Source organism: Phyllobates terribilis, unplaced genomic scaffold, assembly GCF_046119375.1.
Source record: "Phyllobates terribilis strain yellow unplaced genomic scaffold, ASM4611937v1 Scaffold_5__5_contigs__length_657084704, whole genome shotgun sequence".
Lineage (NCBI taxonomy): Eukaryota > Metazoa > Chordata > Amphibia > Anura > Dendrobatidae > Phyllobates > Phyllobates terribilis.
In genome coordinates this window covers 222621897-222910254 of record NW_027362765.1, presented here as the reverse complement: position 1 = coordinate 222910254, position 288358 = coordinate 222621897, and positions in this window count along the sequence as shown.

Genomic DNA, 288358 nt, shown 5'->3' with positions numbered 1-288358 from the left:
CTATGTTTTGTTCCATGAGCCATTTAGTTATCACCTTTGCTTTATGGCAAGGTGCTCCATCATGCTGGAAAATCATTGTTGGGCGCCAAACTGCTCTTGGACGGTTGGGAGAAGTTGCTCTTGGAGAACATTCTGGTACCATTCTTTATTCATGGCTGTGTTTTTAGGCAAGACTGTGAGTGAGCCGATTCCCTTGGCTGAGAAGCAACCCCACACATGAATGGTTTCAGGATGCTTTACAGTTGGCATGAGACAAGACTGGTGGTAGCGCTCACCTCTTCTTCTCCGAATAAGCTGTTTTCCAGATGTCCCAAACAATCGAAAAGGGGATTCATCAGAGAAAATGACTTTGCCCCAGTCCTCAGCAGTCCACTCCCTGTACCTTTTGCAGAATATCAGTCGGTCCCTGATGTTTTTTCTGGAGAGAAGTGGCTTCTTTGCTGCCCTCCTTGAAACCAGCCCTTGCTCAAAGAGTCTCCGCCTCACAGTGCGTGCAGAAGCACTCACACCAGCCTGCTGCCATTCCTGAACAAGCTCGGCACTGCTGGTAGTCCGATCCCGCAGCTGAAACAGTTTTAAGATACGGTCCTGGCGCTTGCTGGTCTTTCTTGGGCGCCCTGGAGCCTTTTTGACAACAATGGAAGCTCTCTCCTTGAAGTTCTTGATGATGCGATAGATTGTTGACTGAGGTGCAATCTTTGTAGCTGCGATACTCTTCCCTGTTAGGCCATTTTTGTGCAGTGCAATGATGGCTGCACGTGTTTCTTTAGAGATAACCATGGTTAACTGAAGAGAAACAATGATACCAAGAACCAGCCTCCTTTTAAAGTGTCCAGTGATGTCATTCTTACTTAATCATGACTGATTGATCGCCAGCCCTGTCCTCATCAACACCCACACCTGTGTTAATGGATCAATCACTAAAACGATGTTAGCTGCTCCTTTTAAGGCAGGACTGCAATGATGTTGAAATGTGTTTTGGGGGTTAAAGTTCATTTTCTGGGCAATATTGACTTTGCAAGTACAGTAATTGCTGTTAAGCTGATCACTCTTTGACATTCAAGAGTATATGCAAATTGCCATTACAAAAAATGAAGCAGTAAACTTTGGAAAAATTACTATTTGTCTCATTCTCAATACTATTGGCCATGACTGTATATATATATATATATATATATATATATATATATATATATATATATATATGAACGGTACAAATAGAGTAACAGCACGGAGTGGAGTCTAATCATAATGAGGTGTGCTGCGCCAACTTACTCAGGTGACAGTATCTTCTATTTTCAAAAATGAATGACTTATGAAAGAAATATGCTAATTCTCTCGTTTCCCATGTCAGAGGACTTCATTTGTGTTTAAGTCTTATGAAGAATGATAGAGCTTGTAATGGAAATGAATATGTTATGTAGGAGGATTTTTTTCATTCATTTTTCTTTTTTCATCTTTGTCTCGTGATATTCATTGTTGCTTTTTGCAAACTCTACAAAATGGCACATGGTTTTTGAATTTTTAGCAAAATGAAAAATGTTTTCTTTTTGTCTTTTACCTTTTTTACGTCTTTTAGAGCAAAAAGTCACACAATTTGTTGCAATATTGCACACAACACTAATATTTACTCAAAAATTTCTGGCGCCCATAACAATAATTTTGAGAGGGGGGGAACAAGGAGTAAAGTACATTTATGCAAATAATGAATTAGCTGCAAATATTTGCATTACAAAAATCACGACCACAATGTTGATAAGAGAATAATAATAGATGAATAAGTAGAAAATAGACTTCAAACCAAATTAGGCACAACATAAAAGAAGAATGTAAGACAAAATAAAAAAACAGCCTAAAACCAGAAAAAAATAGGCAAAAAATAGACATACATGCAATAGTGAATTGGGCCCTTAATGTTTTCTGCTTTGATCAAATTTTTTCCAAATCATTATATTCTCAAGAACTGCTCACCACCTCTGGGGCTCCAAAGTTGGAAAACAACAACCCACAAAGGGATTCATCTTCTTTTCTCATCTAACATTATAGTGTTAAAGATGCACGTTATGAAGGTATTGTCCCCTGTAAACATTGGCCCTGATTCAGCAAAGCAAATAGCTTTCAACATTTGCAATGCCGCATTGCATAAAAATTTTGCTACTCTTGACGTTTTCACTTTAATTTTGTGCTGCTGCACCAAAATATGGGGAGCTGTGGTAGGATGAAAAAGGAACGGGGGTGTGATGCCACAACTCATCTAATTCATCATGAGCTGTGGTGAAACTTACACCAAAAATCTTACTCCAGTCCTTGACTGCGGTAAGATCTGTGGACTATTGTCTACAAAAGTACTACTCAGAGTACCATACGGCAGCACATGGACCCCAGGTATCATTTCAGCAATGGTGTCTCTCTATTATCTACTTGTATAGCAGTAGACGAGGAACTAATTTTGTCCTTTCGAATTGCTCTCAATTGAACTTCCCCCACCCCAGAATGAAAGGAGGGAGCAGGGCCGGCGTTAGCACCCAGCGCACCTGGGCAAGTGCCGGGGCCCTAGACCATCAGGGGGGCCCACTCGTCATCGGGGCGCGGGCGGCTCCCCCAGCATCTGTGCAGGACCATCTGGCGCTGCTTGATTGCCGGCACTTCACCAGACATGGCCGCACGCAGTGCGCTGTACGGCTGTGTCTGGTAGTAATGACGCTGCAGGGGCGACACTACGCCTTTAATTGTACTTGTGTGTCATACCTGCCATATCTGGTGAAGTGCCAGCAATCAAGCAGTGCCAGAGGGTCCTGCACAGATGCTGGGGGATGTCTGTGTACTGTGTGTATGGGCGTGTGCAAGTCTGCTTACTGTGTGTGCATGTCTGCGTACTGTGTGTGTGCATGTCTGCGTACTGAGCGTGTGTGCATGTGACGCGCCCCCTGGGACATATTCCTTTTTGAGGGGAATACCCGGCACCGGATCAGATGGGGGGGGGGGTTGTAGTCTCCGAGCGGCTGTGACCCGGCCCGTGCCCAGGGCGTCAAACTCAGTGTTATGTGGCAGTCCTACAGATGTTATTAAGAGTTCTTTTGTGTCGACTACGCCACCCGTTGTGATGCGGTCACTGTGGCCGCCGCTGCAGCAGGGTCCGCTGAGGCTGATGGTGGGTGCGCAGCTTGGTGGGATAACCCCCAACGGGAGGGGTATAGCCTCAGGGGGGACAGGTGCAGAGGATGGGGGTTGTGGTGGTGTAGTGCAGACGGCAATGAAGACAGAGTCGGGTTGTGCAGTTAAGGGTGTTTACTTACTGCAGATGTTGTACTGGTCACTCCAGCTGCGAGTGACCACCCGAGCCGTGCTGCGTCCACCAGGTCCTGGATCCAGCCAACCCCCAAACAAGTCCGGAGCGTGGCCCTGAGCTCTCCTTCTGTCCCGTTCTCTGGCCGTCCCCACCAGTGATCCACCTAGGTCCAGCTCCCTCGGGCCTTCTGTTGGGACACCCTTGGCCTTGGGTTCCCTGACCCTTCATGTGGTGTGCCTTCGGGGGGGATGTGATGGGTGGCCGTGGCAGATGCTGCCCACGGCCTCCGGTCTCTGGCTAGGGTGTGTTTTCTGCCCCCACCAGCTTGGGTTCCGGTACCCTGTGCCGACTCCTCACCCGGTGCTTTAATTTGGGTTCTTGGGTCCTCTCTGTTTTCCCCTCTGGGTACTCCTTCTCTGCTCCTCTCTCACTCAGGGTCTCTCTCTTGCTGCAGGCTGACTTCCTCTCTGCTTGCTGTCTGCTCCTCTGCAGCTGTCTTGCTGTCTCCAACTGACTTGTTCTCTGCATCTGACTTGTTCTCTGCATCTGACTCTCTGCGTCTGACCCTGATCTTAGTTGGTGCCCACCTTATATACACCCTCTATGTGTGAGCTCAGGTGACCAGCACCCAATGAGCTCCTATCTTTACCCAGGCTGCTCCCCCTATCTGCCCCTACACTACTTGGGATGTACCACCCCCCTCCCACTCCAGCCAGGAACAGACTCGGTCGTACCTGCACATTTCTAAGTGGGAGTACCGTCGGCCTGTTCCTCGGAAATGGGATGTGTGTAGTGCATGCAGCCTACCGAGCTCAGATCCACACTCCATCCTTACCCGGGAGTGGAATACCACACCTCTGGGTTGAGGTGCAATACCCCTGTAGCAGCCGAATCCTCAGGGTGCTACATTCCCCCCTGGTAAATCACAGCACGTCCTCGGGCTGTAAGACATAAATAACACCAAAACATACAATTTTTTTTTTTTTTTTTTTTAAACATATAAAACAACATATATTAGCAAATAAAACATTCTCGTCGCCTCTGGCTCCTCCTCCGGTCACTGTGCAACGTGTGACCGGGTAAAGTGCGACAGTCTCTCTGGGAAACTGGTTTTCCTATAAAACCAGTAGGGGGCGCTTTAGGAAGCGCAACTATATACAGGGAAAGTTGGCCGCTCTCAGTCCTCGGCCAGGTAAAGGGAAGGGAATGGCTGCTCACAGTCCTCAGCCTGTATGGATACGGAATAACGGGTAAATAGTTCACTCAGCTGGTCCCAACGGGGACTATATATATGTAGCAACAGTTTCTTTAGTACCCGGTCGGGTAACTATTTACATCTACTGCTCTGCCGCACTCAACGGCGTCTTCCTCCTGCTCTTTGCTTGTAGCTGGTTGTAACTTCAGACCCGTCCGGGTCCTCTTGCTCCTCCTCCCCGCACTGCAACTCCTCCTCCGTCAGGCGGTGTACGTGGAGGGCATAAGGTCCTTTGGCACACTTGTGCCGGCTAAAGGTGACCTCGTCTCCGATGTAGAGGTCACGACCTCTGTGCCCCTCCGGCAGATGGGACTCCACGTCTCTGCGCGTGACAAAGACGTCGCCGTGGGTGTTGTTGTCTCGAATGAAGCCCCACCCATGCTGCAGATTAAACTTTATTACAGTCCCGGTGGTGCGGGGACTGTGCGCTGCACGGGGGTCCCTCCTGGTCCGGCTCTTTTGCTCGGCGCTCCTTATTTGGGCCTGTTGTTCCCGGACCCGCCTCTCTCTCCGCTCCCTCGCAAACTCCTCGAGCTGTTGGCGGCAGCACTCAGCACGCTCCGCTGCAGCTGCCCTGGTTTCCTGAGTGAACCCCATTAGATCTTCTCCGGCAGGGTCCCACTCAAACTGTGCTTCCGCTAGCGGGGGCGAGATCCTTATTATGGGCTTCGGAGCCGGAATTAGGGGTGCACACATGGCCCCAACCCTCCTCTGGTGCTCCAGTTCGTAATACTTCTGGGGCCAGATGAAAGGCTGCCCGTCCGGCCACGTGTGCTGGGCAAACAAGTCCTCTCCCAGACGCGGCACCCTTGGTTTTACGGGTGCGGGCGCGGTGGTGGTGGCGCCCGGGTTGCCCAGGCCTTGCGGCCAGGCCTGGGGCACCTGGAAGGTGAAGGGCACCGTTAGGACGGCGGCGCCCTGGGCTACCTGGCCTTGCGGCCAGGCCGGAGGCTCCGCGGAGGTAGGGGGCGCTGTTGGTGATGCGACGCCCGGGAATTCTAGGCCCTGCGACCAGGCTGGTGGTACTTCCTGCTTGGTCACGCCCGGGGTCGAGGCGTGTGACGTCACAGGGGTCGCGGCGGCGTCTTCTGGTTGGGGCCTAGTCTGCGTCGGTGACATGGCGTTTTCGGGCACAGCAGGGGGACTTTCGGGCTCTGCGACGGGGAGCTGGGGCAGGTAAGCGGTGTCACGGCTTGGGGTATAGGCGTCCCCTTTACCTGCCTCCATGCGTTCGGCTCCCTCCTCGGCGCCGTCTCCGGCCTTGGGTCCTCCCGCGCCATCCTCAGAGGCGTAATCCTTCCTCGTCTCGGCTGGCGTGCTCCGGGTCTTGGTTTCAGCTTGCTGGGCCATCTCCCGGCTCCATTCCGCCAATATCTCGCGCTGTACCCGGGCCATCCTCCGTGCGAGGCCCTCCAGGGCAGTCTGTGCACACTCCCGGTCTCGGGGGAGCTGTGCAAGGACCTCCACTAGGCCTAGTGGGGTCGTGGTGTCCAGCAGGCTCCTGACCAATGGGTCGGTGCTGCTCTGCTCTTCTTCCAGCAGGCTCCTGGCCAGCGGGCCGGTGCTGCTCTGCTCTCTGGACATCTCCGGGTGAGCTTCTCTGCTACTCCTTGTTAGACTTCTTGCCTCCGGGTGCGCTCGCTCCAGACTGCTCCAGGCGGCACCCATCTTCGCTCTTTTCTTTCGTCTCCTCCCACTTCGAGGGCGGTCCCGGGGCAACTCGGTGACTGTCAGCTCCAGGGGTAGTTCTTTCACGCTGACAGACACCTCTAGCATCACAGTCTCTGTTGGTGGGGGCGGTTTCCACTTTTGGTGCCATTTTCTGTCCTGGTCCACGATGGGAGGTGGCCTCCTGCCCTCCTTTGGCACGCCCATAATGGCGTCCGCTGCTCTTCCAAGGCGGGAAATCTGCGGTTTTGGCGGGAAGCGTCGCCCAGTGGCGGGAAACTGTGCAGATGGCGGGAACAAGCTGGAAATGGCGGACAATCGGCGGGAAACGACTGGTGATGGAGTCCGATGGCGTGGACCCTCCGGAACCGGCGGGAGACTTCTTTCTGAGGTAAACTTGCACTTTTCTTCAGGCACGCAGTACCCGGTTGTTGTGGGCACGTAATCCTGCCGACTACGCCAAAGTTGACGCGCCCCCTGGGACATATTCCTTTTTGAGGGGAATACCCGGCACCGGATCAGATGGGGGGGGGGGGTTGTAGTCTCCGAGCGGCTGTGACCCGGCCCGTGCCCAGGGCGTCAAACTCAGTGTTATGTGGCAGTCCTACAGATGTTATTAAGAGTTCTTTTGTGTCGACTACGCCACCCGTTGTGATGCGGTCACTGTGGCCGCCGCTGCAGCAGGGTCCGCTGAGGCTGATGGTGGGTGCGCAGCTTGGTGGGATAACCCCCAACGGGAGGGGTATAGCCTCAGGGGGGACAGGTGCAGAGGATGGGGGTTGTGGTGGTGTAGTGCAGACGGCAATGAAGACAGAGTCGGGTTGTGCAGTTAAGGGTGTTTACTTACTGCAGATGTTGTACTGGTCACTCCAGCTGCGAGTGACCACCCGAGCCGTGCTGCGTCCACCAGGTCCTGGATCCAGCCAACCCCCAAACAAGTCCGGAGCGTGGCCCTGAGCTCTCCTTCTGTCCCGTTCTCTGGCCGTCCCCACCAGTGATCCACCTAGGTCCAGCTCCCTCGGGCCTTCTGTTGGGACACCCTTGGCCTTGGGTTCCCTGACCCTTCATGTGGTGTGCCTTCGGGGGGGATGTGATGGGTGGCCGTGGCAGATGCTGCCCACGGCCTCCGGTCTCTGGCTAGGGTGTGTTTTCTGCCCCCACCAGCTTGGGTTCCGGTACCCTGTGCCGACTCCTCACCCGGTGCTTTAATTTGGGTTCTTGGGTCCTCTCTGTTTTCCCCTCTGGGTACTCCTTCTCTGCTCCTCTCTCACTCAGGGTCTCTCTCTTGCTGCAGGCTGACTTCCTCTCTGCTTGCTGTCTGCTCCTCTGCAGCTGTCTTGCTGTCTCCAACTGACTTGTTCTCTGCATCTGACTTGTTCTCTGCATCTGACTCTCTGCGTCTGACCCTGATCTTAGTTGGTGCCCACCTTATATACACCCTCTATGTGTGAGCTCAGGTGACCAGCACCCAATGAGCTCCTATCTTTACCCAGGCTGCTCCCCCTATCTGCCCCTACACTACTTGGGATGTACCACCCCCCTCCCACTCCAGCCAGGAACAGACTCGGTCGTACCTGCACATTTCTAAGTGGGAGTACCGTCGGCCTGTTCCTCGGAAATGGGATGTGTGTAGTGCATGCAGCCTACCGAGCTCAGATCCACACTCCATCCTTACCCGGGAGTGGAATACCACACCTCTGGGTTGAGGTGCAATACCCCTGTAGCAGCCGAATCCTCAGGGTGCTACACATGTCTGCATACTGTGTGTGTGCATGTCTGCCTACTGTGCACGTGTATATGTTTGCATATGTGAAGGATGAGGGGACAGCCTGGGCCCAGTGTTGTATACCTATATTTCTCTGCCGTATCTGTGCATCATGAATCGTGGTATGTGTTAAAGGGGCCTACTGAGACTCTTTTGCCCGGGCCCATGAAAACCTGGAGCCAGCCCTGGGAGAGAGCCTATTGTTTTGGCCATCATTGCCCTGGCTGTAACAGGAGGCTGGACTCTATTGGCTCAGCTCCATGTTTAATTCCTGTACTGATCATAAAGTGCATGAAGGAAATGGAGAGGACTGTGCATCTGTAGTTGTACAGCTACACAGGTTCTCCCTATAGTATGTCAGAGTGATTCAGGAGTGTTCTGCCTGATCAGTAAGAGGAATATTTAGGGACATTGCACAGGATTTTTTTCTGAGCTTGGATCGTATCTGAGCTACCTGCAACACAACAAAGAAGGAACAGTGTTTACCAGTACTTTGTTCCAGCCCTGTATAGTATTTTACAGGAGATTCAGTAATATTTTTATGGATTTTATCCTATTGTGTTTTGATCATCTGCTGAAATGCACTATAGGAAATGTCAATAAGACCAGACAGATGTTTGAGCATCGTCCATTACTTTGGGACTAATGTTATTCTGAGATTGTTACCTGTGCTCTAGGAGGCATTACAGGCTTCCTGCAAGAGAAACAATCTAAAATCCCAAGCATCTGGTCTTGGGATCTTGAATTCTTTCTTCAGTCTCAGAGATCTGCCAGTTATATGTAGGATTATTGGTATAGCAGTTCCGCATTTACATAGCTGGCCTTGTGTTACAGCTTAGCTATAGGTCTCGAGTGAGTTCTTAGTTTTGGGCTTACGCTGGGTTTAGTGTTAGGGTCTTAAGAGGAACATTCGAAAGGGATTTTGTGTAAAACCAGTAGCTGAGCTTCTCAAAGCTGTGTCCACCCCAAATGTGCATTTATCACTTCCGTATAGTAACAATATTACCTGTTGCATTAAGTGGTAGAGTTAGCATCACATATCTATAATTTGTTGAAGCTTTGTTGGTTAATCTGAGAACATTTCTAGCAATGTTGAGTCCAAAACACATTTTGCCTCCACTTAGTAAACAGCAAATTATACATTAGGTATAAAGTATTATAGTTCCTCTTAAATAGAAAATCTAGGAAAACTGATCCTGTGATATGTCATAGATACACAATATAGAATCACCCGGATCAGCAAATTCCTCAACCACGAATCTGCAAAAACACTAGTGCACGCCCTTATCATCACCCGCCTCGACTACTGCAACCTCCTGCTCTGTGGCCTCCCTTCCAACACTCTCGCACCCCTCCAATCTATCCTAAACTCTGCTGCCCGACTAATCCACCTGTCCCCCCGCTATTCCCAGGCCTTTCCTCTCTGTCAATCACTTCACTGGCTTCCCATTGCCCAGAGACTACAGTTCAAAACTCTAACCATGGCATACAAAGCCATCCACAACCTGTCTCCTCCATATATCTGTGACTTAGTCTCCCGATACATACCTGCATGCAACTGACTCGCCCCCTGGGCCTTGGGGTACCCGGAACCGGGCCTTCTGGTGTACGGTGCTGATGGGGGTAGTAGTGGCAACCCGATCCCGTGGCTCAGGGTGGTCAGACCAAATTGTGGCAGTCTATTTATCAGTGTTTTGAATGTCCGACTACGCCACCCGTGGATTGCGGTCAGAGATAACCGCCGCTGCGAGTCAGACCGCTGAGGCTGGTGTTGGTGTGCAGCACAGGGGTAGGATAACTCCCCACGGGAAGAGTGTAGCCTCAGGGCAGTGTAGGTGGATGCTGGGGGTGATGGTGCCGGCGCAGCAGAAATCACACAGAGTCCAATGATGCAGTCCAGGGTCTTTTACTCACAGTTGTTATCCAAGTCACTTCTGTCAGCAATGACTGCCCAAGCCGTGCTGCGTCCACCAGGTGAGGGGCTCGGTCAACCCCCAGGCAACTCAGGAGCATGGCACAGGACCTCCTTCTGTCCTTTCTCTGACCTCTCGTGCCCCACCAGTGACCAAACTTCTGTCCAGCTACCGCGGACCGTGTCTGGTAAGCGTTGGCCTCCGCTTCCCGCTATCCTATATGGCGCCTTCCTAGCAGGTTTGGCGGAGGGTCGCACCAATAAATGATCATTACCTCCGGTTCTTGGCTGAGGGATAATTTACCTCCACCAACTTGGGAATCCAGTACCCTTCCACAGCCTGACCCTTCACCCGATATAACGCTGGTTTGCAACGGTTGCTGTCCGTTCTGCTCTCTTAGGGTCCCTTCTGCCTTCTTTTTTCTGGAGCCTTTCTACTCCTCTGTCTTTTCTCCTTCCTTCCTTCTCCTTCTTCTCTTCTCTGGCTCCGGCCTTCTCTCTAGGCCTGCCTCGTGGAGCTGAGCTCAAGCTGAGCCGTGGCTCCCTGTCAGCTCTCTCTCCCTTCTGCTCTGACTGACTGAACTCCCTCCTAAGATGGCCCCCACCTTTTATCTGCTTCTCTGTGTCTGAGCTCAGGTGACCTGCACCCAATGAGCTCCTTCCTGTGCTCCAGAAACCGTCCCCTTTCTGCTCCTACACCACTGGGTTCTCTCCCCCCTCCCCACTCCAGCCAGGGACATGGTCAGTTGTGCCTGCATCTGGGAGCACCGTCGAGCTGTCCCCCGGAAATGGGGAGTGTATGTGTGTGCAGCTAACTGAGCCCTGGTCCACACTCCATCCTTACCTGGGAGTGGAATATCACACCTCTGGATGAGGTGCAATACCCCTATAGCAACCGAACCCTCGGGGTGCTACACAACCTCCAATCCTCACAAGATCTACTGCTCTACTCCCCTCTTATCTCCTATTCCCACAATCGCATACAAGATTTCTCCCATGCATCCCTCCTACTCTGGAACTCTCTACCCCAACACATCAGACTCTCACCTACCGTGGAAACCTTCAAACGGAACCTGAAGACCTACCTCTTCCGACAAGCCTACAACCTGCAGTAACCCCATCGCTCTACCATATCGCTGCAAGACCAGCTCTACCCTCACCTACTGTATCCTCACCCATCCCTTGTAGATTGTGAGCCCTCGCGGGCAGGGTCCTTGCTCCTCATGTACCAGTTGCCATCACGTTTTGTTCAAGATTATTGTAATTGTTTTTGTATGTATACCCCTTTTTCACATGTAAAGCGCCATGGAATTAATGGCGCTATAACAATAAATAATAATAATAGTATCATAATGTTGAAATCTGACCTCAGACCACCATTGATTTCCAAAATAAAAGGGATTACAACACTGCTCACATATTTAAGGCTCTTCCATATGCCATTGTCAAATCTCTAGTAATATCTAGTTTGAAAAAAGCTTCTGATATTGTACCTCTGATATATGAGTATATACATATTTGTGACTAACATTAACATTTAAGCCATGTTACTGACGCGCCCCCTGGGCCGTGGGGTACTCGGTGCCGGGCCCATCGTTGCTAGGGGAGATGTCACAGTGGCGGTGACCCGGTCCGTGACCCAGGGCGGTCAATAAAAGGGGAATAAAGAAAAGGGAATATACAGTTAGGTCCATATATATTTGGACAGAGACAACATTTTTCTAATTTTGGTTCTAGACATTACCACAATGAATTTTAAACAAAACAATTCAGATGCAGTTGAAGTTCAGACTTTCAGCTTTCATTTGAGGGTATCCACATTAAAATTGGATGAAGGCTTTAGGAGTTTCAGCTCCTTAACATGTGCCACCCAGTTTTTAAAGGGACCAAAAGTAATTGGACAATTGACTCCAAGGCTATTTCATGGACAGGTGTGGGCAATCCCTTCGTTATGTCATTCTCAATTAAGCAGGTGAAAGGCCTGAAGTTGATTTGAGGTGTGGTGCTTGCATTTGGAAGGTTTTGCTGTGAAGTAAACATGCGGTCAAAGGAGCTCTCCAAGCAGGTGAAACAAGCCATCCTTAAGCTGCAAAAACAGAAAAAAAACATCCGAGAAATTGCTACAATATTAGCTGTGGCAAAATCTACAGTTTGGTACATCATGAGAAAGAAAGAAAGCACTGGTGAACTCATCAATGCAAAAAGACCTGGGCGCCCACGGAAGACAACAGTGATGGATGATCGCAGAATAATCTCCATGGTGAAGAGAAGCCCCTTCACAACAGCCAACCAAGTGAACAACACTCTCCAGGAGGTAGGCGTATCAATATCCAAATCTACCATAAAGAGAAGACTGCATGAAAGTAAATACAGAAGGTTCACTGCACGGTGCAAGCCACTCATAAGCATCAAGAATAAAAAGGCTAGACTGGACTTTGCTAAAAAACATCTAAAAAAGCCAGCACAGTTCTGGAAGAACATTCTTTGGACAGAAGAAACCAAGATCAACCTCTACCAGAATGATGGAAAGAGAAAAGTATGGCGAAGGCGTGGTACAGCTCATGATCCAAAGCATACCACATCATCTGTAAAACACGGCGGAGGCAGTGTGATGGCTTGGGCATGCATGGCTGCCAGTGGCACTGGGTCACTAGTGTTTATTGATGATGTGACACAGGACCGAAGCAGCCGAATGAATTCTGATGTCTTCAGAGCCATACTGTGTGCTCAGATCCAGCCAAATGCAGCCAAACTGATTGGTCGTCCTTTCATACTACAGATGGACAATTAGCCAAAACATAAAGCCAAAGCAACCCAGGAGTTTATTAAAGCAAAGAAGTGGAATATTCTTGAATGGCCAAGTCAGTCACCTGATCTCAACCCAATTGAGCATGCATTTCACTTGTTAAAGACTAAACTTCAGACAGAAAGGCCCACAAACAAACAGCAACTGAAAACCACCGCAGTGAAGGCCTGGCAGAGCATCAAAAAGGAGGAAACACAGCGTCTGGTGATGTCCATGAGTTCAAGACTTCAGGCAGTCATTGCCAACAAAGGGTTTTCAACCAAGTACTAGAAATGAACATTTTATTTACAATTATTTAATGTGTCCAATTACTTTTGGTCCCTTTAAAAACAGGGTGACAAATGTTAAGGAGCTGAAACTCCTAAACCCTTCATCCAATTTTAATGTGGATACCCTCAAATGAAAGCTGAAAGTCTGATCTTCAACTGCATCTGAATTGTTTTGTTTAAAATTCATTGTGGTAATGTCTAGAACCAAAATTAGAAAAATGTTGTCTCTGTCCAAATATATATGGACCTAACTGTAGTTTTTATATAATGTTCGTGACGCCACCTGTGGTATGCGACTAAAGGGAGCCGCCGCTGCGGAACAGGTCCTCTGGAGCTGATGTTAGTGCAGCAGAGTTGGTTTAGCTCCAGGGCAGAAAATGGTGATGTTATAGATGTTGCTGTGCAATGTAGTGCAGGTGATGATGGCGCAGCAGTAATAACTCACAGAGACAGTGGGGTGCAGTCTTCCGGATTTACTCACAGTTCTCACTTTGCTCCTGGTTACAACTGCAGATCATAACTTCCCACGTTGTCCTGTGCTTACTCAGGGAGGGGTTCAGCCAACCCTCAGGTACCTCCGGAGTACATAACAGGACCCCCTTCTATGTGTTCCTTCTGGTCGTCTCCCTGCACCTCACACCTAGTGTCCCAATCCAGTGACCGCGGACCTTGTCGGGCGACGTCTTCTCTGTCCCCTGGGCCCTCTATGGCCACCTTCTCGGTGAAATAGATGTGGCTTGTGGCTGCAGCACATGAAATGCTGCACCCTCCGGTTACCTAGTTGAATATTGTAATGTTCACTAGTTAGGGGCCGGTCGTACGGGTGGCATCCAGCACTGTCCGTACCCCTGGGATCCCTTCTTCACTCCTGGAGCCTTCTCTCTGCTCCCATTCCTCTTTCCTCTCCTTCTCCTGGGCCTCCTCACTCAGGCCCGCGCTTCCCTGAGCAGATCCCAACTCTTCCTCTAACTGAAACTGAACTCCTTCTAGATGGTTCCATCCCATTTTATATCACTTCATACTGAGCTCCCCTGAACTTCTTCCTCCTCCCACACCCACTACATGGTTCCCCCTCCCCTACTTTGGTTCCCTCCACTCCAGCCAGGGACAGGGCTCAGCAGGAGAGCGACGCATCTTGCCCTTCCTGCTGGTCTGGAGTAGTGTAGTGTTGGATGCAGGTGTTAGGGTCCCGGGCAGTACTCCTTCCTTACCTGAGAGTGAGATACCACACCTCTGGGTGAGATGCAGTACCTCTGTGGCGACTGAACCCGCAGGGGAGCCACATTACCATGTAGCGTAAACCCTGAGTTTTTTCGTCTTCATTTTTGTCTACAGAAAATCAAATACGTTGAAAACAGTTCATGCACATTAGATGTGACAAGATGAAAACCCATACCCCCCAGTGATTTTAAAGACGTTGCAGAGATGTGTATTTTTGGGGAGTTTTTTTTTCTCTATAGACTTCTATGGGATACTTGAAAAATGCATGAAAATTTGCAATTGTGTTTTCGATTCTCAGTATTTCTGCACTAAAAAATGAATTATAAAACACAACATTGAATCTGCACCAAAAACAGTAAAAAAGAAAACCATATAAAAAAAAGCAAAAAAATCCGGAAAATGTTAACTTGTTGGTTCACTTGCTAAGGTTACATTTTCTATTTCACCCTGAAGTTGATATTTTCAGCATATTCAATGGTTTTTTTCAAGTCTTCTCTTTTGTTTGTTTGGTGTTAACAGTTTAGTTTTACTAATTTGTCATAACACTGAGGCGAACAACAACTACTTTTTGAGCGAATGTTCATTAAATATTAAAATTTACTCTCCTTTCACAAACACATAAAAAAATAAGTGGGGACAGCATAGTGCAGCCCTTCACTCCCCTCCCCTAGTGTAACCTATCAGTGGTTAAGGGACAAAGGAGTAAGATTGATTTACAGATACACAGCTGCCTATTGTAGTGCTTTTTGGTAAGCAATGTTTTTTGTATGAAAGAAGTGGTTTGGGAGGTATACTTAACCCCTTAAGGACCCCTTAAGGACAGAGCCACTTTGTAGGTTAATGACCGGGCCAATTTTTACAATTCTGACCACTGTCACTTTATGATGTAATTACTCTGGAACACTTCAACGGATCCCCCTGATTCTGAGACTGTTTTTTGTGACATATTGTACTTCATGATAGTGTAAAATTTCTTCGATATGGCTGGCGTTTATTTGTGAAAAAAAACACGAACATTTAGAAAATTTTGCAATTTTCAAACTCAATTGTTATGCCCTGAAATCAGAGATATATGTCACACAAAATAGTTAATAAATAACATTTCCCACATGTCTACTTTATATCAGCGCAATTTTGGAAAAAACATTTTTTTGCTAGGACGTTATAAGGGTTAAAAGTTGACCAGCAATTTCTCATTTTTCCAACAAAATTTACAAAACCATTTTTTTTAGGGACCACATCACATTTGAAGTGACTTTGAGGTGTCTATATGACAGAAAATACCCAAAAGTGACACCATTCCAAAAACTGCACCCCTCAAGGTGCTCAAAACCACATTCAAGAAGTTTATTAACCCTTCAGGTGCTTCACAGGAATTGACGCAATGAGGAAGAAAAAAATTAACATTTAACTTTTTTCACAAAAAATTTAATTTAGACCCATTTTTTTTTATTTTCACAAGGGTAACAGATAAAAATGAACCCCAAAATATATTGTGCAATTTCTCCTGAGCCTGCTGATACCCAATATGTGGCGGAAAACCACTGTTTGGGCACATGGCAGGGTTCGGAAGCGAAGGAGCACCATTTGACTTTTTGAATTCAAAATTTGCTGGAATAATTAGCGAATGCCATGTCACATTTGGAGAGCCCCTGATGTGCCTAAACAGTGGAAACCCCCCACAAGTGACCCCATTTTGGAAACTAGACCCATCAATGAACTTATCTACATGAGTGGGGAGCGCTTTAAACCCCCCGGCGCTTTACAGAAGTTTATAACATAGAGCCGTGAAAATAAAAAAATCACAAACATTTTATTTTAGCGCCAAATTTTTAATTTTAATAGGGTAACAGGAGAAAATGGACCCCAAATGTTGTTGTGCAATTTCCCCTGAGCATGCCGATACCCTATATGTGGCACAAAACCACTGTGTGGGCACATGGCAGGGTTCGGAAGGGAAGGAGCGCCATTTGACTTTTTTAATTCAAAATTTGCTGGAATAATTAGCGAATGCCATGTCACATTTGGAGAGCCCTTGATGTGCCTAAACAGTGGAAACCTCCCACAAGTGACCCCATTTTGGAAACTAGACCCATCAATGAACATATCTACATGAGTGGGGAGCGCTTTAAACCCCCAGGTGCTTTACAGAAGTTTATAACATAGAGCCGTGAAAATAAAAAAATCACAAACATTTTATTTTAGCCCCAAATTTTTAATTTTAATAGGGTAACAGGAGAAAATGGACCCCAAATGTTGTTGTGCAATTTCCCCTGAGCATGCCAATACCCTATATGTGGCAAAAAACCACTGTGTGGGCACATGGCAGGGCTCGGAAGGGAAGGAGCGCCATTTGACTTTTTGAATTCAAAATTTGCTGGAATAATCAGCGAACACAATGTTGCATTTGGAGAGCCCCTGATGTGCCTAAACAGGGGAAACCCCCCACAAGTGACCCCATTTTTTAAACTAGACCCATCAATGAACATATCTAGATGTGTGGTGAGCACTTTGAACCCCCAGGTGCTTCACAGAAGTTTATAACATAGGGTAACAGGAGAAAATGGACCTCTCATTTTGTTGTGCAATTTCTCCTGAGCACGCCAATACCCTACATGTAATTGGGAACTACGTTTGAGGCACAGTGCAAAGGTCAGAAAGGAAAGAGCACCATATAATAGTGCAGATTTTACTGTTGTGGTTTGAAGTTGACATAACCCACTGGGAGAGCCCCTGAGGTGCCAGAACAGCAGATTCCCCCATAAATGACCCCATTTTACAAACTACACCTCTCAATGAATTCATCTAGGGGTGCAGTGATCATACTGATGTGGCACCCTGCTACTACAGGTACCACAGGACCAAAAAGGGTGCATGGATGGACTTCTCCACAAGAGGCCCTCATTACAAACAGACACCTCCACCCTTCCACCTCATACCACCAGAGGGAGCCCTGTTAGGGATATATATACTGGAGGGTGGAGTTAGGCTGTCAGTCTGAGAGAGAGTGTGCTGACACTTAGATCAGTGAAGGAGCAGCACGTCTGCTGCTGTGCTGAGGGCCCCGAGTGTGGCCGAGGCAAGGAGTGGAGTGAAGGCAAAAAGGCCAACAAGTGCTAAGCATCTCTGGGAGCTCCTTCAAGATTGTTGGAAGACCATTTCCGGTGACTACCTCTTGAAGCTCATCAAGAGAATGCCAAGAGTGTGCAAAGCAGTCATCAAAGCAAAAGGTGGCTACTTTGAAGAACCTAGAATATAAGACATATTTTCAGTTGTTTCACACTTTTTTGTTAAGTATATAATTCCACATGTGTTAATTCATAGTTTTGATGCCTTCAGTGTGAATGTACAATTTTCATAGTCATGAAAATACAGAAAAATCTTTAAATGAGAAGGTGTGTCCAAACTTTTGGTCTGTACTGTACGCAATAACAATTTTCTCTGATTATTTTTTATTTTTGCAGTATATTTTATGAGTTTTCTCCTTTATTTGATGCTTTTCTGGTGCAGATATGAAGCTGCATTATTTACATGTGTTTTTTAAGGCTTCACCATAGAAGTCTATAATGAAGAAACGTATCATAAAGCAATTCAAGAGTGTCTTTAGATTCACAGTGGGCAGGAATTTTCATGAAATCTCATCAGCTTGGTTTAGACAGTTAAATGCTGCAGATTTTCTGCACAAACAATGTAGCAAACGCTACATGAGAACATGGCCTATCACTAGCAAATGCCATAAAATATAGAAAAATTATTTTAATTAATTTGATGAATCCGGCATGCACAACACCCCAGTAGCCAATCACTTGGCTAAAGATATGCTGAGGTGAGTCAAAATTTTCTTGCACCCAGGGCAAAAATTCAGAATGGCTCCCCTGGTTTGAGTAGTCATTATGTAAATGCTCAAATGCGATTTCCATACGAGCTGCTCTTCCCGATTTTCTCAATGTCTGGGGAAAAAGTACAGCCTCTTTTTCATTGTGAGAAGCGGAAAGGAGGGCTATTTGGCTCTTGATCGTAAGTATAAAAATCGCATATGAGTGGTCATGTGTAGTGTTGAGCGATACCTTCCGATATCGGGAAATATCGGATCGGATTGGATCGGACCGATACCGAAAAAGTATCGGATATCGCCGATTCCGATACCGGAAACCAATGCAAGTCAATGGGACAGAAATATCGGAATGAAAATAAACCCTTTCTTTCCTTGTAGGTTAATTCTACATGAAGGAAAACAACTAAGAATAATGTAGAATGTATTGGGGGAGGTGGGGGAGACAATAAAGGCATAGAGGTTTAGCCCAATCAAATGGAATAGCAGGAATTAATATTTTTTTTAAGACGTTCTGAGTTACGGAAATATTGACTATGTTAAGTATTTTTATATTTTGTCAGATATTTATGTTTCACTACTTCCATGCTCTTCACCTTCTTTTTTACTTCTCCCACACTTTCTCCTTCATCATCCTCAGCATCTTTTTCATCCTCTTCTTCTTCACCTTCTTCATCTTCTTCTTCTTCACCTTCTTCGTATTATTCTTTTTTTTTACATTCTTCATATTCTACTTCTTCATCTTCTTCATATTCTTCTTCTTCATCATATTCTTATTTGTGACAGGCATTCCTGTAGTTGTTATCTATAAAAGGTTGGACATTACACCTTTCGTTCTGCCCGTCACCAAAGATTTACAACAGGATTTGTCCGCGTTCAGTTTGGCCTGCAGCAGCAGGTCTTTTCCAGGGGCACCACGAGGAGGAACGGACTCACCCCCATACACTGCTTAGTCATCTTCTGCTTATAATTTAGATATTATCTTTTGCTCTGATTTTTAGTCTTATGCTTAATGTTCTTCCGCTTTTTGTTCTGCAGCTTCTTGTATTTCTGCTTCTTGGTTTTCTGTCTCTTGTTCTTCTGTATCTTGGTGCTTGTCTTCTCTTCTTTGTCCTCTTGGTCAACTTCTTCAGGGTCAAGAGCAAATGGAACTACCGAGGACCAGCTGACGGTACTGGAACCCGGATGGGTAGCAGAAGGTACAAGAGCCAATGGAACTGCCGAAGACCAGCTGACGGTACTGGAACTCGGTTACTAAGCAGGAGGTACCTGTGCCAGAAAGCACTACCAAGGACCAGCAGACGTTGGTGGAACTTGGATACCGAGAAGGAGGCACCTAATCCAAAGGCACTGCCGAGAACCAGCTGACGGTACTGGAACCCGGATGGGTAGCAGAAGGTACCCATGTAAAAAAAAGTTCAAGGCCGCGACCCGGCCGCAGTTACCAAAACCCACAGTCCTACAGGTGGTGCTTGTCCTATTGGCACTATGGAACCAGCCTTCATTGCCAGATCCCGCAGCCCACATAGGAGTCACCTAAACTGCAGGCACCATAGAGTCTGCTAACCCGACCGCAACACGACAGGACAACGCATTGGAGGCAAAGTGACATTGACACTACCCGGAAACAGCTGGCGTGCTGGAACCAGGCTGGGCAGGAGGGAGTACCCATGCCAAAGTCACTGCCGAGAACCAGCTGACGGTACTGGAACCCGGATGGGTAGTAGAAGGTACAAGAGAAAATTGAACTACCGAGGACCAGCTGACGGTACTGGAACCCGGATGGGTAGCAGAAGGTACAAGAGCCAATGGAACTGCCGAAGACCAGCTGACGGTACTGGAACTCGGTTACTAAGCAGGAGGTACCTGTGCCAGAAAGCACTACCAAGAACCAGCAGACGTTGGTGGAACTTGGATACCGAGAAGGAGGCACCTAATCCAAAGGCACTGCCGAGAACCAGCTGACGGTACTGGAACCCGGATGGGTAGTAGAAGGTACAAGAGCAAATGGAACTACCGAGAACCAGCTGGTGGTGCTGGAACCCAGGGTAAATACTAAAAACAGAGGAGCCAGAGGTGTATTTGGAGGAGGTTTTAAATCAGTAGTACAGTGGATGTGGACAAAGCAGGAGAAATTGCCGTCCGCACAGCAGGGGAACAGCTGACGTTACCGAACCCCAATAGCACGGCAGCAAGTGTTGACTGTGCAGACGGCACTTCCGAGCGCCAACTGGCGGTGTTGGAGCTCAGGGATAATACTGAAAACAGAGGAGCCAGAGGTGTATTTGGAGGAGGTTTTAAATCAGTAGTACAGTGGATGTGGACAGAGCAGGAGAAATTGCCGTCCGCACAGCAGGGGATAAGCTGACGTTACTGAACCCCAATAACACGGCAGCAAGTGTTGACTGTGCAGACGGCACTTCCAAGCGCCAACTGGCGGTGTTGGAGCTCAGGGATAATACTGAAAACAGAGGAGCCAGAGGTGTAATTGGAGCAACTTTAAAATCTGTAGTAGTAAGAATGTGGACAGAGCAGGAGAAATTGCCGTCCGTACAGCAGGGGAACAGCTGACGTTACCGAACCCCAATAACATGGCAGCATGTGTTGACTGTGCAGACGGCACTTCCGAGCGCCAACTGGCGGTGTTGGAGCTCAGGGATAATACTGAAAACAGAGGAGCCAGAGGTGTATTTGGAGGAGGTTTTAAATCAGTAGTACAGTGGATGTGGACAGAGCAGGAGAAATTGCCGTCCGCACAGCAGGGGAACAGCTGACGTTACTGAACCCCAATAACACGGAAGCAGGTGTTGACTGTGCAGACGGCACTTCCGAGCGCCAACTGGCGGTGTTGGAGCTCAGGGATAATACTGAAAACAGAGGAGCCAGAGGTGTAATTGGAGCAACTTTAAAATCTGTAGTAGTGAGAATGTGGACAGAGCAGGAGAAATTGCCGTCCGCACAGCAGGGGAACATCTGACGTTACTGAACCCCAATGACACGGCAGCAAGTGTTGACTGTGCAGACGGCACTTCCGAGCGCCAACTGGCGGTGTTGGAGCTCAGGGATAATACTGAAAACAGAGGAGCCAGAGGTGTAATTGGAGCAACTTTAAAATCTGTAGTAGTGAGAATGTGGACAGAGCAGGAGAAATTGCCGTCCGCACAGCAGGGGAACAGCTGACGTTACTGAACCCCAATGACACGGCAGCAAGTGTTGACTGTGCAGACGGCACTTCCGAGCGCCAACTGGCGGTGTTGGAGCTCAGGGATAATACTGAAAACAGAGGAGCCAGAGGTGTAATTGGAGCAACTTTAAAATCAGTAGTAGTGAGAATGTGGACAGAGTAGGAGAAATTGCCGTCCGCACAGCAGGGGAACAGATGACGTTACTGAACCCCAATAACACGGCAGCAAGTGTTGACTGTGCAGACGGCACTTCCGAGCGCCAACTGGCGGTGTTGGAGCTCAGGGATAATGTAGCGCCGGCGTCCCTGCCCTCTGCTAGGCAGGGACGCTGTTCCCCTCACCTCCCTGCTCCGTGCCCGGCGTCCTCCTCCCGCTCTGCTGGCAGCGCGCGCTCCTTCCCGGCCACTGTGCTTAGGGCGCGCGCGCGCGCTCTCCCTCCCTCTTAAAGGGGCCGCGCGCGCCGTCCTAAGGAGTCCCCGGCCAATGGCCGGAGGACTTCACCATATATAAGGCACCTCCTCCAAAATGGAGGTGCCCGAGCAATGTTGTTGCACCGTTCTACTCTGCTTCAGCCCTCAGGTCCCTTGCCAGTTACCTGCCAGTTACCTGCCACATTCCTGCCAGCTTGCTGTCCTAATCCTGCCTGATTTCCTGTTACCTGCCTGCCTGCCTGAGGTCCGACGGTCTGCCTTACAACTCCGGTCAGTCTGTCTAAGGATCAACTTGCCCGCTCACCTGGGAGCGCACATCAGCTACCTGCCTGCTTGCCTGAGGTCCGACGGTCTGCCTTACAACTCCGGTCAGTCTGTCTATGGACCAGCTTGCCCGCTCACCTGGGAGCGCTTCTCCGCTACCTGCCTGCTTGCCTGCCCGGAGGCTCTGCTGTCACGTGCTGTGACCACCAGCTATTCCAGACTCTTGCCCGCTCACCTGGGAGCGCTTCTCCGCTACCTGCCTGCTTGCCAGCCCGGAGGCTCCGCTGTCACGTGCTGTGACCACCAGCTATTCCAGACTCTTGCCCGCTCACCTGGGAGCGCTTCTCCGCTACCTGCCTGCTTGCCAGCCCGGAGGCTCCGCTGTCACGTGCTGTGACCACCAGCTATTCCAGACTCTTGCCCGCTCACCTGGGAGCGCTTCTCCGCTACCTGCCTGCTTGCCTACCTGGAGGCTCCGCCGTCACGTGCTGTGACCACCTGCTATTCCAGAGACTCTCGCTTGCTCACCTGGGAGCACACATCCTCCATCTGCCTTGCTAGCCTACCTGGAGGTTCAGCCATCACAGGTCGTACCTACCCTTTACCTAGAGACTGCCCCGGTCACTTGCCGTGACCTCCAGCCCGTTCTTCCAGAGACTGCCCCGGTCACTTGCCGTGACCTCCAGCCCGTTCTTCCAGAGACTGCCCTGATCACTTGCCGTGACCTCCTGCCCGTACACCCAGAGACTGTCCCGGTCACCTGCTGTGACTGCCTGCCTGGTCGCCACCCGCTCCCTTACAAGGACCGCTCCCTTGTATAGTAGCCCAGAGGTTCCGCCTCCCAGACCCATTACAGTTTGCTCGGGCCATGGAACCCGGTGGCACCCAAGCTCCCTCGCTCTCGGACCTCTGTCATGAACTGTCCCGTCAGAGGTCCCAACAGGAGTCCATCCTAGGTCACCTGCGGAATGTCAATTCTCGCCTGGACACTATGACTGCTCCACCAGCAACCACCGCCAGTGCCATGACTCGCAACCCGGCAGCTCCGCTGCCCACCAATACCATGGTATCCTACCCCGGACCCCGACTTTCTGCACCTCCTCGCTTCGGAGGCGACTCCGCCCAGGCTCGGGGCTTCATTAATCAGTGCACCCTGCACTTTGAACTATTGTCCCACCAGTTTAACTCCGACCGGGCCAAAATTGCCTTCATCATGTCCCATCTCACCGGGGAGGCCCTGGCCTGGCTAAATCCTCTATGGGAGAGAGGAGACCCCCTGGTGTCCGACTTGCCTGCCTTCCTCACGGCTTTCCGGAAAGTCTTCGACGAACCCGGACGGAAGACCTCATCCGCATCATCTCTGCTACGCCTCCGTCAGGGAAGTCTCACCGTGGGCCAATATGCCATACGGTTCCGTACCCTTGCCTCGGAGCTGGCCTGGGATAACGACGCTCTGGTATCCGTCTTCTGGGAGGGTCTGTCCGGCCGTATTAAAGATGAACTTGCCGGTCGGGACGTTCCTACCACTCTCGATGACCTAATAACTCTTGCCACCCGGATTGACCTACGGTTCCAGGAGCGTGCCAAAGAGGTCACCCGTGAGAGGAGGTTTCCACGTCTAGCTCCTACTTTTCAGAAACCCGTCACTCCCTCCGTCTCTCCCCAGGTACACTCTCCTGAGCCTATGCAGGTCGACCAGACCAAGATGGTCAAAACCCGTCAGGACTTACGCCGTGCCGAGGGGAGCTGCTTCTACTGTGGCAGTAAGGAGCACCGGATCCGTGCCTGCCCAGAGAGGTCGGGAAACGCCTGTGTCTAGGTTCGCTCAGAGAGGTCGACCTAGACAAGAATAAATCCTCTCCATCTCTGCTGCTGTCAGTTTCAATCGTCTGCGGGGAGAACCGTTATTTCGAACTAGCCCAACTGGACTCTGGAGCAGCCGGGAATCTTATTTCACAGTCCCTGGTAGAGAAATACCGCATCCCCACCAAACCTCTGGCTGTACCCTTGTCTGTTGCTGCCGTGGATGGGGGTCTCTTACCACGCCCCATCCAACTCATCACCGAATCCATTACTCTGCAGGTGGGAATGCTGCATTCTGAGAGTATCTCCTTTCATGCTCTGCCTGGACTCTCTCACGCCCTCCTGCTAGGTCTACCTTGGCTCCAGAGACATGCACCCGTGCTTGACTGGCAGACCGGGGAAGTCCTTCGCTGGGGACAGGACTGCCATAAGACCTGTCTGGTTCCCGTCCATCCCGTCCGTCCTTCTCCTACCTCAGCTAATCTACCTGGACTTCCAATTCCTTATTGGTCTTATGCTGATGTCTTTAATAAAAAGGAAGCAGAGACACTACCCCCTCATAGACCATACGACTGCCCTATCGACTTGTTACCCGGTACTACTCCTCCCCGTGGGCGTATTTATCCATTATCCGCTGCTGAGACCCGGTCGATGTCCGAATATATTGAGGAGAATCTGGCCAGGGGATTCATCCGGAAATCTACCTCCCCGGCGGGAGCAGGCTTCTTCTTCGTAAAAAAGAAGGACGGCTCTCTCCGTCCCTGTATAGACTATAGAGGCCTTAACCAGATCACGGTGAAGAATAAGTACCCCCTTCCGCTCATTCCGGAGTTATTTGATCATCTGAGAGGGGCTAGAATCTTCACCAAACTGGACCTCCGTGGGGCGTACAAACTGGTTCGTATCCGTCAGGGGGATGAATGTAAGACGGCATTCAACACCCGGGACGGCCACTATGAATATCTGGTAATGCCCTTTGGTCTCTGTAACGCTCCTGCCGTCTTTCAAGAGTTGGTCAATGACATCTTCAGGGACCTTCTCTACTCCTGCGTAGTGGTGTACCTGGACGACATCTTGGTCTTCTCTCCGGATCTCCAGACTCACCGGAGGGACGTTCGTCAGGTCCTGCTCAGGCTCAGGCAGAATCACCTCTTCGCTATATGAGAAGTGCCTCTTTGAGCAGACCTCGCTTCCGTTTTTGGGCTACATTATTTCTCAGACCGGCCTACGAATGGATCCAGAGAAAGTGTCTGCCATCGAGAAATGGCCTCGACCGGAGGGGTTGAAGGCCATTCAGCGGTTCCTGGGCTTCGCCAACTACTACCGCCTCTTCATACCACACTTCTCTTCCCGGACTGCCCCAATTTCCGCGCTCACCCGTAAGGGTACTAATCCCAAAGAGTGGCCGCCCGAAGCAGAGGAGGCCTTTCTTTCCTTAAAACAGGCCTTCTCTTCCGCCCCGGTGCTGCATCGCCCGGACGGCAACAAGCAGTTCTTCCTGGAAGTTGACGCCTCCTCCTCTGGAGCCGGAGCGGTACTTACTCAAAAATCATCTTCCGGGAGGATGGTAACTTGCGGCTTCTTCTCTAAACTCTTCTCCTCCTCTGAATGCAATTATTCCATAGGAGACCGAGAGTTATTGGCCATCAAACTGGCATTGGAGGAGTGGCGTTACCTGCTCGAGGGGGCTCTTCACCCGGTAATAATTTACACTGACCACAAGAACTTGGCTTACCTCCAGCATGCCCAGAGACTTAACCCGCGCCAAGCCCGGTGGTCCTTGTTTTTTGCTCGCTTTGATTTTGTTCTTCATTTTCGCCCGGCTGACAAAAACGTCAAGTCGGACGCCTTGTCTCGATCCTTTCTGGTGTCTGATCTCGAGGAAGATCCGAAACACATCATCGATCCCGCCAGAGTAATGCAGGTGGCTCCCGTGAGTCTAAATCGTCTCCCTCCCGGAAAGACGTTCGTATCAGTACCTGATCGGGAGAAGATCCTTCACTGGGGTCACTCGTCTAAACTAGCTGGCCATGCCGGTCAGAAAAAGACCCTCCAGCTTATTACCCGGCACTACTGGTGGCCTACCCTGCACAAGGACGTAATAGACTTTGTTTCTGCCTGTGTGTCCTGCGCCCGCAACAAGGTTCCGAGACATCTGCCAGCCGGTCGCCTCCTTCCGCTCCCAGTACCTGCTGCCCCCTGGCAGCATATAGCAATGGACTTTATAACAGACCTCCCAGTCTCTGCCGGTTGTACGGTCATTTGGGTGGTCGCTGACCGCTTCTCCAAGATGGCTCATTTCGTTCCCCTGCCAGGCCTCCCGTCTGCACCCGAGCTAGCTAAAGACTTTATTCATCACATCTTTCGTCTTCATGGCCTGCCCCTCCACATCGTGTCGGATCGTGGGGTACAGTTCACCTCACGCTTCTGGAGAGCCACTTGTAAACTGCTAGATGTCACCCTGGACTTCTCTTCCGCTTACCACCCACAGTCCAATGGTCAAGTGGAGCGGATCAATCAGAACCTGACCAGTTACCTCCGACACTTCGTTAATGCCCATCATTCTGACTGGGTGGATCTCCTACCATGGGCCGAGTTCTCTTATAATAATCACGAGAGCGAATCCTCCTCCAAATCCCCGTTTTTTGTAGTCTTCGGTCAGCATCCTCGGATTCCTTTTCCTGTCTCCACCTCTGTGGACAACCCGGCTGCGGAATCTCTCGTTAGCAAATTTTCCTCCATTTGGGAGAGTACCCGATCCGCACTCCTTCAGTCGTCCGAACGGATGAAAAGACACGCTGACAAAAAACGCCTGGATCCTCCACAATTTCGTCCCGGAGATAAAGTCTGGCTCTCATCTAAATATGTCCGACTCAAAATACCTTCTTACAAGTTAGGGCCTCGGTTCATCGGCCCCCTGGAGGTCATCAGTCAGATCAACCCGGTGGCCTATAAATTGAAACTCCCGGCCAATTTACGGATCCCTAACTCCTTCCATGTATCTCTCCTCAAACCTGTGGTACTTAACTCTTTTTCCAAGTCTACAGGTACGCCTCCTGCTCCGGTTTCTGCTGAGGACGAGTTTGAGGTAGAGAACATTCTTGCCACCAAAAGGGTAAGAGGAAAGACCTTTTTTCTAGTAGATTGGAAGGGGTTTGGTCCTGAGGAGAGAACGTGGGAGCCCCGGGAGAACATCCATGCCCCTCTTATCCTTGCTAAATTTCTGTCTGGCCTAAAAAAGGGGGGGCCTAAAGGGGGGGGTACTGTAGCGCCGGCGTCCCTGCCCTCTGCTAGGCAGGGACGCTGTTCCCCTCACCTCCCTGCTCCGTGCCCGGCGTCCTCCTCCCGCTCTGCTGGCAGCGCGCGCTCCTTCCCGGCCACTGTGCTTAGGGCGCACGCGCGCTCTCCCTCCCTCTTAAAGGGGCCGCGCGCGCCGTCCTAAGGAGTCCCCGGACAATGGCCGGAGGACTTCACCATATTTAAGGCACCTCCTCCAAAATGGAGGTGCCCGAGCAATGTTGTTGCACCGTTCTACTCTGCTTCAGCCCTCAGGTCCCTTGCCAGTTACCTGCCAGTTACCTGCCACATTCCTGCCAGCTTGCTGTCCTAATCCTGCCTGATTTCCTGTTACCTGCCTGCCTGCCTGAGGTCCGACGGTCTGCCTTACAACTCCGGTCAGTCTGTCTAAGGATCAACTTGCCCGCTCACCTGGGAGCGCACATCAGCTACCTGCCTGCTTGCCTGAGGTCCGACGGTCTGCCTTACAACTCCGGTCAGTCTGTCTATGGACCAGCTTGCCCGCTCACCTGGGAGCGCTTCTCCGCTACCTGCCTGCTTGCCTGCCCGGAGGCTCCGCTGTCACGTGCTGTGACCACCAGCTATTCCAGACTCTTGCCCGCTCACCTGGGAGCGCTTCTCCGCTACCTGCCTGCTTGCCAGCCCGGAGGCTCCGCTGTCACGTGCTGTGACCACCAGCTATTCCAGACTCTTGCCCGCTCACCTGGGAGCGCTTCTCCGCTACCTGCCTGCTTGCCAGCCCGGAGGCTCCGCTGTCACGTGCTGTGACCACCAGCTATTCCAGACTCTTGCCCGCTCACCTGGGAGCGCTTCTCCGCTACCTGCCTGCTTGCCTACCTGGAGGCTCCGCCGTCACGTGCTGTGACCACCTGCTATTCCAGAGACTCTCGCTTGCTCACCTGGGAGCACACATCCTCCATCTGCCTTGCTAGCCTACCTGGAGGTTCAGCCATCACAGGTCGTACCTACCCTTTACCTAGAGACTGCCCCGGTCACTTGCCGTGACCTCCAGCCCGTTCTTCCAGAGACTGCCCCGGTCACTTGCCGTGACCTCCAGCCCGTTCTTCCAGAGACTGCCCTGATCACTTGCCGTGACCTCCTGCCCGTACACCCAGAGACTGTCCCGGTCACCTGCTGTGACTGCCTGCCTGGTCGCCACCCGCTCCCTTACAAGGACCGCTCCCTTGTATAGTAGCCCAGAGGTTCCGCCTCCCAGACCCATTACAGTTTGCTCGGGCCATGGAACCCGGTGGCACCCAAGCTCCCTCGCTCTCGGACCTCTGTCATGAACTGTCCCGTCAGAGGTCCCAACAGGAGTCCATCCTAGGTCACCTGCGGAATGTCAATTCTCGCCTGGACACTATGACTGCTCCACCAGCAACCACCGCCAGTGCCATGACTCGCAACCCGGCAGCTCCGCTGCCCACCAATACCATGGTATCCTACCCCGGACCCCGACTTTCTGCACCTCCTCGCTTCGGAGGCGACTCCGCCCAGGCTCGGGGCTTCATTAATCAGTGCACCCTGCACTTTGAACTATTGTCCCACCAGTTTAACTCCGACCGGGCCAAAATTGCCTTCATCATGTCCCATCTCACCGGGGAGGCCCTGGCCTGGCTAAATCCTCTATGGGAGAGAGGAGACCCCCTGGTGTCCGACTTGCCTGCCTTCCTCACGGCTTTCCGGAAAGTCTTCGACGAACCCGGACGGAAGACCTCATCCGCATCATCTCTGCTACGCCTCCGTCAGGGAAGTCTCACCGTGGGCCAATATGCCATACGGTTCCGTACCCTTGCCTCGGAGCTGGCCTGGGATAACGACGCTCTGGTATCCGTCTTCTGGGAGGGTCTGTCCGGCCGTATTAAAGATGAACTTGCCGGTCGGGACGTTCCTACCACTCTCGATGACCTAATAACTCTTGCCACCCGGATTGACCTACGGTTCCAGGAGCGTGCCAAAGAGGTCACCCGTGAGAGGAGGTTTCCACGTCTAGCTCCTACTTTTCAGAAACCCGTCACTCCCTCCGTCTCTCCCCAGGTACACTCTCCTGAGCCTATGCAGGTCGACCAGACCAAGATGGTCAAAACCCGTCAGGACTTACGCCGTGCCGAGGGGAGCTGCTTCTACTGTGGCAGTAAGGAGCACCGGATCCGTGCCTGCCCAGAGAGGTCGGGAAACGCCTGTGTCTAGGTTCGCTCAGAGAGGTCGACCTAGACAAGAATAAATCCTCTCCATCTCTGCTGCTGTCAGTTTCAATCATCTGCGGGGAGAACCGTTATTTCGAACTAGCCCAACTGGACTCTGGAGCAGCCGGGAATCTTATTTCACAGTCCCTGGTAGAGAAATACCGCATCCCCACCAAACCTCTGGCTGTACCCTTGTCTGTTGCTGCCGTGGATGGGGGTCTCTTACCACGCCCCATCCAACTCATCACCGAATCCATTACTCTGCAGGTGGGAATGCTGCATTCTGAGAGTATCTCCTTTCATGCTCTGCCTGGACTCTCTCACGCCCTCCTGCTAGGTCTACCTTGGCTCCAGAGACATGCACCCGTGCTTGACTGGCAGACCGGGGAAGTCCTTCGCTGGGGACAGGACTGCCATAAGACCTGTCTGGTTCCCGTCCATCCCGTCCGTCCTTCTCCTACCTCAGCTAATCTACCTGGACTTCCAATTCCTTATTGGTCTTATGCTGATGTCTTTAATAAAAAGGAAGCAGAGACACTACCCCCTCATAGACCATACGACTGCCCTATCGACTTGTTACCCGGTACTACTCCTCCCCGTGGGCGTATTTATCCATTATCCGCTGCTGAGACCCGGTCGATGTCCGAATATATTGAGGAGAATCTGGCCAGGGGATTCATCCGGAAATCTACCTCCCCGGCGGGAGCAGGCTTCTTCTTCGTAAAAAAGAAGGACGGCTCTCTCCGTCCCTGTATAGACTATAGAGGCCTTAACCAGATCACGGTGAAGAATAAGTACCCCCTTCCGCTCATTCCGGAGTTATTTGATCATCTGAGAGGGGCTAGAATCTTCACCAAACTGGACCTCCGTGGGGCGTACAAACTGGTTCGTATCCGTCAGGGGGATGAATGTAAGACGGCATTCAACACCCGGGACGGCCACTATGAATATCTGGTAATGCCCTTTGGTCTCTGTAACGCTCCTGCCGTCTTTCAAGAGTTGGTCAATGACATCTTCCGGGACCTTCTCTACTCCTGCGTAGTGGTGTACCTGGACGACATCTTGGTCTTCTCTCCGGATCTCCAGACTCACCGGAGGGACGTTCGTCAGGTCCTGCTCAGGCTCAGGCAGAATCACCTCTTCGCTAAATATGAGAAGTGCCTCTTTGAGCAGACCTCGCTTCCGTTTTTGGGCTACATTATTTCTCAGACCGGCCTACGAATGGATCCAGAGAAACTGTCTGCCATCGAGAAATGGCCTCGACCGGAGGGGTTGAAGGCCATTCAGCGGTTCCTGGGCTTCGCCAACTACTACCGCCTCTTCATACCACACTCCTCTTCCCGGACTGCCCCAATTTCCGCGCTCACCCGTAAGGGTACTAATCCCAAAGAGTGGCCGCCCGAAGCAGAGGAGGCCTTTCTTTCCTTAAAACAGGCCTTCTCTTCCGCCCCGGTGCTGCATCGCCCGGACGGCAACAAGCAGTTCTTCCTGGAAGTTGACGCCTCCTCCTCTGGAGCCGGAGCGGTACTTACTCAAAAATCATCTTCCGGGAGGATGGTAACTTGCGGCTTCTTCTCTAAACTCTTCTCCTCCTCTGAACGCAATTATTCCATAGGAGACCGAGAGTTATTGGCCATCAAACTGGCATTGGAGGAGTGGCGTTACCTGCTCGAGGGGGCTCTTCACCTGGTAATAATTTACACTGACCACAAGAACTTGGCTTACCTCCAGCATGCCCAGAGACTTAACCCGCGCCAAGCCCGGTGGTCCTTGTTTTTTGCTCGCTTTGATTTTGTTCTTCATTTTCACCCGGCTGACAAAAACGTCAAGTCGGACGCCTTGTCTCGATCCTTTCTGGTGTCTGATCTCGAGGAAGATCCGAAACACATCATCGATCCCGCCAGAGTAATGCAGGTGGCTCCCGTGAGTCTAAATCGTCTCCCTCCCGGAAAGACGTTCGTATCAGTACCTGATCGGGAGAAGATCCTTCACTGGGGTCACTCGTCTAAACTAGCTGGCCATGCCGGTCAGAAAAAGACCCTCCAGCTTATTACCCGGCACTACTGGTGGCCTACCCTGCACAAGGACGTAATAGACTTTGTTTCTGCCTGTGTGTCCTGCGCCCGCAACAAGGTTCCGAGACATCTGCCAGCCGGTCGCCTCCTTCCGCTCCCAGTACCTGCTGCCCCCTGGCAGCATATAGCAATGGACTTTATAACAGACCTCCCAGTCTCTGCCGGTTGTACGGTCATTTGGGTGGTCGCTGACCGCTTCTCCAAGATGGCTCATTTCGTTCCCCTGCCAGGCCTCCCGTCTGCACCCGAGCTAGCTAAAGACTTTATTCATCACATCTTTCGTCTTCATGGCCTGCCCCTCCACATCGTGTCGGATCGTGGGGTACAGTTCACCTCACGCTTCTGGAGAGCCACTTGTAAACTGCTAGATGTCACCCTGGACTTCTCTTCCGCTTACCACCCACAGTCCAATGGTCAAGTGGAGCGGATCAATCAGAACCTGACCAGTTACCTCCGACACTTCGTTAATGCCCATCATTCTGACTGGGTGGATCTCCTACCATGGGCCGAGTTCTCTTATAATAATCACGAGAGCGAATCCTCCTCCAAATCCCCGTTTTTTGTAGTCTTCGGTCAGCATCCTCGGATTCCTTTTCCTGTCTCCACCTCTGTGGACAACCCGGCTGCGGAATCTCTCGTTAGCAAATTTTCCTCCATTTGGGAGAGTACCCGATCCGCACTCCTTCAGTCGTCCGAACGGATGAAAAGACACGCTGACAAAAAACGCCTGGATCCTCCACAATTTCGTCCCGGAGATAAAGTCTGGCTCTCATCTAAATATGTCCGACTCAAAATACCTTCTTACAAGTTAGGGCCTCGGTTCATCGGCCCCCTGGAGGTCATCAGTCAGATCAACCCGGTGGCCTATAAATTGAAACTCCCGGACAATTTACGGATCCCTAACTCCTTCCATGTATCTCTCCTCAAACCTGTGGTACTTAACTCTTTTTCCAAGTCTACAGGTACGCCTCCTGCTCCGGTTTCTGCTGAGGACGAGTTTGAGGTAGAGAACATTCTTGCCACCAAAAGGGTAAGAGGAAAGACCTTTTTTCTAGTAGATTGGAAGGGGTTTGGTCCTGAGGAGAGAACGTGGGAGCCCCGGGAGAACATCCATGCCCCTCTTATCCTTGCTAAATTTCTGTCTGGCCTAAAAAAGGGGGGGCCTAAAGGGGGGGGTACTGTAGCGCCGGCGTCCCTGCCCTCTGCTAGGCAGGGACGCTGTTCCCCTCACCTCCCTGCTCCGTGCCCGGCGTCCTCCTCCCGCTCTGCTGGCAGCGCGCGCTCCTTCCCGGCCACTGTGCTTAGGGCGCACGCGCGCTCTCCCTCCCTCTTAAAGGGGCCGCGCGCGCCGTCCTAAGGAGTCCCCGGACAATGGCCGGAGGACTTCACCATATATAAGGCACCTCCTCCAAAATGGAGGTGCCCGAGCAATGTTGTTGCACCGTTCTACTCTGCTTCAGCCCTCAGGTCCCTTGCCAGTTACCTGCCAATTACCTGCCAGATTCCTGCCAGCTTGCTGTCCTAATCCTGCCTGATTTCCTGTTACCTGCCTGCCTGCCTGAGGTCCGACGGTCTGCCTTACAACTCCGGTCAGTCTATCTAAGGATCAACTTGCCCGCTCACCTGGGAGCGCACATCAGCTACCTGCCTGCTTGCCTGAGGTCCGACGGTCTGCCTTACAACTCCGGTCAGTCTGTCTATGGACCAGCTTGCCCGCTCACCTGGGAGCGCTTCTCCGCTACCTGCCTGCTTGCCTGCCCGGAGGCTCCGCTGTCACGTGCTGTGACCACCAGCTATTCCAGACTCTTGCCCGCTCACCTGGGAGCGCTTCTCCGCTACCTGCCTGCTTGCCAGCCCGGAGGCTCCGCTGTCACGTGCTGTGACCACCAGCTATTCCAGACTCTTGCCCGCTCACCTGGGAGCGCTTCTCCGCTACCTGCCTGCTTGCCAGCGCGGAGGCTCCGCTGTCACGTGCTGTGACCACCAGCTATTCCAGACTCTTGCCCACTCACCTGGGAGCGCTTCTCCGCTACCTGCCTGCTTGCCTACCTGGAGGCTCCGCCGTCACGTGCTGTGACCACCTGCTATTCCAGAGACTCTCGCTTGCTCACCTGGGAGCACACATCCTCCATCTGCCTTGCTAGCCTACCTGGAGGTTCAGCCATCACAGGTCGTACCTACCCTTTACCTAGAGACTGCCCCGGTCACTTGCCGTGACCTCCAGCCCGTTCTTCCAGAGACTGCCCCGGTCACTTGCCGTGACCTCCAGCCCGTTCTTCCAGAGACTGCCCTGATCACTTGCCGTGACCTCCTGCCCGTACACCCAGAGACTGTCCCGGTCACCTGCTGTGACTGCCTGCCTGGTCGCCACCCGCTCCCTTACAAGGACCGCTCCCTTGTATAGTAAAAAACCAGGCAATGTGAACTGAGGTCTAAGATGGTAGACATGCAAGAAATAGGAGCATGTTCACACTAGCAAAAAAGAAACAAAACCTACAAAAGACAAAAGACAAAAATATATCTCATACCCTACCATCATTATATATAAATGTAAAGCAAAGTTGCATAATAAATATAGGGTACTTAGTGAACTATTTTTGATCAAAAAAAGTATACAAGCCGTCCCACCAGCGGCAAGGTGACCCTAAATTGGGACGGTACCTATACTGCCTATATTAAAAACCTTACTGTATATCAAAGTTGAAGCAATGCATATAAAAGGGTAGACAAATAGGACCGGGTCCCAACTCCAGACCACCCAGGCCCGTGGTAAGCTACATATATACCAGTCAGCTCAACAAAGGGGATGCCACACCCTTAAATTGCACAGAATGCAAACAAGACAAAAAACCAGGCAATGTGAACTGAGGTCTAAGATGGTAGACATGCAAGAAATAGGAGCATGTTCACACTAGCAAAAAAGAAACAAAACCTACAAAAGACAAAAGACAAAAATATATCTCATACCCTACCATCATTATATATAAATGTAAAGCAAAGTTGCATAATAAATATAGGGTACTTAGTGAACTATTTTTGATCAAAAAAAGTATACAAGCCGTCCCACCAGCGGCAAGGTGACCCTAAATTGGGACGGTACCTATACTGCCTATATTAAAAACCTTACTGTATATCAAAGTTGAAGCAATGCATATAAAAGGGTAGACAAATAGGACCGGGTCCCAACTCCAGACCACCCAGGCCCGTGGTAAGCTACATATATACCAGTCAGCTCAACAAAGGGGATGCCACACCCTTAAATTGCACAGAATGCAAACAAGACAAAAAACCAGGCAATGTGAACTGAGGTCTAAGATGGTAGACATGCAAGAAATAGGAGCATGTTCACACTAGCAAAAAAGAAACAAAACCTACAAAAGACAAAAGACAAACATATATCTCATACCCTACCATCATTATATATAAATGTAAAGCAAAGTTGCATAATAAATATAGGGTACTTAGTGAACTATTTTTGATCAAAAAAAGTATACAAGCCGTCCCACCAGCGGCAAGGTGACCCTAAATTGGGACGGTACCTATACTGCCTATATTAAAAACCTTACTGTATATCAAAGTTGAAGCAATGCATATAAAAGGGTAGACAAATAGGACCGGGTCCCAACTCCAGACCACCCAGGCCCGTGGTAAGCTACATATATACCAGTCAGCTCAACAAAGGGGATGCCACACCCTTAAATTGCACAGAATGCAAACAAGACAAAAAACCAGGCAATGTGAACTGAGGTCTAAGATGGTAGACATGCAAGAAACAGGAGCATGTTCACACTAGCAAAAAAGAAACAAAACCTACAAAAGACAAAAGACAAACATATATCTCATACCCTACCATCATTATATATAAATGTAAAGCAAAGTTGCATAATAAATATAGGGTACTTAGTGAACTATTTTTGATCAAAAAAAGTATACAAGCCGTCCCACCAGCGGCAAGGTGACCCTAAATTGGGACGGTACCTATACTGCCTATATTAAAAACCTTACTGTATATCAAAGTTGAAGCAATGCATATAAAAGGGTAGACAAATAGGACCGGGTCCCAACTCCAGACCACCCAGGCCCGTGGTAAGCTACATATATACCAGTCAGCTCAACAAAGGGGATGCCACACCCTTAAATTGCACAGAATGCAAACAAGACAAAAAAACAGGCAATGTGAACTGAGGTCTAAGATGGTAGACATGCAAGAAATAGGAGCATGTTCACACTAGCAAAAAAGAAACAAAACCTACAAAAGACAAAAGACAAAAATATATTTCATACCCTACCATCATTATATATAAATGTAAAGCAAAGTTGCATAATAAATATAGGGTACTTAGTGAACTATTTTTGATCAAAAAAAGTATACAAGCCGTCCCACCAGCGGCAAGGTGACCCTAAATTGGGACGGTACCTATACTGCCTATATTAAAAACCTTACTGTATATCAAAGTTGAAGCAATGCATATAAAAGGGTAGACAAATAGGACCGGGTCCCAACTCCAGACCACCCAGGCCCGTGGTAAGCTACATATATACCAGTCAGCTCAACAAAGGGGATGCCACACCCTTAAATTGCACAGAATGCAAACAAGACAAAAAACCAGGCAATGTGAACTGAGGTCTAAGATGGTAGACATGCAAGAAATAGGAGCATGTTCACACTAGCAAAAAAGAAACAAAACCTACAAAAGACAAAAGACAAAAATATATCTCATACCCTACCATCATTATATATAAATGTAAAGCAAAGTTGCATAATAAATATAGGGTACTTAGTGAACTATTTTTGATCAAAAAAGGTATACAAGCCGTCCCACCAGCGGCAAGGTGACCCTAAATTGGGACGGTACCTATACTGCCTATATTAAAAACCTTACTGTATATCAAAGTTGAAGCAATGCATATAAAAGGGTAGACAAATAGGACCGGGTCCCAACTCCAGACCACCCAGGCCCGTGGTAAGCTACATATATACCAGTCAGCTCAACAAAGGGGATGCCACACCCTTAAATTGCACAGAATGCAAACAAGACAAAAAACCAGGCAATGTGAACTGAGGTCTAAGATGGTAGACATGCAAGAAATAGGAGCATGTTCACACTAGCAAAAAAGAAACAAAACCTACAAAAGACAAAAGACAAAAATATATCTCATACCCTACCATCATTATATATAAATGTAAAGCAAAGTTGCATAATAAATATAGGGTACTTAGTGAACTATTTTTGATCAAAAAAAGTATACAAGCCGTCCCACCAGCGGCAAGGTGACCCTAAATTGGGACGGTACCTATACTGCCTATATTAAAAACCTTACTGTATATCAAAGTTGAAGCAATGCATATAAAAGGGTAGACAAATAGGACCGGGTCCCAACTCCAGACCACCCAGGCCCGTGGTAAGCTACATATATACCAGTCAGCTCAACAAAGGGGATGCCACACCCTTAAATTGCACAGAATGCAAACAAGACAAAAAACCAGGCAATGTGAACTGAGGTCTAAGATGGTAGACATGCAAGAAATAGGAGCATGTTCACACTAGCAAAAAAGAAACAAAACCTACAAAAGACAAAAGACAAAAATATATCTCATACCCTACCATCATTATATATAAATGTAAAGCAAAGTTGCATAATAAATATAGGGTACTTAGTGAACTATTTTTGATCAAAAAAAGTATACAAGCCGTCCCACCAGCGGCAAGGTGACCCTAAATTGGGACGGTACCTATACTGCCTATATTAAAAACTTTACTGTATATCAAAGTTGAAGCAATGCATATAAAAGGGTAGACAAATAGGACCGGGTCCCAACTCCAGACCACCCAGGCCCGTGGTAAGCTACATATATACCAGTCAGCTCAACAAAGGGGATGCCACACCCTTAAATTGCACAGAATGCAAACAAGACAAAAAACCAGGCAATGTGAACTGAGGTCTAAGATGGTAGACATGCAAGAAATAGGAGCATGTTCACACTAGCAAAAAAGAAACAAAACCTACAAAAGACAAAAGACAAAAATATATCTCATACCCTACCATCATTATATATAAATGTAAAGCAAAGTTGCATAATAAATATAGGGTACTTAGTGAACTATTTTTTATCCCTTGTATAGTAGCCCAGAGGTTCCGCCTCCCAGACCCGTTACAGATAATACTGAAAACAGAGGAGCCAGAGGTGTAATTGGAGCAACTTTAAAATCTGTAGTAGTAAGAATGTGGACAGAGCAGGAGAAATTGCCGTCCGCACAGCAGGGGAACAGCTGACGTTACCGAACCCCAATAACATGGCAGCAAGTGTTGACTGTGCAGACGGCACTTCCGAGCGCCAACTGGCGGTGTTGGAGCTCAGGGATAATACTGAAAACAGAGGAGCCAGAGGTGTATTTGGAGGAGGTTTTAAATCAGTAGTACAGTGGATGTGGACAGAGCAGGAGAAATTGCTGTCCGCACAGCAGGGGAACAGCTGACGTTACTGAACCCCAATAACACGGCAGCAAGTGTTGACTGTGCAGACGGCACTTCCGAGCGCCAACTGGCGGTGTTGGAGCTCAGGGATAATAGTGAAAACAGAGGAGCCAGAGGTGTAATTGGAGCAACTTTAAAATCTGTAGTAGTGAGAATGTGGACAGAGCAGGAGAAATTGCCGTCCGCACAGCAGGGGAACAGCTGACGTTACTGAACCCCAATGACACGGCAGCAAGTGTTGACTGTGCAGACGGCACTTCCGAGCGCCAACTGGCGGTGTTGGAGCTCAGGGATAATACTGAAAACAGAGGAGCCAGAGGTGTAATTGGAGCAACTTTAAAATCTGTAGTAGTGAGAATGTGGACAGAGCAGGAGAAATTGCCGTCCGCACAGCAGGGGAACAGCTGACGTTACTGAACCCCAATGACACGGCAGCAAGTGTTGACTGTGCAGACGGCACTTCCGAGCGCCAACTGGCGGTGTTGGAGCTCAGGGATAATACTGAAAACAGAGGAGCCAGAGGTGTAATTGGAGCAACTTTAAAATCTGTAGTAGTGAGAATGTGGACAGAGCAGGAGAAATTGCCGTCCGCACAGCAGGGGAACAGCTGACGTTACTGAACCCCAATGACACGGCAGCAAGTGTTGACTGTGCAGACGGCACTTCCGAGCGCCAACTGGCGGTGTTGGAGCTCAGGGATAATACTGAAAACAGAGGAGCCAGAGGTGTAATTGGAGCAACTTTAAAATCTGTAGTAGTGAGAATGTGGACAGAGCAGGAGAAATTGCCGTCCGCACAGCAGGGGAACAGCTGACGTTACTGAACCCCAATGACACGGCAGCAAGTGTTGACTGTGCAGACGGCACTTCCGAGCGCCAACTGGCGGTGTTGGAGCTCAGGGATAATACTGAAAGCAGAGGAGCCAGAGGTGTAACTGGAGCAACTTTAAAATCTGTAGTAGTGAGAATGTGGACAGAGCAGGAGAAATTGCCGTCCGCACAGCAGGGGAACAGCTGACGTTACTGAACCCCAATGACACGGCAGCAAGTGTTGACTGTGCAGATGGCACTTCCGAGCGCCAACTGGCGGTGTTGGAGCTCAGGGATAATACTGAAAACAGAGGAGCCAGAGGTGTATTTGGAGGAGGTTTTAAATCAGTAGTACAGTGGATGTGGACAGAGCAGGAGAAATTGCCGTCCGCACAGCAGGGGAACAGCTGACGTTACTGAACCCCAATAACACGGCAGCAAGTGTTGACTTTGCAGACGGCACTTCCGAGCGCCAACTGGCGGTGTTGGAGCTCAGGGATAATACTGAAAACAGAGGAGCCAGAGGTGTAATTGGAGCAACTTTAAAATCTGTAGTAGTGAGAATGTGGACAGAGCAGGAGAAATTGCCGTCCGCACAGCTGGGGAACAGCTGACGTTTCTGAACCCCAATGACACGGCAGCAAGTGTTGACTGTGCAGACGGCACTTCCGAGCGCCAACTGGCGGTGTTGGAGCTCAGGGATAATACTGAAAACAGAGGAGCCAGAGGTGTAATTGGAGCAACTTTAAAATCTGTAGTAGTGAGAATGTGGATAGAGCAGGAGAAATTGCCGTCCGCACAGCAGGGGAACAGCTGACGTTACTGAACCCCAATGACACGGCAGCAAGTGTTGACTGTGCAGACGGCACTTCCGAGCGCCAACTGGCGGTGTTGGAGCTCAGGGATAATACTGAAAACAGAGGAGCCAGAGGTGTACTTGGAGCAACTTTAAAATTTGTAGTAGTGAGAATGTGGACAGAGCAGGAGAAATTGCCGTCCGCACAGCAGGGGAACAGCTGACGTTACTGAACCCCAATGACATGGCAGCAAGTGTTGACTGTGCAGACGGCACTTCCGAGCGCCAACTGGCGGTGTTGGAGCTCAGGGATAATACTGAAATCAGAGTAGCCAGAACTGTATTTGGAGGAGGTTTTAAATCAGTAGTACAGTGGATGTGGACAGAGCAGGAGAAATTGCCGTCCGCACAGCAGGGGAACAGCTGATGTTACTGAACCCCAATAACACGGCAGCAAGTGTTGACTGTGCAGACGGCACTTCCGAGCGCCAACTGGCGGTGTTGGAGCTCAGGGATAATACTGAAAACAGAGGAGCCAGAGGTGTAATTGGAGCAACTTTAAAATCTGTAGTAGTGAGAATGTGGACAGAGCAGGAGAAATTGCTGTCCGCACAGCAGGGGAACAGCTGATGTTACTGAACCCCAAAGACACGGCAGCAAGTGTTGACTGTGCAGACGGCACTTCCGAGCGCCAACTGGCGGTGTTGGAGCTCAGGGATAATACTGAAAACAAAGGAGCCAGAGGTGTAATTGGAGCAACTTTAAAATCTGTAGTAGTGAGAATGTGGACAGAGCAGGAGAAATTGCCGTCCGCACAGCAGGGGAACAGCTGACGTTACCGAACCCCAATAACATGGCAGCAAGTGTTGACTGTGCAGACGGCACTTCCGAGCGCCAACTGGCGGTGTTGGAGCTCAGGGATAATACTGAAAACAGAGGAGCCAGAGGTGTATTTGGAGGAGGTTTTAAATGAGTAGTACAGTGGATGTGGACAGAGCAGGAGAAAGTGCCGTCCGCACAGCAGGGGAACAGCTGACGTTACTGAGCCCCAATAACACGGCAGCAAGTGTTGACTGTGCAGACGGCACTTCCGAGCGCCAACTGGCGGTGTTGGAGCTCAGGGATAATACTGAAAACAGAGGAGCCAGAGGTGTAATTGGAGCAACTTTAAAATCAGTAGTAGTGAGAATGTGGACAGAGTAGGAGAAATTGCCGTCCGCACAGCAGGGGAACAGCTGACGTTACTGAACCCCAGTAACACGGCAGCAAGTGTTGATTGTGCAGACGGCACTTCCGAGCACCAACTGGCGGTGTTGGAGCTCAGGGATAATACTGAAAACAGAGGAGCCAGAGGTGTAATTCGAGCAACTTTAAAATCTGTAGTAGTGAGAATGTGGACAGAGCAGGAGAAATTGCCCTCCGCACAGCCGGGGAACAGCTGACGTTACTGAACCCCAATGACACGGCAGCAAGTGTTGACTGTGCAGACGGCACTTCCGAGCGCCAACTGGCGGTGTTGGAGCTCAGGGATTACAGTTCAGGTGGTAGAAACATGAACAGAACAGGAGACCTGGATACTTTTGCCAACAATTATTTATTCTGGAAGAGGACTGGCAAATTCATGAGAGATCCAGGCCTTGTTCATTTTGAGAAAAGTAAGCCGGTCAACGTTATCGGAGGATAGTCGCATGCGACGGTCTGTTAGTAACACCTGCGGCACTAAAGACGCGTTCCGATAATACACTAGCAGCAGGGCAAGCTAGCACCTCCAATGCATATTGACTTAGCTCTGGTGATGTATCTAGCTTACAGACCCAAAACTTGAAGGGAGAAGAGCCGTCTGGGAGTACACTAAGAGGGCAAGACATGTAGTCTGTCACCATCTGACGGAAACGTTGCCTCCTGCTGACTGGAGCCGTCTGTGATGGTGTAGACATTTGTGGCGGCGGGGACACAAAACTTTGCCACATTTCGGCCATACTGGTCTTGCCTTGTGCTGAGGCGCTGCTTCTGCTCCCTCTTTGTGCAGAACTTCCTCCACTGCCTCGACGCACTGAGCTGCTTTGTAAAGCACTAGCAGCACTGCTCTCGGTTGGAATGGAGAACATGAAGGAATGCACCAGTGCATCTTGGTACTCCCGCATTTTACGCTCCCGGTTCAACGGTGTTATGAGGCTTTGTAAGTTGTCCCGGTAGCGAGGATCTAGGAGGGTGGACACCCAATAATCAGCCGTGTTGAGAATGTGGGCGATGCGGCGGTCGTTTCTCAGGCACTGCAGCATGAAATCAACCATGTGCTGCAGACTGCCAACTGGCCAAGAAACGCTGTCCCCTGCTTGAGGCGTGATCTCTGCCTGCTCTGCATCACCCCACCCTCGCTCTAGATACTGACTACTAGAGCATTGTGTGCCTCCCTCCTCTGGACAGATGTCTTACTCATCCATTGACTCCTCCTCATCCTCCTCACAAAGTGTCCCCTGCCTAGGCCTTTGTGAGGAACCACGTTGCGCAGACTGTAGAGAAGCAGATGGCATTTGTGACTCCTCATCCTCCACCTGTTCCAAAACCTCGTCCCTTAGTGCTTGCAGTGTTTTTTCAAGCAGGCAGATAAGGGGGATAGTCATGCTGACTAGTGCATCATCTGCACTCGCCATCCGCGTGGAATAATCGAAGGCACGCAAAACGTGGCAAATGTCCTTCATAGAGGCCCACTCAGTGGTGGTGAAGTGTGAACGGCGCGCACTGCGACTTCTTTGCGCCTGCTGCAGCTGGTACTCCATTACTGCTGCCTGCTGCTCACACAACCTCTCCAACATATGTAACGTTGAATTCCACCTGGTGGGTAGGTCACATATGATGCGATGTTCCGGAAGACGTAATCGTCGCTGCAGAGCTGCAATGCGTGATCTTGCATTGCTGGAACGCCGCAAGTGAGTGCACTCTATGCGGACCTTGTGAAGCAGTGCATCAAGATCCGGATAGTCCCTCAAAAAACTCTGCACGACCAAGTTGAGCACATGTGCCAGACATGGGATGTGAGTGAGGTTGCCTAGGCCCAGAGCTGCCACCAGATTTCGGCCATTGTCACACACTACCATGCCTGGCTGGAGATTCGCTGGCACAAACCACACGTCGCTCTGCTGCTTGATGGCATTCCAGAGCTCCTGCGCTGTGTGGCTTCGATTCCCCAAAGAAATTAATTTTAATACGGCCTGTTGACGTTTGGCCACGGCTGTGCTCATATTGGTCACCATAACAGGTATCCGTTCACGGGTCGATGTGGAGGTAGACCGTGACGGCTCCTGCAGCGCTGATTCAGAGGAACTGGAGTATGAGGAGGAGTCAATGTGTACAGACTGGATTCCTGCAATCCTTGGAGTTGGCAGAACACGTACAGCGCCACTCTCAAGATCTGTACCCGGCTCCACAACATTTACCCAATGGGCAGTGAGGGAAAGGTATCGTCCCTGTCCATGCTTACTGGTCCACGCATCGGTGGTCAGGTGGACCTTGCTACTGACGGCGTTTTGTAGCGCATGTTTAATTTTTCCCTCCACATGATGTTGCAGGGCAGGGACGGCTTGCCTGCTGAAATAAAATCGGCTGGGCACGTTGAATTGTGGGACTGCCAATGCCATAAAGTTACGGAATGTGTCAGTCTCCACCAGCCTGAATGATAGCATTTCAAGGGCCAGTAGTTTAGCAATGCCAGCATTCAGAGCCTGTGCTCGGGGGTGGTTTGCCGAGTATGGGCGCCTTTTCTCCCATGCCTGTGCTAACGATGGCTGTAGACTGGCCTGGGAGTGTGAGGATGACTGGGAAAGTGGTGCTGTGGGTGGAATTACACTGTGTCTCTGTACAACAGTGCCAGAGATTCTTCCATGGCGATCCTGTGAGGAAGCCGAACCAGCTGTGTGTGAGCTGGAGGAAGAGGCTACAACCCGAGCTGAAGAGGTGGTAGGTGGCGCTGTAGGTTGGCCTAGGTCTTCAGTGTGTTTTTGTAACTCCACCACGTGCTTGGTCCGCACATGTTTCCACATATTTGTGGTATTGAGGTTGCTGACACTTTTCCCTCTTTTCACCCTCTGATTACACAGCTTGCATTTGACAAAGCAAATGTCATCTGCAACTGTGTCAAAAAAGGACCAGGCACTGCAAGTCTTGGGAGCGCCCGCTTTGGATTTTGGAAGAGCCATGCTCCTAATGGGTGCCGAAGTGGAGGCTACAGGCAACCAAGTCTGCCCCCTCCCTCTCCCTCCTTTTTGGGCTGTTCGGGGAATCTCTTCGTCAGAGCTGCTCCCACCACCTTCCTGTCCCTCACGCCATGATGGGTCAAGGACCTCATCATCTACACCACCCTCCTCAAACAACTGCTTCTCCTGGGTAGTCTCGACAGCACAGTACGCACCAGAAAGTGGCACCTGAGTCTCATCATCAGATGCGTACTGAGGTGTGCTGCTGACCATAGGCACTGGCCCACCCGCCTCTTCAGATTCAGAGAGACAAAACGGTTGCGCATCACTGCATACTACCTCTTCTTCAAATTCTCGAATTCTGCTTGGCTGGCCCCCTCTTTCCAAGCCAAGAGATTCAGAGAACAGAAGTAGAGATGGCTCCTGTCCAGGGCTCTCTGACTGCCTGGGCAATTTGGCAGATGGTGAAGAGACAGATGGGTGCTCTTCAGTGCTCAGGACCTGAGAGGATCTGGAACTAATTGAAGTCGATGCGTTAGCTGCCATCCATCCGACAACGGCTTCAATTTGGTCCTCCCGCAGCAGTGGGGTACGGCTAGCTCCTACAAAGCTGCGCATAAAGGACTGTTCCCTGGTAAAACTGGGGGATGCTGAGTCACTGGTGCCCGCAGCAGGCACAGAATCCCCACGTCCTCTCCCTGCAGGCACAGAATCCTCACGTCCTCTCCCTGCAGAAACTCCACGCCCACGCCCACGACCACATGCCTTACTCCCTGCCTTCTTCATCTTGGTAGACTGATAAAGATAGGCAGAAAAGTACTAAGGGCTTAGTGTGCTTATTCCTGAACAGCTGCTAACAGGTATAAGAAACACTAATTTTATAAAGTGTGGACTAGACTTTAATATGAGCTAATGTGGCCTACACAACTGTAAAGTGGAGTGTTTGGTGAACTTTATTTAGTTTTTTTTTGTCACAAAAAGACACTGGATGTGCCTAAAGATGTAATAACGATAGTATCACAAACTTTTTGTAGCTATTACAATGTAGGAAGGTAACCTACAATGCAATAGATGAGGCTGCAAAAAATAGGCTAATACTAATCTGGCTGGGGCTGCAGGGCCCAATGCTGCAGAAAGGCTCCTCTAACTACTCCTATATAGTGTGTTTGGAACCAATTTAGCTGAATACGGATGGAACCACCACACTAATAGGAGAAATCAGGAAAAATTATGAATTGGCAAAAAAGGACAATGTATGAGGCAGTGACACACACTGAGTGCACTACAACCAGACGTGGTTGAAGCACACACTACAGGGTGAGCTGCACTCACACACCAGACCTTGCAGACAGCGGTGAACAGTACAGATGCAGAGCACTGTGCACTAGCGCTGCAAGACCAAAAAAATTTCTCTATCTACTCCTATATAGTGTGTTTGGAACCAATTTAGCTGAATACGGATGGAACCACCACACTAATAGGAGATATCAGGAAAAATTATGAATTGGCAAAAAAGGACAATGTATGAGGCAGTGACACACACTGAGTGCACTATAACCAGACGTGGCTGAAGCACACACTACAGGGTGAGCTGCACTCACACACAGAGACCTTGCAGAAAGCGGTGAACAGCACAGAGAACTGTGCACTAGCGCTGCAAGGCACAGCGATTTATAAAGTAGCTTGGGTAAAGCAGAATAGACCAAATAGGTAGCTAAAACTGTCCCTCAGAACAACAGCATCCTATCCCTAACTGAATTCACAGCAGAGTGAGCTCAAAATGGCGGTGGCGGCTTTTATAGTGCATCATGACATCATTTCAGCAGCCAATCACAGCCATGCCATTAGTTAAGATGCCTACATGCCTAACAGGATGTGCCCACACTTCTTAGGATCCTCATTGGCTGAATAAAATGAAAATGGCTCATTGCATTATGGGAACTTCCGATTCCGGTATACAATATTGCAAAAGTATCGGAATTAAGTATCGGAATTCCGATACCGCGAATATCGGCCGATACCCGATATTTCAGTATCGGAATGCTCAACACTAGTCATGTGATGACTGCTGGAACTGGCAAGCAGAAACGAAAGCTAAGGCTGGGGTCACACGAGCGAAATAAAAACCAGTCCGATTTTCATCCAGAAACGTAGTACGAGTTAAATCCATAGGCGTTCCGTAACTTATTTGAGTGCAATCCGAGTATACGATTATTACCTCGCATGATATCAGTATACCATCCATATGCAATGCGATTTTGAAAAAGCGTTTTACAGTCATATACACTATTAACTTAAGGGCCTGCTTGATTCTAGCCCTATGAAAACATACTCCACAAGGTACCATGTTGGGAGCACATCCATAGTGTTGGGATATCCCCTACATTATTACCCTTGTGGCTGGTTTCATTTCATTGGTAGCCAAATCTGTGTTACCATTTGATGTTCAACCAGACAGAGCGAGTTCTTTTCCACTAGGTGTTGTCTAGAGAGTTTGGTGTGCTTTACCCAGTCATTGTGGATCTGAGGAGGTGCAGACTATGGGTAAATCCTCCCATCAGCCATCGGTGCATAAAAGGGCACTTCCAGCGGCTTTATGGGGAGCTACGCTGCCATCCTGAAAAGCTCTATTTAAACTGCCGCATGAGCCTTCAGACATTTGTCCGTCTGTTGGAGGAGCCTGGTCTAACCTACCAGAATACCAACATAAGGCGAAGTATTTCTGCCGAGGAGCATCTTGTGGTCACCCTGAGGTATTTAACCAATGCATGATGTTATTTTCACTTAAAATTTGTAAAAAAAGACTGTTACCTCACTCTGTACACGCTTTGTCAATTCCTTCAATAATTATTTAAGTCATTAGTGTTTGGCGTTATGATCTTGGGCTAATAATTGTGGAGTTGCTGCAGACCTACATTGGCGGCCTGCTAATGGTTACTTCCTAACAATGTTGTATGTGTCTGTTGGCCCAACTCTCCAGAAAAGGATAACTACTGTTATTACGCACAAACAGCTCAGCTATACTTATTTTATGGAAGCAGTATAATGTTGCTTCGTGTAATGTTACGTAAGATGCTTATTATTGTACATGTGTGAATGTCTTCCCAAACCAGTTGTGTGTTTCACATTGCAGCAGGTATGCTGTATCATTTGTGCTTGAAGGTGTTGTCCAATCCAAACCGATAAGTCTGCAGTCACTCTGTGTGACTGCAGACTTATGAATCCCCCCAGCGCATGCATTGTATGCTGCAGGAATTCGCCGGTTTCAGACCCGGGACCGGACGTAACATATGTGTTATACATACTTCTGTCCAGTGGGCGTGGCCTTGCTTCCATACACTTGTATGGAGCAAGCACACGCCCAGGGCCGGCGTCAGCACCCGGCGCACCCGGGCAAATGCCGGGGCCCTGTATGGAGCGCTATATGGGGACCAGTATCCTGTATGGAGCCTTATATGGGGGCCAGTATTCCGTATGGAGCCTTATATGGGGGCCAGTATTCCGTATGGAGCCTTATATGGGGGCCAGTATTCCGTATGGAGCCTTATATGGGGGCCAGTATTCCGTATGGAGCCTTATATGGGGGCCAGTATTCCGTATGGAGCCTTATATGGGGGCCAGTATTCCTTATGGAGCCTTATATGGGGGCCAGTATTCCGTATGGAGCCTTATATGGGGGCCAGTATTCCGCATGGAGCCTTATATGGGGGTCAGTATTCTGCATGGAGCCTTATATGGGGGCCAGTATTCCGTATGGAGCCTTATATGGAGGCCAGTATTCCATATGGAGCCTTATATGGGGGCCAGTATTCCGTATGGAGCCTTATATGGGGGCCAGTATTCCGTATGGAGCCTTATATGGGGGCCAGTATTCCGTATGGAGCCTTATATGGGGGCCAGTATTCCGTATGGAGCCTTATATGGGGGCCAGTATTCCTTATGGAGCCTTATATGGGGGCCAGTATTCCGTATGGAGCCTTATATGGGGGCCAGTATTCCGCATGGAGCCTTATATGGGGGTCAGTATTCCTTATGGAGCCTTATATGGGGGCCAGTATTCCGTATGGAGCCTTATATGGAGGCCAGTATTCCATATGGAGCCTTATATGGGGGCCAGTATTCCGTATGGAGCCTTATATGGGGGCCAGTATTCCGTATGGAGCCTTATATGGGGGCCAGCATTCCGTATGGAGCCTTATATGGGGGCCAGTATTCCGCATGGAGCCTTATATGGGGGTCAGTATTCCGCATGGGGCCTTATGTGGGGGCCAGTATTCCGTATGGGGCCTTATATGGGGGCCAGTATTCCTTATGGGGCCTTATATGGGGGCCAGTATTCCGTATGGGGCGTTATATGGGGGCCAGTATTCCGTATGAAGCGTTATATGGGGGCCAGTATTCTGTATGGAGCCTTATATGGGGGCCACTATTCTGTGTGGCGCGATTCACCGGTTTCTGAGCTATTGTGGAATTTACAATAGATATCACTCATGTAATGTAAGAAGTGAAATCTTTGCATTGTACTATATATATATATTTCTCCGCCGTATCTGTGCATCATGAATCGTGGTGTGTGTTAAAGGGGCCACTGAGACTCTTTCGCCCGGGGCCCAGAAAAACCTGGAGCCGGCCCTGCACACGCCCTCTGGTTGGCCACGCCCACTGGCCGGCCACGTCTAGATTAGTATGTGGAGCGAGGCCGTGCCCACTGGCTGGGAGTATGTATAACACATACATAGCCTCCGGTCCCAGGTCTGAAACTGGCGAATCCCTGCAGAGCACAGTGCATGTGCTGGGGGGACTCAAAGGCTGCATTCACGTGCAATGACTGCATACTTATCGATTTTGACCGGACAAGCCCTCTAACTGATGTTAGGGCACGCTCCTCCCATTTCAACCATTTTGTCATGTATGTAGTATAAAAGAGAAATTAGACATGTCAGCACATAGCAATTACTACACTGTTCCTCCCAAATGTATAACTTTATATTAATCCACTATGAGCTGTGGAAAGGCCAGGGAGCCCTATAGGGCTTACAGGCCACATGACAAGACAAGAGGGTGGGAGTGAAGGGGTTAAAAGTTTTGAAGAAAGGATTAGGAGTACTGTGGGGAGTTTTGACTGGTAGGGTTAAGGTGGGGGCAGGAGCAAGAGGAGATATAAGGAAGTGCAGAGGGCAGTTACCTCCTCTTGCTTCCTGGATCGCAGCTGGACACAGACAGGACACTGCAGTGGAGCCATGGTAGATCTTGCAGCCTTGTTGGACCCAGTATGGGCTGTTTCAGCGATCCATGGTCCAGACCTTGTGCAGCAGCAGCTGTGGATGGCCTGTGCTGCAGGAGAAACTTCAGGGAGGCCTGCAGCGCGCGCTCAGCGGTCACGGCCGCCGGAGCGTTACTCACCAACAGGTGAGATTCGGAGCAGGAGACTCCAGGAGCCCCGTCGGGGACCCTCTGGGGCCGGGGGAGCAGCGTGTGCCCCCGGCTCCTTCTCCAGTCCCCAGGAAGAATCCTCGCCGGAGCCGCGGCGCGGCCTACTTCCGGTTCGTGGCCTACTGGGTCCCGAACCAGCGTGGCGGTGACCCCCGGTGATGAGCCGGCCTGGAGTTTTATCCGGCAAGATGGCAGGACTGCGGAGCCCTCCCGCGGTCGGTGGATGAGGGCGGGACCAACGTCCGGTGTATGGCGGGGGGGAGTTCCGGTCTGCAGCGGTGGCCCCGGTGTCATGCTGGGGTCGAACCAAGCGGGGGAGGGAGCGTGCAGGGCCTTCCCGCAGTCGGCAGGGAGGAGCACGGCCTGGAGGGCGGAGGTGCAGCAGAGCCAGGAGGAACACCGGTGCTGCAGCAGGTGATCCAGAAAAGGGTCGGATAAGAGATGAGCGGCCCAACTGCAGGCGGCAGGGTGGGTCCGGGTCTGAAGATGGGCCCGACGCGCCAGAGGAGGATTCGGAGTCCGCCAGGGGCAGGGAGCTGTCCTGAAACGGAGTGGCGGCGGCATCGGGCAGCTCCTTCTGCGGCCTTATCAGGGCCTGACGACATTGATAAAATGGAGAACAGCGGGAAAGAGGGAGAGATTTCATCGGGACCATCAAAACATGAGCAAGTTCCATCAGGAGATGTCGCGGCTGGTCAGAGGATCTCTCCGAGACAGCCTGGTGAGGAGACGACGATCGTTCATAATTTAACTGATGTGGGTCGTGCTCGGGGTGTGTTGAGGGTTAGTAATTCGGAGGGTGTTACAGGGATTATTCAAGGATCAAGAGGTGGGGGACACGATCTATGGGGTCAATTATTAGGTGTATTGCAGGGCTTGGCGTCACAGCAGGCAAGTGATGTGAGGTCGCCGGCAGCTGCATGGGTGGCTTTCTGAGGTTCAGGAGCGGGATCTGAGCACTCAAGGGACGTATCACAGTACATGGTTGGTGTGGGCCTGCAGGGAGGTGGCTCGGTGGTATCTCAGGAAAAGAGTAATACTGAGAAAGAAAAGGAAAGAGGATGAGGTAGTTTGGTTGGATGATAGGTCCATGAGTGAGGCGTATGTCTATTTTGAGGGCCCTTTGGGGGTGCATTTAAAGAAAGAGGTGCAAGAAAAAATTTGGAAAGGGCAGTATGTGGAATTTTTTCGTTGCTCCCATTAGAAAAGTTTAACCTTGATAGGGTTAAACCTAATGATTCGAAGAAAGAAAAGGAGGAGGAGGAAAAACGTAGGTACCGGTTAATTCCAAGGACATTTGCAAATTGGCTACAGGCCTTTGCAATTTTAGCAAGTGTTATTGGGGAAAAGGAGCCGGAGCATTGCTCAGCTCTTTTCGGTTATATGGATGCAATAGGTGAGGCGCATAGGGTTTATGGGGGGTTGCCGTGGCTCAGATATGATGAACAGTTTAAGCAAAGAAAGGCTATGAGAATGGGCATGCGTTGGGATCACAAGGATATTTCCTTATGGATGCGTTTAATGACAGCCCCCGCATTTCAGCCCTTTCGGGGTGGTACCGGAGGTTCAGGATCAGGCAGTGGATCTTCGATGTGTCTTGTTGGCAGTACAATGAGGGGCAATGTAAGTTTGGGGGCACATGCAAGTTTAAGCACGAGTGTTCCGGATGCTGGGGGAGTCACGGGCTCAGTAAGTGCTTTAAACGGGCAAAAGGCAAAGCAGGTGAGGGTTCTGGAAAGAGGGAGGACTCCGGTGAAGGTCGGGGCGATGCTTCCATTTTTAACCCCTTTAAAGCCCATGACGTACTATTCCGTACCTGCGCCCTGGGCTTTAAGAGCCTGGTACGGAATAGTACGTCATGGCGATCGCGCCCGCACACAGGCTGTGCGGGCGCGATCGCCGCCGGGTGTCAGCTGATTGTCACAGCTGACACCCGGTACTATGTGCAGGGAGCGGTCCTGCACAGCTCCCGGCATATTGACCCCCGCAATGCTGCGATCGAAGTCTGCCGCGGCTTCCTGGATGTTGCCATGACGACCCGATGTCGTCATGACAACATCCGGGTCACCAGACAGCAGTAAGATAGTTTGGTCATGCCTTGATCTCCTGAGTAATGCGAACAAAATGATGTGGCGACGATTTTCCTGCCAACCCTGCCAACAAACGCCTGGAAAACACCCTGCTCATCGGCATTATCCGGCAAGCAAAATTAAGCTTACCCAACAATGACTGTACTACCTTCAACCTTACTTTCTTGGCTCCACGCACCGCTGCTACCGCCAACCGCAAATCCACCAACTTTCCTTCAGGAAGCCTACACTCCATCGCCTCACTGTCAATTTCTATACCTAAAAAACACATCAACATAGCTGGGCCCTCCCTCTTGTCTGCGGCTAATGGGATTCCAAACAATACCGCCACCTTTTTTAATGTTACCAACAAAACTGAACACAGTAACGAGCCAGAAGGCCCAACACAAAATAAATCGTCGATGTAGTCAATTATTGAAGACACCCCCGACACGTCCCGAACCACCCATTCAACAAATGAACTAAAAGCCTCAAAATACGAACACGATATGGAGCAGCCCATGGGCAAACAATGATCTACAAAAAATTTTCCATCCCACATGCAACCTAACAGATGAAGATTGTCCGGATGCACTGGAAGCAGGCGAAACGCCACATCAATAACCGATTTTGCCATTAACGCACCCTGCCCTGCTGCCCTTACCAACTCTAATGCCTTATCAAACGAAACATAAGAAAGACACTGACGATAACTGTACCGGGATGCCATCATTCACTGATTCCCCTTCTGGATAAGATAAATGATGGATAAGCTGAACGACCAGAAATCTCTTCTTGAATTGTCATGATGTTGTCACTGTGACATGAAGGACAAAACTGGTTTTGTCTCATAATGCCAAATTAATACCTTTAAGCAATAATATATTTTATGTACTCATGTTTGTTTCTTTCCTTGGTCCCCTATAGATTTATTTCCACTGGCCTTTCGTATGTAGCCTTACATTTGGAGTTCCTCCCGGGAAAGTCCACCATCTCCGAAAATTTATGTGACACATGTCATGAGACCTAGAACAGACTACACCAATCTGTTATGCCCATGGAGTAGACTGAAGATTCCAATTCTCAAACTGTATTGGTGCACTGGATAGTAAACACATCGACGGTAAAAAGTACAAACGATATTTTTTGGTTGTGCTGATGGCCTTGGTTGACAGCACCTAGAAGTTTGAAGCTTGGAGGGATGTATCCAAAGGCAGCATCGGAGTGCAGCTCCGCTCTTGCTCATACTGATGGGGGTGTTTGGCTGCCTCTGTTGGGGCCACTCCTGCCTCCACTTCAGAGTCTCCAACAGGATCCACTACCACATCAGACTCTGAGGCATTGTACCTCTGTCGTATGTTGGATTCAGATCTGTAATAGCAAACATTAGTCTTATTACATAAATTTGTAACACAATTAACCAATACATAAAAACAAGACAACACCATGCACTTAAGGCCGCAGATCCATTGGAGCCAGAAATTTGAACCTCTCCATGTAGAAGTAGGGTATTTTTTGTCACTTCACACATATTCCCCCTTCTCCATATTTTACCCTCACACATTTACCTCTCCCACCCACATAGTTTGTTCTCACAAATTTCTCCCCTCCACCCTATTCTGTCTCCTCACGCATTACCCCCCCCCCACATACTGTCATTTCCTCACACTTTGTCCCAATAACGCCCTATGTTGTGCTCCTAAATAATTGCCCCTTACTGTGCTTCCTCTTATGGTAAATGGCATTTGCACTGTCCTCTCTTTACCATACTGGAGCCCCTTTCTTCACACTGTCCTCTCATACTGTGTCACCCTTATACTGCCCAATTTCTTTGTTGTAGCCCATCCTAACACTCACCCTGTCTGCATACTGTCCCCTCCATATTGTGCCCTCACACTGTCCTCCCATGCTGTCCCTTCTCTGTTCTGCTCCTTTACTCTACCCAGTCTCTTCACTGTGCCCACTTACACTTTTCTCACTCCACACTGTCTCCTCACACCAGTCCGCCATACTGTCCCTTCACTTTTCTACCACCATACTGTCCCTTCACGCATTTCTCCCCCCACATTGTCCCCCGCACTGCTCCACTTCTATACTGTCATCTACACTACCCAGTCTCTATACTGTGATCCATTACACTTTCTGTCACCTCTCACTTTTCTCCCCCACACTGTCCCTCACACATTTCTCCCCAACAATGTCCCTTTACACTGTCCTCTCTCTACACTGCCCCCCACACTATCCAGTCTGAATACTGTGCCTCCTCACATTTTTCTCCCCCATACTGAGTCTCACACATTTCTCCCCCCATACTGTCCCATTATATTCTTCAGCACTACTGTATCTCCTCACACATTTACCTCTCCCCATGCTGTGTCATCAAACATTTCCCTCCTCCCCTTATACTGTCTCCTCACATATTTTTCCCCTCTCCCATACTATCTCCTCGTGGTGTGTTCTCTCAATTTTTTTCCCTCCTCCCCTTACTGTCTCTTCACACATTCCACCTCCCCATACTCTCTCCTAACACATTTCCTCCACTCCGCATAGTTTCCTTTCATATATTCCCCTATCCCATACTGTCTCCTCACACATTTCTCCCCTCCCCATGTTGTTTCCTCACACATTCCCTCCTCCCCAAGCTGTCTTCTCACACATTTCCACTTTCCCTCATACTGTCTCCTCACACATTTCCCCCTCCTCTATACTGCCTGCTTTCACATTTCTCCCCTCCCTCTCATAGTGTGTTCTCACAAATTTACCCCCTCCACCCCATACTGTCTTCTCACACATTCCCCCCTCCCCATACTGTCCTCTCCTCATACTTTTCCCTAATAAAGCTCCTGTGTGTCCAATGGAGCTCTTACATTACAGTTGACTGCCTCCTATTCCTCGCAGGTGTGAACTTAGCAGCGTGATGATCAACTGACCTGATCACTCTGCTGACATCGCCCTGACCATGGAAGTGCTGGCAGTTTACACTTTTTCTGTTCCAGCTGTCAGTTTGACATCCGACTCAGAGAATGGAAGTGTCGAACTCCCAGGGGACATCAAAATCCCACCGCCTGAGAGACATCTCGGATCACTGCATTAGGAAGCCACAGGGTGCCCCCTTACTGGCTGTGCCCAGGTCAAATGCCCCTCTTGCCACCCCTAGAAACGCACTGCTATATGGCTGTTGTCACAGCGGTAACTCGTGCGCTTCCTCAGCACCGCCCTACTCACCATGGTCACTGCGCAGCGTCTCCAGTTCGCTGAGGTTTGTTTCCTGCTGCACTCCTTTTGCATTGCTACTCAAGCATGGAGGTTCCATCCGACCTTAGGAAGGCGTGGCCGGTCTCTTCAGGAATTTAATTCTGCTGTGTCCTGCAGAGATTTGGCTCCCCGGCCTATCCCATGCAACCTGGCTCTATTTAAGGCAGCTCCTCTCTGCACCCTTTGCTCGAATGTGGTTCTGCGCTGTTACTCTATGTGCATGCAACCGCCTGTATCCACCTTCCCATAAACGACCTGCCTGACCTCTCCAATCCTGACCTCGGTTATGTTTTCTGATCCTGTGATGCCTGCCCCAACCTCAGACTGTCTGTCTTCGCCTCTGTCTCCCCCTCCCCATTCTGCGTACCTATGACTCTAACCCTTCGGTCAGCTGCCTTTGTCCCGGGGACTGACCTGGAGTGGCACCTGGCGACTACCTGCAGCCAAGCCTAACCTCACTAACAGAGGCTCTAGTGAACACCAGGTAGTTTCTTAGTCATGCCCCTCCAGAGTTAGCTTGACCCGTGGCACAGTGGATACACACCCACCAACGGTACAGCTGAGGCTAATTATGCGTCTGAGTCTGCAGAAATCACGTGCATAGATTTTACTTCATCATTACTCAAACAGTTTATTGATTGCAGAAGGTGCTGTACAATGCTTTTCTTTCCCTCTGGTGCTGCTGCCGGTAAATTACCACTTCCAGCCAGTTTCTTGTATAAATTACAATGGATCAATAGGGCTCCAAACAGTAGAACACTCCGCCATATCCTTATTGTTAACAATTCTTGCAACAATTGATTTTCCAAAATGGACAACAATTTTAAAGATTTTTTTGGCATATATTGGCTGTCTGCTAGTCAGCTACTACTTGTTATTGTCTAAATTTACTAGTTTCCTGGTAGAATACAGGCACAGTGGTAACTTTTGTGCCAGATGATTTTCCTGTTTCTTTGCCAAGGATATGATTACTGTGCATGGAAACTTTATAAAGGATGGTGGGAAATTAATAAAATATTTTATATGCTAGACTGCATGCATTAGTCTGAATATATATATATATATATATATATATATATATATATATATATATATATATTTATATTAACCCCTTTACCCCTCAAGGTGATTTGCACGTTCATGACCAGGCCAATTTTTACAATTCTGACCACTGTCATTCGATGGGGTAATTACTCTGGAACACTTCAACGGATCCCTCTGATTCTGAGATTGTATTTTCATGACATACTGTACTTCATGATTGTGGTAAAATTTCTTTGATATCACTTGCGTTTATTTGTGAAAAAAACAGAAATTTGGCGAAAATTTGGAAAATTTAGCAATTTTCAAAATTTTAATTTGTATGCCCTTAAATTAGAGAGATATGTCACACAAAATAGTTAATAAATAACATTTCCCACATGTCTACTTTAGATCAGCACAATTTTGGAGCCAAATTTTTTTTTATTAGGGAGCTATAAGGGTTAAAAGTTGACCAGCGATTTCTCATTTTTTCAACAAAATTTACAAAACCATTTTTTTAGTGACCACATCACATTTGAAGTCACTTTGACACCATGACACCAATCTAAAAACTGCACCCCATATGTGGGGGAAAACCATTGTTTGGGCGCTCGGCAGGGTTCGGAAAGGAAGGAGCGCCATTTGACTTTTTGATTGTAAAATTTGCTTGAATAATTAGCGGACGCCATGTTGCGTTTGGAGAGCCCCCGATGTGCCTAAACTGTGGAAACCCCCCACAAGTGACACCATTTTGGAAACTAGACCCCTCAGGGAACTTATCTAGATGTGTGGTGAGCACCTTGAACCTCCAGGTGCTTCACAGAAGTTTATAACATGGAGCCGTGAAAATAAAAAAATCAAACATTTCCCACAAAAATGTTTTTCAGCCCCCAGTTTTGCATTTTCATAAGGGTAACAGGAGAAATTGCACCATGCAACTTGTTGTGCAATCTCTCCTGAGTAAGCCAATACCCCATATGTGGGGGAAAACCACTGTTTCGGCGCACGACAGGGTTCGGAAGGGAAGGAGCACCATTTGACTTTTTGAATGTAAAATTTGCTTGAATAATTGGCGGATGTGCACCTGATGTGTCTGAACAGTGGAAACCCCCCACAAGTGATACCATTTTGGAAACTAGACCCCTCGGGGAACTTATCTACATGTGTGGTGAGCACCTTGAACCCCTATGTGCTTCACAGAAGTTTATAACATGGAGCCGTGAAAATAAAATTTTCACATTTTTCCCACAAAAATGTTTTTCAGCCCCCAGTTTTGCATTTTCATAAGGGTAACAGGAAAGATTACACCATGCAACTTGTTGTGCAATTTCTCCTGAGTATGCCAATACCCCATATGTGGGGAAAATACAGTGTTTGGGTGCACGGCAGAGTTCAGTAGGGGAGGAGCACTGTGTGACTCTTTGAACGCAATATTGGCTGGAATCGAGAGCGGACGCCATGTCGCGTTTGGAGAGCCGCTGATGTGCCTAACTAGTGGAAGCCCCCCACAAGTGACCCCATTTTAGAAACTACACCCCTCAAGGATTTTATCAAGGGGTATAGTGAATATTTTGAACCCAGAGGTATGACAGAATTTGATAACACTAGGTCATCATATTGAATAAGTTGTCATTAGTCTTGAGCGCAAGTGCTCGCTACTTGAGTTTGCATCGAGTACTCAGGAATGCACCATGTATCGCGCATGCTCGACTGACTTTCTCGAGTCCCCGCCCGCATGTTTCACAGTTATTAGACACCCCAAAAAAAACATGCGGGGATAGCATTGGCAGGCAATCCCCGCAAGGTTTTTTTGGCCGCAAAGCATATGGGGCAGAGACTCGAGCATGTCACTCAAGCACCTGCGATACTCAGTGCATACCCGAGCACCCGATGCAAACTCAAGTAGCGAGCACTTGCGCTCAACACTAGTCACCATATCGTCATCTTTTTTTTTTTACTTTTGAAAAAAATCCCAACCCTTACCTCAACCCTAATACAACCCCAACTCTAACCCTAGCCCAACCCTAACCCTAGCCACAACCCTAGCCCAACCCTAATCCTAGCCCAACCCTAATCCTAGCCCAACCCTAACCCCAAGCCCAACCCTAGCCCAACTCCATCCCTAACCCTAGCCCATCCCTAACCCTAGCCCAACCCTAACCCTAGCACAACCCTAACCTTAGCACAACCCTAGCCCTAGCACAACCCTAATCCTATCACAATCCTAACCCTAGCACTACTCTAGAGTTTATTTTTTAAGCCGTTTCTCGTGCGATATAAGTGATTAGACGACTTTATTCTTCGGGTCAGTGCGATTACAGCAATACCAGAATCATATCGGGTTTTTATGATTGACAGCTGTCTCACACTAAAAGACTCATTTTTTTGCAAAATCTAGTTTTTGCATTGCCATATTTTGAGAGGTATAATTTTTCCACATTTTGGCCGACAGAGTCATGTGATGGCTTGTTTTTTGCGGGATGAGTTGATGTTTTTATTGGTACTATTTTCAGGCACGTGACATTTTTTGATCGCTTTCTATTCCGATTTTTGGGAGGCAGAATAAACAAAAACCAACAATTCAGGAATTATTTAAAAAAAAAAAAAAAAATTATGCTGTTCCGTGTGTGGTAAAATTGATAAGGCAGCTTTATTCTTCGGGTCAGTACGTTTACAGCATTACCACATTTATATCGTTTTTCTATGTTTTGGCGCTTTTACACAATAGAAGCTATTTTATAGAAAAAAATATTTTTTTGCATCGCTTTATTCTGAGAGCTATAACTTTTTTACTTTTCGGCTGATGGAGCTGTATGATGGCTTGTTTTTTGCAGGACAAGATGACGTTTTCAGCACTACCATTTTTATATATATTTGTCTTTTTGATCGCGTGTTATTCCATTTTTTGTTTGGCGGTAGGATGATAAAGTATTGTTTTTTTCTTCGTTTTTTATTTATTTTTTTTACCGTGTTCACTAAAGGGGCTAACTAGTGGGACAGTTTTATGGGTCAGGTCGTTCTGGATGCGGCGATACCAAATATGTGTACTTTTATTGTTTTGTTTTGTTTTTTTCATAATAATATTCATTGATGGGTACATTATATTTTTTTTTTTGTGGATTCTTTTTTTATTTATTTTTTTGTTTTTACAATTTTTTATTTTTTTCATTTTTTTAACACTTTTTTTTACTTTTATACTTTGTCCCACTATGGGACTTTCACTTTTTTTTAATCTGATCGCCTGTATAGCATACGGATGGGATTAAGTGAATTTAACTGCATGCCCTTCGGGCTCTGCAACGCACCAGGGACCTTCCAGTGCCTGATGGAATGCTGTCTAGGGCACCGAAACTTCGAGACGGTCCTACTTTACCTGGACGACGTGATCATCTATTCGAGGACCATCTAAAACACCTGGCAGAGGTGTTCGAAGCCCTGGCAGGCTATGGCCTGAAGGTGAAACCATCAAAGTGTCACTTGTTGAAACCGAAGGTCCAGTACCTAGGGCACGTGGTAAGCGCAGAAGGAGTAGCCCACGACCCTGATAAGGTCACAGTAATCAAGAGCTGGCCAAGCCCCTCAAACATCAAAGAAGTAAGGCAGTTCCTAGGGTTGGTAGGCTACTACCGAAGGTTCATCCCCGGGTTAACTAAGATGGCAGCTCAAATGCAGGACCTCCTGATAGGTCAATCCAAATCCAGAAGTCAAAAGCCACCCTTCAAGTGGGACAAGCCGGAAGAGGAGTCCTTCCGCCAGTTGAAGATGGCCCTCACGGGGGATGAGATCCTGGCCTACCCCGATTATAGCCAGCCTTTTATTCTCCACACAGACGCCAGTAAGGTGGGGCTGGGTGCCGTACTGTCACAAAACCAACAGGTCAGAGAAAGGGTGATCGCGTATGCCAGCCGGAAGCTGAGGCCCACTGAGAGAAACCCGGAGAATTACAGCTCCTTCAAGCTAGAATTCTTGGCAGTGGTTTAAGCATTACCTGGCCTCCGCAAAGTTCACCGTCTACACGGACAACAACCCATTGACACACCTGGACAATGCAAGACTAGGTGCCCTAGAGCAGAGGTGGATGGCGCGACTCTCGAATTATGACTTCACGATCAAGTACCGGGCAGGCAGAACCAATGCCAATGCTGACGCCCTATTGAGAATGCCTCACTTACCTGACGGAGGCGAAGACCCAGAATAGCTGGAGGAGGTAGAACTCCCTGCGTTTCACCGGTATGGAGCCACTCAATACTCCCACCGCTTGAAGGAGGAAGACTTAACAACCGTCATGATCAATCCCCTACCTCACCACAGCTGGGCTGAGACCCAAGATAATGACCCTGCAATCAACATGGTGAAAGACCTGTTGACCCGAGAAGACGCCCGTCTAGATCCGGATGCTCCAGAGGAAGCCAAGCAGCTATGGAAAGAGAAGAGCAGGCTGTTCCTCTATGAAGGTAAGCTGTGCAGAAGACTGGTCAACCACCGGACGCACGAGCTGACCTGGCAAGTCGTGGTCCCAAGGCGAGATGCAGCTATGGTCCTGGAGGCTTACCATGACAGAGCGGGGCACTTCGGCTGGAAGAAACTGGAGTTCCTGATAAGAGGCCGGTTCTTTTGGATCGGCATGAGAGGGGCTGTAGAGAAGTGGTGCAGAGACTGTGGCCCTTGTAATCTAAGGAGGAAGGACCGCACCAGCCAGAAGACACCCTTGAGGCCCATCGTCACCCAGCAGCCTCTTGAGCTGGTAGCTCTGGACCACGTCAAATTGGCTCCAAGCCGGTCAGGATATGTTTATGCCCTGACAATCGTGGACCACTATTCCCGATTTCTAGTGGTGGTCCCTGTAAAAGACTTGACAGCTCAAACGGCGGCCAGAGCCTTCCAGCAATACTTCTGCCGCCCACACGGGTATCCGGAACAGGTCCTGACAGACCAGGGTCCAGCGTTCGAGGCTGAAATCTTCCAAGAGTTCTGCAACCTCTATGGCTGTAAGAAGATTCGGACAACGCCTTACCACCCACAAACCAACGAGATGTGTGAGAAAATTAACAATACAGTCATTGATCTCCTGAAGACGTTGCCCCTGGAGGAACGCAGCCTGTGGCCAGAAAAACTGCCGGACCTGATAGACTTATACAACCATATCCCGGTGAATGCTACAACTGCACCCCGGCTTACCTGATGCGAGCCAGACCAGGTAACCTGCCGATAGATCTGGAGATGGGAGTCCTAACACCCGAGGACACCTCCCCAGATGCGGACTGGGATACGGAAAGGCGACTGCAGTACAAGAAGGTACAGGAGAGTGTGGAGAGGAGCCTGGCCCAGGTGAGAGAAAGGCAAGAGAGACTCTTCAACCAACATGCCCCTGCTGGTCCCCTAGAACCTGTTGAGCAGGTCCTGAAGCGAAAGAGAAGGCTACACAAGCTGGACGATCAGTGGGAAAGGGAACCCTACATAGTACTGCAGTCTGATCATGACAACCCGAAGGTGTGCGTGATCACCAAGGATGGAGGAGAAACCACTAGTACCGTCTCCAGAGACCACCTAAAAAGGTGCCCCGAGCAACTCCGTAATGCAGAAGAGGATCAAAGTGACCTTGAACCCGCAGAGGACAAGGAAGAAATGATCAGCACCGTTCTCGTAGCGTTTCCCCGGACCTGGACTGGACTCGGATAAACGATGCCATAGTGGTACACGTCCTGCATTTCCTGCAACCAATTCAGCAACAACCTACACCAGAGCAGGAAAGCGAAGAAGAACAAGCAGTTCCAGAGGCAGAAGAGCCTGTACGAGCAACCCAGGAGAATCAACCCTCTGCTGACAGTGAGCCTGCCATGCCTGTGGTAAGCCAGAGGACCCGCAGACAGCTGCCTGCCCTGCCTGTAAGTCTAGCCAGTGATTGCACCCTGAGCGCTAGCGAGAAAAAACAGGTTAGACCACCACCAGACAGTGGGTTACGTAGGTCAACCCGAAGCACTAGGGGGCAAATACCAGCTCGCTGGAAAGTGTAGAGTGTAATAACAAATGTAAATAGCCTGCAAGATGTTGAATTGTTTAAAATGTATTTGCATGACCAGTAACTACGCGTTTTCTCAGTTTCTTTCAGTTAAAACATGGACTAACAGGTTATGAACTGTGAGTAACCAAGACTTTATGTTTGGGGCTTAACCAACGGAATGAACAAGGACTGTCAAGGACTTGGGGCTACGGCAGACCCCCACCTGGTTAAGGCTCCCCGTTGTTGTTGGTGAAATGGACACCCGGTCACAGACCACACTGTGACCTTAAGAACTCAACCTGTGCGTCGTTTGTTTCTACCTGCCTTATAATGTTTTTATGGTCATGCATATTACTCTTGTTTTAAGCTTAGTCCCGGAGTACTAAGTTTTACTAGGGGGGAATGTGTCACCCTGGCCTGGATGCCACAAATGTATAATAAAGCTGTGTCTGAGAGCAAGGGGGAGGTTCTCTGGTCAGGGACCATTAGCATGCAGTACCTCCTGTCCCAGGCCAGTAGGGGGAGCAGGCTGCCCCTATAAAAGCTGGAACTGGAGGCAGGATTAGGGAGAACTGGACAACCTGTCTCTGAAGAAAGAGGTGTCCCAGAGCAAGGACAGACAGTTGTGTTGCAGCCTAAGAGGCCGTGCGGCAGTGGGAGAGCCACGAGCCAGGGGCAAGAGGCGAAGCAAGCCTGTCCTGGCAGATAGAGAAACTAATCTACCAGACTTTGGTGTCTGAGGCTGTGAGGATTACAAGTCCTACAGCAAATAACCAGTCCGCAGGGGATTGTATGTTCCTTGGCCTAAGAAGCCCAGAGGTTCCGCCACAGCAGAAGGGACCAGCAAAGCCGTACCAGGCCGGGAGTAGAAAGGGACCCAAGTTGCAAGCCATACGGGCGAGAAGACACGGCGAGCTCAGGAATGTGGGCTATTACACCACGAGGAGGGAAATAGCCAGAAAGAGTGCAGAGAGCTCTCAGACATCCAGGCCCCCTCCTAGCCGGGACTGTTTTTGGGTCGTCGCGCCTGTTCTAATAAAGACCCTGAACTGTTTAGAGGCCTTCGTTTCCTGGCTATTGCGGTCGGAATCATCCCCTTCATCATCCATCTATATACTGCCCTGGGGCCATACTCCTCCCGTGTAACTATGTAACTTCAGGCTAGTTTACAAAACTAATAAAGCAATCTTATATAAAGATATATAGATAGATGAAAGAAAGATATTAGAGATATAATAGCAGCATTCTGTAAACACTAAGTTATATGCAGACATTGAATATATGAGATTTGAACTGCATTACTGCTGTATAGAATATACTTACAAAGGTATTAGCATTAGTGCATAAATTGGTCAATTCATATGTGCCCATGAACCATGGCAAGGTGAGCTTTCTTTGATGGGACCCTAAACCTTATATTATGAAACCTGTCTCTCCCGGGCAATAAGGCTACAAATTTAATGGGCAGGTAGGATCCAACATTAATTAAAAACACCCTTGGGCTGATGAGGCAGTCACAATATCCAATAGTAAACTGCAACAAACTGACCAATAAAACTGACGAGCACCAACGAACAGAATAAAGGTAGTGTGAACAGGTGTAAGCTGCCATGACTGCATAATATACAAGCAAGAGAATACAGCAGCACTCTGTAAGTGCTAAGATGTATGCAGACATTGAATATATGAGATTTTAACTTGTTTAACCTAATAAATAATTAAGTAATTTAAAAAAACTATGTAGGGTCCTCCCTGTTTTTGATAACCAGCAAAGGGAAAGCAGACAGCTGTGAGCTGATATTATCAGGCTGGGAAGGTCCATGGTTATTGTGCCCTTCCCAGCCTAAAAATACCAGCTGCCAGACACCCCAAAAGGCTTTTGTAATAAAGTGGTGAACCAGGTATAAAGTATTTTTTTTCTGTGTGTGCTTTTATTTTTGATTACTGGCTTAGTAATGGAGGTGTCTAATAGACACCTCTCCATTACTGATACCAGGGCTTGATGCCAGCTGTGATTTTTGACAAATCACAGCTGATATCAAACCCAAGCCCCATTACCCTGATTTCCAATGCAGCAGGGTAATCTAATACTTCTGGGTTGGCTGCAGGCTGATATTTTTAGGCTGGGAAGGGTCAAATAACTTTGGACCTTCCCAGCCTGATAATATTAGCTCACAGCTGTCTGCGTTACCTTTGCTGGTTATCAAAAATATGGGGGACCCCAGTCATTTTTTTGAATTATTTATTTGGTTAGCCGCTTCCCAACTGCCCATTGTATATAAACGTCCACGCTTGCAGGCCTCTATGCAGTGCAGACGTTTATCAACAGTCAGTGGTCTCACAGCGCTCAGAACCTACAGGGTCTTGCAACCGTTGCAATTCTGGTGCAGAGCGACAGCTTTGACAGATGACATCATCGTGACCTGATTGGATCAGGTCCCCATGATGTTAACCCTTTGCTGTCTTCTAGATGTCACGATCAATAGCAATGGCGGCATTTAGAAGATAGTGACAGCCGGTTTTCTGCTGATCGGGACCCCCACGTACCTTGTAACCCGGGGATTCCGGACAGGACATTGGCTGTGACCCCTGACCTTATTGAGACCTGATTGGTTCAGGTCCTGATGACGTCAGCATCATGCAAGCCAATGAGAGCGATCACTTTCCCGGGCGATCTGCCTCATAAAAACGGTGTTTCTTTTCTGATCTCTTAGTGAGAGATCAGAGGAGAAACCGTGTAACAAGTGTTTCTGACAAGAGCTGTGTCAGTCAGCGATCTTGATATAAAGTAAAAAAAAAAACAGAAACAGCAAGTTAGAGTTAGGCTAAAGTTAGAGTTAGGCTAAAGTTAGGGTTAGGCTAAAGTTAAGGTTTGCAGAGACAGTGATGGCTCAGAAATGAGCAGTAATTCTAGTCCATCCTCAAACACAAGGACCAGTACAAGAAGAGGGGCAAAAAGCGCTACTGGAGAAACATCTCCAAATCAGGGAACAATGCCCAGTAGAAGCGCTGTCCATGGTACTAGTAAATTGGCACATGCCAATGACGCGCCACCTGAGCCGTGAGGATACCCGGAGCCGGGCCTTGCAAATGCTGGGGGTTGTAGTCACCGTGGCAGCGACCCGGTCCGTGACCCAGGGCGGTCAAACATGGGTAGTCTATGTGTATAGGTTATATATAGTCCGACTACGCCACCTGTGGAATGCGGTTATTGGTAACCGCCGCTGCGGAGCAGTCCACTGAAGCTGGTGGTATGTGCAGCAAGATGATGTAACTCCCCACAGGAGGAGTGTACCTTCAGGGCAGCGTGACTGGATGATGGTGGTGATTGTGCAGGGAGTTCTAGTACTGTGAGTGCTGGCGCCGCAAGGAACACAGAAACAAGATAGTGCAGTCCCAGGGTCTTTACTCACTGTTGTTGTAGTTCAGATTACAGGTACCAAGCAATCTTCCCCCGTCGTGCTGTGCGTACTCAGTGAGGGGCTCAGTCCACCCTCAGGTATTTCCAGAGCACTTTTCAGGACCTCGTTCTGTGTACCTTCCTCTGGCCTCTTCCTGCACCTCACACCCAGCGCCACTTCTATCCGGTACCCTTGGGCCTTGATGGGCGACGTATGTTCCGTCACCTGGGTCCTATGTGGCTACCTTCTTAGGGCTACTGGTGTGGACTTGTGGCCTGCAGTACTAAAAATTCTGCAGCCTCCGGTTTCTAGCTGAGCCTTTATGGTTTCTCTACTAGTTGAGGGATCCGGTTCGCTGTTCTGGCTTGACCCCTCTACCTCCTGGTAGCAACGGGCATACAGGTGGCCTTCTGCACGGCCCGCACCCCTAGGTTCCCTTCACTTCTCATTCCTGGAGCCATCCTGCTCCCTCTCCTCTCAGACTGGGGCCTCAATGCTAGGCCCGCCTGTGGAGCAGAGCTCGTGCAGAGCCTCTGCTCCTGACTTCTCCTCCTCTCACTGTCTGACTGGAACTGAACACACTCTGAACTAAGATGGTTCCTCCCTCTTATACCTCCTACACATGTGCTCCCAGGATCTACATTCTCCACCCATCCACTACATAGTTCCCCCTTTCTAGGTGGTTCCCCCCACTCCAGCCAGGGATCAGGGACTGTGCTCTCCTGCAGGAGAAATCTCGCCCTGTCCCCCGGAAATGTGGTGTAGTGAATGCAGGTGTTAGGGTACTGAGCTGTACTCCTTCCTTACCTGAGAGTGAGATACCACACCTCTGGGTGAGATGCAATACCTCTGTGGCGACCGAACCCTCAGGGGCGCCACACACCCCTCTTGTAAAACACAGCACGTCCGCGGGCTGGAACAGAGCAAAAGACTGGGTAAATTAGGACATGCAAATTTTTGGATGCATCACATTACATAACATTATGGATGCTTTTTAAAGGGACATTTCTCTTCACACTTATAAAATATTTCTTCATACATATAAGACATTTTTAATATAAACATTCTTCATATCAACACATTTTCAAGTAAAACTTTTGGTCAACCAGTCACAGTAATGCCTGCAACCAGATGTCCATTTTTCGGTAAAGTGCAACATGCAAACATGAATATGAGGGACCTGTCCCAAACCCTCAACGGAGGCTCTGGGGTGGCTGCAGGGCTTAGACAATCCAGATGCTGGACCTCGTCTTCAGCCACCTCCAACGGGTTTTCGTTCTGAGGTCACTCGTTGTAGTTCTTATAAAACCAATAAGGGGCACCTCAAGAGGTGCAACTGACTCGCCCCCTGGGCCTAGTGTGGACGTGTGTGGGATACCCGGAGCCGGGTCTCTGGGGGTTGTAGAATCCGTGGCGGTGACCCGGTCCCGTGGCTCAGGGTGGTCAGGCCGATGGCGGTATTTTGTGGGGGTTTTAGGTTAATTGTCCAACTACGCCACCCGTGGATTGCGGTCAGCACGGACCGCCGCTGCAAGGCAGACCGCTGGGGCTGATGGTATGTGCAGCTGAGGTAGTGTGACTCCCCACGGGAAGAGTGGAGCCCCAGGGCAGTGTAGTTGATGGTGAGGGTGATAGTGCACGGGAGTCCCAGCACTAGTAGTGCTGGTGCGGCGATGAAGCAGGAACGACTCAGAGTCTTTGCAGTGCAGTTCAGGGTCTTTACTGGTGATATTAAGGCAGACCCTCCCGGGAGTACTGGCTAACATGAGGGGCCTGGTCAGTCTGCGAGCAAACAGGAGTTCCCCTGGCCAGGTGGAGTTGTAGGCCTCCCCGTCTCTCTGCACTTTTTCTGGCTACCTTGCTGTAAGCGGGTAGAAGTAGCCCACGTCCCTGAGTATACCGTGTGGTGCTCACCCGTATGGCTGGTGACTTGGGGCCTTCTGTTAGCCTCCGCTCCTGGATGGCGGTGCTGGTCCCTTCCTTGTGACTGAGCCTCCGGGCTTCTATGGCCAGAGGACCTGGAATCCCCTGCCGGCTGGTTTCTGCTGCTGGGTGAATATCAGTCCCCACAGCCTCGGACTCCTGTGTCCGGTTCCTAGATTCTTCTGCCAGGGCGAGCTATATCTCTGCTTAGCTTCCAGCCCCTGGTCTTCTGCTCCTAGCTCCTACAGAGCTTCTGCTGTTTCTTTCCCTGTGTCTGGAACTGTCTCCAGGCTCTGACTGAACTCACTAATCCCGCCCAGACCCAGTTTATAAGGGCAGATCCCTCCCCTCCCAGGTCTGGGCAGGAAGTGTTGCATGCTTAGGGCTCCTGACCAGAGAAACCTCCCACTTGCTCTCAGACGTAATATTTCTATTACTGTGGCAACCAGACCCCTGGGGTGCCACATTCCCCCCTAGTGAATTTTAGTACTCCGGGACTAAACACATTTTTAAGAAAACACAAATATAGGGTATAAACAATAATACAACAACATATATACAAGAAGCTTTAGTCTTTAGAGGTCACGGCGTATCCGTAACCGGGTGTCCTTATCACCCAACAAGGTGAAGTCGTGGCACAGAGTAGGGGACCTGTCCAAAGCAAACCCCAAGCGTTGGCCCTGGGCGTGGCTGCAAGGCTGAGGCTAGCTACTTTGGGCCACAAGGAGGCCACGCCAGACAGGTTTTCTCTTCCGCGGCCATCTTCGCAAGAGGCACCAAGGTGCAACTATCTACAATGTAGTTCCGGTTATTCAGCATCCATAACCTGTCAGTCCAAATAAACCTGAAGGGTAACTAGAGAAACATAATTAATGAACAGGCAACAAAAACATAAACCATTTTCAACATTTTCAGTTTACAGGTATCACAGTTTAGATTCTCCAGCGAGCGGGCATTTGTCTCCTAGTGCTCCTGGTGGACCTACTTAACCAACTGTCTAGTTCTGCACTACAGGGTGTAGGAGGTGTTGCGGGTAAGTGTGGCAGCTTTCTGCGTACTCTTTGGCTTACTAGGGGCACGGCAGGCTCACTACTAGCAGAGGGTTGATTCTTCTGCCTCCTGGGCCGGCTGCTCTTCTGACACTACCTGTTCTTCTGTAGGTCCTTGAGGGGCAGGCTGGAGAAAGGTGAGGACGGGTACCACGACTGCGTTGTTGATCTGAGTCCAGGACCGGGGAAAGTCTCCGAGTACGGTACTGATCATTTCTTCCCTTTCCTCTGCGGGTTGAGGGTTTTCTTGATCTTTGTCAGGGCGTTGCAGCTGCTCGGGACACTTTTTCAGGTGGTCTCTGGAGACAATGGCTGTGGTCTCTCCTCCATCCTTACTGATGACACACACTTTTGGGTTCTCATGGCTTGAGGGTAGTACGGTGTACGGGTCCTTCTCCCACTAGTCGTCCAACTTGTGGAGCCGTCTCTTTCTCTTCAAGACCTGCTCTCCAGGTACCAGGGGAACAGCGGGAGCATACTGGTTGTAAGCCTTCTCTTGCCTTTCTCTTGCTTGAGACAGACTTCGCTCGACGCTCTCCTGTACTTTCCGATACTGCTGCTGCTGTTCTGTATCCCAGTCTGCCTCTGGCGAGGTGTCCTCAGGTGTCAGGACTCCCATATCCAGGTCAATAGGCAGCTTACCAGGTCTTGCTCTCATTAGGTAAGCCGGGGTACAGTTGGTGGAGCCCACGGGGATGTGATTGTACAAGTCCACCAAATCAGGCAGTTTTTCAGGCCACAGACTGCGTTCTTCCAAGGGCAATGTTTTTAGAAAGTCTATCACCACCTGGTTCATTTTCTCACATAGTCTGCTGGTCTGAGGGTGATAGGGCGTTGTTCTTATCTTCCTGCAGCCATACAGATTGCAGAACTCCTGGAAGACCTCCGCTTCGAAGGCTTGTCCTTGGTCCATCAGCACTTGCTCCGGATACCCGTGTGGACGGCAGAAGTGCAGCTGGAAGGCCCTGGCTGCTGTTTGACAGGGACCACCACTAGGAACAGGGAGTAGTGATCTACGATGGTGAGGGCGTAGACGTACCCAGATTTGCTTGGAGCCAGTTTCACATGGTCCAGGGCTACCAGTTTCAGTGGCTGCCTGGTGATGATGGGCTGCAGGGGACTCTTCTGGCTGGCATGGTCCTTTCTTCTTAGGTTGCAAGGGCCACAGTCTCTGCACCACCTCTCGATGGCTCCTCTCATGCCTACCCAGTAGAACCGTTCACGCAACAAGAACTCCAGCTTTTTCCATCCGAAGTGTCCTGCTCCGTCGTGGTACGCCTCCAGAACCATAGCCGCGTCTCGTCTTGGGACCACTACCTGCCAGGTCAGCTCATGTGTTCTAGAGTTGACCATTCTCGGGCACAGCTTCTCCTTGTAAAGAAACTGCCTGCTTTTCTCCTTCCACAGTTGCTTGGTCTCCTCCGGAGCGTCTGGGTCAAGACGGGCATCAGCCTGTGTCAGCATTTCCTTCACCAGACAGACTGCAGGATCACTGTCTTGTGTCTCCGCCCAGCTGTAGTGGGGTAAGGGATTGAACGTGGCAGAGCGCCTGTCCCTTACACGATGGGAATACAGGGTAATCCCATGACGGTGGAACGCAGGGAGTTCGACTTCTTCCAGTTCTTCTGGATCTTCCCCTACGTCCAGTAAGTTTGGCATTCTGGACAGGGCATCCGCGTTGGCATTTGAGCGTCCCGCCCGGTATTTGATGGCGAATTCATAGTTGGACAGGCGGGCCATCCATCTCTGCTCCAGGGCACCAAGTCTTGCAGTGTCCAGGTGTGTCAACGGGTTGTTATCCGTGTACACGGTGAACTTGGAAGAGGCAAGGTAATGCTTGAAACGTTCGGTCACTGCCCACACCACTGCCAGGAACTCTAGCTTGAATGAGCTATAATTCTCAGGGTTTCTTTCTGTGGGCCGTAGTTTTCGGCTGGCGTAAGCAATTACCCGTTCTTTCCCCTGCTGGATCTGGGACAGTACGGCTCCTAGCCCGATGTTGCTCGCGTCCGTGTGGAGGATAAAGGGCTGCTGTAGTCAGGGTACGCCAGGATTTCAACCCCCGTGAGGGCCATCTTCAGCTGGCGGAAGGACTCTTCTTCCAGCTTTTCCCATCTGAAGGGCGGCTTCTGGTTTTTGGCCTTCCTGGATTGGCCTATCAGGAGGTCCTGCATAGGAGCTGCCATTTTTGTGAAACCAGGAATGAATCTTCGGTAGTAGCCTACCAACCCGAGAAACTGCCGCACTTCCTTTATGCTGGAGGGTCTTGGCCAGTCTTTAATCACGGTGATCTTATCGGGGTCGGGAGCCACTCCGTCAGCACTCACCACGTGTCCCAGGTACTGCACCTTTGGTTTCAGCAGGTGACACTTGGAGGGTTTCACCTTGAGGCCGTAGCTTGCCAGGGCGTCAAACACTTCTGGCAGGTGTTTCAGATGGTCCTCGTAGGTTTTGGAATAGACGATGACATCGTCCAGGTATAACAGGACCGTCTTGAAATTCCGGTGTCCCAGACAGCATTCCATCAACCGTTGGAAGGTTCCTGGTGCGTTGCAGAGCCCGAATGGCATACAGTTGAATTCGCTGAGGCCCATCGGGGTGGTGAATGCAGTCTTCTCCTTGTCTGCCCCTGCTACAGGAGCCTGCCAGTACCCGCTAGTAAGATCCAAAGTGGAGAAGAAGTTAGCAGATTTTAATGCAGCTAAAGATTCTTCTATCCTAGGTAACGGGTACGCATCTTTGTGTGTGATATGGTTGACCTTTCGGTAGTCTACACACATTCTCATGGTGTTGTCCTTCTTTTTCACTAGAACTAGTGGAGCTGCCCAGGGGCTACAGCTGTCCCTGATTACCCCAGCCTCCTTCATGTCCCGCAACATCCCTTTTGCATGCTGATAGTGTGCAGGGGGTACAGATCGGTATCTTTCCTTTATGGGCGGATGGTCTCCTGTGGGGATGTAATGTTCTACCCCCTTTACTCGCCCGAAGTCTAGCGGGTGTTTACTAAAGACCCTCTCGTACTCCTGAACCACCCGGTAGACTCCCTGTTTTTGGTGTGAGGGAGTGGAGTCAGTACCCAAATGCAGTTGCTGACACCAGTCCTCCATTTGTTTCTTAGAGCCGTTACCTTCCTCTGGTTGAGATGGAGGTAAGGGTTCCACGGCCCTTACAGAATTTTGGTTTATGGTGAACAATTTGGCTAGCGTGGCATACCGGGGCAGGTATACTTCTCTCTCCCCGATATTTATGATGCGGACGGGCACCCTCCCATGGCGTACATCGACCACCCCCCGTGCTGTCAAAATGGTGGGCCTACTGTCTGAGTAGACGGGTTCTACCATTGCTTGGTAGTCTCTACCTCTTCGACCAATAGCTGCCCGGCACCAGATCATCATCTCACTTTTCGGAGGCATGGCAATAAGGAACGGGTCACACATTCTCACGCTACCTATCTCACCACCAGATAGTTCCACTTGTTGCCGCTTCATCAGTGCCCGGATCTCTTTTTGGAGCACACGCTGCTGGCTGGAACTGGCGTTCTTGGCAACCTGCTGTAAAATGAGAATCACCTCTGCAAGACAATTTTCAATCACGTTAGTTCCCAAGGTTATTCTAGGGTGACTCTCATGACGGTCAATGTCCACAATAATCAGTCCTTGTGCCGCCAGTTCGACCTTACCGACCTTAATGGTCACCTCTTTGAACCCCACCTGCGGCACGGGCTGACCATTGCTGGCGATGATACTCAGGTCGTCATCTGGGTAGCGGGTTATGTCCGAGTCATTCCAGTACCGCTTAAAGAGCACGTACGGGATGGTAGTCACTTGTGACCCAGTGTCCAGTAGGGCACTCATAGGAATGCCATCCAGTACCACAGGCAAGACCAGTCGTCCCCCTACGGATTTATCACGCCAGTTTGATGGGCCTGATGATCTTATGCCTGGGGGTTGGCCCTCTACCCCAGGTTGTGCCCGTTTAAATGACAGTACCTTGCCATGTGTCCGGGTTGATTGCAGCGGTGGCAGATAGGTTGTCCATCCTCGTTGTATCTGTCGCTGGGTGTTCCTCTGGATGATGGGATCCTCCTCTGTCGGCGCCACGGGACGTCCTCCGGTCCGGATGCCAGCTGGATCTTTCCTGGAGGGGAAACCTGTAAAGACTGCACAGTTCTGGTTAGCGCGGCTACGCTTTTGGTTAGCTCTTGGACCTGATGGTGCAGGTCTGTAGCCGGGTTGTTATCCAAAGCCTGCGCACCAGCTCCTACAGACTCTGTAGACAAGGGCGCCGCCTCCTGGTGATAGGTAATAGCAGGGCGCCGGTGGGTTACAGCGCTACCCGGTGCCGGTTCTCGGAGCACCCGGATGGCCTGTCTTTGAACTTTCCAAAGTCTAAACCAGGGTTCTGCAAGGCCCTTGCACGTAACTGGGTTCGGTGGGCGTTGGACAGCAGACCCTCAATGAATTGCTCAGTTAACAGTTCATCTGCATTCCGCACACTGTCAGGGTCTGCCTGTTTAATGGCTCCCAGGGCCTCTTGCAAATTTAAAACATAGTCTCTTATACTGTCTTGGGCCCGCTGCTTGCACCCATAGAATTTCATTTTGATCTCTGCTGAGGTACGGGTATCAAAAGTGTCCCTCAGACGGGTTAAGATTTCTTTTACAGTCTCCTTGTCCCGGACTGACCAGGACTTTACTTCACGTTGGGCTGCCCCGGTTAGCTGGCCTACCAATATGCTCACTTTTTGTCCCTCTGTCAGGGGGTACACCTTAAACAGGCTGTACAGTCTCTCTTCAAAGTCGCTTAGGGTATGCGACTCCCCTGAGTACTGGGGCAGCCAGGCCGCTCCGGGGATATAGGGCATTGTAAATGGCATTACTGCGGCAGCGGCCGCACTGGTGGTAGAGGGTCCCTCCGTATCCATCATCTTCCTCCCCCCTATCCCCCCTAGTTAAGTGTGGCCTACCTTCTGTTGCTTCTTCTCCGTAGGCCGCGGCTCCGCAGACAATCGTCAGGGTGGAGGACCTTGCGTCGCGCTCTGGTGACGTCAGCGTCGCTCCCTCTCCCTTCCAGGACCTGGCGCAGCGTTGGTGCTTAGGGCGGAGCTTCAGGTCTCGCGCGCTTTCGGCGTCCACGCCCCTCTTCTTCCCGCGCGGCATCCTGAAGATGGCGTCCGATGGTGGGAAAACGACTGCGGATCGCGGGAAACTGCTCCGGATGGCGGGGAACGGCTGCAGATGGCGGGAACCGACTGAAGATGGCGGGAACCGGCTGAAGATGGCGGGAAACGGCTCCGGATGGCGGGGACCTTCACCACGGCAGGTATGGCAGTCTTTTGAAGGCACGCAGTTCCCGGTGGTTGCGGGCACGAAATCCGACCGACTACGCCAAAGCTGACTAGTCCCCTGGGTCTAGTGTGGACGTGTGTGGGATACCCGGAGCCGGGTCTCTGGGGGTTGTAGAATCCGTGACGGTGACCCGGTCCCATGGCTCAGGGTGGTCAGGCCGATGGCGATATTTTGTGGGGGTTTTAGGTTAATTGTCCGACTACGCCATCCGTGGATTGCGGTCAGCGCGGACCGCCGCTGCAAGGCAGACCGCTGGGGCTGATGGTGTGTGCAGCTGGGGTAGTGTGACTCCCCACGTGAAGAGTGGAGCCCCAGGGCAGTGTAGTTGATGGTGAGGGTGATAGTGCACGGGAGTCCCAGCACTAGTAGTGCTGGTGCGGCGATGAAGCAGGAACGACTCAGAGTCTTTGCAGTGCAGTTCAGGGTCTTTACTGGTGATATTAAGGCAGACCCTCCCGGGAGTACTGGCTAACATAAGGGGCCTGGTCAGTCTGCGAGCAAACAGGAGTTCCCCTGGCCAGGTGGAGTTGTAGGCCTCCCCGTCTCTCTGCACTCTTTCTGGCTACCTTGCTGTAAGCGGGTAGAAGTAGCCCACGTCCCTGAGTATACCGTGTGGTGCTCACCCGTATGGCTGGTGACTTGGGGCCTTCTGTTAGCCTCCGCTCCTGGATGGCGGTGCTGGTCCCTTCCTTGTGACTGAGCCTCCGGGCTTCTATGGCCAGAGGACCTGGAATCCCCTGCCGGCTGGTTTCTGCTGCTGGGTGAATATCAGTCCCCACAGCCTCGGACTCTGGTGTCCGGTTCCTAGATTCTTCTGCCAGGGCGAGCTATATCTCTGCTTAGCTTCCAGCCCCTGGTCTTCTGCTCCTAGCTCCTACAGAGCTCCTGCTGTTTCTTTCCCTGTGTCTGGAACTGTCTCCAGGCTCTGACTGAACTCACTAATCCCGCCCCAGACCCAGTTTATAAGGGCAGATCCCTCCCCTCCCAGGTCTGGGCAGAAAGTGTTGCATGCTTAGGGCTCCTGACCAGAGAAACCTCCCACTTGCTCTCAGACGTAATATTTCTATTACTGTGGCAACCAGACCCCTGGGGTGCCACACAACTATTAACAAGAAGCGGCGGCTCCCAGTCCTCAGCCGGTCAGTCTTTGGACCCGTTACGGGTAACTAAGTAAACGGGTGACAACACACAAACTTTGAACTTGCAGTGTCCATTCTTCACGGGTCCTGGTTACTACTTGCAGTCTTTAGTAGCATTGCTCCCTCCGGGGAGGCTCTAGTTCATCATGAGCTGACCCAGCCGGGTCTTCAGCTTCATACTGGTAGAAGCCGTGCTCTTCTTCCACCTTGTGGACATTTAAGGCGTACCAGCCTCTGACTCCTTTGTGACGGGTATAGGTCACGATGTCTCCGGGGTAGAGGTCCCTATCAGGGTGACCTGCTTTTAGGTGGGACTCCACGTCTCTCCTGTTGACGAACAGATCACTGTCCGTCTGCGGGTCCCGGATGAATCCCCATCCGGCCTTTAAGTTAAATTTAACTCCAGTCCCCTCTTCCCTGGGACCGTGGGTGGCTTTGTAGGACTGACGGGCCCTGGTTTTCTCCTGCATATTCTGGGCCTCCAATCTCTCCCACTGTATGCGCCGTGAGCTACGTTCTTTTTCAAATTGGACCAGCTGCTGGCGGCAGAACTCCTTGCGCCGGGCTTCGGCTGCCCTGGTCTCCTGGGAGAAACCCATCAGATCCTCCCCAGCAGGGTCCCACTCGAACTGGGCCTCGTCCTCCGGTATTTGGGAGACGTCGGCCGGCTACAGGCGGGCAGGAGCGAGGAGCACTGGTCTTCTACCTCCGCGGACCAGTCCCACCGGCGGCGGCGGTACATCCACTCGGCTGGTGGGGGAGACGGCTCCTGTAGGGGGCCCAGAAGCTGGCTGGATGCTTCCGGGATCTGGGGAGCATGCTTGGCGGATGCGCCCGGGACTTGTAGGCCTCGCGGCGGGGCCTGGAGAGGGCCACTGCTGATGACGCCCGGGGTCAAAGGGCGCGGCTTTGGGCCTGGGCGCGGGCTGGTGGTAGTAGCGCACGGGACTGGAGGGCTTGATCTTGGGCGCGGGCTGGTGGTGGCAGCGCCCGGGGTCAGAGGACTTGGCTGCGGGGCTTGCTGCGGGATCAGGAACAGGCTGATGCTGGCAGCGCCTGAGATCGGCGGCTCCACCAGGGGGCCCAGGAGCAGGTCGACGCTGGCAGCGCCCGGGACAGGGAGACTCCTCCTACCTGCTCCCGTGGAAATTCCTGCGTCACTCGTCGCCTCCTGGCGCTGGTCAGGATCCGCGACGGCTGGGGCACTGCCGGTGCTGGGCAGCGTCTTCTGCTGCCGGTTCACCATCCTCTGCTCCATCTCCCGCTTCCATCCGGCAATGGCGTCACGCTGGGCCTTCTCCATCCTCCGGCCCAGGTCTTCCATCCCGGAGCGGAGGAACTCTGAGTCCTCCTGGGGCAGCTTTACAACGAGCTCCTCCAGGGTGTAGGGTGCTTCGGCCTACAGCAGGTCGCTGACTGGGACTCCGGTACTGCCGTCCTCCATCTTCTCCATCGGGTGCGGTCTGTCTAGACTGATCCAGACCACACCCTGTCTGCCAGTTTTCCTCTCTCCCCTACCCTGCTGGGGGCGGTCCCAGGGCAATTTTCTGCGGTCCCATGGCAGCCTGCTGTCGGTCACCTTCAGGGTCAGCCCCCCCACCTTGATGGACACACTTGCATACATGACCACTGCTGTTTGGGGCGGGCTCCGCTTCTGGCGCCATTCTGGGACCTTGCCCACGATGGGAGGTGGTTTCTTGTCGTCTTTTAGCACGCACATAATGGCGCCCGTTCTTCTGGGGCGGGTGCCACATTCAGTACAGTGAAACAGTCTCTAGGCGCGTGATACCCGGTGATAACGGGTTGGTTGCATATCCTGCCGACTACGCCAAAGTTGACGCGCCCCCTGAGCCGTGGGGATACCCGGAGCTGGGCCTTGCAAATGCTGGGGGTTGTAGTCACCGTGGTGGCGCCCGGTCCGTGACCCAGGGCGGTCAAACCAGGGTAGTCTATGTGTATAGGTTATATATAGTCCGACTACTCCACCTGTGGAATGCGGTTATTGGTAACCGCAGCTGCGGAGCAGTCCACTGAAGCTGGTGGTATGTGCAGCAAGATGATGTAACTCCCCACAGGAGGAGTGTACCTTCAGGGCAGCGTGACTGGATGATGGTGGTGATTGTGCAGGGAGTTCTAGTACTGTGAGTGCTGGCGCCGCAAGGAACACAGAAACAAGATAGTGCAGTCCCAGGGTCTTTACTCACTGTTGTTGTAGTTCAGATTACAGGTACCAAGCAATCTTCCCCCGTCGTGCTGTGCGTACTCAGTGAGGGGCTCAGTCCACCCTCAGGTATTTCCAGAGCACTTTTCAGGACCCCGTTCTGTGTACCTTCCTCTGGCCTCTTCCTGCACCTCACACCCATCGCCACTTCTATCCGGTACCCTCGGGCCTTGGTGGGTGACGTATGTTCCGTCCCCTGGGTCCTATGTGGCTACCTTCTTAGGGCTACTGGTGTGGACTTGTGGCCTGCAGTACTTGAAATGCTGCAGCCTCCGGTTTCTAGCTGAGCCTTTATGGTTTCTCTACTAGTTGAGGGATCCGGTTCCCTGTTCTGGCCTGACCCCTCTACCTCCTGGTAGCAACGGGCGTACGGGTGGCCTTCTGCATGGCCCGCACCCCTTGGGTCCCTTCACTTCTCATTCCTGGAGCCGTCCTGCTCCCTCTCCTCTCAGACTGGGGCCTCAGTGCTAGGCCCGCCTGTGGAGCAGAGCTCGTGCAGAGCCTCTGCTCCTGACTTCTCCTCCTCTCACTGTCTGACTGGAACTGAACACTCTCTGAACTAAGATGGTTCCTCCCTCTTATACCTCCTACACATGTGCTTCCCGGATCTACGTCCTCCACCCATCCACTACATAGTTCCCCCTCTCTAGGTGGTCCCCCCCCACTCCAGCCAGGGATCAGGGACTGTGCTCTCCCGTAGGAGCAATCTCGCCCTGTCCCCCGGAAATGTAGTGTAGTGAATGCAGGTGTTAGGGTCCTGAGCTGTGCTCCTTCCTTGCCTGAGAGTGAGATACCACACCTCTGGGTGAGATGCAATACCTCTGTGGCGACCGAACCCTCAGGGGCGCCACACCAATGTACAAGGGCCTTTGCCACTTGATGTAGCATTTCCCAGATGGGAGGCTTTGGATTCGGCTACTCCATTCAGCCCTAATTTTAATGCCATTCCTGGTATAAATATGGAGGTGTAAGATTTTGGACCAACTAATTTTTTTAATTTGTTTTTGACAGACAGCTTGCTAGAGCATATTGTCATGCAAACAAATTTATACGCTTCCCAATTTATCAGCCAGAATCCACGATCCTATTATTTAAGGTCAAATTTATGGACGCCAACTAATGTTCCGGAAATTAAAAATTTTTAGGACTTACATTTGCCATTGGGCTTGTTAAAAAAACAAGCATTCAGTCCTACTGGTCCAATCGCCCTGTTCAAGCCATCCCTATGTTTTCTGTCATTCTTCCTAGGACCCGTTATGAAATGCTCATGAGGTTTTCGCATTTTAATGACAATAGTCAATGCCTGCCCTGAAATGCCCCAGAACATGACAGATTATATAAAATCAGACCCATTATTGAAAACTTGACAGAAAAGTTCTTAAGGTTATACAACCCAACGCAAAACATTTTTATTGATGAGTTCCTTGTAAAATTCAAAGGAAGACTGCACCTCAAGCAATTTATTCTATCTAAGAGGGCAAGGTTTGAAATAAAGCTGTATAAAATGTGTGAGAGTGCAACTGGATACACATCAGCTTTTTGCATTTATGAGGGGAAAAATAGCCAACTAAACCCACAAGGATGCCCTACTTATCTGGGGATATCTGGAAAAATTGTTTAGGAGCTGATAAGTCCATTTTTACAAAAAGGCTATAATCTGTATGTGGACAATTACTACACCAGCATACTTCTATTTAAAAGTCTGGTTGAATACAACCTAGGAGCTTGCGGGACCATTTGTATAAACCGTCAGGGGTTTCCACAACCATTAGTCAATGAGAAGTTCCAAAAGGGGCAGTCAGGGGCTGTACGCAATGGAGAGCTGCTTATCCTCAAGTATAGGGATAAGAAGGATATTTTTATCCTCAGCTCGATCCACACAAATTCCACAAGGGCCACTGTAGAACTAAGATCCACTACTCGGAAGCAAAAACCTGTGTCAGTCATTGACTACAACAAACACATGGGGTGTGGACTTTGCAGACCAGGTTCTACAAATATACCAAGTATCAAGAAAATCATATACCTGGTATAAAATGTAATCATTTATTTGTTTCACGTGGCCACATATAATTCTTTTGTGTTATTCAAAACAGCTGGAAATTCAGATACTTTCCTTGATTATCAGGAAAAGGTAATTGAAAATCTTGTTTTTGAAAATGTTAGCCTTGCTCATCCATTAGAATCTGAAGATGTGAAAAGACTCATTGAGCGACATTTTATTGCACTCATTCCAGCAACAGAAACAAGAAAGAACCCCCAGAGAAGATGTGTATGTACCAAGAGAGGAATGAGGCATAATACTCGCTACTATTGCTCACAATGTCTCCATCATTGCCAGCCTTATGGCTCACTGACTGCTTTAAAATCTACCACATTTTTAAACTGTATTAATTTATCACATTTTGTCATTCAAGCATTTGGTTTATTTAGTGAATGACACATTCGAGTAGATCTCACCAATTTCCAGAGGAGGGGGGGGGGGGGATTCTCCAGAATCTAAAACTTCCACTGTGTGCTTGTTTCTGGAAATCATCCATGGAGTTAAAATGGTCACTAAACCCAAAATTCCCAGAGGGGTGTCATTTCCAAAATGGGGTCACTTCAGGGGGGATTCTGTTGTTCTGGCACTTAACGGCTCTGAAAAGTGCCAGAACATCAGAATCCCCCCTGAAGTGAATCCAGTTTGGAAATGACACCCATCTGGGAATTCTTCTATGGGTGTAGTGACCATTTACCACCTAACAATTTTCCCATTTTAACCTGGTAAAAGCAGTAATTATTTTTTCTTCACCACCCAATGGTATAAATTTCTATGGAACAGCTATGGTGTCAGTATACTCACTGCATCACTAGATGAATTCATTTAGAGGAGTAGGTTGTAAAATGCGGTCACTTTTGGGGGGTTCTGCTGTTCTGCCACCTCAGGGGCTCTGACAATGTGACATGTCACCCACAAACCATTCCAGCAAAATCTTCTCTCCAATATGGCGCTACATTTATTCTGAGCTTTGCACTGTGGCTGAAATGTAATTTCTGATCACATATGGGGTATCGGCATACTCAGGAGAAATTGCACAACAAATTTTGGGGTCCATTTTTTCTTGCTACCTGTCATGCCAGGTGTGGGAAAGACTTAGTGCAACACAAAGGGAAGAGGGAAACGGAGCCCAGACTCTAGGGAAAGGGGGAAGTGGAGACCTCCTAGGCTGATCTAATATCACCCTGTCTCCATTGCCGCACGCGAACCTCGCCCTGTCTTTCCCTGGCGTTAAACCATGGCTAGGGAAGGGAGGTGGATGAGCGCTAATCGATCCTCACTGACAACTAAAGACAACAAGGGGGAACAAACAAGGGAAGATAGCTTAACTTTAAGTCAACTTCAGAGAGATGAACACCCGTCCTCATAGCTCCATAGAGGAAGAAGTAATGCACTTGCTCCGAGCCTTCACAAGGATAATGTGAGTATCACCGTCACCTCCCTCTAGCAGATAGCAGGTATTTATACAACCAGGCCAGGGTGTTAATTAGCTAGAGGAAGGTAGATGCTGGGTCCTAGAGAGAAAGCCTCTAAGAAGGTGTCTGTAATGCCAAACAAAGAGATCTCCTGCAACCAACAGCAGGGCGACTGTCACTTTTTTCCAGTTTGACATAAAGTTTGTTATCCCTTAATATCTGGATCACCTGCTTTACATGTCCCCGATGTGTCTCAAAATCAAGTGAGTAAACAAAAATATCGTCCAGATAGACCACCACAAACCTCCCCACCAAATTATGGAAAATATCATTAATGAAATGCTGGAATACCGCAGGTGCATTGGTCAACCCGAAAGGCATAACCAAACTCTAGAAATACCCTTCAGGGGTATTGAACGCTGTTTTCCATTCGTCCCTTTCGCTGATTCTAACCAGATTGTAGGCTCCCCTTAAATCCAACTTGGAGAATACCTTAGCTCCTACAACCTGGCTGAACAAATCAGGAATCAGCGGAAGAGGGTATGGATCACGGATGGTAATTTGATTTAATTCCCGGAAATATAAACAGGGATGTAGACTGCCATCTTTTTTCTTCACAAAGAAGAACCCTGCTGCCACAGGTGAAGATGAGGGTCTGATATGTCCCTTCTCCAGACTTTCCACAATGAAATCCTTCATGGCTTGTCTCTCAGGGCCAGAAAGATTGTACAGTCTGGACTTCGATAGTTTAGCTCCGGGGGTCAGGTTAATAAGACTGTCATATGCACGATGAGGAGGCAAATCCTGACACCCACTCTCAGAAAAAACGTCCTTAAAACCAGACAGAAAAGCAGGTAAAATTTCCGTACAGACAGTAGCAAGGGAAATATCTAAACAGTTCTCATGACAGTAATCTCCCCATTCAATAATCTCCCCGGCATGCCAATCCACCAACGGATTATGTTTAACAAGAAAAGGAATACCCAAAACAATAGGTGTGGAAAGACTGTCAATGACATAGCAAGGGATTATTTCACAATGAACTGACCCCACCCTTAGTTTTACATTATGTACAATCTGAGTAAATGCTTTCTGTGCAAGTGGCGCCGAGTCGATGGCGAAGATGGAAATAGGTTTAGCTAAAGTAGAGCAAGCAAGACCATGAGTTTTCATAAACTCAGCATCAACCATGCTGACTCTGGCTCCACTGTCAGCAAACACAGAAATTTTCTCAGTTTTGCTCTCTAGCACCACCTCTGCTGTCAGGACAAACAGGGAACTGCAGGTCGGCAACAAATGCACCCATTGTTTATCCAACTCCAGACTACCAAGAGTTAATCGAGTCTCCTTTTGTTTAGGAATTGAAGGACAGGTCCCAACAAAATGTCCCTTTTTCCCACAAAAAAACATACGCCTTTTTTCTTGCGAATCTCCGGGGAAATGTATGATGCAGAGACATCCCCTAACTGCATGGGTTCCTCCACCTTCCCCAGTACTGGTTCACCACCAGACAGCTCCCCCGGCAGAGGTATATAACCCCGACAAGAAGGCCCCGGAGAAGGTGGTCTCACCCACCTATCCGAAAGGCGTCTATCAAGATGTATGGCCAATGACATGGCAGCCTTCAAGGACTGAGGGGTTTCATATGTAGCACCCCAAGGGCTCGGTTGCTACAGAGGTATTGCACCTCACCCAGAGGTGTGATATCTCACTCTCAGGTAAGGATGGAGTGTGGATCAGGACCCCGACACTTGCATGCATTACACCACATTTCCGGGGGGGCAGGGCGACCGATATGCTCCAAGTAGAGCACGACAGTCCCTGTCCCTGGCTGGAGTGGGGGGAGGGAACACCGAGGAAGGGGGAACCCTGTAGTGCATAGGAGGAAGAGGGCAGTTCCTGGGTGCACCTAGAGGGAGGTATAAAAGGTGGGCACCATCTTAGTTCAGTCCAGTCTGAGAGAAGAAGTGACAGAGCAAGGGCCTCTGCAGGGGGCTCTGCTCCGGAGGCGGGCCTAGCCTGTGAGGCCCAGCCAGCACTGAAAGAGCAAAGAGTGGAGAAGTCAGTGAGAGAAGAAGAGGGAGCAGGAGGTGGGAGCAGAGGCTCTGCATGGGCTCTGCTCCGCAGTCATGCCTAAGAGAGTGGCCGGAGCCTGGAGGAAGCAGAAGGAAGGAGAAGGAAGGAAGAGGAGCGGAGGAGGCTCCAGGAACAAGGGACCCCAGGGGTGCGGACCGGTGAGTCGCCACTGCACGCCCGAATCTACCTGCGTAGAAGGGTCAGGCCAAAGGGGGAGACCGGTCCCCGAAACTAGTGGAGGCGGGGAACTACCCTCAGCTAGAAACCGGAGGCTGTGACATTTCACGTGGCGCAGCCCCTCGCTACACCCGCTAGGAAGGCACCATATAGGGTCAGGGAAACTGGCGCTGAAGTTTACCAGAGAAGGCCCGAGGCAGCCGGACAGAAGCGAGGTCACTGGCGGGGTATGACAGGCTAGAGAAAGGACACACAACGGGGGTCCTGTGAAATGCTCCAAAGTTATCTGGGAGTAGGCCGAGCCCCTCACCTGGTGAACACAGTGCGACGAGGGACGTTATGACCAGCTGTAGTAACGTGGATAAAGAACTGTGAGTAAATACTCTGGACTGCATTACAGAGACTCTGTGTCGTTACTGCTGCTCCCACGCACCATCACCCCCAACATCTCCACTTGCTGCCCTGAGGCTATATTCCTCCCGTGGGGAGTTATGCTATTTCCTGCTGCACTCACAACACCAGCCTCAGCGGTCGGCCCTGCAGCGGCGGTTCACTCTGACCACAATCCACGGGTGGCGTAGTCGGACATTTAATATCATAAAAACCACATAAATAGACTGCCATTTCAGTTGACCACCCTGAGCCACGGGACCGGGTCCCCGCCACACGAGGACTACAACCCCCAGCATCCGCAACGGGTCCGGTTCCGGGTATCCCCACACACGCGCGGCCCAGGGGGCGCGTCAACTTTGGCATAGTCAGCAGGATTTCGTGCCCGCCACCAACGGGTACTGCGTGCCTGAAAAGAGACTGTTTCACTGTATTGAATATGGCGCCCGCCCCAGCAGAACGGACGCCATAATGTGCGCGCCAAAAGACAACAGGAGGCCACCTCCCATCGTGGGCCAGGTCCCAGAATGGCGCCAACGACGGAGCCCACCCCCAACAGCCATGAGTGCGGCTGTAGAGATGTCCATCAAATGGGGGGGGCTGCCCCTGAGAGTGATTGTCAGCAGGTTGCCCCGGGACAACCTGCCCCCTACTGGTTTTATAAGGAACTACAACAACTGACCTCAGAACAAAAACCCGTTGGAGGTGGCCGAAGACGAGGTCCAGGATCTGGATCAGCTACGCCCTGCAGCCACCCCAGGGCCTTCGTTGAGGGTTTGGGACGGGTCCCTCATGTTCGTCTGTTACCTGTTTGCAAGTTTGCACCTTATTGAGACATGGACACCTGGTCGCAAGTTGCACCGCGGCTAGTACAAGAGAGTCCACTTGAAAACGTTCTATATGAAAAGTTTTATATACCGAAATGCTTTATATGATGCTTTACCTGATGTTTGATAAAAGACTTCCCGTGATATTAAAAGTGCACTTATAATGTTGAAAAGAGAAAATGTTTCCCATAAAGGGAAGTTGTATAAAATTTTGCATGTCCTAATGTACCCTGTCTTTTGCTCTGTTCCAGCCCGCGGACGTGCTGTGGTTTACCAGGGGGGAATGTAGCACCCCGAGGGCTCGGTTGCTACAGAGGTATTGCACCTCACCCAGAGGTGTGATATCTCACTCTCAGGTAAGGATGGAGTGTGGATCAGGACCCTGACACCTGCATGCATTACACCACATTTCCAGGGGGGCAGGGCGACCGATATGCTCCAAGTAGAGCACCACAGTCCCTGTCCCTGGCTGGAGTGGGGGGAGGGAACACCGAGGAAGGGGGAACCTTGTAGTGCATAGGAGGGAGAGGGCAGTTCCTGGGTGTGTAGCACCCTGAGGATTCGGCTGCTACAGGGGTATTGCACCTCAGCCAGAGGTGTGATATTCCACTCCCGGGTAAGGATGGAGTGTGGAACTGAGCTCAGATAGACTGCATGCACTACATACATCCCATTTCCGGGGAGCAGGCCGACGGCACTCCCACTTAGAAATGTGCAGGTGCGACCGAGCCTGTTCCTGGCTGGAGTGGGAGGGGGGAGGAACATCCCATGTAGTGTAGGGGCAGATAGGGGGAGCAGTCTGGGTAGTGATAGGAGCTCATTGGGTGCTGGTCACCTGAGCTCACACATAGAGGGATATATAAGGAGGGCACCAACTAGGATCAGGGTCAGACGCAGAGGAGCCTGTCAGACGCAGAGAGTCAGTCAGTGCAGAGGACAAGTCAGCAGGAGAGGAGGAGCGGAAGCTGGCAGAGGAGCAGCTGAAAGAAAGAGAGGCCCTGAAGAGAGAGAGTGGAGTGAAGAAAGACCCAGAGGGAGACAAAGAAGGGACCCAAGAACCCAAATTAGAGCACCGGGTGAGGAGTCAGCAAGAGGGTACCGGAACCCAAGCTGGTGGGGGTAAAGACATTCCCCAGCCAGAGACCAGAGACCGTGGGCAGTGTCTGTCACGGTCACCCACTACATTCACCCTGAAGGCACACCACAGGAAGGGTCAGGGAACCTAAGGCCAAAGGTTGCCCAACAGAAGGCCCGAGGGAGCTGGACTTAGGTGAATCACTGGTGGGGACGGCTGAAGAAAGGACAGAGGGGGAGCTCAGGGCCACGCTCCGGACTTGTTTGGGGGTTGGCCGGATCCAGGACCTGGTGGACGCAGCACGGCTCGGGTGGTCACTTGGAGCTAGAGTGACCAGGAACATCAGCAGTGAGTAAAACCCTTAACTGCACAACCCGACTCTGTCTTCCTTTATCATCTATGCTGCACCACCACAACCCCCATCCTCTGCGCCTGTCCCCTCTGAGGCTATACCCCTCCCGTTGGGGGTTATCCCACCAAGCTGCACATCCACCATCAGCCTCAGCGGACCCTGCTGCAGCGGCGGCCACAGTGACCGCATTACAACGGGTGGCGTAGTCGACACAAAAAGAACTCTAATAACATCAGTAAGGACTGCCACATAACACATAGCTTGACGCCCTGGGCACGGGACCGGGTCACAGCCGCTCGGAGACTACAACCCCCCATCTGATCCGGTGCCGGGTATTCCCCTCAAAAAGGAATATGTCCCAGGGGGCGCGTCAACTTTGGCGTAGTCGGCAGGATTACGTGCCCGCAACACCCGGGTACTGCGTGCCTGAAGAAAAGTGCAAGTTTACCTCAGAAAGAAGACTCCTGCCGGTTCCGGAGGGTCCACGCCATCGGACTCCATCACCAGTCGTTTCCCGCCGATTGTCCGCCATTTCCAGCTTGTTCCCGCCAAAACCGCAGATTTCCCGCCTTGGAAGAGCAGCGGACGCCATTATGGGCGTGCCAAAGGAGGGCAAGAGGCCACCTCCCATCGTGGGCCGGGACAGAAAATGGCGCCAAAAGTGGAAACCGCCCCCACCAACAGAGACTGTGATGCTGGAGGTGTCAGTCAGCGTGAAAGAACTACCCCTGGAGCTGACAGTCACCGAGTTGCCCCGGGACCGCCCTCGAAGTGGGAGGAGACGAAAGAAAAGAACAAAGATGGGTGTCGCTTGGAGCAGTCTAGAACGAGCGCACCCGGAGGCGAGGTGTCCAGAGCAAGAGCACCCGGAGTCGAGGAGAGAAAGAGTAGACCCGGGAATGGAGCGGCAGCAGTGCAGCACCGGCCCGCTGGCCAGGAGCCTGCAAAAGGAAGAAAGAGGAGAGCAGAGCAGCACCGGCCCGCTGGCCAGGAGCCTGCCGGAAGAAGAGCAGAGCAGCACCGACCCGATGGTCAGGAGCCTGCTAGAGTCAACAACCCCGCTAGGCTTAGCGGAGATCCTGGCGCAGCTTCCCCGAGATCGGGAGTGCGCGCGGAGTGCCCTGGAGGGCCTCGCGGGAAGGATGGCCCGAGTGCAGAGGGAGATCCTGGCGGAGTGGGGCCGGGAGATGGCCCAGCAAGCTGGAATCCGTCCACGGAACCCGCTCCCTTGGAAGAAGACACCGACTACCTCTGCGGATGACGCGGGAGGACCCAAGGCCGGAGACGGCACAGAAGAGGGAGCGAGACGCATGGCAGCAGGTAAGGGGGATGCCTATACCCCATACCGGAAGACCACTTACCTGCCCCAGCTCCCCGTCGCAGAGCCCGAAAGTCCCCCTGCCGTACCCGAGACCGCCATGACACCGCCACCGACTAGGCCCCGACCGGAAGCCGCCGTCGCGACCCCAGTGACGTCACGCGTCGTGACCCGGAGCGTGGCGAAGGAAGGGAAACCTCCGGCCTGGTCGCAAGGCCTAGCGTTTCCGGGCGCCGCATCCCCAGCAGAGCCATCTACCTCCGCGGAGCCTCCGGCCTGGTCGCAAGGCCAGGTAGCCCAGGGCGCCGCCGTGTTAACAGTTCCATTTACCTTCCAGATGCCCCCGGCCTGGCCGCAAGGCCTGGGTAACCTGGGCGCCCCCACCATCAAGCCCGCACCCGAAACACCAAGGGTGCCATATCTGGGGGAGGACCCCTTCAGCCAGCTGGCGTGGCTGGAGCGACAAAAGAAGTTAGGTCCCCTGTGTGAGCCCCTGATCCCGGCTCCAAAGCCCGTGACTCGGGTCTCGCCTCCACTAGAAGAAGCCCAATTCGTGTGGGACCCCACGGGAGAAGATTTGATGGGGTTCACCGGAGAGACTCGGGCAGCTGCAGCTGAACGCACAGAGTGTTGCCGTCAACAGCTGGCCGAGTTTAAGAGAGAACGGGAGGAGAGGCGGGTCAGAGAGCAATGGGCCCGGACCCGCAGCGCGGAGCAAAAGAGTCGGACCAGAAGGGACCCCTATGCAGCAGATCGTCCCCGTACCATCGGGACGGTAATAAAGTTTAATGCGCAGCATGGGTGGGGCTTCATAAAGGACCGGAACACCATGGGTGACGTCTTCGTTACCCGACGGGATGTCGAGTCCCACCTGCCAGAGGGTCACAAAGGCCGTGACCTCTACGTCGGTGACGAGGTAACGTTCACCCGGCACAAGTGTGCCAAGGGACCTTACGCCCTCCACGTGCATCGCCTGACAGAGGAGGAGTTGCGGTGTAGAGAGGAGGAGCCAGAAGACCCGGACGGGTTCAAGGCTAGAAGGTACTATGACTGAGATAGTACAAAGGACTGTATATAGTTACCTGTCGGGGTACCCAAGTAACCGTGGCTGCTTTAAAGTTGAGTCCCCGTTGGGACCAGTGAACAGTTTAACCCGTGTGTCCCCTACCCAAACCAGGCTGAGGACTGTGAGCAGCCATCCCTTTACTTGGCCGGGGACTGAGAACGGCCAAACTCCCCTGTACATAGTTGCGCTTTCTAAGGCGCCCCCTACTGGTTTTATGAGAAACTGCTTTTCGGTCGCACTTTACCTGGTCACGAGTTGCACGGTGACCAGAGGAGGAAGAAAGAAAGAGACGACGAGAATGTTATTTATATAAATATATCTACTGTTTTATATAATGTTTTATATGTTTTATATGTTTATATGAAAAAAAAAAAAAAATTTTGTATGTTATGGTGTTTTATGTCTTTACAGCCCGAGGACGTGCTGTGATTTGCCAGGGGGGATTGTAGCACCCTGAGGATTCGGCTGCTACAGGGGTATTGCACCTCAGCCAGAGGTGTGATATTCCACTCCCGGGTAAGGATGGAGTGTGGAACTGAGCTCAGATAGACTGCATGCACTACATACATCCCATTTCCGGGGAGCAGGCCGACGGCACTCCCACTTAGAAATGTGCAGGTGCGACCGAGCCTGTTCCTGGCTGGAGTGGGAGGGGGGAGGAACATCCCATGTAGTGTAGGGGCAGATAGGGGGAGCAGTCTGGGTAGTGATAGGAGCTCATTGGGTGCTGGTCACCTGAGCTCACACATAGAGGGATATATAAGGAGGGCACCAACTAGGATCAGGGTCAGACGCAGAGGAGCCTGTCAGACGCAGAGAGTCAGTCAGTGCAGAGGACAAGTCAGCAGGAGAGGAGGAGCGGAAGCTGGCAGAGGAGCAGCTGAAAGAAAGAGAGGCCCTGAAGAGAGAGAGTGGAGTGAAGAAAGACCCAGAGGGAGACAAAGAAGGGACCCAAGAACCCAAATTAGAGCACCGGGTGAGGAGTCAGCAAGAGGGTACCGGAACCCAAGCTGGTGGGGGTAAAGACATTCCCCAGCCAGAGACCAGAGACCGTGGGCAGTGTCTGTCACGGTCACCCACTACATTCACCCTGAAGGCACACCACAGGAAGGGTCAGGGAACCTAAGGCCAAAGGTTGCCCAACAGAAGGCCCGAGGGAGCTGGACTTAGGTGAATCACTGGTGGGGACGGCTGAAGAAAGGACAGAGGGGGAGCTCAGGGCCACGCTCCGGACTTGTTTGGGGGTTGGCCGGATCCAGGACCTGGTGGACGCAGCACGGCTCGGGTGGTCACTTGGAGCTAGAGTGACCAGGAACATCAGCAGTGAGTAAAACCCTTAACTGCACAACCCGACTCTGTCTTCCTTTATCATCTATGCTGCACCACCACAACCCCCATCCTCTGCGCCTGTCCCCTCTGAGGCTATACCCCTCCCGTTGGGGGTTATCCCACCAAGCTGCACATCCACCATCAGCCTCAGCGGACCCTGCTGCAGCGGCGGCCACAGTGACCGCATTACAACGGGTGGCGTAGTCGACACAAAAAGAACTCTAATAACATCAGTAAGGACTGCCACATAACACATAGCTTGACGCCCTGGGCACGGGACCGGGTCACAGCCGCTCGGAGACTACAACCCCCCATCTGATCCGGTGCCGGGTATTCCCCTCAAAAAGGAATATGTCCCAGGGGGCGCGTCAGGTGCACCTAGAGGGATGTATAAAAGGTGGGCACCATCTTAGTTCAGTCCAGTCTGAGAGAAGAAGTGACAGAGCAAGGGCCTCTGCAGGGGGCTCTGCTCCGGAGGTGGGCCTAGCCTGTGAGGCCCAGCCAGCACTGAAAGAGCAAAGAGTGGAGAAGTCAGTGAGAGAAGAAGAGGGAGCAGGAGGTGGGAGCAGAGGCTCTGCATGGGCTCTGCTCCGCAGGCAGGCCTAAGAGAGAGGCCGGAGCCTGGAGGAAGCAGAAGGAAGGAGAAGGAAGGAAGAGGAGCGGAGGAGGCTCCAGAAACAAGGAACTAAGGGACCCCAGGGGTGCGGACCGGCAAGTCGCCACTGCACGCCCGAATCTACCTGCGTAGAAGGGTCAGGCCAAAGGGGGAGACCGGTCCACGAAACTAGTGGAGGCGGGGAACTACGCTCAGCTAGAAACCGGAGGCTGTGACATTTCACGTGGCACAGCCCCTCGCTACACCCGCTAGGAAGGCACCATATAGGCTCAGGGAAACTGGCGCTGAAGTTTACCAGAGAAGGCCTGAGGCAACCGGACAGAAGCGAGGTCACTGGTGGGGTATGACAGGCTAGAGAAAGGACACACAACGGGGGTCCTGTGAAATGCTCCAAAGTTATCTGGGAGTAGGCCGAGCCCCTCACCTGGTGAACACAGTGCGACGAGGGACGTTATGACCAGCTGTAGTAACGTGGATAAAGAACTGTGAGTAAATACTCTGGACTGCATTACAGAGACTCTGTGTCGTTACTGCTGCTCCCGCGCACCATCACCCCCAACATCTCCACTTGCTGCCCTGAGGCTATATTCCTCCTGTGAGGAGTTATACTATTTCCTGCTGCACTCACAACACCAGCCTCAGCGGTCGGCCCTGCAGCGGTGGTTCACTCTGACCGCAATCCACGGGTGGCGTAGTCGGACATTTAATATCATAAAAACCACATAAATAGACTGCCATTTCAGTTGACCACCCTGAGCCACGGGACCGGGTCCCCGCCACACGAGGACTACAACCCCCAGCATCCGCAACGGGTCCGGTTCCGGGTATCCCCACACACGCGCGGCCCAGGGGGCGCGTCACGTATACTGCCAAGGTATCTTTCAACCTTTCAGTAAGACCCTCACAAAATTGACTTCTAAGGGCCAGGGCCAGTCATTCCATTTGGAATCCGTTGCCCGTCTACGGAATTCAGAACTGTACACCTCCACTGACCGATTCCCCTGCTGAAGGCGACGTAGCCTAAACTCAGCCAAGGCGACTTGGTCAGGGTCATCATAGATGAGGACCAGAGCCCCGAAGAACCCCTCTACAGACTGGAAACAAACCCGAGTCCTGCGTTAAAGAAAACGCCCATGACTGAGGATCTCCCTGCAGTAGAGAGATCACAATTCCAACCCGTTGCTCCTCATTTCTGGAGCAGTAAGGACGAAGTTTAAAATACAGTTTGCAGGCCTCCTTGAATACAAAAACTTGTCCCTACCACCTGAAAACCTGTCCGGGAGGACAACCTTGGGTTCAGGCTGGACAGGCCTTCCTGCACAGACCCCCACATTGGCGACCTGTAGCCGCTGATTCTGAACCTCACAGTGGAGATCATTCACCTCCGGAGACTGCGCAGCCGCTCTGCGAGCTCTGCAACTGAACCCATACCAAGGAGAAAGGAAAAAAACGCCCAGAAAAAACACACACAACAAAAAAAAACAAAGTTTCAGTTTCTTTTTTCCTTTTCAAAATGTGCTTGGCCAGCGATGATGTCACGCCAGGTGTGGAAAAGACTTAGTGCAACACAAAGGGAAGAGGGAAAGGAAGCCCAGACTCTAGGGAAAGGGGGGAGTGGAGACCTCCTAGGCTGTCTCCACTAATGTCCCTATATTGGTTCACCAATCGCCGCATGCGAACCTTGTCCTGTCTTTCCCTGGCGTTAAGCCCTGGCTAGGGAAGGGAGATGAACACCCATCCTCATAGCTACAGAGAGGAAGAAGTAATGCACTTGCTCAGAGCCTTCACGAGGGATAATGTGAGTATCGCCGGCACCTCCCTCTAGCAAACAGCAGGTATTTATACACCCAGGCCAGGGTGTTAACTAGCTAGAGGAAGGTAGCTGCTGGGTCCTAGAGAGACTGCCTCTAAGAAGTTGTCTGTAATGCCAAACGAAGAGATCTCCTGCAACCAACAGCAGGGCGACTGTCTGTAACTTCTGACACACCCATGACACTACCTTGGTGAAAATAAAAAATTCGGGGCTAAAATAGCATTTTTGTGGGAAAAATATGTTTTTTAATTTTCACGGCTCAACATTATAAAATTCTGTAAGCCCCTGGGGGTTCAAGGTGGTCACCACACATCTAGATAAATTCCTTGGGGGGTCTAGTTTCCAAAATGGGGTCAACTTGTTGGGGGTTTCCATTGTTTAGGCACATCAGGGGCTCTTCAAACGTGATATCGTGTCCGTTATCGATTCCAGCCAATTTTGCATTCCAAAAGTCAAATGGTGCTCCTTCTATTCCGAGCCTTGCTGTGCTCCCAGACAGTAGTTTTCCTCCACATATGGGGTATCGGCGTACTCAGTGGAAATTGCACAACAAATTTTGGAGTCCATTTTTTGTTGCTACCCTTGTGAAAATGAAAAAATTGGGGCTACAGTAACATTTTTGTGGGAAAAAGTAAAACTTTAATTTTTTCCTTCCACATTTCATTAATTCCTGTGAAGCACCTGAAGGGTTAATAAAGTTCTTGAATGTGGCTTTGAGAACCTTGAGGGGTGCAGTTTTTAGAATGGTGTCATGGTGTCAAATTTACTTCAAATGTGATGTGGTCCCTAAAAAAATGGTTTTGTAAATTTTGTTGGAAAAATGAGAAATCGCTGGTCAACTATTAACCCTTATAGCTCCCTAATAAAAAAAAAATTTTGGTTCCAAAATTGGAAACTTCTTGAATGTGGTTTTGAGCACCTTGAGGGGTGCAGTCTTTATAATAGTGCCACTTTTGGGTATTTTCTGTCATATAGACCCCTCAAAGTCACTTCAAATGTGATGTGGTCCTTAAAAAAATGGTTTTGTAAGCCTTGTTGGAAAAATTAGAAATTGCTGGTTAACTTTTAACCATTCTAACTTCCTAACAAAAAAATATATTTTTGAAAAATTGTGCTGACGTAAAGTAGACATGTGAGAAATGTAATTTATTAACTACTTTGTGTGACATAACTCTTTGATTTAAGGAAACAAAAATTAAAAGTTTGAAAATTTAAAAATTTTCACCAAATTTCCAATATTTTCAGAAATAGACGCAAGTTATATCAATTTTTTTTACCACTAACATAAAGTACAATATGTCACGACAAAACAATCTCAGAATCAGTGGGATCCATTGAAGCGTTCCAGAGTTATTACCACATAAGGTGACACTGGTCAGAATTTAAAAAATTGGGCCGGTCACAAAGGCGACAACCCTGCTCTGGTGCGTTAAACAAAGCTAAACACCCTTTAGTGCTACATGAAAGGCACTAAAGGGTACAAGTTTATTATATGTAGGGGGGTTGTGAAATTATATATTTACAGAATATCTATCTATTCTAGCTATCATCTATCTATTCTGAGGATTTTGGCTGTGAATTTACTGTACCTGGCTGATCAAATTTCATGGTTCATTTGAGATGTGTGCATAAAAATCAGACTGCACATGCATGGTCCATATTTTCTCTCACACCCATAGAGTTGCATTGGCGAGTCTCGTCTGATAAATGAGTGCAATAGTAGCATGCTGCGATTTTTTTCCTCAGTCGGATTAGAGGTGAGGAAAAATACTCAGATCTGACCTGCATCATTGAAAACATTAGTCCGAGTGCAATCCGGATTGCACTCTTCCAATTCATACGCTTGTGTGACTCCGGCCTAAAGCTCAGATCCAAGACACTGTCATTGTATTTGAAATAGAATACCACAAAGCATGATAACTATAATGGTATAAATACCCGATAAGGCAAAAGAATAGATACATCTAATATGTCAGTAGAACGCACAGTGCTCAAAAATTCAAGTATCAAATAAAAAAAGGATAAGTAGCTAGAATTTCTATACACCTTATAAGATCATATTACAATCTACATGTAATGCACTCACCCCGCGACCTGTAAATGTAGCCTGCAGTGATACATCTCGACGCGCGTTTCATTGCTCCTGCAACTCTGTCGTTGCTTTTGTTGACAAAGTTTTCTAGTATGTATAGTGGGAGCTCATAGACCCAAAAAGTATAAAGTATTTATCACAGACATAGGTATGTTAGAATAATTGTTGGATCCTGGGTGGAAGACAAAAGGAAATTTTGTGCGCTGTGAGGATTCACCGGTTTCTAAGCCGGGACCTGAGGGGATGTATATGTTATTCATACTCCCAGCCAAGGCCTGTACAATGGGCACACTTGTATTGAGCAAGGCCGCGCCTTATAGTCGGCCATGCCCACTGGACGGGCTCTGGCTGGGAGTATACCCTCCGGTCCCAGCTCAGAAACTGGCGAATTCCCACAGTGCACAGTGCGTACGCTGGGGGGATGCATAAGTCTGCAGTCACCGGACTGGACAACCCCTTTTAAACAAGCACATTGGTAAGTGGTCAGTTGAGTCCTTCAGATAACATAGGTATTTTATCGTGTAACAGAACTGGCACAGCGGTGGTGAACAATTCAGATGTGAACTGAGGATCACCGAGGGTCAAAAAGAGGGTACTGAATTTCTAGGTTTTTAGTATAGTAAAGCAATGTTCAGACAGAGATTTTTTTTAAGTATTTTGAAGACGATCCACTCCAAATACTGCCTAAAAATCACTTAAAAAAATGGATGAAAGATTCTTCCTATTCATTTAAATGTTAATACACTTTGCTATTCATATATTCAGTTTTTTGAGCATTTTTGTGCCCTTTAGGTTCTGAAAAACTTGCAGTTTTTAAACGCCTCAAAAATCTCCATCTGAACATAGCTTAAGGCTTTACATGGAGAATTCAGTTTTTGTGACAACTTATGTGATGTCAGACTAAAGTATCGGTGATTTAAATCAATGGACTGTTACATAAATGTAGCAAAGTGGTAACATCTGTTACGTATATGTGCAGCCATCGTATAAGGTAATGGCATGATATATGGGAAGACCATATGACAGGGGAACATGCTAGAGGCTTAAGGGAATTAAACACAGATAAATTGTATTGATTAAAATGGCATACGCTAATGTAGCAAGGCAGTTTCTCATGTACATCTATGAGAGATCCATATCACATGAATGGCTTTAACTGTTCATGAGTAATCGATGGTTACTTAAACTTTTACCTGCCAGCAGCTATTTAGTGTGTGGCCTATAGAGCCTTTCTTACTATATGTCAGTACTCCCCTGCTTGCCTCTAGAACGATATCCGAAATTTGATTGTGTCAGTCACAACTTATCTACTTCTCCAAGCGTGCGATTTAAGGTGGCAGTTTATACTGGACAATAGAATAAAACTTCCTGTAATAATACATTTTTTGAGACCTTACATAAGGTCCTAGTTACCCACTTACCTGATACCAATGGTGATCCCACCCAAGTGACTTTCTATATACCTGGTTGTCCTTGCCAGTGGCACAGCTCCTCTGGATGACTAGATGATTCAGACAGTTATTGATACAATAAAAAAGGGCCATATTGTAAAGTTGTGTGCAACATATGAGAGGCAACTTAATCTACTACATATTTTTGGCCAACAAGCAAAAGATTGCCCAAAAATATTTTTTGGCCTTCGTGGAAGCAGAAACTAGGTTACATAATATATAGCCAAGAAGAAGCATATTTGCATCTTAGAAGTGACCCAAGATATGTTTACACAAGTGTGATTCCCTTGGGTGACATACTGTGTATTTCTCTTTCAGGTATTACCCCAAACCTTCTTGCTCTCAATCATTCTTGTGCAGCTGGTTATCTTGCCCATTGTAAGAGCTCTATTCTTTTTCCAACTCCTTTACCATGACTTTCTCCCTTCTTACTCTTTTTTTGTGTACCTTACATATTTTAATGTAATTTTTTTAATGTCTTAAAAATAAGAATCACGGCCCTTCTATTAAAAACTTACATTTTAAATGAGAAGACTAGTGAGGTACAAAAGGTACGTAGCGCTGCTTTTCAAATCCTAATCTTTATTTATGAAGACTCCTTAAGTCCTCCTGTGTCATGTCTGTCTGAGGCCACTGACTCAAAAAGGCAACCTTGGACAGACTTGGCATAAGGCACACTGTCTGGCAGATTCCAGAGGAACCCCGATACCTTTTAACCCCTGTACAGGGATCTGGTTTTACAACAGGAACTAATGGATTGCTACCACAGAAAGGCTGCCTTCTAGAAGTGTGAAACAGAGGTAGGAATGTTCGCCAAGCAGGGTCAAAGCCAAGAGGTCACATCAAGAACAGAATTATAAAACAAGTGGGTAGTCAAATATCAATCCGAGGTCAAATAATCAGGACAAAACATGGAAACATAGCACATATGTCTGAACCAGGATAGCTGAACCATTGACTGGCAGTGGGAGTTGGCTCCCAGGGGTTTATATAGAACAGCTCCACCCAGTGCTGACAGTAGACAGAAACCAAATCAACAAGATTAATACTGTAGCTTCCGGAATAGCCAGACCCTCAAGTCCCAGGAATAAAATAGGATTAATGCTATCAAGCATCAACCGCAACAACGGTGTGGCACCGCCTAGCAGCAGAAGCAGGGACCGCCACAGATCTTACACCCTGCCCATATATGTTATTACTACAAATAGCATTTCTCACCTTGACCATATATTACATGAATGGCCATTTATAGAATTCATAAGCATGTACTATGATTATAGTTTCTAGAGGATACAGTGGCATGTAAAAGTTTGGACACCCCTGGTCACAATGACTGTTATTGTGACCAGTTATGCAAGTTGAAGATGAAATGATCTCTAAAAGGCCTAAATTTAAAGATGACACATTTCCTTTGTATTTTAGGCAAAAAAAAATATTTTCGTCTTTTACATTTTAAAAATTACAAAAATGAAAACGTGCTGATGCAAAATTTAGGGCAACCTGCATGGTTAGTAGCTAGTAGCACCACCATTTTAAAGTATCGCAGCTTGTAAATGCTTTTTGTAGCCAGCCAAGAGCCTTTAACTTCTTATTTGAGGGATTCTCATCCATTCTTCCTTGGAAAATTCTTCCAGTTCTGTGAGATTCTTGGGTCATCTTGCATACACTGCTGTTTTGAGGCCTAGCCACAGATTTTCACCGGGGACTGTGAGGGCCATTGTAAAACCATCAGCATGCGCCTTTTGAGGTACTCTATTGTGAACTTTGACGTGTGTATAGGATCATGATCCATTTGTAGAAGGCATCCTCTTTTCAACTTCAGCTTTTTTACAGATGGTGTTATGTTTGCATCAAGAATTTGTTGCAATTTCATTGAATCCATTCTTCCCTCTCTCCGTGAAATGTTCCCCATGCCATTGGCTTCAACAAAACCCCAAAGCATGATTGATCCAGCCCCATGCATAATGGTTGGTGAGTAGTGTTGAGCGATACCTTCCGATATCAGGAAATATCGTATCGGATTGGATCGGACCAATACCCAAAAAGTATCGGATATCGCCGATTCCGATACCGGAAACCAATGCAAGTCAATGGGACACAAATATCGGAATGAAAATAAACCCTTTCTTTCCTTGTAGGTTAATTCTACATGAAGTAAAACAGCTAAGAATAATGTAGAATGTATTACGCGAAAAGCCGGCAATTCATCAGCGGCATACACCGGTACCCGACAATTTACAACAGAAAGAATAGAGTATCACACATAGATTAGATAGATAGAAACATGTCAGTCACATATATAATAAGTACAGTGATAGTGTTGGTTACTGTACTTGTCATTTAGTGTAAAGGATTTATTTAAAAATATAATAGTGTTTTCATGCACCGTCTCTTTAAAAAAGCCGGCCGGCAATTCAGCAGCGGTACCCGACAATTTAGAATAGAAGGAATAGAGAATCACACATAGATTAGATAGATAGAAACATGTCAGTCACATATATATGAAGTACAGTGACAGTGTTGATTACTGTACTTGTCATTTAGTGTTAAAATAAAGGATTTATTTAAAAAAAAATTGGCGTGGGGTTCCCCTTAATTTTAGGCTCTAGCGGAGGTTAAGCAGACGGCTGGGGCAGATGTTTGAAGCCTGGGAAGGGGGTAATACCCACGGAGCTTCCCAGGCTACTAATATGAGCCCCCAGCTGAATACCTAGCCTTTACTAGCTATTAAAATGGGGGACCCCCTCAAAAAAATGACGTGGGGTCCCCCCTAATTTAATAGCTAGCAAAGGCTAGGCAGACAGCTGGGGGCTGATATTAATAGCCCAGGAAGGGTGCCATGAATATTGGCCCCCTCCCAGGCTAGAAACACCAGCCGTCATCCGCCCCAGAAATGGCGCATCCATAGGATGCGCCAATTCTGGCACTTAGCCTTGCTCTTCCCACTGCCCTGTAGCGGTGGCAGTGGGGTAATAGGGTTGGGGTTGATGTCAGCTTATAATGCCAGCTGACATCAAGCCCAGGTTAGTAATGGAGAGGCGTCTATAAGACACCCCCATTACTAACCCCATAGTCAAAGTTAAAAAAAAACCCACAAACACCCAGAATAAAGTCCTTTAATTGAAATAAACACACAATTCTTTATTGTTCTAAATTAAACTCTACTTACCATCACGCCCATTCCAGCTGAAGCCAACGATCTCCTGCAATAAAAGAAAAATAATAAAGCAACATCATCCTTACCTTTCCATGGTTCCCAGGACAGCTTCAGTTCTGCTACATCGAGATGACAGGCTGGACCGCAGCAGAACGCTGCCATCCAGCCTGTCATCCCGCAGACACTGAGAAGCGCAGGCTTGCTTGTGCTCCTCAGTGTCTCTCTGTGACGGCATCCAGATGAGCCGAGTTCATGTCCAATGAACTCAGCTCACCTCATGCACGTCACTGACAGCGTGGGAGAATTCTCCTGCACTCAGCGCTTCAGCGTGAGAATTTTCCCACGCTGTCAGTGACGTGCATGAGGTGAGCTGAGTTCATTGGACATGACCTCACCTCATTCACGTCACTGACAGCGTGGGAAAATTCTCACGCTGAAGCGCTGAGTGCAGGAGAATTTTCCCACGCTGTCAGTGACGTGCATGAGGTGAGCCGAGTTCATTGGACATGACCTCGGCTCATCTTTATGCCGTCACAGAGAGACACTGAGGAGCGCAAGCAAGCCTGCGCTTATCAGTGTCTGCGGGATGACTGGCTGGATGGCAGCGTTCTCCTGCGGTCCAGCCTGTCATCTCGATGTAGCAGAGCTGAAGCTGTCGTGGGAACCATGGAAAGGTAAGGATGAGGTTGCTTTATTATTTTTCTTTTATTGCAGGAGATCGTTGGCTTCAGCTGGAATGGGCGTGATGGTAAGTATAGTTTAATTTAGAACAATAAAGAATTGTGTGTTTATTTCAATTAAAGGACTTTTTTCTGGGTGTTGTGTTTTTTTTAAATACTTTACTAGAAATTCATGGTGGTCATGTCTAATATTGGCGTGACCCCATGAATTTCGGGCTTAGGGCCAGCTGATAATGCCAAGCTGGCCTTAACCCCTTTATTACCCAGTGAGCCACCGCACCAGGGCCCTGGATGAGTTGGGTACAGCGCCAGAAGATGGCGCTTCTATGAACGCGCCATTTTCCGGGGTGGCTGCGGACTGCAATTTGCAGCGGGTGGGGCCCAGAAAGCTTGGGCCTCCCTACGCTGCGGATTCCAGACCCCAGCTGCCTAGTTGTACCTGGCTGGACACAAAAATAGGGCGAAGCCCCACATATATTTTTTTTAAATTATTTCATGAAATTCATGAAATAATTAAGAAAAAAAGGGCTTCCCTATATTGTTGTGTCCAACCAGGTACAAATAGGCAGCTGGTGGTTGGGGGCAGCCCGTTCCTGCCTGCTGTATCTGGCTGGACACAAATATAGTGCGAAGCCCCACGTCAATTTTTTTAAAATTATTTCATGAAATAATTTTTTAAAAAAAGGGCTTCCCTATATTGTTGTGTCCGGCCAGGTACAAATAGGCAGCTGGTGGTTGGGTGCAGCCCGTTCCTGCCTGCTGTACCTGGCTGGACGCAAATATAGGGCGAAGCCCCACATCAATTTTTTTAAAATTATTTCATGAATTTCCTGAAATAATTAAAAAAAAATTGACGTGGGACTTCGCACTATATTTGTGCCCAGCCAGGTACAGCAGGCAGGAACGGGCTGCGCCCAACCACCAGCTGCCTATTTGTACCTGGCCGTACACAACAATATAGGGAAGCCCTTTTTTTCTTTATTATTTCATGAATTTCATGAAATTATTTAAAAAAAAAATACGTGGGGCTTCTCCCTATTTGTGTGTCCAGCCAGGTACAACTAGGCAGCTGGGGGATGGAATCTGCAGCGCAGGGAGGCCCAAACTTTCTGCCCCCCCCGGTGCAAATTGCAGTCCGCAGCCACCCCGGAAAATGGCGCGTTCATAGAAGCTGGATGCTGTACCTGGCTGGCATACAAAAATATGGCAAAGCCCACGTCAAAATTTTTGGGAAAAATTAATTAAAAAATAAATAATAATTTAGGGACTGCATCTTTATTAACTCCTCAAATGTCATTTAGTGTTAAAATAAAGGATTTATTTAAAAAAAAATTGGCGTGGGATCCCCCATAATTTTAGGCTCTAGCGGAGGTTAAGCAGACGGCTGGGGCAGATGTTTGAAGCCTGGGAAGTGGGAAATACCCACGGAGCTTCCCAGACTACTAATATCAGCCCCCAGCTGAATACCTAGCCTTTACTGGCTATTAAAATGGGGGACCCCCCAAAAAAAATGACGTGGGGTATCCCCTATTTAATAGCTAGCAAAAGCTAGGCAGACAGCTGGGGGCTGATATTAATAGCCCAGGAAGGATGCCATGAATATTGGCCCCCTCCCAGGCTAGAAACACCAGTCGTCAGCCGCCCCAGAAATGGCGCATCCATAGGATGCGCCAACTCTGGCACTTAGCCTCGCTCTTCCACGCTGCCCTGGTGCGGTGGCAGGGGGTAATAGGGTTGGGGTTCATGTCAGCGCCAGCTGCCATGAAGCCCAGGTTAGTAATGATGGGCGTCTATAAGACACCCCCATTACTAACCTACAAAGTGTTAAAAAGAAAAAACACACTACACCCAGAAAAAAATAATTTATTTGAAATAAAACACACAATTTTATTTAATTCTTAGTTTACTAAAAAAAAATAGTTACCTGTCCACGTTCCAGCGCTGATCTCCCATGCACAGCTGTCACATCTGGAGATGGTGACAGCTGTGCATGGCTGCTGTAAGCTCACACTGCCGGGAACACGTCCGCTCCCGGCAGCGGGAGCCACTGACTGAGGTCACCGGAGTGCATTCAGGCAGCGCAGCTCCGGAGACCTCCTTTACGGCACTGCTGTACCGTGGGAATTTCTCACGGTACAGCAGGGCCATAAAGGAGCTAACCGGAGCAGCGCTGCCTGAACTCCGGCGAACCCGCTTATGCAATGACGGGGCTGCTTTACGGCCCCATCATTCTAGCGGCGGCAGCGGTTCAGAGCGGTCACATTCTATGTGGCTGCTCTAAACTGGAGATCATCGTGGGACACTCGTGGACTACTACGGAGGGGTAAGGATAAGGTTGTGGTTTATTATTTTATATTTTATTACAGGAGATCGATGGCTTCGGGGAATTAGGTGTCTAGGTGAGTATAGGTGTAGTTTTTTATTTTTTACTTTATTTTAGGTGGCGATCGGCGGGGACAGGTAATGTATGAACTAATTTATTGTAGGTAACCACTGGCCACCAATGACATGTATTTAAAATTTATTGGGGAAACAGTAGGGCAATTTAAATAACAGGATCAGGTTGATGGGAACTACTGCTCCCATCTTGCTGATCCTGCTGGCACGAGTGGACGGGGGACAGACATAGGCCGATGGGAGTAGTAGTGTCACATCGGCCTATGTCTGCCTGCACGCACACACCCGCACACACTCGCAGACATCGCACAGACACCGCACACACCCGCAGACATCGCACAGACACCGCACACACTCACAGACATCGCACAGACACCGCGCACACCCGCACACATCGCACAGACATCGCACAGACACCCCGCACACACTCGCAGACACACGCACAGACACCAATCATGACGGGCTGATCGTGTGGGAGGTGAGGCTGACTTGTGCGGCCGTGGGAAAGTTCATGTGAGTTCATGCAATGCAGTCAAGCATGAACTCACGTGAACCCTCTGAGGGCACCGCGGCTACTTCAAATGAACAGCTGATCAGCATCACCTGATACCTCAGCTGTTCATTTGAAATAACCGGCGGGAAAGCGCAGCATAGAACGGGAAAGCCGGCGGTGAAGTCTTTTCACTGCCGGCTTCCCCGCCCGGGTCCTTCGCTCCCCGCTCCTTGGTGCTGCGCTCCCCGCCCGGTCCTAACTTACGATCGGGATGGGAGGTGGCGAGGGGAGCGGAGGATCGGGGTGGGAGGCTGCGGGGAAGCAGTATGGGGCTGTGTGATTGTTTAAAAGCCGGCGGCTTTTTACCGCCCGCCGGCTTTTAAACGATCAGGAGAATTCTCCCACGCTGGGATGGCATTCTGATGACAGGCTGGATCGCAGCTGAGTGCTGCCATCCAGCTTGTCATCCTTCAGAGACACTGCAGAGCGCAGGCATTATGGGAACTTCCGATTCCGGTATTCGATATTGTAAAAGTATCGGAATTAAGTATCGGAATTCCGATACCGCGAATATCGGCCGATACCCGATATTTCAGTATCGGAATGCTCAACACTATTGGTGAGATGTTCTTTTCCTCAAATTCTGTACCCTTTTTTTTCCTCACACTCTTGGTCATTGTGGCCAAAGAATTCTATTTTTACCTCATTGGTCCACAGAACTTGTTTCCAAAATGAGTCAGGCTTGTTTAGATGTTCTTTTGCATACTTCTGACGCTGAATTTTATGGTGAGGATGAAGGAAAGGTTTTCTTCTGATGACTCTTCTATGAAGGCCATATTTGTGCAGGTGTCTCTGAACAGTAGAACAATTTACCACAACTCCAGAGTCTGCTAAATCTTTCTGAAGGTCTTTTGCAGTCAAACAGGGGTTCTGATTTGCCTCTCTAGTGATCCTACAAGCAGCTCTCACTGAAATTTTGCTTCATCTTCCAGACCTTATCTTGACCTCCACTGTTCCTGTTAACTGCCATTTTTAATTACATTTCGAACTGCGGAAAGGGCAACTTGAAAACTCTTTACTATCTTCTTATAACTTTCTCCTCCTTTATGGTCTTCTGCCATTTTCATTTTCAGAGTGCTAGGCAGCTGATTAGAAGAACCCATTGCTGCTGTTTTTTGGCACAAGGTTAGAGGAGGCTAGGTTTTTATAAAGCTGGGAAATTTTCATCACCTGCCTTTCCTAACGATGATAGTGAGCAAGCCATAACCCTAACAATATTTGTTTTTGCCTAAAATACAAAGGAAATGTGTCATCTTTAACTTTAGGCCTTTTAGAGATCATTTCATCTTCACCTTCCTTAACTGTTCACAATAACAGTAACTTTCACCAGGGGTGCCCAAACTTTTACATGCCCTCAGAAGAAGCCAAGAGTGAAATGTAAGTCGAGGTGAAGGGACGCAGGAATCTTATGTGGATGCCATTCTATGGTAAAAACTAACTTTTTCATGCCTTTGTTTATGTTTGTTGATTTCACTTGGCATCCATTTAGCACTATTGTTTATGAACTGCACTTTATTACCTTAGCTTATACTTATACAGTACACTGGTACCATAAAGGTTAAAATTATGCTTGTTTCATAACAAATGCTATTCATTAATTCTTGCATCATTCTGCATCCCTTTTTGGCAAGAGGTACCTCATTTTATTTATTCCTTCTGTTTTTAATGTGATCAATCAATAAATTTATATTTTTATTATTCTGTTTGCACACTTCTTGACTTGAGATCTTCTTATCAATGGTCATTATTACTGATGCGTGAACGTACTCGGACAAGGGGTTATTCGAGCACGCTCGGGTGCTTACCAAGTGGCTTCGGCGTGCTCGAAAACTATGTTCGAGTCACCACGGCTGCATGTCTCACAGCTGTTAGACTGTTAGGCAATCCCTGCAAGTGTCGCGGCTTGAACATAGTTTTCTAGCACGCCGGAGCAACTTGATAAGCACCCAAGCATGCTCAGATAACCCCTTATCTGAGCATGTTAGCGTATCACTAGTCATTATGTATTTATGCCACTGTATACACACGTGGTCAAAATTGTTGGTACCCCTCGTTTAATGAAAGAAAAACCCACAATGGTCACAGAAATAACTTGAATCTGCCAAAAGTAATACTATATTAAAAATCTATGAAAATGAACAAATGAAAGTCAGACATTGCTTTTCAACGCTGCTTCCACAGAATTTAAAAAAAAATTAAACTCATGAAATAGGCCTGGACCGAAATGATGGTACCGCTGAAAATAATGTGACAAAAGGGACAAGTTAAATCAAGTTGTGTCCACTAATTAGCATCACAGGTGTCTACAATGAGATGGTGGGGACCAGCCTATTCCATAAATTTATGAGAAGAGGTTCACATTAAGTTTTTATCTGCTTACATAACTTAAATCAGCCATTAGAAATAGTATTTTGCAGAATCCTGCTTTTGTTCATAATAGCAAATTTTGTTCTTTTTCACTGTCTTTTCTTCGTTCCTTCTCCAATTTCTATGACTTGCCTCACACACTTGTACTCTTCCTACTTTTTGGTATTCCCTTACCTCCCTCCCTTTCCTCATTTTCATTTATTTTCTTCTTGGAGTACAGTGCTCCATATCCGTAAATTAAGTGAAATTATATAAAGATCTTTTGTTCTTCTGGTGGCTGCCGAGGGTCCTGTGGGAACCAAAGAGGGGAGGGTGGTGGGTCCCCCTCTGGGGGGCTGGATCACAAATCTCTGAGTACAAAAGTATTACACATAACAAAATATACAGACTGGTTATTGGGCATTTGCTGCTGCCATACCTATACATGAAACATCTATTTCTTGTGCTATAATATATATGAAATAATTTAAAATCTTATGCTGCTTTGGTTCATGCTTTGCATAAAACACTGATTTCTAGGAACGTGGTTGTCATGTGCATTTTACTTTATGTAAAATTTGTGTTCGGACCTCTATCCTATAAAAAGCATGCATGCAAACAGACATGAATGCATAACGGATTCTCCATGATAAGTATTGGAGGAGAGACGAGAAGAGATCAGAGCTGAGTTGTTGCACATTCTACAAGTGGGCTGTCAGCCCGTGATGCTGGAGTTGGACCATCAGAGAAAATGGTGGTCTTGGAATAAACTCTCCGGCAGCTGATCCAAATGCTGAGGAAGATGGCTACAATCGAGGATTTGGCACAGCATCTTTAAGGAGGCTGAAATTTGGTGTAAACCTTTGAGAGTTAAGACTAGGCAAATCCAATGCGATAACATCCCTGGCACTAGGGCACAATTTTACCTGTAGGTGCCAATATCTGAAAAGCCAGATGTGAGTCACAGGTTGGGGAACAATGAATTAGAGCAGAAAGTCCGTGGTACAAGAAATGCTGATATGTGAGTCCTATTTTATATGCTATAGCTATGATGCTCCTGGTCCTAACTATTAAAATCTTTCCAAATCTCTGATGTTGCCTCTTCTGTGTTCTTATCTGATTGCTTCTTGAAGGAGGTCAGTAATTTCTGTAATGCCAGGATTCTTCTAACTGAAGACCAGTAAGGATCAGTGCTTTCAAAAAAAACAACAAAATGTGAGCTTATTAAAGTATATTGGTGTCTTATTAATTAAGGTAAAATGGTTGAAAGTACAGTTATATTACTCTTGGGATATCTAAAGCTGTCCAACACATTGGACAAAGAGTTCACTCACACCATTGTATTTTCGGTCCGAGTGCAATCCGACAAAACATTGGATCGCACTCGGACCAATGTTATTCTATTGGGCCGCACTAATGCCCTAACAATCACAGCATGTCCGAATTTAATCCAATATTCGGATCATACTCAGCCATACAAGTCAATGAGTGCATGGAAATCATCGGACTGCACTCTGATGATATTTGAGTGCAGTCTAACTTCCGCACACTGACACAATGGAGAAGATGGAAAAGTTTTTTTCTCCATCTTCTCATCCGAGAGAATCGGATCACACTGTGATCAATCTCTGATCAGGGTTTGACCAGAATATCATTTGGATAAAAGGCCCGATTCTCTCGCATGAGAGAATCTATGACTATCTGCACCTGCCCATAAGATGATGAAAATGCACAATTTCAACCACACCAAACATTCAGTGGCAAAAATTTAAAAGGATTCTGTCACCCCCAAAGTGTAAATTATACTACTTAAGCATCTATATATGGGACTTAGCGCCTTTGAAAATCATACCAGGAATATACATTTTAGAGTTGTATTTGCAGAAAAATCTACTTTTATTTAGTATGCAAATAGGGGCACTTCGGTGCACCCATGTTGTGGCCAATGGTTTGATGCACCTTTACGCCTTTCGATTTGCATATTTATTTTATTCACTTATATAGCGCCATTAATTCCACAGCGCTTTACAGACATTATTGGCACTGTCCCCATTGGGGCTCACAATTTAAATTCCCTATCAGTATATCTTTGGAGTGTGGGAAGAAACTGGAGAATCTGGAGGAAACCCACGCAAACACAGGAGATCATACAAACTCCTTGCAGATGTTGTCCTTGGTGGGATTTGAACCCAGGACCCCAGCGCTGCAAGGCTGCAGTGCTAACCACTGAGCCACTGTGCTGACCTATCACTTATCTTCATTGATAAGAGCAAGCACTGTCTAAAATCAGTCTACATTACCGCTTGCAGACTGACACTGAAGGAACCCAGCGGTGTGCTCACTGTCTCAGTGTAGCGAGTACACAATGTGTGGTATATAACTGTATTCTAAGTAAATGTGTTTTATCCAATTTTCAAGTCCCAAGATTAGAAAATTCTGGATTAGGATTTATGGACCCCATAGTCGCTCATCACAGTTTTACAGAAATTCTCATCTGAATTCGACACTGCTAATTCCCATAGGTTTCCATGCTGCATAGTCAACGTGTAAGAGCATGTTCACACTGGCCATTAACAAAGACAAACTAGGATAGAAACAAAATGAACATATACCCTACTGTAAATAAGTAAAAAGCAATAGTGCAAATAAATAACAAAGTGTACTTAGTAAACATGAGTTTTTGATCAAAAAAAGCGTAAAAGCCATCCCACCAGTGCCAAGGTGCACCCAGTTGGGACATTCCTAACCTCTAGTATTAAAACCTTATCATGTGTCAAAAATGACCTCAGTGTGAATAAGGGCCAAGCAGGACAGGAGCCCGACTATGGATGATTAAAAACAGTGTTTACTAAGTACCCTATATTATTTATATGCACTATTGCTTTTTACTTACCGTACTTACAGCAGGGTATACTGTATGTTCATCTTGTTTCTATCTTAGACTTTGCTTACTAGTAGTGGTTACAAACCTTAAAATACTTAGATGTGCAGTATTTCTATGGAGTTTTTCCATAAGTATTAGCTCAAACATTCATAGGTCCTTCTTTTTGTTGATGCGCAGTAGCCAAGTACATTTGATCCAAATTCCATAAAATAAGTATACATGGCAATATTCCACTTCAACCAAGGTTTTTTTCCACCTTCACATCACTTCCCTTTCATTTTTTAGGTAAAGGTACATTGACATTTCTCTCCTTGGTGAGATGTATACTTTTAGAAAGGTTCTGCTTTGAACTTTTGCTATGTGCAATACTCATAGTTTATATGGTGTAGTCACTTGTGTTGGAATTTAACATCCAGATGCCGTTTTCCAGTATCTATAGGAGATGAACTGTATATGCACCTAATCCTGTGCCTCAGATGTCAGAGGTTTGGGTAAGGCCAGTGTAAACAGGTGTCATGACAGGTTTACACAATGCGAATTTTATGCAGATTGTTGTCCGGGTTTTACAACAAAAATTTACTCAAGAGATTCTTTAAATAAGTGCGAATTTCAGGCAAATTTTAAAATCTGCAGCATGACTTGTTCTTTAAGATTGCAGGCACATATTTTGTAGATCTGATCTATTTAAATTTAGCAGGGCCAGCTTTATTTAAATCTATACGTAAATCCATATGTGTGCAAACGAGTTAAACATGAAATCATTTTTTAATTTCTTTTTACTAGTCTGTTTAGGCTCTGTTCACATGTTCAGTAATCATCCGTTAGGAGAGATGCAGCAGCATTCTGTTGACAAAAAAGTTGTGCAGACACAACTTTTTTGTCTGGCTAAAAAAATTGATTTAAACTGGATCCATTTTCTTAAAAGGGAAGTCTATGGAAAACAGATCATCCGTTATATAGCCATCCTTTTTATTTCATTTGAAAAGGATCCATTTTTTTCTGTCTAGATCAGTTTCAAATGGAAGAAAACTGATGGCTAATTAAAAGATCCGTTTTCCATAGACTTCAATATTAAAAACCTGGATCCAATTAAAATCAGTTTTTTTAGCCAGACAAAAAAGTTGTGTCTGCACAACTTTAACATCAAGGGATTGCTGCTGTATACGTTCTAACAGATGATTATTGGACATGTGAACATATGTGAACATAGCCTGGCTAACTGCACATCCGATCCATGCAGAATGGTGAGCTTAAAAATGATTTCACCTAACATGAACATGATTGATGAGCGAACATGATTTTGTGATTGGCACAGGGTGGTAGTAGGGGGGCACACCCTGGCTTCCCACAAATAGAATATAGTGTCCTGTTCTCTGTGTGGTTTGTGTATAATAGGTAACACTCACATTTTTCTTTGAGGGTCCCATCTGCTCCAGGGCTCCGAACTCAGTTGCGGGCACACAATCAAGCACAGATTGTTGGTCATAGTTACAGCACAATGTGATTCAGCAATCTCAGTTTCAGCCATCTTCAATATCCCTCTCTCTCCTGACTCTTTATCCCTCAGGAATGTTCCACCCAGCTCTGCAGCTGTCAAGAACATGGTCCCTCTTCCTATTTGGGTATCCCTGTCCATTTTCCCCTCTTGGGATGAAAATAAGGCTGGCTCCTCCATGCCTTTTCTAGGCCATAGGCCTCGGACGTTTAGGGAAGGTTGGCCGCTTCCGTTTCCATAATGCTGCTTCTCTCTTTCTCTTCTTCTTTCTGCATCACCATTGACCTTCAGCCCACTGGCTCTGAACTCTTCCTGCCCCTTTTCTCAGTTGTTCCTCCTGCCCATACTTCAACGTTCCAACTCTTTTATCTATATTCCCCTATTTTAACCAACCAGGAAATGCTCCCTCTATTTATACCTTTTCTCCCCTCCCACCTGGGAAATCCCTGAACCTCATAACTATAACTTTATCTATCTTACACTACAATGCCCACCACTGCACTCCCTGTTCCTAACTAAACTTATCTCAAACCTAATTCCTTATCCTTTCCCTATGTTATTTTATTACAGCATACTAAAACACATTTTAATTATTTCAACATTAGTCATCTTCAACCAAAACAGTACATATTATATTAGTCACATACTATACATAAAACCATTATTAAAGTCTGGTTATTACATAACACATTTACTGTTTTACCAGGAAGGGATGAAGGGCATGAATTAACTCTGACAACCCTTACAATTGCCAGTCTGTTCACACTGGCCTGATAATCATCTAATCAGGGGCGGACCTACCGCCCGTGCAGCCGGTTCATTGAACGGGGGCCCCCGAGGGAGAGGGGGCCCCTCCAGCCTCCAGCAGGGCCGCCATCAGGGCATGACTGCCCTGACTCCAGCATGGGGCCCGGCCGGTCGGGGCCCCCTCGGAACCCCGTTGGGGCCCCCCTCTTGTGCGTCTCCTCATGGGGCCCCCCCGCAGGACCCCCCCGCCGTCACATGACCGGAGATGTCCCTGCGCTCAGCATGGGCCCCCGGAGCATGGGCCCCCGGCCCCACGCTGAGCACAGGGACATCTCCGGTTATGTGACGGCGCCGGCACAATACTTACCCCTCCCCGTGCCTCCGCAGCGTCTTCCGCGTCCTCTGACTGTGACGTCTCAGGTCAGAGGGCGCGGTGATGTCTTTACACCGCGCGCGCTCTCTCCTGACCTGTCACAGTGCAGGGCGGGAAGACGCGGGCGACGCTGGAGTCCGGAGCAGCGCCAGCAGCAGGTAAGAAGTGAGGTGAGTATTGGATTTTTTTATTTTTTTTCATGTATGGGGGCATGGGACATTATATGGTGGGGGTGTGTGTGACATCCTGCATGGGGCATTAATTATAAGGTCGGGGGGTGACATCCTGCATGGTACATTATATGGGGGGGTGACATCCTGCATTGGGCATTATATGGGGGGGGTGACATACTGCATGGGGCATTATAAGAGGGGAAGGGGGGAAGTGACATCCTGCATTGGGCATTATAAGAGGGGAAGGGGGGAAGTGACATCCTGCATGGGGCATTATAAGGGAGGGGGTGTGACATCCTGCATGGGGCATTTTAAGGGAGGGTGTGTGTGACATCCTGCATGGGTCATTATATGGGGGTGTGTGTGACATCCTGAATGGGGCATTAATTATAAGGTGAGGGGGTGTGTGACATCCTGCATGGGGCATTATATGGGGGGGTGACATCCTGCATGGTGCATTATATGGGGGGGTGACATCCTGCATGGGGCATTATATGGGGGGGTGACATACCGCATGGGGCATTATAAGAGGGGAAGGGGGAAGTGACATCCTGCATGGGGCATTATAAGGGAGGGGTGTGACATCCTGCATGGGGCATTATATGGGAGGGGTGACATCCTGCATGGGGCATTATATGGGGGGGTGACATACTGCATGAGCCATTATAAGAGGGGAAGGGGGGAAGTGATGTCCTGCATGAGGCATTATAAGGGAGGGGGTGTGACATCCTGCATGGGGCATTATAAGAGGGGAAGGGGATAAGTGACATCCTGCATGGGGCATTATAAGGGAGGGGGTGTGACATCCTGCATGGGGCATTATAAGAGGGAGAGGGGGAAATTGACATCCTGCATGGGGCATTATAAGGAGGGTGGGTGTGTGACATACTGCATGGGGCATTATAAGGAGGGGGGTGTGACCTGCATGGGGCATTATAAGGGAGGGGGAGGTCTGACATACTGCATGGGGCATTGAAAAGGGGGGAAGTGACATCCTACAAGGGGCATTATATGGGGGGGAGAGGTGACATCCTGCATGGGGCATTTTATGGGGGGTAGAGGTGATATCCTACATAGGGCATTAAAAGGGGGGTGTCATCCTGCATGGGGCATTATAAGGGGGGAACAGCGTGCATGGAGCGTTACATGGGGGCCAATATTCTGTATGGAGCGTTATATGGGGGCCAGTATTCTGTATGGAGCGTTATATGAGGGCCAGTATTCTGTATGGAGCGTTATATGGGGGTCAGTATTCTGTATGGAGCGTTATATGGGGGTCAGTATTCTGTATGGAGCATTTTATGGGGGCCAGTATCCTATATGGAGCATTATAAGGGGATCAGTATCCTGTATGGAGGACTATATGGGGCCCATAATACTGTATGGAGGACTATACTGTCCGGTCTGCACTGTGCGCTGTGAGGATTCGCCGGTTTCTGAGCTATTGTAGAATTTACAATAGATATCGCTCATGTAATGTAGTAAGTGAAATCCTTGGCCTTGTACTATATATATAGATTTCTCTGCGGTATCTGTGCATCATGAATCATGGTATGTGTTAAAGGGGCCACTGAAACTCTGTCGCCCAGGGCCCACAAAAACCTGGAGCCGGCCCTGGGGGTAAGTATAACAAGTTTTATTTTTTTTAAATGCAATTAATTAACTAGAAGTGGGGGGAATCAGAGATGCACGGGGGGATGAGAGATGCACGGCGGGGGGGCCCTTCATGCCCCCTATGAAGGGCAGGGGGGGCCCCCAAAAAAATTCTTGCACAGGGGCCCACTACAGTCTGTGTCCGCCCCTGCATCTAATGTAAGCTCACTTTTCATAATTCTTGGCAGCACATATAAACATAATTGTATAAACAGGAAATGTGCTGCCGAGAAAAATTACATTAACGATCATTCTGTGCGCATCAGAAGTGTGGCTAGCCTGTCGACAGGCTAATAAACGACCACTGATAAACAACGTGTAGCAATTTGGTGATTATTTAATGGTCACCAGTGCAAATGAGCCTTTAGCTATGGTGAATTGGAGAGAAATGACTTAAAGAGGTTGTCCACTACTTTTACACTGATGACCTATCCTGAACGCTGAACACTGCATAGATGTAAGAGGCATTTAGAAGGAGAAGGTGCAGTTCCCACTCATGCTTTTCAGCTGTGCTTTTTTCTCTCTGGCTATGTGTCTTTTGCACATTCCCTGAAAACTAAACCGTGGAAAAATCAGGATTCTGGTTCATCTCATAAGGCCGTCGTAACCGAGTCCAGATGTGCAGAGTAAAGAAAGTCGGAGAGCATCCAGACTGGCAATGCCTGGGCACTGCAAATAGGAACTTATGTCCTACAATTAACTTCTTACTGAACTTGGAAGAGATCAGAAATGCATTTAGTATAAAAATGAGCAACTAAACATTGAGGAATTGGAAATCAATGGGGGGAGGGCAGTATAGGTAGCAATGAAGAAATGTGGAAAAAGAGAGATGAGAAATTGAAAGACTACTGAGCTGTAGGACTGACGAGAAGCGTCTCTTATTCGCAGCAAATGGACAGAAAAGATTAATATGGGAAACATATCGTATAACTGTGCTCTGATCTGGTTTATTTAAGGTGTCTGTTTGGGCTCTCAGATAGGTTAGGACCCTCATAACCCCCCACCTGCAGGACGGGTGTTATGATGAGTTCCTGATTACTGAAAGCTCCCTTTGTACACCGTCTCTCCATCCCCCTCCTCCTCGCCATAAACACGTTCCGAGGATAATAGAACCCATTGTGAACTTACTGGGAGGGGGGACTTTGTCCAAAGCAGAACCTGCGGGGAACCCAAAGCAATCGCAAGCCGGGAGTTCCAAAGTAGGATAATACTGATAATGACAGGAACTTACACTAATGAATATCAACACGATTACTACTGAATACCTACAGAATGCACATGAAATTGACCCCTCACCCTGGAATTAGAGCTTTTATATAAGATTCTGCTCGTGACGTCTGCTTGTTTCTTAGGATTATTGTATTAGAGGTATAAATTAAATATTATTCTGAAATAAAATGCTTGCTCACTTAAGGAGCTGAATCTTTAAATTACTCAAAAGTGCATTTCTTTTGTCTTAAATACAGTGTAAAGTTGTTTTTTTTCCAGATGCATTTTGTGAAAAGTTATAAAATGCAAGTTATTACAATGGAATAACATTTTTAATTATTGCTAAATTAATTTAAAAGTTATTACAGTTTTAAGATTTAAAGCTTTGTTTTTTTTAATCTGTAATGTTATGAAAGTTTAGAATCCACTTTTTCATAAATTTCGTACGTTTCTAAGATTCCCGATCGCTGTCAGTGAATGGGAATCTTTATTGTTTCCTTAAAGGAATTGAATCACAGTGGACTTCCAAAGGATACGGGATACATTTCTAATCACTGGTGACTGTAAGTGTCTAATCACTGGGGACCAGACCCATTGTTCCTCCTGGAACTGAAGTTGGGGGTCCCAGCTGTGATTTTCATTGCAGAGCAACCCCTTGTGTTGTGGTTGTCCACCTTTTGGGACAATTTTTACTACTTTACTTGAAGAGAACCTGTCACCTTGTACATACAGGCTGATCTGTGGTCAGCATGGTGTAGAGAATGAGAAGCTGAGCAGAATGATATATTGGTTTGTTAGAAAAGATTCAGTATAGCTTGTATTTTATTCATTGACCTCCCTGGTGTTTGTATGCATGAGTCCAGTGGGCGGTCCTACTGTCAATCACTGAATAGGACCGCCCACCGGACTCATGTGCAAACGCCAGGGATTTCAATAAATAAAATGCAATTTTTACTGAAACATTTCCCACAATGTATATCAATCTGATCAGCTCCTCCTGCTCTCTATCATCCTGGCTGCAGATCAAATACCATTTTCAACAAATTTTGAAAACTATGAGGAATTTATAAACTCTCTATGCTGTGAAGGTGGAGTAGTCACCTCACCACAAAGTTTCTAATTTAGGCCACGGCCCCACTATCAGTATTTGCTCAGTATTCGGTCAGTATTTTTTCTCAGCAGTGTGAGACAAAACCAGGTGAGGAACAATCAGAGAAAAGGTAAAATAGAAACAAGTCACCAATTCTGCATTTATCACCCACTGCTGGTTTTGGCTCCCACTTCTGAGAAAAAATACTGACCAAATACTGACCAAATACTGATAGAGGAAAAGGACGGGACTCTTGGTTTCACTCTTTGTGAAGAGAGCATTTACTTTCAAAAGGAAAAGAACTGAAGACTTGAAGCATGAATCTTTGTCAGAGTGTCTCCCTGTCCAAAATGACTCTGAGCTCTCAAGGATAACTTTACTAGTTAATTGGAAAAATGTCCCAAAGGAAGATAGAAGAAACTGCAACCTTCAGCTTCAGCATACATGATTCCACAGTTAGGCCACGTTCACATGTTCAGTATTTGGTCAGTTTTTTACCTCAGTATTTGTAAGCCAAAACCAGGAGACTTGATGAAGCAGGGTTCAAAAGAGCGGTGCCACTAACCAAGACTAGCATCAATGTTAATTTCACATGACAGTCGGCCAGACAGTGCTCCACTACTGGCTGCGCCCAAGGCAAATGCCCCACCTGCCCCCCTGATATTCTCCAGGGGTAAGTTCTATTTAGTAGGGTGCATATGGAGGTATTCTTTTGCCTTTTACCAACATATGATAAAAATATAATATTATTTCCACCATTCACCTTATTATCTCTGCCCTTGCTCCACTTAGAGAACCTACTCTCCGTGTTTTCTCAATCATATTTCTATGCTTTCTTGGCTTAGCCATAGTTAGGTCAGTATTAGTGTTCTAGACGGCCAAGCATTCAGACCACATCATATGGCAGAGAGTGGCACCATGGAAAAACTGCATATTTTACCAGAGCCTAAACACAAATGTGTCGAAACCTGTAAGAAACTGCAATCACCATCAATCGGTTTAAAAAATAAGTGCGTAAAAATGCAGTTTTGCCATGGCTAACAATGGCAGATTTGGAGGTTGGATAATGCCAGGTCTGGTGAATAATGTAGAAAAAAATCTGTATGGCAAGTCCCCAGCTATAAAATGTACTGCTACAAAACCCTGTAGTTGGCATGTATAGCACTAATAGCTGCAGTTCATACAACAAAGCTGAATCAACATCCAATATTTGTGGGAGCTGAACTCTGCATTTGATCCAAGGACAGGAATTGTGTTTTCTTGAACTTTTGGGCATGAAAATCATACTGTAGTTATTTCCTAATGCCACATTTTAATGTTGGCATAGAAATACATTTCATAATCAATTTAAGGGAACATTTCTATATCACAGGATAACTTTAAGTCAATAAAACTTCAGAGACATCCATCAGTCCATTTAGGAAGCATAAGTGATTGTGAAATTTTTTTCCTGTAATTTGGTGTGAATGAAAGTGACAAGTGATGAACTGGAGAAGAACAGCACGACAACCCCTAAGAAGAGACTGATGTTGCTGGTGGAGGCCACAGACAATTATCATGTCCTTATCCATTCTGATTCTTCTCTAGTTTTGCATTTTCCAAGTGTTCTTGTCATTACAGATAGCATGACTCGATACCTGCAGCACATTCAAGATGCACAGCTAGTCCACCTCTCCCAGGATGGCACATACAGTGGGTACGGAAAGTATTCAGACCCCTTTAAATTTTTCACTCTTTGTTTCATTGCAGCCGTTTGGTAAATTCTAAAAAGTTCATTTTTTTCTCATTAAAGTACACTCTGCACCCCATCTTGACTGAAAAAAAACAGAAATGTAGAAATTTTTGCAAATTTATTAAAAAAGAAAAACTTAAATATCACATGGTCATAAGTATTCAGACCCTTTGCTCAGTATTGAGTAGAAGTACCCTTTTGAGCTAGAACAGCCATAATTCTTCTTGGGAATGATGCAACAAGTTTTTCACACTCTTGAATTTGGGGATCCTCTGCCATTCTTTCTTGCAGATCCTCTCCAGTTCCGTCAGGTTGGAAGGTGAACGTTGGTGGACAGCCATTTTCAGGTCTCTCCAGAGATGCTCAATTGGGTTTAGGTCAGGGCTCTGGCTGGGCCAGTCAAGAATGGTCACAGAGTTGTTCTGAAGCCACTCCTTTGTTATTTTAGCTGTGTGCTTAGAGTCATTATCTTGTTGGAAGGTGAACCTTCAGCCAAGTCTGAGGTCCAGAGCACTCTGGAAGAGGTTTTCATCCAGTATATCTCTGTACTTGGCCGCATTCATGTTTCCTTCAATTGCAACCAGTCGTCCTGTCCTTGCAGCTGAAAAACACCTCCATAACATGATGCTGCCACCACCATGTTTCACTGTTGGGATTGTATTAGGCAGGTGATGAGCAGTGCCTGGTTTTCTCCACACATACCGCTTAGAATTATCACGAAAAAGTTCTATCTTCGTCTCATCAGACCAGAGAATCTTATTTCTCATAGTCTGAGAGTCCTTTATGTGTTTTTGAGCAAACTCTATGCGGACTTTCATATGTCTTGCACTGAGGAGAGGCTTCCGTCGGGCCACTCTGCCATAAAGGCCCGGCTGGTGGAGGGCTGCAGTGATAGTTGACTTTGTGGAACTTTCTCCCATCTCCCTACTGTATCTCTGGAGCTCAGCCACAGTGATCTTGGGGTTCTTCTTTACCTCTCTCACCAAATCTCTTCTCCCACGATTGCTCAGTTTGGCTGGACGGCCAGGTCTAGGAAGACTTCTGTTGGTCCCAAACTTCTTCTATTTAAGTATTATGGAGGCCACTGTGCTCTTAGGAACCTTGAGTAATGCAGAAATTCTTTTGTAACCTTGCCCAGATCTGTGCCTTGCCACAATTCTGTCTCTGAGCTCCTTGGGCAGTTCCTTTGAGCTCATGATTCTCATTTGGTCTGACATGCACTGTGAGCTGTGAGGTCTTATATAGACAGATGTGTGCCTTCCCAAATCAAGTCCTATCAGTTTAATTAAACACAGCTGGACTCGTATGAAGGAGTAGAACCATCTCAAGGAGGATCACAAGGAAATGGATAGCATGTGTCTTAAATATGAGCAAAGGGTCTGAATACTTATGACCATGTGATATTTCAGTTTTTCTTTTTTAATAAATTTGCAAAAAATTCTACATTTCTGTTTTTTTTCAGTCAAGATGGGGTGCAGAGTGTACTTTAATGAGAAAAAAATGAACTTTTTAGAATTTACCAAACGGCTGCAATGAAGCAAAGAGTGAAAAATTTAAAGGGGTCTGAATACTTTCCGTACCCACTGTACATACTCCCAGCACATTCTCAAGAGCATGGAGGAGATGCCTGGACACTGGCCGTTATCCGTGGAGAGCCTGACAGGGCAACAAAAAACAATCCACCCAGCAGCGGAACCAGTATCTGGTCTTTTGTGTGAGGAGGAATAGGAGAGCATTACCATAGCCCTACAAAATAACCTCCAGCTGACTACTGGTGTGCATGTTTCCAACCAAACTATCAGACACAGACTCCATGAGTGTGGCATGAAGCTGTGACATCTTGTACTGGGACTGGTGCTCACAACTCAGTACTGTGAAGCTCAATTGGCATTTACCAAAGAACACCAAAATTGGCAGGTCCAACATTGGTGCCTTTTTCTTTACACAGATGAGAGCAGGCTCACACTGAGCAAATGTGAGAGACATGAAAGGGTCTGGAGATACTATGGTGAACAACATCATCCAACATTAACAGTTGGGTAGTGGATCAGGGATACCCTGGTGAAGCATAAACTTGAAGGGTCGCTAATACCTCCATGTGATTACCAATGGCAACCTGACTGCTAAGTATAATGATGAAATACTCAGAACCATTATCAAACCCTACTTTGATGCACTGGATCCTGTTTTTTTTTCTGGTGCAGAGCAGTGCCTAACCGCATGTGATCAGAGTATGTAGGCAGTTTCTTGATGATGAAAGCATTAATGCCATTGACTGGCCCTTATATTTCTCACACGTGAATCTAATTGAGAACTTCTGGGACTTTATGAATCAGTACATCAGATATCACCGAATATCCCTGACTGTCCAGGAGCTCACTGATGCCTTTATCCATGTTTGTGAAGAGATCACCCTGGACTTCATGTCTCAAAGGTTAGACAACTATGCATAGCCGAAAAGAACATCACTCAAATGGAGGTGGATTGCTGACCAACCTAGGGCGGCATATCCCCCCCCTATTTTTACCATTAACTGTCAAAAGAACATAGGATTCAATAGGAGAAAAAGACAGACAACCTGGTATACATGTACAAATTAATTTTATTAAGTTATATTAAAAGGAGGGTTTGTAAAGACAGTACACAAGGTGGAAGCAAGATGAGATGTATATAACTGTATATGCCCCTGTATCAGGGTTATTAACAGGAGCAAATATAGATATGCTGACACTAAGCGATATACATAAAAAACACCATGTCAAAAACATATATAGTCACGGTCTCCCATTATTGCAAAGTGCCCAAATGGCCTAAAGTCTTTCACAGGTATGTGATTAGCTAATAGGAAAACATTTATATGTCTCAAAGGTTGTCAAGATCGCATAAAGGTATGTTGGGCCATACACACTACTGAGTCACATTATAAGTTGCCATAATTAAATTCACACAAATTACATCTGTCTGTAATTCATTTTTTTTTATTTGATTTTTTGGGGTATTAGGAATCCAGCCCTCAATTGGTTGATGATTATAGTTTTCATTTATCATTGATACATGGCTGGGCATATCCTTCGAGAGTCGCGCAAACCTCCATGTGATATATGACAGTACCCTGACTGCTGTTAGGTGCTAGGATGAAATCCTTAGCCATTTTCAGTCATTACGCTGGTGCAGTGGTCGTGGATTACTGCTGGTGCAGGACAATGTCTGGCCTCATGGTCAGAGTATTCGCACATCTTGGATAACGTCTGGCTCTCATGTCCCCCAGACATGGATCAAATTGAGAACCTCAGCGATATTATATATCAGTATATCTGAAGCTGCAAGTAATTCAGGAGCTCACTGATGCCCTGATCCAGGTCTGTGAGAAGATCTACCATCTCATTGGGAGCATGTCCAGATGTACATACAAGCAGGTATGTAATGAAATTTATACAATTTGGATATGCCTTTGATTTTAATTTTTTTTACCGTGATTTTTGGGGTGATTTCATATCCAGCCCTCAACTGACTGATGAATTTTTTTTCCATTGACAGTTGATATGTCATTTTTTTTCAACGAATTACACAATTTATATGAGTAAAGATTTTCATCTTTTTACCAGAATGAAGAGAATAACGTTAAGCACGCTATGCTGCAGGAAAGGAGGAGCCTTGGAGCTTCAGATAAGGTTTTTATTCACACCAACGCGTTTTGGTGACAGACCAGCACCTTTCCCAAGGTCTGAAATGCGTTGGTATTAATAAAAACCTTATCTGAAGCGTCAAGACTCCTCTTTTCCCCCAGCATAGCCCACCTAATGTTATTCTCTTCATTCTTGTAAATACACATCTGGAACATATCTACTCCAGCCACGGGGCAGCAGCAGTGAATATTGACGCTTAAACAGGTGTTGTACCTTCATGCAACACCACCAGATGAGCGCAACCACCCCTCAGTGGCCTTCTTTTCAAAACGGTACTGCTTTTTTGTGTGCACTTTTGCATCTCTATAGAGTTCTTTAAGATTTTCATCTTGAATATTTTATTCATCTTATGTGAGATTTAAGTGTTCCCTTCATTTTTTTTTGAGTAGTGTATATAAAATATATATGTCACATTTTCAACCCTTAGTTATGTCTATGGTACTTTTATACCCTAACGTTTTACATATTTATACTAGCACAATGCAAATGTAGCACCCTGAGGATTCGGCTGCTACAGGGGTATTGCACCTCAACCCAGAGGTGTGATATTCCACTCCCGGGTAAGGATGGAGTGTGGATCTGAGCTCGGTAGGCTGCATGCACTACATACATCCCATTTCCGAGGAACAGGCCGACGGTACTCCCACTTAGAAATGTGCAGGTACGACCGAGTCTGTTCCTGGCTGGAGTGGGAGGGGGGTGGTACATCCCAAGTAGTGTAGGGGCAGATAGGGGGAGCAGCCTGGGTAAAGATAGGAGCTCATTGGGTGCTGGTCGCCTGAGCTCACACATAGAGGGTGTATATAAGGTGGGCACCATCAGAGAACAGGGTCAGTCAGCCACGGTCAGTCTGTCAGCCTTTGCAGAGAAGTCACAGGAAGAGGAGCAGAGCAGATCCAGAGAGAGAGAGGAGAAAGAAGGAAAGACCCAGAGGGGGAAGCAGAAGAGAGGACTCTAAGACCCCAAATTCAAGCTACGGGTGAAGAGTCGGCATCAGGGTACCGGAACCCAAGCTGGTGGGGGCAAAAACACACCCCAGCCAGAGACCGGAGGCCGTGGGCAGCGTCTGCCACGGCCACCCACCACATCCACCACGAAGGCATACCACGTGGAGGGTCAGGGAACCCAAGGCCAAGGGTCACCCAACAGAAGGCCCGAGGGAGCTGGACCTGGGTGGATCACTAGTGGGGACGGCCAGAGAAAGGACAGAAGGAGAGCTCAGGGTCACGCTCCGGACTCGCTTGGGGGTTGGCTGGATCCAGGACCTGGTGGACGCAGCACGGCTCGGGAGGTCACTTGAAGCTGGAGTGACCGGAACATCAGCAGTGAGTAAATACCCTAAACTGCACAACCCGACTCTGTCTTCATTTAACACCTATGCTGCACCACCACAAGCCCCATCCTCTGCACCTGACCCCCTGAGGCTATACCCCACCCGTTGGGGGTTATACCATCACAAGCTGCACCTACACCATCAGCCTCAGCGGACCCTGCTGCAGCGGCGGCCATAGTGACCGCAACACAACGGGTGGCGTAGTCGACAATAAAGAACTTATAACATCTGTAGGACTGCCACATACAACTGAGTTTGACACCCTGGGCACGGACCGGGTCACAGCCACTCGGAAGACTACAACTCCCATCTGATCCGGCTCCGGATATTCCCCCTAAAGAATATGGCCCAGGGGGCGCGTCAACTTTGGCGTAGTCGGCAGGATTACGTGCCCGCAAAACCCGGGTACTGTGTGCCTGAAGAAAAGAACGAATTTACCTCAAAAAGAAGTCTCCTGTCGGTTCCGGAGGGTCCATGCCATCGGACTCCATCACAGGTCGATTCCCGCCGGTTGTCCGCCATTAACAGCGTTTTCCCGCCATCTGCAGAGTTTCCCGCCACTGGGAAGCGATTCCCGCCATTTCCGAAGATTTCCCGCCTTGTCAGAGCGGACGCCATTATGGGCGTGCCAGAGGGTGGCAGGAAGCCACCTCCCATCGTGGGCCAGGACCGAAAATGGCGCCAAAAGTGGAAACCGCCCCCACCAACAGAGACTGTGATGCTAGAGGTGTCTGTCAGCGTGAAAGAACAGCCCCTGGAGCTGACAATCACCAAGTGGCCCCGGGACCGCCCTCGAAGGGGGAGGAGACGAAAGGAGAGAACGAAGATGGGTGCCGCCTGGAGCAGTCTAGAGCGAGCGCACCCGGAGGCAAGAAGCCGGGAGAAGAATATCGGAGGAGCTTACCCGGAGATGGCGAGAAAGCAGAGCAGCACCGGCCCGTTGGCCAGGAGCCTGCTAGAAACGGAGGAGGGAGAGCAGAGCAGCACCGGCCCGCTGGCCAGGAGCCTGCTGGAGACAACTGTAGGAGAGCAGAGCAGCACCGACCCGTTGGTCAGGAGCCTGCTGGAAGCAACGACCCCACTAGGCCTAGTGGAGGTCCTAGCACAGCTCCCCCGAGACCGGGAGTGTGCACAGACCGCTCTGGAGGGCCTCGCAAGGAGGATGGCCCGGGTGCAGCGAGAGACGTTGGCGGAGTGGAGCCGAGAGATGGCCCAGCAGACCGAGACCCGTCAGCGGAGCACGCCACCCAAGACGAGGAGACAGACCGCCTCTGAGGATGGCGCGGGAGGATTGAAGGCCGGAGACGGCGCCGAGAAGGGAGCCGAACGAGTGGAGGCAGGTAAAGGGGACGTCTATACCCCAAACCGGGAAACCGCGTACCTGCCCCAGCTCCCCGTCGCAGAGCCCGAAGTCTATCCTGCCGTGCCCGTCGCTGCAACGTCACCGCCGCAGACTAGGCCTCAAACGGGAGCCGCGACCCCTGTGACGTCACACGCCTCGACCCCGGGCGTGACCAAGCAGGAAGTACCACCAGCCTGGTCGCAAGGCCTAGTACCCCCGGGCGCCGCAATACCAACAGCGCCCCCTACCTCCGCGGAGCCCCCGGCCTGGTCGCAGGGCCAAGTAGCCCAGGGCGCCGCCGTCCTTACGGTGCCCTTTACCTTCCAGATACCCCAGGCCTGGCCGCAAGGCCCGGGCAACCCGGGCGCTAACACCACCGCGCCCATAAGACCTAAAGTGCCGCATCTGGGAGAGGACCTGTACGCCCAGCATACGTGCCCGGATGGGCAGCCATTTATATGGCCACCGGAGTTCCACCATCCCCGACTCCGGAGAGAGAGACCCCTGGATGAACCCCTGATCCCGGCTCCAAAGCCCGTAAAGAGGATCTCGCCCCCGCTAGCAGAAGCGCAGTTCGAGTGGGACCCCACCGGAGAAGATCTCATGGGGTTCACTCAAGAGACTCGGGCAGCTGCAGCGGAGCGTGCCGAGTGCTGCCGCCAACAGCTCGAGGACTTTGAGAGGGAGCGGAGAGAGAGGCGGGTCCGGGAACAGCTAGCTCAAGTAAGGAGCGCGGAGCAGAAGAGCCGGGCCAGGAGAGACCGCCGTGCAGCGCATAGTCCCCGCACCACCGGGACTGTGATAAAGTTTAATATGCAGCATGGGTGGGGCTTCATCCGAGACCACCGCACCCTAGGCGACGTCTTCGTGACGAGGAGAGACGTTGAGTCCCACCTACCGGAGGGACACAGAGGTCGTGACCTTTACATCGGGGACGAGGTCACCTTCACCCGGCACAAGTGTGCCAAAGGACCCTACGCCCTCCATGTGCATCGTCAGACGGAGGAAGAGCTGCGGTGTGAGGAGGAAGAACAAGAGGACCCGGACGGGTCTGAAACTAGAGCCAAAGGTAACAATAAAGAAAGAGCAGGAGGACGCCGTCGCTAAGTACAGCGAAGCAGGAGCTGTATATAGTTGCCCGTCGGGGCACCATAAACTGAAACTAGTATAGTCCCCGTTGGGACCAGCAAGTGTGAACTGTTTACCCGTATATCCCTAAAAATCCCACTGACCGAGGACTGAGAGCGGTCATTCCTCCCCAATACCTGGCCGAGGACTGAGAGCGGCCACTTCCCCTGTATATAGTTGCGCGTCCTAAAGCGCCCCCTACCGGTTTTATAGGAAAACCAGTTTTCTAGAGAGACTGTCGCACTTTACCCGGTCACACGTTGCACAGTGACCGGAGGAGGAGCCAGAGGCGACGAGAATGTTTATATGAAAAGTTTTATATGATGTTTTATTATGTTTATGTTTATGAAAAAAAAAAAAAAAATGTATGTTTGTGGATGTTTTTATCTTACAGCCCGAGGACGTGCTGTGATTTACCAGGGGGGAATGTAGCACCCTGAGGATTCGGCTGCTACAGGGGTATTGCACCTCAACCCAGAGGTGTGATATTCCACTCCCGGGTAAGGATGGAGTGTGGATCTGAGCTCGGTAGGCTGCATGCACTACATACATCCCATTTCCGAGGAACAGGCCGACGGTACTCCCACTTAGAAATGTGCAGGTACGACCGAGTCTGTTCCTGGCTGGAGTGGGAGGGGGGTGGTACATCCCAAGTAGTGTAGGGGCAGATAGGGGGAGCAGCCTGGGTAAAGATAGGAGCTCATTGGGTGCTGGTCGCCTGAGCTCACACATAGAGGGTGTATATAAGGTGGGCACCATCAGAGAACAGGGTCAGTCAGCCACGGTCAGTCTGTCAGCCTTTGCAGAGGAGTCACAGGAAGAGGAGCAGAGCAGATCCAGAGAGGGAGGAGAAAGAAGGAAAGACCCAGAGGGGGAAGCAGAAGAGAGGACTCTAAGACCCCAAATTCAAGCTACGGGTGAAGAGTCGGCATCAGGGTACCGGAACCCAAGCTGGTGGGGGCAAAAACACACCCCAGCCAGAGACCGGAGGCCGTGGGCAGCGTCTGCCACGGCCACCCACCACATCCACCACGAAGGCATACCACGTGGAGGGTCAGGGAACCCAAGGCCAAGGGTCACCCAACAGAAGGCCCGAGGGAGCTGGACCTGGGTGGATCACTAGTGGGGACGGCCAGAGAAAGGACAGAAGGAGAGCTCAGGGTCACGCTCCGGACTCGCTTGGGGGTTGGCTGGATCCAGGACCTGGTGGACGCAGCACGGCTCGGGAGGTCACTTGAAGCTGGAGTGACCGGAACATCAGCAGTGAGTAAATACCCTAAACTGCACAACCCGACTCTGTCTTCATTTAACACCTATGCTGCACCACCACAACCCCCATCCTCTGCACCTGACCCCCTGAGGCTATACCCCACCCGTTGGGGGTTATACCATCACAAGCTGCACCTACACCATCAGCCTCAGCGGACCCTGCTGCAGCGGCGGCCATAGTGACCGCAACACAACGGGTGGCGTAGTCGACAATAAAGAACTTATAACATCTGTAGGACTGCCACATACAACTGAGTTTGACACCCTGGGCACGGACCGGGTCACAGCCACTCGGAAGACTACAACTCCCATCTGATCCGGCTCCGGATATTCCCCCTAAAGAATATGGCCCAGGGGGCGCGTCACAAATGTATAAAATTACGTTAAATTTCCAGGCAGGCACAGATGTCTGAAAGGGTTAAATTTGTCAGTATTATTAGACTGCTTTTTTTGTCCCGCAGCCAATCAGGAGCTTGGAAGTGCCCCAGTGCTGGTGCTGGAACGTAGATCGTTTCTGCAAAACGCGATGTTTAAACAGTCGAGTCCCAGAGAAAAAAAACTGATATACACCCTTTAAATGCATCCATGGAATCCAATGATTTTTCCCGTGTCTGTAGATGGACCTGCGAACCCATCACATTTCTTTTATATTACATTGCTGCTGAACGTTTCTTTCCAGAAGTGCTGACCCTTTAAATGTGTGTTGTAGAGTAATCCGGATGCTGGATTCTAATATTATTCCTATTTGAGACCAGAGCTCTGGGCCAGAAATATGCAGCTAGTTAGAAGTGTTCCTGCCGCTGCTGTGTAAAAGTCTCACCTCGTTCCCAACTGCTGCAGATTTGGGGTGAAGGAGGGAGCGTGAGGAGAGGTGCGGGCAGACTCTGGAATTTCTTTTTCCCAATAATGTGGAAAAAAATAAAAATTCGAGCAATAAAGAAAGAAGGGAAGTTAGGAAAAGGGGAACTTAACCTTTTCCTATAACTCTCAGAGCAAGTGGAAACCAAACATAAATGTAATATTTGTACAGTTTTCTTAAAGGAGTAATGTACTTAAAAAAAAGATTTAGATCAGTAATGAAAGAAACTACAAGTGTGGAAGTCATCCCTTAACCGTGGGATTGTGGCTAATTTCCTGATTGCTGGGGGTCCGACCATTGGGTCCCTTATTGATCCCAAAGAGCCCCTTGTGAATGGAGCGATGGTCGATCATATGCATTTATCATTACGGGAGACCCAAAAACAAGCCAAGAGCAGCGCTCGGATGTCTACAGCGGTCCCATAGAGAGTTACAGTGGCAGTACGCATGATCATCCACGATCCATTCACACTGGGCTCTTCAAGTTTCTAAGAGGTTCTCTTTAACCCCTTTACAACAAGCTCCATATATGTACGGGACCTTTCAAGAGTGAGTGCATTGAGTGGGCCTAGAAGTTTAGTCCGCCCCCTTCCAGGCAGATTAAGGCTGTGTTATTCAGCCATTATCTGAGGGTATAGGTGATCTGCGCCCACTATTGTTAACCTGCTAAATGTTGCTGTCTATCTATGACAGCGAGCTGCATTTACAGTGCGTAGACCTGGGAGCACGCAGGGTGTTGATGGATTGCTATGGCAGCCAAGGGTCTGCTGCAGACCCACATGCCAGCCATGTCAGTGCTCCTATGAAAATCAGCCTGTGGCTGTGGAGACCATGATTTTTACTATGTACAGCAGTACTATGGTTTTGTGGTATAAAGTAGAAGGGGTCAAATGTTCGCAGGTTCAACTGCCCTAAGTAGACTAAAAAATTAAGTGAAAAGTGAAAAAGAAGTATTTAACAATATAAAAAAATTAAAAAAAAAACATAAAAACTTCAGTCACCACTCTTTGTTAAAAATGAAAGAAATTTATATATTTGGCATCACTGATCTATCAAGATATAAAAAGAATTAACCTGATCGGTAAAAACTGTAAAGGAAAATAATCGTAACGTCAGAATTGCAGTTTTTGGGTTGCCACAACTCCACCAAAAAATGCAATTAGAATTGAGCAAAATATCATATCTACCCCAAAATGATATAAATGAAAATGTCAGCGTGCCACCTGAAAGACGAGTCCTCACACAGCGCCATCAATTGAAAAGTAAAAATGTTAAGCGTCCTGGAAAATGGTGACACAAGCAACATATGTATTTCTGATTTTTTTTTCACCACTTAATTATAAAGAAAAAAATAATAATTTGCAGTTTGGTATCACCATCACCCTACTGACCTGGAAAATCATATTGTCAGGTCATTTTTAATGCACAATGAATGCCATAAAAACAAAACCTCAAAAAACAATTGCGTAATTGTGATTTTTTTTTTTACTCAATTTCACCAGACTTGGAGTTTCTTTCCCCTTCTCATGTACATTTCATGATAAAATGAATAATGTTGTTCAAAAGTAGAAATTGCCCCACAAAAAAATAAATTATGTCTTTTGGAAGAAACGGTTGGAAAAAAAACGAAAGAGCAAAAGCGAAAAATCACTGGGTTCTTTAGGGGATTAGTGAGACCAGAGCAGCCTGCCAGCTAAGTGTAAAAGTGCTTTTGCTCCCTGTGCTTACTAGTTACCAGCGCTGAAGTGCAGATTCTTGGTTCGTTTTTTTATCATACAGTTTGGTTAAGCAATCATTGGGTAATGTCAGGTGTTACGTTGCCCCCAGACAGCGCTTTTTTTAGTAATAGTGTGTCTTATTAATGAGACACATCACCTTTTAATAACCCTTATAATTCTCTGTTCTTCTTGTAAAGAGCATGTGCTGAATTTTGGCCCCATTCCTCAATGTCTCATTTTGCACAATAAATGTACTGGACCCATTAAAACAGCAGTGACCCAGATTCATACTGTTACAAAGCAATGTGAAGCAAAGGACAACTAAACAAACTCCGTGCCATGAAAAAGACTTTCCTCTGACTAGCAGGACAGGACCTTGTGCACTTCATCTGCCAATACATGCAGTCATCAGGAAAATCACTGCGAAATTTGTATCCACAAATATCCTCCATATGACTACCGGCCATAAGCTTCAAAGTGCAGAGGCTTCAGATAACAAGTTTACAAGCTTATACATCAAAATATCTTCAGTCCAAGATACACATTATTATTTACACGTGACAGTGTCACCCACAGGTGACATTCTGGAAAGTGTTGTGAACAAACAACAAAGGCTTTCAAAAAATGTCCTCCTCTCTTTTTCTTTTTGGACCAGCCCAAGGGACCAGTGAGAGTGAGAACTGGTGGGGAGCAGGGGGGGATGCCTGTTCTTCCGCTGACCACATCCGCCATAAATATTCTACAAGTATATTGAGAAGGTTACTGCAGACGCACAGACATCACTTAGGAAACTGACCGTGTGATGGCAGCTGAGGCTGGGGATTGTCCCACAGGCCTATACAGCAGAATGCATCCTAAAAAAAGGGAATTCTATGTTTTCTATTAGAAAGTGAATGTAGCTTATAAACTTACCATAAACAGATTTTGTCCATCTGAATTTTTATAGTCAAGCCTTGAGGAGCATGATGCTAAGAGAGTGATCAAAGCAGGCCCACATTACGGAGTATAGAGAGGTGATCCGTCTATATGTACTTCTATCCAAAATATTATTAAGCATTTATTAAAATGTTTATATTATATATATTTATATTAAAAATATATATTTATTAAGGAAATTAGACAAGGAATGGCTGCTGCCAAGCTGCTTTCTCCTTTTTCTGCTGTCGATCCGTTGATGAGTTAAACAGCTGAATCGTCTGAAACACACTCTTGGCAACAGATAAATGGTCTTGTTAGGATATATATCACTAGCATCCTTTCTCTCTCAGATTATTTTGGACCTCAGTTTAAGGCCAGGGTCACACTTCCATAAATTATCTTATTCGAAAGTATTGGGTCAATTATGCTAATGCCACTGGTCAGAGTTTGATCAGAGTGAGATCACAGTGTGCTCCAATAATCTCAGATGAGTAGAACATGGAGAAAAAGTTTTCTCCATCTTCTCCATTCAGATGTCATCCGAGTGCAGTCCGATGATTTCCACGGACTCACTGACTTGCACAGTGGAGTGCGATCCGAATATAGGATCAAATCCAGACATGCTGTGATTTTTTCGTCGGACCTGCTTAGTCTGAGGTAAAAATCAGACGTGTGGGGATCCATAGACTAACATTGGTCTGAATGCAATCCGATGTTTTGTTGGTTTTGCCAGTGGCAGGCCCATGAGTCAGGGGGTACCAGTGCCATGGCTTGCTCTGCCCCCCCACCCCCCACCCCTGGCATCGCACATTTTACTGTATCAGCATCTTAGATGCCAATACAGTTGAAAGCAATGATGTAGGATGGAGCGTCAGGTGACACTCCCTCTCCCATCATTCCCCCTCTGTGTCTGACATCTCAGCCAGCTGACGCGATGACGTCACTTCATCATGCCATGTTATGCCGGGCAATGGAGCTGCTGAGGAGACACTCTGCAGAGACCGAAACAGCGGGGGAATGGGGAGAGGTGAGTGTTGCATTTTTTTTTAAGTCCGTGAGTACGTGGTGGCTTTAATACTGGGGGACTATGAGGTGTGCATTATACTATATGGGGACTGCATTATACCATATGGGCGGCTGCATTATACCATGTGGTGGCTATAATACTGGAGGACTATGGGGGCTGCATTATACCATGTGATATCCATAATACTGGAGGACTATGGGGGCTGCATTGTACCATATGGGGGCTGCATTATACCATGAAGGGGCTGCATTTTACAATATGGGGGCTGCATTATACTCTGTCAAGGACTGTAGGTTGTGTATTATAATATATGTACTATATGGGGGCTGCATTATACTCTATCAAGGACTATGGGGAATGCATTATACTTTATGTACTATATGGTGGCCTTATACTCTATCAAGGACTATAGGGTGTGCATTATACTATATGCAGGTCTATGGGGAGTACATTATACTATTTGGAGGACAATGGGGCACATTATTATACTATATGGAGGACTATGGGGCACATTATACTATATGGAGGACTATGGGGTGTGCATTACACTATGTGTTGGACTATGGGGGTGGTGTATTATACTATGTGGAGGACTATGGGGTACATTATACTATATAGAGGACTATGGGGCACATTATACTATATGGAGGATTATGGGGTGCATTATACTATGTGTAGGATTATGGGATGCATTATACTAAACAAGCAAAATGCTGCCTATTCATCAAGTGATTGGATTGTTTATGCCGGCACAAAAATCATTGTTCTCAGCAGCACATCGCTTGGTGAAAACTGCAGATATGCTGCTGATAACATGATACTGTATGAGGACAAACTTGATCTACTAATAATCGTTCTGTGCCCATCATTCTTCCTCAGCCGGTGTAAAGAGTCGGTAAACAAGCACTGAAGGACTTCAATATTGTTGATCATGCTCTTTTAGCGGCCTGAACTCAGGAGCTGTAAATACAACTGAAATGTTTCTGTGTGATGGTGCAATGTGTTAGTGTGGCACCCTGCTGTTCACAGGTACCACAGGACCCAAAAGGGTGCATGGACGGACTTCTCCACAAGAGGCCCTCATTACATACAAACACCTCCACCCTTCCACCTCATACCACCAGAGGGAGCCCGTTAGGGATATATATATATATGGAGGGTGGAGCCAGGCAGTTCAGTCAGAGTGTTTAGTCTGAGGAGAGCGTGCTGACACTGAGAGCAGCGAAGACGCAGCATGTCTGCTGCAGTATTGAGGGCCCCGAGCGTGGCCGGAGGAAAAGAGGTGAGGAGAGAGGAGTTGAGGGGGCAGAGGAGCATCATAGGCTCACCCCGAGTATACAAACCGGACACTGGGTCCGCACCTACAGGGTCCCTTTATACCCAGTAGGGATCACCGGCATAACAGGAGGACTACAAGTCCCTGGCCGTCCTGAAGCTAAACCCATTACAGGACCAGGAACCACGAAGGCCCCGGCGCCCAGGGATAGTATTTGCCAGCGGAAGGTCCTACTACCAAGCGACAGGTGAAGAGAGCAACACGACACAGAAGCTAGGCCCAGTTGCAGGCTGGCCAGGAGCTTAGAGAGAGGGAGACACGGACCAGGAGGCCCTATATCCGCTCACTGGGGGGAAGTCCAGAAGTGCACCCTTCCTACCGAGTACCCTGGACCGTACCTGACATCCGCACCAGTAAAGGTATTGAAGCGAATCCCCTGTCTCTGTCAGTTACTCCTGCTGCGCCATCCCGACTGCACTACAAGCCCCAGCATCACCACCCACCGTCAAACTCTACACTGCCCTGAGGCCCGCTCCACCTGTGGGGAGCTGTTCCATCCTAACTGCCTATCAACTGCCTCAGAGGTCTGCAGCAGCGCTGGTATAAATTACCAGAAACCACAGGTGGCGTCACGATCAAACTACAAATTCCATATAAACTATCCCCTTTTTGTTGACCGCCCTGGGCCACGGACCGGGCCAGCCACTGTGACATATTCCCCCCCAGCATCCATAGGCCCGGACACCGAGTACCCCACTGCCCTGGGGGCGCGTCATTAGCATTTGGGGCCCCACTTTAAACTTTTGTACAGGACCCCATTTTGTCTAAAACCGGCCCTGTTCGGTGGTGTGAGTGAGCCCTAAAGAGAGTTTGTCAGCACAGAATGACTGTTCAAACCAAGTATAAGCGCTCACTCGGCACACCCTTGGTGTAGCGAAAAAGTTCAGCCCACCTTCCCACCTACTTGTTTTCCCTTTTCTTTGATCGACAGCTCTGGCTTTATAGAACTAGAAAAGGGCTGAGATAGATGAAAAACAAGTAACTTGGAAGGTGCACTGACCTGTTTGGCTGCGCCATGATGTACCTGTACTTGGTTTGAATAGTAATTTTGTGCTGACTGGGTCCCTGTAAGCAGGATATGTCGCTCTGCTGACTAGTCTGTTTAGGGAAAAACTTGCATTTCTCATAATATAGCAACTCCTGACCATTTTTTTCTAATAAGTCTGTGTTGTGTTGTTGCTCTGTTAAAGGAGTTTCCCGAGACTATTTTATTTTTTTCTTATCACTAGTGATGAGCGAGTATGTATTGTTAAACCTTTCGGCGAGCATGCTCGGGTGCTCGCCGAGTATCTTCAGCATGCTTGAGTGTTATGTTTTAGTCACGCCGTGCACATGATTTGCGACTGTTTGACAGCTTTAATACATGTGAGGAACGCCTCTGAAACAGGCATTCCTGACATGTATTAAAGCTGTCAAACAGCCGCAAATCATGTGCACGGTGTGACTCAAACATAACACCCGAGCCCGCTGAAGATACTCGGAAAACACCCGAGCATGCTCGTAAATCTCAAGTAACAAGCATGCTCGCTCATCACTACTTATGATCCTAATATATTACAAGCAGGTAGTTGCTAACGGCACAGATCCCTGTAAGCTTAGAGGCAGGGCTGGCTCCAGGTCTTTCTGGACCCTGGGCGAAAGAGTCTCAGTGGGTTCCTTTAACACATACCACGATTCATGATGCACAAATACCGCAGAGAAATATATATATAGTACAAGGCCAAAGATTTCACTTACATTACATGAGTGATATCTATTGTAAATTCTACAACAGCTCAGAAACCAGCGAATCGCTCCACAAAGTATACTGGCCCCCAAATAAGGCTCCATACAGGATACTGGCCCCCATATAATGCTCCATACAGGATACTGGCCCCCATATAATGCTCCATACAGAATACTGGCCCCCATATAATGCTCCATACAGAATACTGGCCCCCATATAACGCTCCATGCAGGCTGTGCCCCCACATAACGCTCCATGCAGGCTGTTCCCCCCACATAATGCCTCATGCAGACTGTTCCCCCCACATAATGCCTCATGTAGGCTGTTCCCCCCACATAATGCCTCATGCAGGCTGTTCCCCCTACATAATGCCTCATGCAGGCTTTTCCCCCCACATAATGCCCCATGCAGGCTGTTCCCCCATACAATGCCCCATGTAGGATGTCACCCCCCCTTAAAATGCCCCATGCAGGATGTCACACACCCCCTCCCTTATAATGCCCCATGCAGGATGTCACCCCCCCCCTCCCTTATAATGCCCCATGCAGGATGTCACACAACCCCCCAGGGCCGGATCCAGGTTATTGTGGGCCCTGGGCGAAAGAGTCTCAGTGGGCCCCTTTAACACATACCACGATTCATGATGCACAGATACCGCAGAGAAATATATATATAGTACAAGGCCAAAGATTTCACTTCTTACATTACATGAGTGATATCTATTGTAAATTCTACAATAGCTCAGAAATCAGCGAATCGCTCCACACAGTATACTGGCCCCCATATAACGCTCCATACAGGATACTGGCCCCCCCATATAACGCTCCATAGAGGATACTGGCCCCCCATATAACGCTCCATACAGGATACTTGCCCCCATATAACGCTCCATACAGGATACTGGCCCCCATATAATGCTCCACGCAGGCTGTGCCCCCACATAATGCTCCATGCAGGCTGTTCCCCCCACATAATGCCTCATGCAGGCTCTTCCCCCCACATAATGCCTCATGCAGGATTTTCCCCCCACATAATGCCTCATGCAGGCTTTTCCCCCCACATAATGCCTCATGCAGGCTGTTCCCCCCACATAATGCCCCATGCAGTCAGTTCCACCCACATAATGCCCCATGCAGGCTGTTCCCCCATATAATGCCCCATGTAGGATGTCACCCCCCTTATAATGCCCCATGCAGGATGTCACACACCCCCTCCCTTATAATGCCCCATGCAGGATGTCACACCCCCCTCCCTTATAATGCCCCATGCAGGATGTCACCCCCCTCCCTTATAATGCCCCATGCAGGATGTCACACCCCCCCTCCCTCATAATGCCCCATGCAGGATGTCACACCCTCCCTTATAATGCCCCATGCAGGATGTCACCCCCCCCCCCTTATAATGCCCCATGCAGGATGTCACACACCCCTCCTCCCTTATAATGCCCCATGCAGGATGTCACACCCCCCTCCCTTATAATGCCCCATGCAGGATGTCACCCCTCCCCTTATAATGCCCCATGCAAGATGTCACCCCCCCCCTTATAATGCCCCATGCAGGATGTTAACCCCCCCTCGCTTATAATGCCCCATGCAGGATGTCACCCCCCCCCCTTATAATGCCCCATGCAGGATGTGTCACACCCCCCCTCTTATAATGCCCCATGCATCTGGGGCATATGCAGTGTGAGCATAGCCAAAGTTGTCCTGCCCTGTCTATTCTTAGCCAGTAGATACTAATATATTACCATATACAAATATATATGGCTAAATTGAACCTTATGGATAAGCTACATGACGTTTTTCTGGCATATGCATTAAATGTAATGTAATCAAGGTTCATCCCAAAAATTCTTTCAGGTGTAAGTTCTGATAATTTGATACTATCAGTAGGACAGTCATAATCAGTGGCATACAGCCAATGGCGGCAGGCCACGTGGTCGCTATGGGGCCCTGAGAGTCTGGGGAGCCTAGAGCCAATGCCAACACCGGACCCCCATCCCCACCCGACATATTTAAGTTCAACTGTATCGGCATCCTGAATGCCGATACAGTTGAAAGTAATGATGAAACAAGGAGCGTCAGTGTCACGGGTGTGTGACATTGCAGACACCTTCTTAATCCTTCTTCCTTTAAGACCCAGCAGCGACCTCCCTCCTGCTGCTGATTGACACACTTTTGCATAGGAGTTAAAAGCCCTCAGTTTTCTCCAGGCAATCGCCGGTGATACTTCTATGTACAGGCTTGGAGCACTAGCAGTTGGCTAGCACTTTCTCTGGTGCCTTTGGAGGACTGTTGGCATTACTCCTCTGTTGTCTGCACAAGCTAAGTTAATCCCCTTTGTTTGTTTTGCTTGTTGGTTTTAGTTTGTAGTGGGGCCTGACCAGTGCTCACCCCTCCTCCTCCCTATTTAGGGCCAAGCTCTAGGGTCATCCAGGGTTTAGGGTCCTGCTCGGCAATAGGTGCGGAACCTATATGGGGACAGTAGGGTAGGCAGGGTGATATTAGATCTGCCTAGGGGTCTCCACTCCACCTTTCCCTAATGTTTGGGCTTCCTCCCCCACTTCCTTTCGTCTTGCACTTAGTCTTTCCCACACCTTGCGTGACAGTCAGCTGAAGCTTCCTCCTCCGTCATTCTTCCTCGGCATCTGACATCTCAGCGCAGTGGGTGTGAAGATGTCACTACATGGTGCCCACTGCTCTGAGACATGCAGCGCTTTCGAACGCTCACTGCAGTGGGGGAACGAGGAGAAGAGGTGAGTGTTGTATTTATTTTTTTAAATTGTGGGGCCATAATACTGTATGGAGGACTATGTTGAATGCATTATACTGTATGGAGGACTATGAGGAGTGCAGTATACTGTATGGAGTACTATGGGTGCATTATACTATATGGAGGACTCTGGGGAGTGCAGTATACTGCATGGAGTATAGTATAGAGGTCTATGTGACACAGCATGGCAACCCTTACTCACTATCAGTCTGGTGCACTGGCTTTCGATGGCAATCCTTAGCTTATAAACAAAAGCCTCTGTGACAAAAATAACATCCGCGAGATGGACAAGAGCGGATGCTGCTTAAAACAACAGAAAGATGGTCCCACAGGCGGGGGTCTGTCTGTGTGTCTGGGGGAGGATGCAGTGCTCAGTACTACGAAGCTATGGACAATTACTGCAGCCATTCTCGTGTGATCTAGCTCTGTTTCACAGGATACATTCACTGAGTGCTAATGTAGACATACAAATAAATACAGCTCTGGCAAAAATTAAGAGACCACTGCAAAATTTTCATTTTCTCTGATTTTTCTCTTTATAGGTATATTTTTGAGTGAAATGTACAGTACATTATTGGTTTATTCTATAAACTACTTCCAACAGGTCTCCGAAATTCAAAGTGAAAAATTTTGTATTTATTTGCAGCAAATGAGAAATCGTCAAAATAATAAAAAATAAACAGTTCTTTCAGACCTCAAATAATGCAAAGAAAACAAGTTCTTATTCATTTAGAAAAAAACAATACTCATGTTTTAACTCAGGAAGAGTTCAGAAATCAATATTTGGTGGAATAACCATGATTTTTAATCACAGCTTTCATGCGTCTTGGCATGCTTTCCACCAGTCTTTCACACTGCTTTTGGGTGACCTTATGCCACTCCTGGCACAAAAATGTAAGCAGTTCTTGTTTGTTTGATGGTTTGTGACTATCCATCTTCCTCTTGATTACATTCCAGAGGTTTTCAATGGGGTTCAGGTCTGGAGATTGGGCTGGCCATGACAGGGTCTTGATGTGGTGCTCCTTCATCCACACATTAATTGACCTAGCTGTGTGGCATGGAGCATTGTCCTGCGGGAAAAAACAGTCCTCAGAGTTGGGGAACATTGCCTGAGCAGAAGGAAACAAGTGTTTTTCAAGGATAACCTTGTATGAGGCTTGATTCATACGTCCTTCGCAATGATTAACCTGCCCAATTCCAGCCTTGCTGAAGCATCCCCAGATCATCACTGATCCTCAACTAAATTTCACAGTGGGTGCAAGACACTGTACGCCTCTCCAGGTCTCCGTCTAACCATTAGATGACCAGGTGTTTGGCAAAGCTGAAAATTAGACTCATCAGAGAAGATTACCTTACTCCAGTCCTCTATGGCCCAATCCTTATGGTGTTTGGCAAACTTCAGCCGAGCTCTCCTTTGCTTCTCATTGATGAAAGGCTTTTTTCTAGCTTTACATGACTTGAGGCCTGCCTCTAGGAGCCTTTTACGAACTGTTCTTGCCGTGCACTTCACCCCAGCTGCCATTTGCCATTCCTTTTGTAGGTCACTTGATGTCATCCTGCGATTGCTGAGTGACATTCGAATAAGATGACGGTCATTCCGGTCAGTGTAGTGTCGCTTTCGCCCTCTGCCGTTCTGTAGCTTTGTTGTCCCCAATGTCTGCTGCTTGACCTTGTTGTAATGGACTGCCATCTTTGAAATTTTAAGGATGGAGGCAACATGACGCTCACTGTATCCCTCTGCTAGTAAAGCTAGAATTGAGCCCTTCTTTTCCTCACTCAAGACTTTTCTTTTCAACTCCTTGGCATAGTTAAAAGTTATTTTTTCATTCAAATTACTTTTGGGCTATTCCTAGCACTTGTTTTGCCATCCAGCTTGTCCTATTGCAAGAGGATTGTGAAGGCCACAGCAGTGTTTTTTATACTGTCCCTCGTTACATAAGATTTGGTTCAGGTGATCATGACGCGCCCCCTGGGCCATGTGTAAAAAGGGGCTCACCCGGAACCGAGTCTCTGTGTAATACTGGAGGTTGTAGTCTCCGTGGCGGCGACCCAGTCCCATGGCTCAGGGTGGTCAAACCAGTGGCAGTCTATTTATGTGTTTTTTATGATTAAATGTCCGACTACGCCACCCGTGGATTGCGGTCACTGAGAACCGCCGCTGCGGGCAGACCGCTGAGACTGATGTTGTGTGCACAGCAGGGGGTAGTATAACTCCCCACGGGAGGAGTATAGCCTCAGCTCAGGGCAGTGAGTACAGATGATGGGGGTGATGGTGCGCGGGAGCAGCAGTAATGACTCCGAGTCATGTGATGCAGTCCAGGGTCTTTACTCACAGTTTTACACTCCAAGCCACTTCTGCGCAGGTAATGGCTGCCTACATCGTACTGTGCTCACCAGGTGAGGGGCTCGGCCAACTCCCAGGTACCTTTGGAGTGCTTTTCAGGACCCCCTTCGTGTGTCCTTTCTCTGGCCTGTCGTACCCCACAAGTGACCACGTTTCTGTCCAGCTGCCTCAGGCCTTGGCGGGCAAACGTATGTTCCGTTTCCCTGGGTCCTATGTGGTGCCTTCCTAACGGGTGTAGTGAGGGGCCGTGCATGTACAATGCCACAGCCTCCAGTTACTAGCTGAGGGTAGTTGCTCTCCTCCACTAGATGAGGGATCCGGTTCCCTTTCTTGGCCTGACCCCCCTACTCTGGTAGCGGCGGGCGTGCAGTGGCGGCTGGCCGGTCCACACCCTTGGGGTCCCTTCAGTCTTCTCTTAGAGCTTCCTCCATTCTTCTTCCTTCCTTCCTTCCTTCTCCTTCTGTTTCCTCCCTCCAGGCTCAGGCCTTAAGACTTGGCCTGCCTGCAGAGCAGAGCCCATGCAGAGCCTCTGCTCCCAGCCTCCTTCTCTCTCTCTTCTCCCTCTGACTGAACACTGTCTCTAAGATGGCTCCCACCTTTTATACTTCTCTATACAGTGCACCCTGGATCTACTCTCCCCACCCACACACCGGGTTCCCCCTTTCTAGGTGTTCCCTCCCCCCACTCCAGCCAGGGACAGGAACAGTTGTGCTCACTCTTGGGAGCATTGTCGCCCTGTCCCCCGGAAATGTGGTGTAGTGCATGTGGGTGTTAGGGTCCTGAGCCATACTCCATCCTTACCTGGAAGTGAGATATCACACCTCTGGGTGAGATGCAATACCTCTGTAGCAACCGAACCCTCGGGGCGCTACAATCACCTAATCAGAAGCGCATTAAGTAGAATGAGGTGCACTAGAATGGAATGGCTGTCAGTCATGTAGAGATGGTGATTTTTAGAAAACTGTGCACAGTGGACTCTTAATTTTTGCCAGAGCTGTATATCATACTGTATATATATATACACTGCTCAAAACAATAGAGGGAACACTCAAATAACACATCCTAGATCTGAATGCATGAAATATTCTCATTGAATATTTTGTTCTGTACAAAGTTGAATGTGCTGACAACAAAATCACACAAAAATAATCAATGGAAATCAAATTTATTAACCAATGGAGGCCTGGATTTGGAGTCACTCCCAAAATTAAAGTGGAAAAACACACTACAGGCTGATTCAACTTTGATGTAATGTCCTTAAAACAAGTCAAAATGAGGCTCAGTATTGTGTGTGGCCTCCATGTGCCTTTATGGCCTCCCTACAATGCCTGAGCATGCTCCTGATGAGGTTGCGGATGGTCTCCTGTAGGATCTCCTCCCAGACCTGGACTAAAGCATCCGCCAACTCCTGGACAGTCTGTGGTGCAACGTGATGTTGGTGGATGGAGCGAGACATGATGTCCCAGATGTGCTCAATCGGATTCAGGTCTGGGGAACAGTCCATAGCTTCAATGCCTTCATCTCGCAGGAACTTCTGACACACTCCAGCCACATGAGGTCTGGTATTGTTCTGCATTAGGAGGAACCCGGGGCCAACCGCACCAGCATATGGTCTCACAAGAGGTCTGGGGATCTCATCTCGGTACCAGGCTACCTCTGGCGAGCACATGGAAGGCTGTGCGGCCCTCCAAAGAAATGCCACCCCACACCATTACTGACCCACTGCCAAACCGGTTATGCTGAAGGATGTTGCAGGCAGCAGATCGCTCTCCCCGGCGTCTCCAGGCTCTGTCACATCTGTAACATGTGCTCAGTGTGAACCTGATTTAATCTGTGAAGTGCACAGGGCGCCAGTGGTGACTTTGTCAATCCTGGTGTTCTGTGGCAAATGCCAAGCGCCCTGCACGGTGTTGGTCTGTGAGCACAACCCCCATCTGTGGATGTCGGGCCCTCATACCACCCTCATGGAGTCGTTTTCTAACCGTTTGTGTTTTTAGGGACCCAAGGTTTCCCAGCCAAATATCATCACGCTGCCTCTTATTTGCCTTCTTCCCATTGAGCATCCTGTTTCCTACGTGAGCAATGCAAACACAGCCGGCCATTAACAATATATACCGTAAAGGAAACATGATTTATCGGACCAGGCCATCTTTCTTCAATGTTCTATGGTCCAGTTCTAATGCTCTTGCGCCCATTGTAGTCACTTTTGGCTTTGTGCAGCATGGGCACATTGACTGACTTTTCATTTTGCAGCCAGTAACAATGCATTCTATATTATGACAGCTTTCATTAATAATCATCAGTATCAGAATAGCTGCTCAGACCATATGAGATAACCTTCACTACACTTGCGTATCAATGACCTTTGGGTGACCCTGTTACCAATTCAAAAGTCATCCTTCTTTGGACCATTTCAGTAGGAACTTCTAACTACTGCGTACTGGGAACTCTTTGAGCCAATCATATAGCCATCACAATTTGGTCTTTCTCAAAATTGCGCAAATTCTTACTTATGCTCATTTTCCTGTTTTCGGGACTTGAATTTCAAGAGCTGTTTGTGTGGCACCCCAGGGGTCTGGTTTTCCACAGTAATGTAATGTTATGTCTGAGAGCAGGTGGGAGGTCCTTTGGTCAGGGATCCTGTGCATGCCACACCTCCTGCCCAGTCTTGGGAGGGGAAGAACTTCCCCTATATAAACCCTGGGCTGAGGCAGGGTTAGTCAGTCAAGGAGAGAAGAGACAGAGAAGCAGCATAGGAAGAAACAGCAGAAGCTCATTGGGAGCAATATTACTACGAGTCAGGGGCTGGCAGCTGCAGAGCTCGCCCTGACTGAGAAGCTTTCTTACCGGACCCGGCGTCCGAGGCTGTGGGGACTAACTCTTACCCAGCAGCAGAAGACGACCGGCAGGGGATTTCAGGTCCTCAGGCCCAGAAACCCGAAGGCACGGTCACACGCGTGGGACCAGCACCGCCATCGTGGAGCGGAAGCCATTAGAAGGCCCCGAGTCACCGGCCATACGGGTGAGCACCACACGGTACACTCAGGGACGTGGGCTACTTATATCCGCTTCTAGCAAGGTAGCCAGAAGAGTACAGTCAGTTTGGGAGGCCTACAACTCCGCCTGGCCAGGGGAGATCCCATCTGCTCAAGGACTGACCAGGCCCCGTTCACTAGCAAGTACTCCGGGAGGGTCTATCGTTGTTACCAGTAAAGACCCTGAATTACACCACACCGTCTCTGAGTGGTTCCTGCTACCCCCATCATCCACATCTGCTGCCCTGAGGCCATACCCCTCCCGTTGGGGGTTATACCATCTACGCTGCACCATCCATCCACCGGCCTCAGCGGACTGTCCTGCAGCGGCAGCTCCATAGCTGCATTCAACGGGTGGCGTACCACTGTTACATCGCCGCTCAGTTTGACTCCCTGGGCACGGACCGGGTCACCGCCACGAGACTACAACCCTCAAGAGATCCGGCTCCGGGTAAGCTCCCGCGTGCGCAACGCAGCGCGACACAGGCCCAGGGGCGCGTCAACTTTGGCGTAGTCGGCAGGATTTCGTGCCCGCAACCACCGGGTACTGCGTGCCTGAAAAAGAGACTTTTAAAACTTACCATCCGTGAAGTTTTCCCGCCATCGGTGAAGATTCCCGCCATCCGGCGCCATTTTCAGCCTTCTTCCCGCCATCTGTGAAGATTCCCGCCATCCGGCGCCATCTTCAGCCTTCTTCCCGCCATCCGTGGAGTTTTCCCGCTGTTGGACGCCATCTTGAGGACGCCGCGCGGGAAGAAGAGGGGCGTGGACTCCGAAAGCGCGCGAGAACTGAAGCCCCGCCTCATGTCCGGACGTTGCGTAAGGTCCTAGAAGGAGCCCAGCAGACGCCGACGTCACCGGAGCGCGACGGAAGGTCCTCAACCCTGACGATCTACTGCGGAGCCGCGGCCTACGGAACAGGATCATCGCAAGGTAGGCCACGGTCCACTAGGGGGGAGGAAGATGTCGGATGCGGAGGAGAGCTTCATTGCCTCAACCCCCGCCAGCGCCACCGCTGCTGCAGTTATGCCCTTCACCATGCCCTATATCCCGGGAGCAGCTTGGCTACCCCAGTACTCAGGGGAGTCACATACCCTGCATGACTTTAGAGAAAAGCTGGATAGCCTCTTCCAGGTGTACCCCCTCACAGAAGAGCAAAAAGTGAGCATACTGGTGGCCCAACTAACCGGGGCAGCCAAAAGGGAAGTAAAATCCTGGCCACCTGGGAGGAAGACTGTCGCAGGGATACTAACCCGGCTGAAGGATACCTTTGATACCCGCACCTCAGCCGAGATTAAGCTTAGATTCTACGGGTGCAAGCAGCGAGCGCATGAGAGTATAAGGGACTATGCACTAAACCTACAAGAGGCCCTGAGGGCCATTAAGCAGACCGACCCTGATGGAGTGGGAAACGAGGACAGGCTGTTGACCGAACAATTTATAGAGGGACTATATTGTAATGCCCACCGAACCCAGTTGCGGGCGATGGCCTTACAGGATCCCCATCTGGGCTTTGCACAGTTCAAGGACAGAGCCATCCGGGTGCTCCGAGAACCGGCACCGGGTGGCGTTGTGACCCACAGGCGCCCAGCTAGCACTTATCACCAGGAGGCGGCGCCCTTGTCGGCAGGGCCTGTGGGAGCTGATGCGCAGGCTTTGGACAATGACCCGGCTCCAGACCTACACCATCAGGTCCAAGAGCTAGCTAAGAGCGTTGCTGCGCTAACCCGAACTGTGCAGTCTTTACAGGTTTCCACCCCAGGGAAGATCCAGCTGGCATCCGGACCGGAGGACATCCCGTGGCGTCGACCAAGGAGGACCCCACCGGCCAGAGGAAGACCCAGTGACCGATACAGCGAAGACGGACGACCCATCTGCCGCCGCTGCAATCAACCCGGACATATGGCAAGGTACTGTTCTTTAAACGGGCACAACCTGGGGTAGAGGGCCAACCCCCAGGAAAAAGATCACCAGGCCCATCAAACTGGCGCGACAGATATGTGGGAGGACGTCCAGTCTTGCCTGTGGTACTGGATGGCATTCCCATGAGTGCCCTACTGGACACCGGGTCACAGGTCACCACCATCCCGTACGTGCTCTTTAAGCAGTACTGGAATGACTCGGATATTACCCGCTACCCTGACGACGACTTGAGTATCATCGCCAGCAATGGCCAGCCCGTGCCGCAGATCGGATTTAAAGAGGTGACCATCAAAATCGGTAGAGTCGAACTGGCAGCACAGGGACTGATCATTGTAGATATTGACAAACATGAGAGTCACCCAAAAATAACTCTAGGAACTAATGTAATTGAAAATTGTCTTGCAGAGGTGATTTTCCTTTTACAGCAGGTTGCCAAGAACGCCAGCTCCGGCGAGCAGCGGGTGCTCCAGAAAGAGATCCGGGCACTGATGCGACGGCAACAGGTGGAACTCTCCGGCGGTGAGATTGGTAGCGTAAGAATGTGTGACCCTTTTCCTATTGCCATGCCCCCAAAAAGTGAAATGATGATTTGGTGCAGGGCAGCTATTGGTCTGAGAGGTAGAGATTACCAGGCAATGGTAGAACCAGTTTACTCAGACAGTAGGCCCACCATCTTGACAGCACGGGGGGTGGTTAATGTACGCCATGGGAGGGTGCCCGTTCGCATAATCAATATCGGGAAGAGGGAAGTGTACCTGCCCCGGTATGCCACGCTAGCCAAATTATATACCATTAACCAAAATGCTATACAATCTGTGGAACCCTTGCCTCCATCTCACCCGGAGGAAGGTAACGGCTCTAAGAAAACAAAGGAGGACTGGTGTCAGCAACTACATTTGGGTACTGACTCCACTCCCTCACATCAGAAACAGGGAGTCTATCGGGTGGTTCAAGAGTACGAGAGAGTGTTTAGTAAACACCCGTTAGACTTCGGGCGAGTCAAGGGGGTAGAACACCACATCCCCACGGGAGACCATCCTCCCATAAAAGAGAGGTATCGACCCGTACCCCCTGCACACTACCAACACGCCAAGGGGATGCTTAGAGACATGAAGGAGGCTGGGGTGATCAGGGATAGCTGTAGCCCCTGGGCAGCTCCACTAGTCTTAGTCAGAAAAAAAGACAACACCATGAGGATGTGTGTAGATTACCGGAAAATCAACCGTATCACACACAAGGATGCGTACCCCTTACCAAGGATAGAGGAGTCATTGGCTGCTTTAAGATCTGCTAACTTCTTCTCTACCTTGGATCTCACTAGCGGGTACTGGCAGGTTCCTGTAGCAGAGGCGGACCGGGAGAAGACCGCATTCACCACCCCGATGGGACTTAGCGAGTTCACCTGCATGCCGTTCGGACTCTGCAACGCACCAGGAACCTTCCAACGACTAATGGAGTGTTGTCTGGGCCACAGAAACTTCGAGACGGTCCTGTTGTACCTGGACGATGTCATCGTATATTCCAAGACATATGAGGACCACCTGAAACACCTGGCGGAAGTGTTCGAAGCTCTGGCGAGTTACGGCCTAAAGGTGAAACCCTCCAAGTGTCACCTCCTGAAACCAAAGGTGCAGTACCTGGGACACGTGGTGAGCGCTGACGGAGTGGCTCCCGACCCTGATAAGATCACCGCAATTAAGGAATGGCCAAGCCCCTCCAGCGTAAAAGAAGTGCGGCAGTTCCTCGGGTTGGTAGGCTACTACCGAAGGTTTATTCCCGGTTTCACCAAAAAGGCAGCACCTATGCAGGACCTCCTGATAGGCCAGTCCCGGAAGGCCAAGAACCAGAAGCCGCCCTTCAAATGGGAGGAGCTGGAAGAAGAGTCCTTCCGCCAGCTGAAGATGGCCCTCACGGGGGACGAAATCCTGGCGTACCCGGATTATAGCCAGCCCTTTATCCTCTACACCGACGCCAGTAACATCGGGCTAGGAGCCGTACTGTCCCAGATCCAGCAGGGGAAGGAACGAGTAATTGCCTACGCCAGCCGAAAACTGCGACCCACCGAAAGGAACCCCGAGAATTACAGCTCATTTAAGTTAGAGTTCCTGGCCGTAGTATGGGCAGTCACCGAGCGCTTTAAGCATTACCTCGCTTCTTCCCGGTTCACCGTGTACACGGATAACAACCCGTTGACACACCTGGACACGGCAAGACTCGGTGCCCTGGAGCAGAGGTGGATGGCCCGTCTGTCCAACTACGAGTTCACAATCAAATACCGGGCAGGACGCTCCAATACCAACGCGGACGCCCTGTCCAGGATGCCCAACCTGCCGGACGGAGGAGAAGATCCGGAGGGACTGGAAGAAGTTGAACTCCCTGCATTCCACCGTCATGGGACTATCCAGTATTCCCACCGGGTAAGGAGTAAGCAGGCTGCTACGTTGAACCCCTTACCCCACTACAACTGGGCGGAAACGCAAGACAGCGACCCTGCCGTCCGACTGGTGAAGGAGATGCTGACTCGGCCGGAGGCTCGCCTTGAACCAGACGCTCCGGAGGAAGCCAAACAACTATGGGCAGAGAAGAGTCGACTGTTCCTTTACAAAGGGAAGTTGTGCCGCAGAATGGTTAACTCCCGGACTCATGAATTACTCTGGCAAGTAGTGGTGCCACGAAGAGACGCAGCCATGGTGATGGAGGCATACCACGACGGAGCTGGACACTTCGGGTGGAAGAAGCTGGAGTTCCTGCTGCGCGAGCGGTTCCACTGGGTAGGCATGAGGGGAACCATCGAGAAGTGGTGCAGAGACTGTGGCCCGTGCAACCTGAGAAGGAAGGACCGTGCCAGCCAGAAGACTCCCCTGCAGTCCATCGTCACCCGGCAACCGTTGGAACTGGTAGCCTTGGATCATGTAAAACTGACCCCAAGCAGAAGTGGCTACGTCTACGCGTTAACCATCGTGGATCATTACTCCCGGTTTCTGGTTGTCGTCCCCGTCAAGGACTTAACGGCTCAAACAGCAGCTAGAGCCTTCCAGCAGCACTTTTGCCGTCCACACGGGTACCCGGACCAAGTGCTGACGGACCAGGGACCTGCCTTTGAAGCGGAGGTCTTCCAGGAATTCTGCAATCTGTATGGCTGTCGGAAGATAAGGACGACACCCTACCATCCGCAAACTAATGGACTTTGTGAGAAAATGAACCAGGTGGTAATGGATCTTCTAAAAACGTTGCCCCTGGAAGAACGCAGTCTGTGGCCTGAGAAGTTGCCCGATCTGGTGGACCTATACAACCACATCCCGGTAGGTTCCACCAACTGTACCCCGGCTTACTTAATGAGGGCAAGACCTGGTAAGTTACCTGTTGACCTGGAAATGGGAGTCCTGACACCCGAGGACACTTCACCAGAAACAGACTGGGACACAGAGAGGCAGCAGCAGTACCGGAGAGTACAGGAGAGCGTGGAGCGAAGTCTCTGTCAGGCTAGGGAAAGACAAGAGAAAACTTACAACCAGTATGCTCCCGCTGTTCCCCTGGTACCCGGAGAGCAGGTCTTGAAGAGGAAGAGACGGCTCCACAAGTTGGATGACCAGTGGGAGAAGGACCCGTACACCGTACTGCCCTCAAGCCACGAGAACCCGAAGGTTTGTACCATCAGTAAAGACGGAGGGGAAACCACAGCCATTGTATCCCGGGACCACCTGAAGAAGTGTCCCGAACAACTGAGGAACCCTGAAGAGGAACAAGAAGACCATCGACCCGTAGAGGAAAGGGAAGATATGGTTAGTACTGTGCTCGGGGACTTCCCTCGGTCTTGGACTCAAGTCAATGGTGCAGTTGTGGTACCCGTACTCACCTTCCTCCAACCAGCATCCCAAGCACCTACGGAGCAACAGGTAGAGCTGGAAGAACAGCCGGTCCAGGAGGCAGAAGATTCCACACAAGCAGAACAGGAGGATCAACCCTCTGCTTATAGTGAGCCTGCCGTACCCCTAGTGAGACAAAGAGCCGGTAGACAGCTGCCCAGTTTACCCTTGACAGCTCCTACACCCTGTAGTTCAGGGCCAGACAGTCAGCTCCGTAGGTCCACTAGGGCCACTAGAGGCCAGTTACCCGCACGCTGGAGGATTTGAAGTGTATAAATTGTTTTATTTATGTTTATCTGTGTATTGTTGCTTGTGTATAATTTTGTGTTTCCAGTTATTTTTAGGAATCCTTGGTGGATTTACCGGGAATCCTTGTACATAGTTGGAGCGTAACCCAGGATGGACTAGAGACTGTTAAGGACTCGGGGTAGGACAGACCCCTACCTGGTTACGTCTCCCTGTTTTGGTGAAATGGACACCTTGCTTTTCTTCAAAGACTGCACCCGGTTACGGACATGCCGTGACCACCTTTATGTGTTTCTTCTTATTGTACTGTTATTGTTGTTATATCTTGTTATGTTTTTCTAAAATATGTTTAGTCCCGGAGTACTAAATTTCACTAGGGGGGAATGTGGCACCCCAGGGGTCTGGTTTTCCACAGTAATGTAATGTTATGTCTGAGAGCAGGTGGGAGGTCCTTTGGTCAGGGATCCTGTGCATGCCACACCTCCTGCCCAGTCCTGGGAGGGGAAGAACTTCCCCTATATAAACCCTGGGCTGAGGCAGGGTTAGTCAGTCAAGGAGAGAAGAGACAGAGAAGCAGCATAGGAAGAAACAGCAGAAGCTCATTGGGAGCAATATTACTACGAGTCAGGGGCTGGCAGCTGCAGAGCTCGCCCTGACTGAGAAGCTTTCTTACCGGACCCGGCGTCCGAGGCTGTGGGGACTAACTCTTACCCAGCAGCAGAAGCCGACCGGCAGGGGATTTCAGGTCCTCAGGCCCAGAAACCCGAAGGCACGGTCACACGCGTGGGACCAGCACCGCCATCGTGGAGCGGAAGCCATTAGAAGGCCCCGAGTCACCGGCCATACGGGTGAGCACCACACGGTACACTCAGGGACGTGGGCTACTTATATCCGCTTCTAGCAAGGTAGCCAGAAGAGTATAGTCAGTTTGGGAGGCCTACAACTCCGCCTGGCCAGGGGAGATCCCATCTGCTCAAGGACTGACCAGGCCCCGTTCACTAGCAAGTACTCCGGGAGGGTCTATCGTTGTTACCAGTAAAGACCCTGAATTACACCACACCGTCTCTGAGTGGTTCCTGCTACCCCCATCATCCACATCTGCTGCCCTGAGGCCATACCCCTCCCGTTGGGGGTTATACCATCTACGCTGCACCATCCATCCACCGGCCTCAGCGGACTGTCCTGCAGCGGCAGCTCCATAGCTGCATTCAACGGGTGGCGTACCACTGTTACATCGCCGCTCAGTTTGACTCCCTGGGCACGGACCGGGTCACCGCCACGAGACTACAACCCTCAAGAGATCCGGCTCCGGGTAAGCTCCCGCGTGCGCAACGCAGCGCGACACAGGCCCAGGGGTGCGTCATTTGTTCACTTGCTGCCTCACATATTCCACCCTTAAATGGGTCCTATTGTCGCAAGATGATTGTAGTTCATATTCATTTTACTTCTAGTGATGAGCGAGTGTCCTCGCCACTGCTCAGTACTCACTCGAGCATCACACTGCTCGACATGCTCAGAACTCGGCGAGTATTTCCGGATTGCTCGGGTGGGAGCTCGGGTCTCCGCCCTGCATGTTTGGCGCTCTTAAGAGAGCCAATGAACATGCAGGGATTGCTTGCCACGCACTGTAATGCCGTAGCCATGTTGGTTGTGGTATTACAGTGATTGGCTGGCCGCATAGTGTCATCGGGCCTATATAAGACCTGGTGACGCTAGGCTCGTCACAGTCTATCCCGGAAACAGGCAGAGTAGGGAGAGGTGCTGCTGTCTGAGGGACAGAATTGGCGGCGTAATAGTTAGATATAGGTAGTGGTACTTCAGGAGTATATACACAGTACAGACCAAAACTTTGAACACACCTTCTCATTTACAGATTTTTCTGTATTTTCATAACTTTGAAAATTGTACATTCACACTGAAGGCATCAAAACTATGAATTAACACATGTGGAATTATATACTTAATAAAAAAGTGTGAAACAACTGAAAATATGTCTTATATTCTAGGTTTTTCAAAGTAGCCACCTTTTACTTTGATGACTGTGACTCACCCCCTGGGCCAGTGCTGTAGTGCGGCGCGCGTGCGTGCGGGGGATACCCGGAGCCGGATCCGATGGGGGTAGTAGTCTTCGTGTGGCGGTGACCCGGTCCGCGCCCAGGGTGGTCAAACTAAGTGGCAGTTATTGGTATGATGGTATTAGTGTCCGACTACGCCACCCGTTGAATGCGGTTATGAAACCGCCGCTGCAGGGCAGACCGCTGAGGCCGGTGGTATAGGTGTGCAGCAGTGTTGATATAACCCCCAACGGGAGAGGTATGGCCTCAGGGCAGCGGATGTGGGTGATGTTGGGAGTGATGGTGTGGATGTCCCAGCACTAACGGTGCGACAAGGAAGCACGGAGACGCGAGGGTACAGTTCAGGGCCTTTACTGATGGTACAAGGCAAATTCCCCCGGGAGTACTGGCTAGTAGTTGGGGCCTGGTTAGTCTGCGAGTAAGCCGGAGTTCCCCTGGCCAGGTGGAGTTGTAGGCTTTCCCGTTAGTCTGTACCCTTCCTGGCTACCCTGCTTTCAGCGGTTACAAGTAGCCCACGTCCCTGGGTATACCGTGTGGTGCTCACCCGTATGGCTGGTGACCTGGGGCCTCCTGTTAGCCTCCGCTCCGGGATGGCGGTGCTGGTCCCTTCGTTGTGACTGAGCCTCCGGGCTTTTATGGCCAGAGGACCTGGAATCCCCTGCCGGATGGATTCTGCTGCTGGGTATATCTTAGTCCCCACAGCCTCGGACTCCTGTGTCCGGTTTTAGTACCTTCTCCCAGGGCGAGCTCTGCACAGCTCCAGCCCCTGGCGCTTCTCCTTGGCTCCTACAGAGCTCCTGATGTCTCTCTGTCCCTGTTTCTGCGTGTCCAGACCAGACTCCGTCTCTGTCTGGAACTCCTCTCTCTAACCCTGCCTCAGCCCCAGTTTATGTAGGGGAAGTTCTTCCCCTCCCAGGACTGGGCAGGAGGTGTGGCATGCTTAGGATTACTGCCCAGGAGACCTCCCACCTGCTCACAGACGTAATACTGCTATTACTGTGGAAACCAGACCCCTGGGGTGCCACATTCCCCCCTAGTGAAATTTAGTACTCCCGGACTAAACATATATTTTTTTTTTTTTTTTCAAAACATAACAGGGTATAAACAATAACAATTAAATACATGAGATGGTCACGGTGTGTCCGTAACCTGGAAGCAATAAGGGTGTCCATTTCACCAAAGAACAGGGAGCCGTAACCAGGTAGGGGTCTGTCCTGCCCCGAGTCTTCAACAGTCTTTAGTCCATTCCTGGGTTACGCTCCAAACATATTTACAACAGAGTTCCGGTTACTCACTGTCCATAACCTGTCAGTCCATATAAAGAAATCTGTAACTGAAAAACATAATTAGCAACGGCTACAACAAAAACAGGTAAACATAAAATAGTTAAAGCAACTAGCCAACTTAGATTCTCCAACGTACGGGAAACTGGCCTCTGGTAACCCTAGTGGACCTACGGAGCTCACTAACTGGTCCTGCACTACAGGGTGTAGGAGGTGTTATGGGCAGACTGGGCAGCTTTCTGCGCACTCTTTGGCTCACTAGGGGCACGGCAGGCTCACTACTAGCAGAGGGTTGATCCTCCTGTACTGCTGGCGTGGACTCTTCTGCCTCTTGGGCCGGCTGCTTTTCCAGCTCTACTGGTTCCTCTGTAGGCACTTGCGGGGCTGGCTGGAGAAAGGTGAGGACGGGTACCACGACAGCACCGTTTACTTGTGTCCAAGACCGGGGGGAAGTCTCCGAGTACAGTCCTGATCATTTCTCCCCTTTCCTCTGCGGGTCGAGGGTTTTCTTGTTCTTCTTCTTCAGGGTTTTGCAGCTGTTCGGGACACTTCTTCAGGTGGTCTCTGGAGACAACGGCTGTGGTTTCTCCTCCATCCTTACTGATCACGCAAATCTTTGGGTTCTCATGGCTTGATGGCAGTACGGTGTACGGGTCCTTCTCCCACTGGTCGTCCAACTTGTGGAGCCGTCTTTTCCTCTTCAAGACCTGCTCTCCAGGTACCAGGGGAACAGCGGGAGCATACTGATTATAAGCCTTCTCTTGCCTTTCTCTAGCTTGAGACAGACTTCGCTCCACGCTCTCCTGCACTTTCCGATACTGCTGCTGCCGTCCTGTATCCCAGTCTGCCTCTGGCGAGGTGTCCTCGGGCGTCAGGACTCCCATATCCAGGTCGATAGGCAGCTTACCAGGCCTCGCTCTCATTAGGTAAGCCGGAGTACAGTTGGTAGAACCTACAGGGATGTGGTTGTATAGGTCCACCAGATCAGGCAGCTTCTCAGGCCACAGACTGCGTTCTTCCAGGGGCAATGTTTTCAGGAGGTCTATCACCACCTGGTTCATCTTCTCGCAGAGTCCATTAGTTTGTGGGTGATAGGGCGTTGTTCTTATCTTCGTGCAGCCATACAGGTTGCAGAACTCCTGGAAGACTTCCGCTTCGAAGGCTGGCAGCACTTGGTCCGGGTACCCGTGTGGACGGCAGAAGTGCTGCTGGAAGGCTCTAGCTGCTGTTTGAGCCGTTAAGTCCTTGACCGGGACCACCACCAGGAACCGGGAGTAATGATCTACGATTGTGAGGGCGTAGACATACCCAGATCTGCTTGGAACCAGTTTCACATGGTCCAGGGCTACCAGTTCCAGTGGCTGTCGGGTGATGATGGGCTGCAAGGGAGTCTTCTGGCTGGCACGGTCCTTCCTTCTTAGGTGGCACGGTCCACAGTCTCTGCACCACCTCTCGATGGCTCCTCTCATGCCTACCCAGTAGAACCGTTCACGCAACAAGAACTCCAGCTTCTTCCACCCGAAATGTCCTGCTCCGTTGTGGTACGCCTCCAGAATCATAGCCGCGTCTCGTCTGGGGACCACTACCTGCCAGGTCAACTCATGTGTTCGAGAGTTAACCATTCTCCGGCACAACTTCTCCCTGTAGAGGAACAGCCTACTTTTCTCCTTCCACAGTTGCTTAGTCTCTTCTGGGGCGTCTGGGTCCAGACTGGCATCAGCTTGGGTCAGCATTTCCTTCACCAGACGGACTGCAGGATCACTGTCTTGCGTCTCCGCCCAGTTGTAGTGGGGCAAGGGATTGAACGTCGCGGAGCGCCTGTCCTTCACACGGTGGGAATACAGGGTAATCCCATGACGGTGGAACGCAGGGAGCTCAACTTCTTCCAGATCTTCTGGATCTTCCCCTACGTCCGGTAAGTTCGGCATTCTAGACAGGGCATCCGCGTTGGCATTTGAGCGTCCTGCCCGGTATTTGATGGTGAATTCAAAGTTGGACAGGCGAGCCATCCATCTCTGTTCCAGAGCACCGAGCCTTGCAGTGTCCAGGTGTGTCAACGGGTTGTTATCCGTGTACACGATGAATTTGGAGGAGGCAAGGTAATGCTTGAAACGTTCGGTCACTGCCCACACTATTGCCAGGAACTCCAGCTTGAATGAACTATAATTCTCAGGGTTCCTCTCGGTGGGTCGTAGCTTTCGGCTAGCGTAAGCGATTACTCGTTCTTTTCCTTGCTGGATCTGGGACAGCACGGCTCCCAGCCCGATGTTACTTGCGTCCATGTGGAGGATAAAGGGCTGGCTGTAGTCTGGATATGCCAGGATTTCATCCCCCGTGAGGGCCATCTTCAGCTGGCAGAAGGACTCCTCTTCCAGCTTTTCCCACCTGAAGGGCAGCTTCTGGTTTTTGGCTTTCCGAGATTGACCTATCAGGAGGTCCTGCATAGGGGCTGCCATTTTGGTGAAACCGGGAATGAATCTTCGGTAGTAGCCTACCAACCCGAGGAACTGCCGCACTTCCTTTATGCTGGAGGGTCTTGGCCAGTCCTTAATCACGGTGATCTTATCAGGGTCAGGAGCCACTCCGTCAGCACTCACCACGTGTCCCAGGTATTGCACCTTTGGTTTCAGGAGGTGACACTTGGAGGGTTTCACCTTTAGGCCGTAGTTTGCCAGAGCTTCGAACACTTCTGCCAGGTATTTCAGGTATTTCAGGTGGTCCTCGTAGGTCTTGGAATAGACGATGACATCGTCCAGGTATAACAGGACTGTCTCGAAGTTCCGGTGTCCAGACAGCATTCCATCAACCGTTGGAAGGTTCCTGGTGCGTTGCAGAGCCCGAACGGCATACAGTTAAATTCACTGAGACCCATCGGGGTGGTGAATGCGGTCTTCTCCCGGTCCGCCTCTGCTACAGGAACCTGCCAGTACCCGCTAGTGAGATCCAAAGTAGAGAAGAAGTTAGCAGATTTTAATGCAGCTAAGGACTCTTCTATCCTTGGTAACGGGTACGCATCTTTGTGTGTGATACGGTTGACCTTCCTGTAGTCTACACACATTCTCATAGTGTTGTCCTTCTTTTTCACTAAGACTAGTGGAGCTGCCCAGGGGCTACAGCTGTCCCTGATTACCCCAGCCTCCTTCATGTCTCTAAGCATCCCCTTGGCGTGTTGGTAGTGTGCAGGGGGTACGGGTCGGTATCTCTCCTTTATGGGAGGATGGTCTCCCATGGGGATGTGGTGTTCTACCCCCTTTACTCGCCCGAAGTCTAACGGGTGTTTACTAAACACTCTCTCGTACTCTTGAACCACCCGATAGACTCCTTGTTTCTGGTGTGAGGGAGTGGAGTCAGTACCCAGATGTAGTTGCTGACACCAGTTATCCACTGGTTTCTTAGAGCCGTTACCTTCCTCTGGTTGAGATGGAGGCAAGGGTTCCACGGCCTGTACAGAATTCTGGTTTATGGTGATCAATTTAGCTAGCGTGGCATACCGGGGCAGGTGTACTTCTCTCTCACCGATATTTATGATGCGAACGGGCACCCTCCCATGGCGTACATCGACCACCCCCCGTGCTGTCAAAATGGTGGGCCTACTGTCTGAGTAGACGGGTTCTACCATTGCTTGGTAGTCTCTACCTCTTAGACCAATAGCTGCCCGGCACCAAATCATCATCTCACTTTTTGGGGGCATGGCAATAGGGAACGGGTCACACATTCTCACGCTACCTATCTCACCACCAGATAGTTCCACCTGTTGCCGCTTCATCAGTGCCCGGATCTCTTTTTGGAGCACACGCTGCTGGCCGGAACTGGCGTTCTTGGCAACCTGCTGTAAAATGAGAATCACCTCTGTAAGACAATTTTCAATTACATTGGTTCCCAAGGTTATTCTAGGGTGACTCTCATGACGGTCTATGTCCACTATTATCAGTCCTTGTGCCGCCAGTTCGACTTTACCGATCTTAATGGTCACCTCTTTGAATCCCACCTGCGGCACGGGCTGACCATTGCTGGCGATGATACTCAGGTCGTCATCTGGGTAGCGGGTTATGTCCGAGTCATTCCAGTACTGCTTGAAGAGCACGTACGGGATGGTGGTGACCTGTGACCCGGTGTCTAGTAGGGCACTCATAGGAATGCCATCCAGTACCACAGGCAAGATTGGACGTCCCCCTACGTATTTATCACGCCAGTTTGATGGGCCTGATGGTCTTATGCCTGGGGGTTGGCCCTCTACCCCAGGTTGTGCCCGTTTAAATGACAGTACCTTGCCACATGTCCAGGTTGATTGCAGCGGCGACAAATAGGTCGTCCGTCCTCGTTGTATCGATCGCTGGGTCTTCCTCTGGCCGGTGGGGTCCTCCTTGGTCGGTGCCACGGGATGTCCTCCGGTCCGGATGCCAGCTCGATCTTCCCTGCAGTAGAAACCTGTAAAGACTGCACAGTTCGGGTTAGCGCGGCAACGCTTTTAGTTAGCTCTTGGACCTGATGGTGCAGGTCTGTAGCCAGGTCACTGTTTAAAGCCTGCGCATCAGCTCCCACAGGCCCTGCAGACAAGGGCGCCGTCTCCTGGTGATAAGTGATAGCAGGGCGCCTGTGGGTCACAGCGCCACCTGGTGCCGGTTCTCGGAGCACCCGGATGGCTCTGTCCTTGAACTGTGCAAAGTCCAGGTCAGGGTCCTGTAAGGCCATTGCCCGCAACTGGGTTCGGTGAGCATTGCACAGTAGACCCTCAATGAATTGTTCAGTCAACAGCTTATCTTCATTTCCCACGCTGTCAGGGTCTGCCTGCTTAATGGCTCTCAGGGCCTCTTGTAGGTTTAGAGCATAGTTTCTTATACTCTCATGTGCCCGTTGTTTGCACCCATAAAATCTTAGTTTTATTTCGGCTGAGGTGCGGGTGTCAAATGTGTCTTTCAGCCGGGTTAGTATGTCTCTGACAGTCCTCTTCCTCCCAGGTGGCCAGGACTTTACCTCCCTTTGGGCTGCCCCGATTAATTGGGCCACCAGGATGCTCACTTTTTGCGCCTCCGTGAGGGGATACACCTGGAAGAGGCTATCCAGCCTTTCTCTGAAGTCATTTAGGGTATGTGACTCCCCTGAGTACTGGGGTAGCCAGGCTGCCCCCGGGATATAGGGCATGGTGAAAGGCATGACCGCAGCAGCGGTGGCGCTGGCGGCGGCTGTGGCGGTGAAGCTCTCCTCCGTATCCGACATCCTCCTCCCCCCTAGTGGACCGTGGCCTACCTTGCGATGATCCTCTTCCGTAGGCCGCGGCTCCGCAGTCGATCGTCAGGGTTGAGGACCTTCCGTCGCGCTCCTGTGACGTCGGCGTCCGCTGGGCTCCTTCCAGGACCTTACGCAACGTCCGGACGTGAGGCGGGGCTTCAGTTCTCGCGGGCTTTCGGAGTCCACGCCCCTCTTCTTCCCGCGCGGCGCCCTCAAGATGGCGTCCAATGGCGGGAAAACTCCACGGATGGCGGGAAGAAGGCAGAAGATGGCGTCGGATGGCGGGAATCGGCTCCAGATGGCGGGAAACGACTCCGGACGGCGGGAAACTTCACCACAGGTAAGTATAAAAGTCTCTTTTTTTTTTCAGGCACGCAGTACCCGGTGGTTGCGGGCACGTGATCCTGCCGACTACGCCAAAGTTGACTCACCCCCTGGGCCAGTGCTGTAGTGCGGCGCGCGTGCGCGCGGGGCATACCCGGAGCCGGATCCGATGGGGGTAGTAGTCTTCGTGTGGCGGTGACCCGGTCCGCGCCCAGGGTGGTCAAACTAAGTGGCAGTTATTGGTATGATGGTATTAGTGTCCGACTACGCCACCCGTTGAATGCGGTTATGAAACCGCCGCTGCAGGGCAGACCGCTGAGGCCGGTGGTATAGGTGTGCAGCAATGTTGATATAACCCCCAACGGGAGAGGTATGGCCTCAGGGCAGCGGATGTGGGTGATGTTGGGAGTGATGGTGTGGATGTCCCAGCACTAACGGTGCGACAAGGAAGCACGGAGACGCGAGGGTACAGTTCAGGGCCTTTACTGATGGTACAAGGCAAATTCCCCCGGGAGTACTGGCTAGTAGTTGGGGCCTGGTTAGTCTGCGAGTAAGCCGGAGTTCCCCTGGCCAGGTGGAGTTGTAGGCCTTCCCGTTAGTCTGTACCCTTCCTGGCTACCCTGCTTTCAGCGGTTACAAGTAGCCCATGTCCCTGGGTATACCGTGTGGTGCTCACCCGTATGGCTGGTGACCTGGGGCCTCCTGTTAGCCTCCGCTCCGGGATTGCGGTGCTGGTCCCTTCGTTGTGACTGAGCCTCCGGGCTTTTATGGCCAGAGGACCTGGAATCCCCTGCCGGATGGATTCTGCTGCTGGGTATATCTTAGTCCCCACAGCCTCGGACTCCTGTGTCCGGTTTTAGTACCTTCTCCCAGGGCGAGCTCTGCACAGCTCCAGCCCCTGGCGCTTCTCCTTGGCTCCTACAGAGCTCCTGATGTCTCTCTGTCCCTGTTTCTGCGTGTCCAGACCAGACTCCGTCTCTGTCTGGAACTCCTCTCTCTAACCCTGCCTCAGCCCCAGTTTATGTAGGGGAAGTTCTTCCCCTCCCAGGACTGGGCAGGAGGTGTGGCATGCTTAGGATTCCTGCCCAGGAGACCTCCCACCTGCTCACAGACGTAATACTGCTATTACTGTGGAAACCAGACCCCTGGGGTGCCACAACTGCTTTGCACACTCTTGGCATTCTCTTGATGAGCTTCAAGAGGTAGTCACTGGAAATGGTTTTCACTTCACAGGTGTGCCCTGTCAGGTTTAATAAGTGGGATTTCTTGCCTTATGAATGGGGTTGGGACCATCATTTGTGTTGTGCAGAAGTCAGGTGGATACACAGCTGATATTCCTACTGAATAGACTGTTAGAATTTGTATTATGGCAAGAAAAAAGCAGCTAAGTAAAGAAAAACGAGTGGCCATCATTACTTTAAGAAATGAAGGTCAGTCAGTCCTAAAAATTGGGCAAACTTTGAAAGTGTCCCCAAGTGCAGTTGCAAAAACCATCAAGTGCTACAAAGAAACTGGCTCACATGAGGAACTCCCCAGGAAAGGAAGACCAAGAGTCACCTCTGCTTCTGAGGATAAGTTTATCCAAGTCACCAGCCTCAGAAATCGCAGGTTAACAGCAGCTCAGATTAGAGACCAGGTCAATGCCACAGAGAGTTCTAGCAGCAGACACATCTCTACAACAACTGTTAAGAGGAGACTTTGTGCAGCAGGCCTTCATGGTAAAATAGCTGCTAGGAAACCACAGCTAAGGACAGGCAACAAGCAGAAGAGACTTGTTTGGGCTAAAGAACACAAGGAATGGACATTAGACCAGTGGAAATCTGTGCTTTGGTCTGATGAGTCCAAATTTGAGATCTTTGGTTCCAACCACAGTGTCTTTGTGCGACGCAGAAAAGGTGAACGGATGGACTCTACATGCCTGCTTCCCACCGTGAAGCTTGGAGGAGGAGGTGTGATGGTGTGGGGGTGCTTTGCTGGTGACACTGTTGGGGATTTATTCAAAATTGAAGGCATTCTGAACCAGCATGGCTACCACAGCATCTTGCAGCGGCATGCTATTCCATCCGGTTTGCGTTTAGTTGGACCATCATTTATTTTTCAACAGGACAATGACCCCAAACACACCTCCAGGCTGTATAAGGGCTATGTACAATTTTCATAGTCATGAAAATACAGAAAAATCTTTAAATGAGAAGGTGTGTCCAAACTTTCAGTCTGTACTGTATATCCATCTGAACTAACAGTCCTTTTGAGGACTAATCCAGCTGCATATATTCAGTGGTGGTAGCAGGAGTTAGGCAGGCAGGCAGGGTTTGTGGCAGTGTATACAGTCATGGCCAAAAATATTGAGAATGAGACAAATAGTAATTTTTCCAAAGTTTACTGCTTCATTTTTTGTAATGGCAATTTGCATATACTCCTGAATGTCAAAGAGTGATCAGCTTAACAGCAATTACTGTACTTGCAAAGTCAATATTTGCCCAGAAAATGAACTTTAACCCCCAAAACACATTTCAACATCATTGCAGTCCTGCCTTAAAAGGAGCAGCTAACATCGTTTTAGTGATTGATCCATTAACACAGGTGTGGGTGTTGATGAGGACAGGGCTGGCGATCAATTAGTCATGATTAAGTAAGAATGACATCACTGGACACTTTAAAAGGAGGCTGGTTCTTGGTATCATTGTTTCTCTTCAGTTAACCATGGTTATCTCAAAAGAAACACGTGCAGCCATCATTGCACTGCACAAAAATGGCCTAACAGGGAAGAGTATCGCAGCTACAAAGATTGCACCTCAGTCAACAATCTATCGCATCATCAAGAACTTCAAGGAGAGAGCTTCCATTGTTGTCAAAAAGGCTCCAGGGCGCCCAAGAAAGACCAGAAAGCGCCAGGACCGCATCTTAAAACTGTTTCAGCTGCGGGATCGGACTACCAGCAGTGCCGAGCTTGCTCAGGAATGGCAGTAGGCTGGTGTGAGTGCTTCTGCACGCACTGTGAGGCGGAGACTCTTTGAGCAAGGGCTGGTTTCAAGGAGGGCAGCAAAGAAGCCACTTCTCTCCAGAAAAAACATCAGGGACCGACTGATATTCTGCAAAAGGTACAAGGAGTGGACTGCTGAGGACTGGGGCAAAGTCATTTTCTCTGATGAATCCCCTTTTCGATTGTTTGGGACATCTGGAAAACAGCTTATTCGGAGAAGAAGAGGTGAGCGCTACCACCAGTCTTGTCTCATGCCAACTGTAAAGCATCCTGAAACCATTCATGTGTGGGGTTGCTTCTCAGCCAAGGGAATTGGCTCACTCACAGTCTTGCCTAAAAACACAGCCATGAATAAAGAATGGTACCAGAATGTCCTCCAAGAGCAACTTCTCCCAACCGTCCAAGAGCAGTTTGGCGCCCAACAATGCCTTTTCCAGCATGATGGAGCACCTTGCCATAAAGCAAAGGTGATAACTAAATGGCTCATGGAGCAAAACATAGAGATTTTGGGTCCATGGCCTGGAAACTCCCCAGATCTTAATCCCATTGAGAACTTGTGGTCAATCATCAAGAGACGGGTGGACAAACAAAAACCAACAAATTCTGGCAAAATGCAAGCATTGATTATGCAAGAATGGACTGCTATCAGTCAGGATTTGGTCCAAAAGTTGATTGAGAGCATACCAGGGAGAATTACAGAGGTCTTGAAGAAGAAGGAGCAACACTGCAAATATTGACTTGCTGCATTAACTCATTCTAACTGTCAATATAACCTATTGATACTCATAATATGATTGCAATTATATTTCTGTATGTGATATAAACATCAGACAAACACTAATAAAAACCAGAGGCCAGCAGATCATGTGAAAATATAATTTTGGTGTCATTCTCAAAACTTTTGGCCATGACTGTACAGCACAAGAGGGTCCATTGTACGTTCTGTCTGCTCCTGCTGTTATAGATATCCGTAGACATAGCCCCAGATACCAGGGGCCAGGGCTAATTTTTTTTTATCTTAATCCTGATTATTTGCTGAAAAAGCAATCCAGAGTACACCATTTTACTGCTCCATTTGCTTGTTCGCAGAATACAGCCAGAATGTATTGTGGAAGCAGAGAAACTGCTGATCCCATATGATTGCCGTAATAATACAGAAATTTTGTGGAGAGTGCCAAATATTCCATTGAATTTAAAGTGAGCCAACTGTGTTTTGTTAAACCAATTGACACTTGGTAGCTGACAAATACCATACTATTAGGTGACTGCCTGAAACCATGGCCATCAGACGTGATCCCATATGACTGCCCTAATAATCCAGCAATTTTTGTGAGCGTGTCAAATATTACACTCCATTTAAAGTATTGCAGTTGTGGGTTCAAACCTATTCACAGTTGGTCACTGACCAATAGCATATCTGATTATCTGTGAACAATGTTGTCAGAGTATTAGGCCACTTTTACGGACTGACAATAAAAAAACATACAAAAAACAAGCTAAAATGGAAAAAATGTAAAGAAACATTCTTTCCAGGATAATGATTTGTATATTAGGCCAAAGAAATACTAAAAAAAAGTTCTGTACTGTGGAAGACATTTATGCGACCAGAATGAACACTCATCTGGAGCTGATGATACCACCTAGCACCTGTCGGTATTGTAAATGCATCTAACAGCGTTATTAATAGGGAATAGAATAGATTTTAAAAAATTTTGGGCAGCACCAGCAGCACGCAGTATAAGGCAATAATACCAGGCTGGATCAGTGTAATACACTATCCATACTGCGATACCTCACCCGTAAACGAATTTCAGATAAGACAGTTAATATTCTAGAATATAGAATCTATTTGAATTGTCTTTCCCATTATTAAGGAGTGGGTCTCCTATACTATTATTGCATATGCAGCAATTTCAAGGGCTGCCAAAAATTAGAACGCACTCCAATACACATTTGAAGAGACGTAAAAAAAATAAATAAATAAAAACACAGTGGGATCTTTCTTTAGTATAAAATCCAGACTCGCCAATGTAACCTCAATTAAATCACAATGTTCAGCTCCTGTACCTCCTCTTCCTCCTGTTCGGCCCCCATCTCCGAAATGACCATACCAGTCACAAGCTAGAGGCACAGCAGCACTGTCTCGGCCAAGCGGCAACAGGCTGTGCTGAAGATAATATGCTTATGCTTAGGTGACAAACCACACAACGCTGCTTGGTTGTTAAAAGCTGTAACAGCAGGCAGATCTGTGTCTCTCACCGCTGAACATACAGCCAGGCATAGTCGTGTGTCACAATGTCTGAACCTGGTAGTTGAGAAATGACAGCTGGAGTAGATATGGTTTCCCTCTATGCCAGTCCTTTCACCGAGCTAAAGAATATGGCTGTGGTGAAATACAACTCTCAGTGTCAGACTGAAGAACATTGGGCCCACCAGAGGATTTGATTCTGAGGGCCCACCTTTCTCCCCCGCTGAAGAGCCCCATAGCAGCTGTAAAGTTTGCGCTATGAACTCTCCTGATGGAGAAGCCAAGGCCCACCAGAGGATTCTCTTGTGGGTCCGGTCAACCCTGTCAAGAAGCAGCCCTGGCTCAGAAAAGTCTGTGTGAAGGTTCATTGCTCGGGTCGAGCACTCGAGCATTCCAATTTGCTCGACTCGAGCAACGAGTACCTGAGCATTTTAGTGCTCGCTTAACACTATTTACTTCCTATATGGTTTTAATGTTTTGGCTGATCAAGGGAGGACACTGACAGAAGTTGACCTCTGTGCAACAACATAGTATGAGCCCTTTGCAGCCTAATAAAGTGTCTACTGCAGAAGCCTCTGGCTGCTTTGGAGGGAGAAATGGGCCTTTAGTATTTAGTTTACAACCACCATGGAGCTAGGTTCAGAGACAATTGACAATTAGATATGAATCCTGCAGAGGGCAAATGACTGATAAATACAAGATACAAATGGGTGAGATATATTATTATTCCTCATGTACACATAAAATAAGTATTGAACACGTCACCAATTTTCTAAGTAAATATATTTCTAAAGGTGGTATTGACATGAAATTCTCACTAGATGTCGGTAACAACCCATCCAATCCACACAGGCAAAGAAATCACACCATAGATGTCAATAATTAAGTTATGTTTAATAATGAGAAATGACACAGAGAAAAGTATTGAACACATGAAGAAAGAGAGGTGCAAAAAACCATGGAAAGTCATGACACCACACCAGCTAAAATCTATCAGTAGTTAGAAAGCAATCCTGTCACTTAGTGAAAAATAATATCAGTTGGTTCAACTGATGGCCTATAAAGAGGTGTCGCATTACCAGGGGGCCATACAAGAAACAACTCATGATGGGTAAAACCAGTGAGCTGTCCCAAGTTCCAGTGAGCACTGTAGGGGCCATAATCCGGAAGTGGAAAAAACATCTTTTCACTATAAACTGCCCACGACCAGGTGATCCCCGTAAGATTTCAGACAGAGGAGTGAAAATAATTATCAGAAGAGTTGTCCAAGAGCCAAGGACCACCTGATGAGAGTTACAGAAAGACCTTGAGTCAGCAGTTACAATTATTTAAAAGAAAACAATGAATAATGCACTCAACCTCCATGGCCTGTATGCACAATCATTATGCAAGACTCCATTGCTGATCAAAAAGCATGTTCAAGCCCGTTTAAACTTTGCTCAACAACATTTAGACAAGCCTGTGAAATACTGAGAGAATATAGTCTGGTCAGATGAGACCAAAATTGAACTTTTTGGATTCCGTAATAATACACACCATGTTTGGAGGCCAAAAGGCACTCCATATCACCCCAAAAAAGCCATACAGTGGAGTTTGGAGGTAAGAACATCATGGTGTATAGCTGTTTTTCAGCATACGGCACTAACAAACGTCATATATTTGAAGGAAGGATGAATGGATAAATGTACAGAGACATTCTTGATAAAAATCTGGTACCATCTACCAGGATGATGAAGATGAAACGAGGGTGGACATTTCAGCAAGACAATGATCCAAAACACACAGCCAGGGAAACTCTCAATTGGTTTCAGAGAAAGAAAATAAAGTTGCTAGAATGGCCCAGCCAATCACCTGACCTGAATCCAATAGAAAATTTATGGATGGAACTAAAGCTCAGAGTTCATAGAAAGAGCCCACAGAACCTTCAGGATTTGAAGAGTGTCTGGAAGAATGAGCCAAAATCACACCTGAGCAATACATGCTAGTGTCTCCATACAGGAGGTGTATTGAAGCTGTCATTACCAACAAAGGCTTTTGTAAGAAGTATTAATTACATTTCAGTGAGTGTGTTCAATACCTTTTCCCTGTGTCATTTCTCTTTATTACACATAACTTAATTCATGGACATCTATGGTTTGATTTATTTGTCTGTGGTGATTGAATGTGTTGTTACCAGCATCTGGTGAGAAATTCATGTCAATAGCACTAATAGAAATATAGTTACTTATTGAAAAAGTCAATTATTTTCTACTTATTTCACCCGCTGTATGATCATAACGTATTGTTAACACTCATCAAAGACTAAAAAAGACAATCCAAAAAACAAGGGCCACAATGATGTGGCAGTGGTGGATCAACGTCCAAAGTATTGAGAGCAGAGGTGTACCGCTCATAGTGACACACCTCGTGGCCACTATTGGGCCCGTGAGCAGGGTATTCCTGGTATTGAATGGCACCGACCCTGCCCCTCTTCCACAAGGCATTTCAATCTCAATTGTATTTGTATCCTCCGAATGAAGATACCATTGAGTACAATAATGGAACGGGGAGCCTTTAGCTCACTGTACCACTATTCTGCCTGTGTGTCTGAGCTCCGAATTGTGGATACCATCATATTATGTGGCATCAAACCTTATGGGGCAGTGTAGGCATCATACCATGCAGGGACGTTATACTATGTGGGAGCTGTGGGGACCATCATACTATCTAGGAAGTTGTTTAGTGGGATGTGGAGGGCCACCCTACTGTGGGACAATCCTATTGTGTGGAGGGCTATGTGAGTCTGTGGGAATATGGTGGATCATATTGTGTGTGGGTCTGTGGGACCATCATACTGTTTGGTGGGTTCTGGTATCATCATACTATATGTGGAATAGGAGGCTGTGGGGGCATCATACTGTGTGGGGGCCATCATATTGTGTAGATTGGTTATGGAGCATCATACTATGTGGAGGGGATCTTTGGAGGCCATCATACTGTAAGGAGGGGGTAACTGTAGGGTGCTCTGGGGTAACCGTAACAACCCTTTAAGCCGCCTCTGCAGGCAGTCTGTCCGGTAGTTTTCACCTTAATACTGCACAGTGCCTCCACCCGAATCTTGCTAGGAGCTCTAGGGGAATGCAGGAGGGTTGTCCTCTTCTGTCAGCGGTTGCCTCAGGAAACCATTATCCATGCTCTGTACAAATAAGAGATGATTGGCACAAAGTAACAGGTTTATTTACAGGGGGCATAATAGTAAAATAGGCAGAGGGAATAACAAGGAACAGCAAAACAAATAATACCACATAAACCCAAAAGATATGTAATTGTCTTTGAGGTAAAGGATGTGCTTTGTAGCAGGCCTGGATGTTAAAGCGCACCTGTCAGCAGGATTGTACTCAGTAAACTACATACACTGTCAGGTGGGCGACATTACACTGATTAATATGAAACCTTGGTTGATGAAATCCATCCTGTGGTTCTTTTTTAATCTTTATTTTCAGTTTTCAGTTAATTATATACTCGTGCTTTGGGGCGCCTGTGGGCGGGGCTTTATGTGGTGCTCTGCTTATGTATTCATCTGTATGCTCTTATGACAGGTCACTGATCCTTCAGTGACCTGCCTCCTATTTTCCATAATGCATATACTTTGTGGGTTTCTGAAATTTTTTTTTTACAACTAGCAAAATGGCGCCCGCGCGTGCGCAGTAGCAGCTATCGCTTGCCGATAGATGGTACTGCACACGTGTGGCACCCAGGGGATGGGGACTACTCGGCGCCCGGGCCTTAATGCCTGGCCTTGGGGGATGTCGCGGTGGTCGGCTCCCGGGCCCGTACCCTGGGGTCTCTCTTAAAAAAAAGGGGTTAAATGGAAAATGAAAGTTCGCGACGCCACCTGTGGTGTCTGGTGAGGACCACCAGCACTGCGGCAGTCCACTGAGGACAGTGTTACGGCAGCTATGATGGGGTAGCTCCCCACAGGTGGAGCTAGGCCTCAGGGCAGCGGTGTTCGGTAAGGTGCACTATATGGCGGTGACCCAGCCGGGTCCAAGGAAAAATGGGAGACACACTCACGTTTGGCTTCAGTACCTTTTTACTGGTGGAGGTGCGGTACCGCCCGGAGCACTGTAGGGTGAGGGGTGCACTGCAGGTCTCTCCCTAGTGAGCAGGTATAGGGCCTCCTGTATCCTTGCCGCTTGTGTAGTTTATGGCCTGTCTGAAACTAGGCCTAACTTAGTCCTTGTGTTGCTCCGGCTGACCTGGTGTTAGGGCCTTTTGCTGAAGAGCACGCTCCTGGTATGGCGGAGCCTCCGTGCCTCCTGGTCCTGTTACGTGTCAGCTCCTGGGCTATCCTGAGACCTGAAGTCTTCCAGGAAAGATCCGGTTGTTTTCCACAGAGGGTATACTGCTCTGCAGACTCGGAGCCGGTGTCCGGTATATTTCTGGGGTGACTTATGAAGCTCCTCGGTCCCCGATGCTACTGTTCCACTAGCCTTCAGCCTACTCTGGGCCCTCACTAGGCTATACACACTGGCAGTAAGCTGGCTGCCTCTTCTGCCGCTCTTTAGAGCGTCGGCAACGCTCCTAGCTGTCTCTCTCTGAGCTGCTTGCAGCAGACTCCAAACAACTCCTCTCAACAGAAACCTGCTGAGTCACTAACCTTCTGTGTCTCAGCAGAGATTCCTGACTGGACTCACTCCTTAGACAACTGACTGAACTCTCGGTTCTGAGGTAGGGTGGAGGTGTGTGTATGCTCTGAGGGCCTCTTGTGGAGAAAACCTGAAATGCACCCCCTTTGGTCTGTGACTCCATGCACAGCAGGGCGTCACATTCCCCCCTAGTTAAAGTCAGCACTCCCGGGCTGAAGCACATTTTGTAAACCACAGAAATAACAAACTTCCCTTTATGGGAGGTTAGAACACTTGAACGTTGCATAACAAAACATGAATAAAAATATATATATACATTGCAAAAGCAGTAGGCAGTGAGCAACCAGAAAGTCCAAGTCTCTTCCGGAGAGGTTGCTCAAAGGGGCACTCCAGGGAGCGCAAATATTTACAAAGAAAATCTTTGGGCTGCACAAAGTCCTCAGCTTCAGAGTTCATATATAAGGAATAAACAGGTTAGGGTTAAAGTGTCCATATCACTTGAATTGTCCATTCAAAGGGAAGAAATATAAGTTACACACATTAATACAATACGTAGTATAATACATAATACCTCAGGGGTAACTATCTACATTCTCAGAAATTGTACTATTTTATTCAATGTACCTAGCAGGGGGTTTACCTCTCGTGCTGCGTACTGATCTGCGTAATGCAGTGGTCTGTGGGGTATCAGTGTCTGTATCATCAGTTACCCTGTCTGCCCTTCGTGTGGGTAAGTTGTAAAATTGCCTTAACCTCTCTATGGGACTGGCAAGTGTACCATTGGCTGGGCCTTCTTGCTCTGCTCCAGCCGGAGATCCTTCTTGAGCTGGCTCTTCAGCAGCACTTACAGGTCCAACTTGCTGTAGAGAGTTTTCTGGTTGCTGGAAGAAGTGGAGTACTGGGACGATCACCGCTCCTCCTATTTGAGGCCAATCTGCCGGGAAGTCATCTAAGTCAGTATGGATTGCTGCTTCTTCAGGTTCCTCCTGGATGATGAGGGGCACTTCTTCTTGGGGTTTTAGCAGATCCGGACACAACTTTAGATGGTCCCGAGATACTGTTGCAGTGGTTCTCCCTCCATCTTTGCTGATCAAACACGTCTTCCTGTTGTCAAACATTGAATTCAACACAGTGTATGGTTCTCTCTCCCACTGGTCATCAAGCTTGTGGTTCCTCTGCTTCCTTTTCAATACCACTTCTCCTGGTGTGAAGGGTTCTGCTGGTGCACTTCTGTTGTATTGCGCCTCTTGTTTATCCCTCACCCGAGTGAGACTGTCTTCGACACAGGCTTGTACTCTTCTGTACTGCTACTGTCTGGCTGTGTCCCAGTCCTCAGTGGTCGCATCAGCTTCAGGTTCTACCACACCAAGCTCCAGGTCCATGGGCAACTTCCCAGGTCTTGCCCGCATTAGATATGCCGGAGTGCAATTGGTGGAGCTTACTGGTATGTGATTATACTGATCCACTAAGTCAGGTAGTAGGTCTGGCCACTGGTTTCTCTCTTCCAGTGGTATGGTCTTCAGTAGATCGATGATGATGTTGTTCATCTTTTCACAGAGACCGTTAGTTTGGGGGTGGTACGGTGTAGTCCTGATCTTTTTACACCCGTACAGATGGCAGAACTCTTTCAACAATTCAGCCTCAAAGGCCGGGCCTTGGTCAGTCAGTACCTGCTCAGGGTATCCATGGGGTCTGCAGAAGTACGCTTGAAACGTCTTGGCTGCTGTCTCTGCTGTCAGGTCTTTGACAGGGGCGACCACCAGGAACCTAGAGTAGTGATCCACCATGGTCAGGGCGTAGGAGTATCCTGACCTGCTGGGGGAGAGCTTGACATGGTCCAGGGCCACGATCTCCAGGGGCCGAGTCGTCTTGATGGGTTGCAGGGGTGCCTTCTGGCTGCTGAAGTCTTTCCTTCTTAGGCCGCAGGGTCCACAGTCCCGGCACCACCTTTCAATGGAGCTGCGCATTCCTACCCAGTAGAATCGACACTTCAGCAGGGTCTCTAGCTTTTTCCAGCCAAAGTGCCCCGCCTGATCGTGGTAAGCTTCTAATACCATCTGGATGTCTGTCTTCGGGACTACTATCTGCCATACCATCTTATGGGTTCTTGGATTAACGTACCTCCGGCACAGCTTCTCACGGTAGATAAACAGCCGGCTTCTCTCGTTCCACAACTGCTTTGTTTGCAGAGACGCATCTTTCTCCAGGGAGGCACCTTCTTGGGTTATCAGCTGTTTGATGCGGCTGACAACCGGGTCACTGTCCTGGGTCTCTTTCCAGCTGTGGTGAGGAAGGGGGTTTAACGTATTTTCACGCGGCTTCCTGGAGGCTCGTTGCTCATGGATCATCCCACTCCGGTGAAAGGCAGGTATCTCTATCCCTTCCAGGTCATCCACTTCTTCTTCTGTGTCTGACTGGTGAGGCATCCTAGACAGAGCATCGGCGTTGGCGTTCTTGCGGCCCGCCCGGTACTTTATGGTGAATTGGTAGTTTGACAGCCGAGCCATCCATCGTTGTTCCATGGCTCCCAGCTTGGCTGTTTCAAGATGAGTTAAGGGGTTATTGTCAGTGTAGGCAGTGAACTTGCTGGAGGCTAGGTAGTGCTTGAACCTTTCTGTAATGGCCCAGACCAAGGCCAGAAACTCCAACTTGAAGCTGCTATAGTTCTCTGGGTTCCTCTCGGTCGGGCGGAGCTTCCTGCTTGCATACGCGATGACTTTCTCCTGGCCATTCTGCTTCTGACTTAGGACAGCTCCCAATCCTTCATTGCTGGCATCAGTATACAGCAGGAACGGTTGGCTGTAGTCAGGGTAGGCTAGAATCTCATCACCTGTCAGGATCTCCTTCATTTCTTGAAATGATTCAGCCTGTTCTTTACCCCAGTGGAACGGGGGATTTCTGCCCTTGGGGGACTGTCCTACCAGGAGGTCTTGCAGAGGTGCTGCTCTCTTGGTGTAATCTTTTACAAACCTCCGGTAGTATCCTATCAGTCCCAGGAACTGACGCACCTCCTTGAGGTTCTTCGGCTCCGGCCATTTCTGGATGGCAGTGACCTTCTCCGGGTCTGGTGCTACCCCTTCTGGACTGACAATGTGTCCCAGGTACTGTACCTTCTTCTTGAGCAGGTGGCACTTGGAGGGCTTCAACTTCATCCCATACTGGGACAGTGACTCAAATACCTCCGCCAGGTGCTTCAAGTGGTCTTCATACGTCTTGGAGTACACAATCACGTCATCCAGGTATATTAACACAGTCTCGAAGTTGCGGTGTCCCAGGCAGCACTCCATCAATCTCTGGAACGTTCCTGGGGCATTGCAGAGTCCAAACGGCATACTGTTGAACTCGCAGAGTCCCATCGGGGTGGTGAAGGCCGTCTTCTCTCGATCCTCCTCAGCCACAGCTACTTGCCAGTACCCACTAGTGAGGTCAAGGGTGGAAAAGTAATTTGCAGACTTCAAGGCAGCCAGGGATTCCTCAATACGTGGTAAAGGGTATGCATCTTTATGTGTAATGCGATTTACTTGACGGTAATCTACGCACATTCTCATGCTTCCGTCCTTCTTCCTGACTAGAACTAGGGGAGCAGCCCAGGGACTACAACTATCTCTTACTACCCCTGCCTTCTTCATGTCATGCAACATCTCCTTGGCTTTCTGGTAGTGTGCTGGAGGTATAGGCCTGTACCGTTCCTTGATGGGGGGATGGTTGCCTGTGGGGATGTGATGTTGTACCCCCTTAATCCTCCCAAAGTCAAGCGGGTGTTTGCTGAATACCTGCTCGCATTCCTGAACCACCCGGTGTACTCCCTGTTTCTGGTGGGCAGGAGTGGTGTCTGTCCCAACGTGGAGCTGTTGACACCAATCCCCCTCCTGTGTTGTAGTGTCATTATCCTCCACTTGGTCTGGGGAGGTTAAGGACTCCGCCGTGTGAATAGAGTTATTATTTACAGTGTAGAGTTTGGCAATAGTGGCATAACGTGGTAATTTAACCTCGTCTTCCCCAGAGTTAAGAAGACGGACGGGCACCCTCCCATTGCGTACATCTACTACCCCCCTGGCGGTTAAGAGTGTAGGTCTGTGCTCTGCGTTAAGGGGTTCTACTACCGCCTGGTAGCTCTGTCCTTTAAGACCTATTGCTGCTCTACACCAGATAAGCATTTCACTCATTGGGGGAATTACAATGGGTATCGGGTCAGTTACCCGCACGTTACCAATCTCACCGCCGGTCAGCTGCGCTTGCTGCTGGTACATCAGGGCTCGGATCTCCTTCTGGATCGCTCTCCTCTGCCCTGGTCTGGCAACGTCAGCGAGCTGTTGGAGTAAAAACACAACCTCCTCCAAACAGTTACCAACAATGTTAGTGCCTAGTACCATATTCAGTCCATTTTCCTCATTGACAGTCTTCACTACAATGAGTCCCTGGTCCTTTAACTCCACTCTCCCCACTTTTACTGCTACATTCTTAACCCCGAGTAGGTCAAGAGGGAGGCCGTTAGAGGCATATACTGAAAAGTCTGAGTTTGGGGGTTGGAGATTGTCCATGGACCAGTATTTGCTATAGAGGATATCAGGTATGATTGTTACCTGGGATCCGGTGTCCAGCAGGGCAGGTATCGCAATGCCGTCAAGTATGATGGATAGGAAAGGTCTTCCTCCCACGAACCTGCGGTGCCAGTCTGAGGGGCCTGCTGAGTCTATTCCTGGGTGCTGGCCCTCGGACCCAGGGTTTGCTCGTTTAAAGGACACTGGTGCACTGTGTGACCTGCCTTCTGGCAGCGGTGGCAGACGAACTCTTGGTGAGGATGGCGCTGGTTGTTGGTCCTTCCTGGGGGTGGCGTTGTCCTCCTCCGGGGTGGCGATGTCCTCCTCCGGGGTGGCGACGTCCTCCTTCTCCTCCGGTTCATCCAGGGGACATCCTCAGGGCAGTCGGCTAGCAGGATCTTTCCTTCCGTCTCTGGCTCAGTCCGTAGTTGCAGGGCACTCATCACAGTGGCCAGGTTTTTGGTCAGCTGGCGCACTTCTGAGCGCAGACAGTCCAGCTCAGTAGGGGGCGCTGCCTGCACTTTGGCTTCAGCAGCCAGCGGGGAAAAGGTGGGTGCTGCTGGCGTTGGAGTGGCCCCACCCTGGTAACGCTGGATAGACGTATCTGCTGTCTCCAGGGGTTGCAGTCCCTTGATAGCCATGTCCTTAAGGGTGTCGAAGGTAGCATCTGGATGGTCCAAGGACCACCAACGCACAGTCCTGCTCTCCGCTTGGGACCTCAGCCCTCGGACAAATTGTTCTTTTAGCATTTTACTCTCATTGGTTATGCTAATTGGACTAACCTGTTTTAGAGCTCGCAGGGCCACCTGTAAACGGCAGGCATAGTCCCGAACGCTGTCCTCCGGCTTCTGAGAGCATTGGTAGAACCTCATCCGGAGGTCTGCCTCAGTGCGGTCCTCAAAGGCAGTCTGTAACTTTTTGAAAATTGTGGACACTGATTCCTGGTCTGCGGCCGACCAAGTCTCTACTTCTCTCTCCGAAGCACCAGTCAGTTGTCCCACAACTACTGCAGCTCTTTGTTTGCCGGTCATAGAATACATGTCCAGGATGCTGCATATTTTGCGCTTGAATCCGGACAGGGTGTCCGGCTTGCCGTTGTACTGGGGGAGCCACTTTGCTCCAGGCATGTACGGTAAAGTCAATGGTACAATAGGGGCTACAGGCCCTGGTAATGGGGCGGCTGCTCCGTCTTGCGCGGCGGCGGCTGCGGGCGCATCATCGGGGCTGTCAGCCTGGTCAGCGACGTCGGGCTGTTGCTGCAACATCTTGGCGCCCCCCTAGTGAACCGTGGCCTACCTTCCTTCTGTAGGCCGCAGCTCCGCAGGCGGAGGTCTTCTGATAGGACCTTGCGTCGCTTACGTTCCACATCAGAGCATTCGCTTGGGCTTCCTGCCAGGACCTGACGCTGCGTCAGTGCGTGGGGCGTGTCCTCGACTTCGCGCGCTTTCAGCGGTTACGCCCTCTAGTTTTCCCGCGGCTACAATAATAATAATAATAATAATAGTTTATTTTTATAGCGCCAACATATTCCGCAGCACTTTACAAATTTTAGGGGGGACTTATACAGACAATACAGAATAAGCATATCTCATATCGAACGGAGTGAGGGCCCTGCTCGCGAGCTTACAGTCTATGAGGAAGTGGGGGAGACACAAAAGGTAAAAAGTACATATATTGTATAATGCAGCCTTGATATACTGAATAGGATAAATAATAATACATGGACTGGTCGCCAGCCAGTATGTGTGCAGTCCTGACAGAGGCTTTTATGTGCATGGTTGGTTTGAACCCGAAGTTGAAGAAGATTTTAATATGGGGGAAAGCTGGGATGGACAGATAGTGTGTTTAGGTGATACGCCAGTCTAAAGAAATGTGTTTTTAGGGTTCGCTTGAAACTGTGGGTATTGGGAATTAATCGAACTGTCCTGGGTAGTGCATTCCAGAGAATTGGCGCAGCACGCGAGAAATCTTGGAGACGGGAGTGGGAAGTTCGGATTATGGAGGATTTTAGTTTCAAGTCATTTGCAGAACGGAGGGCACGTGTAGGGTGGTAGACTGAGACAAGGGAGGAGATGTAGGGGGGTACTGAAGCATGGAGCGCTTTGTGGGTAAGCGTGATAAGTTTAAATTGAACTCTATATTGGATGGGCAACCAATGCAATGACTGGCACAGGGAAGAGGCATCTGAGTAGCGGTTGGCGAGGAATATGATCCTGGCTGCTGCGTTCAGGACGGATTGGAGAGGGGAGAGTTTAGTAAGAGGGAGACCGATTAGTAGAGCGTTGCAATAGTCAAGACGAGAATGAATAAGAGCGACAGTAAGAGTTTTTGCCGAGTCAAAGGTGAGAAAAGTCCTGATTCTTGAGATGTTTTTGAGGTGTAGATGACATGAACGAGCGAGTGATTTGATGTGAGGAGTGAAAGAAAGATCTGAATCAAAAATGACCCCAAGACAGCGGGCTTGTAGCTGGGGAGTAATGGTTGAGCCACAAACGGAGATGGCAATATCGGGCACAGGTAGATTAATGGAGGGAGGAAAGACGAGGAGTTCAGTTTTTGACAGATTCAGTTTTAGGTAGAGGGAGGACATAATGTTAGACACAGCAGAAAGACAATCACTGGTCTTTTGTAGTAATGCAGGGGTGATGTCCGGAGCAGAGGTGTATAATTGGGTGTCATCAGCATAGAGATGGTACTGAAAACCGAATCTACTGATTGTTTGTCCAATAGGAGCGGTGTATAAGGAGAAAAGAAGGGGGCCTAGGACTGATCCTTGAGGAACCCCGACAGTAAGAGGAAATAGGGAGGAGGAGGAGCCGGCAAAAGACACAGAGAAGGAGCGGTCAGAGAGATAAGAGGAGAACCAGGAGAGAACCGTGTCCTTGAGGCCAATAGTGCGGAGCATAGTGAGGAGGAGCTGGTGATCCACAGTGTCAAATGCTGCAGAGAGATCCAGGAGAATCAGCAGGGAGTAGTGACCATTAGATTTAGCTGTTAGTAGATCATTAGAGACTTTAGTGAGGGCAGTTTCAGTAGAATGTAAAGAGCGGAAACCAGATTGTAAAGGGTCAAGAAGAGAGTTGTCTGAGAGATAGTGGATTAGACGGGAGTGGACCAGGCGTTCCAGGAGTTTAGAGATAAAGGGAAGATTGGAAACAGGTCTGTAGTTGGCCGTGCAGTTCTGGTCGAGGGATGGTTTTTTAAGTAATGGTTGTATGCTGGCGTGTTTAAAAGAAGAGGGAAAGATACCAGATGAGAGGGAAAGGTTGAAAATTTTAGTTAGGTGAGAGGTGACAGCTGGAGCAAGGGACTGAAGGAGATGTGAGGGAATAGGGTCGCTGGTGCAGGTGGTAGGGCGAGAAGATGCAAGGAGCCTGATCACTTCATCTTCCGTGACTGGTTCGAAGTCAGAAAATGAGCAAGATACAATGTGGCGGGGGGGAGCATGCATAACATTTGGGGATTGGGAGAAAATTTCCTGTCGGATATGGTCAATTTTTTCTTTGAAATAGTTAGCCAGATCGTCAGCGCTGAGGTCGGTGGTCGGGGCCTGTGCTCTTTGATTGAGGAGAGAATGAAACGTGTCAAAGAGTCGTTTAGGATTATTGGAAAGTGAGATGATGAGGTTGTTAAAGTAGGTTTGTTTGGAGAGGTGAAGGGCAGAGTTATATGTTTTCAGCATAAATTTATAGTGGAGGAAATCTTCGGGCAGATTTGATTTTCTCCACAGCCGTTCAGCGCACCTGGAGTACCTCTGGAGAAGACGTGTTTGAGGCGTGTGCCAGGGTTGTCGCCGTCTATGCCGAATTGTTCTTTGTGTAGGAGGTGCGGCTTCATCCAGGGCGCATAGTATTATTTTGTTATAATGCTTCAATGCAGATTCGGGACATGAGAGGGAGGCGATTGGGGCCAATGATGATTGCAACCTTTTTATAAATTTCTGGGTGTTAATGGCGCGTAAATTTCTATAAGTGTGGACGGTGGGAGTGTCTTGAGTAAAGTCACAGTTCTTGACAGAGAATGAAAGAAGATTATGGTCAGAGAGTGGAAGGGGAGAGTTAGTAAAGTCATGTACTGAGCAAAGCCGGGAGAAGATCAGGTCCAATGTGTTCCCGTCCTCATGTGTAGGAGAATTAGCAAGCTGTGAAAGGCCGAAGGAGGAGGTTAATGATAAAAGATGCGTGGCAGATGGGGAAAGAGGATCGCCAATTGGGATGTTAAAGTCTCCCATGATTATCGTGGGGATGTCGCAGGATAGAAAATTTGTAAGCCAGGCAGCAAAGTGATCCAGGAATTGACGGGGGGGACCTGGGGGGCGATAGACAACCGCCACTCGCAGGGAGAAGGGCCGGTAGAGTCTGACTGTGTGGGCCTCAAAGGACGGGAAGATAAGGGAGGGTACAGGGGGGATAACCTGAAAGGTACATTTTGTTGAAAGAAGCAGACCAACACCTCCACCTGATCTGTTGTCAGGTCGCGGGGTATGAGAGAAATGTAGGCCACCATAGGAGAGAGCTGCAGCGGCGGTGGTGTCCGACTGCTGGATCCAGGTTTCAGTGAGAGCCAGAAGGTTGAGGGAATTAGAGAGGAAAAAGTCATGGATGTAAGAGAGTTTATTACAAGCTGAGCGTGCATTCCAAAGGGCACAGTTGAATGAGACAGAAGATATGCAGGGAATATTAATGAGATTAGCAGGGTTTCTGAATGTAACAGGGAAAGAGTTAGTGTTATTATTACTGGAGGGTCCTGGGTTGGGAGAAATATCACCTGCGACTAATAGAAGGAAGATACAGAGAGTGAGCAGATGATTGAGTGATTTGTGAGAGCGTTTCCTGCGTTGTATGGTGGGAATGAATGGATCTGCGTGGTATAACATTGTGAAGAGAGCATGACAACTGTACATAGGAGAAGAGAGGAGTGAGGGATTAATATGGATGAAGTGTGCCGCATTTGTGGGTGAACGGTGAATGTGGATGATTGTAGCAACCAGAGTATAAATGGCACAGATACAAATGGTGAATACTGTTTGCCAAAAAGATGACCTGGAAGCAAGTTTGTTTAATTGTCTTGCATGTCTTACCTGTCTCCTGCCCTGTCCAACTGCCATTTTCTAACTGCCAGGGCACTTTGCTAAATTATGGCACTTCGATAAAGTATGCATAAATGCTATATGCATAAATGCCCCCGCATAAATGCCTCCCCTTAACTAAGTCTCAATATATAGGGACGTATCTGCTTAGATCTGCACAGATTTAACTCATTAACAATCAATCACTAGCTTAAAAGACAACAGGAGACCATAAAGTGCAGGGGAAAAAAAAAAAACAAAAAACAGACTAGTAAACTCGGCATGGATCATAAACTCTTAAAGTAAGTGTGATGACCTTTAAGTATCATGGAATAAAAAAGCTAGAGGAGTGAAAAAATATATACCAGAAATTGATAGGCTGCAGAGCATTGCATGGAGATATAATGCAGTTTTCAGGACAGATCACACAAGCAGTGAAAAATATATACCAGAAATTGATAGGCTGCAGAGCATTGCATGGAGATATAATGCAGTTTTCAGGACAGATCACACAAGCAGTGAAAAATATATACCAGAAATTGATAGGCTGCAGAGCATTGCATGGAGATATAATGCAGTTTTCAGGACAGATCACACAAGCAGTGAAAAGGGGGCTACGCCCTTCTTCTCGCATGGCGACCGGAAAGATGGCGGCCAATGGCGGGAAACTCCAGAAAATGGCGGGAAAAGCTTCACCACTGTGAGTTTTTTACAGTTTCTTAAGGCGCACATTACCCGGTGGCAACGGGCACAACTCCTTCTGTTGCCGCGGGCACGCAATCCTGTTCGTGACGCCAGTTAGAGAGATGTGGCACCCAGGGGATGGGGACTACTCGGCGCCCGGGCCTTAACGCCTGGCCTTGGGGGATGTCGCGGTGGTCGGCTTCCGGGCCCGTACCCTGGGGTCCCTCTTAAAAAAAAGGGGTTAAATGGAAAATGAAAGCTCGTGACGCCACCTGTGGTGTCTGGTGAGGACCACCAGCGCTGCAGCAGTCCACTGAGGCCGGTGTTACCGCAGCTATGATGGGGTAGCTCCCTACAGGTGGAGCTAAGCCTCAGGGCAGCGGTGTTCGGTAAGGTGCACTATATGGCGGTGACCCAGCCGGGTCCAAGGAAAAATGGGAGACACACTCACGTTTGGCTTCAGTACCTTTTTACTGGTGGAGTTGCGGTACCACCCGGAGCACTGTAGGATGAGGGATGCACTGCAGGTCTCTCCCCAGTGCGCAGGTATAGGGCCTCCTGTATCCTTGCCGCTTGTGTAGTTTATGGCCTGTCTGAAACTAGGCCTAACTTAGTCCTTGTGTTGTTCCGGCTGACCTGGTGTTAGGGCCTTTTGCTGAAGAGCACGCTCCTGGTATGGCGGAGCCTCCGTGCCTCCTGGTCCTGTTACGTGTCAGCTCCTGGGCTATCCTGAGACCTGAAGTCTTCCAGGAAAGATCCGGTTGTTTTCCACAGAGGGTATACTGCTCTGCAGACTCGGAGCCGGTGTCCGGTATATTTCTGGGGTGAGCTTATGAAGCTCCTCGGTCCCCGATGCTACTGTTCCACTAGCCTTCATCCTACTCTGGGCCCTCACTAGGCTATACACACTGGCAGTAAGCTGGCTGCCTCTTCTGCCGCTCTTTAGAGCGTCGGCAATGCTCCTAGCTGTCTCTCTCTGAGCTGCTTGCAGCAGACTCCAAACAACTCCTCTCAACAGAAACCTGCTGAGTCACTAACCTTCTGTGTCTCAGCAGAGACTCCTGACTGGACTCACTCCTTAGACAACTGACTGAACTCTCTCTCTTCCTGCCTCCACCCTCCTTTATATATTCACTAAAGGGCTCCCTCTGGTGGTTCTGAGGTAGGGTGGAGGTGTGTGTATGCTCTGAAGGCCTCTTGTGGAGAAAACCTGAAATGCACGCCCCTTTGGTCTGTGACTCCATGCACAGCAGGGCGTCACACACGCACCATGGCCATTTTGCTGGAGCTTAAAAAAAACACCTTTTTTAGCTCCTGCAAATAGGAGGCAGGTCACTGAAGGACCAATGACCTATCATAAGCACATACAGATCAATATATAAGCAGAGCACCACATAAAGCCCCGCCCACAGGCCCGCCCCAAAGCAGTAGAATATAATTAACTGAAAATAAAGATAAAAAAAGAACCACAGAACAGATTTCATCAACCAAGGTATCATATTAATCAATGTAATGTCGCCCACCGGACAGTGTATGTAGTTTACTTAGCACAATTCTGCTGACAGGTTTGCTTTAAGGATGACACTTTCACTTTATGTGACTACAGACACTCCTAACTAACTAACTAATAACACTTAACCCACAAATGTCTGCAACAATGCAAGTATTAGAGTCCAACATTGGGGCCTGGTTGCCGCTGATTTTGGGGTGCTTATTGGAACCATTGGTGCACTTAATAACTCAATGAGAGCAATAGCCCTCTCCTTGATGGTCCTATTTTAAACTCCTTGTATGTGGACCCACAAGTCCAAGCAATAACCCCTTAACAAGCAGTTCTGTTATAACTTCCTCAACAGTGGAATCATAAGTCTCAGCAGTAGGTACTCACTTCTTGATGTAGCAGGTCTGAGCTCACACAGGGATCCAGCTTGTGGCTGCAGGGTCCAGGAGCCAGGGACACAGGGAATGGATGTCAGAAACCTCCTCTGCGGTAATCCCAGCAGTGGTGGGCAACTCCTGGTGACCTGGCTGTAATACGGGTGGGACACAGCCCCAGGGCTTACTGTTCTCTTAAACTGAGTTGCAGAGCTGTCAGCACTCACTCTGTGCTCCTGTCGAAAGTCCTAACTCAATGGATGATAGTCCACATGTTCCCTAGTGCAGTTAGCTTCTCCTTTCTTCTCCAGCTTGCTCAGCCAATCAGTTCTTTCCTCTGCTGTTCCTCTTCTTCCAGGTTGCCAAAAAAAAGTTTTCTGGGAGTTGTAGTCCAAAGAAATGCAGCAAAAGAGAGATTAATGTCTGTTACTGTGAAACCCTGTTTGCTCCCAGTTGCAGCAGTCTCTGTACACCATACTACCCCCACTTGGGTTACAATACTGTGTGGAGTGCTATGGGACAATCATATTCTTTGGGGGGTTGAGAGACCATCAAACTATGTGGAGGACCATAAAACTATGAGGGAGGCCATCATACTGTGTGGAGTGTTATGGGGGCATCATACTATGTGGGGGGAATTCTGGGGGCATCATAATGTGTGGAGGGACTATATGGTTCTTTTGGGCAATCATACTGTGTGAGGATGTACTGTCAGGGCATCATACTGTGTGGTGGGATGAATAAAACTTGAATGGCCGATGCAATCAAACAATAATTTGTCATCCCACCTTTTTCTAACGTGTGCATTTACTCTCTTTTTCCTCTTTCTGCTACTGCTCTTTTTGTACATTAGTTACTGTAAAACTTTAGCATTGCCATTATATTCACGTTTGAGATGAAGATGAGCAGTACCTTAAAACCATGCCAGATAAGGTATTAAGTTTAACAAGGACTGCAATATATGAGCATGGAATAACAATTTCATGATATTATCTTGTGCATGTAAACTTGCCAGTTTTATTAGATTGTAGTTTGTATAGCTTTGTACAGTATGATGCTTGATATTTGATGTCCGCCAAGATTTCTGTTTTTACCTTGATTTCTTCTGACAGCTGGCAACCCAACCGCAGTGCCGTGTCTGCCGAAACATGCATAGATGATTGTAGTCATAAAACAGAGAGACATAAAAAAAATTCATATAGAATTGAAATGACTAGTGTAGGGTTCTCGCAATCTGTAAGTAATACTGAAAGCTTGTTGGACTTGATTGCTGTGCTGGACCTGATTACTACACCACTTCTGGTCCAAGTATAAAGCTGGTCCTAGGCAGTAAGATTTGCTGTTGATCTGAAAAGTGTTCTAACATCTTTCCCCATTGAGATGGACATACATACAGTGATAACTTAAGGGAAAAATATTGTTTTTGTTATTGCAGCACATATTTTCTTGGCGTGTAGTTGATTAAATGCTGCAATAACGACTGAGGTGACGTCTACTGCAATGTCAGTGGCTGAACTGATTATGACAGACCTACTGGCATAAGCGTTATCAACATTTATCATTATCTTTCAAATGATGATACAGGAATATAGTGCCCTCCTCATTTTTGCTGCTCATATTGTACATATAAGTACCTGTATTACAGAGGTATTCTCCCCTAATGAATAATGGGCTAGCTCAGTGTTTCCCAAACTCCAGTCTTCACGGCCCCCCACACATCATGTTTTCAGGATTTCCTTAGTATTGCCCAGGTGATAGAATTACTATGCAATACTAAGGAAATCCTGAAAACACGATGCGTTGGGGTCCGTGAGGACAGGGTTTGGGAAACACTGGGCTAGCTCATACTTGGGCCAAAGACTGTTGATAGGAACAAAACATGTGCCCCATAAACTTGACTTCCCCCAATGTAGAAAAATACACTGACACGCATATAACTTTAATGGACGGAGTTGGCCACTGCTTTATTTAACATTTATTTTTCTAACTGTATTTTTTAACCATCATAGAAAAAAGACGAAACGGTATGCACCAGCGGACTCCTGGTGGGCAGGTCTGTCTTCCGTTCCTCTAAAACTCGAACTAGAAAATTTACCGCCACGGAGGGGCTTGTGAAAACCTATACCGAGCCCCGACCACCACTTAGCAAAAATAAAGCTTGCTCGACTCTGTCCAGAAGAACGGAAATAAATATGTCCAAACCTATATCATTTAAGTGAACCCCATCTTGGGTTATCAAGCGACGGTTGTCACCTTCAAGTTGTTTGTGACGAATTACCACACCCACCCCAGACCTAACAAAACGCAAAACTTGGCAATCAACGGTTCTATGGGCCTGCTCGACACCTAAAGCATCTCTGGCGCTTTGCCAAGTGACACGCGGAATGATTTCCGACCATACCAAAATTATTTCTAGGAAAAAAACAGCAATACGCTCTAAATCTGCGAGCATCTAAGTCATAAGTTCAGCCATTTTTAGAAAGCAGAGATTGCTGCCTCCAGCATGTATGATTAAAACCACTGGAGAACCCGATATCTTGCTGATCTCCAAAGCCTCAGGTAGCACCTGGGTCCAGGTTAAACCCCAGATTCCTCTCCATATCACTTCAATATTCCGAAATCCCAGATTCTTGCCACCGGGTCTGCATTCGGCTCCTCTGTGCCGCCCAAAAGACATAAGAATGACTCAAAAACATGCAATCGGCCTCCAACATCCTAAAAGATAAATATGTTAGTTTAACAGTTCAGGGTGGATATAACTTGCAAAGCATTGAGATTTCCAAAGACCAATCCTTTGAACATCTTTATTAGATAAGTCTGCCCTCGATGCTTCTGTAGCCGTGCTGATTCTAAATGAATGAGTGCCAAAATCACCAGGGGAAAGGCCCGCAGAAGCTAAACACCACTTAAAAATAGACTGAAACTGAAAATGGGTCAAAGTGCTGTCATCAGAGTGATTCAGAAAATTCTTTCCTGACGGACAAAAGGACAAATAATCAAGGACCATGTGGATGGGGCATACAACACCTTCGGCCCTTTTTAAAGGGATTCAAGTGCCACGTCCAAACTGATCTGTCTTAGAGCAACGAATCCGTAAACTAATAGACTCATTGCCGACGATGACGTTGCCTTTTAACAAACCCCCTGACTTCACTCTTTGATTTGGCCAACAGCTCACCAACCCAGAGGGCCCCCAAAAAAGTTAAAGAAAAGGCCCCACTGTATAAAGATGGCTCGTATTTAACCTTAGAGATGGATTCGGTGGCAGCAATCAAACGACTTAGCAATCAATAAGAAATAAGGCACCGACATTCCTTGCTAACTAGATCCTTCTTTCAGCCCTTCAAAGCTTGACGAATAAGAAAGGACTTAGTGAGGACGACCATGTCCTGCAAGCAAAAATGAAAGCTTAAACCCGCTAATTTATGTTAGGCTATGGAGGCGGATACACCCGTGTACCTAAGGTATAAGAAATATTGAACCATGTTGCATAAGAGAGAGGAAAACATTTTATCACAACATTTTTGTCCCACAAAACAGCATCACTCGTCCCATGCCTTACCATAGTTGTTTCATGTAGCGGGAGCCACTGAAGACCTGATCAAAGACAACATCTACTCGTCTGTACCTCCCATAGCACTGGAGTGCATGGTATACCTACTGTTTAAGCTTCCGGCATGAGTTCCCACGATTCCTGCCAATGAAAACGTGATAGAGCAACAGCACAAACATTCTTCACTCTGAACCAAATATTAAATTGAAGGCACCAAAGAACCAAATGCCTAAGCAATGCTAAAATCATCAACAAAGAGGATGTGAGGATGTTTATGCAGCTTACTGACTCGCCCAGGGGGATATGGGGGACTCGGTACCCGGGCCTTGACCTTCTTGGGATGTCACGGCAGTCGGCTCCCGGGCCCGTACCCTTGGGTCACTCTTTAAAAGGGGTTTTGTTAACAGTTTTGTCTCGTGACGCCACTTGTGGTTCCTGGTAATGGGTACCAGAGCTGCTGCAGACCTCCGGGGATGATGGGATGGCAGCTGGGATGTCTGCTCCCCACAGGCGGAGCGGGCCCCCGGGGCAGGGTTGATGAAAGGGATGCAGGTGAGAGGTGGCCAGGTCGGGTCAGGGAAGAATAACAGACACACACACACAGGGGGTTCGCTTCAGTACCTTTACTGGTGTAGACGGCAGGTACGGTCCAGGGTACTTGATAGGAAGGGTGCACTTCTGGACTCTCCCCAGTGAGCGGGTATAAGGCCTCCTGATCCGTTTCTTCCTTTCTCTAAAGTTTCTGTCCAGCCTGGAACTAGGCCTAGCTTTTATGCTGTTTCACTCTCTCACCTGTCTGCTTGTAGTAGAACTTTTCTTTGGCTACCACTATCCCTGGACGCTGGGGCCTTCGTGGTTCCTAGTTCTGTAAAATGATGGTAGCTTCAGGTTGACCAGGGATCTGGAATCCTCCTGGGATGCCGGTTGTCCCTACTGGGTGTAGAGGACCCTGTAGGCGCGGATCCGGTGTCCGGCTTGTGTCCTGGGGCGAGCTTCAGATGCTCCTCTGCCCCCTTAACTCCTCTCTCCTCTCTACTTGCCTCGGCCACACTCGGGGCCCTCAACACAGCAGCAGACGTGCTGCTCCTTCACTGATCTAAAGTGTCAGCACACTCTCACTACCTAACTCCACCCTCCTGTATATATATCCCTAACAGGGCTCCCTCTGGTGGTATGAGGTGGAAGGGTGGAGGTGTCTGTGTGTAGTGGGGGCCTCTTGTGGATAAGTCCGTCCATGCACCCTTTTGGGTCCTTGGTACCAGTGGTAGCAGGGTGCCACATTACCATGCCAGAATAGCTCCACGGATACCACAATGGGGAATAGCTCTAAACTGTATCAGGACACTGGCCAAGAGTCTGCACACCATTTGTTACCGAATATAGCACCGAAGCTGGCTGACCCGGCAGAATCAATAAACAATTCTAATTCAGCATTCTACACTTCAGTTGATTGACAACAGGTATGATCATTGTAATTCTGAAGAAAAAGTCTCAAAACGTACCACTCACTCTAAAAAAACTACTAAACATTTCAAAGTAGTGGCAGGAGGTAGAACAACCCATGGGCAGACATATATCATAATAATATAGCCCATCTAAACAGCTGCCTAAAAGGTGATGACAATCAAAGTGTACTGGAACCAGCTTATGCTGCATGGTGCTAGACGTGTGGTGGAGAAAAATTCAAAACAAAATCACAGAAAAAAACAGCCTTACCGACACCAGGTCAGATTACCAAAGCACAAGCAGGATGCAGCAGACCCCCATGATAAAGGTTAATACTACACTGTCACTCACATATCTTCCAATTCATGGAGGGGGGTGGCTGTCGCATCAGTATTTCGCACCTGTGCAGCCCCTGCCTTTATCATGGGGGTCTGCCGCATCCTGATTGTGCTTTGGTAATCTGACCTTGTGTTGGTAAGGCTGTTTTTTTCTGTGCTTTTTTTTTATTTTTGTCCTTTTCTGTGAGCTGTTTTTAATTTTAGCGTAGGGACCCTTGACGATGGGTTGCGAGCTTGTGTATTTTGGCCAAAATATCGACCAATACCTCATGTAATGTATTTATCTTATACATTATTTTTCATCTTTTTATTGCGAAATTTCCATTTTTTGCAGGGTGCGCTAGGCCCTTTATTGTTGGGTGGGTGAATTTGGGGTTTCAGTCCTGTTTGGTGCACATATGCTGGGGGATTTAAAATTATGGGCGCCATTAATAGGCTGTAAACCAGACACTGTGCACCACACCTATTTGTGTGACTGGCTTATATAAGCTGCATTTGTGTGCATTGTTAGTACTACACAGCCACTCACATATCTGCCAATTCATGGAGGAGGGTGGCTGTCGCATCAGTATTTCGCACCTGTGCAGCCCCTGCCTTTATCATGGGGGTCTGTCGCATCCTGCTTGTGCTTTGGTACTCTGACCTGGTGTTGGTAAGGCTGTTTTTTTCTGTGATGTTTTTTTGCGTGTGGTGGAAATTGTTTGTTTGAGAAGGTGTTTGTAGGATTTAAACTAAGACTGTTTTGTGGTTTAGGTTGTGGGTAATCCTCTTCTTCTCCTATTTTGTTTTTTCCCCATTCTGAACTTCCTGGCGTTAACCTCTGTTGTTTGTGTGCATATATTTGTATGACTGGAATTTTCCTTTAGCCCTGTTTGCATTACCTTGTTTGTCTGGTTGGTGTGCTGCCATACACTACTACTACTCCCCTCTTCCCGGGGTGGGGGAAGGGAACAGACTGAGGGCGGATTGAGGAGCTCAGATAAGGTACGTGGTCCCGGCGTCTTCACCTTCAGAAGTAATCCAGGGAACAGGGCCAGCTAACGTGCCCCTAGTGTTAGGGATAGGAAAGGAGCCCCTGGCCCCAGGATACCCGACAACAGAGTCGTGACATTGACAATGTGGAGGTCCTGAAGGGGTGTCCTGGACCACGTGGGGCTGGTCTTCTCCATAGCACTGTCGACTGGCCGACAGCAAAGGCTCACGCCTCTTACAATGGTGATCTAACCTGCTCGAACCCGACTAACTGCAAGAACTCGCCGAAGGAGAGTGTCACCGCAAGGGTCTAGAGTGACGGGCTCTCCTACTGCATCTTGATGCTCTAGAACAATGTCTGGAGTATCGCCATTTGTGACCAGAGGCTCTGTTTTTTTCATGCACGGTAGAGCCCTCGGAACAAGACCGGGATCATGGTCTAGAAAATAACCTATGGCTACTGTCAAGTGGCAAGAGACTGACCGTTGGCTGCTGAAACCAACCTGAGTTTCTGGGGAGGAGGGAAGAAGAGAAGGAGCAGGAAAAGCGAGGGCAGGGAACCGAGACCAGTCAGCAGATGGGTAAGAAAACCATCTCCTTCCGAACGCATGCACTCTCTCAGCATGCACAAAAATTCTTCGTCGGCCATTTGCCACTGGTGGGACGCTCAGCTCCTTTACAGTGGGTACCTGAGAAAAGGGAGAAAAAGACCTGGAAAGAGGGATTTATTATTGGGAGACTGGATATTATCCCTACAACAGGTGGGTGGGGGGGGCAGTGCATAAGAGGAGAGCAGTCAGCTATATCCAGAATGCTGACACTATAATAAAGAAAAAACCCTTTCTGAGCATTTCATTGGTATGGCTGATGTTAACCCCAACCGTGCCGGAACAAGCACTATAAGGCAACTAAGAGAAGAAGGAGGGAAGGGACAGATCCCGAACTGGGAAATGTCAAATTTCACCAGTCCAGGATCACTTCCCTATGAGGATTGTGGTCCACTATCATGACTGCAATATGGGTCATTGCCTGTAGCAACTTGTCCTTGTACTGTGTCTATGACGTTTGTTCTGTCTTCTTTTGTAAGAGTTTTAAAGTTCTTTATAGCCACTGCGTTAGTCATCTAATTTTTCTGGATTCTCAAATTTCTAGTTTTGCACTAGTATAGTTTTGCACTAGTATAGGGCTGCATTGTAGGCCATTTTGCAATTTAGGAGTTTGGGAAAGATTAGAGAACAAATTTTGTGGAGATCATACTGGAAGTATCAATTTTTTTTCAAAATAAGATAAAACTAAGAAATGGTTAAAAAGAATGTGGAAAGAAGACAACGCAAGTTAATGGTGAATGATTTTTTAACATAAGATCATTTTTCTTTTAATAAATCAAAAGTACAGGTGAAAATATGAAACTTTTTAATATATCTTATTAGAGAAATCTGCTTTTTTATCCTCCTGTACCGATTGTTCCTTCTCAAAATTCTCAATTCACAGGTAAAATCTGTCTTTAGCGAATACAGCAGAGAAGACAGTTGGTGCTCATAAAGTTCTATGGAGAACTGTAACTGACATTTCAGGAGAACTTGCCGCAGAATATCTGTTTCTGACTTTAGCTGCTCCCTCATCTTCTCTCCTGTTCTCCCCATAGAATTGTAAAAGCACCAACTGTCATCTTATATCTCAGCACGTCTGAACATCTGTCATCACTGAATACAGATTTTAACCACGAATTGAGAGTAAAATATCAGCCCAGGAGGAGAAAGAAGACAATTTTACTGATATCATTTATTACAAAGTTTCTTATTTTCATGTGTACTATTGGCTTATGAAATAAAAATGTAAACGATGGTTATTCTTTAAGTCTAGACTACTTAAATATGTGTGCTTCAGTTCTTGGGCCATAGCCTAGCTTCTTAGTTGCATTGTTCAGGCTGAAGTGTTGACATGGACTTTCTCCTCTGTGACTGCAGTCTCCCACAGTCAGACAATGAGCAGCCGTGACAGTTCTCTAGCTAATTAATCACTCAAGCCCTAACTCAATTAGAGGCAACCCCTGTACGCATCTGATAGCTGGGGAATAGGCTGGGTGGGAATAATTATATACTTACTATATAATTCCTAATGAGTGCTGACCAAGGAGGAATGTAAAATATTAAAAGAACGCAATTATCCACTGGGACCCAGCACCCTTTCATTGCCAGATGGCATGCCAAAGGAAAAAACCGCTATGCCATTCAAGAACACAGGATTGTACAGCCTGCATATGTAATCATTGTACATTAAGATCATCATTTTTGGAATTTCATTTTCATTTTTCCCACATTTGCTCATACATTTATAAAATAAAATAAAATGGAAATGTGGCACCCCAGGGGTCTGGTTTCCACAGTAACGGCAATGTTATGTCTGAGAGCAGGTGGGAGGTCTCTTGATCAGGGATCCTGTGCATGCCACACCTCCTGCCCAGTCCTGGGAGGGGAAGAACTTCCCCTATATAAACCTAGGGCTGAGGCAGGGAGAGAGAGAGAGAACAAGAGTAGAGAAGAGAAGCAGCATAGGAAGAAACAACAGGAGCTCTGTGGGAGCAGTGCTACAAGGAGTCAGGGGCTGGCAGCTGCAGAGCTCGCCCTGACTGAGAAGTTATCACCGGACCCGGAGTCCGAGGCTGTGGGGACTAATCCTTACCCAGCAGCAGAAACCGACCGGCAGGGGATTGCAGGTCCTCTGGCCCAGAAACCCGAAGGCACGGTCACACGCGTGGGACCAGCACCGCCATCGTGGAGCGGAAGCCATTAGAAGGCCCCGAGTCACCGGCCATACGGGTGAGCACCACACGGTACACTCAGGGACGTGGGCTACTTTTACCCGCCTCTAGCAAGGTAGCCAGAAGAGTACAGTTAGCTGGGAAGGCCTACAACTCCGCCTGGCCAGGGGAGATCCCATCTGCTCAAGGACTGACCAGGCCCCGATCGCTAGCAAGTACTCCGGGAGGGTCTATCTTTGTCACCAGTAAAGACCCTGAACTACACGCATCGTCTCTGAGTGGTTCCTGCTACCCCCATCATCCACGTCGGCTGCCCTGAGGCCATACCCCTCCCGTTGGGGGTTATACCATCCCCGCTGCACCATCCTTCCACCGGCCTCAGCGGTCTGCCCTGCAGCGGCAGCTCCAAAGCTGCATTCAACGGGTGGCGTAGTCATCCAACATCTACTGCTAATAGACTCGCCACTTAGTTTGACTCCCTGGGCACGGACCGGGTCACCGCCACGAGACTACTACCCCCATCTGATCCGGCTCCGGGTAAGCCCCCGTGCACGCGATGCCGCACGACACAGAAGGCCCAGGGGCGCGTCAACTTTTGGCGTAGTCGGCAGGATTTCGTGCCCGCAACCACCGGGTACTGCGTGCCTGAAAAAGACTGTTCAAACTTACCAGTGGTGAAGATTCCCGCCATCCGGCGCCATTTTCAGCCTTCTTCCCGCCTTCCGTGGAGTTTTCCCGCCGTTGGACGCCATCTTGAAGACGCCGCGCAGGAAGAAGAGGGGCGTGGACTCCGAAAGCGCGCGAGAACTGAAGCCCCGCCTCACGTCCGGACGTTGCGTAAGGTCCTGGAAGGAGCCCAGCAGACGCCGACGTCACAGGAGCGCGACGGAAGGTCCTCAACCCTGACGATCCACTGCGGAGCCGCGGCCTACGGAAGAGGATCATCGCAAGGTAGGCCACGGTCCACTAGGGGGGAGAAGGATGTCGGATACGGAGGAGAGCTTCAACGCTTCAACCCCCGCCAGCGCCACCGCTGTTGCGGTCATGCCTTTCACCATGCCCTATATCCCGGGGGCAGCCTGGCTACCCCAGTACTCAGGGGAGTCACATACCCTGCATGACTTTAGAGAAAAGCTGGATAGCCTCTTCCAGGTGTACCCCCTCACAGAGGGGCAAAAAGTGAGCATCCTGGTGGCCCAATTAACCGGGGCAGCCCAAAGGGAGGTAAAGTCCTGGCCACCTGGGGGGAGGACTGTCGCAGGGATACTAACCCGGCTGAGGGACACCTTTGATACCCGCACCTCAGCCGAGATCAAGCTTAGATTCTACGGGTGCAAACAGCGGGCACATGAGAGTATAAGGGACTATGCCCTGAACCTACAAGAGGCCCTGAGAGCCATTAAGCAGACCGACCCTGACGGCGTGGGAGACGAGGACAGGCTGTTGACTGAACAATTTATAGAGGGTTTATATTGCAATGCCCACCGAACCCAGTTGCGGGCAATGGCCTTACAGGACCCTCAACTGGGATTTGCACAGTTCAAGGACAGAGCCATCCGGGTGCTCCGAGAACCAGCACCAGGTGGCGTTGTGACCCACAGACGCCCCACTACCACTTACCACCAGGAGGCGGCGCGCTTGTCGGCAGGGCCTGTGGGAGCTGATGCGCAGGCTTTGAACAAGGACCCGGCTCCAGACCTGCACCATCAGGTCCAAGAGCTAGCTAAAAGCGTTGCTGCGCTAACCCGAACTGTGCAGTCTTTACAGGTTTCCACTCCAGGGAAGATCCAGCTGGCATCGGGACCGGAGGACATCCCGTGGCGTCGACCAAGGAGGACCCCACCGGCCAGAGGAAGACCCAGCGACCGATACAACGAGGACGGACGACCCATCTGCCGCCGCTGCAATCAACCCGGACATATGGCAAGGTACTGTCCTTTAAACTGGCACAACCTGGGGTAGAGGGCCAACCCCCAGGAAAAAGATCATCAGGCCCATCGAACTGGCGCGACAGATATGTGGGAGGACGTCCAGTCTTGCCTGTGGTACTGGATGGCATCCCTATGAGTGCCCTATTGGACACCGGGTCACAGGTCACCACTATCCCGTACGTGCTCTTCAAGCAGTACTGGAATGACTCGGATATCACCCGCTACCCTGACGACGACTTGAGTATCATCGCCAGCAATGGTCAGCCCGTGCCACAGATTGGATTTAAAGAGGTGACCATTAAAATCAGTAGAGTCGAACTGGCAGCACAGGGACTGATCATTGTAGACTTTGACAAACACGAGAGTCACCCAAAGATAACTCTAGGAACTAATGTAATTGAAAATTGTCTTGCAGAGGTGATTTTCCTTTTACAACAGGTTGCCAAGAACGCCAGCTCCGGCCAGCAGCGAGTGCTCCAGAAAGAGATCCGGGCACTGATGCGACGGCAACAGATAGAACTCTCCGGTGGTGAGATTGGTAGCGTAAGAATGTGTGACCCTTTCCCTATTGCCATGCCCCCAAAAAGTGAAATGATGATTTGGTGCCGGGCAGCTATTGTCTGAGAGGTAGAGATTACCAGGCAATGGTAGAACCAGTTTACTCAGACAGTAGGCCCACCATTTTGACAGCATGGGGGGTGGTCAATGTACGCCATGGGAGGGTGCCCGTTCGCATAATAAATATCGGGAAGAGGGAAGTGTACCTGCCCCGGTATGCCACGCTAGCCAAATTGTATACCATCAATCAAAATTCCATACAGTCCGTAGAACCCTTGCCTCCATCTTCCCCGGAGGAAGGTAACGGCTCTAAGGAAACCATGGAGGACTGGTGTCAGCAACTACATTTGGGTACTGACTCCACTCCCTCACACCAGAAACAGGGAGTCTATCGGGTGGTTCAAGAGTACGAGAGAGTGTTTAGTAAACACCCGTTAGACTTCGGGCGAGTCAAAGGGGTGGAACACCACATCCCCACGGGAGACCATCTTCCCATAAAAGAGAGGTATCGACCCGTACCCCCTGCACACTACCAACACGCCAAGGGGATGCTTAGGGACATGAAGGAGGCTGGGGTGATCATGGATAGCTGTAGCCCCTGGGCAGCTCCACTAGTCTTAGTCAAAAAGAAAGACAACACCATGAGGATGTGTGTAGATTACCGGAAAATTAACCGTATCACACACAAGGATGCGTACCCCTTACCAAGGATAGAGGAGTCTTTGGCTGCTTTAAGATCTGCTAACTTCTTCTCTACCTTGGATCTCACTAGCGGGTACTGGCAGGTTCCTGTAGCAGAGGCAGACCGGGAGAAGACCGCATTCACCACCCCGATGGGACTTAGCGAATTTACCTGTATGCCGTTCGGACTCTGCAACGCACCGGGAACCTTCCAACGATTAATGGAGTGCTGTCTGGGCCACAGAAACTTCGAGACGGTCCTGTTGTACCTGGACGATGTCATCGTATATTCCAAGACTTATGAGGACCACCTGAAACACCTGGCGGAAGTGTTCGAAGCTCTGGCAAGCTACGGCTTAAAGGTAAAACCCTCCAAGTGTCACCTCTTGAAACCAAAGGTGCAGTACCTGGGACACGTGGTGAGCGCTGACGGAGTGGCTCCCGACCCTGATAAGATCACCGCAATTAAGGAATGGCCAAGTCCCTCCAGTGTAAAGGAAGTGCGGCAGTTCCTCGGGTTGGTAGGCTATTACCGCAGATTCATCCCCGGTTTCACCAAAAAGGCAGCTCCTATGCAGGACCTCCTGATAGGCCAGTCCCGGAAGGCCAAGAACCAGAAGCCGCCCTTCAAATGGGAGAAGTTAGAAGAAGAGTCCTTCCGCCAGCTGAAGATGGCCCTCACGGGGGATGAAATCCTGGCATACCCTGATTACAGCCAGCCCTTTATCCTCTACACCGACGCAAGTAACATCGGGCTAGGAGCCGTACTGTCCCAGGTCCAGCAGGGGAAAGAACGAGTAATCGCTTACGCTAGCCGAAAACTGCGACCCACCGAAAGAAACCCTGAGAATTACAGCTCATTTAAGCTAGAGTTCCTGGCAGTGGTGTGGGCAGTCACCGAACGCTTTAAGCACTACCTCGCTTCTTTCCGGTTCACCGTGTACACGGATAACAACCCGTTGACACACCTGGACACGGCAAGACTCGGTGCCCTAGAGCAGAGATGGATGGCCCGTCTGTCCAACTACGAGTTCACAATCAAATACCGGGCAGGACGCTCCAATACCAATGCGGACGCCCTGTCCAGGATGCCAAACCTACCGGACGTAGGAGAAGATCCAGAGGGACTGGAAGAAGTCGAACTCCCCGCGTTCCACCGTCATGGGACTATCCAATATTCCCATCGGGTAAGGAGTAAGCAAGCCGCTACGTTTAACCCCTTGCCTCACTACAATTGGGAGGAAACGCAAGACAGTGACCCTGCCGTCCGGCTGGTAAAGGAGATGCTGACTCGGCCAGAGGCTCGCCTTGACCCAGACGCTCCGGAGGAAGCCAAGCAACTGTGGGCTGAGAAGAGTCGACTGTTCCTTTACAAGGGGAAGTTGTGCCGCAGAATGGTTAACTCCCGGACGCATGAACTAATCTGGCAAGTAGTGGTGCCACGGAGAGACGCAGCCATGGTGATGGAGGCATACCACGACGGGGCTGGACACTTCGGATGGAAGAAACTGGAGTTCCTGCTGCGTGGGCGGTTCCACTGGGTAGGCATGAGGGGAACCATCGAGAGGTGGTGCAGAGACTGTGGCCCGTGCAACCTAAGAAGGAAGGACCGTGCCAGCCAGAAGACTCCCCTGCAGTCCATCGTCACCCGGCAGCCGTTGGAACTGGTAGCCTTGGATCATGTAAAACTGACCCCAAGCAGAAGTGGCTACGTCTACGCGTTAACCATTGTGGATCATTACTCCCGGTTCTTGGTTGTCGTCCCCATTAAGGACTTAACGGCTCAAACAGCAGCTAGAGCCTTCCAGCAGCACTTCTGACGTCCACACGGGTACCCGGACCAAGTGCTGACGGACCAGGGACCTGCCTTTGAAGCGGAGGTCTTCCAGGAATTCTGCAATCTGTATGGCTGCCGGAAGATAAGGACGACACCCTATCATCCGCAAACTAATGGACTTTGTGAGAAAATGAACCAGGTGGTAATGGATCTCCTGAAAACGTTGCCCCTGGAAGAACGCAGTCTGTGGCCTGAGAAGCTGCCCGATCTGGTGGACCTATACAACCACATCCCGGTAGGTTCCACCAACTGTACCCCGGCTTACCTAATGAGGGCGAGACCTGGTAAGTTACCTGTTGACCTGGAAATGGGAGTCCTGACACCCGAGGACACTTCACCAGAAGCAGACTGGGACACAGAGAGGGAGCAGCAGTACCGGAAAGTACAGCAGAGCGTGGAGCGAAGTCTCTGTCAGGCTAGGGAAAGACAAGAGAAAACTTACAACCAGTATGCTCCCGCTGTGCCCCTGGTACCCGGAGAGCAGGTCTTGAAGAGGAAAAGACGGCTCCACAAGTTGGACGACCAGTGGGAGAAGGACCCGTACACCGTACTGCCCTCAAGCCACGAGAACCCGAAAGTCTGTACCATCAGTAAAGACGGAGGGGAGACCATAGCCATTGTATCCCGGGATCACCTGAAGAAGTGTCCTGAACAGCTACGGAACCCTGAAGAGGAACAAGAAGACCATCGACCCGTAGAGGAAAGGGAGGATATGGTTAGTACTGTGCTCGGAGACTTCCCTCGGTCCTGGACTCAAGTCAATGGTGCAGTTGTGGTACCCGTCCTCACGTTCCTCCAACCAGCATCCCAAGTGCCTACGGAGCAACAGGTAGAGCTGGAAGAGCAGCCGGTCCAGGAGGCAGAAGACTCCACACAAGCAGAACAGGAGGATCAACCCTCTGCTTATAGTGAGCCTGCCGTACCCCTAGTGAGCCAAAGAGCCGGTAGACAGCTGCCCAGTTTACCCTTGACAGCTCCTACACCCTGTAGTTCAGGGCCAGACAGTCAACTCCGTAGGTCCACTAGGGCCACTAGAGGCCAGTTACCCGCACGTTGGAGGATTTGAAGTGTATAAATTGTTTTATTTGTGGTTACCTGTTTTTCTTGTTGCTTGTGTATAATTATGTGTTTCTAGTTATTTATAGGAGTCCTTGGTGGATTTACCGGGAATCCTTGTACATGGTTGGAGCGTAACCTAGGAATGGACTAAAGACTGTTAAGGACTCGGGGCAGGACAGACCCCTACCTGGTTACGTCTCCCTGTTTTGGTGAAATGGACACCTTACTTTTCTTCAAAGACTGCACCCGGTTGCGGACACGCCGTAACCATCTTTATGTGTTTTTCTTATTGTATTATTATTGTTTATACCTTGTTATGTTTTTCTAAAAATATGTTTAGTCCCGGAGTACTAAATTTCACTAGGGGGGAATGTGGCACCCCAGGGGTCTGGTTTCCACAGTAACGGCAATGTTATGTCTGAGAGCAGGTGGGAGGTCTCTTGGTCAGGGATCCTGTGCATGCCACACCTCCTGCCCAGTCCTGGGAGGGGAAGAACTTCCCCTATATAATCCTAGGGCTGAGGCAGGGAGAGAGAGAGAGAACAAGAGTAGAGAAGAGAAGCAGCATAGGAAGAAACAACAGGAGCTCTGTGGGAGCAGTGCTACAAGGAGTCAGGGGCTGGCAGCTGCAGAGCTCGCCCTGACTGAGAAGTTATCACCGGACCCGGAGTCCGAGGCTGTGGGGACTAATCCTTACCCAGCAGCAGAAACCGACCGGCAGGGGATTGCAGGTCCTCTGGCCCAGAAACCCGAAGGCACGGTCACACGCGTGGGACCAGCACCGCCATCGTGGAGCGGAAGCCATTAGAAGGCCCCGAGTCACCGGCCATACGGGTGAGCACCACACGGTACACTCAGGGACGTGGGCTACTTTTACCCGCCTCTAGCAAGGTAGCCAGAAGAGTACAGTTAGCTGGGAAGGCCTACAACTCCGCCTGGCCAGGGGAGATCCCATCTGCTCAAGGACTGACCAGGCCCCGATCGCTAGCAAGTACTCCGGGAGGGTCTATCTTTGTCACCAGTAAAGACCCTGAACTACACGCATCGTCTCTGAGTGGTTCCTGCTACCCCCATCATCCACGTCGGCTGCCCTGAGGCCATACCCCTCCCGTTGGGGGTTATACCATCCCCGCTGCACCATCCTTCCACCAGCCTCAGCGGTCTGCCCTGCAGCGGCAGCTCCAAAGCTGCATTCAACGGGTGGCGTAGTCATCCAACATCTACTGCTAATAGACTCGCCACTTAGTTTGACTCCCTGGGCACGGACCGGGTCACCGCCACGAGACTACTACCCCCATCTGATCCGGCTCCGGGTAAGCCCCCGTGCACGCGATGCCGCACGACACAGAAGGCCCAGGGGCGCGTCAGAAACACCTGTACAGATTTAATCAGGTAAAAAAACAAATGTTAAGAATTAGGATACTTTACGACAGGCTATGCTTGTTAGCAGTAGTCAGTATCTTTGTCTTCTTTGTGTTGAGTAGAAGTCCCATGTTCAAGCTTTCCATCTTGACACTCTGTAGTAAGTTCTTTATTTCATCTACGTTTGTTGCTATCAATTTTGTATAGTCTGCATATTTAAGATTGTTGATGATTTGTCCAGTAAATTTGATTCCTTCTTTTTCGGCAAGTCGAGCCTTCCTGAAAATAGCTTCTGAAGAGAAACGGTGACAGGATGCATACTTATCTGATGCTTCGCTATACTTTAAACCATGCTGTCTCGCTGTGTTCCATTCATACTGTTGCTTTCTGGTCAATGTAAAGGTTCCTAATGAGGCTGATCAGATGGTTCAGCACACCCATATCCTTCATGGTATTCCAAAGTTTCAGGTGATCGACACACTCGAAGGCTTTGCAGTAGTTGATGAAGCAAAAATAGATCTTTTTGTTGTATTCTTTGGCCTTTTCGATTATCCATCTAATGTTAACAATCACATCTCTTTGAGATGGATGGCAACAAACTGGAAGTTGTAAAGAACTTCAACCTACTCGGATCAATGATCCCTCAATGCAAAGCAATGACACCGGAAGTCAATAGGAGAATATCTTTGGGCTAAGCAACAATGAAGTCACTGGACAAGGTCTTCAAATGGAGGAACATTTCACTGGCGACAAAGACACGGCTCATACATAGTTTGGTCTTTATATGAAGAGAGCAATCACTGGAGAAGGACATCATGGTCAGAAGAATAGAAGGAACAAAGCAAAGAGAAAGACCAGTAACCCGACTGCTTGATGCTATCAAGATAACGGTGGAGAAGACCCTGGTGGACCTACAGTAACTAGGCTTGCACAAGATCTTCCTACAGATCATTCATCCATCAAGTCACTATGGCTTTGGCTTGCGATTGAATTTAAGGCCATTAAATAATAAAATAATGGCTTGTTGGGCTATAATTAGAATACAGGTTGCTGTAAATGGTGTAGCCTGTATTTTATTGCTGAACTCTCATTGCATTGGTGGTGAATTTGATTACTCGTCTGCTATTTACTTGTGATTTCAGATAGACCTTGCTCATTCCTATCATGAACATTAATTGGATTCCTGTTTGCCAATTCTAGGCTGTCACACCTTCTATACAGTGTAAGGGTTCGTGCACACAAACAATTTTCTCGTGTGAGTGCTATCCGTGGTTTTCACAGATAGCACTTGTACCTATGATATTCTATGCAGCTGTGCACATGTCTGATTGTCTCCTCAGATGAAGAGGTCGGCTGAAAAAAATTGATTCCGAGTGTCATATCAAAATTGTTCCGAGTGTCAAATCAATATCGGCAATGCAAGTCTATAGGTCCGTGAAAAAAATCAGACTGCAATCAGATGACATCCAAGTGGGGTCCAATTTTTACGGACTGACAGAATGAAGAAGGTGGAGAAACTTTTTTTTTCTCTCCACCGTGATTAAACTCTGATCAAACTGTGATCACAGTCTGATCAGAATAATTGGACCGTTTTTCTCGGATGTGGAGAAAACGGGTCTGGTGATTCTACCCTTTTGCAGAGTTGGCAGCGTTTGAACAATGCCATCTCCATTGAAGTTTATAGAGTAGCAGAAAGTTCCTTAATGCACACATTGCAGTCTATGAGGAGTGCTGCCTCTCGATTCAACATTACCGGACCCCATTCTCCCAGTAAATTAAGCATCCAGTAGTACAATCAGATTACATATTCATGGATGTTGGGGGGAGGCCATAATAACTGGGTAATGGGTGAGGCTATAAATATAAATAATAGGTTAGGAGTGCAGAAAGGCTGTTGTGATTACTGGGGTAGTGGGGAGGGAATGCTTGTTTTGTGATGTAGATTCGGGGACAAAATCCAAAGGGGGTGCTCTGCTGTAACTAACAAGGGAAGCAATATTTTAATAACTAGCAGGCAAAACCTAAAGTACTATAAAATTTTCCAGGTCCAGCAAGAGACCTCCCAATGTAACTGTAATCACAAATTCACAAATTTTGGACAACACTTCTATACATAAACACCTCTGCTATTCCATTTGGTTTTTATTTTGAAAGCATTTGGAATATGTTATCTCTAAATGAAGGCTTCATATTTCCTTCAAATTAGTCTAGAGATCCAAGTAATACAAAATGAAATTTATAATAAAAAGTAATGTAGTTGGATAAGAATAAAAAAGATCCATGGTAAACACAACATGAAACATAAAAAAAACCTGAATTATAGAGCTGCTCATCTATCAGAAAAATGAGAAACAGGCGGAAAGCATTTACTAATAGTGTAATATCATACTCCCTGAGGTCTCCATATAAAACATATTAATATGTGCCACCAGGTTATTGATGGATTCGGTCATCTTTTCCTCACTGCTACATTACTCTCAGCTCCGGTGCAGTTACTCGCCCCATAGAGTATATATGTGGCACCCCAGGGGTCTGGTTTCCACAGTAATAGCAATATTACGTCTGAGAGCAGGTGGGAGGTCTCCTGGTCAGGAATCCTATGCATGCCACACCTCCTGCCCAGTCCTGGGAGGGGAAGAACTTCCCCTATATAAAACTAGGGCTGAGGCAGGGTTAGGGAGAAGAAGAGGAGTCCCAGACAGAGACACAGTCTGGTCTGGAGTGTAGCAAAAGCAAGGAAAGAAAGATCAGGAGCTCAGTGGGAGCAGTGCTAAAAGGAGTCAGGGGCTGGAAGCTGTAGAGCTCGCCCTGATTGAAGAGTTCTCACCGGACCCGGAGTCCGAGGCTGTGGGGACTAATCCTTACCCAGCAGCAGAAACCGACCGGCAGGGGATTTCAGGTCCTCTGGCCCAGAAACCCGAAGGCACGGTCACACGCAAGGGACCAGCACCGCCGTCGTGGAGCGGAAGCTACCAGAAGGCCCCGAGTCACCGGCCATACGGGTGAGCACCACACGGTACACTCAGGGACGTGGGCTACTTTTACCCGCCTCTAGCAAGGTAGCCAGAAGAGTACAATTAGTTGGGGAGGCCTACAACTCCGCCTGGCCAGGGGAGATCCTATCTGCTCACAGACTGACCAGGCCCCGATCGCTAGCCAGTACTCCGGGAGGGTCTACCTTTGCCACCAGTAAAGACCCTGAACTACCCCGCACCGTCTCTGAGTGGTTCCTGGTGCCTGCGTGCAACTCTGCTAACCCCATCATTCACGTCGGCTGCCCTGAGGCCATACCCCTCCCGTTGGGGGTTATACCATCCACGCTGCACATCCGTACCACCGGCCTCAGCGGTCTGCCCTGCAGCGGCGGCTTGATAGCCGCATTCAACGGGTGGCGTAGTCGAACACTCTAACATCTACTGCTAAAGGCTGCCATTTAGTTTGACACCCTGGGCACGGATCGGGTCACCGCCACGAGGACTACTACCCCCAACAGATCCGGCTCCGGGTATTCCCCGCGTGCACAACGCTACACAACACAGGCCCAGGGGGCGCGTCATATACATAAGAGAGCACTGGACCACGGCATGCTTGGCAGATGTCTCCATTCATGTAGAGGAACCACTCCTAACTTTCCATAGCTGAAGAAAACCCAGAAGTGCTTAAGTTTTAAGCAACTATAATAAAAATGTGGGCTGGCAGGATGAGGTCAGGAGGTTACCTTCCTTGGAAGGGTTTTGTTACACTAAGCTTTCGATGTAGGGCGTTTAATAAATTACTAAAGTGTACTGCCTGCTTTATCCATTTATGCCATATACAAGGGTTATACTAAACTCTCCAGTATTCATAGTTTAGTTTTTAATTCATATAAAAGGAACCTGTCATCAGGTCACATGTGGTCAGTTTTAGGTCTTATAATTATTTAAGTATTCCAATTTTTTTTTAATCCACCACATGGTTCCAAAGATATGGGTCTTTTAGTGGTCTTTACCAAAAGAGCATGGCTCACAGGGAAATAATGCCGGACATCCTAAATACAAGCCCCACCATAGAATCCTTTGAACCAGACCCAGTTGCTAAGACCATTAAATGACCACTGAATTAAATGCCTGATATCTCTGGAAACAAATGAAGGATCTAAAAAAAAAACAGGAAAAAACCCCCAGAATACTCAGGGAAGCAGCGGGAATAAAGTGAGCGTCAAAAATGGCCATTTTTTACCTGGTGACAGAACCGATTTAAGTCATTATTAGATGGCCTGAGCTACTATTTGAGCGTCCTCTACTACTGTGTGCCTGTAATAGAAGTTCCTAGGTAGTCACAGATAAGTGTTTTTCCTTGACTAGAAGTCCTGCTAGATCTAGGCCTTGCACTTTGCCCTTGGAGTAGGGCAAAACAAACTTCTCTCTCTGAAAAAGGGTGCTGCGATCAATAGGTACATGTAGTGGTTTCAAGCTGGTACCAACCCAGTATTGCAATGGAATCAAGTTACAACTATTATATCTCATAGAAAGTTTTATTTTGTTAATTACTGGTGACCAATGACATATCCATAGGCAGTGGCATAACTGAGAATAGGACACAGTGCAAAATTTAGACCTGGGCCTCCATAAAAATATAATCCAAATTCAATATAAATGTGAAATTGCTATAAGATCATTTTCGAGTACTGCATCTAAAAAAGTAAAGAGTCTATAAATAATATGGTAATATAGTTACCAAATAACAAATATCATCCCCATAAAATTACTGAACAAAACCCACTATACCAAGACCAATATACCAATAATACCACATGCAAGGGACAAATATTTCTACACCATGACCATATATTACTACCAGATAGAGACCAAATAATTCCACTATACAGGTTATTAATAAAAATCACAGTACTAACACTAACATTATCACCATGCAATGATCGTCTGGTCAAAGGTAGCAGTATATACAGTGTAGTAAACTCCAGCTAGTAACTAGTAACTTCTCCAATTAAAGTAATTAATTTTCTGTATTTGTCTTCATCCGGTACAGACCACTATGACTTCTTCCATTCACGATTCATCACTGGAAAATATAACACACACACATCTATGACTGATCATTTTCTGTGCACCCTCCTAACATTTTCCCCCAATTCTATGATAACAGTATGTGGTGCCCCTGAGGGTTCGGTCGCCACAGAGGTACTGCATCTCACCCAGAGGTGTGGGATCTCACTCTCAGGTAAGAAAGGAGTACAGCCCGGGACCCTAACACCAACACTACACTACTCCAGACCAGCTGGAAGGGCAAGATGTGTCGCGCTTCCTGCTGAGCCCTGTCCCTGGCTGGAGTGGGGGGAGCTAAAGTAGGGGGAACCATGTAGTGGGTGTGGGTGGAGGAAGAAGTCAGGGGAGCAGTTGTTACGAGTAGTATAAAGAGGTAAGTCATCTTGGGTGTGGAGCCAGTCAGTTCAGCCAGTCAGTCAGAGGAGGACAGTGAGAGGAACAGGAGCTCTGCCAGAGCTCTGCTCTGGAGGAGGGCCTAGAGAGAGGCCCAGGACAGACTGAGGAGGAGAGGAGCAGGAGAAAGGCTCCAGGAACGTGGAAGGGACCCCAGGGTACGGGCAGTGCTGGAGGCCACCAGTACGCCCGAATCTGCCCGGCGGTGGAGGGGTCAGGTCGCACAAAGGGGACCGGTCCCTCAACTAGCAGAGTTCTTCAAGTCTCAACTAGGAAACCAGAGGCTGTAGTATTTCAGGTACTGCAGCCACAATCCACATCTGTCTCACCAAGAAGGTAGCCATAGAGGACCCAGGGGACAGAGAAGACGTCGCCTGACAAGGTCCGCGGTCACTGGATTGGGACACTAGGTGTGAGGTGCAGAGAGACGGCCAGAAGGAACACACAGAAGGGGGTCCCGCTGTGTTCTCTGGAGGTACCTGAGGGTTGGCTGAACCCCTCCCTGAGTAAGCACAGGACGACGTGGGAGGTTACCCTGGCCCTGGTAACTTGGAGTCTGAAAACCGTGAGTAAAACCCTGAAGACTGCACCCCACCGTCTCTGTCAGTTATTGCTGCTGCGCCATCACTCCCTGCACTACACTGCACCACGAGTGCAAACAACAACATCTACACTGCCTTGGAGCTAAGCTCTACCTGTGGAGAGCTAAACCAACTCTGCTGCATTCACACCAGCTCCAGAGGACCTGCTCCACAGCGGCGGCTCCACATAGCCGCATACCACAGGTGGCGTCACGAACTGTATATAAAAACTATAAATCCCCTGTAAATATTCCCTTTTTACTGACCGCCCTGGGTCACGGACCGGGTCACCGCCACTGTGACATCACCCCTAGCAACGACCGGCCCGGCACCGAGTACCCCACGGCCCAGGGGGCGCATCAAGTACCTCCCTTTTGCCCACAGTATGCTCAAAAATAAAATACAACACAGTAGTGATGTTCCCCTATGTGCCCTCCACACAGTGGTAATGCTTTTGTGCCATTTGTGCCAAATTTTGAAGAATTGCTTCCATCAGGCCACCCATACAGTAATTTTGCCCACTTATTATGCTATGTGGGCCTACACATTAATAACATTTCTTATTTGGTCTCTATATACAAATAATGTCCTCTTATATGGCCCCAAAACATTATTACTGTCCCACATGTGGCCCCCAGACAGTAATAATGTCCCCCAATTCTGGCTCCCATAAGTAATGCCCCTCTATGTGGACCCGCTATTGTCAAAATATCATAATACCCCCCAATTCTGGCTCTCATAAATTATGCCCCCCCCCGTGTGGCCCCCTTATTGTCATAACTCATAATGTTTCCCAATTCTGAACCCAAATACATTAATATTGGCCTCTATGTGGCCCCCATTGTGCTCACAAAATCTGTCCACACACTGCTGTACTACTTGAAAATAAAAACCCTCAATCTCTTACCAGTTCCTGCTCCTACACTGAGTGGCTCTGTTCTCTTCCTCTGTTTCCCGGCTGGCTCCATGCCCCCCACGTACTCTACTGAAGCAAACCTATCAGAGACCTGCAGCTGCAGTGCACGCTGATGTCATGTCGCAGGAGGCGTTATGTCGCAGGCCCCGTCTGCCATCATTATGCCAGAGTGCTCTGCAGCTGTGGGCCTCTTATAGGCTCGCAGCTGTAAAGTAAGTGTGGGGCATGGAGCCAGTGGCTCTATGCTTCGCAATAGTTCTCAACTGGAGCTGCATCTGTGGCGCCCCTGCAGGTTCAGTCGCCACAGAGGTACGGCATCTCACCCAGAGGTGTGGTACCCCACTCTCAGGTAAGGAGGGAGTGCTACCCGGGACCCACCCACCTACATCCAACACTGCACCATTCCAGACCAGCAGGAGGGCAAGATGCACTGATCCGCTCCTGAGCCCTGTCCCTGGTTGGAAGGGGGGGAACCAAGAAAGGGGGAACCATGTAGTGGGTGTGGGTGGAGAAAGCAGATCAGGGGAGCACAGACAAGAAGAGTATAAGAAAAAAGGGAACCATCTAGAAACAGCCAGTCCTACTCAGGAGAGCAGTGTAGGAGGTCCAGGCTCCTGGCTCCAGTGCTTGGAGCAGGAGTTGAGATGAGAGAGAGGAGTGGGGCCTAGTCTGAGAGGCCCAGGAGAGAGAGTGAGAGAGGACGGGAGCAGAGGGAAGGCTCCAGAGACAGAGGGGATCCCAGGGGCACGGTGAGTGCAGGAAGACACCCATGCGCCCGAATCTACACGGACGTGGAGGGATCAGGCTTAGCAAGATAACCAGAGGCTGCTGTACTTGCAAGGTGCAGCTGCCAACCACCACAATTACATCGCCGAAAAGGTGGCCGCATAGAGTCCAGGGGACTGCAAGTCACCCAACAAGACCCAAGGCTACCGGCTTGGGACACTGATTGTGAGGGGCAGGAGGGCGAGAGCCAGCGCAGGGAAGACGACCGAGAAAGGAACACAGCACGGGGTCCTGTTTAAGTACTCCTGAGAGACTTGAGAGTTGCTGAAGCCCTTTCCTGGTGAGCACAGGACGACGTGGGAGGTTACACACTGACCCTGGTAACCTGAGTCTGGAACAACTGAGTAAACCTTGAAGACTGCACCCCACTGTGTCCTGGAATTATTGCTGTGCCATCACCAGCCCTGCACTGCAAAGCACCAACAACATCTACCTCATAACATCACTATATCCTGCCCTGGAGCTTAGCTCTGCCTGTGGAGAGCTGAACCAACTCTGCTGCGTCACCATCAGCTCCAGAGGATCTGCACCGCAGCGGTGGCTCCATATAGCCGCATACCACAGGTGGCGTCACGAACATTATCTCTATAAAAACTCTTTTCCCCTTTTAATTCCCCTTTAATTGACCACCCTGGGTCACGGACCGGGTCACTGCCACCGTGACATCCCCCAGCATCGACCGGCCCGGCTACCGAGCACCCCACAGCCCAGGGGGCATGTCACATCCCTAAATGCACCACCAGTTGAGAATAGCACTATGGTCCTCCCTCACTCATGGGCTCAATCGCGTTTGCACATCATGTTACTGTGCTCTTTATGCCCATGGCCATAGGGATTATGTCATAAAACGTGACAGTCATCTCAAATAAGCAGTAGCCTCCTGGGCAATTTTTCCAAATTGCTGCCAGACTATAACAGGCTCTAAAATTCTAACTCAAAGGGGTTTTCCTACAAATGAAAGTTCATTTTAATCAATAGATTTTGGAATAATAATGACTTCTACAATTGGATGTGTTTAAATAAAATGTTCCTGTGCTGAGATAATCTTATAAATGTGCCCCTGATGTGTACTGTGTAATGGCAGTGTCTGACGGTGCTGGAACATCTCAGTACAGGGACATTTATTTAAATACATCCAATTGTGGAACTTATTATTATTCCAAGATCCATTGATTAAAATGTACTTTTGTTAGTGGAAAAAACCCTTTAATTTACAGAGCCTACGATCAGAGTCAACAAATAGAGTGCAAAATATTCTAATATTCTAATATTTTATATATTTTTTTGTTTATCCTTTTTAAATTGGTAAATATTCATTACACTTTTTAGTTGTGATTACAGGCCAAGCGGATTATGGTGTTATTTATGGTGGAATGATATGTTCCTTTTCATGCAGTGCTTCGTGTTTACTCCTGAATCTCCTGCTGGTTTGTGGAACCTTTTTAATTTTCTGTTTCTTTTGATATAATGCACCAGCATCACGGCATCCAGTTAGATTCCGGTATTACTTTCATTTCCACTGAGATGTTTACATGAGTTTATATTCCTGCTCCTGTTTTCCTGGTTTAGTACTGATGAACAGACTTTTCATTATGAGTTAGCCAGTTGTAGCACAGCTTTCCCTTGCTGACTTCACTCTGTAACTAAATACTACAGCTAAGGCAGAATGAATTGTTTATCTCACAGCCCTCCACCCAGGCACCTTTAAGCTCCCATACACATTAATCTAATGTCGGCCGATTCTTGCAATATCAATGAGTTGAGCTGACAGTCTAATGTGTTTGGGAGCCATGACCAACAGATTTTCAGGCGAGATGTCAATCGGGCAAGTCTGACTTTGGACTGTCGATTGCTTTATTCTCCCACAGATTAGCCACCACCAGCCCTTTATGGCGACTGCTCCCTCCTAGAGAAAATATATGAGAGGGCCAACCGAGAAGACTGTTGGCCGAACCATTGTTTGGCAGACAGCTGCTAATCTGTACGGCACCCTATATAACCAGTCAGTCACAAGACTCCTCTTGGCAGAGAGTGCAAACTACAAGGTGAACTACTTCCCCATTTTCATATACTGTACTTCAGAGTGACATTTAAAAATGAGTTTTCCTAAGACCTCCTTCAGAAGTTCGTGTTGCACATACAGTACAGACCAAAAGTTTAAACACACCTTCTCATTTAAAGATTTTTCTGTATTTTCATGACTTTGAAAATTGTACATTCACACTGAAGGCATCAAAACTATGAATTAACACATGTGGAATTATATACTTAACAAAAAAGTGTGAAACAACTGAAAATATGTCTTATATTCTAGGTTCTTCAAAGTAGCCACCTTTTGCTTTGATGACTGCTTTGCACACTCTTGGCATTCTCTTGATTAGTGTTGAGCCACCCCCATAGTGTTCGAGTTCGGTTCGGTTCGTCGAACACCCGTGTGTTTGCCGAACTGTTCGTCGAACTGTTCGTCGAACACCTTCGAACACTGTTAAAACCAATGGCAGACAAACAAAAACACATAGAAACACATAGAAAACACCTTCAAAGGTGTCCAAAAGCTGACAAGCTGCTCTGAAGACACAACTAACACATGGAAAAGTGACAAGTACATATAGTCATGCGAAAAGAAAAGAGGTGGAGGAGTAAAAGGAGGGGGAGACACAGATATAGGCATGTCATGCCCTTCTAAAATCCAAAAAGTAAGAAGCCGACACGTTCAGTCCGCTCCTGCCCGTGCCACCCCCGTGTCGCCGGGTTTGTGCCAGAGCCGCGGTGAACCCTGACGGCCAGCCCCCCTCTCCCAATACTGGTGCCTGTCCGCTGGTGGGTCGAGCGAGCCCCCCTGTGGTGGAGGCAGCTCTAAGCTTTTTAATTTAAATTGTCTCTCTAATTTGAATGAATACACTTTAAATCCATTTACAAGGATCTATTGGAGGGCAAGTCTCATGCCAGCAGCCGCGTAATTCCAGCTCCAGTAGCGTCCACTAAAGCTGCTGCAGTTAAAAAGCTTTTATAAGGATCGAGCTCGGCTGTCCACCGCAAGGCATCCTACTGCCAGTTCCAGCCCCTATGCCTTGGGGTGCCTCCTGATGCTCTTCACTGAGTATCCCGTGGTCCCGAAGCATTTCCTTTGAAAAAATTAAGTGTCAAAACTACAGGTGGTGTAGCTTGCTTAACAGCCGGGATAATCCGCTGACTAGCAGACACTGCTACTAGGCACAAAGTATTTCCTGGGCTAGATGCAGTTAAAAATTTGTAATTAGATACTCTCGTTGGATGCTGAGAAAGCATTCCATAGAGTCTCCTGGCACGCCATATATGATTCTCTTAAAAAGCTTGGGGTAGGGGTCTAGGGGACCCTTTTATAGCCAAAATCACGGCCCTGTGTCGCAATACATCACCTAGGCTGAAGATAAATGGAACTGTATTACCCTGAGGGCTCGGTTGCTACAGAGGTATTGCACCTCACCCAGAGGTGTGATATCTCACTCTCAGGTAAGGATGGAGTGTGGATCAGGACCCGACACCTGCATGCATTGACGCGCCCCCTGGGACATATTCCTTTTTGAGGGGAATACCCGGCACCGGATCAGATGGGGGGTTGTAGTCTCCGAGCGGCTGTGACCCGGCCCGTGCCCAGGGCGTCAAGCTCAGTGTTATGTGGCAGTCCTACAGATGTTATTAAGAGTTCTTTTGTGTCGACTACGCCACCCGTTGTGATGCGGTCACTGTGGCCGCCGCTGCAGCAGGGTCCGCTGAGGCTGATGGTGCAGGTGCAGCTTGAGATGGTATAACCCCCAACGGGTGGGGTATAGCCTCAGGGGGGACAGGTGCAGAGGATGGGGGTTGTGGTGGTGCAGTGCAGACGGCAGTGAAGACAGAGTCGGGTTGTGCAGTTAAGGGTGTTTACTTACTGCAGATGTTGTACTGGTCACTCCAGCTTCGAGTGACCACCCGAGCCGTGCTGCATCCACCAGGTCCTGGATCCAGCCAACCCCCAAATAAGTCCGGAGCGTGGCCCTGAGCTCTCCTTCTGTCCCGTTCTCTGGCCGTCCCCACCAGTGATCCACCTAGGTCCAGCTCCCTCGGGCCTTCTGTTGGGACACCCTTGGCCTTGGGTTCCCTGACCCTTCATGTGGTGTGCCTTCGGGGTGGATGTGGTGGGTGACCGTGGCAAACGCTGCCCACGGTCTCCGGTCTCTGGCTGGGGAGTGTTTTTACCCCCACCAGCTTGGGTTCCGGTACCCTGTGCCGACTCTTCACCCGGGGTTTTAATTTGGGATCTTAGAGTCCTTTTCCTCTGTGCCTCTGGGTCTCTCTCTCTCCTCTCTCACTCTGGGTCTTTCCTTCTCCTCTGCTCGCTGACTTGTTCTCTGCATCTGACCCTGTTCTTAGTTGGTGCCCACCTTATATACACCCTCTATGTGTGAGCTCAGGTGACCAGCACCCAATGAGCTCCTAACTTTACCCAGGCTGCTCCCCCTATCTGCCCCTACACTACTTGGGATGTACCACCCCCCTCCCACTCCAGCCAGGAACAGACTCGGTCGTACCTGCACATTTCTAAGTGGGAGTACCGTCGGTCTGCTCCTCGAAATGGGATGTGTGTAGTGCATGCAGCCTACCGAGCTCAGTTCCACACTCCATCCTTACCCGGGAGTGGAATATCACACCTCTGGGTTGAGGTGCAATACCCCTGTAGCAGCCGAATCCTCAGGGTGCTACATTCCCCCCTGGTAAATCACAGCACGTCCTCGGGCTGTAAGACATAACACCAAAACATACAAAATTTTGCATAACATATAAAACATATAAAACATTATATATATATAAAACTTTTCATATAACATTCTCGTCGTCTCTTGTTTCTGGTTCCTCCTCCGGACACTGTGCAACGTGTGTCCGGGAAAAGTGCGACAGTCTCTTAGAAAAAACTGGTTTTCTATAAAACCGGTAGGGGGCGCTTTAGGACGCGCAACTATATACAGGGGAAGTTGGCCGCTCTCAGTCCTCGGCCAGGTAAGGAGGGAAAGGGAATGGCTGCTCACAGTCCTCAGCCTGTGGGATTAAGGGGTTAACGGGTGAACAGTTCACTCAGCTGGTCCCAACGGGGACTATATATATGTAGCAACAGTTTCAGTTTCTTTATACCCCGATCGGGTAACTATTTACATCTACTGCTCTGCCGCACTCAACGGCGTCTTCCTCCTGCTCTTTGCTTGTAGCTGGTGGTAACTTCAGACCCGTCCGGGTCCTCTTGCTCCTCCTCCTCGCACCGCAACTCCTCCTCCGTCAGGCGGTGTACGTGGAGGGCGTAAGGTCCTTTGGCACACTTGTGCCGGGTGAAGGTGACCTCGTCTCCGATGTAGAGGTCACGACCTCTGTGCCCCTCCGGCAGATGGGACTCAACGTCTCTGCGCGTTACAAAAACGTCGCCGGGGGTGTTGTGGTCTCTGATGAAGCCCCACCCATGCTGCTGGTTGAACTTGATCACTGTCCCGATGGTGCGGGGACAATGCGCTGCACGGGGGTCCCTCCTGGTTCGGCTCTTCTGCTCGGCGCTCCGTACTTGGGCCTGTTGCTCTCGGACCCGCCTCTCTCTCCGCTCCCTCGCAAACTCTTCGAGCTGCTGTCGGCAACACTCAGCACGCTCTGCTGCAGCTGCCCTGGTTTTCTGAGTGAACCCCATTAGGTCTTCTCCGGTGGGGTCCCACTCAAATTGGGCTTCTTCCAGAGGAGGCGAGATCCTTATCACGGGCTTCGGAGCCGGAATCAGGGGTGCACACATGGCCCCAACCCTCCTCTGGTGCTCCAGTTCGTAATACTTCTGGGGCCAGATGAAAGGCTGCCCGTCCGGCCACGTGTGCTGGGCAAACAAGTCTTCTCCCAGACGCGGCACCCTTGGTTTTACGGGTGCGGGCGCGATGGTGGTGGCGCCCGGGTTGCCCAGGCCTTGCGGCCAGGCCTGGGGCACCTGGAAGGTGATGGGCACCGTTAGGACGGCGGCACCCTGGGCTACCTGGCCTTGCGGCCAGGCCGGAGGCTCCGCGGAGGTAGGGGGCGCTGTTGGTATTGCGGCGCCCGGGGGTACTGGGCCTTGCGACCAGGCTGGTGGTACTTCCTGCTTGGTCACGCTCGGGGTCGAGACGTGTGACGTCACAGGGGTCGCGGCGGCGGCTTCCGGTTGGGGCCTAGTCTGCGTCGGTGACATGGCGTTTTCGGGCACAGCAGGGGGACTTTCGGGCTCTGCGACGGGGAGCTGGGGCAGGTGGGCGGTGTCCCGGCTTGGGGTGTAGACGTCCCCTTTACCTGCCTCCATGCGTTCGGCTCCCTTCTCGGCGCCGTCTCCGGCCTTTGGTCCTCCCGCGCCATCCTCAGAGGCGGTCTGTCTCCTCATCTTGGCTGGCGTGCTCCGGGTCTTGGTTTCAGCTTGCTGGGCCATCTCCCGGCTCCATTCCGCCAATATCTCGCGCTGTACCCGGGCCATCCTCCGTGCGAGGCCCTCCAGGGCAGTCTGTGCACACTCCCGGTCTCGGGGGAGCTGTGCAAGGACCTCCACTAGGCCTAGTGGAGTCGTGGTGTCTAGCAGGCTCCTGACCAACGGGTCGGTGCTGCTCTGCTCTTCTTCCAGCAGGCTCCTGGCCAGCGGGCCGGTGCTGCTCTGCTCTCTGGACATCTCCGGGTGAGCTTCTCTTCTACTCCTCTCCAGGCTTCTTGCCTCCGGGTGCGCTCGCTCCAGACTGCTCCAGGCGGCACCCATCTTTGTTCTCTCCTTTCGTCTCCTCCCACTTCGAGGGCGGTCCCGGGGCAACTCGGTGACTGTCAGCTCCAGGGGTAGTTCTTTCACGCTGACAGACACCTCCAACATCACAGTCTCTGTTGGTGGGGGCGGTTTCCACTTTTGGCGCCATTTTCTGTCCCGGCCCACGATGGGAGGCGGCCTCTTGCCCTCCTTTGGCACGCCCATAATGGCGTCCGCTGCTCTTCCAAGGCGGGAAATCTTCGGATTTGGCGGGAAGCGTCGCCCAGTGGCGGGAAACTCTGCAGATGGCGGGAACAAGCTGGAAATGGCGGACAATCGGTGGGAAACGACCTGTGATGGGGTCCGATGGCGTGGACCCTCCGGAACCGGCGGGAGACTTCTTTCTGAGGTAAACTTGCACTTTTCTTCAGGCACGCAGTACCCGGTTGTTGTGGGCACGTAATCCTGCCGACTACGCCAAAGTTGACGCGCCCCCTGGGACATATTCCTTTTTGAGGGGAATACCCGGCACCGGATCAGATGGGGGGTTGTAGTCTCCGAGCGGCTGTGACCCGGCCCGTGCCCAGGGCGTCAAGCTCAGTGTTATGTGGCAGTCCTACAGATGTTATTAAGAGTTCTTTTGTGTCGACTACGCCACCCGTTGTGATGCGGTCACTGTGGCCGCCGCTGCAGCAGGGTCCGCTGAGGCTGATGGTGCAGGTGCAGCTTGAGATGGTATAACCCCCAACGGGTGGGGTATAGCCTCAGGGGGGACAGGTGCAGAGGATGGGGGTTGTGGTGGTGCAGTGCAGACGGCAGTGAAGACAGAGTCGGGTTGTGCAGTTAAGGGTGTTTACTTACTGCAGATGTTGTACTGGTCACTCCAGCTTCGAGTGACCACCCGAGCCGTGCTGCGTCCACCAGGTCCTGGATCCAGCCAACCCCCAAATAAGTCCGGAGCGTGGCCCTGAGCTCTCCTTCTGTCCCGTTCTCTGGCCATCCCCACCAGTGATCCACCTAGGTCCAGCTCCCTCGGGCCTTCTGTTGGGACACCCTTGGCCTTGGGTTCCCTGACCCTTCATGTGGTGTGCCTTCGGGGTGGATGTGGTGGGTGACCGTGGCAAACGCTGCCCACGGTCTCCGGTCTCTGGCTGGGGAGTGTTTTTACCTCCACCAGCTTGGGTTCCGGTACCCTGTGCCGACTCTTCACCCGGGGTTTTAATTTGGGATCTTAGAGTCCTTTTCCTCTGTGCCTCTGGGTCTCTCTCTCTCCTCTCTCACTCTGGGTCTTTCCTTCTCCTCTGCTCGCTGACTTGTTCTCTGCATCTGACCCTGTTCTTAGTTGGTGCCCACCTTATATACACCCTCTATGTGTGAGCTCAGGTGACCAGCACCCAATGAGCTCCTAACTTTACCCAGGCTGCTCCCCCTATCTGCCCCTACACTACTTGGGATGTACCACCCCCCTCCCACTCCAGCCAGGAACAGACTCGGTCGTACCTGCACATTTCTAAGTGGGAGTACCGTCGGTCTGCTCCTCGAAATGGGATGTGTGTAGTGCATGCAGCCTACCGAGCTCAGTTCCACACTCCATCCTTACCCGGGAGTGGAATATCACACCTCTGGGTTGAGGTGCAATACCCCTGTAGCAGCCGAATCCTCAGGGTGCTACAGCATTACACCACATTGCCGTGGGGCAGGGCGACCAATATGCCCCTGAGATGGGCACGACAGTCCCTGTCCCTGGCTGGAGTGGGGGGAGGGAACACTGAGGAAGGGGAACCCTGTAGTGCAGGAGCAGGGAGGAAGCAGTTCCTGGGTGCATTGAGAAGGGAGTATAAAAGGTGGGCACCATCTTAGTTCAGTGCAGAGAAGTCTGAGCAGAAGTGTCAGGGAGCAGGGGCTCTGCATGAGCTCTGCTCCGGAGGCGGGCCTAGTAACAGAGGCCCAGGCCTGGAAGAGGGAGAAGGAAGGAAGAGGAGCGGAGAAGGCTCCAGGAACGAGGAATGAAGGGATCCCAGGGGTGCGGACGGGCGAGTCGCCACTGCACGCCCGAATCCACCTGCGTGGAGGGGTCAGGCCAAAGGGGGAGACCGGTCCCCGAAACTAGTGGAGGCAGGAAACGACCCTCAGCTAGAAACCGGAGGCTGTGACATTTTATGTGGCGCAGCCCCTCGCTACACCCGCTAGGAAGGCACCACATAGGGTCAGGGAAACTGGCGCCAAGTTTACCAAGAGGAGGCCCGAGGCAGCCGGACAGAAGGGTTGGTAAGAAAGGCCAGACAAAGGACACACAAAGGGGGTCCTGTGAAGCGCTCCAAAGTTATCTGGGAGTTGTCTGAGCCCCTCACCTGGTGAGCACAGTACGACGTGGGCAGCCGTTACCTGCAGACGTGGTCTGGATAATAAGAATTGTGAGTAAAGGCCCTGGACTGCATCACTGACTCCGTGTCGTTACTGCTGCTGCCCTGCACCATCACCCCCATCCTCCGCATACACTGCCCTGAGGCTATACTCCTCCCGTGGGGAGTTATGCTACGCTCTGCTGCACCCACAACACCAGCCTCAGCGGTCTGCCCTGGAGCGGCGGTTCACTCTGACCGCAATCCACGGGTGGCGTAGTCGGACATTTAAACATCAAAACCACATAAATAGTTCCGCCACTGGTTTGACCGCCCTGAGCCACGGAACCGGGTCACCGCCACGGAGACTACAACCACCAGCATCCACCAAAAAGGGTCCGGCTCCGGGTGTCCCAAGGCCCAGGGGGCGCGTCAGAACATTTTCATCACCTTTCACAATCACCAATGGGACAAGGCAGGGATGTTCTCTGTCCCCTCTCTTATACATCCTAGTGACGGAGCACCTGCTCTCATCAATTCGCCATAACCCCAATATTAGGTGGATTGAGGTGGGAGGCACCGAGTACAAGTGCTCTCTATTTGCTGATGATGTCCTAGTATATATCACTCAATCACATATATCCATCCATGCTGTTATGGCTGAAATAGATCACTTTGTTACATGGTCAAATTTTAAAATCAATGCAGCGAAGTCTGAGGCCCTCGATGTCTCCCTCCCCAAATCCATATAGGATTCCATCCAGTCCAACTTTCCCTTTGCCTGGCCCTCACAGGGTATCAAATACTTAGGAATTCCTATTCATAGAGACCTCTCCCATCTATGTTATCTTAATTTTGGGCCCTTTATTGAACAACTCCATACAGACCACGGTTGGCAAGTTAGAACTGTAAGATTCACTACGTGAACCACTGGTGTTTTGTGGAAAAGCACATGTACACTGTGTTCCAAATAATTATGCAAAAAAGTGTTTAGGAGTGATAAGGGAAGAATTTGTTTGTTTGTCAGTTAAACTCATTGATGGTGATGTGTGTCAGGGCTCTTTATATCACTGTAAGCAATTGCAGACACCTGTGCTAAGTAGTTTGGCAGGTGTGTCCAATGAAAGGCAAGACTACTTAAGAAGGCTGTCTCACATTATTAAGCAGTCTACATTTTCTGCCAAAATGGGAAAGAAAAAGGATGTGTCGGCTGCTGAGAAGCAACAAATTGTGGAGTGTTTAGGTCAAGGCATGACTACAATCAACATTGTGCGATGATCAGGATGAAGTGTCTTGGCAATCAAGAAGTATGTAGCTGATTCACAGTACACACGTGTGCGTGCTGATAAGGGCAAATTGAGGACTCTTTCCTACAAGCAATTACGTCAGGTTAAAAGAGCAGCGGCAAAAAAGCCTTGTCATAGCAGCAGACAAGTTTTTGAAGCTGCTGGTGCCTCCAACGTCCCCCGAACAACAAGATGCAGGGTCCTTCAGAGGTTTGCAGCTGTGCATACGCCATCCTGTCGACCTCCTCTATCCACTTCACACAAGCAGAAACGGCTCCAGTGGGCCAAACATTACATGAAGACTGATTTCAAAACTGTTTTGTTCACGGATGAGTGCCGTGCAGCGCTCGATGGTCCAGATGGATGGAGTGGAGGATGGCTGGTTGATGGACACCCCACGCAAACACGGCTACAGCGCCAACAAGGAGGAGGTGGAGTAATGTTTTGGGCTGGAATCATGGGGAGAGAGATTGTCGGCCCCTTTAGGATCCCTGAAGGCGCTAAAGATGAACTCCATAATGTATGTGGATTTTCTCAAACAGCACTTCCTGCCATGGTTCAAGAAGAAGAACCGTGTATTTCACAGCAAGATCATTTTTTTGCATGATAATGCACCATCTCATGCTGCACATAAAACATCTGCATCTCTGGCTGATATGGGCATAAAAGGGGACAAACTTATGGTGTGACCCCCATGCTCCCCTGACCTCTACCCCATTCAGAACCTCTGGAGCATCATCAAAAGGAGTGTCTATGATGGCGGGAGGCAGTTCACATCTAAGCAACAGCTCTGGGAGGGTATTCTGTCCTCATGCAAAACAATTGAAGCAGAAACCATCCAAAACCTGACAAATTCAATGGACGAGAGAGTTCAGAAGCTCCTTTCGAACAAGGGGTCCTATATGAAAATGTAACATCACCTAGAATAAAGTTTTGAGTTGAAAACTGTTTGATTTCAGTTTCTAATAACCTGCTAATGCTTATAATTTCAAAAATGACCATTTTTTTGGTCTTTATTAAAATGAAAAGGTTGATCGAAAAGTTTGGCGGATCTAAGAGTGTGGCAACCCAGTAGTCATGATTACTTCGAATTCTGACAATATGAGGGTCATGTTGCAGGTAGTGCAGCAAGAAGGCACTTATGTGTCTTGCGCATCTCGGAGCCCCAAAATTATTTTCCGGGCTAGATGCAGCTAAAAATTATTATTAATTTTAAATCTGGTGGAGCTTAGTATAGATGGCCTAATAGGATCAGTGCTGCACACTGCTACAAAGCCCAAATTATTTTCCATCCAAGATACAGATAAACATGATTAGTAATTTTAAATCTGGTGGAGCTTATTATAGATGGCCTAATAGAATCAGTGCTGCACACTGCTACAAAGCCCAAATTATTTTCCAGCCAAGATACAGATAAACATGATTAGTAATTTGAAAGCTTAAAACGGTTGGTAGGGTGATTTTAACCAATCATCCATCTTTTACTCTCCCCAGGATGACACAGGGGTAGAAAAGTCGTTTCGGATCCATGATTTGTTCATCTTTATGAACGTGAGTCTGTCTACATCAGGGGTCTCAAACACGCGGCCCGCGGGCCGCATGCGGCCCCTGAGGCTGTTTTATGCGGCCCGCAGGCACAGACCCCGTGACGATCCCGACCTGGTCCAGGAGGAGCCGCCGACAGCAGCGCTGAATTGCCACACAGAGACTGTTTCCCAGCACTGCATTTCCAATGCCAGCCGCTGGCCAATCAGAGGCCAGCAGCTGATATCTGCGTGTCGGCGCAGCGAGTATGACGTCATTGCCATATGCAGATGTCAGCTGCTGGCCTCTGATTGGCCGGCGGCTGACATTGAAAATGCTGTGCTGGGAGACAGTCTCTGTGCGGCAATGCAGCGCTGCTGTCGGCGGCTCCTCCTGGACCAGTTCGGGATCGTCAAGGGGTCGGACTCTGTGGTGCCTGTGGGTCACATCTGCAGGAAGGACGCCGAGGGAACGGAGGACAGGTGAGAATCATCTTTTTTTTTTTCTATTTTATATGTGTGAAGAACAGCACAGGGGGCACAGAGCCACAACATGGGGACCGGGATGGGGCACAGAGCCACAAGAGGGGACCTGGATGGGGCACATAGCCACAAGAGGGGACCTGGATGGGGCACATAGCCACAAGAGGGGACCTGGATGGGGCACATAGCCACAGGATGGGGACCTGGATGGGGCACAGAGCCTCAAGATGTGGACCTGGATGGGGCACATAGCCTCAAGATGTGGACCTGGATGGGGCACATAATGGGGACCTGGATGGGGCACAGAGCCACAAGATGGGGACCAGAGCCACAAGATGGGGACCTGGATGGGGAACATTGCCACAGGATGGGGACCTGGATGGGGCACATAGCCCCAAGATGGGGACCTGGATGAGGCACATTAGTACAAGATGGGCGCCAGGATGGGGAACGTTGCCACAGGATGGGGACCTGGATGGGGCACATAGCCACAAGATGGGGACCTGGATGGGGCACAGAGCCACAAGATGGGGACCTGGATGGGGCACAGAGCCACAAGATGGGGACCAGAGCCACAAGATGGGGACCTGGATGGGGAACATTGCCACAGGATGGGGACCTGGATGGGGCACATTGCCACAGGATGGGGACCTGGATGAGGCACATTAGTACAAGATGGGCGCCAGGATGGGGAACGTTGCCACAGGATGGGGACCTGGATGGGGCACATAGCCACAGGATGGGGACCTGGATGGGGCACATTAGTACAAGATGGGGACTTGGATGGGGAACATTACTACAAGATGTTTTCCATTATTACTATATGATGCTAATTGTAAGACAATATTACTGTATGTGGCCAATTGGGGGAAATAAAATTGTAAAAAAAATAAAAAATAAAATAAAGCATGAAAAAATATTGGGCACTAAAAATGCTGTTTTATATGTAAACTAAAGTAAACACAAAAAAGTGCACGTTTATTATCGCCACATCCATAACGACCCAAGCCATAAAAAAATAAACACGGCAAAAATGTTCAAAAGGTGTATACAAAAAAATGGTATCACTAAAAATGTCACATTGAACAAAGAATGCGGCCCCCCAAATTCAAATTTTTTCCATGTGCGGCCCATATACCCAGCCGAGTTTGAGACCCCTGGTCTACATTATCAGTGGAGAGCCGCGTGCGCTTATCTGTCAGCACACCACCAGCAGCGCTGAACACACGTTCAGACAGAACGCTGGCTGCGGGGCATGACAAGATCTCCAAGGCGTAAGTGGCTAGCTCCGGCCATTTATCCAGATTGGAAGCCCAAAAAGAGCAAGGGTCCAGTGACACAGTCATGGCTTCAATGTTTACTTGGAGATACTCCTGTACCATCGTCTCTAGGCGTTGACTATGTGTCAGACTTCTTGTCTCCTGTGGCCTTGCAAAGGATGGGCTAAAAAAGTGGTGAAATGATTCCGCAAAATTGATGTTACCAGCAGATACTGTGGTTCTGTTATGGTTTGAGTGCTGAACACTTGACGGTCCCACGGTTGGCAAGTTGGAACTGTGAGATTCACTACGTGCACCACTGGTGTTTTGTGGAAAAGCACATGTAAGATTCTGCAACAGTCTCTGCTGATACTCCTGCATGCGTGCATCCCTTTCTATGGCAGGAATAATTTCTGCAAATTTACTTTTGTACCGGGGATCTAACAGTGTGGCAACCCAGTAGTCAGGATTATTTCTAATTCTCCCAATTCGAGGGTCATGTTGCAGGTAGTGCAGCAAGAAGGCACTCATGTGTGTTGCGCATCCAGGAGCACCAAGTCCCTGTTGTGTTGGTGGCGAGGTAACAATCATGCTTCCTTCCTCTGTCCTCTCCCCCCAACCTCGCACAACAGAAATGTGATCAAGGTCTCCCTCATCTGATGAGTCTTCCATCAGTTCGTCCTCCACTTCTTCCTGGGCTCCTGCACCTTCCTCACTAGTTTGGCTGCTACCATGCGCCCTGGTAAAACCATCTCCCCCACCCTCACATGCCTGCCGCCTTGGTGCTGCCGACCGTCTGGACCTTGCAGATGTTAGCCCTTCCGCATACAACTCCTCCTCCTCTACTTCCTCCACCTCCTCTTGTGCCACCACCTGACTCCGAATTCTGTTTAACATGTGCTCCAGCATGTAAATCACCGAAATAGTCATGCTGATAATGGCATCGTCAGCACTAAACATCTTCGTCGCCATTTCAAAACTGTGCAGAAGGATGCATAGGTCCCTGATCTGAGACCACTCCTCCAGCGTGATTTGCCCCACGTCTGGATCTCGTTGGCCCAGGCTATACGTCAGAATGTATTGCACCAGGGCTTGTCGGTGCTGCCACAGTCGCTGCAACATGTTCCACCGGGTAGGCACATCGCATTTTAGCCGGTGAAGTGGCAGGCCCAACGACTTCTGTAGAGATGTAAGTCGCTGAGCTGCGGGATGCGAACGGCGGAAGTGAGCACACAGCGACCGTGCCCTCTGCAGAAGGCCATCTAGTCTGGGATAGTGGGCTAAAAATTGCTGGACAACCAGGTTCAACACGTGAGCCATACAAGGCACGTGTGTGACATTGCCCAGGCGAAGGGCCGCACCCAGGTTTGCAGCATTGTCGCACACGGCCTTCCCTGGTTTCAGGTCCAGTGGAGACAGCCATTCATGAAATTGGTTCTCCAGAGCTGACCACATCTCCTCAGCTGTGTGACTCACATTTCCCAGACATTTCAAAGTAAAAACCGCCTGATGACGTTGAGCCCTACTGCCAGCATAGTAAGGAGGTGTGCAGGATCCCTTCTGTGCAGTTAGAAAGCTTGTGGCATGACCAGACAGGCTTTGGGTGCAGGTGGAAGACCGAGAGGAGGTTGAGGAGGCAGAAGCAGTGGAGGAACTTTGACATAAAGAGGATTGACGCACAACTCGTGGGGACGGCAAGACTTGGACAGCAGCCCCTTGTCCTGCTGTCACCATAGTTACCCAGTGCCCAGTCAGCGACATGTAACGCCCCTGTCCATGCCTACTCGTCCAAGTGTCTGTGGTGAAATGCACCCTGTCACACACAGAGTTTCTCAAAGAAGCGGTGATGTTGTGTGCGACATGCTGGTGGAGCGCAGGCACACCTTTCTTTGAGAAGTAGTGCCAACTGGGCATCTGGTACTGGGGTACTGCGACGGACATAAGGTCTCGAAAATCCTCTGTGTCCACCAGGCGGAAAGGCAGCATTTCTGTAGCCAAGAGCTTGCAGATGGTGAAATTCAACCTCTTAGCTTTCTCATGGCTAGGAGGAAATGGTCTTTTACTTGTCCACATCTGAGGGACCGAGGGCTGGCTATTGTGCTTAGACGGGGTTGATAAGGGTGTCCCCGGCAAACTGCCGGTCTGTGAGGAAGATGCAGGCGGACATGTTAGGTTGCCTTGATCCAAAGGTGGTGCTATCGATGTCGGACAGCGCTCAACACCAGCTGGTGTTACCACCTCCAAAGAAAATGATGACCTGCCAATCACGCTGGCTGTTGCGGGTAAAGAGGTGGCAGGTCTGCGCCCCAAAACAGGTGTGACTGCTGTCCCCCCAGTCACAGAGGATGAAGAGGCCGCGGATGCACAAGATATGGCAGACGGTGGTTGGCCCGGCCGGCTAGGCCGCATTGTAGCACACTGAGCTTCCCACTGCAACTTATGCTTCATGTCCATGTGCCGGTTCATGCATGAAGTACTCAAACTATGTATTTTTGGCCTCTACTTAGCTTTTGCTGACAAATGTTACAGATAACACGAGTTGGGTCATCTTTATCGATCTGAAAAAATGCCCAGGCTATGCAAGGCTTAGCACCCATGCGACCTGAAGAGCCACCACGACTTGTGGTGAGAGGCAGAGTTGTGTTTGAGGATGCAGTTGTTGACGTGCTTCCAGTACTACGTCTCTGTCCAGGAAGGCGCAACCTGACCTCGTCGTCACTAGCATCTTCCTCCACCTCCTCTGCTGACCTCATCTCTTGGCTGACTGTGGGTTGACAGTAAGTGGGATCTCCAACCTCATCATCATCACCCTGTGCGTTATCACACCCGTCGTCCTCAGAGCCAACCTGTTCCTGCCCTGACAAAAAACTAAAGTTGTCGCTCCAATCAGGTATTTGAGTCTCATCATCGTCTTCCTCATTGTCTCCACCAACAGGAGTTACAGTTTGGGAATGAGGGTCTACATTATGGTCAGAACATTTCTGCGTCTGGTCCTGGATCCGACTCATAAAGATTCTGGGCATCAGTGCAGATCATTTCCTCGTCTGGATTCACAGAAGCGCTGGAGTCGACCTCTGATTCCCAGGCTATAGTTTGAGTAAACAGCTCTGCAGACTCAACCATCTGTTCTACCTCATACTCAGACGGGCAGCTGGAGATTTGGGAGCTGTGAGGAAGCAAGTGCGATTGGGGTGACACCTTTGAGGACTGGAGTATTTGTGATGTTGAAGTTGATGTGGAGGAGAGCCCACTTAAAGGAGCACTTGATATCCGTTGAAGCACCTGCTGTTTTTGTGCCTCATCTGGAATTTGTAGCGATTGGCGTGGCCGTAAGAAAGGGATCTTATCACATTGTCCGCTAAAAGAAGTAGACATTTTAGTTTGGCTGGAAGATGGTCTTTCTTCTGCAGATGTTACTGTTGCTTTAACACCTACCCCACGGACACAACCTTTTTTCCCCTTCCCAACACGCCTATTCCCCTTTCCACCAGCAGCAGGTCTTTTTCCACTCATTTTGGTGGTTAACTAATTCACAACTCTGGAGTTGTTTGCACAAAAAAACAATGGATGGGAACCGAGCAGAGCTGAGTGGCCAAACTGTGGTATTAGGCCAAAACTATTGGCTGGGTTAGATGCAGAAAAAAATTATATTCAATTTGCAACTTGATGGAGGTCAGTATAGATGGACTAATAGAACAAGTCCCACACACAGCTAGAAGCCCAAATATTTTTTCAGAGGTAGATGCAGAAAAAAAAATATTCAGTTTGCAACCTGATGGAGGTCAGTATAGATGGACTAATAGAGAAAGTCCCACACACTGCTAGAAGGCCAAATATTTTTTCAGAGCTAGATGCAGACAAAAAATTATTTTGAATTTGCAACCTGATGGAGGTCAGTATAGGTGGACTAATAGAACAAGTCCCACACACTGCTAGAAGGCCAAATATTTTTTCAGAGCTAGATGCAGAAAAAAATTATATTCAGTTTGCAACCTGATGGAGGTCAGTATAGATGGATTAATAGAACAAGTCCCACACACAGCTAGAAGCCCAATATTTTTTCAGAGGTAGATGCAGAAAAAAATATATTCAGTTTGCAACCTGATGGAGGTCAGTATAGATGGACTAATACAACAAGTCCCACACACAGCTAGAAGCCCAAATATTTTTTCAGAGGTAGATGCAAAAAAAAAAATATTCAGTTTGCAACCTAATGGAGGTCAGTATAGATGGACTAATAGAGAAAGTCCCACACACTGCTAGAAGGCCAAATATTTTTTCAGAGCTAGATGCAGACAAAAAAATATTTTGAATTTGCAACCTGATGGAGGTCAGTATAGGTGGACTAATAGAACAAGTCCCACACACTGCTAGAAGGCCAAATATTTTTTCAGAGCTAGATGCAGAAAAAAATTATATTCAGTTTGCAACCTGATGGAGGTCAGTATAGATGGATTAATAGAACAAGTCCCACACACAGCTAGAAGCCCAATATTTTTTCAGAGGTAGATGCAGAAAAAAATATATTCAGTTTGCAACCTGATGGAGGTCAGTATAGATGGACTAATACAACAAGTCCCACACACAGCTAGAAGCCCAATATTTTTTCAGAGCTAGATGCAGAAAAAAATTATATTCAATTTGCAACCTGATGGAGGTCAGTATAGATGGAGTAATAGAACAAGTCCCACACACAGCTAGAAGCCCAAATATTTTTTCAGAGCTAGATGCAGATAAAAATTATTTTTAATTTGCAACCTGATGGAGGTCAGTATAGATGGACTAATAGAGAAAGTCCCACACACTGCTAGAAGGCCAAATATTTTTTCAGAGCTAGATGCAGAAAAAAATTATATTCAATTTGCAACCTGATGGAGGTCAGTATAGATGGACTAATAGAATGATGCTATGCCCAAAAGATTTTACTTCACTAGGTGCAGTAAAAAAAATTGGTATTCTATACACAGGTGGTATATCTTGCAACAGAGATAGGCTACTCCACTGACTAACACACTCTGCAATAGGCCAAAAAGGATTAGCTTTGCTAGATTCAGCCAAATGCTGTGAAAAAAACTTGCACAGCACTGGCACAGACCTGCCTGGCAAAAACTGATAGGAACTGATGTAACCTAGTCCTGAAAAAAACTCCAATTACAATTAGTCTTTACTCCCACAACCTATCTATTTAAGAGCACAGACCTGCCTGATAAAAGTCGTAGGAAATGCTGTAACCTAGTCCTTAAAAGGACTGCAATCACAACTATTCCCTACTCCCAAGCTATCTGTAGATTTGTGCGAAAATTGGCTTGAAATTAACAAGGTATAGCGCACACAGCAACAGCGGTGCCGTCTAACACGCAGCTGCAGCAGTGAGAAAATGGTGGCGACGGGGAAAATGGCTTGGTCTTATAGGGCAAGGACATGTGACATACACTGCCAATGACACATGCCCTTGCTTGTGTGAAAAAAAGCACTTCGCTCCGTGTGTGCTGCTGATAGGCTGACAGATTGCACCTCCCCACTGTAAATGCGGGAAAGAGAAAAAAAAATGGAGATCTTCATTATTCCTGCAGAGATCCATCCCCTGCCCCTCCCCCCACCCCGCTGTACACTCAAACTGCGTATTAACATTAATTTTCATCATTACTGAGAAAAAATCCAGTTATGATTTTGGTGCACGAACAGTTATCGAACAAAACCTCGAACAGCCGAATTTTTCTCAAATCGTTCGTGTTCGCTGAACGGCTCGAACACCGCCCAAAACAGCTCGAATTTGAGATTGGCGAACAGTTCGAGTAGAACAACGCTCATCTCTACTCTTGATGAGCTTCAAGAGGTAGTCACCGGAAATGGTCTTCCAGCAATCTTGAAGGAGTTCCCAGAAATGCTTAGCACTTGCTGTCCCTTTTGCCTTCACTCTGCGGTCCAGCTCACCCCAAACCATCTCGATTGGGTTCAGGTCTGGTGACTGTGGAGGCCAGGTCATCTGGCGTAGCCCTTACACAGCCCTTACACAGCCTGGAGGTGTGTTTGGGGTCATTGTCCTGTTGAAAAATAAATGATGGTCCAACTAAACGCAAACCGGATGGAATAGCATGCCGCTGCAAGATGCTGTGGTAGCCATGCTGGTTCAGCATGCCTTCAATTTTGAATAAATTCCCAACAGTGTCACCAGCAAAGCACCCCCACACCATCACACCTCCTCCTCCATGCTTCATGGTGGGAACCAGGCATGTAGAGTCCATCCGTTCACCTTTTCTGCGTCGCACAAAGACACGGTGGTTGGAACCAAAGATCTCAAATTTGGACTCATCAGACCAAAGCACAGATTTCCACTGGTCTAATGTCCATTCCTTGTGTTCTTTAGCCCAAACAAGTCTCTTCTGCTTGTTGCCTGTCCTTAGCAGTGGTTTCCTAGCAGTTATTTTACCATGAAGGCCTGCTGCACAAAGTCTCCTCTTAACAGTTGTTGTAGAGATGTGTCTGCTGTTAGAACTCTATGTGGCATTGACCTGGTCTCTAATCTGAGCTGCTGTTAACCTGCGATTTCTGAGGCTGGTGACTCGGATAAACTTATCCTCAGAAGCAGAGGTGACTCTTGGTCTTCCTTTCCTGGGGCGGTCCTCATGTGAGCCAGTTTCTTTGTAGCGCCTGATGGTTTTTGCAACTGCACTTGGGGACACATTCAAAGTTTGCCCAATTTTTCGGACTGACTGACCTTCATTTCTTAAAGTAATGATGGCCACTCGTTTTTCTTTACTTAGCTGCTTTTTTCTTGCCATAATACAAATTCTAACAGTCTATTCAGTACTACTATCAGCTGTGTATCCACCAGACTTCTGCACAACACAACTGATGGTCCCAGCCCCATTTATAAGGCAAGAAATCCCACTTATTAAACCTAACAGGGCACACCTGTGAAGGGAAAACCATTTCCGGTGACCACCTCTTGAAGCTCATCAAGAGAATGCCAAGAGTTTTCAAAGCAGTCATCAAAGCAAAAGGTGGCTACTTTGAAGAACCTAGAATATAAGACATATTTTCAGTTGTTTCACACTTTTTTGTTAAGTATATAATTCTACATGTGTTAATTCATAGTTTTGATGCCTTCAGTGTGAATGTACAATTTTCAAAGTCATGAAAATACAGAAAAATCTTTAAATGAGAAGGTGTGTCCAAACTTTTGATCTGTACTGTAGGTGTACTTTATGTTGTTTTCACAGAAACAACATGTACTCATTATAATCTATGCTGCTATTCAAATGTCAGTGTTACAAAACTCACAGAGACATGTCTGTTTTTCTCGGGTATCACTTATGAAAAGAGACAATACAAGTATATGGGGCCGTGACCAACATGTACAGCACATGGATGGAATTGGCATCATTGTGCTGTTCGTATTTAACATTGCAAGGATAGGAGAAGCTTTGAAATTTATTTATCCATCCATGAAAAACACCGATGACACAATGATGGTAAAAACTGACACACAGACCAAACACTAATGACACAATGATCCAAAACACTGATGGCACCGGTACCACACGGACGTGTGAATGAGGCCTAAAGTAGATAACCCCTTTGTCCTGCACCAGGTTGACAGCAGAGAGCAAAACAAATATTGTGGCATATTTTAATCCATGCAATGTATAAGGCTATATGCCCACGATGCAGAAATTAAGCAGAAAATTTCTGCAGCATTTCTGCATCTCCCTGGCAGAAAAAACGCATTCAGATTGTACATGTGGATTGTACATGCGTTTTTCCTGCCAAATACATGCGGATTTGAAGCGTTATTCACATGCGTTTCCGCATGCGGATTGACAAGCGCTTTCCAGGCGATTTTAGCATCACTTGGAAAGTGCTTGACAACTAGGTCACACTATACAGTGGTGGCCAAAAGTATTGGCACCCCTGCAGTTCTGTCAGATAATACTCAGTTTCTTCCTGAAAATGATTGCAATCGCAAATTCTTTGGTCTTATTATCTTCATTTAATTTGCTTGCAAGGAAAAAACACAAAAGAGAATGAAGCAAAAATCAAATCATTGATCATTTCACACAAAACTCCAAAAATGGGCCAGACAAAAGTATTGGCACCCTCAGCCTAATACTTGGTTGCACAACCTTTAGCCAAAATAACTGCGAACAACCGCTTCCGGTAACCATCAATGAGTTTCTTACAATGCTCTGCTGGAATTGTAGACCATTCTTCTTTGGCAAACTGCTCCAGGTCCCTGATATTTGAAGGGTGCCTTCTCCAAACTGCCATTTTGAGATCTCTCCACAGGTGTTCTATGGGATTCAGGTCTGGACTCATTGCTGGCCACCTTAGAAGTCTCCAGTGCTTTCTCTCAAACCATTTTATAGTGCTTTTGGAAGTGTGTTTTGGGTCATTGTCCTGCTGGAAGACCCATGACCTCTGAGGGAGACCCAGCTTTCTCACACTGGGCCCTACATTATGCTGCAAAATTTGTTGGTAGTCTTCAGACTTCATAATGCCATGCACACGGTCAAGCAGTCCAGTGCCAGAGGCAGCAAAGCAACCCCAAAACATCAGGGAACTTCCGCCATGTTTGACTGTAGGGACCGTGTTCTTTTCTTTGAATGCCTCTTTTTTTTTCCTGTACACTCTATGTTGATGCTTTTTCCCAAAACGCTCTACTTTTGTCTCATCTGACCAGAGAACATTCTTCCAAAACGTTTTAGGCTTTCTCAGGTAAGTTTTGGCAAAATCCAGCCTGGCTTTTTTATGTCTCGGGGTAAGAAGTGGGGTCTTCCTGGGTATCCTACCATACAGTCTCTTTTCATTCAGACGCCGACGGATAGTACGGGTTGACACTGTTGTACCCTCGGACTGCAGGGCAGCTTGAACTTGTTTGGATGTTAGTCGAGGTTCTTTATCCACCATCCGCACAATCTTGCGTTGAAATCTCTCGTCAATTTTTCTTTTCCGTCCACATCTAGGGAGGTTAGCCACAGTGCCATGGGCTTTAAACTTCTTGATGACACTGCGCACGGAAGACACAGGAACATTCAGGTCTTTGGAGATGGACTTGTAGCCTTGAGCTTGCTCATGCTTCCTCACAATTTGGTTTCTCAAGTCCTCAGACAGCTCTTTGGTCTTCTTTCTTTTCTCCATGCTCAATGTGGTACACACAAGGACACAGGACAGAGGTTGAGTCAACTTTAATCCATGTTAACTGGCTAAGTGTGATTTAGTTATTGCCAAAACATGTTAGATGCCACTGGTAAGTTACAGGTGCTGTTAATTACACGAATTAGAGAAGCATCACATGATTTTTCAAACAGTGCCAATGTGACGCCCTGCTGTGCATGGAGTCACAGACCAAAGGGGGGTGCATTTCAGGTTTTCTCCACAAGAGGCCCTCAGAGCGTACACACACCTCCACCTTACCTCAGAACCACCAGAGGGAGCCCTTTAGGGAATATATAAAGGAGGGTGGAGGCAGGAAGAGAGGGAGTTCAGTCAGTTGTCTAAGGAGTGAGTCCAGTCAGGAGTCTCTGCTGAGACACAGAAGGTTAGTGACTCAGCAGGTTTCTGCTGAGAGGAGTTGTTTGGAGTCTGCTGCAAGCAGCTCAGAGAGAGACAGCTAGGAGCGTTGCCGACGCTCTAAAGAGCGGCAGAAGAGGCAGCCAGCTTACTGCCAGTGTGTATAGCCTAGTGAGGGCCCAGAGTAGGCCGAAGGCTAGTGGAACAGTAGCATCGGTGACCGAGGAGCTTCATAAGCTCACCCCAGAAATATACCGGACACCGGCTCCGAGTCTGCAGAGCAGTATACCCTCTGTGGAAAACAACCGGATCTTTCCTGGAAGACTTCAGGTCTCAGGATAGCCCAGGAGCTGACACGTAACAGGACCAGGAGGCATGGAGGCTCCGCCATACCAGGAGCGTGCTCTTCAGCAAAAGGCCCTAACACCAGGTCAGCCGGCGCAACACAAGGACTAAGTTAGGCCTAGTTTCAGACAGGCCATAAACTACACAAGCGGCAAGGATACAGGAGGCCCTATACCTGCTCACTGGGGAGAGACCTGCAGTGCACCCCTCACCCTACAGTGCTCTGGGCGGTACCGCAACTCCACCAGTAAAAGGGTACTGAAGCCAAACGTGAGTGTGTCTCCCATTTTTTCCTTGGACCCGGCTGGGTCACCGCCATATAGTGCACCTTACCGAACACCGCTGCCCTGAGGCCTAGCTCCACCTGCGGGGAGCTACCCCATCATAGCTGCCGTAACACCGGCCTCAGTGGACTGCCGCAGCGCTGGTGGTCCTCACCAGACACCACAGGTGGCGTCACGAACTTTCATTTTCCATTTAACCCCTTTTTTTTTAAGAGAGACCCCAGAGTACGGGCCCGGGAGCCGACCACCGCGACATCCCCCAAGGCCAGGCATTAAGGCCCGGGCGCCGAGTAGTCCCCATCCCCTGGGTGCCACACCAATACTTTTGTCCACCCCCTTTTTTAGGTTTGGTGTAGAATTATATCCAATTTGGCTTTAGGACAATTCTTTTAGTATTTTTTCATTGAAGACAAATTAAATGAAGATAATACCAAAGAATTTGTGATTGCAATCATTTTCAGGAAGAAACTGAGTATTATCTGACAGAATTGCAGGGGTGCCAATACTTTTGGCCACCACTGTATAAATCCATGCAAACAGCATGGATTTATATAGTGTGACCAAAAGATTGTTTAAAAATAAAAAAAATAAACCTATACTTACCTTACGATGGTCCTGGGTGTGCTGCTGCGCTCGCTCCTGGCTGCCGGGATATCGCGGGACACTGCACTGAAAGACCTGCCGTCACATGACTGTGACGTCACTGCAGGTCCTACAGTCCAGCCCGCAAGCACAGAGGAGGAGACCGGGGGCCGTCGGAAGGTGAATATAATCTTTATTTTTTATTTTATTCTTTTTTTATAGGTACAATTGTACCCAGGTCTGGAGGAGAGTCTCCTCTCCTCCAGAACTGGGTACCATCCGCACATTGAAACGCATATAATCCGTGAGTACAAATGTACAGACACTGATTATATGCGTCTCAATGCAAGTCAATGGCGGCGATTACGCCACGCTTCCGCAAAATTAATGGACATGCTGCGGATTTTTGAGCGCAGCATAAATGCTGCGGAAAAATCCGCAGCATGGGCATTGACAGTGCGGCTTGTCATTGGGGACCATGGGGGGCGGATTACCAAGCGTTTTTGAAGCGTTTACGCTGCGGAAATTCCGCAGCATAAACACTTGAAAAACGCTACGTGGACACATACCCTAATGGTATATTGGAGTTGAATATGACTTACAGGATAAAACAAAAACTTTAAAGGAAATCTGAGAGCAGCATAATGTAAAATCCCAGTTTTATATCCTGTAGATCTGCCAGTCCTCTGAATGCTGAGCTCTATGTGACCCTGCCCCACACCACTTATTGGCATCTTTCCATGTAGAAAGCTGCCAACCAGTGGTGGAGTTATACAGAGCTCCTGAGTATGGAGGGCTAAATGGCAGCGGCTTTACTAGTTCTCTAGTGATAATCTCCTGCTGATAAAACTGTGATTGTATCAAAACTACAACAAGCAGCCCAGTAATTGACATATTGCTGGAATCAGGATCTCTTTCTTTATATAATGTTGCTCTTAAATTAGGTGGTAAAAACCTGGGGACAGATTCCCTGTAGTAGATGGCTGAAAACACTAATAAGTCCCATACTGCAAAGTGACATCAACGTACACAAAAGAGTAAGTACATACACATTAGATAGCTGTCAGCCCAACGATCATTCAAGGAGGAAAGCAGAGAAAGTATGGGTGCTAAAATTCAAACTGCCTCATCTTAATCTCCACCAACATCATCTGTTGGAAGAGAGTTGGGAAGTTGCCCTTCCTACACATTAAACTGTTAGCCTATCCTGCCAATATTGGTGGGTAAAGCCAACTTTAGTCTAATATGTATGGCGGCCTTAATATAAGTAGAAATAGGCCATCAAATTCAGCATGTTGGAGACCAGTAGAGGCGTTTAAGCAGACCATTCTGTAAGGTTTTAGTAGCAGAACGAATGAGAAAGTGACATTTTAGTTTGGCATTAACTGCTCAAGTCTAGAGAGTGGTCACTAAAGCTGAAGTGTCATCAGCTTGCTGCAGTAAGTGCTTCACAACCCTTCCCCTCTCCTCTTGAATTATGGCTATAGCAGGCTTCTGTTTGGACACTACGGCCTTCGCAGAGTAAAAGCTGTGGGGCGCTTATTGCAGAGAGCTGGTGGCATTTCAGCATTAGTAACCGCAGTCTGGGCAACTGCAGGTGCCACACAGACTCCTTTTAAGCCTTATTGCAGGGAGCCAATGCAGGTGGCACACAGACTGCTTTTAAGCCTTATTGCAGGGAGCCAATGCAGGTGCCACACAGACTCCTTTTAAGCCTTATTGCAGGGAGCCCATGCAGGTGCCACACAGACTCCTTTTAAGCCTTATTGCAGGGAGCCAATGCAGGTGCCACACAGACTCCTTTTAAGCCTTATTGCAGGGAGCCCATGCAGGTGTCACACAGACTCCTTTTAAGCCTTATTGCAGGGAGCCAATGCAGGTGCCACACAGACTCCTTTTAAGCCTTATTAAAGGGAGCCAATGCAGGTGCCACACCGACTCCTTTTAAGCCTTATTGCAGGGAGCCCATGCATGTGTCAAACAGACTCCTTTTAAGCCTTATTGCAGGGAGCCCATGCAGGTGCCACACAGACTCCTTTTAAGCTCCTATTGCAGGGAGCCAATGCAGGTGCCACACAGACTCCTTTTAAGCCTTATTGCAGGGAGCCCATGCAGGTGCCACACAGACTCCTTTTAAGTCTTATTGCAGGGAGCCCATGCAGGTGCCACACAGACTCCTTTTAAGCCTTATTGCAGGGAGCCCATGCAGATGCCACACTGACTCCTTTTAAGCCTTATTCAAGGGAGGCCATGCAGGTGCCACACTGACTCCTTTTAAGCCTTATTGCAGGGAGCCCATGCAGGTGCCACACTGACTCCTTTTAAGCCTTATTGCAGGGAGCCCATGCAGGTGCCACACTGACTCCTTTTAAGCCTTATTGCAGGGAGCCCATGCAGGTGCCACACTGACTCCTTTTAAGCCTTATTGCAGGGAGCCCATGCAGGTGCCACACAGACTCCATTTAAGCCTTATTGAAGGGAGCCCATGCAGGTGCCACACAGACTCCTTTTAAGCCTTATTGCAGGGAGCCCATGCAGGTGTCACACAGACTCCTTTTAAGCCTTATTGCAATGAGCCAATGCAGGTGCCACACAGACTCCTTTTAAGCCTTATTAAAGGGAGCCAATGCAGGTGCCACACCGACTCCTTTTAAGCCTTATTGCAGGGAGCCCATGCATGTGTCAAACAGACTCCTTTTAAGCCTTATTGCAGGGAGCCCATGCAGGTGCCACACAGACTCCTTTTAAGCTCCTATTGCAGGGAGCCAATGCAGGTGCCACACAGACTCCTTTTAAGCCTTATTGCAGGGAGCCCATGCAGGTGCCACACAGACTCCTTTTAAGTCTTATTGCAGGGAGCCCATGCAGGTGCCACACAGACTCCTTTTAAGCCTTATTGCAGGGAACCCATGCAGATGCCACACTGACTCCTTTTAAGCCTTATTCAAGGGAGGCCATGCAGGTGCCACACTGACTCCTTTTAAGCCTTATTGCAGGGAGCCCATGCAGGTGCCACACTGACTCCTTTTAAGCCTTATTGCAGGGAGCCCATGCAGGTGCCACACTGACTCCTTTTAAGCCTTATTGCAGGGAGCCCATGCAGGTGCCACACTGACTCCTTTTAAGCCTTATTGCAGGGAGTCCATGCAGGTGCCACACAGACTCCATTTAAGCCTTATTGAAGGGAGCCCATGCAGGTGCCACACAGTTTCCTTTTAAGCTTTTATTGCAGGGACCCCATGCAGGTGCCACACAGACTCCTTTTAAGCCTTATTGCAGGTAGCCCATGCAGGTGCCACACAGACTCCTTTTAAGCCTTATTACAGGGAGCCAATGCAGGTGGCACACAGACTGCATTTAAGCCTTATTGCAGGGAGCCAATGCAGGTGCCACACAGACTCCTTTTAAGCGTTATTGCAGGGAGCCCATGCAGGTGCCACACAGACTCCTTTTAAGCTCCTATTGCTGGGAGCCAATGCAGGTGCCACACAGACTCCTTTTAAGCCTTATTGCAGGGAGCCAATGCAGGTGCCACACAGACTCCTTTTAAGCCTTATTGCAGGGAGCCCATGCAGGTGTCACACAGACTCCTTTTAAGCCTTATTGCAGGGAGCCAATGCAGGTGCCACACAGACTCCTTTTAAGCCTTATTGCAGGGAGCCCATGCAGGTGCCACACTGACTCCTTTTAAGCCTTATTGCAGGGAGCCCATGCAGGTGCCACACTGACTCCTTTTAAGCCTTATTGCAGGGAGCCCATGCAGGTGCCACACAGACTCCATTTAAGCCTTATTGAAGGGAGCCCATGCAGGTGCCACACAGTTTCCTTTTAAGCTTTTATTGCAGGGACCCCATGCAGGTGCCACACAGACTCCTTTTAAGCCTTATTGCAGGTAGCCCATGCAGGTGCCACACAGACTCCTTTTAAGCCTTATTACAGGGAGCCAATGCAGGTGGCACACAGACTGCATTTAAGCCTTACTGCAGGGAGCCAATGCAGGTGCCACACAGACTACTTTTAAGCCTTATTGCAGGGAGCCCATGCAGGTGCCACACAGACTCCTTTTAAGCTCCTATTGCCGGGAGCCAATGCAGGTGCCACACAGACTCCTTTTAAGCCTTATTGCAGGGAGCCAATGCAGGTGCCACACAGACTCCTTTTAAGCCTTATTGCAGGGAGCCCATGCAGGTGTCACACAGACTCCTTTTAAGCCTTATTGCAGGGAGCCAATGCAGGTGCCACACAGACTCCTTTTAAGCCTTATTAAAGGGAGCCCATGCAGATGCCACACAGACTCCTTTTAAGCTCCTATTGCAGGGAGCCAATGCAGGTGCCGCACAGACTCCTTTTAAGCCTTATTGCAGGGAGCCCATGCAGATGCCACACTGACTCCTTTTAAGCCTTATTGCAGGGAGCCCATGCAGGTGCCACACAGACTCCTTTTTAGTCTTATTGCAGGGAGCCCATGCAGGTGCCACACAGACTCCTTTTAAGCTTTATTGCAGGGAGCCCATGCAGGTGCCACACTGACTCCTTTTAAGCCTTATTCAAGGGAGCCCATGCAGGTGCCACACTGACTCCTTTTAAGCCTTATTGCAGGGAGCCCATGCAGGTGCAACACTGACTCCTTTTAAGCCTTATTGCGGGGAGCCCATGCAGGTGCCACACAGACTCCATTTAAGCCTTATTGCAGGGAGCCCATGCAGGTGCCATACAGTTTCCTTTTAAGCTTTTATTGCAGGGACCCCATACAGGTGCCGCACAGACTCCTTTTAAGCCTTATTGCAGGTAGCCCATGCAGATGCCACACAGACTCCTTTTAAGCCTTATTGCCGGTAGCCCATGCAGGTGCCACACAGACTCCTTTTAAGCTCCTATTGCACGGAGCCCATGCAGGTGCCACACAGACTCCTTTTAAGCCTTTTTGCAGGGTGCCCATGCAGGTGCCACACAGACTCCTTTTAAGCCTTTTTGCAGGGAGCCCATGCAGGTGCCACACAGACTCCTTTTAAGCCTTATTGCATGTAGCCCATGCAGGTGCCACACTGACTCTTTTAAGCCTTATTGAAGGGAGACCATGTAGGTGCCACACAGACTCATTTTAAGCCTTATTGCAGGGAGCCCATGCAGGTGCCACACAGTTTCCTTTTAAGCTTTTATTGCAGGGAGCCGATGCAGGTGCCACACTGACTCCTTTTAAGCCTTATTGCAGGGAGCCCATGCAGGTGCCACACAGACTCCTTTTAAGCCTTATTGCCGGTAGCCCATGCAGGTGCCACACAGACTCCTTTTAAGCCTTATTGCAGGAAGCCCATGCAGGTGCCACACTGACTCTTCTAAGCCTTATTGCAGGTAGCCCATGCAGGTGCCACACAGACTCCTTTTAAGTCTTATTGCAGGGAGCCCATGCAGGTGCCACACAGACTCCTTTTAAGCCTTATTGCAGGGAGCCCATGCAGGTGCCACACTGACTCCTTTTAAGCCTTATTGCAGGGAGCCCATGCAGATGCTATACTGACTCCTTTTAAGCCTTATTGCAGGGAGCCCATGCAGGTGCCACACAGACTCCATTTAAGTCTTATTGCAGGGAGCCCATGCAGGTGCCACACAGGCTCCTTTTAAGCCTTATTGCAGGGAGCCCATTCAGGTGCCACACTGACTCCTTTTAAGCCTTATTCAAGGGAGCCCATGCAGGTGCCACACTGACTCCTTTTAAGCCTTATTGCAGGTAGCCCATGCAGGTGCCACACTGACTCCTTTTAAGTCTTATTGCAGGGAGCCCATGCAGGTGCCACACTGACTACTTTTAAGCCTTATTCAAGGGAGCCCATGCAGGTGCCACACTGACTCCTTTTAAGCCTTATTGCAGGGAGCCCATGCAGGTGCCACACAGACTCCATTTAAGCCTTATTGCAGGGAGCCCATGCAGGTGCCACACAGTTTCCTTTTAAGCTTTTTTTGCAGGGACCCCATGCAGGTGCCACACAGACTCCTTTTAAGCCTTATTACAGGGAGCCAATGCAGGTGGCATACAGACTGCTTTTAAGCCTTATTGCAGGGAGCCAATGCAGGTGCCACACAGACTCCTTTTAAGCCTTATTGCAGGGAGCCCATGCAGGTGCCACACAGACTCCTTTTAAGCTCCTATTGCCGGGAGCCATTGCAGGTGCCACACAGACTCCTTTTAAGCCTTATTGCAGGGAGCCAATGCAGGTGCCACACAAAATCCTTTTAAGCCTTATTGCAGGGAGCCCATGCAGGTGTCACACAGACTCCTTTTAAGCCTTATTGCAGGGAGCCAATGCAGGTGCCACACAGACTCCTTTTAAGCCTTATTGCAGGGAGCCCATGCAGGTGCCACACAGACTCCTTTTAAGCTCCTATTGCAGGGAGCCAATGCAGGTGCCACACAGACTCCTTTTAAGCCTTATTGCAGGGAGCCCATGCAGATGCCACACTGACTCCTTTTAAGCCTTATTGCAGGGAGCCCATGAAGGTGCCACACAGACTCCTTTGAAGTCTTATGGCAGGGAGCCCAGGCAGGTACCACACAGACTCCTTTTAAGCTTTATTGCAGGGAGCCCATGCAGGTGCCACACTGACTCCTTTTAAGCCTTATTGCAGGGAGCCCATGCAGGTGCCACACTGACTCCTTTTAAGTCTTATTGCAGGGAGCCCATGCAGGTGCAACACTGACTCCTTTTAAGCCTTATTGCGGGGAGACCATGCAGGTGCCACACAGACTCCATTTAAGCCTTATTGCAGGGAGCCCATGCAGGTGCCACACAGTTTCCTTTTAAGCTTTTATTGCAGGGACCCCATGCAGGTGCCACACAGACTCCTTTTAAGCCTTATTGCAGGTAGCCCATGCAGGTGCCACACAGACTCCTTTTAAGCCTTATTGCCGGTAGCCCATACAGATGCCACACAGACTCCTTTTAAGCCTTATTGCAGGGTGCCCATGCAGGTGCCACATAGACTCCTTTTAAGCATTTTTGCAGGGAGCCCATGCAGGTGCCACACAGACTCCTTTTAAGCCTTATTGCAGGTAGCCCATGCAGGTGCCACACTGACTCTTTTAAGCCTTATTGCAGGGAGCCCATGTAGTTGCCACACAGACTCCTTTTAAGCCTTATTGCAGGGAGCCCATGCAGGTGCCACACAGTTTCCTTTTAAGCTTTTATTGCAGGGAGCCCATGCAGGTGCCACACTGACTCCTTTTAAGCCTTATTGCAGGGAGCCCATGCAGGTGCCACACAGACTCCTTTTAAGCGTTATTGCCGGTAGCCCATGCAGGTGCCACACAGACTCCTTTTATGCCTTATTGCAGGAAGCCCATGCAGGTGCCACACTGACTCTTCTAAGCCTTATTGCAGGGAGCCTATGTAGGTGCCATACAGACTCCTTTTAAGCCTTCTTGCAGGGAGCCCATGCAGGTGCCACACAGACTCCTTTTAAGCCTTATTGCAGGGAGCCCATGCAGGTGCCACACAGACTCCTTTTAAGCCTTATTGCCGGTAGCCCATGCAGATGCCACACAGACTCCTTTTAAGCCTTATTGCAGGGTGCCCATGCAGGTGCCACATAGACTCCTTTTAAGCATTTTTGCAGGGAGCCCATGCAGGTGCCACACAGACTCCTTTTAAGCCTTATTGCAGGTAGCCCATGCAGGTGCCACACTGACTCTTTTAAGCCTTATTGCAGGGAGCCCATGTAGTTGCCACACAGACTCCTTTTAAGCCTTATTGCAGGGAGCCCATGCAGGTGCCACACAGTTTCCTTTTAAGCTTTTATTGCAGGGAGCCCATGCAGGTGCCACACTGACTCCTTTTAAGCCTTATTGCAGGGAGCCCATGCAGGTGCCACACAGACTCCTTTTAAGCCTTATTGCCGGTAGCCCATGCAGGTGCCACACAGACTCCTTTTATGCCTTATTGCAGGAAGCCCATGCAGGTGCCACACTGACTCTTCTAAGCCTTATTGCAGGGAGCCTATGTAGGTGCCATACAGACTCCTTTTAAGCCTTATTGCAGGGAGCCCATGCAGGTGCCACACAGACTCCTTTTAAGCCTTATTGCAGGGAGCCCATGCAGGTGCCACACAGACTCCTTTTAAGCCTTATTGCAGGGAGCCCATGCAGGTGCCACACAGACTCCTTTTAAGCCTTATTGCAGGTAGCCCATGCAGGTGCCACACTGACTCTTTTAAGCCTTATTGCAGGGAGCCCATGTAGGTGCCACACAGACTCCTTTTAAGCCTTATTGCAGGGAGTCCATGCAGGTGCCACACAGTTTCCTTTTATGCTTTTATTGCAGGGAGCCCATGCAGGTGCCACACTGACTCATTTTAAGCCTTATTGCAGGGAGCCCATGCAGGTGCCACACAGACTCCTTTTAAGCCTTATTGCCGGTAGCACATGCAGGTGCCACACAGACTCCTTTTAAGCCTTATTGCAGGTAGCCCATGCAGGTGCCACACTGACTCTTTTAAGCCTTATTGCAGGGAGCCCATGTAGGTGCCACACAGACTCCTTTTAAGACTTTTTGCAGGGTGCCCATGCAGGTGCCACACAGACTCCTTTTAAGCCTTTTTGCAGGGAGCCCATGCAGGTGCCACACAGACTCCTTTTAAGCCTTATTGCAGGTAGCCCATGCAGGTGCCACACTGACTCTTTTAAGCCTTATTGCAGGGAGCCCATGTAGGTGCCACACAGACTCCTTTTAAGCCTTATTGCAGGGAGCCCATGCAGGTGCCACACAGTTTCCTTTTAAGCTTTTATTGCAGGGAGCCCATGCAGGCGCCACACTGACTCCTTTTAAGCCTTATTGCAGGGAGCCTATGCAGGTGCCACACAGACTCCTTTTAAACCTTATTGCCGGTAGCCCATGCAGGTGCCACACAGACTCCTTTTAAGCCTTATTGCAGGAAGCCCATGCCGGTGCCACACTGACTCTTCTAAGCCTTATTGCAGGGAGCCCATGTAGGTGCTATACAGACTCCTTTTAAGCCTTATTGCAGGGAGCCCATGCAGGTGCCACACAGACTCCTTTTAAGCCTTATTGCAGGGAGCCCATGGAGGTGCCACACAGACTAGTTTTAAGCCTTATTGCAGGGAGCCCATGCAGGTGCCACACTGACCCCTTTTAAGCCTTATTGCAGGGAGCCCATGTAGGTGCCACACAGACTCCTTTTAAGCCTTATTGCAGGGAGACCATGCAGGTGCCACACAGTTTCCTTTAAAGCTTTTATTGCAGGGAGCCCATGCAGGTGCCACACTGACTCCTTTTAAGCCTTATTGCAGGGAGCCCATGCAGGTGCCACACAGACTCCTTTTAAGCCTTATTGCAGGGAGGCCATGCAGGTGCCACACAGACTCCTTTTAAGCCTTATTGCAGGGAGCCCATGCTGGTGCCACACAGTTTCCTCTTAAGCTTTTATTGCAGGGACCCCATGCAGGTGCCACACAGACTCCTTTTAAGCCTTATTGCAGGTAGCCCATGCAGGTGCCACACAGACTCCTTTTAAGCCTTATTGCCGGTAGCCCATGCAGGTGCCACACAGACTCCTTTTAAGCTCCTATTGCATGGAGCCCATGCAGGTGCCACACAGACTCCTTTTAAGCCTTTTTGCAGGGTGACCATGCAGGTGCCACACAGACTCCTTTTAAGGCTTTTTGCAGGGAGCCCATGCAGGTGCCACACAGACTCCTTTTAAGCCTTATTGCAGGTAGCCCATGCAGGTGCCACACAGACTCCTTTTAAGCCTTATTGCAGGGAGCCCATGCAGGTGCCACACAGACTCCTTTTAAGCCTTATTGCAGGTAGCCCATGCAGCTGCCACACTGACTCTTTTAAGCCTTATTTCAGGGAGCCCATGTAGGTGCCACACAGACTCCTTTTAAGCCTTATTGCAGGGAGCCCATGCAGGTACCACACAGTTTCCTTTTATGCTTTTATTGCAGGGAGCCCATGCAGGTGCCACACTGACTCATTTTAAGCCTTATTGCAGGGAGCCCATGTAGGTGCCACACAGACTCCTTTTAAGCCTTATTGCAGGGAGCCCATGCAGGTGCCACACAGTTTCCTTTTAAGCTTTTATTGCAGGGAGCCCATGCAGGTGCCACACTGACTCCTTTTAAGCCTTATTGCAGGGAGCCTATGCAGGTGCCACACAGATTCCTTTTAAGCCTTATTGCCGGTAGCCCATGCAGGTGCCACACAGACTCCTTTTAAGCCTTATTGCAGGAAGCCCATGCCGGTGCCACACAGACTCCTTTTAAGCCTTATTGCAGGGAGCCCATGGAGGTGCCACACAGACTACTTTTAAGCCTTATTGCAGGTAGCCCATGCAGGTGCCACACTGACCCCTTTTAAGCCTTATTGCAGGGAGCCCATGTAGGTGCCACACAGACTCCTTTTAAGCCTTATTGCAGGGAGCCCATGCAGGTGCCACACAGTTTCCTTTTAAGCTTTTATTGCAGGGAGCCCATGCAGGTGCCACACTGACTCCTTTTAAGCCTTATTGCAGGGAGACCATGCAGGTGCCACACAGTCTCCTTTTAAGCCTTATTGCAGGGAGCCCATGCAGGTGCCACACAGACTCCATTTAAGCCTTATTGCAGGGAGCCCATGCAAGTGCCACACAGTTTCCTTTTAAGCTTTTATTGCAGGGAACCCATGCAGGTGCCACACAGACTCCTTTTAAGCCTTATTGCAGGGAGCCCATGCAGGTGCCACACAGACTCCTTTTAAGCCTTATTGCAGGGAGGCCATGCAGGTGCCACACAGACTCCTTTTAAGCTCCTATTGCAGGGAGCCCATGCAGGTGCCACACAGACTCCTTTTAAGCCTTTTTGAAGGGTGCCCATGCAGGTGCCACACAGACTCCTTTTAAGGCTTTTTGCAGGGAGCCCATGCAGGTGCCACACAGACTCCTTTTAAGCCTTATTGCAGGGAGCCCATGCAGGTGCCACACAGACTCCTTTTAAGCCTTATTGCAGGGAGCCCATGCAGGTGCCACACAGACTCCTTTTAAGCCTTATTGCAGGGAGCCCATGCAGATGCCACACAGACTCCTTTTAATCCTTATTGCAGGTAGCCCATGCAGGTGCCACACTGACTCTTTTAAGCCTGATTTCAGGGAGCCCATGTAGGTGCCACACAGACTCCTTTTAAGCCTTATTGCAGGGAGCCCATGCAGGTGCCACACAGTTTCCTTTTATGCTTTTATTGCAGGGAGCCCATGCAGGTGCCACACTGACTCATTTTAAGCCTTATTGCAGGGAGCCCATGCAGGTGCCACACAGACTCCTTTTAAGCCTTATTGCCGGTAGCCTATGCAGGTGCCACACAGACTCCTTTTAAGCCTTATTGCAGGTAGCCCATGCAGGTGCAACACTGACTCTTTTAAGCCTTATTGCAGGGAGCCCATGTAGGTGCCACACAGACTCCTTTTAAGCCTTATTGCAGGGAGCCCATGCAGGTGCCACACAGTTTCCTTTTAAGCCTTATTGCAGGGAGCCCATTCAGGTGCAACACAGACTCCTTTTAAGCCTTATTGCAGGTAGCTCATGCAGGTGCCACACTGACCCCTTTTAAGTCTTATTGCAGGGAGCCCATGTAGGTGCCACACAGACTCCTTTTAAGCCTTATTGCAGGGAGCCCATGCAGGTGCCACACAGTTTCCTTTTAAGCTTTTATTGCAGGGAGCCCATGCAGGTGCCACACTGACTCCTTTTAAGCCTTATTGCAGGGAGCCCATGCAGGTGCCACACAGACTCCTTTTAAGCCTTATTGCCGGTAGCCCATGCAGGTGCCACACAGACTCCTTTTAAGCCTTTTTGCTAGGAGCCCATGCAGGTGCCATACAGACTCCTTTTAAGCCTTCTTGCAGGTTGCCCATGCAGGTGCTACACAGACTCGTTTTAAGCCTTATTGCAGGGAGCCCATGCAGGTGCCACACAGACTCATTTTAAGCCTTATTGCAGTGAGCCCATGCAGGTGCAACACAGACTCCTTTTAAGCCTTATTGCAGGTAGCCCATGCAGGTGCCACACTAACCCCTTTTAAGTCTTATTGCAGGGAGCCCATTTAGGTGCCACGCAGACTCCTTTTAAGCCTTATTGCAGGGAGCCCATGCAGGTGCCACACAGTTTCCTTTTAAGCTTTTATTGCAGGGAGCCCATGCAGGTGCCACACTGACTTCTTTTAAGCCTTATTGCAGGGAGCCCATGCAGGTGCCACACAGTCTCCTTTTAATTCTTATTGCAGGGAGCCCATGCAGGTGCCACACAGACTCCATTTAAGCCTTATTGCAGGGAGCCCATGCAGGTGCCGCACAGTTTCCTTTTAAGCTTTTATTGCAGTGAGCCCATGCAGGTGCCACACTGACTCCTTTTAAGCCTTTTTGCAGGGAGCCCATGCAGGTACCACACAGACTCCTTTTAAGCCTTATTGCAGGGAGCCCATGCAGGTGCCACACAGACTCCTTTAAAGCCTTATTGCTGGTAGCCCATGCAGTTGCCACACAGACTCCTTTTAAGCTCATATTGCAGGGAGCCCATGCAGGTGCCACACAGACTCCTTTTAAGCCTCATTGCAGGGAGCCCATGCAGGTGCCACACAGACTCCTTTTAAGCCTTATTGCCGGTAGCCCATGCAGGTGCCACACAGACTCCTTTTAAGCCTTTTTGCTAGGAGCCCATGCAGGTGCCATACAGACTCCTTTTAAGCCTTCTTGCAGGGTGCCCATGCAGGTGCTACACAGACTCGTTTTAAGCCTCATTGCAGGGAGCCCATGCAGGTGCCACACAGACTCATTTTAAGCCTTATTGCAGGGAGCCCATGCAGGTGCAACACAGACTCCTTTTAAGCCTTATTGCAGGTAGCCCATGCAGGTGCCACACAGACTCCTTTTAAGCCTTTTTGCAGGGAGCCCATGCAGGTGCCACACAGACTCCTTTTAAGCCTTATTGCAGGGAGCCCATGCAGGTGCCACACAGTTTCCTTTTAAGCTTTTATTGCAGGGAGCCCATGCAGGTGCCACACTGACTCTTTTAAGCCTTATTGCAGGGAGCCCATGCAGGTGCCACACAGACTCCTTTTAAGCCTTATTGCAGGGAGGCCATGCAGGTGCCACACAGACTCCTTTTAAGCCTTATTGCAGGGAGCCCATGCTGGTACCACACAGTTTTCTTTTAAGCTTTTATTGCAGGGACCCCATGCAGGTGCCACACAGACTCCTTTTAAGCCTTACTGCAGGTAGCCCATGCAGGTGCCACACAGACTCCTTTTAAGCCTTATTGCAGGGAGCCCATGTAGGTGCCTCACAGACTCCTTTTAAGCCTTATTGCAGGGAGCCCATGCAGGTGCCACACAGTTTCCTTTAAAGCTTTTAATGCAGAGAGCCCATGCAGGTGCCACACTGACTCCTTTTAAGCCTTATTGCAGGGAGTCCATGCAGGTGCCACGCAGACTCCTTTTAAGCCTTATTGCAGGGAGCCCATGCAGGTGCCACACAGTTTCCTTTTAAGCTTTTATTGCAGGAAGCCCATGCAGGTGCCACACAGACTCCTTTTAAGCCTTATTGCAGGGAGCCCATGCAGGTGCCACACAGACTCCTTTTAAGCCTTATTGTAGGGAGCCCATGCAGGTGCCACACAGTTTCCTTTTAAGCTTTTATTGCAGGGAGCCCATGCAGGTGCCACACAGACTCCATTGAAACCTTATTGCAGGGATCCCATGCGGGTGCCACACGGTTTCCTTTTAAGCTTTTATTGCAGGGACCCCATGCAGGTGCCACACAGACTCCTTTTAAACCTTGTTGCAGGTAGCCCATGCAGGTGCCACACAGACTCCTTTTAAGCCTTATTGCCGGTAGCCTATGCAGGTGCCACACAGACTCCTTTTAAGCTCCTATTGCAGGGAGCCCATGCAGGTGCCACACAGACTCCTTTTAAGCCTTTTTGCAGGGTGCCCATGCAGGTGCCACACAGACTCCTTTTAAGCCTTTTTGCAGGGAGCCCATGCAGGTGCCACACAGTGTACTTTTAAGCCTTATTGCAGGGAGCCCATGCAGGTGCCATACAGACTCCTTTTAAGCCTTATTGCAGGGAGCCCATGCAGGTGCCACACAGACTCGTTTTAAGCCTTATTGCAGGGAGCCCATGCAGGTGCCACACAGACTCCTTTTAAGCCTTTTTGCAGGGAGCCCATGCAGGTGCCACACCGAGTCCTTTTAAGCCTTATTGCAGGGAGCCCAAGCAGGTGCCATACAGACTCCTTTTAAGCCTTATTGCAGGGAGCCCATGCAGGTGCCATACAGACTCCTTTTAAGCCTTATTGCAGGGAGACCATGCAGGTGCCACACAGACTCGTTTTAAGCCTTATTGCAGGGAGCCCATGCAGGTGCCACACAGACTGCTTTTAAGCCTCATTGCAGGTAGCCCATGCAGGTGCCACACTGACTCTTTTAAGCCTTATTGCAGGGAGCCCATGTAGGTGCCAAACAGACTCCTTTTAAGCCTTATTGCAGGGAGCCTATGCAGGTGCCACACAGTTTCCTTTTAAGCTTTTATTGCAGGTATCCCATGCAGGTGCCCCATTGACTCCTTTTAAGCCTTATTGCAGGGAGCCCATGCAGGTGCCCCACAGACTCCTTTGAAGCCTTATTGCCGGTAGCCCATGCAGTTGCCACACAGACTCCTTTTAAGCCTTTTTGCAGGGAGCCCATGCAGGTGCCACACAGACTCCTTTTAAGCCTTTTTGCAGGGAGCCCATGCAGGTGCCACACAGACTCCTTTTAAGCCTTATTGCAGGGAGCCCATGCAGGTGCCACACAGACTCCTTTTAAGCCTTGTAGCAGGGAGCCCATGCAGGTGCCACACAGACTCCTTTTAAGCCTTATTGCAGGGAGCCCATGCAGGTGCCACACTGACCCCTTTTAAGCCTTATTGCAGGGAGTCCATGTAGGTGCCACACAGACTCCTTTTAAGCCTTATTGCAGGGAGCCCATGCAGGTGCCACACAGTTTCCTTTTAAGATTTTAATGCAGGGAGTCCATGCAGGTGCCGCACTGACTCCTTTTAAGCCTTATTGCAGGGAGCCCATGCAGGTGCCACACAGACTCCTTTTAAGCCTTATTGCAGGGAGCCCATGCAGGTGCCACACAGACTCCTTTTAAGCCTTATTGCAGGTAGCCCACGCAGGTGCCACACAGACTCATTTTAAGCCTTATTGCAGGGAGCCCATGCAGGTGCCACACGGTTTCCTTTTAAGCCTTATTGCAGGGAGCCCATGCAGGTGCCACACACACTCCTTTTAAGCCTTATTGCAGGGAGCCCATGCAGGTTCCACACAGAATCCTTTTAAGCTCCTATTGCAGGGAGCCCATGCAGGTGCCACACAGACTCCTTTTAAGCCTTATTGCAGGGAGCCCATGCAGGTGCCACACAGACTCGTTTTAAGCCTTATTGCAGGGAGCCCATGCAGGTGCCACAAAGACTCCTATTAAGCCTTATTGCAGGGAGCCCATGTAGGTGCCACACAGACTACTTTTAAGCTTTATTGCAGGGAGCCCATGCAGGTGCCACATAGTTTCCTTTTAAGCTTTTATTGCAGGGAGCCCATGCAGGTGCCACATTGACTCCTTTTAAGCCTTATTGCAGGGAGCCCATGCAGGTGCCACACAGACTCCTTGTAAGCCTTATTGCCGGTAGCCCATGCAGTTGCCACACAGACTCCTTTTAATCCTTTTTGCAGGGAGCCCATGCAGGTGCCACACAGACTCCTTTTAAGCCTTTTTGCAGGGAGCCCATGCAGGTCCCACACAGTTTCCTTTTAAGCTTTTAATGCAGGGAGCCCATGCAGGTGCCACACAGACTCCTTTTAAGCCTTATTGCAGGGAGCCCATGCAGGTGCCACACAGACTCCTTTTAAGCCTTATTGCAGGGAGCCCATGCAGGTGCCACACAGTTTCCTTTTAAGCTTTTATTGCAGGGAGCCCATGCAGGTGCCACACTGACTCCTTTTAAGCCTTATTGCAGAGAGCCCATGCAGGTGCCACACAGACTCCTTTTAAGCCTTATTGCAGGGAGCCCATGTAGGTGCCAGATAGACTCCTTTTAAGCCTTATTGCAGGTAGCCCATGCAGGTGCCACACAGACTCCTTTTAAGCCTTATTGCCGGTAGCCCATGCAGGTGCTTCACTGACTCCTTTTAAGCTCCTATTGCAGGGAGCCCATGCAGGTGCCACACAGACTCCTTTTAAGCCTTTTTGCAGGGTGCCCATGCAGGTGCCACACAGACTCCTTTTAAGCCTTTTTGCAGGGAGCCCATGCAGGTGCCACACAGACTCCCTTCAAGCCTTATTGCAGGGAGCCCATGCAGGTGCCACACAGACTCCTTTTAAGCCTTATTGCAGGGAGCCCATGCAGGTGCCACACAGACTCCTTTTAAGCCTTATTGCAGGGAGCCCATGCAGGTGCCACACAGACTCCTTTTAAGCCTTATTGCAGGTACCCATGTTGGTGCCACACTGACTCTTTTAAGCCTTATTGCAGGGAGCTCATGTAGGTGCCACACAGACTCCTTTTAAGCCTTATTGCAGGGAGCTTATGCAGGTGCCACACAGTTTCCTTTTAAGCTTTAATTGTAGGGAGCCCATGCTGGTGCCACATTGACTCCTTTTAAGCCTTATTGCAGGGAGCCTATGCAGGTGCCACAAGGATTCCTTTTAAGCCTTATTGCCGGTAGCCCATGCAGTTGCCACACAGACTCCTTTTAAGCCTTTTTGCACGGAGCCCATGCAGGTGCCACACAGACTCCTTTTAAGCCTTTTTGCAGGGAGCCCATGCAGGTGCAACACAGACTCCTTTTAAGCCATATTGCAGGGAGCCCATGCAGGTGCCACACAGACTTCTTCTAAGCCTTATTGCAGGGAGCCCATGCAGGTGCCACACAGACTCCTTTTAAGCCTTATTGCAGGAAGCCCATGCAGGTGCCACACTGACCCCTTTTAAGCCTTATTGCAGGGAGCCCATGTAGGTGCCACACAGACTCATTTTAAGCCTTATTGCAGGGAGCCCATGCAGGTGCCACACAGTTTCCTTTTAAGCTTTTAATGCAGGGAGCCCATGCAGGTGCCGCACTGACTCCTTTTCAGCCTTATTGCCGGGAGCCCATGCAGGTGCCACACAGACTCCATTTAAGCCTTATTGCAGGGAGCCCATGCAGGTGCCACACAGTTTCCTTTTAAGCTTTTATTGCAGGGAGCCCATGCAGGTGCCACACAGACTCCTTTCAAGCCTTATTGCAGGGAGCCCATGCAGGTGCCACACAGTTTCCTTTTAAGCCTTATTGCAGGGAGCCCATGCAGGTGCCACACAGACTCGTTTTAAGCCTTATTGCAGGGAGCCCATGCAGATGTCACAAAGACTCCTTTTAAGACTTATTGCAGGTAGCCCATGCAGGTGCCACACTGACTCTTTTAAGCCTTATTGCAGGGAGCCCATGTAGGTGCCACACAGACTACTTTTAAGCCTTATTGCAGGGAGCCCATGCAGGTGCCACATAGTTTCCTTTTAAGCTTTTATTGCAGGGAGTCCATGCAGGTGCCACATTGACTCCTTTTAAGCCTTATCGCAGAGAGCCCATGCAGGTGCCACACAGACTCCTTGTAAGCCTTATTGCCGGTAGCCCATGCAGTTGCCACACAGACTCCTTTTAAGCCTTTTTGCAGGAAGCCCATGCAGGTGCCACACAGACTCCTTTTAAGCCTTTTTGCAGGGAGTCCATGCAGGTGCCACACAGTTTCCTTTTAAGCTTTTAATGCAGGGAGACCATGCAGGTGCCACACTGACTCCTTTTAAGCCTTATTGCAGGGAGCCCATGCAGATGCCACACAGACTCCTTTTAAGCCTTATTGCAGGGAGCCCATGGAGGTGCCACACAGTTTCCTTTTAAGCTTTTATTGCAGGGAGCCCATGCAGGTGCCACACTGACTCCTTTTAAGCCTTATTGCAGGGAGCCCATGGAGGTGTCACACAGACTCCTTTTAAGCCTTATTGCAGGGAGCCCATGCAGGTGCCACACAGACTCCATTGAAGCCTTATTGCAGGGAGCCCATGCAGGTGCCACACAGTTTCCTTTTAAGCTTTTATTGCAAGGACCCCATGCAGGTGCCACACAGACTCCTTTTAAGCCTTATTGCAAGTAGCCCATGCAGGTGCCACACAGACTCCTTTTAAGCCTTATTGCCGGTAGCCCATGCAGGTGCCACACAGACTCCTTTTAAGCATTTTTGCAGGGAGCCCATGCAGGTGCCACACAGACTCCCTTTAAGCCTTATTGCAGGGAGCCCATGCAGGTGCCACACAGACTCCTTTTAAGCCTTATTGCAGGGAGCCCATGCAGGTGCCACACAGACTCGTTTTAAGCCTTATTGCAGGGAGCCCATGCAGGTGCCACACAGACTCCTTTTAAGCCTTATTGCAGGTAGACCATGTTGGTGCCACACTGACTCTTTTAAGCCTTATTGCAGGGAGCCCATGTAGGTGCTACACAGACTCCTTTTAAGCCTTATTGCAGGGAGCCCATGCATGTGCCACACAGACTCCTTTTAAGCTCCTATTGCCGGGAGCCTTTGCAGGTGCCACACAGACTCCTTTTAAGCCTTATTGCAGGGAGCCAATGCAGGTGCCACACAAAATCCTTTCAAGCCTTATTGCAGGGAGCCCATGCAGGTGTCACACAGACTCCTTTTAAGCCTTATTGCAGGGAGCCAATGCAGGTGCCACACAGACTCCTTTTAAGGCTTATTGCAGGGAGCCCATGCAGGTGCCACACAGACTCCTTTTAAGCTCCTATTGCAGGGAGCCAATGCAGGTGCCACACAGACTCCTTTTAAGCCTTATTGCAGGGAGCCCATGCAGATGCCACACTGACTCCTTTTAAGCCTTATTGCAGGGAGCCCATGCAGGTGCCACACAGACTCCTTTGAAGTCTTATTGCAGGGAGCCCAGGCAGGTGCCACACAGACTCCTTTTAAGCTTTATTGCAGGGAGCCCATGCAGGTGCCACACTGACTCCTTTTAAGCCTTATTGTAGGGAGCCCATGCAGGTGCCACACTGACTCCTTTTAAGCCTTATTGCAGGGAGCCCATGCAGGTGCAACACTGACTCCTTTTAAGCCTTATTGCGGGGAGACCATGCAGGTGCCACACAGACTCCATTTAATCCTTATTGCAGGGAGCCCATGCAGGTGCCACACAGTTTCCTTTTAAGCTTTTATTGCAGGGACCCCATGCAGGTGCCACACAGACTCCTTTTAAGCCTTATTGCAGGTAGCCCATGCAGGTGCCACACAGTCTCCTTTTAATTCTTATTGCAGGGAGCCCATGCAGGTGCCACACAGACTCCATTTAAGCCTTATTGCAGGGAGCCCATGCAGGTGCCGCACAGTTTCCTTTTAAGCTTTTATTGCAGTGAGCCCATGCAGGTGCCACACTGACTCCTTTTAAGCCTTTTTGCAGGGAGCCCATGCAGGTACCACACAGACTCCTTTTAAGCCTTATTGCAGGGAGCCCATGCAGGTGCCACACAGACTCCTTTAAAGCCTTATTGCTGGTAGCCCATGCAGGTGCCACACAGACTCCTTTTAAGCTCATATTGCAGGGAGCCCATGCAGGTGCCACACAGACTCCTTTTAAGCCTTATTGCAGGGAGCCCATGCAGGTGCCACACAGACTCCTTTTAAGCCTTATTGCCGGTAGCCCATGCAGGTGCCACACAGACTCCTTTTAAGCCTTTTTGCTAGGAGCCCATGCAGGTGCCATACAGACTCCTTTTAAGCCTTCTTGCAGGGTGCCCATGCAGGTGCTACACAGACTCGTTTTAAGCCTCATTGCAGGGAGCCCATGCAGGTGCCACACAGACTCATTTTAAGCCTTATTGCAGGGAGCCCATGCAGGTGCAACACAGACTCCTTTTAAGCCTTATTGCAGGTAGCCCATGCAGGTGCCACACAGACTCCTTTTAAGCCTTTTTGCAGGGAGCCCATGCAGGTGCCACACAGACTCCTTTTAAGCCTTATTGCAGGGAGCCCATGCAGGTGCCACACAGTTTCCTTTTAAGCTTTTATTGCAGGGAGCCCATGCAGGTGCCACACTGACTCTTTTAAGCCTTATTGCAGGGAGCCCATGCAGGTGCCACACAGACTCCTTTTAAGCCTTATTGCAGGGAGGCCATGCAGGTGCCACACAGACTCCTTTTAAGCCTTATTGCAGGGAGCCCATGCTGGTGCCACACAGTTTTCTTTTAAGCTTTTATTGCAGGGACCCCATGCAGGTGCCACACAGACTCCTTTTAAGCCTTACTGCAGGTAGCCCATGCAGGTGCCACACAGACTCCTTTTAAGCCTTATTGCAGGGAGCCCATGTAGGTGCCTCACAGACTCCTTTTAAGCCTTATTGCAGGGAGCCCATGCAGGTGCCACACAGTTTCCTTTAAAGCTTTTAATGCAGAGAGCCCATGCAGGTGCCACACTGACTCCTTTTAAGCCTTATTGCAGGGAGTCCATGCAGGTGCCACGCAGACTCCTTTTAAGCCTTATTGCAGGGAGCCCATGCAGGTGCCACACAGTTTCCTTTTAAGCTTTTATTGCAGGAAGCCCATGCAGGTGCCACACAGACTCCTTTTAAGCCTTATTGCAGGGAGCCCATGCAGGTGCCACACAGACTCCTTTTAAGCCTTATTGTAGGGAGCCCATGCAGGTGCCACACAGTTTCCTTTTAAGCTTTTATTGCAGGGAGCCCATGCAGGTGCCACACAGACTCAATTGAAGCCTTATTGCAGGGAGCCCATGCGGGTGCCACACGGTTTCCTTTTAAGCTTTTATTGCAGGGACCCCATGCAGGTGCCACACAGACTCCTTTTAAACCTTGTTGCAGGTAGCCCATGCAGGTGCCACACAGACTCCTTTTAAGACTTATTGCCGGTAGCCTATGCAGGTGCCACACAGACTCCTTTTAAGCTCCTATTGCAGGGAGCCCATGCAGGTGCCACACAGACTCCTTTTAAGCCTTTTTGCAGGGTGCCCATGCAGGTGCCACACAGACTCCTTTTAAGCCTTTTTGCAGGGAGCCCATGCAGGTGCCACACAGTGTACTTTTAAGCCTTATTGCAGGGAGCCCATGCAGGTGCCATACAGACTCCTTTTAAGCCTTATTGCAGGGAGCCCATGCAGGTGCCACACAGACTCGTTTTAAGCCTTATTGCAGGGAGCCCATGCAGGTGCCACACAGACTCCTTTTAAGCCTTTTTGCAGGGTGCCCATGCAGGTGCCACACAGACTCCTTTTAAGCCTTTTTGCAGGGAGCCCATGCAGGTGCCACACCGAGTCCTTTTAAGCCTTATTGCAGGGAGCCCAAGCAGGTGCCATACAGACTCCTTTTAAGCCTTATTGCAGGGAGCCCATGCAGGTGCCATACAGACTCCTTTTAAGCCTTATTGCAGGGAGACCATGCAGGTGCCACACAGACTCGTTTTAAGCCTTATTGCAGGGAGCCCATGCAGGTGCCACACAGACTCCTTTTAAGCCTCATTGCAGGTAGCCCATGCAGGTGCCACACTGACTCTTTTAAGCCTTATTGCAGGGAGCCCATGTAGGTGCCAAACAGACTCCTTTTAAGCCTTATTGCAGGGAGCCTATGCAGGTGCCACACAGTTTCCTTTTAAGCTTTTATTGCAGGTATCCCATGCAGGTGCCCCATTGACTCCTTTTAAGCCTTATTGCAGGGAGCCCATGCAGGTGCCCCACAGACTCCTTTGAAGCCTTATTGCCGGTAGCCCATGCAGTTGCCACACAGACTCCTTTTAAGCCTTTTTGCAGGGAGCCCATGCAGGTGCCACACAGACTCCTTTTAAGCCTTTTTGCAGGGAGCCCATGCAGGTGCCACACAGACTCGTTTTAAGCCTTATTGCAGGGAGCCCATGCAGGTGCCACACAGACTCCTTTTAAGCCTTGTAGCAGGGAGCCCATGCAGGTGCCACACAGACTCCTTTTAAGCCTTATTGCAGGGAGCCCATGCAGGTGCCACACTGACCCCTTTTAAGCCTTATTGCAGGGAGTCCATGTAGGTGCCACACAGACTCCTTTTAAGCCTTATTGCAGGGAGCCCATGCAGGTGCCACACAGTTTCCTTTTAAGATTTTAATGCAGGGAGTCCATGCAGGTGCCGCACTGACTCCTTTTAAGCCTTATTGCAGGGAGCCCATGCAGGTGCCACACAGACTCCTTTTAAGCCTTATTGCAGGGAGCCCATGCAGGTGCCACACAGACTCCTTTTAAGCCTTATTGCAGGTAGCCCACGCAGGTGCCACACAGACTCCTTTTAAGCCTTATTGCAGGGAGCCCATGCAGGTGCCACACGGTTTCCTTTTAAGCCTTATTGCAGGGAGCCCATGCAGGTGCCACACACACTCCTTTTAAGCCTTATTGCAGGGAGCCCATGCAGGTTCCACACAGAATCCTTTTAAGCTCCTATTGCAGGGAGCCCATGCAGGTGCCACACAGACTCCTTTTAAGCCTTATTGCAGGGAGCCCATGCAGGTGCCACACAGACTCGTTTTAAGCCTTATTGCAGGGAGCCCATGCAGGTGCCACAAAGACTCCTATTAAGCCTTATTGCAGGGAGCCCATGTAGGTGCCACACAGACTACTTTTAAGCTTTATTGCAGGGAGCCCATGCAGGTGCCACATAGTTTCCTTTTAAGCTTTTATTGCAGGGAGCCCATGCAGGTGCCACATTGACTCCTTTTAAGCCTTATTGCAGGGAGCCCATGCAGGTGCCACACAGACTCCTTGTAAGCCTTATTGCCGGTAGCCCATGCAGTTGCCACACAGACTCCTTTTAATCCTTTTTGCAGGGAGCCCATGCAGGTGCCACACAGACTCCTTTTAAGCCTTTTTGCAGGGAGCCCATGCAGGTCCCACACAGTTTCCTTTTAAGCTTTTAATGCAGGGAGCCCATGCAGGTGCCACACAGACTCCTTTTAAGCCTTATTGCAGGGAGCCCATGCAGGTGCCACACAGACTCCTTTTAAGCCTTATTGCAGGGAGCCCATGCAGGTGCCACACAGTTTCCTTTTAAGCTTTTATTGCAGGGAGCCCATGCAGGTGCCACACTGACTCCTTTTAAGCCTTATTGCAGAGAGCCCATGCAGGTGCCACACAGACTCCTTTTAAGCCTTATTGCAGGGAGCCCATGTAGGTGCCAGATAGACTCCTTTTAAGCCTTATTGCAGGTAGCCCATGCAGGTGCCACACAGACTCCTTTTAAGCCTTATTGCCGGTAGCCCATGCAGGTGCTTCACTGACTCCTTTTAAGCTCCTATTGCAGGGAGCCCATGCAGGTGCCACACAGACTCCTTTTAAGCCTTTTTGCAGGGTGCCCATGCAGGTGCCACACAGACTCCTTTTAAGCCTTTTTGCAGGGAGCCCATGCAGGTGCCACACAGACTCCCTTCAAGCCTTATTGCAGGGAGCCCATGCAGGTGCCACACAGACTCCTTTTAAGCCTTATTGCAGGGAGCCCATGCAGGTGCCACACAGACTCCTTTTAAGCCTTATTGCAGGGAGCCCATGCAGGTGCCACACAGACTCCTTTTAAGCCTTATTGCAGGTACCCATGTTGGTGCCACACTGACTCTTTTAAGCCTTATTGCAGGGAGCTCATGTAGGTGCCACACAGACTCCTTTTAAGCCTTATTGCAGGGAGCTTATGCAGGTGCCACACAGTTTCCTTTTAAGCTTTAATTGTAGGGAGCCCATGCTGGTGCCACATTGACTCCTTTTAAGCCTTATTGCAGGGAGCCTATGCAGGTGCCACAAGGATTCCTTTTAAGCCTTATTGCCGGTAGCCCATGCAGTTGCCACACAGACTCCTTTTAAGCCTTTTTGCACGGAGCCCATGCAGGTGCCACACAGACTCCTTTTAAGCCTTTTTGCAGGGAGCCCATGCAGGTGCAACACAGACTCCTTTTAAGCCATATTGCAGGGAGCCCATGCAGGTGCCACACAGACTTCTTCTAAGCCTTATTGCAGGGAGCCCATGCAGGTGCCACACAGACTCCTTTTAAGCCTTATTGCAGGAAGCCCATGCAGGTGCCACACTGACCCCTTTTAAGCCTTATTGCAGGGAGCCCATGTAGGTGCCACACAGACTCATTTTAAGCCTTATTGCAGGGAGCCCATGCAGGTGCCACACAGTTTCCTTTTAAGCTTTTAATGCAGGGAGCCCATGCAGGTGCCGCACTGACTCCTTTTCAGCCTTATTGCCGGGAGCCCATGCAGGTGCCACACAGACTCCATTTAAGCCTTATTGCAGGGAGCCCATGCAGGTGCCACACAGTTTCCTTTTAAGCCTTATTGCAGGGAGCCCATGCAGGTGCCACACAGACTCGTTTTAAGCCTTATTGCAGGGAGCCCATGCAGATGTCACAAAGACTCCTTTTAAGACTTATTGCAGGTAGCCCATGCAGGTGCCACACTGACTCTTTTAAGCCTTATTGCAGGGAGCCCATGTAGGTGCCACACAGACTACTTTTAAGCCTTATTGCAGGGAGCCCATGCAGGTGCCACATAGTTTCCTTTTAAGCTTTTATTGCAGGGAGTCCATGCAGGTGCCACATTGACTCCTTTTAAGCCTTATCGCAGAGAGCCCATGCAGGTGCCACACAGACTCCTTGTAAGCCTTATTGCCGGTAGCCCATGCAGTTGCCACACAGACTCCTTTTAAGCCTTTTTGCAGGAAGCCCATGCAGGTGCCACACAGACTCCTTTTAAGCCTTTTTGCAGGGAGCCCATGCAGGTGCCACACAGTTTCCTTTTAAGCTTTTAATGCAGGGAGACCATGCAGGTGCCACACTGACTCCTTTTAAGCCTTATTGCAGGGAGCCCATGCAGGTGCCACACAGACTCCTTTTAAGCCTTATTGCAGGGAGCCCATGGAGGTGCCACACAGTTTCCTTTTAAGCTTTTATTGCAGGGAGCCCATGCAGGTGCCACACTGACTCCTTTTAAGCCTTATTGCAGGGAGCCCATGGAGGTGTCACACAGACTCCTTTTAAGCCTTATTGCAGGGAGCCCATGCAGGTGCCACACAGACTCCATTGAAGCCTTATTGCAGGGAGCCCATGCAGGTGCCACACAGTTTCCTTTTAAGCTTTTATTGCAAGGACCCCATGCAGGTGCCACACAGACTCCTTTTAAGCCTTATTGCAAGTAGCCCATGCAGGTGCCACACAGACTCCTTTTAAGCCTTATTGCCGGTAGCCCATGCAGGTGCCACACAGACTCCTTTTAAGCATTTTTGCAGGGAGCCCATGCAGGTGCCACACAGACTCCCTTTAAGCCTTATTGCAGGGAGCCCATGCAGGTGCCACACAGACTCCTTTTAAGCCTTATTGCAGGGAGCCCATGCAGGTGCCACACAGACTCGTTTTAAGCCTTATTGCAGGGAGCCCATGCAGGTGCCACACAGACTCCTTTTAAGCCTTATTGCAGGTAGACCATGTTGGTGCCACACTGACTCTTTTAAGCCTTATTGCAGGGAGCCCATGTAGGTGCTACACAGACTCCTTTTAAGCCTTATTGCAGGGAGCCCATGCATGTGCCACACAGACTCCTTTTAAGCTCCTATTGCCGGGAGCCTTTGCAGGTGCCACACAGACTCCTTTTAAGCCTTATTGCAGGGAGCCAATGCAGGTGCCACACAAAATCCTTTCAAGCCTTATTGCAGGGAGCCCATGCAGGTGTCACACAGACTCCTTTTAAGCCTTATTGCAGGGAGCCAATGCAGGTGCCACACAGACTCCTTTTAAGGCTTATTGCAGGGAGCCCATGCAGGTGCCACACAGACTCCTTTTAAGCTCCTATTGCAGGGAGCCAATGCAGGTGCCACACAGACTCCTTTTAAGCCTTATTGCAGGGAGCCCATGCAGATGCCACACTGACTCCTTTTAAGCCTTATTGCAGGGAGCCCATGCAGGTGCCACACAGACTCCTTTGAAGTCTTATTGCAGGGAGCCCAGGCAGGTGCCACACAGACTCCTTTTAAGCTTTATTGCAGGGAGCCCATGCAGGTGCCACACTGACTCCTTTTAAGCCTTATTGTAGGGAGCCCATGCAGGTGCCACACTGACTCCTTTTAAGCCTTATTGCAGGGAGCCCATGCAGGTGCAACACTGACTCCTTTTAAGCCTTATTGCGGGGAGACCATGCAGGTGCCACACAGACTCCATTTAATCCTTATTGCAGGGAGCCCATGCAGGTGCCACACAGTTTCCTTTTAAGCTTTTATTGCAGGGACCCCATGCAGGTGCCACACAGACTCCTTTTAAGCCTTATTGCAGGTAGCCCATGCAGGTGCCACACAGACTCCTTTTAAGCCTTATTGCCGGTAGCCCATGCAGGTGCCACACAGACTCCTTTTAAGCCTTATTGCAGGGTGCCCATGCAGGTGCCACATAGACTCCTTTTAAGCATTTTTGCAGGGAGCCCATGCAGGTGCCACACAGACTCCTTTTAAGCCTTGTTGCAGGGAGCCCATGTAGGTGCCACACAGACTCCTTTTAAGCCTTATTGCAGGGAGCCCATGCAGGTGCCACACAGTTTCCTTTTAAGCTTTTATTGCAGGGAGCCCATGCAGGTGCCACACTGACTCCTTTTAAGCCTTATTGCAGGGAGCCCATGCAGGTGCCACACAGACTCCTTTTAAGCCTTATTGCCGGTAGCCCATGCAGGTGCCACACAGACTCCTTTTATGCCTTATTGCAGGAAGCCCATGCAGGTGCCACACTGACTCTTCTAAGCCTTATTGCAGGGAGCCTATGTAGGTGCCATACAGACTCCTTTAAAGCCTTATTGCAGGGAGCCCATGCAGGTGCCACACAGACTCCTTTTAAGCCTTATTGCAGGGAGCCCATGCAGGTGCCACACAGACTCCTTTTAAGCCTTATTGCAGGGAGCCCATGCAGGTGCCACACAGACTCCTTTTAAGCCTTATTGCAGGTAGCCCATGCAGGTGCCACACTGACTCTTTTAAGCCTTATTGCAGGGAGCCCATGTAGGTGCCAAACAGACTCCATTTAAGCCTTATTGCAGGGAGTCCATGCAGGTGCCACACAGTTTCCTTTTATGCTTTTATTGCAGGGAGCCCATGCAGGTGCCACACTGACTCATTTTAAGCCTTATTGCAGGGAGCCCATGCAGGTGCCACACAGACTCCTTTTAAGCCTTATTGCCGGTAGCACATGCAGGTGCCACACAGACTCCTTTTAAGCGTTATTGCAGGTAGCCCATGCAGGTGCCACACTGACTCTTTTAAGCCTTATTGCAGGGAGCCCATGTAGGTGCCACACAGACTCCTTTTAAGACTTTTTGCAGGGTGCCCATGCAGGTGCCACACAGACTCCTTTTAAGCCTTTTTGCAGGGAGCCCATGCAGGTGCCACACAGACTCCTTTTAAGCCTTATTGCAGGTAGCCCATGCAGGTGCCACACTGACTCCTTTTAAGCCTTATTGCAGGTAGCCCATGCAGGTGCCACACTGACTCTTTTAAGCCTTATTGCAGGGAGCCCATGTAGGTGCCACACAGACTCCTTTTAAGCCTTATTGCAGGGAGCCCATGCAGGTGCCACACAGTTTCCTTTTAAGCTTTTATTGCAGGGAGCCCATGCAGGCGCCACACTGACTCCTTTTAAGCCTTATTGCAGGGAGCCTATGCAGGTGCCACACAGACTCCTTTTAAACCTTATTGCCGGTAGCCCATGCAGGTGCCACACAGACTCCTTTTAAGCCTTATTGCAGGAAGCCCATGCCGGTGTCACACTGACTCTTCTAAGCCTTATTGCAGGGAGCCCATGTAGGTGCTATACAGACTCCTTTTAAGCCTTATTGCAGGGAGCCCATGCAGGTGCCACACAGACTCCTTTTAAGCCTTATTGCAGGGAGCCCATGGAGGTGCCACACAGACTCCTTTTAAGCCTTATTGCAGGGAGCCCATGCAGGTGCCACACTGACCCCTTTTAAGCCTTATTGCAGGGAGCCCATGTAGGTGCCACACAGACTCCTTTTAAGCCTTATTGCAGGGAGCCCATGCAGGTGCCACACAGTTTCCTTTAAAGCTTTTATTGCAGGGAGCCCATGCAGGTGCCACAAAGTCTCCTTTTAAGCCTTATTGCAGGGAGCCCATGCAGGTGCCACACAGACTCCATTTAAGCCTTATTGCAGGGAGCCCATGCAGGTGCCACACAATTTCCTTTTAAGCTTTTATTGCAGGGAGCCCATGCAGGTGCCACACTGACTCCTTTTAAGCCTTATTGCAGGGAGCCCATGCAGGTGCCACACAGACTCCTTTTAAGCCTTATTGCAGGGAGGCCATGCAGGTGCCACACAGACTCCTTTTAAGCCTTATTGCAGGGAGCCCATGCTGGTGCCACACAGTTTCCTTTTAAGCTTTATTGCAGGGACCCCTGCAGGTGCCACACAGACTCCTTTTAAGCCTTATTGCAGGTAGCCCATGCAGGTGCCACACAGACTCCTTTTAAGCCTTATTGCTGGTAGCCCATGCAGGTGCCACACAGACTCCTTTTAAGCTCCTATTGCAGGGAGCCCATGCAGGTGCCACACAGACTCCTTTTAAGCCTTTTTGCAGGGTGCCCATGCAGGTGCCACACAGACTCCTTTTAAGGCTTTTTGCAGGGAGCCCATGCAGGTGCCACACAGACTCCTTTTAAGCCTTATTGCAGGGAGCCCATGCAGGTGCCACACAGACTCCTTTTAAGCCTTATTGCAGGGAGCCCATGCAGGTGCCGCACAGACTCCTTTTAAGCCTTATTGCAGGGAGCCCATGCAGGTGCCACACAGACTCCTTTTAAGCCTTATTGCAGGTAGCCCATGCAGCTGCCACACTGACTCTTTTAAGCCTTATTTCAGGGAGCCCATGTAGGTGCCACACAGACTCCTTTTAAGCCTTATTGCAGGGAGCCCATGCAGGTACCACACAGTTTCCTTTTATGCTTTTATTGCAGGGAGCCCATGCAGGTGCCACACTGACTCATTTTAAGCCTTATTGCAGGGAGCCCATGCAGGTGCCGCACAGACTCCTTTTAAGCCTTATTGCAGGGAGCCCATGCAGGTGCCACACAGACTCCTTTTAAGCCTTATTGCAGGTAGCCCATGCAGCTGCCACACTGACTCTTTTAAGCCTTATTTCAGGGAGCCCATGTAGGTGCCACACAGACTCCTTTTAAGCCTTATTGCAGGGAGCCCATGCAGGTACCACACAGTTTCCTTTTATGCTTTTATTGCAGGGAGCCCATGCAGGTGCCACACTGACTCATTTTAAGCCTTATTGCAGGGATCCCATGTAGGTGCCACACAGACTCCTTTTAAGCCTTATTGCAGGGAGCCCATGCAGGTGCCACACAGTTTCCTTTTAAGCTTTTATTGCAGGGAGCCCATGGAGGTGCCACACGGACTCCTTTTAAGCCTTATTGCAGGGAGCCTATGCAGGTGCCACACAGATTCCTTTTAAGCCTTATTGCCGGTAGCCCATGCAGGTGCCACACAGACTCCTTTTAAGCCTTATTGCAGGAAGCCCATGCCGGTGCCACACAGACTTCTTTTAAGCCTTATTGCAGGGAGCCCATGTAGGTGCCAGATAGACTCCTTTTAAGCCTTATTGCAGGTAGCCCATGCAGGTGCCACACAGACTCCTTTTAAGCCTTATTGCCGGTAGCCCATGCAGGTGCTTCACTGACTCCTTTTAAGCTCCTATTGCAGGGAGCCCATGCAGGTGCCACACAGACTCCTTTTAAGCCTTTTTGCAGGGTGCCCATGCAGGTGCCACACAGACTCCTTTTAAGCCTTTTTGCAGGGAGCCCATGCAGGTGCCACACAGACTCCCTTCAAGCCTTATTGCAGGGAGCCCATGCAGGTGCCACACAGACTCCTTTTAAGCCTTATTGCAGGGAGCCCATGCAGGTGCCACACAGACTCCTTTTAAGCCTTATTGCAGGGAGCCCATGCAGGTGCCACACAGACTCCTTTTAAGCCTTATTGCAGGAACCCATGTTGGTGCCACACTGACTCTTTTAAGCCTTATTGCAGGGAGCTCATGTAGGTGCCACACAGACTCCTTTTAAGCCTTATTGCAGGGAGCTTATGCAGGTGCCACACAGTTTCCTTTTAAGCTTTAATTGTAGGGAGCCCATGCTGGTGCCACATTGACTCCTTTTAAGCCTTATTGCAGGGAACCTATGCAGGTGCCACAAGGATTCCTTTTAAGCCTTATTGCCGGTAGCCCATGCAGTTGCCACACAGACTCCTTTTAAGCCTTTTTGCACGGAGCCCATGCAGGTGCCACACAGACTCCTTTTAAGCCTTTTTGCAGGGAGCCCATGCAGGTGCAACACAGACTCCTTTTAAGCCATATTGCAGGGAGCCCATGCAGGTGCCACACAGACTTCTTCTAAGCCTTATTGCAGGGAGCCCATGCAGGTGCCACACAGACTCCTTTTAAGCCTTATTGCAGGGAGCCCATGCAGGTGCCACACTGACCCCTTTTAAGCCTTATTGCAGGGAGCCCATGTAGGTGCCACACAGACTCATTTTAAGCCTTATTGCAGGGAGCCCATGCAGGTGCCACACAGTTTCCTTTTAAGCTTTTAATGCAGGGAGCCCATGCAGGTGCCGCACTGACTCCTTTTCAGCCTTATTGCCGGGAGCCCATGCAGGTGCCACACAGACTCCATTTAAGCCTTATTGCAGGGAGCCCATGCAGGTGCCACACAGTTTCCTTTTAAGCTTTTATTGCAGGGAGCCCATGCAGGTGCCACACAGTTTCCTTTTAAGCCTTATTGCAGGGAGCCCATGCAGGTGCCACACAGACTCGTTTTAAGCCTTATTGCAGGGAGCCCATGCAGATGTCACAAAGACTCCTTTTAAGACTTATTGCAGGTAGCCCATGCAGGTGCCACACTGACTCTTTTAAGCCTTATTGCAGGGAGCCCATGTAGGTGCCACACAGACTACTTTTAAGCCTTATTGCAGGGAGCCCATGCAGGTGCCACATAGTTTCCTTTTAAGCTTTTATTGCAGGGAGTCCATGCAGGTGCCACATTGACTCCTTTTAAGCCTTATCGCAGAGAGCCCATGCAGGTGCCACACAGACTCCTTGTAAGCCTTATTGCCGGTAGCCCATGCAGTTGCCACACAGACTCCTTTTAAGCCTTTTTGCAGGGAGCCCATGCAGGTGCCACACAGTTTCCTTTTAACCTTTTAATGCAGGGAGACCATGCAGGTGCCACACTGACTCCTTTTAAGCCTTATTGCAGGGAGCCCATGCAGGTGCCACACAGACTCCTTTTAAGCCTTATTGCAGGGAGCCCATGGAGGTGCCACACAGTTTCCTTTTAAGCTTTTATTGCAGGGAGCCCATGCAGGTGCCACACTGACTCCTTTTAAGCCTTATTGCAGGGAGCCCATGGAGGTGTCACACAGACTCCTTTTAAGCCTTATTGCAGGGAGCCCATGCAGGTGCCACACAGACTCCATTGAAGCCTTATTGCAGGGAGCCCATGCAGGTGCCACACAGTTTCCTTTTAAGCTTTTATTGCAAGGACCCCATGCAGGTGCCACACAGACTCCTTTTAAGCCTTATTGCAAGTAGCCCATGCAGGTGCCACACAGACTCCTTTTAAGCCTTATTGCCGGTAGACCATGCAGGTGCCACACAGACTCCTTTTAAGCATTTTTGCAGGGAGCCCATGCAGGTGCCACACAGACTCCCTTTAAGCCTTATTGCAGGGAGCCCATGCAGGTGCCACACAGACTCCTTTTAAGCCTTATTGCAGGGAGCCCATGCAGGTGCCACACAGACTCGTTTTAAGCCTTATTGCAGGGAGCCCATGCAGGTGCCACACAGACTCCTTTTAAGCCTTATTGCAGGTAGACCATGTTGGTGCCACACTGACTCTTTTAAGCCTTATTGCAGGGAGCCCATGTAGGTGCTACACAGACTCCTTTTAAGCCTTATTGCAGGGAGCCCATGCAGGTGCCACACAGACTCCTTTTAAGCTCCTATTGCCGGGAGCCATTGCAGGTGCCACACAGACTCCTTTTAAGCCTTATTGCAGGGAGCCAATGCAGGTGCCACACAAAATCCTTTCAAGCCTTATTGCAGGGAGCCCATGCAGGTGTCACACAGACTCCTTTTAAGCCTTATTGCAGGGAGCCAATGCAGGTGCCACACAGACTCCTTTTAAGGCTTATTGCAGGGAGCCCATGCAGGTGCCACACAGACTCCTTTTAAGCTCCTATTGCAGGGAGCCAATGCAGGTGCCACACAGACTCCTTTTAAGCCTTATTGCAGGGAGCCCATGCAGATGCCACACTGACTCCTTTTAAGCCTTATTGCAGGGAGCCCATGCAGGTGCCACACAGACTCCTTTGAAGTCTTATTGCAGGGAGCCCAGGCAGGTGCCACACTGACTCCTTTTAAGCTTTATTGCAGGGAGCCCATGCAGGTGCCACACTGACTCCTTTTAAGCCTTATTGTAGGGAGCCCATGCAGGTGCCACACTGACTCCTTTTAAGCCTTATTGCAGGGAGCCCATGCAGGTGCAACACTGACTCCTTTTAAGCCTTATTGCGGGGAGACCATGCAGGTGCCACACAGACTCCATTTAATCCTTATTGCAGGGAGCCCATGCAGGTGCCACACAGTTTCCTTTTAAGCTTTTATTGCAGGGACCCCATGCAGGTGCCACACAGACTCCTTTTAAGCCTTATTGCAGGTAGCCCATGCAGGTGCCACACAGACTCCTTTTAAGCCTTATTGCCGGTAGCCCATGCAGGTGCCACACAGACTCCTTTTAAGCCTTATTGCAGGGTGCCCATGCAGGTGCCACATAGACTCCTTTTAAGCATTTTTGCAGGGAGCCCATGCAGGTGCCACACAGACTCCTTTTAAGCCTTATTGCAGGGAGCCCATGTAGGTGCCACACAGACTCCTTTTAAGCCTTATTGCAGGGAGCCCATGCAGGTGCCACACAGTTTCCTTTTAAGCTTTTATTGCAGGGAGCCCATGCAGGTGCCACACTGACTCCTTTTAAGCCTTATTGCAGGGAGCCCATGCAGGTGCCACACAGACTCCTTTTAAGCCTTATTGCCGGTAGCCCATGCAGGTGCCACACAGACTCCTTTTATGCCTTATTGCAGGAAGCCCATGCAGGTGCCACACTGACTCTTCTAAGCCTTATTGCAGGGAGCCTATGTAGGTGCCATACAGACTCCTTTAAAGCCTTATTGCAGGGAGCCCATGCAGGTGCCACACAGACTCCTTTTAAGCCTTATTGCAGGGAGCCCATGCAGGTGCCACACAGACTCCTTTTAAGCCTTATTGCAGGGAGCCCATGCAGGTGCCACACAGACTCCTTTTAAGCCTTATTGCAGGTAGCCCATGCAGGTGCCACACTGACTCTTTTAAGCCTTATTGCAGGGAGCCCATGTAGGTGCCAAACAGACTCCATTTAAGCCTTATTGCAGGGAGTCCTTGCAGGTGCCACACAGTTTCCTTTTATGCTTTTATTGCAGGGAGCCCATGCAGGTGCCACACTGACTCATTTTAAGCCTTATTGCAGGGAGCCCATGCAGGTGCCACACAGACTCCTTTTAAGCCTTATTCCCGGTAGCACATGCAGGTGCCACACAGACTCCTTTTAAGCGTTATTGCAGGTAGCCCATGCAGGTGCCACACTGACTCTTTTAAGCCTTATTGCAGGGAGCCCATGTAGGTGCCACACAGACTCCTTTTAAGACTTTTTGCAGGGTGCCCATGCAGGTGCCACACAGACTCCTTTTAAGCCTTTTTGCAGGGAGCCCATGCAGGTGCCACACAGACTCCTTTTAAGCCTTATTGCAGGTAGCCCATGCAGGTGCCACACTGACTCCTTTTAAGCCTTATTGCAGGTAGCCCATGCAGGTGCCACACTGACTCTTTTAAGCCTTATTGCAGGGAGCCCATGTAGGTGCCACACAGACTCCTTTTAAGCCTTATTGCAGGGAGCCCATGCAGGTGCCACACAGTTTCCTTTTAAGCTTTTATTGCAGGGAGCCCATGCAGGCGCCACACTGACTCCTTTTAAGCCTTATTGCAGGGAGCCTATGCAGGTGCCACACAGACTCCTTTTAAACCTTATTGCCGGTAGCCCATGCAGGTGCCACACAGACTCCTTTTAAGCCTTATTGCAGGAAGCCCATGCCGGTGTCACACTGACTCTTCTAAGCCTTATTGCAGGGAGCCCATGTAGGTGCTATACAGACTCATTTAAGCCTTATTGCAGGGAGCCCATGCAGGTGCCACACAGACTCCTTTTAAGCCTTATTGCAGGGAGCCCATGGAGGTGCCACACAGACTCCTTTTAAGCCTTATTGCAGGGAGCCCATGCAGGTGCCACACTGACCCCTTTTAAGCCTTATTGCAGGGAGCCCATGTAGGTGCCACACAGACTCCTTTTAAGCCTTATTGCAGGGAGCCCATGCAGGTGCCACACAGTTTCCTTTAAAGCTTTTATTGCAGGGAGCCCATGCAGGTGCCACAAAGTCTCCTTTTAAGCCTTATTGCAGGGAGCCCATGCAGGTGCCACACAGACTCCATTTAAGCCTTATTGCAGGGAGCCCATGCAGGTGCCACACAATTTCCTTTTAAGCTTTTATTGCAGGGAGCCCATGCAGGTGCCACACTGACTCCTTTTAAGCCTTATTGCAGGGAGCCCATGCAGGTGCCACACAGACTCCTTTTAAGCCTTATTGCAGGGAGGCCATGCAGGTGCCACACAGACTCCTTTTAAGCCTTATTGCAGGGAGCCCATGCTGGTGCCACACAGTTTCCTTTTAAGCTTTATTGCAGGGACCCCATGCAGGTGCCACACAGACTCCTTTTAAGCCTTATTGCAGGTAGCCCATGCAGGTGCCACACAGACTCCTTTTAAGCCTTATTGCTGGTAGCCCATGCAGGTGCCACACAGACTCCTTTTAAGCTCCTATTGCAGGGAGCCCATGCAGGTGCCACACAGACTCCTTTTAAGCCTTTTTGCAGGGTGCCCATGCAGGTGCCACACAGACTCCTTTTAAGGCTTTTTGCAGGGAGCCCATGCAGGTGCCACACAGACTCCTTTTAAGCCTTATTGCAGGGAGCCCATGCAGGTGCCACACAGACTCCTTTTAAGCCTTATTGCAGGGAGCCCATGCAGGTGCCACACAGTTTCCTTTTAAGCCTTATTGCAGGGAGCCCATTAAGGTGCAACACAGTCTCCTTTTAAGCCTTATTGCAGGTAGCCCATGCAAGTGTCACACTGACCCCTTTTAAGTCTTATTGCAGGGAGCCCATGTAGGTGCCACACAGACTCCTTTTAAGCCTTATTTCAGGGAGCCCATGCAGGTGCCACACAGTTTCCTTTTAAGCTTTTATTGCAGGGAGCCCATGCAGGTGCCACACTGACTCCTTTTAAGCCTTATTGCAGGGAGCCCATGCAGGTGCCACACAGACTCCTTTTAAGCCTTATTGCCGGTAGCCCATGCAGGTGCCACACAGACTCCTTTTAAGCCTTTTTGCTAGGAGCCCATGCAGGTGCCATAAAGACTCCTTTTAAGCCTTCTTGCAGGGTGCCCATGCAGGTGCTACACAGACTCGTTTTAAGCCTTATTGCAGGGAGCCCATGCAGGTGCCACACAGACTCATTTTAAGCCTTATTGCAGGGAGCCCATGCAGGTGCCACACAGACTCCTTTTAAGCCTTATTGCAGGTAGCCCATGCAGGTGCCACACTAACCCCTTTTAAGTCTTATTGCAGGGAGCCCATTTAGGTGCCACGCAGACTCCTTTTAAGCCTTATTGCAGGGAGCCCATGCAGGTGCCACACAGTTTCCTTTTAAGCTTTTATTGCAGGGAGCCCATGCAGGTGCCACACTGACTTCTTTTAAGCCTTATTGCAGGGAGCCCATGCAGGTGCCACACAGTCTCCTTTTAATTCTTATTGCAGGGAGCCCATGCAGGTGCCACACAGACTCCATTTAAGCCTTATTGCAGGGAGCCCATGCAGGTGCCACACAGTTTCCTTTTAAGCTTTTATTGCAGTGAGCCCATGCAGGTGCCACACTGACTCCTTTTAAGCCTTATTGCAGGGAGCCCATGCAGGTACCACACAGACTCCTTTTAAGCCTTATTGCAGGGAGCCCATGCAGGTGCCACACAGACTCCTTTAAATCCTTATTGCTGGTAGCCCATGCAGGTACCACACAGACTCCTTTTAAGCACATATTGCAGGGAGCCCATGCAGGTGCCACACAGACTCCTTTTAAGCCTTATTGCAGGGAGCCCATGCAGGTGCCACACAGACTCCTTTTAAGCCTTATTGCCGGTAGCCCATGCAGGTGCCACACAGACTCCTTTTAAGCCTTTTTGCTAGGAGCCCATGCAGGTGCCATACAGACTCCTTTTAAGCCTTCTTGTAGGGTGCCCATGCAGGTGCTACACAGACTCGTTTTAAGCCTTATTGCAGGGAGCCCATGCAGGTGCCACACAGACTCATTTTAAGCCTTATTGCAGGGAGCCCATGCAGGTGCAACACAGACTCCTTTTAAGCCTTATTGCAGGTAGCCCATGCAGGTGCCACACTGACCCCTTTTAAGTCTTATTGCAGGGAGCCCATTTAGGTGCCACGCAGACTCCTTTTAAGCCTTATTGCAGGGAGCCCATGCAGGTGCCACACAGTTTCCTTTTAAGCTTTTATTGCAGGTAGCCCATGCAGGTGCCCCATTGACTCCTTTTAAGCCTTATTGCAGGGAGCCCAAGCAGGTGCCCCACAGACTCCTTTGAAGCCTTATTGCCGGTAGCCCATGCAGTTGCCACACAGACCGCTTTTAAGCCTTTTTGCAGGGAGCCCATGCAGGTGCCACACAGACTCCTTTTAAGCCTTTTTGTAGGGAGCCCATGCAGGTGCCACACAGACTCCTTTTAAGCCTTATTGCAGGGAACCCATGCAGGTGCCACACAGACTCCTTTTAAGCCTTATTGCAGGGAGCCCATGCAGGTGCCACACAGACTCCTTTTAAGCCTTATTGCAGGGTGCCAATGCAGGTGCCACACTGACCCCTTTTAAGCCTTATTGCAGGGCGCCCATGTTGGTGCCACACAGACTCCTTTTAAGCCTTATTGCAGGGAGCCCATGCAGGTGCCACACAGTTTCCTTTTAAGCTTTTAATGCAGGGAGCCCATGCAGGTGCCGCACTGATTCCTTTTAAGCCTTATTGCAGGGAGCCCATGCAGGTGCCACACAGACTCCATTTAAGCCTTATTGCAGGGAGCCCATGCAGGTGCCACACAGTTTCCTTTTAAGCTTTTATTGCAGGAAACCCATGCAGGTGCCACACAGACTCCTTTTAAGCCTTATTGCAGGGAGCCCATGCAGGTGCCACACAGACTCCTTTCAAGCCTTATTGCAGGGAGCCCATGCAGGTGCCACACAGTTTCCTTTTAAGCTTTTATTGCAGGGAGCCCATGCAGGTGCCACACACTCCTTTTAAGCCTTATTGCAGGGAGCCCATGCAGGTGCCACACAGACTCCTTTTAAGCCTTATTGCAGGGAGCCCATGCAGGTGCCACACAGACTCCTTTTAAGCCTTATTGCAGGGAGCCCATGCAGATGCCACACAGACTCCTTTTAATCCTTATTGCAGGTAGCCCATGCAGGTGCCACACTGACTCTTTTAAGCCTTATTTCAGGGAGCCCATGTAGGTGCCACACAGACTCCTTTTAAGCCTTATTGCAGGGAGCCCATGCAGGTGCCACACAGTTTCCTTTTATGCTTTTATTGCAGGGAGCCCATGCAGGTGCCACACTGACTCATTTTAAGCCTTATTGCAGGGAGCCCATGCAGGTGCCACACAGACTCCTTTTAAGCCTTATTGCCGGTAGCCTATGCAGGTGCCACACAGACTCCTTTTAAGCCTTTTTGCAGGTAGCCCATGCAGGTGCCACACTGACTCTTTTAAGCCTTATTGCAGGGAGCCCATGTAGGTGCCACACAGACTCCTTTTAAGCCTTATTGCAGGGAGCCCATGCAGGTGCCACACAGTTTCCTTTTAAGCCTTATTGCAGGGAGCCCATTCAGGTGCAACACAGACTCCTTTTAAGCCTTATTGCAGGTAGCCCATGCAGGTGCCACACTGACCCCTTTTAAGTCTTATTGCAGGGAGCCCATGTAGGTGCCACACAGACTCCTTTTAAGCCTTATTGCAGGGAGCCCATGCAGGTGCCACCCAGTTTCCTTTTAAGCTTTTATTGCAGGGAGCCCATGCAGGTGCCACACTGACTCCTTTTAAGCCTTATTGCAGGGAGCCCATGCAGGTGCCACACAGACTCCTTTTAAGCCTTATTGCCGGTAGCCCATGCAGGTGCCACACAGACTCCTTTTAAGCCTTTTTGCAGGGAGCCCATGCAGGTGCCACACCGACTTCTTTTAAGCCTTATTGCAGGTAGCCCACGCAGGTGCCACACAGACTCCTTTTAAGCTTTATTGCAGGGAGCCCATGCAGGTGCCACACAGTTTCCTTTTAAGCTTTTAATGCAGGGAGCCCATGCAGGTGCCACACTGACTCCTTTTAAGCCTTATTGCAGGGAGCCCATGCAGGTGCCACACAGACTCCTTTTAAGCCTTATTGCAGGGAGCCCATGCAGGTGACACACAGTTTCCTTTTAAGCTTTTATTGCAGGGAGCCCATGCAGGTGCCACACTGACTCCTTTTAAGCCTTATTGCAGGGAGCCCATGCAGGTACCACACAGACTCCATTGAAGCCTTATTGCAGGGAGCCCATGCAGGTGCCACACAGTTTCCTTTTAAGCTTTTATTGCAGGGACCCCATGCAGGTGCCACACAGACTGCTTTTAAGTCTTATTGCAGGTAGCCCATGCAGGTGCCACACAGACTCCTTTTAAGCCTTATTGCCGGTAGCCCATGCAGGTGCTTCACTGACTCCTTTTAAGCTCCTATTGCAGGGAGCCCATGCAGGTGCCACACAGACTCCTTTTAAGCCTTTTTACAGGGTGCCCATGCAGGTGCCGCACAGACTCCTTTTAAGCCTTTTTGCAGGGAGCCCATGCAGGTGCCACACAGACTCCCTTTAAGCCTTATTGCAGGGAGCCCATGCAGTTGCCACACAGACTTCTTTTAAGCCTGATTGCAGGGAGCCCATGCAGGTGCCACACAGACTCATTTTAAGCCTTATTGCAGGGAGCCCATGCAGGTGCCACACAGACTCCTTTTAAGCCTTATTGCAGGTAGCCCATGCAGGTGCCACACTAGCCCCTTTTAAGTCTTATTGCAGGGAGCCCATTTAGGTGCCACGCAGACTCCTTTTAAGCCTTATTGCAGGGAGCCCATGCAGGTGCCACACAGTTTCCTTTTAAGCTTTTATTGCAGGGAGCCCATGCAGGTGCCACACTGACTTCTTTTAAGCCTTATTGCAGGGAGCCCATGCAGGTGCCACACAGTCTCCTTTTAATTCTTATTGCAGGGAGCCCATGCAGGTGCCACACAGACTCCATTTAAGCCTTATTGCAGGGAGCCCATGCAGGTGCCACACAGTTTCCTTTTAAGCTTTTATTGCAGTGAGCCCATGCAGGTGCCACACTGACTCCTTTTAAGCCTTATTGCAGGGAGCCCATGCAGGTACCACACAGACTCCTTTTAAGCCTTATTGCAGGGAGCCCATGCAGGTGCCACACAGACTCCTTTAAATCCTTATTGCTGGTAGCCCATGCAGGTACCACACAGACTCCTTTTAAGCACATATTGCAGGGAGCCCATGCAGGTGCCACACAGACTCCTTTTAAGCCTTATTGCAGGGAGCCCATGCAGGTGCCACACAGACTCCTTTTAAGCCTTATTGCCGGTAGCCCATGCAGGTGCCACACAGACTCCTTTTAAGCCTTTTTGCTAGGAGCCCATGCAGGTGCCATACAGACTCCTTTTAAGCCTTCTTGCAGGGTGCCCATGCAGGTGCTACACAGACTCCTTTTAAGCCTTATTGCAGGGAGCCCATGCAGGTGCCACACAGACTCATTTTAAGCCTTATTGCAGGGAGCCCATGCAGGTGCAACACAGACTCCTTTTAAGCCTTATTGCAGGTAGCCCATGCAGGTGCCACACTGACCCCTTTTAAGTCTTATTGCAGGGAGCCCATTTAGGTGCCACGCAGACTCCTTTTAAGCCTTATTGCAGGGAGCCCATGCAGGTGCCACACAGTTTCCTTTTAAGCTTTTATTGCAGGTAGCCCATGCAGGTGCCCCATTGACTCCTTTTAAGCCTTATTGCAGGGAGCCCAAGCAGGTGCCCCACAGACTCCTTTGAAGCCTTATTGCCGGTAGCCCATGCAGTTGCCACACAGACCCCTTTTAAGCCTTTTTGCAGGGAGCCCATGCAGGTGCCACACAGACTCCTTTTAAGCCTTTTTGCAGGGAGCCCATGCAGGTGCCACACAGACTCCTTTTAAGCCTTATTGCAGGGAACCCATGCAGGTGCCACACAGACTCCTTTTAAGCCTTATTGCAGAGAGCCCATGCAGGTGCCACACAGACTCCTTTTAAGCCTTATTGCAGGGAGCCCATGCAGGTGCCACACTGACCCCTTTTAAGCCTTATTGCAGGGCGCCCATGTAGGTGCCACACAGACTCCTTTTAAGCCTTATTGCAGGGAGCCCATGCAGGTGCCACACAGTTTCCTTTTAAGCTTTTAATGCAGGGAGCCCATGCAGGTGCCGCACTGATTCCTTTTAAGCCTTATTGCAGGGAGCCCATGCAGGTGCCCCACAGACTCCATTTAAGCCTTATTGCAGGGAGCCCATGCAGGTGCCACACAGTTTCCTTTTAAGCTTTTATTGCAGGAAACCCATGCAGGTGCCACACAGACTCCTTTTAAGCCTTATTGCAGGGAGCCCATGCAGGTGCCACACAGACTCCTTTCAAGCCTTATTGCAGGGAGCCCATGCAGGTGCCACACAGTTTCCTTTTAAGCTTTTATTGCAGGGAGCCCATGCAGGTGCCACACACTCCTTTTAAGCCTTATTGCAGGTAGCCCATGCAGGTGCCACACAGACTCCTTTTAAGCCTTTTTGCAGGGAGCCCATGCAGGTGCCACACAGACTCCTTTTAAGCCTTATTGCAGGTAGCCCACGCAGGTGCCACACAGACTCCTTTTAAGCTTTATTGCAGGGAGCCCATGCAGGTGCCACACAGTTTCCTTTTAAGCTTTTAATGGAGGGAGCCCATGCAGGTGCCACACTGACTCCTTTTAAGCCTTATTGCAGGGAGCCCATGCAGGTGCCACACAGACTCCTTTTAAGCCTTATTGCAGGGAGCCCATGCAGGTGACACACAGTTTCCTTTTAAGCTTTTATTGCAGGGAGCCCATGCAGGTGCCACACTGACTCCTTTTAAGCCTTATTGCAGGGAGCCCATGCAGGTGCCACACAGACTCCTTTTAAGCCTTATTGCAGTTTGCCCATGCAGGTACCACACAGACTCCATTGAAGCCTTATTGCAGGCAGCCCATGCAGGTGCCACACAGTTTCCTTTTAAGCTTTTATTGCAGGGACCCCATGCAGGTGCCACACAGACTGCTTTTAAGTCTTATTGCAGGTAGCCCATGCAGGTGCCACACAGACTCCTTTTAAGCCTTATTGCCGGTAGCCCATGCAGGTGCTTCACTGACTCCTTTTAAGCTCCTATTGCAGGGAGCCCAAGCAGGTGCCACACAGACTCCTTTTAAGCCTTTTTGCAGGGTGCCCATGCAGGTGCCACACAGACTCCTTTTAAGCCTTTTTGCAGGGAGCCCATGCAGGTGCCACACAGACTCCCTTTAAGCCTTATTGCAGGGAGCCCATGCAGGTGCCACACAGACTCATTTTAAGCCTTATTGCAGGGAGCCCATGCAGGTGCCACACAGACTCCTTTTAAGCCTTATTGCAGGTAGCCCATGTTGGTGCCACACTGACTCTTTTAAGCCTTATTGCAGGGAGCCCATGTAGGTGCCACACAGACTCCTTTTAAGCCTTATTGCAGGGAGCTTATGCAGGTGCCACACAGTTTCCTTTTAAGCTTTAATTGTAGGGAGCCCATGCTGGTGCCACATTGACTCCTTTTAAGCCTTATTGCAGGGAGCCTATGCAGGTGCCACAAAGATTCCTTTTAAGCCTTATTGCAGGGAACCCATGCAGGTGCCACACAGTTTCCTTTTAAGCTTTTATTGCAGGAAGCCCATGCAGGTGCCACACAGACTCCTTTTAAGCCTTATTGCAGGGAGCCCATGCAGGTGCCACACAGACTCCTTTCAAGCCTTATTGCAGGGAGCCCATGCAGGTGCCACACAGTTTACTTTTAAGCTTTTATTGCAGGGAGCCCATGCAGGTGCCACACACTCCTTTTAAGCCTTATTGCAGGTAGCCCATGCAGGTGCCACACAGACTTCTTTTAAGCCTTTTTGCAGGGAGCCCATGCAGGTGCCACACAGACTCCTTTTAAGCCTTATTGCAGGGAGCCCATGCAGGTGCCACACAGTTTCCTTTTAAGCTTTTATTGCAGGGAGCCCATGCAGGTGCCACACTGACTCTTTTAAGCCTTATTGCAGGGAGCCCATGCAGGTGCCACACAGACTCCTTTGAAGCCTTATTGCAGGGAGGCCATGCAGGTGCCACACAGACTCCTTTTAAGCCTTAGTGCAGGGAGCCCATGCTGGTGCCACACAGTTTTCTTTTAAGCTTTTATTGCAGGGACCCCATGCAGGTGCCACACAGACTCCTTTTAAGCCTTACTGCAGGTAGCCCATGCAGGTGCCACACAGACTCCTTTTAAGCCTTATTGCCGGTAGCCCATGCAGGTGCCACACAGACTCCTTTTAAGCTCCTATTGCAGGGAGCCCATGCAGGTGCCACACAGACTCCTTTTAAGCCTTTTTGCAGGGTGCCCATGCAGGTGCCACACAGACTCCTTTTAAGGCTTTTTGCAGGGAGCCCATGCAGGTGCCACACAGACTCCTTTTAAGCCTTATTGCAGGGAGCCCATGCAGGTGCCACACAGACTCCTTTTAAGACTTATTGCAGGGAGCCCATGCAGGTGCCACACAGACTCCTTTTAAGCCTTATTGCAGGGAGCCCATGCAGGTGCCACACAGACTCCTTTTAATCCTTATTGCAGGTAGCCCATGCAGGTGCCACACTGACTCTTTTAAGCCTTATTTCAGGGAGCCCATGTAGTTGCCACACAGACTCCTTTTAAGCCTTATTGCAGGGAGCCCATGCAGGTGCCACACAGTATCCTTTTATGCTTTTATTGCAGGGAGCCCATGCAGGTGCCACACTGACTCATTTTAAGCCTTATTGCAGGGAGCCCATGAAGGTGCCACACAGACTCCTTTTAAGCCTTATTGCCGGTAGCCTATGCAGGTGCCACACAGACTCCTTTTAAGCCTTATTGCAGGTAGCCCATGCAGGTGCCACACTGACTCTTTTAAGCCTTATTGCAGGGAGCTCATGTAGTTGCCACACAGACTCCTTTTAAGCCTTATTGCAGGGAGCCCATGCAGGTGCCACACAGTTTCCTTTTAAGCCTTATTGCAGGGAGCCCATGCAGGTGCAACACAGACTCCTTTTAAGCCTTATTACAGGTAGCCCATGCAGGTGCCACACTGACCCCTTTTAAGTCTTATTGCAGGGAGCCCATGTAGGTGCCACACAGACTCCTTTTAAGCCTTATTGCAGGGAGCCCATGCAGGTGCCACACAGTTTCCTTTTAAGCTTTTATTGCAGGGAGCCCATGCAGGTGCCACACTGACTCCTTTTAAGCCTTATTGCAGGGAGCCCATGCAGGTGCCACACAGACTCCTTTTAAGCCTTATTGCCGGTAGCCCATGCAGGTGCCACACAGACTCCTTTTAAGCCTTTTTGCTAGGAGCCCATGCAGGTGCCATACAGACTCCTTTTAAGCCTTCTTGCAGGGTGCCCATGCAGGTGCTACACAGACTCGTTTTAAGTCTTATTGCAGGGAGCCCATGCAGGTGCCACACAGACTCATTTTAAGCCTTATTGCAGGGAGCCCATGCAGTTGCAACACAGACTCCTTTTAAGCCTTATTGCAGGTAGCCCATGCAGGTGCCACACTGACCCCTTTTAAGTCTTATTGCAGGGAGCCCATTTAGGTGCCATGCAGACTCCTTTTAAGCCTTATTGCAGGGAGCCCATGCAGGTGCCACACAGTTTCCTTTTAAGCTTTTATTGCAGGGAGCCCATGCAGGTGCCACACTGACTTCTTTTAAGCCTTATTGCAGGGAGCCCATGCAGGTGCCACACAGTCTCCTTTTAATTCTTATTGCAGGGAGCCCATGCAGATGCCACACAGACTCCATTTAAGCCTTATTGCAGGGAGCCCATGCAGGTGCCACACAGTTTCCTTTTAAGCTTTTATTGCAGTGAGCCCATGCAGGTGCCACACTGATTACTTTTAAGCCTTATTGCAGGGAGCCCATTCAGGTACCACACAGACTCCTTTTAAGCCTTATTGCAGGGAGCCCATGCAGGTGCCACCCAGACTCCTTTAAAGCCTTATTGCTGGTAGCCCATGCAGGTGCCACACAGACTCCTTTTAAGCTCCTATTGCAGTGAGCCCATGCAGGTGCCACACAGACTCCTTTTAAGCCTTTTTTGCAGGGTGCCCATGCAGGTTCCACACAGACTCCTTTTAAGCCTTTTTGCAGGGAGCCCATGCAGGTGCCACACAGACTCCTTTTAAGCCTTATTGCAGGGAGCCCATGCAGGTGCCACACAGACTCCTTTTAAGCCTTATTGCAGGGAGCCCATGCAGGTGCCACACAGACTCGTTTTAAGCTTTATTGCAGGGATCCCATGCAGGTGCCACACAGACTCCTTTTAAGCCTTATTGCAGGTAGCCCATGCAGGTGCCATACTGACTCTTTTAAGCCTTATTGCAGGGAGCCCATGCAGGTGCCACACAGTTTCCTTTTAAGCTTTTAATGCAGAGAGACCATGCAGGTGCCACTCTGACTCCTTTTAAGCCTTATTGCAGGGAGCCCATGCAGGTGCCACACAGACTCCTTTTAAGCCTTACTGCAGGGAGCCCATTCAGGTGCCACACAGTTTCCTTTTAAGCTTTTATTGCAGGAAGCCCTTGCAGGTGCCACACAGACTCCTTTTAAGCCTTATTGCAGGGAGCCCATGCATGTGCCACACGGACTCCTTTTAAGCCTTATTGGAGGGAGCCCATGCAGATGCCACACAGTTTCCTTTTAAGCTTTTATTGCAGGGAGCCCATGCAGGTGCCACACAGACTCCTTTTAAGCCTTATTGCAGGGAGCCCATGCAGGTGCCACACAGACTCCATTTAAGCCTTATTGCAGGGAGCCCATCCAGGTGCCACACAGTTTCCTTTTAATCTTTTATTGCAGGGAGCCCATGCAGGTGCCACACTGACTCCTTTTAAGCCTTATTGCAGGGAGCCCATGCAGGTGCCACACAGACTCCTTTTAAGCCTTATTGTAGGGAGCCCATGCAGGTGCCACACAGACTCGTTTTAAGCCTTATTGCAGGGAGCCCATGCAGGTGCCACACAGACTCCTTTTAAGCCTTATTGCAGGGAGCCCATTCAGGTGCCACACAGAATCGTTTTAAGCCTTATTGCAGGGAGCCCATGCAGGTGCCACACAGACTCCTTTTAAGCCTTATTGCAGGTAGACCATGTTGGTGCCACACTGACTCTTTTAAGCCTTATTGCAGGAAGCCCATGCAGGTGCCACCCAGTTTCCTTTTAAGCTTTTAATGCAGAGAGCCCATGCAGGTGCCACACTGACTCCTTTTAAGCCTTATTGCAGGGAGCCCATGCAGGTGCCACACAGACTCCTTTTAAGCCTTACTGCAGGGAGCCCATTCAGGTGCCACACAGTTTCCTTTTAAGCTTTTATTGCAGGAAGCCCATGCAGGTGCCACACAGACTCCTTTTAAGCCATATTGCAGGGAGCCCATGCATGTGCCACACAGACTCCTTTTAAGCCTTATTGGAGGGAGCCCATGCAGATGCCACACAGTTTCCTTTTAAGCTTTTATTGCAGGGAGCCCATGCAGGTGCCACACAGACTCCTTTTAAGCCTTATTGCAGGGAGCCCATGCAGGTGCCACACAGACTCCATTTAAGCCTTATTGCAGGGAGCCCATCCAGGTGCCACACAGTTTCCTTTTAATCTTTTATTGCAGGGAGCCCATGCAGGTGCCACACTGACTCCTTTTAAGCCTTATTGCAGGGAGCCCATGCAGGTGCCACACAGACTCCTTTCAAGCCTTATTGCAGGGAGCCCATGCAGGTGCCACACAGACTCGTTTTAAGCCTTATTGCAGGGAGCCCATGCAGGTGCCACACAGACTCCTTTTAAGCCTTATTGCAGGGAGCCCATGCAGGTGCCACACAGACTCCTTTTAAGCCTTATTGCAGGTAGACCATGTTGGTGCCACACTGACTCTTTTAAGCCTTATTGCAGGTAGCCCATGCAGGTGCCACACTGACCCCTTTTAAGCCTTATTGCAGGGAGCCCATGTAGGTGCCTCACAGACTCCTTTTAAGCCTTATTGCAGGGAGCCCATGCAGGTGCCACACAGTTTCCTTTAAAGCTTTTAATGCAGAGAGCCCATGCAGGTGCCACACTGACTCCTTTTAAGCCTTATTGCAGGGAGCCCATGCAGTTGCCACGCAGACTCCTTTTAAGCCTTATTGCAGGGAGCCCATGCAGGTGCCACACAGTTTCCTTTTAAGCTTTTATTGCAGGAAGCCCATGCAGGTGCCACACAGACTCCTTTTAAGCCTTATTGCAGGGAGCCCATGCAGGTGCCACACAGACTCCTTTTAAGCCTTATTGTATTGAGCCCATGCAGGTGCCACACAGTTTCCTTTTAAGCTTTTATTGCAGGGAGCCCATGCAGGTGCCACAGAGACTCTTTTTAAGCATTATTGCAGGGAGCCCATGCAGGTGCCACACAGACTCCATTGAAGCCTTATTGCAGGGAGCCCATGCGGGTGCCACACGGTTTCCTTTTAAGCTTTTATTGCAGGGACCCCATGCAGGTGCCACACAGACTCCTTTTAAACCTTGTTGCAGGTAGCCCATGCAGGTGCCACACAGACTCCTTTTAAGCCTTATTGCCGGTAGCCTATGCAGGTGCCACACAGACTCCTTTTAAGCTCCTATTGCAGGGAGCCCATGCAGGTGCCACACAGACTCCTTTTAAGCCTTTTTGCAGGGTGCCCATGCAGGTGCCACACAGACTCCTTTTAAGCCTTTTTGCAGGGAGCCCATGCAGGTGCCACACAGTGTCCTTTTAAGCCTTATTGCAGGGAGCCCATGCAGGTGCCTTACAGACTCCTTTTAAGCCTTATTGCAGGGAGCCCATGCAGGTGCCACACAGACTCGTTTTAAGCCTTATTGCAGGGAGCCCATGCAGGTGCCACACAGACTCCTTTTAAGCCTTTTTGCAGGGTGCCCATGCAGGTGCCACACAGACTCCTTTTAAGCCTTTTTGCAGGGAGCCCATGCAGGTGCCACACCGAGTCCTTTTAAGCCTTATTGCAGGGAGCCCATGCAGGTGCCATACAGACTCCTTTTAAGCCTTATTGCAGGGAGCCCATGCAGGTGCCACACAGACTCGTTTTAAGCCTTATTGCAGGGAGCCCATGCAGGTGCCACACAGACTGCTTTTAAGCCTCATTGCAGGTAGCCCATGCAGGTGCCACACTGACTCTTTTAAGCCTTATTGCAGGGAGCCCATGTAGGTGCCAAACAGACTCCTTTTAAGCCTTATTGCAGGGAGCCTATGGAGGTGCCACACAGTTTCCTTTTAAGCTTTTATTGCAGGTAGCCCATGCAGGTGCCACATTGACTCCTTTTAAGCCTTATTGCAGGGAGCCCATGCAGGTGCCCCACAGACTCCTTTGAAGCCTTATTGCCGGTAGCCCATGCAGTTGCCACACAGACTCCTTTTAAGCCTTTTTGCAGGGAGCCCATGCAGGTGCCACACAGACTCCTTTTAAGCCTTTTTGCAGGGAGCCCATGCAGGTGCCACACAGACTCCTTTTAAGCCTTATTGCAGGGAGTCCATGTAGGTGCCACACAGACTCCTTTTAAGCCTTATTGCAGGGAGCCCATGCAGGTGCCACACAGTTTCCTTTTAAGATTTTAATGCAGGGAGTCCATGCAGGTGCCGCACTGACTCCTTTTAAGCCTTATTGCAGGGAGCCCATGCAGGTGCCACACAGACTCCTTTTAAGCCTTATTGCAGGGAGCCCATGCAGGTGCCACACAGACTCCTTTCAAGCCTTATTGCAGGGAGCCCATGCAGGTGCCACACAGTTTCCTTTTAAGCTTTTATTGCAGGGAGCCCATGCAGGTGCCACACACTCCTTTTAAGCCTTATTGCAGGTAGCCCATGCAGGTGCCACACAGACTCCTTTTAAGTCTTTTTGCAGGGAGCCCATGCAGGTGCCACACAGACTCCTTTTAAGCCTTATTGCAGGTAGCCCACGCAGGTGCCACACAGACTCCTTTTAAGCCTTATTGCAGGGAGCCCATGCAGGTGCCACACGGTTTCCTTTTAAGCCTTATTGCAGGGAGCCCATGCAGGTGCCACACACACTCCTTTTAAGCCTTATTGCAGGGAGCCCATGCAGGTTCCACACAGAATTCTTTTAAGCTCCTATTGCAGGGAGCCCATGCAGGTGCCACACAGACTCATTTTAAGGCTTATTGCAGGGAGCCCATGCAGGTGCCACACAGACTCCTTTTAAGCCTTATTGCAGGGAGCCCATGCAGGTGCCACACAGACTCGTTTTAAGCCTTATTGCAGGGAGCCCATGCAGGTGCCACAAAGACTCCTATTAAGCCTTATTGCAGGGAGCCCATGTTGGTGCCACACAGACTACTTTTAAGCTTTATTGCAGGGAGCCCATGCAGGTGCCACATAGTTTCCTTTTAAGCTTTTATTGCAGGGAGCCCATGCAGGTGCCACATTGACTCCTTTTAAGCCTTATTGCAGGGAGCCCATGCAGGTGCCACACAGACTCCTTGTAAGCCTTATTGCCGGTAGCCCATGCAGTTGCCACACAGACTCCTTTTAATCCTTTTTGCAGGGAGCCCATGCAGGTGCCACACAGACTCCTTTTAAGCCTTTTTGCAGGGAGCCCATGCAGGTCCCACACAGTTTCCTTTTAAGCTTTTAATGCAGGGAGCCCATGCAGGTGCCACACAGACTCCTTTTAAGCCTTATTGCAGGGAGCCCATGCAGGTGCCACACAGACTCCTTTTAAGCCTTATTGCAGAGAGCCCATGCAGGTGCCACACAGTTTCCTTTTAAGCTTTTATTGCAGGGAGCCCATGCAGGTGCCACACTGACTCCTTTTAAGCCTTATTGCAGAGAGCCCATGCAGGTGCCACACAGACTCCTTTTAAGCCTTATTGCAGGGAGCCCATGTAGGTGCCAGATAGACTCCTTTTAAGCCTTATTGCAGGTAGCCCATGCAGGTGCCACACAGACTCCTTTTAAGCCTTATTGCCGGTAGCCCATGCAGGTGCTTCACTGACTCCTTTTAAGCTCCTATTGCAGGGAGTCCATGCAGGTGCCACACAGACTCCTTTTAAGCCTTTTTGCAGGGTGCCCATGCAGGTGCCACACAGACTCCTTTTAAGCCTTTTTGCAGGGAGCCCATGCAGGTGCCACACAGACTCCCTTTAAGCCTTATTGCAGGGAGCCCATGCAGGTGCCACACAGACTCCTTTTAAGCCTTATTGCCGGTAGCCCATGCAGTTGCCACACAGACTCCTTTTAAGCCTTTTTGCACGGAGCCCATGCAGGTGCCACACAGACTCCTTTTAAGCCTTTTTGCAGGGAGCCCATGCAGGTGCAACACAGACTCCTTTTAAGCCTTATTGCAGGGAGCCCATGCAGGTGCCACACAGAATTCTTCTAAGCCTTATTGCAGGGAGCCCATGCAGGTGCCACACAGACTCCTTTTAAGCCTTATTGCAGGGAGCCCATGCAGGTGCCACACTGACCCCTTTTAAGCCTTATTGCAGGGAGCCCATGTAGGTGCCACACAGACTCATTTTAAGCCTTATTGCAGGGAGCCCATGCAGGTGCCACACAGTTTCCTTTTAAGCTTTTAATGCAGGGAGCCCATGCAGGTGCCGCACTGACTCCTTTTCAGCCTTATTGCCGGGAGCCCATGCAGGTGCCACACAGACTCCATTTAAGCCTTATTGCAGGGAGCCCATGCACGTGCCACACAGTTTCCTTTTAAGCTTTTATTGCAGGGAGCCCATGCAGGTGCCACACAGACTCCTTTCAAGCCTTATTGCAGGGAGCCCATGCAGGTGCCACACAGTTTCCTTTTAAGCCTTATTGCAGGGAGCCCATGCAGGTGCCACACAGACTCGTTTTAAGCCTTATTGCAGGGAGCCCATGCAGATGTCACAAAGACTCCTTTTAAGACTTATTGCAGGTAGCCCATGCAGGTGCCACACTGACTCTTTTAAGCCTTATTGCAGGGAGCCCATGTAGGTGCCACACAGACTACTTTTAAGCTTTATTGCAGGGAGCCCATGCAGGTGCCACATAGTTTCCTTTTAAGCTTTTATTGCAGGGAGTCCATGCAGGTGCCACATTGACTCCTTTTAAGCCTTATCGCAGAGAGCCCATGCAGGTGCCACACAGACTCCTTGTAAGCCTTATTGCCGGTAGCCCATGCAGTTGCCACACAGACTCCTTTTAAGCCTTTTTGCAGGGAGCCCATGCAGGTGCCACACAGTTTCCTTTTAAGCTTTTAATGCAGGGAGACCATGCAGGTGCCACACTGACTCCTTTTAAGCCTTATTGCAGGGAGCCCATGCAGGTGCCACACAGACTCCTTTTAAGCCTTATTGCAGGGAGCCCATGGAGGTGCCACACAGTTTCCTTTTAAGCTTTTATTACAGGGAGCCCATGCAAGTGCCACACTGACTCCTTTTAAGCCTTATTGCAGGGAGCCCATGGAGGTGTCACACAGACTCCTTTTAAGCCTTATTGCAGGGAGCCCATGCAGGTGCCACACAGACTCCATTGAATCCTTTTTGCAGGGAGCCCATGCAGGTGCCACACAGTTTCCTTTTAAGATTTTATTGCAAGGACCCCATGCAGGTGCCACACAGACTCCTTTTAAGCCTTATTGCAAGTAGCCCATGCAGGTGCCACACAGACTCCTTTTAAGCCTTATTGCCGGTAGCCCATGCAGGTGCCACACAGACTCCTTTTAAGCCTTTTTGCAGGGAGCCCATGCAGGTGCCACACAGACTCCCTTTAAGCCTTATTGCAGGGAGCCCATGCAGGTGCCACACAGACTCCTTTTAAGCCTTATTGCAGGGAGCCCATGCAGGTGCCACACAGACTCCTTTTAAGCCTTATTGCAGGTAGACCATGTTGGTGCCACACTGACTCTTTTAAGCCTTATTGCAGGGAGCCCATGTAGGTGCTACACAGACTCCTTTTAAGCCTTATTGCAGGGAGCCTATGCCGGTGCCACACAGTTTCCTTTTAAGCTTTTATTGTAGGGAGCCCATGCTGGTGCCACATTGACTCCTTTTAAGCCTTATTGCAGGGAGCCTATGCAGGTGCCACACAGATTCCTTTTAAGCCTTATTGCCGGTAGCCCATGCAGTTGCCACACAGACTACTTTTAAGCCTTTTTTCAGGGAGCCCATGCAGGTGCCACACAGACTCCTTTTAAGCCTTTTTGCAGGGAGCCCATGCAGGTGCCACACAGACTCCTTTTAAGCCTTATTGAAGGGAGCCCATGCAGGTGTCACACAGACTCCTTTTAAGCCTTATTGCAGGGAGCCCATGCAGTTGCCACACAGACTCCTTTTAAGCCTTATTGCAGGGAGCCCATGCAGGTGCCACGCAGTTTCCTTTTAAGCTTTTAATGCAGGAAGCCCATGCAGGTGCCACACTGACTCCTTTTAAGCCTTATTGCAGGGAGCCCATGCAGGTGCCACACAGACTCCATTTAAGCCTTATTGCAGGGAGCCCATGCAGGTGCCACACAGATTCCTTTTAAGCTTTTATTGCAGGAAGCCCATGCAGGTGCCACACTGACTCCTTTTAAGCCTTATTGCAGGGAGCCCATGCAGGTGCCACACAGACTCCTTTTAAGCCTTTTTGCAGGGAGCCCATGCAGGTGCCACACAGACTCCTTTTAAGCCTTTTTGCAGGGAGCCCATGCAGGTGCCGCACAAACTCCTTTTAAGGCTTATTGCAGGGAGCACATGCAGGTGCCACACAGACTCCTTTTAAGCCTTATTGCAGGGAGCCCATGCAAGTGCCACACAGAATCCTTTTAAGCCTTATTGCAGGTAGCCCATGCAGGTGCCACACTGACCCCTTTTAAGCCTTATTGCAGTTAGCCCATGTAGGTGCCACACAGACTCCTTTTAAACCTTATTGCAGGGAGCCCATGCAGGTGCCACACAGTTTCCTTTTAAGCTTTTAATGCAGGAAGCCCATGCAGGTGCCACACTGACTCCTTTTAAGCCTTATTGCAGGGAGCCTATGCAGGTGCCACACAGACTCCATTTAAGCCTTATTGCAGGGAGCCCATGCAGGTGCCACACAGACTCCTTTTAAGCCTTATTGCCGGTAGCCCATGCACGTGCCACACTGACTCCTTTTAAGCTCCTATTGCAGGGAGCCATGCAGGTGCCACACAGACTCCTTTTAAGCCTTTTTGCAGGGTGCCCATGCAGGTGCCACACAGATTCCTTTTAAGTCTTTTTACAGGGAGCCCATGCAGGTGCCACACAGATTCCCTTTAAGCCTTATTGCAGGGAGCCCATGCAGGTGCCACACAGACTCCTTTTAAGCCTTATTGCAGGGAGCCCATGCAGGTGCCACACAGACTCGTTTTAACCCTTATTGCAGGTAACCCATGTTGGTGCCACACTGACTCTTTTAAGCCTTATTGCAGGGTGCCCATGTAGGTGCCACACAGACTCCTTTTAAGCCTTATTGCAGGGGGCCCATGCAGGTGCCACACAGTTTCCTTTTAAGCTTTCATTGCAAGGACCCCATGCAGGTGCCACACAGACTCCTTTTAAGCCTTATTGCAAGTAGCCAATGCAGGTGCCACACAGACTCCTTTTAAGCCTTATTGCCGGTAGCCCATGCAGGTGCCACACAGACTCCTTTTAAGCCTTTTTGCAGGGAGCCCATGCAGGTGCCACACAGACTCCCTTTAAGCCTTATTGCAGGGAGCCCATGCAGGTGCCACACAGACTGCTTTTAAGCCTTATTGCAGGGAGCCCATGCAGGTGCCACACAGACTCCTTTTAAGCCTTATTGCAGGGAGCCCATGCAGGTGCCACACAGACTCCTTTTAAGCCTTATTGCAGGTAGACCATGTTGGTGCCACACTGACTCTTTTAAGCCTTATTGCAGGGAGCCCATGTAGGTGCTACACAGACTCCTTTTAAGCCTTATTGCAGGGAGCCTATGCCGGTGCCACACAGTTTCCTTTTAAGCTTTTATTGTAGGGAGCCCATGCTGGTGCCACATTGACTCCTTTTAAGCCTTATTGCAGGGAGCCTATGCAGGTGCCACACAGATTCCTTTTAAGCCTTATTGCCGGTAGCCCATGCAGTTGCCACACAGACTCCTTTTAAGCCTTTTTTCAGGGAGCCCATGCAGGTGCCACACAGACTCCTTTTAAGCCTTTTTGCAGGGAGCCCATGCAGGTGCCACACAGACTCCTTTTAAGCCTTATTGAAGGGAGCCCATGCAGGTGCCACACAGACTCCTTTTAAGCCTTATTGCAGGGAGCCCATGCAGTTGCCACACATACTCCTTTTAAGCCTTATTGCAGTAGCCCATGCAGGTGCCACACTGACCCCTTTTAAGCCTTATTGCAGGGAGCCCATGTAGGTGCCACACAGACTCCTTTTAAGCCTTATTGCAGGGAGCCCATGCAGGTGCCACGCAGTTTCCTTTTAAGCTTTTAATGCAGGAAGCCCATGCAGGTGCCACTCTGACTCCTTTTAAGCCTTATTGCAGGGAGCCCATGCAGGTGCCACACAGACTCCATTTAAGCCTTATTGCAGGGAGCCCATGCAGGTGCCACACAGATTCCTTTTAAGCTTTTATTGCAGGAAGCCCATGCAGGTGCCACACTGACTCCTTTTAAGCCTTATTGCAGGGAGCCCATGCAGGTGCCACACAGACTCCTTTTAAGCCTTTTTGCAGGGAGCCCATGCAGGTGCCACACAGACTCCTTTTAAGCCTTTTTGCAGGGAGCCCATGCAGGTGCCGCACAAACTCCTTTTAAGGCTTATTGCAGGGAGCCCATGCAGGTGCCACACAGACTCCTTTTAAGCCTTATTGCAGGGAGCCCATGCAAGTGCCACACAGAATCCTTTTAAGCCTTATTGCAGGTAGCCCATGCAGGTGCCACACTGACCCCTTTTAAGCCTTATTGCAGTTAGCCCATGTAGGTGCCACACAGACTCCTTTTAAGCCTTATTGCAGGGAGCCCATGCAGGTGCCACACAGTTTCCTTTTAAGCTTTTAATGCAGGAAGCCCATGCAGGTGCCACACTGACTCCTTTTAAGCCTTATTGCAGGGAGCCTATGCAGGTGCCACACAGACTCCATTTAAGCCTTATTGCAGGGAGCCCATGCAGGTGCCACACAGTTTCCTTTTAAGCTTTTATTGCAGGAAGCCCATGCAGGTGCCACACTGACTCCTTTTAAGCCTTATTGCAGGGAGCCCATGCAGGTGCCACACAGACTCCTTTTAAGCCTTATTGCAGGGAGCCCATGCAGGTGCCACACAGTTTCCTTTTAAACTTTTATTGCAGGGAGCCCATGCAGGTGCCACACACTCCTTTTAAGCCTTATTGCAGGTAGCCCATGCAGGTGCCACACAGACTCCTTTTAAGCCTTTTTGCAGGGAGCCCATGCAGGTGCCACACAGACTCCTTTTAAGCCTTATTGCAGGTAGCCCATGCAGGTGCCACACAGACTCCTTTTAAGCCTTATTGCAGGGAGCCCATGCAGGTGCCACACAGTTTCCTTTTAAGCGTTATTGTAGGGAGACCATGCAGGTGCCACACAGACTCCTTTTACACTTTATTGCAGGGAGCCCATGCAGGTGCCACACAGACTCCATTGAAGCCTTATTGCAGGGAGCCCATGCAGGTGCCACACAGTTTCCTTTTAAGCTTTTATTGCAGGGACCCCATGCAGGTGCCACACAGACTCCATTTAAGCCTTATTGCAGGTAGCCCATGCAGGTGCCACACAGACTCCTTTTAAGCTTTTATTGCAGGGAGCCCATGCAGGTGCCATACACTATTTTTAAGCCTTATTGCAGGGAGCCCATGCAGGTACCACACAGACTCCTTTTAAGCCTTTTTGCAGGGAGCCCATGCATGTGCCACACAGACTCCTTTTAAGCCTTATTGCAGGGAGCCCATGGAGGTGCCACACAGACTCCTTTTAAGCCTTATTGCAGGGAGCCCATGCAGGTGCCACACAGACTCCATTGAAGCCTTATTGCAGGGGGCCCATGCAGGTGCCACACAGTTTCCTTTTAAGCTTTTATTGCAGGGACCCCATGCAGGTGCCACACAGACTCCTTTTAAGCCTTATTGCAGGTAGCCCATGCAGGTGCCACACAGACTCCTTTTAAGCCTTATTGCCGGTAGCCCATGCACGTGCCACACTGACTCCTTTTAAGCTCCTATTGCAGGGAGCCATGCAGGTGCCACACAGACTCCTTTTAAGCCTTTTTGCAGGGTGCCCATGCAGGTGCCACACAGACTCCTTTTAAGTCTTTTTACAGGGAGCCCATGCAGGTGCCACACAGTTTCCTTTTAAGCCTTATTGCAGGGAGCCCATGCAGGTGCCACACACACTCCTTTTAAGCCTTATTGCAGAGAGCCCATGCAGGTTCCACACAGTTTCCTTTTAAGCTTTTATTGCAGGTAGCCCAGGCAGGTGCCACACTGACTCTTTTAAGCCTTATTGCAGGGAGCCCATGTAGGTGCCACACAGACTACTTTTAAGCCTTATTGCAGGGAGCCCATGCAGGTGCCACATAGTTTCCTTTTAAGCTTTTATTGCAGGGAGTCCATGCAGGTGCCACATTGACTCCTTTTAAGCCTTATTGCAGGGAGCCCATGCAGGTGCCACACAGACTCCTTGTAAGCCTTATTGCCGGTAGCCCATGCAGTTGCCACACAGACTCCTTTTAAGCCTTTTTGCAGGGAGCTCATGCAGGTGCCACACAGACTCCTTTTAAGCCTTTTTGCAGGGAGCCCATGTAGGTGCCACACAGTTTCCTTTAAAGCTTTTAATGCAGGGAGCACATGCAAGTGCCACACTGACTCCTTTTAAGCCTTATTGCAGGGAGCCCATGCAGGTGCCACACAGACTCCTTTTAAGCCTTATTGCAGGGAGCCCGTGGAGGTGCCACACAGTTTCCTTTTAAGCTTTTATTGCAGGGAGCCCATGCAGGTGCCACACTGACTCCTTTTAAGCCTTATTGCAGGGAGCCCATGGAGGTGCCACACAGACTCCTTTTAAGCCTTATTGCAGGGAGCCCATGCAGGTGCCACACAGACTCCATTGAAGCCTTATTGCAGGGGGCCCATGCAGGTGCCACACAGTTTCCTTTTAAGCTTTTATTGCAGGGACCCCATGCAGGTGCCACACAGACTCCTTTTAAGCCTTATTGCAGGTAGCCCATGCAGGTGCCACACAGACTCCTTTTAAGCCTTATTGCCGGTAGCCCATGCACGTGCCACACTGACTCCTTTTAAGCTCCTATTGCAGGGAGCCATGCAGGTGCCACAGACTCCTTTTAAGCCTTTTTGCAGGGTGCCCATGCAGGTGCCACACAGACTCCTTTTAAGTCTTTTTACAGGGAGCCCATGCAGGTGCCACACAGACTCCCTTTAAGCCTTATTGCAGGGAGCCCATGCAGGTGCCACACAGACTCCTTTTAAGCCTTATTGCAGGGAGCCCATGCAGGTGCCACACAGACTCGTTTTAAGCCTTATTGCAGGTAACCCATGTTGGTGCCACACTGACTCTTTTAAGCCTTATTGCAGGGAGCCCATGTAGGTGCCACACAGACTCCTTTTAAGCCTTATTGCAGGGAGCCTATGCAAGTGCCACACAGACTGCTTTTAAGCCTTTTTGCAGGGAGCCCATGCAGGTGCCACACAGACTCCCTTTAAGCCTTATTGCAGGGAGCCCATGCAGGTGCCACACAGACTCCTTTTAAGCCTTATTGCAGGGAGCCCATGCAGGTGCCACACTGACTCCTTTTAAGCCTTATTGCAGGTAGCCCATGTTGGTGCCACACTGACTCTTTTAAGCCTTATTGCAGGGAGCCCATGTAGGTGCCACACAGACTCCTTTTAAGCCTTATTGCAGGGAGCCTATGCAGGTGCCACACAGTTTCCTTTTAAGCTTTTATTGTAGGGAGCCCATGCTGGTGCCACATTGACTCCTTTTAAGCCTTATTGCAGGGAGCCTATGCAGGTGCCACACAGATTCCTTTTAAGCCTTATTGCCGGTAGCCCATGCAGTTGCCACACAGACTCCTTTTAAGCCTTTTTGCACGGAGCCCATGCAGGTGCCACACAGACTCCTTTTAAGCCTTTTTGCATGGAGCCCATGCAGGTGCCACACAGACTCCTTTTAAGCCTTATTGCAGGGAGCCCATGCAGGTGCCACACAGACTCCTTTTAAGCCTTATTGCAGGGAGCCCATGGAGGTGCCACACAGACTCCTTTTAAGCCTTATTGCACGTAGCCCATGCAGGTGCCACACTGACCCCTTTTAAGCCTTATTGCAGGGAGCCCATGTAGGTGCCACACAGACTCCTTTTAAGCCTTATTGCAGGGAGCCCATGCAGGTGCCACACAGTTTACTTTTAAGCTTTTAATGCGGGAAGCCCATGCAGGTGCCACACTGTCTCCTTATAAGCCTTATTGCAGGGAGACCATTCAGGTGCCACACAGACTCCATTTAAGCCTTATTGCAGGGAGCCGATGCAAGTGCCACACAGATTCCTTTTAAGATTTTATTGCAGGAAGCCCATGCAGGTGCCACACTGACTCCTTTTAAGCCTTATTGCAGGGAGACCATTCAGGTGCCACACAGACACCATTTAAGCCTTATTGCAGGGAGCCCATGCAAGTGCCACACAGATTCCTTTTAAGATTTTATTGCAGGAAGCCCATGCAGGTGCCACACTGACTCCTTTTAAGCCTTATTGCAGGGAGCCCATGCAGGTGCCACACAGACTCTTTTTAAGCCTTATTGCAGGGAGCCCATGCAGGTGCCACACAGACTCCTTTTAAGCGTTATTGCAGGGAGCCCATGCAGGTGCCACACAGTTTCCTTTTAAGCTTTTAATGCAGGAAGCCCATGCAGGTGCCACACTGACTCATTTTAAGCCTTATTGCAGGGAGCCCATGCAGGTGCCACACAGACTCCATTTAAGCCTTATTGCAGGGAGCCCATGCAGGTGCCACACAGTTTCCTTTTAAGCTTTTATTGCAGGAAGCCCATGCAGGTGCCACACAGACTCCTTTTAAGCCTTATTGCAGGGAGCCCATGCAGGTCCCACACAGACTCCTTTTAAGCCTTATTGCAGCGAGCCCATGCAGGTGCCATACAGTTTCCTTTTAAGGTTTTATTGCAGGGAGCCCATGCAGGTGCCACACACTCCTTTTAAGCCTTATTGCAGGTAGCCCATGCAGGTGCCACACAGACTCCTTTTAAGCCTTTTTGCAGGTAGCACATGCAGGTGCCACACAGACTCCTTTTAAGCCATATTGCAGGGAGCCCATGCAGGTGCCACACAGACTCCTTTTAAGCCTTATTGCAGGGAGCCCATGCAGGTGCCACACAGACTCCTTTTAAGCCTTATTGCAGGTAGCCCATGCAGGTGCCACACTGACCGCTTTTAAGCCTTATTGCAGGGAGCCCATGTAGGTGCCACACAGACTCCTTTTAAGCCTTATTGCAGGGAGCCCATGCAGGTGCCACACAGTCTCCTTTTAAGCTTTTAATGCGGGAAGCCCATGCAGGTGCCACACTGACTCCTTATAAGCCTTATTGCAGGGAGACCATTTAGGTGCCACACAGACTCCATTTAAGCCTTATTGCAGGGAGCCCATGCAGGTGCCACACAGATTCCTTTTAAGCTTTTATTGCAGGAAGCCCATGCAAGTGCCACACAGATTCCTTTTAAGATTTTATTGCAGGAAGCCCATGCAGGTGCCACACTGACTCCTTTTAAGCCTTATTGCAGGGAGCCCATGCAGGTGCCACACAGACCTTTTTAAGCCTTATTGCAGGGAGCCCATGCAGGTGCCACACAGACTCCTTTTAAGCCTTATTGCAGGGAGCCCATGCAGGTTCCACACAGTTTCCTTTTAAGCTTTTAATGCAGGAAGCCCATGCAGGTGCCACACTGACTCCTTTTAAGCCTTATTGCAGGGAGCCCATGCAGGTGCCACACAGACTCCATTTAAGCCTTATTGCAGGGAGCCCATGCAGGTGCCACACAGTTTCCTTTTAAGCTTTTATTGCAGGAAGCCCATGCAGGTGCCACACAGACTCCTTTTAAGCCTTATTGCAGGGAGCCCATGCAGGTCCCACACAGACTCCTTTTAAGCCTTATTGCAGCGAGCCCATGCAGGTGCCATACAGTTTCCTTTTAAGCTTTTATTGCAGGGAGCCCATGCAGGTGCCACACACTCCTTTTAAGCCTTCTTGCAGGTAGCCCATGCAGGTGCCACACAGACTCCTTTTAAGCCATATTGCAGGGAGCCCATGCAGGTGCCACACAGACTCCTTTTAAGCCTTATTGCAGGGAGCCCATGCAGGTGCCACACAGACTCCTTTTAAGCCTTATTGCAGGTAGCCCATGCAGGTGTCACACTGACCCCTTTTAAGCCTTATTGCAGGGAGCCCATGTAGGTGCCACACAGACTCCTTTTAAGCCTTATTGCAGGGAGCCCATGCAGGTGCCACACAGTTTCCTTTTAAGCTTTTAATGCGGGAAGCCCATGCAGGTGCCCCACTGACTCCTTATAAGCCTTATTGCAGGGAGACCATTCAGGTGCCACACAGACTCCATTTAAGCCTTATTGCAGGGAGCCCATGCAGGTGCCACACAGATTCCTTTTAAGCTTTTATTGCAGGAAGCCCATGCAGGTGCCACACTGACTCCTTTTAAGCCTTATTGCAGGGAGCCCATGCAGGTGCCACACAGACTCTTTTTAAGCCTTATTGCAGGGAGCCCATGCAGGTGTCACACAGACTCCTTTTAAGCCTTATTGCAGGTAGCCCATGCAGGTGCCACACTGACCCCTTTTAAGCCTTATTGCAGGGAGCCCATGTAGATGCCACACAGACTCCTTTAAAGCCTTATTGCAGGGAGCCCATGCAGGTGCCACACAGTTTCCTTTTAAGCTTTTAATGCAGGAAGCGCATGCAGGTGCCACACTGACTCCTTTTAAGCCTTATTGCAGGGAGCCCATGCAGGTGCCACACAGACTCCATTTAAGCCTTATTGCAGGGAGCCCATGCAGGTGCCACACAGTTTCCTTTTAAGCTTTTATTGCAGGAAGCCCATGCAGGTGCCACAGTGACTCCTTTTAAGCCTTATTGCAGGGAGCCCATGCAGGTGCCACACAGACTCCTTTTAAGCCTTATTGCAGGGAGCCCATGCAGGTGCCATACAGTTTCCTTTTAAGCTTTTATTGCAGGGTGCCCATGCAGGTGCCACACACTCCTTTTAAGCCTTATTGCAGGTAGCCCATGGAGGTGCCACACAGACTCCTTTTAAGCCTTTTTGCAGGGAGCCCATGCAGGTGCCACACAGACTCCTTTTAAGCCTTATTGCAGGTAGCCCATGCAGGTGCCACACAGTTATCTTTTAAGCGTTATTGCAGGGAGACCATGCAGGTGCCACACAGACTCCTTTTAAGCCTTATTGCAGGGAGACCATGCAGGTGCCACACAGACTCCATTGAAGCCTTATTGCAGGGAGCCCATGCAGGTGCCACACAGTTTCCTTTTAAGCTTTTATTGCAGGGAGCCCATGCAGGTGCCACACAGACTCTTTTAAGCCTTATTGCAGGTAGCCCATGCAGGTGCCACACAGTTTCCTTTTAAGCCTTATTGCAGGGAGCCCATGCAGGTGCCACACACACTCCTTTTAAGCCTTTTTGCAGGGAGCCCTTGCAGGTGCCACACAGACTCCTTTTAAGCCTTATTTCAGGGAGCCCATGCAGGTGCCACACAGTCTCCTTTTAAGCCTTATTGCAGGGAGCCCATGCAGGTGCCACACAGCTTCCTTTTAAGCCTTTTTTCAGGGAGCCCATGCAGGTGCCACACACACTCCTTTTAAGCCTTTTTGCAGGCAGCCCATGCAGGTGACACACAGACTCCTTTTAAGCCTTATTGCAGGGAGCCCATGCAGGTGCCACACAGACTCCTTTTAAGCCTTATTGCAGGGAGCCCATGCAGGTACCACACAGACTCGTTTTAAGCCTTATTGCAGGTAGCCCATGTAGGTGCCACACTGACTCTTTTAAGCCTTATTGCAGGGAGCCCATGTAGGTGCCACACAGACTCCTTTTAAGCCTTATTGCTGGGAGTCTATGCAGGTGCCACACAGACTCCTTTTAAGCCTTATTGCAGGGAGCCCATGCAGGTACCACACAGACTCGTTTTAAGCCTTATTGCAGGTAGCCCATGTAGGTGCCACACTGACTCTTTTAAGCCTTATTGCAGGGAGGCCATGTAGGTGCCACACAGACTCCTTTTAAGCCTTATTGCTGGGAGTCTATGCAGGTGCCACAGTTTCCTTTTAAGCTTTTATTGCAGGGAGCCCATGCAGGTGCCACATTGACTCCTTTTAAGCCTTATTGCAGTGAGCCCATGCAGGTGCCACACAGACTCCTTTTAAGTCTTATTGCCGGCAGCCCATGCAGTTGCCACACAGACTCCTTTTAAGCCTTTTTGCAGGGAGCCCATGCAGGTGCCACACAGACTCCTTTTAAGCCTTTTTGCAGGTAGCCCATGCAGGTGCCACACAGACTCCTTTTAAGCCATATTGCAGGGAGGGCATGCAGGTGCCACACAGTTTTCTTTTAAGCCTTATTGCAGGGAGCCCATGCAGGTGCCACACACACTCCTTTTAAGCCTTTTTGCAGGGAGCCCATGCAGGTGCCACACAGACTCCTTTTAAGCTTTTATTGCAGGGAGCCCATGCAGGTGCCACACAGACTCCTTTTAAGCCTTATTGCAGCGAGCCCATGCAGGTGCCACACAGACTCCTTTTAAGCCTTATTGCAGGGAGCCCATGCAGGTGCCATACAGTTTCCTTTTAAGCTTTTATTGCAGGGTGCCCATGCAGGTGCCACACACTCCTTTTAAGTCTTATTGCAGGTAGCCCATGGAGGTGCCACACAGACTCCTTTTAAGCCTTTTTGCAGGGAGCCCATGCAGGTGCCACACAGACTCCTTTTAAGCCTTATTGCACGTAGCCATGCAGGTGCCACACAGACTCCTTTTAAGCCTTATTCCAGGGAGCCCATGCAGGTGCCACACAGACTCCTTTTATGCTTTTAATGCAGGGAGCCCATGCAGGTGCCACACTGACTCCTTTTAAGCCTTATTGCAGGAAGCCCATGCAGGTGCCACACAGACTCCATTTAAGCCTTATTGCAGGGAACCCATGCAGGTGCCACACAGTTTCCTTTTAAGTGTTATTGCAGGGAGACCATGCAGGTGCCACACAGACTCCTTTTAAGCCTTATTGCAGGGAGACCATGCAGGTGCCACACAGACTCCATTGAAGCCTTATTGCAGGAAGCCCATGCAGGTGCCACACAGTTTCCTTTTAAGCTTTTATTGCAGGGACCCCATGCAGGTGCCACACAGACTCCTTTTAAGCCTTATTGCAGGTAGCCCATGCAGGTGCCACACAGACTCCTTTTAAGCCTTATTGCCGGTAGCCCATGCAGTTGCCACACAGACTCCTTTTAAACCTTATTGCAGGGAGCCTATGCAGGTGCCACACAGACTCCTTTTAAGCCTTATTGCCGGTAGCCCATGCTGTTGCCACACAGACTCCTTTTAAGCCTTTTTGCACGGAGCCCATGCAGGTGCCACACAGAC